The sequence below is a fragment of the Meriones unguiculatus genome, chromosome 17 (assembly GCF_030254825.1).
Source record: "Meriones unguiculatus strain TT.TT164.6M chromosome 17, Bangor_MerUng_6.1, whole genome shotgun sequence".
Taxonomy (NCBI): Eukaryota; Metazoa; Chordata; class Mammalia; order Rodentia; family Muridae; genus Meriones; species Meriones unguiculatus.
The window spans coordinates 47,596,016-47,884,373 of record NC_083364.1 but is presented as its reverse complement, the minus strand read 5'-3'; the positions used below and the strand labels follow the sequence as shown (position 1 = coordinate 47,884,373).

The following is a 288,358-nucleotide window of genomic DNA, read 5'->3' as shown; positions in this document are numbered from 1 at the left end:
GCTGATGAGTACGCTGAAGAAAAGCAAACACAACCCAGGGAAATGGGAAAGCAAATAAAAGAAGAAAAGGTCGGGATGAGATACTATCAAGGGCTATGGCTGTCAACACCATACACCATGTTATGGATCAGGTCTCTAACATTTCCCAAATGTTCCGGTGTTGAATGTTCAATCGGCAGCTGACATTATTATTGGGAAGTGGTAGATTCTTGAGGCCATGGTATCCAGTTAGAGGAGGTAGTAGGTCCATCAAGGCATGGTATATTGAGACCTGCAATCTTTGCTCTGTCTCTTTGCTTGCTGGTCATGATGAGGTGAACAGCTTGGCTCTATCACACACCACAGGCCCAGAGCAATGGGGCCAAAAATCCACGAGTTGAGACATTTAAGACTGTGAACTGACTAAGTCTTGCCTTTTTAAAGGTTGATCAAAGTGAGTAGTTCACGCAGGGATGGGAAGCTGACTGAGATCTACCTTGCAAGGATCTTTGAGATCTTTGGGCACAGCTTCGGTTAGGTCAGTTGTGCAGCCTGTAAAGTTCGAGTCACATTTCAGTCATTGTTTGAAACCTCTGGAAACCAAATCTTATAAATGAGGTAAATGATTGAATTGTTTAGTTCTGGTTGGGGTCAACATAGGATTGTATAATATTAAGTTTCCTGCGTAGTTCATTAACTAGCATAGGAGAAAATGTTTGGAAGGAATTTCAAATATGCTTTGAGATTCTGCCACAGGGCAAGTGTCTCAGTACAGGGTTTACTTTCAACATCGCTATCTTCAGTCTCTTTAGATGGCTGCTTTGAAGTCGGGCTTTGCTATTTTCTTAACGTCACACTAGCTAATAATAACATTTAATAGAATTTTACTGGAAAAACCACATTACATTCTAACTTAAAATGCTTTTAGCAAAGAGTCTATCAGAATAAAAGTCAAGAACGATATAATCACCAGACTATATAAACTATTGGAAAAATTCAGAGTTGGAGACAATAAACATGAGTAACTTTCCGAAACACAAGAGAAGCACATTTTTTTTTAAATACTGAAAAACACAGATCCTAACTAGATCCCCTGACCCCATGTGTGTAGGCCCTTTTTCTCTTTGGAAGAATCTATTTATTTATTGGCTGGGGTTTGTTTTATCTTTGGGAAAGCAGTATTTGGTTTGTCAATGTCCCGATTCAGTCTCAAAAAAAAAAAAAAGTTTTACATAAACAGTGGAGCCATTTTTTTCCACTAAAGGTGTTTTGTTAGAATGATTCATGGCTTAAGTAACAGAAAAACAACAACAACAACAAAACACAAAACATAAAACACATCCAAGGGGAGTAAGCAATTGGGAATTTTTAGGTCACCAGACTCAAATGTTTCACCACTGGGCGAGCTTCTTTGTAAATTTGCCATAGAAATTCTATTATGCTTTTGTTCTTAATACAGCAGGCTATATATGTTGTAAAAGCTACCACTTAATCATTACATGGACAGGTCAGTGTCATGCTGTACACAGTCATTTCTTTCTGTGCAGCTGCCATGGCTGCTCAGCCCCAGAGTTTTTAATTTTTACTTTGTATGCCAGCTGTAGCCCCCTCCCTCGTCCCCTCCCATCCCACCCTCCCTGCTTCTCTTTTCCCCTTAATGTCCGATAAGTCCTATGCTGCCTTCTATATCTTTGAATTTGACCAGGAGTGATTATATTTATTGTATGAAAAATTGGCCCACAATCATGCTAAAAACTTAGGGACTTGGCAAACAGCCATGTTACTCACTAGCAGCCTAAAGCAAAAGACCAATGAGACAACATAGGAAAGAGACAGACAGAGGCTCTAGGTATCAAATACAAAGATAAACAGATAGAAAACAAGAGATTCTCCTACAAAGCACTGCAATGCCTATTTGTCACATAAGTCAAAGGCACAGAAGATCACACAGATTGTGTTAGCTCTCAGCTCCATAACTTTAACTGTCTTGCAGTCGCTCTCTGGATCACTAGACCCAACCTTTCTAATCATTCCTCCAAACGGCCATTACTATACCTTCCTTGAAATGTCAGTGCTGCATTCTTGCCATAAATTCCTTAGCAGTGTCCTCACTGCCCACAAGTTAAATTTCAGTCTGCAAATGAGGCCTTCAATGGTCTGCTTTGCGCACACGGCATTTGCTTTCTCAGCCTTTGCATGCTAACTCTGCTGACTAGTGATCTCAGCATTTGTAGCACATAGCATCATCTGCTGTAATGTCTTGGAATCTAAATTGCTAAGTTCTTTCCTCTGGAAAGGCCCTCTTCCTTCTCCCTGCACCTGCTTGTGTAATTATAACTCACTCTAGACTCTGCTCAAATCTAATATTGTAACATTTGGAAGAACTGTTTGATCCATCTCCAAACAGACTGAAGTTGGAACCTTTCTCTGTACCTGCTTGGAAACTCCCAGGCTCTACTTTTTGGTACATATCCTTTTCAGTCTGTCCCCTCTCCATAAACAGTAAGCAATAACACAAAGCAAAGACTATGTCCTTCGGATCTAGGTCACTATAGTATTAGTTAAAACCTGCTGAATGAATGAATAATACAACAAAAACATAAAAATCCATAAGCTTCTCATTTAAAGCGATATTTCAGAATGAACCAAGATTTGTTTTCTACTTTAATCAGAAAATGAGATTAGCGGTTAAGCAATAGCCACCCAGTATATGCATAAGAATCTCTGATAATATGTAAGGATTTGCAATTGGTAACTACTTCCAAAGTTAGTCTCATTTAAATGTATTTTATGTCTATGCAACTCACATTTGAAATGCACTCTAATATACTTATATGTATGTATACACGTAGGTATTCAAGTGATACTTGAATGGTTTTCTCAAACTTTCAAGAAATAATTTTCCTCCTCAGTGAATACCTACAACAAAAAAAATTTTTTTTCACTCTGTGACCATTTCCCCAGGTCTTTCAAACATCTATCAGATAGGGGACTAGATGCAAAGCTGAGCTGTGTGATTACCTGAGTGAGGAAACAAATGCAAGACATTACGACTTCTGCCTTTCCTTCTCTTGAGTACCTTGCTCCAAAAGAAGCCAGCTGCCTGCCATTCTGGGAAAACAGACAGTGACCAGGTGAGCTCTGTGGGCTAGAGAAGTGAGGCCTCCCTTCCATCTGCAGCTGCGGCCCCTCCTCCATGTAAGCCTAGAGGCAGATGTTATTATGTATGCTTCCCATATTATGAAAAGGGTTTAGAAAACTGATATGGCCAAGATACCTTGTCCAACAAATTGTGCAAGTGAGATTCAAAAGTTGAGGCCAGTTATGTGAGTTTTTTCTTGGTTCTCCATGGTCTCTTCCTGGGCCTTGCCTAAGTTCTTTTTATGGATATGGATGCCATATGTGTGCCTGGTGCCCCCAGAGGAGAATGTGGATCCCTTAGAAGTGTAGTTACAGATGCTGTGATGTAATAGCTACCGAGAGTCAAACTGGAAGGCCAGTCAGTGCTTTTAACCTCCTATCCATCTCTGAATCCCTCTTGCCTATTATCTATAGTGAAAAACTGTATAACAGTTTAAAAATTATCGTATCATTATAAGCTGTGTCAGAACGTAAATGTCTATTGCATGCAAAATTATATATTTTCTGTACAGAATATATAAAATATAGAATAGTGACCATTCCCACGTATGAAGGACATTAGACCACAGAGCTAAAGAGGATGATTTGAAAACTGAGTGGCAGAGATTCTGTGGATAAAGAATTTTTAACGTGATTGTAAAAAAATTCTTTTTTGCCTGAACATAAACTTTCAATGAGGTTGAAAGGATTTGTTATTTCATGTTGGTCCTAAGTTAACCTGCTATACATAAAGCTTGTTTGTTGTTGCTTTGGTTGTTTGGGGGAGGGAGAAGGTTCAAATTTTTATTTTTAAGAATGAATAAGTTTTCTTTTTCAGTCAGGAAGAAGATTGTGGTTTAAATTTCTATTTTTAAAAACAAAATAACTTATTTAGAAGGGCTGTGGCTTCGATTTTATTTTTAATCTGATGGTTTCTCAAAATAGGTCACTGTTCGAGGCATAGTGTATGAGCTTCTATTCATGGTGATCTGATGTAGTCAGATCACTTTTGTGAAAATACTTTTACATTCTAAGAGACTGGAACTTTTCCTGGCCCTCACAGATAAGTTAATAATACTGCTGGATGTCACTTAAAACGATATGATTAACCATATATCCTGCTATATGCTCAGACATTGTTTAACCTTCTTTTAGAATAGTGGTCCTCAACCTTCCTAATGCTGTGCCCCTTTAATACAGTTCCTCATGTTGTGGTGACCCCGAACCATAAAATCATTTCCATTGCTTCTTCAAAACTGTAATTTTGCTGTTGTTTTGAATCATAATGTGAGTGTCTATGTTTTTCAATGGTGTTAAATGGCCCCTGTGAAAGGGTCATGCAACCCACAAAGGGTAGTGAGCCACAAGTTGAGAACCCCTGTTTTAGGAGAACAGTGTAACAACCAACTTTACTGGCCTTGGCTTTCTATGGAATTAGCTTTTACATCATAAATTAATGCACACCTTTAATTTTAAATTACACACTCATCCACGCACTTGACCTAGAGAGCAATGTGTGTGTGTGTGTGTGTGTGTGTGTGTGTGTGTGTGTGTTATGGTCATCATTTCTTAGAAACAGCAAACAAGTCAGAAGTGACCTTATACAAAAGATACTCATCATAAATGTTGAAAGCAAACTACAGATATTGCTTGATAAAGTTATGTTTCCACTACTTAACATGTTGGGGTCCATTTAATCCATTGTAAAACTCTGTTAAAGTTTTCTGTAAAGAATCCCTTACTTCTTCCTCATGTGGTGCATTCTGTTCTGTTCAATAAATATAGAGCAGAACCTTTCGTGAGGGAAAGAAGTCAGTCAGATTCACAGTCAAACATCAGGAAGATACAAATATACCCACAATGGACACACTGTAGTCAAGCTAGAAACCATAAACTTCAGACAGAAGGAAGGCACAGACTGTGGCAATTTGAATAAGAATGCCTCCCCCATAGGCTCATATGTTTGAATATTTGGTCATCAGGGAGTGGCACTACTTGAGAGGGGTTAGGAGGTGTGGCCTATGGACACTGGCCACCAGGTTCTCCCATCATCCCTCAGTCCCTACCTGTTAGACTGGCATACTCTACCCCATTCCTCAAACTTCACCAACCCCGTGTGTTGGGCTGCCTTTCCCCTAGCTGTCATTTTGGTTACCCTTTACCTTCCTGCACTCTCAGTCTGGATCTCCACTCTCCCCTCTCTCTCTCTCTCTGCACGTGGTCCATCTCAGTCTAGCCATGTCCACTCTAGGCTCTCCCAGATGTTCCTGCCTCTGGTTATGCTCTCCCTCATAGCCCTCTCCTCAACCAGACCTAGGAGCCTTCGTGTCCTTTCCTTCTTTTCATTCCTTTCTTGCCATTCAATTATAGCAGAAATTTTTAAAAATTATTTAAATTGTCTATGCGCTCTCACAGCAGAGAAAAAGTCAGTATACACCAGCTGAAGAGAGAAAGGTTATGCTTTTTGTAGCTTAGAAATCTAAGATAAATTGATTGTTAAATTAAACAAGAGAACCTATACATATTTGTAAGCATTCATGGAAAGCTGCTTATTTGTTGTAAATTTTGGGTGAATAAGGGTTAAAGTTTTAGCACATTTGAAGTACCATGACTCCAGTCTTTGTTTCTGAGCTACATCTATTCTGGCCTTGAGTGTGAAGAAGGTTTCCTGAATCCCATCCTGGACCTCATGACCTACCTCCAGAAGTTTTGAGACTAGCACATCTGCCTGAGGGCTTATCAGAGTCCAAGCCCACCATTGAAATCCTCAGAGTTCTCATCTAGGTTTGTCTTAACATAAAGCTCACCCAACCATCTTAACAGTGGGTTATCAAAAAAAGGTGCCCTGGACTCCCTCAGCCCTCATTTACTCTTTCCCTAACCATGAAGTGATAATCCAGGAAATAACCAGGGAGCCAAGAAATCTTGGACTAAATGGGGAAGGGTTATATTCATTCGTAATTGAGTTGAGGATTTTTGGAAGCAGTTCAGGTAAGATAGACACAAGGTATAGCACGGAGCCTAAAGGCAATCCCTAGATGCCACACAGGCTTTCTCCCTACCTACCCTCAGACCTTTCTTGCACCTTCTTTATCTTTTATAGAATTCATGACCTCAGATCTTGACCATGAACAGACCTACCTTTAGTCTGAGGCAGCAGAGGAAAGTTTTGAAGAAAAGACCCTGAGGTGCATTCTCCTTCTTGGGAGCTCCTCACTTGTTCATCATTGGAGAATAACCTCTGGCTGCCTTCACTTTTATATCCAAAGGCTTAACCCCAGGAGCTGGTTGCTTACTTCCGTGAAAACAATTAAAAACCCTGTGCTTGGAATTTTTCTAAACTTTATCTGGTTGGCTTCCTAGTATTTCCATTTATGTTGGAAAAATCTATGCTAGGTGAGTTTTGTTTGTTTATTTGTTGTGATTTTCCTTTTGTTTTTTGATGTGATGACTTTTTTGGAGGTCATAGAGCAAAGTCATTGCTACCCCTCTTACTATTTTCTCTCTCTCTCTCTCTCTCTATATATATATATATATATATATATATACATATATATATATATATATATTTAATTTTTTTTTTTGAGACAGCGTATCTCTGTGAAGCCTTGGCTGTCCTAGACTCACTCTGTAGAGCAGGCTGGCCTGGAACTCACAGAGCTCCACCTGCCTCTGCCTCCCAGAGTACTGGGATTACAGGCGTGTGCCACCACACTTGGCTCACTTGCTCTTACTCTCTCAGTCTTCTTTGCCTTGGGACTAGGTATGCCATCCCTTTGTGTGCTCCTGGCTCTAAACAGACAAAACACGAACACTAAGAGCTGCTCTGTGGGACATACCAAGACAGTGTCTCATTCTCCCTGGAGGACTGCACGGAAGTGTAAGGGAGATGAGAAATATTCACACACACACCTTTTTTTTTTTCTTCTTCTTCTCTATCTTTGTCACCCAGACGTCCTGTGAGGGCTAGCAAAAATCTGTTCTGATTCTGCAAGTACCCTCTGGTATGCATTTGTATAGTCAAGTTATGTTTCACATTTGTGGTTGGTTTTTCATTTTTCTTTTTTTTTTTTTTCTTAATGAACATCTGGTTTTTCTCTCTTAGTTTTGAAGCTCTAGAACAGCTGGGCAGGGCAACTTGGCATTCTACAGCATCTCTGTGAGTCATAAATGGAGCCTGCAGTCCATCAGCTACTTGTCCATTGGCCCACCAGCTGCCACTCATCTCCACACAGCTTTTTCCGTTCTCAGAGCTCCTAGATGGGGAAGGGGTCGGATCAGCTTGTTCTGTCCAGCCCTTGGCAGTTTCAGAAGTGCCAATATTACATGAAGATGCGCTGATCAGCTGTTACCAAATGCTAAAGGCCCCGCCCTGTGTGGGTGAAAAGTAGAGAGTCTGGCTTGCACTTGGGGGGTTGAGTCATAGCAGATTAGTGTTTAGAGAAACTGTTTTTCTCTCTTCCCTATTTCTGTGATCTGAAACTAAAGATAAAGTGAACTAAAGTGAACTTGGAGCTAAGCCTGAGCTGTACGGACAGGCTTATTTTCACCAAGGAAGTGTGTTCTTTGGATCGATCTTAATGTGTTTCATACTATTGGGAAGAGAGAGTGTATTTCCTGCATGTCTCAGTGTTCCTTGAATTCAAAACTTCCTCAAGTTCCCTAGACCACTGTAACGGGGGCAACTTCTCACCCTGGCTTGCAGGAGACCTGAGGTACAAGCACTCCGCGTTCCCTGTCTGAAAACTCTTCACCAGCATTGTAGTGGGAGTATTTACAAGTGAGTGTAGTTGGGAAGGCCAGAAGAGGACCCTGGGGATCTTGCTCCATCGCTCTCTGCCTTATTTTTTTGAGACAGGAACCATCATTGAACCCGGAGCTAGGTTGGTGCCAGCCAGCCTCGCTGCCACCTTGTCTGACATCATGTCTCTGTTCATTCCCACCCCTACCTACATTGTTGAAATTACAAGCACAAGTGCTGTTACAGAGAATTTACAAGGATGCTCAAGTCTTCGTACTTACACAGCAAATGTTCTAACCCCCTGAACTCTCTCTCCCTCCACACAACTTTTAACATCATGCTATTTATATTTATAACTTTGCCTTAATCTACCTTTCGTACCCACCGTCAAGTGGGTGCATGCTTAATAGTCACTGTGGCTGTAGTCTCTGGAGGCTTTCCTCCATGGTTTCTGCTTCAGTTCCTGCTTGGGCTCCTTCCTCAGTTTCCCTCAAGATGGACTGTGACCTAGACCTGCAAACCAAGTTAACCATTTTCTTCCCTAAGTTGATCTTGTCGAGACTGCTTTATCACAGCTATAGAATGAAATTCGGACAGCCCACTGCTTCCTTATTCTCCCACCTTGCAGTATTTCAAGCTTTCTGCCCATTCTATCCACCCCCTCTATCTCCACCTCACCTTACCTTGGTAACCCCCGCCAAGAACACCACCCACACAGGCTATTTTTCCTGCTTCCTGGTCTCTGTAGGCATCCATTCTCATTTAAACTCTGAAATCTAAATGGAGGGAAGATCTACACACGAGAGAGAAAGAACAGTATTTGTCTTCTGGGCCTGGGGTTACTTCAATTACATAGCATTTTCCAGTTCCACCCATTTCCCCACAACTTCCAAACTGCACTGTTTATTAATAAGTGAAGGTTCACTGGGTAATTAAAATACAGTAGATATACACAATTACATAAACATTGCTGTGCAAACATCTCTGCTGTAGGGTACAGAATCCTTTGGCCACATGCCCAGGAATGATAAGGCTAAGTCAATACGGTGGTTCTATCTTTAGCTTTTTGAGAAAGTCCCACACTGAGTTCCATAGTGGCAGTATTAGTTTATAGTCATAAGGACAGAAAATCAGAATTCTTCGTGTATCATGTCTTGCCAGCATTTGTAGTTACTCGTTTTCTTGATGCTTGCCATTCTGACCGAGGTGAGATGGAATCTCAAAGGTTGTTTTAGTTTACCTTTCCCTGATAACTGGAGTTTAAAATGTTTATTAGCCATTTGTATTTCTTGTTTTGAGAACTCTAGGCTTAGATCCCTTGACTGTTGTTAATTGAGTTGTTTATTTTCTTGATGTTTAAGGTTTTGTTTGTTTGATTATATTCCAGATGTAAATCTTCTGTGGGTTGTACAGCTGACAAAGACTATTCCTCCATTTTGTAAGCTACCAAATCTCCCAGTGGATATTTTCCTTTGCTGTAAAAGCTTTTTGATTTCATGGATTCTTATTTCCTAATTGCTGGCATTATTTCCTGAGTGACTGGAGTTCTTTCCTTCTATATCCAGATGTTGTAATATGTATCATGCCTTTACCTACTAGCCTCGTTTTAGGCTGTAGAAGACTCCCATCCATTTTAGTTGAGTTTTGTGCAGAATAAGAAGTAATTATATGATCATTTTTTACATGTAATATCCAGTTTTCCCAGTAACATGTTTAAAAGATGCTGTTGTTGTTGTTTTTTTCCTCTAGTATATTTTCTTGGCATCTTGGTCAATCAACAAACAACAAACAAACAAAACAAAAAAATCAACCTAGGCAGCTCTGGTTATGTGGACTTTTACCTTCTATTCTGCTCCACTGACAGTCTTCACTCTATTCCGTTGATCTATGTCTCTGCTTTTCTGCCTGTATCATCTTGCTTTCATCACTATGTCTCTGTAGCATGACTTGAAATCAGGCATGGTGGTACCCCCAGTATCTACACAATCACATTTCTGTCTTAGCAAACTTAAAGAATGGATAAGAGGATTGGATATGGCTTAGAGCCTTGAGGAGGAAAGCTCTATAACTTAATGACATTTTATTCTACAACTCAGAAGAGGCTCCAGTTGTTTGTTGCATGAGCTACTAGACCAGACACATAGACCAAAAAGGGTTCTTTCATATCTCTCGATATGGGAACCTAGATTCAAACCTGAATCTCTTAAACCTGCACATTCAATCACCCATTCTCTCATTCATGGGCTATTATTTTACCAAGCACGGAGATCAGAGCAACAGCCAGACTTTCTATTCCAGTTGTTCTAGGACAAATCCACATTGTTTAAGCTAAGCCAGACAGAGCAAACTTTTCCCCCTAGTAGAGCAGAGTAGGAGGTGTATTCAGTGGTATGCATCTCTCCGTCTCCTTTCACTCTTGCACTCCCCTCTGTGCATCCATTTCATTACAGAATCCCACCAGAAACACCAGGCATACTGCTCTGTGTGGATTCTCTGTCCTATTAGTAACTGCATGCTTTGATAGCACTGGAAAAAAAAAAAACCCAAAACTTGCCCCAAAGCCCGAAGAAATTTCTGCCACAAGGTAGCACCCTGCCTTAGTTACGGTTCACTGCTGTGAAGAGACACAATAACAAAGGCAATTTATAGAAGAACGCATTGGAGGCTTGCTTACAGCTCCAGAGGTTAGTCCTTGACCATCGTGTCAGGAAGCATGTCCACAAGCAAGAAAGTTGGCATGGCCCTGGAGCAGTAGCTGAAAGCTTATATTTGGTCTGCAAGATGGTAACAGAGAGCCACTGGGCTTATTGTGGGGTTGGTTGTATGTTTGTTTGTTTGTTTTGAAACAGGGACTATCTATGTAGCCTTGGCTATCCTGGAACTGTCTCTGTAAGCCAAACTAGCCTAAAACCCACAAACATCCCCTTGCCTCTGCCTCCTAAGTGCGAATTAAAGGCATGCACCACAACGTCCAGTTTCCAGTGGGCTTTGGAAACCTCTAAGCCCACCCGAAGTGGCGCACTTCCTCCAGGGAGGCCACACCTCCTATTTCTTCCTCAACAGACCATCGCTTGGGAAACAAACGCTCAAATGTATGACCCTAAAAAGGGGCATTCCCATTGAGACGATCTTACACAGCATTGAAAAAAGAACAAAGTGGAGATCAGAGTTCTACTGGCTGAAGGATGTCAATTTCTTTCCTTGTCAGACAATTTAAAGATAAATGAAAATCCCTGTATGATTTATAGTAACATTTCAAATAAAACCTACATAATTCTTATGGTCTCATTAGCTTGGAGAATGAAAATTCTTCCTTCCTGCTTATGTAGATCATTTGTAATGCCGTGTTAGAAAAGAAATGATGGTAACCTAAAAGGCTTTTAAAAAACATTCAATTATTGTGTTCATGTGTGTGTGGGGGAAGGTATGCATGAGCTACTGTGTTTATGTGGAGGTCAACTTGCAGGACTTAGTTTTATCTTTCCTTCTGCTACATGGGTTCTGGGCATTGAACCTAGAACATCAGCTTATTAACAAGGACTTTTACCTGCTAAGCCACCTCTTCTATTCCTAAAGACTTTCCTTATTTTTCCCATGTTCTATTCAAAATTTTTTCTAGGTCTTTATTATTCCAAATTAAAAAATTCTTTATAACGTGTAAAAGAACATACTGCCTTTGACATGCCAGTCTGAGAAAAGCACATAAAAGGCAAGCAAGAAAAAGAAATAATTCAGTAAACTAGAATATACTATATATTACATGCATGCTATAGACAATAGTTTTATAGAAAAAGAGGATAGTTATCTGATATTCAAAGGACAGGGGAGGATTAAATTATCAGAGAAAGAAAGGTTCTGGTTTGTTGAAACTGAATATCTTAAAAAGATAGTAGGTTAGCTTGATTTGAGCAGTCTGGAGGCTCAAGGTCATTGCCTTATCTCAGGAGAATGCCTAGTGGTCGATGGCCCTATGCAGGAACATTCAGGAAGGAAGGAGTTATATACGCAGAGAGGAAGCCAAGACAGAATTCAAAGGTCAGGATCAATCTTCCATACCAAATCTTTTTTAGTGAAAACTAACCATGTTCCCATGAAAGCTGCCTCAATTCCTTTTAAAAGCATAAACCTCAGTGGCCTAAATACATCACACAGATCCCTCCTTGAAAGATGTAACACTCTCTATCAAAACTAACAAACTTTCAAGACACCTTTGAGGAACACAACCAAGTCACATCCAAACCACAACAAGGAACAACCCTGAGGAGGCCCACAGAAGAAAAAATGTAAACCACAGGATCGGAAAATAACAGTACTGAGCTGTGGGCAGCACAGCCAGGCAAGTTGTAAGTCTTAATTTGCTTCATTCCTTGCAATACTTCTTTGAGTATTAATTAATGATCCCTAATGTTAGAGAACAGAAACCTAACCAGAGCCACCACCAAGAAGCACCCATGACAATCTCCAGAAGTTTGCCACCAGTGTGTGGTGTTAAGAACGCATTAATCATAAATATCTCAGAACTTGAGAAGAGCATCCTGGCCTCCCGCAGGGGAAGCAGCAGGCAGCAGAGTAAGACTTGGAGGGGCATGGGCAGGAGGTCATATCTAAAGGGAAGGAGCGTGTGTAGAAATGTCCCCTGCACTGGTATTCTCAGTGCAGGTGTTAACATGAAGGGTGTGCTCCTCTGACTTACAAGGCAATTTTTCATTAAAAAAAATAAAATATTTTTATTAACTCTGAGATTTCATACACACACACAATGTATTTTCATCACATTCATTCCCCATTCTTCCCCTAACTCCTCCCAGATCTCCTCTGTATCCTCCACCCCTCCCAATTTTGTACAAAAGACAAGTTATTTTTCCTTACAGGCATACATATATTTGTAAGCATCAAAATTCACATAATGCAGTCTCACAGCACAGATTGATGCTGTACTGGAGTTCATGGAAAATGAGAAAGTGGGCACAAAGGGGCGACCATCCAATTTAATCATAGTATGATTCTCAGTTGTGAAAATGCACAGATTAGATGTTATTTGGAAGGCATGGCTGTAGCTTTGAAACGTAGATGTGAACATCCACTTTAACCTCACAAATTCATGAATGCTCTATTTGGTCTCTTCTCCCGACGCTGTTTCTTGGTTCTTTCTCCTTCTGCCACAGTCAGAGAGAGGCAGGAGTCGTGGTCATGCTATTCAGGCTGACCTCTGTGCTCGCTGAGGTGCTAGGTCGGTGGAGATGCTGAGCCAGCTCAACTGCTCCACACACTGAGCCACCGAGCGCTGCTTTCAGCCTGAGGAGCAAAGGGAAAGAGGAACGACATAGCACGATGCTGGAGTAGTTTTGCATTTTAGGAAAGGAAAACTTTTGGGAGTGAGAGTGAGCCTTGGTCAAACTGACACTAACTATCCTGGAGCATATTCACAGGACTCTTGCCTGTCCCAACGCATGTTCGGAAAACAGTGATCTCATCTGAAGAGGCCAACTCGACTTGGATGGGGACTCCATCAGACAATCCTCCTGAAAAGAGAGAAGAAGAATCAACATCTGAGTTCCATAAATCCCTTTAAAGAAAGTTTCCAAGAAAAAAAAGCCAACAGCTCTGTCTTCTCTACTGTTCTTCCAGCTCCGGTTCAAACGTCATCAAACAGAATCCATGCATCTATTTAGAGATTTGAGGGTTTTTTTTTCCCCTTGTAGTTTTTGTTCCTTTGCCCACACTGGGCTTATTTTTTTAAAAAAAAACCTTTCAATCATATGACATTCATTTTCACCCCTTTGGAAACATTTATTTCTGATTCTAATTTGGTGAGGTTGGGTCTAGCTTTACCTCTTTAGATTAATATGGGTAAGTAGAATTTTATCAGGAGTGAGATAAGGAACCCCTCACACCATCCCAACACACACACACACACACACACACACTTTCTGTTTGGGTAAGGCCTACCTATACAGCATCAGGAACTCCACGTGACCATGGTTAAGAGTAGAAGGGCTCAAGACTTATAAGTAATTTCCAGGTTACCTAGATATGACTTCTCTTCCTTGGAACAAGAGAAGAATATGTTCCTCATGTATATTCTTCTTGACTCCTAGTGTGTGTCATTTATTTATTCATATTGAAATCTAAACTGATAATTGCTTAGAATACTCTAGAAAATAAGGACAGTTGAAGCTCTTTAGAGTTCAATGGAAAAATAGATACTTAATGGCTTCAAATAATCCTTTACTGGTGGATGAATGGATGGAAATAGTAATTTCTGGCATCTCAAATAGAAATAAGTGCAATGTAACTTTCAGAAGGAGCGGGTCCAGAAGGGCCTAGAGTTGCTCTAAAAAGGATGTAGATGGAGAGGGAGCAGGGTTTTCAGTGAGCAGGTGTATGCCTTGGCTGCCTACTGGAAGGAAAGAGACAGGCACATTTAGAATCAGTGACAGAAGCAGATGGTCCCATGACCAGGTGAGAAGGCCTTGGCAGGTCAAGCAAAGGACACAGAATGCTGCAAACAGCGGGAAGGCTTTCTGATCATCCTGGATGGTGACAAGCTTGTTTGGACTGGCCTCATGGGCTAATTTGTGTCTTGTTTATGTTCTAGGAATGCTCCTGATTTCTTTGGGAAAGAAATCATACATCTTAGTTTTCTTGGGTATTTCCTACGCTTTCCTCCAATATTCTTTATTAACCTTTTCTTTTGCTCTCTTTTCCATAAGCCACCTTTTAACTGAATTTTGAGATATTCTCACATTTTCTACCCATTTCCTTTAGGCATTCAATCAAGAGTGTTCATTTCTCTGGGCCCAGGGGTCTTTTCTGAGACTGACACTCCAACCAAGAATCATTCATGGAGATAACCTAGAATCCCTGCACAGATGTAGCCCATGGAAGTTCAGGGTCCAAGTGGGTTCCATAGTAATAGAGACAGGGACTGTCTCTGACATGAACTGATTGGCCTGTTCTTTGATAACCTCCTGCTGAGGGGAGAGGAGCCTTACCAGGACAGAGAGGAAGACAATGCAGCCAGTCCTGATGAGACCTGATAGAGTAGGATCAGAAGGAAAGAGAGGAAGTGCTCCCCTATCAGTGGACTTGGGGAGGGGCATGGGTGGAGAAGTGGGAGGGAAGGTGGGATTGGAGAGGGAAGAGGGAGGGAGCTACAGGAGCGATACAAAGTGAATAAACTGTAATTAATAAAAATTTTAAAAAAATGTTTATTTCCTTCTGGCTGACTATTTTGTTTGGTTTGGTTTGATTTGGTTGGGTCCGTTTTTAATTTTTTTCCTAAAGTTTTAATTCATCTGGCAATACTGGTAAGCTTAATGAGATGAGAACAGCCTTACAGGCATCTGTCTTAGTCCGGGATAGGCAAAGAGTGAATTTACAAGGACACTGAGGCAAATGCAAGTGTGTCTTGCAAGCCAAAGTGGCTAGGCAAGGGAGAATCAGGATTGCACTTACTTGTATGGACTCTGTCTTAACGTGTTTTAGAATATCAACTCATTATGTTTTCATAATAATACAATGAGTGAACTATGATTGTTAGCCTCATTTTATGAATGACTAACTGAGGCACAGACTAGCCAGGTAATGTACTCAAGTAGATAGGCAGTAGACAATCTTCCTCCAGCTTCTAGAGTGGTAGAAGACAAAAAGGATGTAAAAGAGAAGACAGTTAGGGATGAGAGGAACAGGAATCTTCTAATTTCTTGTTGGGTCCTAACAAAGTAGGAGGGGCAAATAAGCCCCCTCATTTCTTTATTGAAATATTTTATCAGCACATATTAATTATTCATAATGAGTTTTATGATATATTTATACTTGTACATAATGCATTTTGATCATATTCACTCCCTCACTCTCTCTTAAACCCTCTTATTCACAGTGTTATTCTTCCTCTTCTCAGTGAGGCCCCTTTCTCTCTCTCTCTCTCTCTCTCTCTCTCTCTCTCTCTCTCTCTGTGTGTGTGTGTGTGTGTGTGTGTGTGTGTGTGTACAGGAGCATAAATGAGGGGTTTTAAAATTTTTATTTATGTGTATGTAATGTGTGCCTGTGTAAATTTATGAACATCATATATGTGCATTTTTCCACAGAAGCCACAGGGCACCTGATTCCCTGAAACTGGAGTTATAGGCAGTTGTGAGCAGCCTGATATGATTGCTGGTAGCCAAACTTTCTACAAAACCAGTAAGTGCTCTTATTACTGCTGAGCATTTGCTCCAACCCCTGTTTGAGATCTTTTAAAGAAGCATGGGCACTTTATTGGCAACTACACTACTGAAGAAAATGTCCCACCCTCCCCCACTGTATATAAATCTTCAGAGAGGCGAAAGTCCATTAGCCCCTCCCCTTTCCACAATAGGGTATTAATGTTCAATCTCCCCCCCAACCAGTCTTATAAGGACATTAATCCCATGCATAAGGACAGAGCCCTCTTGACCTAACGAATTTCCCATTTTATTCCACTCTAGTAGAGAAAGCATTTCATTTTATTTACAGCATTTGCAGTTTATTGATGTTGACAAACGGAACACACTGGGCCTAAGTGCAGGTTGACTCTGGCTTCTGTCAAGTTTTCATTCAGGTGGCTTGGGAATTCTTTTGAAGCTAAGGTGGCTTGTGTAGCTAGAGAGGGGTGAGCTTCCTGTCCAAGACCGCAAACTGTTTAACTCGGATAACCTGGAGAACTGCCTTCTCTTCTCTGTTGGAGTGAAAAGAACCCCAGTCCCAGGCATATGAACTCTGAAGGTTGACAGGAATGCCATGTCTGTGCTTATCCTCCTTTTTGAAGCTGTTTTGCAAAATTCAAATCAGATAGGAAGAAGTAGCAGCATTTCTAATGGTGGAGGGTTTTTGTTTTGTTTACAATTTTTCTCTTCCTCGATGATATCTAGTCAATACCCATTTCATTAGCTATGTTAGAATTCTAACTATAAAGCAGCTTAAATTTCAACAACACCCCTCTAGCAGGATCACATTTCCCGGCCTCTGAAAACTCCTTAAGGTGTCTTATGGTGGTTTTCTTCTTTACTTTAGATACATGGGTTCTAATTGGGTACACCCAATTATCATCAGGTCATCTGACTCAAAGCATGATCTAGAGCTACCTGAAGAAATGTCTAAGCCAAGCCATTGAAGTTGAAAGCTGGGTTTGGTTTCTGCGGAGGGGAAATAGAATAAGTAAACACAATATGCTGGTACTTAGAAAAATCTGTAAATTGCTCCTTTGGAAAGCTGTGTGTGATCATGGTCAGGCCAAAGAACTTACAGAGATTCTGTTTTCACATCAGGGAAACAAGAAACTTAAGCCAGGCTCTGAGAGCCCTGTGACATTTACCACAAATAAGCAGATCCCATTTTCCTTTCACTGTTCCTTTTCCCCAGAAGCCTGCAGGTGAAGGGCATTGCCAGAGTTGTGACGATTGTGCTTGGCTCATGTTGTATACCTAGCTCAACTCTTCCTTTAAAAATTTTAACTTTATGTTAAAAATCCATTTGAGGGAATTAGCATCTAGTTATAAGATGTATGCAAGAAATATCATATGAACAATCAGGGTTTTTGAAATTGTGTATCTCTAACATCCATCTAGACTACTGGTCATCACTAAATGGAGTGGTCACAGTCACCACTCAATGCTCTCTAATTCTGGCCAAAGTCTGAGGCACCAAAATGAACCCCATCACCTTCTTCCTAGATTCAGAAATTTCTTTTTCTATCTAGGCTAGGAAGAGGAAGCACCTTGATTCCTTCGTGACTGTAATTAGCTTTAGAGAATAGTTTCTGATGGGAGTTTCCAAGGATATGAACATTGATTTGTAAGTTAAAAGTATCCCAATTCTTCACTGAAGACTTCAGGCACGCTTCCCAAGTAGAAGCATCTTTGTTATATCTGGTAAAACAATTGCATCAGGCTTAGTGGGAGTTTCATATAATTTTGAAAAGATATCCACATAATAGTGGAGGGATTCTCGGTAGGAATCCATGGAGAGCAGGCTGGAGAGATGGCTTTGTGGTGAAGAGCACTGATCGCTCTTCCAGAGAACCTAGGTTCAATTACCATCAACCATATGGCTGTTAACAACTGTCAGTAATTTCAGTTCCAATGCCCTCATCTGACTTCATCAGGCACTGCACAATATGTTGCATAGACATGCATGCAAGCAAAACACCAATCTATATAAAATAAATCAATCCCACAGAGGAAGAGGATCCAGGCAGTACTGATGAGCCTTGATAAGCTAGGAGCAGATGGCAGGGGAGGAGAACTGCCCCTTTCAGTGAACTAGGAAAAAGGTATAGGGGGGAAGAGGGAGGGAGGGTCAGACTGGGAAGAGTTGAGGGAGGGGACTACAATTAGGATATACAATGAATAAACTGTAAAAAAAATAAACATAAACAGTAGTTCATGAAGAATGCAGTGGAATAGTGATAGATGTAAGATATTGACTCTCATTTTCCCCAGCCTCTGTATTACTCTTCTAGCATCCTGCCATTTGTCTGGACATGTTAAATGATTAGGAGAGATAGGTGACTTCACTGGGAAGACCACACCCCTACTTGATTTGAGGGGTCATGAAATGTACATTTCATCAGGCTCCGGCGCCCATTGTGAAGTGGGACATGTTTTTTCTTGAGTTCCTGGCTCTCCTGACCCATACTGTAGAGTTCAGTATTGAATACTACTCTAAGTATTGCAGAGTTTCACCAGAGAACCAGTCTTGGTTTCTCTGTGTCTATCTATGTCCATACCCATCTTTCCATATGCCTACATGCTTGTCTGACTCTGTGTATATGAAGAATACTCCAGTATATGGAGTATATGGAGAAACAAACAGAAATTCAATAACACTTACATACACATTGTGCCAGTATCTACATAAAGTAATTTAAGGATATAAGTTATTCCAGGTGCTTCCTGAACTGCTGTAGACTAAGAACAAGTGATTATGAACAAAAATGATCACAGAAAAATAAGAATCTGTTTTGTCTGTTAACAAAGTCTGTAGTCACTATCCATTTTGGCACCAGAACCCTAACTTCTTGAAGGATGATGTATACAGGTATATCAATGTCTCAGTGACCTGCAGGAATCGATAAAGACTCATAGAGGTAGAAATACCCTGGAGGCAGCCCACCATGTCCTAAATATGTGTCTAGAGTCACCAGTATGACACCTGATATTCATAACAAGACAACCAAGTGCAGGGACTGAAAAGGGGGGAAAGCCCCTGTTGAACAGCCCCTGTTTCCCTCAGATTCTGTTCTAGTTTTAACTAGAAGAGGCAAAGAACTAACAACCAAGAAAGGTTTCAGGTACCAGCTTAATCATCTCCATCACACCTTGCCCTTAAGTCAACTCTTAGCATGATTGGATCTCAGCATGCATATATATATATATATATAGTCAGACAATTGACCCAAGTGACCTTGACCTTGCTATTTATTCAAACTCAGAGGGCTTTAGCACAAGAAGCAATTGCCATAAACCTACAATATGAACAACTAAAGAATGGATAACTTTTAAAAACCTGTTAAAGTAAGAGAGATGAAGAACATAAAGTCAAAACTATTTTATGAACATTAAAAATGGGTTTGGGAAGCACAAAATGAAGGAAGATTCACCTTGTGAACCTGGACAGCCTGATCAAGCATCTCTTCCCTCTGCAGCCAAGAATCTCCACCTTGCAACACTCCCATCTGGTTAGATTCATCAGCCAAGTTATTGGGCCCTGAAAGGTAGAAGAGCTTCTTGGGGGATATTCATGTTTTCTTCATAATGATTCATGGTTATTTTAATATTTTGTTCTAGTCAGATACCAAATAAAAATCTGATGTTTTATAAAATGTCACTGTTGAATAGAAATTTGCAGCCATATACTGAGTGAGGGCAAATAACATAGCATCAAACCAGAGTCCCTGTGTGGGTTCCTAGAATAGAGTGATCCCACCCACCCAGAATCACTGACAGATATCCATGCTCTAAAGTGACTGTTCTTATGAGTGAATCCACTTCACAGACCCCAGCACCATTTATCACATTCTCATCCCAGTGTCCTGCTTTCAGAACTACTTGCCAGGTCAGAGAGGAAGTGCTGTGAGCAAAAGAATAGAGAATTGGAGTTCAGAGCCACAGAGTGTGAGTATTGACTGGAATGCTGTGGATTAGTTCTTATCAATCAAACATGGAATGTGACCTACCCTATCAACCTCCCTTTGTACTGGTGAAAGCATTTGGAGTGTCTTTAGACTGGAAAGCTAAATGCCTCAACTTCAACGCCAGACCAAAGGCAGCCAAAGAAGGCCCTGCTTTCAATTAGTGATCCTCCTTGTGCTTCGGTTTCTTCCTTTTCAGTATAGGAACCATAATGATTAAAAGAGTTCATGTATGTTAAAATCAATACAAAAACAACCAAACCTTAGTGTTTGGCCCAGAGTACACACCACATAAACATAAATGACTACACCATCTCATTGATAAGGTTAAAATTCCTTTGATGGATTGAAAGTGTCATGTTTGGGATGTATTTCTTTGTAGAATTCTTGATTCTGCACTTTGATACTTTCTTCCATCTTTTTCTGTGTGGGTGAAAAGAGCAGAGGTGTCACAGCACCAAGAACAATAGTTGCTGTTGCTATGGTATCCCTCCCTTACTACCCTTTGGGTCTGCTCAAGAAAGCAAATTGTGGGTCAAACATATATGTTCCTTCTCCCATGGACCTTAACTGGCTCAAACAATGTTAGAACACTGCAGTGAAGATGAGCATTCTCCTGCAAACCAGAGAACTGTGTTTGCCTAGGGATTGGTTGACAGAAACTACATTACTGTAGAGCCACAAGCCAAAAAAAACTTGTGGGCTTAGGTGTCTAGACAACAGCAGAATTACAAGGGTACTAGCCTAAAGCAACCATGCTTAGTTTTGCAAACATAGATAATAAAATGGCTGGGAAAGAAATTGTCCAGGTCTTTGCTTCACTGATATGTGCCTTTCCTTGACAGTAGAGAATTTCCAACACAGCACAGAAGTGTCTCTTATACCAATGTTCCTAGGGTAATTTGACTGACCAGTTTTCTGTCTTCAAAATCTCCCACATGATCCCTTACAAATGACTTTGCCATGTTTTTTCTCTTTTTCTTTTTTCTGAAAATAAAAATTGGCCCAGGAAGTATGATGTTTTGATTAGCAATTGAACCAAACAAGGGGGTTATTGCAAACTCAGATGGATGGAAACTTTCCCAGAGATGCTGAGTGTTGGCCAGAGAATGTGCTGTAAGCTGAGATAGAGGCCTTGCCAAGTATGATGTCCAAATGCAGTTCGATGGTTTCAAGTAAAACACAAATATAACAGCCTCAGAACCAACCCTGGGCTCTAATTGGCAATAGGAGACAAGTTGTCTCTCAAAGCATTCTAAATACTTTTCAAGGTTCCCCTCCCCAGGTTCATTGCACAATAATCACATCTAAATGTTCTCTGCCTATACTCCTGAGTTATTTACTCTTTCAAAGAGAAAGAAAGAAAGAAAGAAAGAAAGAAAGAAAGAAAGAAAGAAAGAAAGAAAGAAAGAAAGAAAAGCAGCTCCTGAACTAACTCCTAAAGACAGAATCTCTGAATGTGCATAATCCCACAATTCTCCTCACTCACAAAGCTCAGGCTTTCATAAGTCTCATAACAAATTCAGCACACATTCAAGTGTGACAAAGTGCAATGATCTGGAAACCAGAAGAATATAGCCTGGAAGGTCAAGGCCAGGGAACAGGAGTTAGCCTTCGGGAAAGTCCTAGTTTTATACCTTTGGCTCTGTAAACCTGAGAAGTGCTCCGTGTCTTGAAGTTCTAGAGTAACATGGATAATTTTCCTCCTCCTGTGAGGATTAGTAAAATGAAGGTCCTTGTACCATGCCTGACATCCAGTAATAACTATGTAGACAGATCCCAAACACGTAAGAAATTATACATGAAGCTCCTCATAGCTATCTGGAGTCTTAGCTGAAGACATACAGCAAAGACTTAACATGTTGTTATTGAGCAAACACAGTTGTGAGTTTATTTCTGCTTGTCCTGACCCTCCCCCGCCTCATTCCTTCTTCTATCATAAGGGAAATTGTTGCAGTTAGAGGACCACATATAAGGAATAGGTCAAATTGAATATGACAAGACTAGAAATAAGAACAAGATGAGCCAGACATCCAAGGAAGGACTAATGAAGGAGGCAAGTCGGAGATATAGGAACTCTCCATATGTCTCTCTCCCAGGGCTGCCTGGGCTAGGAAGAACAGCAACTTGACCTCAGCAAAGCTGAAACGTGAAAGCTTCTTTCACTTCTTTCCAGTGACACATTCCAGGAAGGATTTGCGAGTTTAAGCTTGATAACCAGATGTCTAAAGGGAGGGCATGCCCAACTGTTCCAAGGCATGGCTAAGGGGAAGGTTTACATTGTAGATATGAGGTAGAACACAGCCAGAGGCATCTGTAAGAATCCAGAGCAGTGAGAGAAAGTAGTACACTGGACAAGACCAGTGAACCGAACTGGGCCACGAGAGGGGAGAGAAAGGAGAGCAAGAGAAGGAGGCAAGGAGGCAAGTGGGGGAGGTTGCGGGGGCAGAGGTTAAAGCCAAATGGCAGGGTTATATAGGAATGAGAGAGAAGCTGAGGGAAGGGAAGCCTGTGAGCTGGAGAGTTTCGGGTTGGGGGTGGGGTGAGAAGAGCTGAGAGGAGCCACAGGTACTGAGTGAGCCAGAAGGCTGATATGTGTTTTGGTTTAGGCACCAGTTAGCCATTTGTCCCAAGTTTCTTTTGGACCTGACACTAGATGCTTCCATATCTGCTGTAGACCCTCATTTGCCCTTCTCTCTACCTCTAGGATTTCTCTGTACTCACAGGCTGTTGAGGAACAGAGAAGGCAGGAAGCTATTTCGTTGCATTTGAAGACTCTTGGCAACAGAACAGTTTATAGCCATCAGTAAAACTGGTGTTGTACTTTCATTAAAAGGTAAGCAAATTAAGCAGGTTAGTTTCGTGTGTCAATTCACTGAAGCAAACAGTCTGTACAATGGTGTGTGGGTGGCGCAGAGCATCCGTTACTAGCTTTTCAGTTACTGGTCCTAATGACCCTTCTTTTTTGTAACTTTTGTGATGTCACATCTTACCAAGTAGGTACCATAATGTCCATCAAAGAAGACATTATGACAGTTTCATTAATAATTTTAAAATTATGTTGTTGGTTAGCATGCAGAGAAATGGGTTTCATAGTGACCTTTTCATACATATGTCCCGTTAGGCTTCCCATCTTCCCTACCCACCTTGATAGTCCGCTTTCTTGCCCCTAGTGGCCCAGGTTCTGCTTTCGTACCCATATTTCATTACCCTCTCTGTTCTTTCTTACTTTTAGCCCCCTTCCTGCCCTCTCTTGATCCCCTTCCACTTTCAATAGATGATATATAGATAACAGATAGGTAGGTAATAGATTGACTCGCCATATGAAAGAAAGCAGTCAATGTTGGATTCTCTGGTTCTCTTGTTCTTTTTCAAAGCCCTCAGGCCACGAGCTCACCACTGAACAAAGGAGAAGATTGGTTTTCCATCCCACAGACAGTAGCAGAAGATTGCAAAGCCACCCTGAAATGGGTGGATTTTTCCCTAAAAGCATTTGCATGTTGTTATTGGCAGGAGAGCCAGCACGGCAAGAGAGGAGAGTTTGTTTCTGCCGCTTTCACACCCATGTGTTGACAGGCAAATACTAAAACACGTCTCTGCAGTGCTACAGGCTCTTGACCACAATGGGTAAACACTTTACTCTGGGGTCACAGCGAGTTACCATGCTTCAAAGGCTTCTTTTTGTGTGGACTCCTTACTTGTTCAAGGTCTCTGACCTGTGGTGGTTTCCCTCCCACACCAGCAGCGAGGACAGACAACTGTGTAGGTGGCAGAGGCTGGAGGGGAAAAGAAGGCTGGCTGATTTTCGCATCTCCTTGTGCAGTCTTTGCTGTTTACTAAACCAGCGGTTTTTCTGCTTCCATTTTTGTGTCTTTTAATTCTGCAATTGTTCACGCTTCAGCTTTTCAAAAATGAGTTTACTTACACCTTCCTCTTCCTACTTCTCAGTGTCCTAAATGTCCAAGCAGCCACATAGCTAGGAACAGGTCCAGTGATTCAGGCACCAAAACTAATGACAGGACCTGGGTCATACGAGACACAGGACCCCCCCCCCCCAGAATTCAAGGACCCCAGATGTGCCTTGAGCAGAGGAGGCAAGTTACTATATTTGGTACACAAAATATAGAACAGATGTTGAGGGCACAAACAAACTTCAAAAAGAAGTTATAGCCAAAGCCATAGTTCAAAGCAAGAGAAGAGAGCACAATTTCTGGGGTGAAAGAGCAAGGAATGGCCTTTAGGCAACTAGCATAGCGACCGTGGCTTGATGTCTACCATAAAGCTGATGCTCTGCTCATGCTATACATACAGCATGCTCTGCTGCGCTTGGTCTCCCTGTTCCCAAAGTAGTAACTGGGCTCAGAACTGGATGTCCCGTTTCACACTTATTCCCTGACTGTCTGATGATAAGCCATCTTTTCTCATGATTCTCGCTAACAATGGATAGATGTTTGTTTGTTTGTTTGTTTGATGCTCTGGTTCCAGTGGACCCTTCTTGTAGGAGAATGATCCAAATGGAATTTGTAGGTTGGTGTGACTCCAGGATTTTCCTATCCCTACCTTCAGGTGTCTTGTCTTCAAAGGTGGGGAAAAGTGTACTGTTGTGGCTGGAGGAGCAGAGGGAACCAACTACATTAGCCTCTGTTCCACTATTGACTTGCAGAGCCAGGCGTTAGAATCAGCTTTTAGGAAAGGAGTTTAGCAAACTACTTGCCATCGCTGGAGACAAACAACCTAGCCTTTCACTGCAGCTTTTAGACTAACTGCCTAACCCTGGACAAATTTCTTACTGGTCCAGTGGCTCAGTTTCCTGGTAGGCAACATACCAAAAATAGTGTTCAGTTGGTCGGTTGGCTACTTCTTGTATCTAGTAGTATTAAGTAAAACTTTTAAAAGATTTAAGTATCTAGTCAAAATATTAGTTCAATTTCTGATGTACTAGGTAACCACCTAGTTTCCTTTCAGTGTTCATTACTGCTGTCACTGTCAGAAAGCATCTTTCCATTGCAGGAACTGTGTAACCTAAGAATATACTGTAGACAGAGGCAGCCTGTTGGAGACTTTGGTAAGCAAAATCACCACGCGTCTTTTCGAGCAGTAAAAAATTTTATTAGATTCTTTTTCTTTCAGAGTCTCTCTTTTAAAATATCCCAGCTCTCCTTGGGGCTGAGCAGTAATTTTTCAACCAGGGAATGTTTGTCCACTTTAAGGTGTATTTGACAATGTTTAGAAGGACTTTTATTTGTCATAACTGGGTAGAATCTGTGGTACTGGCACGCTGCTCAGAATCTCCAGGAATGCTCCTATCATGTTACAATGCACAGAACTGCTGGAGCCCAACATGTGTTAAGGTTGAAAAATACCGAGCAGAGGACATGAAGGTGTTTAGCAACAATGACATCATCAACAACAAACAAAGGTCTCAAAGCTAAAAACAAACGTGTTTTTCCTTCATATGGCATAATTTATTAATTCATAGATATAATGCTATCTCAGAATTCTCAAGTAAATGTAGAAGATAAACAGACACTCAGATAGAATTGTGAACTAACAGCAAGGATCAATTCTCAGAAATTGGTCTTTATGCAATTTGTTTTGTTAAATAAGCATCACAAAGTGAATTTACATAAACTAAGACAGCTGGGACATCACTTCACTTGAAGCCATAATTTTATTATCATGTATGCAGTCTATTGCTGCTGACTACACATATATTTATATATATTTGTATATCTGTATATTCATACATTTTGTATATCTATACATACATATATGTTTTCATGTATGTGCACATGTGTGTGCAAGTGCCCATGTGGGTTTGTACTCATGTATGTGGAGGCCAGAAGTTGTCAGATATCTGCCTTTATTGTTATATACCTTAATTTATTTTATTTTACTTGTCTCATGTATGTTGGTGCTCTGCCTGCACATACGTGTGTTTGCCACATTGTGCAGTGGCTTCGGATACCAGAAGAGGGCATCAGATCCCCTGGAACTGGAGTCACAGATGTTTCTGAGCTACCACGTCAGTATTGGAAATTGAATCTGCATTCTCTTCAAGAGCAGCCAATACTCTTAATGACTGAGCCATCTTTATAGCCCCTTCTCTTTATTTTTTGAGCCCCTTCTTCCAATGGACTATCCTGCAGATAAGTTCTACTACCCTGCTTCTTTCCTCATGTTACCCCAACATCAGTGCCAAAGAGATAATGAAAATATACCCATAATTTCAGATCAACCTGAGCAGCCCCTCTGAAGTTAGCTGGCCTCATCCAACACCAGTAAAAATCCAGACTGTAGTCTATACTTGCCTGTAGCATTAGGGATAAAGCAGAGGGAGGAGCTTTGTAACCTAGAGGAACAATGTAGTCATGCAGAAAGCTCTGAAACTCAGGCTAACGTGTAGAAGTAATGGAGACCCTGGGAAGACCTTGTTACAGACAGTTCAAGCCTAGGCTGCCTACCCAGCTCTTATTGTAGGGCACGTACATTTCCTGTTATTGTCTGTGAGTGCTAGATTTCCAAGTTGCCCTTGAGTGTGCTGGGAAGACAGTGGCTCTGTGCTTCAAGAACGAGATCAGTGCACACACATTCCCCAAATGTAAATGCACATGATCAATTTGTAGCTGTGGCAATGATCCAAAATGTCCATCCAATCAGAGCAAGCCAGAATGAGGGAGAAGAGCTCAGCATCTTGGTCCTATGTAAACAAGTGTAGATAGAAGCAATGATCTTGAGAAGACAGACTAATGACGAAGCTGTCTCTGCTTTGCCCACTTTTTTTTTTTCTCTAGGGTTTCTTTTCCCATTCTGAGACTCAACACCGTTCCATCAGATTATGTGGGTCTTTCTGTCGCATACACCCAGGGCACCAGTAGTTTCTTTCACTCTTAAAGACAAGCTTCTCTGGGGCAGTAGCTTTTACCCAAATCTCATTATTTTCTTTCTCTGAGATTTGCAATGATACTGAAGTCAAAGCCAAACCAAGGGAAACCATGCCAGCTCTGGAACTTAGTTAGAACCTCCCAGGGTCTTCACATATCCTAGAAACTTTATGAAATTAAGATACCCAAGCTCTGTTCCAAAACTTGGGATGCACTGCTTGAGTGTCAAGCTGCTGACTGCTGACAGAGACTCTCTTTTTATAAATACAACCAGATAACCAAGAATCACTTACCATTTGGAAATATCAACAGCAAGGGAGGTATAAAAAGAGATCAAACAAATGCTTAGTAAACAAACCAGTTCTGGAACTGACAGATCTAGGGAGGTGGCTTTATCACTAAAGTGCTCACTGTGGAAGCATCAGAACCTGAGTTCAGATCTCCAGCAGCCACATAAAAGCCAGGCTTGGTGGTACATGTTTCCAGTTCTAAGGAAACAGAGACAGTGGGATTCCTGGGGCTTGCTGGCTAGCCATTTCAGCTGAATTGGTGAGCTCTAAGTTCATTGAGACATAGTAGTAAGTAGAATATATCTCTATTTGGATACAATCATATTAGTTATGATACTCTATGAATCCAAAATAACAATTAAACAACATGTATCTGGCACACTTCCACATGATGAGTAGGAACAACTTACAGTTTAGTACATTACATACACTAACAGTTTTATTGCATTATTTATTTTCTTCCTTTCCCTCTCTCTCGTTCTTTCTTTTTTCTTTCTTTCTTTCTTTCTTTCTTTCTTTCTTTCTTTCTTTCTTTTTCTTTCTTCCTTTTTTTTTTTTTCTGAGACAGGATCTCTTTACATAGCCCTGACTGTCCTGGAGCTTACTATGTAGACCACGCTGGACTTGAACACACAGAGTTCTCTCCTTACCAACTGTAATAGAATGATAGAAAAGATATTTGTTTGGGAGTCAAAATGTACTCCCGTCTTACACTGAACCAACTTAGAAAATTTAGGCAGGAATCAGTAAAGGTAATGATAGTGACAGCGGCTTCACAGGGATCCATTAAGCTGCATTGTAGTTAATTCCACGGCCTGAACACAGAACTCAGTATTCTTCAGGTGCTGGTCAGTGCACTGTAAAACTGTATGGCAGAATGAAGATATTTTTTGTGGCTAAATAGCAAACTGATTAGATCAGTGTTGTTCTAAGTGTTATATAAATGCAAAAATCCACTCAATTCTCCCAGGTCCCTATGAGGTAGGGGATTTTATTATCTTCATTAGTAGATGGGAAAATAAGATAAATTAAGCAATTTACCCAAGAACTGAGTTTCTATTTGTCAATGTTAGTTTCTTAATGGCTTTGTAAATAGCTGTCAAATTTCAATGACTTAACATAGGAAAAAATGGTCTCTTTTTTAAAGACAGAGATCAGCCAATGTTCAGTAAAAACCACTGTGCAAGAGTTAAGGGTTCCAGGAACCGCCCACCTAGTGGCTCAACCAACTTTCAAGTTCTCAGAATTCTCTGGTGGACATTTTGTATCTAGGCAGCAGGCAGAAAAAAAGGGTTTGAAGCAGCATTTCTCAACTTCAGTATTTGTGATGACTAATTTATATGTCAACTTGACTGGGTTAAAGGATTCTCAAATAGCTGGCAAAGCAGGATTTCTGGGTGTGTCTGTGAGGATGTGTCTGGGAAAGAAGCTCCACCCTCATCAATGTGGGTGGTCATCATTCAACCGTCTAGGGCCCAACAAGGACAACCTGGTTGAGACATCGATTCATTCTCTTTTTCCCTCCCCTTCTTCTTCTCTCCCTCCATCCTCTTCCTCTCTGTCTTCTTTTCTTCTTTCTTCCCCCTTCCTTCTTGAGTTGAGTTACCTACCCATCTTCTGCTGCCTGCTCCCCTTCCTCATTCTCAGTGTTTCAGCAGCTCTTCTGATTCTCTGGTCTTCAGCGCTGGGCTGAACCATGCCCAGAATTGCTGAGTTCCCAGAGAACAAATAGCATGTGTGAGACTTCTCAGTCTAGAACTGTGTGAGCCGATCCCCATTAGATCTCCTCTACATGTACCCGTCTACACATATCCTATGGATGCCCTAGTTCTACAAAGAAACTTGGCTGATATTCATATTTTGGGTTGGGCCTTTCTTTATTTGCACTATGGGATATTTGGCAGCAGCCCTGGTCTCCACTCACTAGATGCCCATAGCCATGTGCCAGTTGTGACAATCATAATTTCCTGGGAGTGGGGAGGGAGAAGATATCAAAACTGGCCTGTGTTTAAGAACATCAGTTGAAATGAGGACTCCGTGGTCATAGAGTCTAGAATAAAGAGAGATCAGATGTCTCTAACCCACCTCTATGGGCCAGAACGCAATGAAGTATCACACTTAACTGTAAAGGGCCTGGAAAAGGCAATTCAGTTATGTGTCCAGGAAGAAAATAAGGTCTAAGAGGACTAGATTAGGAATATGGAATCTAAGAGGTATAGACACTCTCATTCACACACACACACACACACACACACACACACACACACACACACACACAAATCACACCAGAAACTTCAGAAAATTTAGTAGAAATATGCAGGGTAATCTACACAGTGTTGGAGACAGAAACACACCACTCTTAACAGTTGTTTTTTTTTTTTCACAGTTAACCGGTACATTCCTACTACTGTAACAAGTTAGTGTGATAAACTGTTGGATACCTTGCTCTAAGGTGGGCAAATTTGCTAGCTAAGAACAAGAAGCTTTCAACATGTTGCAATGGCCTATGGGAATGTTGAACATGTGCAGGGTGGGTATGAAGCTGGGATGATGTGTTTCCTGCTGCTGACAACCCAAACACATTCCAAAAGATGAAGCTTTATAATATGTGTGGTCAGAGTGCAAAGGAGACCAAAATGCTTTTTTTTTTTTAAATATCAAATCTTCATTGAGGGAGAGTCACACCCAGAAAAACTTCAGGAAGGGGAATTGCCATCCATTTATACTTGGTATATTTGCAAAGATGCCTCCCAGCTTAGAACAAAGGCCTTTTCTCTAATAATTGATGCTGTCCCAAATCTTGAATCTCAAAAGCATGAGTACTTTTGTATTTGAAAAATGTGTGAGGTCATACCCATTTCGTACATTTTTTAGAGATCATCTAAGTTTCAGTGGGTTCCCATGAGTGCGTTTAAGCCTTTTAAATATGTGCCCCATTCTCTGGTAAAAAGGAAACTTCTTCTTGAAGTCTTTTAGTCTTGTTTGTTCTATTATATGGTGTGAGAGAAAATATTTCTCAGCTACCTAGTTCAGACATTTTTCTCCTTACTATGCAATCACATAGAACTGTTCAATTTTCCACCAACTGGCATCAAATCAATCTCTGGGAGCCAAGGCTGGCTCCCTCGCCTCTACAATTGGCCCCACCTTATTCAACTCCTACCCCAATTAAAAGAGAAGAACCAAAAAAAAAAGAGAGAGAGAGAGAAAGAGAGAGAAAAGAACAGTTCATTTCAGTGCCAATAGAAAAAATTAAATCTAGCCTAGAGAGTCATTGCTAAAGAAAGAAAAATGGTTAATCCAATAAACATGTAAAGAAGATCTATATTGTATTAAAGTTACTGATAGCCTGGCTATGTCTTACTAAAATTAATTATTACATTTGTTTGAAACACAGATAACTGAAGATTACATGAAATTAAAAAAAAAAAAAAACGGAAGATGGGTGAAAGAATAAAGCCAGGCATAGTGGCACATTTCTACAGCCCCAACATTCCTGAGGCTGAGATAGGGGATGGAGAGTTCAAGGCCAATCTGGGCTACATAGAGAGAACCCATCTCAGGAAGTTATTTTGCTAATGAATTAATTAAAAGACATTCTGATGGATCTCAGCGAGAGAAAGAATTCATTTTCAGCCTTACATAACAAATCTCAGTGACATGTTCCAGAGAATGGAAAAAACAGTCATGAAATAATATAAACCAATGCAATGACTAGAGGCAATGGCCTTTTACAAAAATGTGTTTTTAATTGAACTAGAGTTACATCACTTTCCCCTCTCTTTCCTCTCTCTAGCCAATCCCAGAAACCCTCCCTTGAGCCCTTGTCATGCCCTCCCTCAAGTTACTAGTTTCTTATTATTATTGTTATTACTATTAAATATACATATATCTGTGTATACATACACACAATATATATATGTATATACATATAAAACATATACACATAAATGTTATATAAACATGTATGTATTTATACATATACGTATACAACCTTCTGAGTTCATTGTTGTTGTTTTTGTGTACATGTATCATTTCCAGGATGATGACTGTGTTAGAGAGCCAACAAGGGGTTTTATCTCTGGGCTATTAACTCTTTTTCCCAGGAATCATTAGTTGCTCATGAGTTTTTCTTTTTGACTAGTGGTGGGATCCCTCAATTTTTTTTTTTTTTTTTTACTTTAGACAGTAATATGTCTATTGATATATCAGTTTTCTGGTCTTACTTGAGCTGTGATTTATAAGAAAGAATATTTTATAGCACACTTTCTGGTATTCTGGCTCTTAAAAATCTTTCTGACCTCTCTTCTGAAATGTTCCCTGAGCCATAGCTGCAGGAGCTGTGAGGCAGGTGTAACCACTGGGTTTGGGCTCCCATGATCTCTTGATTTGCTGCACCGTACCCAGTTGTGGTTTTCTGTAATGGTCTCCATTTGCTGTAAAGGAACTCTTCTTGGATGAGGGCTAGTAGCTACACTTACCTGTGGGCATATGGATAAGATTTAGGATGTCATAAGGAACTGGTCTAGCAAAGCTTATTTTCTAAGGTTGTGACCTCACTGGCCCTGGGAAGCTGCTTAGATTTCCAGTACCAGGCATGTTTTCCCTCCTGTCGAGTGGGTATTAAGTCCAAATTGGTAGCCACCAACATGTGAGAGCCATTTGTTGAACCTTCATGTATATCTTGCCTTGCTGGTAATTGTCCTGGTTTGTGGTTATTGCAGCTGGGTAGTGCTGTTTAATTGTTCTCTTCCCTTGGAAGCTGAGGCAATAGCTTTTTCTTAGTGTTTTAGCAAGATTAGTGATCACGGCTGGCTAATAGATGCATCCAGATGTATGTCAACACAGAAATTGATTTATTGAAAAAAGCCACATGCAAACTACTGTGTTAAAAAGACAGATAAAGGATGGGAAAGGAAAGGAATTAAAATATGCTTCCCTAACAAACTTGAAACATGGTAGGCAAGTACACAAAATGGGATGTATGGGAAATTAAGAAGGTGAAGGAGGTAGAGAAGGATGAAGAGGAAGATGAGGATGGGAGGAAATGAAAAGGGAGGTGACGGGAAGAATTGAGAGGGGAGGGGAAGGTGAGAAAGAGACTAAAGGTTTGAACGTTCCTGACAAGTTACCACCAAGAGTGACAACCTGAGTTGGATCCCCAGAACCCAAATGGTGGAAGGAGAAAACACTGACTTCCACAAGTTGTCTTCTGACTTCCACATGTGCCCACATACAAAGACACACACATACAAATGTTAAATAAGTATGCAAATGTAAAAAAACATTAAGTGCAAAATATGGGGTCTGGAGAGATGATTCAACAGTTAAGAGTATTTCTTGCCTAATCACACAATGGTCTGTAACTGCAGCTCCAAGGGATTTAGTACCCTCTTCTGGCCTCAGAGGGCACACATACAACACACACATAGGCGTGTGTATGCATGAACACATGCACGGAGGAGTGCACACAAATAAACACTGGGACAAAAATTCAAGATCTGAAGAGGAAAGTAAGAAGGTTGTCAAAATTAAGTCTACTCTCTCTCTGAATTTAGAACTCTATGTGAGAAAAATATAACATTACATCTTTTATTATCTTTCAAATCAGGTGTCCAGCCGGTCCATAATAAACGCTCTAATATTTGTCTTCCTTCAGCCCAGAGATGAGTTTTCTTCCCCAGAGCCCTCAGCCAAGGTTTGACATTGCTCTCAGGCCTGAGGCTGCCAACAGAGAGAACTCCCTCTGAGGCAAATCACCATCCAGTGACTTAATCACTTTCCCCTGCTGAAGTCGAAGTACTGTAAGGAGGGTTCTTTTACTTGTTTCAGAGACACAGTCAAATAAATACTGAATAAACAAAATGAACTGGAAAAATGGGTTGCTCTAGCCAGTGCCTGCCGTCCAGGGTCCAGATGGTTCTGATTAAAGCTCAGCTTTCCCCTGTGGCTCAGCCCTGCCTGTGGGTACCAGTTAGAGAGAATCATGTACAGAGTTGACTTAGGTCACTAAAAACTATACAACTCCTTATAAATAAAGTGAGCAAGCTGCTCTTGAAGGGAGAAAGAATCCTAGGCTGAGAAATATAGAATCTGACAGATTTCATATTCTGACCTGCCTAGTGAATTTATGTAGTGTGAATAAATGTGCTTTCCCATGGGATCTGATAGCATCCCATGTGGATACGTTTTTAGGATAATACAGTTGATGCTATGCACACTTTCTCCAGCATCTTGCTTCCTTTGTCTGAGTATCATCTGTCTACAGCTCTATCCATGCATGAGGTTACTTCTACCTCCATGTTAGTTCTAACTGTTGTGTTTTGCTCCCACTTCCACAGATACTCAAAAGCCGCGTTACTGGGTGTTGACACATAACTATTAGCAAGAGTTGTCACTTTCCTCTCCAGCGTGGTAGAGCAGGCCAAAGAAGTTATTTTAGCCCTCTATTTCACATCATGAACCTCATTTTTTCCCCTTTGCAGTGGTGTTCACAAAATCCCTGATTAAGAGATGTTCTGCTCATACTTAATCATCCTCTGTGTGAAGGAACACGCAGCAGGAAGGGCCTCAAATGTGTGTGCTAATTCCTTCCTTGATATTTTCTTACTGGAATAAATGCTTCCCTTCTTTGTAACAACTTCTCCAGAAGTTGTAGTGGTTCTTCACAAGACTTACCTTAGAGCATTTATCTTTGTATCCTCCACCCTTGTTTGCTTTCATATTCTAGATTAACACCCCTTCCCCCCACACACACCCCGCCTTTGGACAGGTTAAGAATTCTTCTGTCAAACATAGTTTATTCTACTGGGCTTTGCCTCCTCCCTTGCCATAACTCTCAAGTTCTGGCATAGAAATCGTGGCCTAAACCACTTTAAAACCATTTCTGAAGCCAATGGTTCACATCCCTGTGCCCTTTCCTTTCCAAATGCTTCATCTTGCAGGCTGACTTCAAAGCCGCCAGCAACGCTGTCCAGATTTCTTTGGCTGATGTATTATGAAGTCCCAAAGAGATCAGCAGAACAACCAGTAGTTAGTGGGTTTGAGGGGAGTCAGTTATTGCTACTTTTTCAAAAGCTGCCATCACCCCTTTCTCTGAGTCACTTCCTCTATACATGAATAACTTGACATTGCCTTCTATTCCATTGTATTTCTTAGAGATTTTTTTTTTCTTAACTTCTTTCCTGGGTGTTTTTTGTTTGTTTGTTTGTTTGTTTTTATGTTGTTGAAACTTGCATGAAGTTTCTCCATTACAACTGGCCATCTAACTTAGGAGTATGAAAAAACTTTGTTCTGCCACTTTGCATAAATGTTGTGATTTTGAGCCCCCATTTGTAATAATAGTGACTGAAAATATATTCAGTCACTTTCTGAGTTTAACTCTGGTCAAATCAGTTTCAAGGTAGGTTATCACAGCAAAAAACAAACTAATTCATTAGATACTTCTTTTTTTTTTTCCTCCCCAAACTATTAGGGAGCAATAGTCCTGAAGCATATAGAAGAAAATGTCCATAGCTCCTCCATGTCTGCCTTGTGCTATCTCCATGTACTGTTCAAGGGCTTTCTCTATGGTCCTCAGATATTGAAAGCTGCAGATATTGTCCAAGGCCTAGCCCATCAATAGCCTAGCATGGACTGGGGAGGGGCAATAAGGCCCCTAGCAGAGGAGCTGTTGGTCTTTAATGTTGCTGGGGGAGGGTAAATCATTTTCTTCAGTGAGGTAACCACCCTACTTGTAAGTTGCCTATTATTCAGTAAATTATCTCTCACTCACACATGAATGTGCAAGCAACACTAACAAAACCCAGGGGGTCATTATAAAAGAAAAGACAAAGTTGAATGGTGTGTGTTGGAAAGAAGGGTTCCAGAGGGAGTAGGAGGGAGTAAGAGAAGGGAATCTGAGATAAATTTGATCGAAATGCTTTATATATGCATGTGTGAGATTGTCAGTGTCATGATCTACAGTGATGATATGACAAGGGGGTACCGTGGTGGGACCATGCCTAGGTCCCTGATCTAAGGAAGTTTTTTGTGGGAAGAGAGGAGGAGGGCCTGGAGAAGGGATAGAGACAGTGAGTGAGCCATGAGAGAGGGAATGGAGGGCAGAGAGAGAGAGAGAAAGGTGGCACCTAGGACAGAGAGTGAAACAGCAGGAACAGAGAGAAGCTGGGGGTAGCAGGGGGTGGGGTCCTTATGGCATACCTGGTGGCTACAGGTGATGATGCAAACAATTGCTAGCAACCTGAAGGCAGGCCACTTGACTCACCTGAATGCTAACAGTCAATCCATAAATTAAGAAAATCTTCTTTAAAAATCGCAGGTGAAAATTGACTGGAATATGACAAGTATTTTCTCCCTAAATAAATGGCTTCAGTTGATCCTACCAATATGTAGCCACTTCAGCAGCTTACCCCACATAACAAATGAGCATTCTTCTATGTTTCTCTATCTGCTTGGCCTGGTAGAGGGCCTCTAGGTGTTAGCTAATAAAAGTATACCATCCTCCAATATCAAAAGCACCCCAGAACCATAGGTATTGATACAAAGCTTAAGTTGCCAACCCTTGAGGGAAATTGAATGTGACCAACGGGGAAATCATTGCTCCTGTTCCACAAGCCTAACTGCCATGTTTCCACACAGCCCAGGGTGTGGTTGCCTTCCTAGGGCGAGCTGTGCCCAGGAAAATTCACTAAATCACCCACATAAGGCTATAGCTTTGTCCTCTTCTCTTGGCCTTCCCAAACTTTGCAGAGAGATGCATCAGCCAACGTTTACCCCATGAATCTTCACGCATGGTGAATTCTGCGCTCAGAACAGAGACTACCTGGCTACCTATGACTAAGCGGCAACAGGTTTTACCTCCACTGATACTGCAGAGCTCTCTTTGTTCATCCTTCTCCTGAATGTCTAGTAAATCAGTTCTTAGTTCTATTGCCATGAAGAGACAGCAAGACCAAGACAACTCTAACAAACGAAAGAATTTAATTAGGAGCTGACTCAACAGTTTCGGAGATTTAGTCCATTATCATCATGGGTGGGAGCATAGTGGCATGCAGGCAGACGTCGAAGAAGAAAATGAGAGTTTTATATCCTAATCCATAGGCAGAGAGAGACAGACAGACAGAGAGACAGAGACAGACAGAGATTGAGAGAAAGAGAGAGATAGAGAGTGGGAGAGAGAAGAGACTGGCTTGGCATGGGTTTTGAAATGTCAAAACCCACCCTGAGTGACACACTTCTTCCAGCAAGGCTACACTTCCTAATCCTTCTAATCCTATCCAAAAGTTCATTCAAATATATGAGCCTATGGGGGCCATTATTATTCAAAGCACCGCAGCATGAAAAGAAGTGGAGTCAGAACAGGTGCCTCAAGTGCTAACTTTGAATCTGGAGATTTCTGAGGCGGGTTGTCTCTGCGGCAACCATTTCCAACGAAGTCAGCCAGGAAGGAAGGGCAGTGGAGGCACACGTCTCACAAGTAATTCAGACGCTTTCCCGTGGGAGAGCTTCCTGTTTATTAAACCAGCCAGGGAGCGAAACCTGCCTCAGGCAGTGGGTGGGACACTGCTTGAATTCACATCTAGTTAAATCCCATCTGGTAAAACTGACATGCTTCTGTAGTGTGGTGGGGATTTGTACAACAATAAGAGTCCTACCAAGCTGTAGGCAGAAAATACAGCTTCTGAGTAGAACCTCCTTAGGGACCTGGTCTATGCAATAAACTTAACCTGGGGATCTGGCCCAGGCCTTATACAGTACCATTTAGCAGCCATCTATGGTATGATCACAATGTTTACTGTGAAAGCAATAAAACCTTGCAACTGTTAAAGTCCAAGGAAGTTACCAGATGTTTTTCACAGCCTTACTTGAGTATTTTTAATTATATCTCGTTACTAGGCTTGCCTTTTTTCTAGTTGATTAGCATTGTAAGTCACTTCACGGACATAAACTATTAAACATAAACAATTGTAAACACTGAAAGGAAAACTTAAGGACTTTAAATTTTTACTTTTGTAAAATTTGGTGCTTTCTCAGGCCAGGACAAGGGGTGAGTAAAACACTTGGAAATGGTCAGATGGGTTACTTCATGGCTTTATTCATTGTCTCCTCATCAGGAGCAGCAGGAAACACAACTCAACTTTGCTAGCTCTGCAACCTACAGCATTTCTCCCAGGGCTATCACTCAAGTGTAGCCAGAATCTTGATTCACACCCACCCACATGCACACACACATAGAGAGAGAGAGGGAATTTTCAAGAGAATACTAAAGTAAAGGACAAGAGGTTAAATATACACAGCTTCTGGAAAGACAAAGAGAAAGAGCTATGTCTTAACTATGGTTGGGTGTAGTTCACAATAGGACTTTCTATTTTTGAGTTTCACTGTTAAAAACCATCAAGTCTATAGCTAAACATACAGGTTTAAGTAAAAAACAAAGTTTTGGTATGGTTATCTAAGGAAGGGAGCGGGGTTCTTGTAAATGAGATTATGAAGCAATTTATTGACTACCTTGCTCAAGTTTACAGATAAGAGAGGGGCTGATAAGATAAAAACCTCAGTCTAAAAGGTCAAAAGAGGTCTTACTATATACATATCTCGAAGAGTCAAGACTTACGTTCGGTAACTAACATGGTTGGAACCTTGTTTGTGCAACTTTCTCAGGAAAAAAAAAAAAAGGACAGTATTTTGCAGGACATTTCACCAGCCGTGTTGAAATTCTTGACTCTTAGCCTAGCAATGACTTAAGACCTAGAGGCAGGATGGGTTCATTTCCTTTCTCATGTTGCCTTAATTCTCCCTATCAACTAGCTTGCCTCACAGTGACAAATTATCACTGTACGTCTGCGAGGTACGGTTCTGTTACTCACCCATCATAGGCTTGTGGTCAACATTCCTATAACAAAAGACGGGCTAGCAAGAGAAAAACATCAAAAGGTTTAATCAAAAGGTTAAAAAAAGAGAAAAGTATGTGTGTATGTATGCACCTGCTTGTCTGTCTCTGTACCACTGGAGAGGCCAGAAGAGGGTGTCAAACCTCTTGGAGCTGGAGTTACGGGTGACTGTGAGCCACTGTCTTGGGTATTGAGGACCAAGTCCAGGTCCTCTGCAAGAGCAGTAAGTGCTTTTAACTGCCGAGCCATCATCTCTCTATCCCTCTAAACAAAGTTTTATGGAACACAGAACCTTTCATAAAAGTCTATGCTTAGATTGGTTGAAGAACGGACAATGGTGTGGAAGCGTGATTGGAGGAGAGTATGACAAATGATGACAGGCTGCCACAGGTGACAGCCAGGCTGCCTTGAGTCCTGTCCTATTTATCTGGGGGAGGAGTTCAGAGAATGCCACCCTACACACTGATTACTTTGAGCTGAAGACATATGGGGAACACCAGACACAGAAAGCATTTTCTCCAAACTCTCCTTATCTCCTTAGAGAGAACTGTCCTCTAAATGAACTCAGTTGTCAGAAATTCTCTGTCCCAACCTTAACACTTATCTGGGCAGATGAACTTGGATAGCAGGCAGAAAAGTATAGATTGACATCATGAGAATTACCTATTCTGTTATTACCTGAAATGTGTTTTATCCTACATAATTATTCTACCACCCATTCCCTTCCCTCACTCTCTTATAACTCATGACCACCTTCCTCAGAAGACCTCACACACACACTACACTCTTTCTTTCTATAGTTCAGCTTCCATCATCAGACAAGTCTTCAAGTCCCATAATTTACAGGACGCTTACATGTATGTAGACATCTAAAATGTTCTCTCTGCTGATAGTCTACTCTATGTCAATTTAGCTTATTCCCTGGCCAACAAACCTAGAAAGGTATAACAAAGCCATGTGCCCCACCCCCAAAACCCCCAAAGTATTCTTTTCTCCCAGTGTGTAGGGCAGAACCCTTCTGGAATGAGCTTCATATGACCTTCTTTCCAAAGAATTTCAGAAAACATTCTTATGACCAGACCTGGAGGGTAAACAGGCCAGAGTGACCTGAGGCTCTTCCATTTTCCTTTAGTTCAGAGGACCTCAGTGTTGAATTTTTGAAGCCCTAACATTGCAAACAGAATAGAATAAAACAACACAAATATATTATTTTATAGCTCTGAATGACAGAAGTCTGTAATGGCTATTTTTAGGCTAAAATTGAGTAGGGCCAATCCATTTTCTTGGTTCTAGAAGTCACTTATATTTCTTGGCTTGTGTTCTCGTTCTTTATATCCAGAGCCAGCAGTACAATAAGTTCAACTCTCTCAAATCTATCCATTATCTGTCTCTATCTATGTATCTGCATATTATTTATCTATCTACCTATAATTTTTCATGTGTTTGCCATATATCTATAATCTATCTAATTATCGATCATCTTTCTATCCCTGAGACTGCCTCTGACCTGTTTTCCACATTGAAAGGCTTTTCTAGTTATCATGAAACCCCAAAATAAGTCTCCCAAGATACATTTCTTTGTGTTATATCAAGATAGCTACTCAGAGAAATTTTACACCTGTAAATGGCCAGAAATGTATAGATACTTTATTATTATTATTATTATTATTATTATTATTTATATCTCCTTTCTTCCCAGAGAAGACTAGGGCGCTGACACTTGGTCCTGGGAAACTTCACCTGTAGAAAGAGACCCCTCTGCTTTCCATGCACACCCCATTCCACTCTTGCAGTCTTAGGTCACCTCCATTGCTCTGGAAGCCTAAGTTTCTGCTTCTCTGCATCGATTCAAGCATCGTGCCCTCGTTAGGTCTTGTACTGAATTCATGTGGTTCTCATGTTTAGTGTATAATAACTTTGTGAGTTCTTCTTCCTTAATGCATTAATCACCACACAAGTTCAAATTACCAAAAGCTCGGGGGTGGGGGGGTGGGGAAGAGTGAATATAAAACTTTCCTACTCTACACTGGACCCTTCTGCCCAAGAAATTTTTCTTCTTAAACTCAATGAATTAGTAAACTTAATTCATCTTTAAACTATAAAACCTTATTTTTTTCATCTTATAAATAGTCATGTCCGTTAAAGGTGTGGTCCCTGATGGGTTTTAACCACACTCTAGTAGATGGCCTCACACCCATGCCCATTAGCCCAAATTGAAGGCAATGTGTTATTTTTTTAAAAAAAAGATCTGAAGTTAGGAGGGGGGGGCATTGACCTAGGGGGAGGTGAGGTAGGAAGGAGGGTGCACACAATCAAAATACATTACAGGAATGTGTGAATTCTCGAAGAATTAATAAAAACAACATAGTTAACAACAATAAGTCTTTAAGTCCCACCCTCAGAGAGTTAAAGTTGAGTCGTCCAGAGGTTCAAATTCACTCATGCTTGGCTGCCTATGAATTAATTTTTTTGTTTTGCTGTAGAAAGATGATTCTATTACATTTCATTGTCTGATAGCTATTAAGCAGTTCTACATCAATCTGCACCAGCAATTTCCTAGGCCACTGTTTGTTTTTTACTCTTTAAACTGGCCTTAACATCTTGCTAACTCCTCTCTTAGTTATTATGTAATTTATTATGTGAATCTCTATGTTCCTTTTATATATGTTTTGAGACAATCTCATGGCTTAGCCTAGAACTCACCATGTAGACTAGGTTACCCTCAAACTTGCAGAAATCTTCTTGTGCCTCCCAAGTGTTGGAATCACACAGCGTATTGGTTTTACCCTTTAGAAGTTGATTTTAACATCCTTGAACTCACCCGGCAGCCAAGAGCTACCTGTCAATCACCCGGAGCTGGAATACTTCCTCTGTGGTTTACTCCATCAAGCAATAATTTTGTGGGTGTTAACAGAAATAGTCCCTGAAGGGAATGTCTCATTTTAAAATAAACTTAGGAGATATTCTACTTACCAAACTCCCTGTGGTGTCAGTTTGGAATTTAAAATTCTTTAGAAAGTCTTATTCCACGCTGTAGGATACCCATAAACTATTGACAAATCAACAGCTCAGACCTTCATACATTAGAAATCTCATAGCAGGGAATATATTTATTGTCTTAATTCTTTTGACTTAATTTTACAACTTCAAAATGCCCTTTATTGTTTGTGGTTAAAACCTATGGGTCCAGTTGGGTTTTGGGTAAACATATAGCTTTATTTCAGAAGGTAAGCTGTCCCTGACTTATTTAAACATTGTAGGTACTCAAGAAACTTAGGTAGGATTTAAGATGCCCAAATGTGAGTATAAGATGAACAATCAGTGACCTAAAAGCTGATTTTCAATGTCTACTATCCCAGCTCCCCACTAGCTAAGGGCCCGGAAGCTGGTGGTTAAATGGCTGTTAAGGAGCCATTTGTTGGTGCATTTGCTACTGAGTAAGATAGACACAATTTAATGTGCAATATGACTATCTCACTACAGCACACCCAAACCTCTCAGATAATAGGTCACCTGTTCGATGTTACATGGCACAGGAACAGTGTATGGTCACTGAGGCCTGTCCGGCAGGAAGTATGAAACGCAGGCACCCAGACCCTTATCTGATTGGGGCTGCGCACAAGCCAGAGTTCAGAAGTTTAGTATTTTAGAGAAATGAGCAGGTCATGTACTTTAGGCCACTCCTAAAGATTCACAGAATGTAGGAAGTGAGCGTCATGACACGCCTGCGTTACTATACATTATAATGCTCTTAGATTATTATAATACAGTACAGCCTTGGTGGAAAATTGGTCTATAGCTTGTTATTCTAAAGCATGAGTACACCTGTTATAAAAATAAGGCATGGGGGGGGGGGGTGCTGGAAAGATGGCACATCATTTACAAACGCTTTCTGTCCAGTCATGATGACAGAGTTGGGATCCCAGTACCCACGTAACAAGTTTGGCTTCCTGCAAAGGCCTGTAACTCGATCTCTGAGGGGTCTGACATCCTCTTCTACCTCTGAGCACCAGTGCTTATGCACACATGCACACACACAGACAGGAACACACACACACACACAAATAAATTAAATTACGTTTTGAAATATAGAATACTTGTTGTCATGTCAGTCTTTGGACAGCTTCCCTGGTCAGCCTTTTTTGAGTCCAGGTGCTGGTAAGGCATTCCGGACCTGCATCTCCTTTCAAGCACCGAGCTGTGTCCACTGAATTCAGTGCCTCTCCTTCTTGCTGGGCATTGCTGGCAGAACCCTGAGGATTCTGACTCCTTTAGGCTTTCTAAGGAGCTCAGGTTTGGCGCACTCAGGGCAGAATAGATTTGGCCTCTAGAGGGAGCTCCAGGCCTCTGTTTCCCTCCCATTGCTGCCACGCCCCTCGTCTCAACCCACACGTCAAGACAAGCATACAGACTTGCCAACAAGGGCGTTAGTGAATTACCTCACAAAGACTGTATGCTCTTTCCCAGTGTTTTGATTTTGTTTGACAGTGGTGGTGGTTGTTTTTTGAAAATCTTTCTTCTACACATATAGCATAATAGATTGCCAGGAGCCGCCTGTGACGTTGCCTGTCTCACCCTGGGCATAAACTTTAGACACACAGAACTTAAGATATTTCAGGATGGCTCCGCCCTTTCCATGGCAGGCAGGCTGTTGTGTCTCCCTTCCTTGTCCTCAGCATGGCACAACAGTGAAGTCAGAGGCTCTGACTTTGAACCCAAAGAGGCAAAGGATGCGGGGGCTGTGGGGGATTTGGAAAGCCTTCATGAATGAAGCAGACACTTCTGCATGCTTAGCCTGTCTTAGGAGGACACACTATTGCAATTCAGGGTAAAAATTAACAGAAGCAAACTGGAATTCCTGCTCTTACCCTCCATGTTTTTCCCCCACATGAATTTTATAGAGACATGGCTATAGCAAGATTGTTCCCTAGATCCCCACACACTGTCTTTTAAAACATAGTTGAGGCTGGAGAGATGGCTCAGCAGATGACTCCGAGTCAGCTCCCAGCCCCTTCGTGGGAGTTCACAACCATCTGTAACTCCAGTTCCACAGGATCTAATGGCCTCTTCTGGCCTCTGCACAGGCATGTATGTGACACATATATACATAGGCTGGCAGACAGTTGCACACGTATAACGTTTTAAAATACGTCAGTTTAAATACACACATGTCTAAAGTGTGTATATACTCACTAATCAATTGTTTGAAAATAAAAGCAACCATGTCAAGAAACTGCAGCAAACAGAGAATTACTTATTGGCAAGGGCATTCATTTATTCACTTTCAAGGATATAAATATTCATTATATTTTTCAGACAAGGACATTATTTGTAGCAAAGGCGATCACCAAATTCACACTGCAGTCTTGTTAGTTCTCATATTAATCATCCTGTTGTGATCTTCCGAGTGCCTAGATTAAATGCATGAAACAAGCCCAACCGTTTCATTAATGGGCCCAAATTTTTATAAAAATTCCAACTTGGACGTTTTTATACCTCAGAACACCAGTTTGTGTAAATGAGATGTCAATTTTCTTTTGTTAAAGATTTCTTTCTTATGTTTATGTGTACAAGGGTCCTGTCTATGTTTGTGCACTATATATGTGCCTGGTTCCAATGGAGAAGAGAAACCATCTAATGTCCTGAGGTGAAGTTACAGATGGCTGTGAGCCGCCATGTGGGTGCTAGGAACTGAACCCGAGTCCTCTGATGTTCATTTCTAAACAGAACTACTAAGTATGGCTTGTTAAGCTTGTCCAAGTGTTAAACCATGTGCTAGTAACTAAACAAAATGCCTGACTTAGTTTCTTCTCTGTTGCGGTGCTAAAACACTGACCAAAAGCGGCCTGGGGAAGAAAGGGTTTATTTGGCTTCCAGCTTATAGTATATCATGAAGAGAAATCAGGGCAGGAACTCAAGGCAGGAACCGGAAGGCAGAAACTGAAACAGAGGCCGTGGAGAAATGCTGCTTACTGGCTTGCTCTGTATGGCTTTCTCATTTTGTTCTCTTATACATCCCAGACTCACCTGCGCTAGGGATGGTGCAGGCCACACTGGGCTGGGCCCTCTCACATCAATCATCAAGTAAGAAAATACCCACAGACATGCCCACAGGACAATCTGAGGGAGTCATTTCTCAACTGAGTTTTTTTGGGTTTTGTTTGTTTGTTTGTTTGTTTCTTTTCAGATTACTCTGATTTTTATCAAAATGTACACATTCCTAATCAGAAAAAAATACATATACGCATACACACACATATTTGGCTAGGTATTTGCTTTCTTTGTTTTGATCGCATTTCAGCCTTACCTCCTTCAGTTTACACCTTGAACTTGGTTGGTTATATGCTTTCTTAGGGGTGACATTGACAGAAATCTTTTGGGTTGTTTCTGAGGGCAGCTCATAGTATCCACTTACATCTCACTAACATAGCTTTAGAGCGCAACTTTGTAGCAATATTGAATATACAAAACCCTAAATAACTGCAATGACGCAGGCACCGACCAATCAAAACTGCTGCTGCTTTCAAGAAGAGCACTGTGTCAGGCCACACAGGTGAAGTCCTATCTTGACAGTTCTACATCCTGCAAGGTTTGTTGATTCTATGTCAGTCTCTATTCCTGTTCCATACCTGGGCTGCTTGTGAATGCATCTTCACCTAACTGTGAGGGTGGCCAGTGAGAGGAAACGTCTGTTGCAGTAACGATGATGCAAAAGACATAAGCACAAACCAAACTTGAGCTGCTGATGTCCTGTGCCTCCTGAAGTGCAGGGCAGAAGGAGCCGTTCTCTGTGGAAGCTGGTATCTGTCTCTGAAAGGCAGGATGTGGTCTCTGAGAACCATTTTTACTTCTGAAAGGACCAGCCTCACAAGGTGGCATCAAGCCTCCAGTTCAAAAAGAATTGCTGTCAGCCTCTTTCAAAATTATCATTCTAGAAAGCATTGAAAAGATGTTCCCTAAACCTACTGACTGTAAACCTTATATCTCATGCTATAGCAACACAGGAAGCCAAAAATACACCTTTTATTTAAATATCTCAGAGCTTTTTGAAGTATGGGTAGCAAGGGGGAATGAACTGCTTTTAATACATGGTATGGGTTACCTAAGTCAGAGGTCTATTCTACACATGTGAGTCCACAATACCACCTCTTAACCAAGTAGGAATGTCTGCCTATGGCTCTAACAGAACTCTAAATATCAGGGGAGAGCAAGAGAACTAAAACCAGAGAGTCATTCTATTACAGGAGGTCGTAAACAATAGCAAAGATAAACACAGAATTGGAGAAGAATGGTCTCTGAACAAAATTGGGGCAGCTCAAAGCTCCCACCAGAGGTGTTTTTGCTGGCTTATTAGGATGTCCAGACACTGTCACAGCTTCTATTTCAAAACACATAACATTATTACCAGAAAAATATTAATACAATAGTTCATCTGGACTTTTCTTGACCCATAATAGAAGGGTTTTCTGGTGAATATGAATGTCACCTGTGGACACAAGTTTATGGTCTCCTTGTTTGGGCCATTTCTGCTGCATAAAGCATGGGAAGACTGCTGGATAAAATTTCCTTTCCTAGGTCTCTAGGCAGTGAGCCTGATCTCCATTGTGAAGAACTTCTCCCTTCCAACCCATTCTCTTTCCTTCATCTGCTCATCTTTGTAGGTTCAGAGCCAGCCCTGAATTGAATTTGATAATTTCAATTTCAATCAATTGAAGATCTCCTTACTGAGCCTTACAAAAAGCATTTGTAAGCCACTGACATGGTCACTTATACTTTACTAAAAACCTTACATGGGCTTGAGAACTGTGTTTAGAAATTTTTTCAGCTAGGGGTCACAATAACCCTCTCTGTAATCCTTGCACAGAGAAGGCCGGGGTGTTATTTATCAGTAGTAGATTTGGCAACTTAAAAGTAGCTTCCTGAAAACCATGGCCATATGTCAGCTCATTGTAATCTTTGCTCACTTACAGTAGACACGATAGTGTTTACATTTTATGTATGACTCAGCTGAGCTCAGAAGCTCACCCTTATCTGAAGTCTCACAGAGGAGCTTACAAGCTGAAGAGGAATGACTGTTCAGGAATGAACTGAAGGGCTAGTTACTGGTCAGATGGCTATGAAGAAATTACTTACTGTCTCTGAGCATAACTTTTTTTAACAGAAGCAAACAGATCATAATGTTTATCTTGCAGGTTAAGGAATACTTGGTAAAATGAATGAATGAGAAAAAACATAGTAAGGGCTCAAAAATATTTACTTGTCCTATTTAAATACGTCTTCATTAAAATTACAAGTAAAGGGTGGTGTCACCCAAAAGGAAGGAAGTGTTTCCAGGGAGACACACACACACGCACACACGCACGCACACACATCATCATCATCAGAATGAGTAAGAATAGGTACAGAGATATTTTGAATGCATATAGACCCCGAATAATGCAACCTTGGCGATTCTACCCTTATTACTGTGTTACACAGGATCTCCTGGACTGAATCCAACAGGGCACTATTGTGCTCTTTCATTTTTCTAGTTCATTAGTCAAAACTTTCCCTGAACAGACTTGCACAGGGGTTCCATCGTTCAGAGCAGTGGGTGAACAGTGTGTTCTGGCTCTCCACTCAGCTTCTCTCTTTTCCCACATGGCTCCGGAAGATAACCATGAAACCTGCGGTGTAAACCAGATAAAATTTCTTCTATGTCTTCTAGTCATAGAACCTGACCTAGAGTGAGATGTACCTTTTCTTCTTACCATTCGCTCTTCATGTGCTCACGCATGAGTCATAGTTGCAGGCTCAACGACAACTGTATAGATTTTGGAAACCTCACTTTCAATCACGTATTGATCTCCTTACATAGCCTTATTATAAAGCCTGTATCTTTCTCTGTTAGTAGGCAGCATAAGACTGCTGGCAGCAGAAACACATTGAAGCAAAGTGGTCAGAGCTCTCAGGAATTCAGTAAAACAAACAGAACAAACACATCACCAAAATCATACGGAAAGTACACAAATTTTCAGGAACCGAATTATCTCCCAACAAAATCTCCACAAAATGACGACCATGAATCAACACGAAAGTCAAACCTGCAGTAGGTTTTCCAGAGCCACCGAATTTTGCTGTTTATATGTTTGGAGGAAAATGCAGAATTTCCTGTTAGGTATTGTGGTTTTAGTTGTTCAGTTGATGTGATCATCCAGGGCCGGCCTTCCTCATGTTGTAAGACAGGAAAACACAGGAAACCAATGAAGAATTTTCTAATCTCCTGATTATCTACTGATTCTGAGTTACAAGAATCAGACCTCCAAAAACACTGCAGGGTGCAACCTCTTGAGCAAAAGGCCTTGAAAGAGCATGATCCGGCTTCAAGTCAGGTGTTGGGCAAGACATGCAGGCTCTTAGAGTTTACCTGGACACGATGACTGGTACTGCTTGGAAAGCTCTGGTAAATGAGGACTCTGAAAAGGCAGAGGCTCAACAATCAGCCATAGTACAAAGTGGGTACACATGCCTCTTGGGGGGAATTGTCAACAGAAGAAGCTTGTTGGCCTTGTTGAGATCATGGGGAAAGTAGGACACATAGTTCACTTATGAAAATGTCAAAGCACTGAGTAGTATTGTGTTACCTCTTCTACATCATGGACTCCCCTTGTGCTGATAAACATTGGGGTGGTTTGAATTAGCAAAACTATTGTCATTCTATTTGCTCTTTCTTTAGGCAGTGCTCTCTTTCTTTCTCTTTCTCTCTCTTTCTCTTTCTCATCTTCCTCCTGCCCCTTCCCATCTTCTCTCCCAACCCTTGAATGTTGAACCCAGAACCTTTTACATGTTATTCAAATTTTCTGCCACTGAACTACCTCCCCAGCTTTCCTCCCTCTTTTTACTAAAACATCTCCAAAGTATAATTTGGAGGATCTTTATCTTGCTAAATAAACATTTGTGTGTGTGTGGGGGGGGGGTCCTTAGGAGGAAGTGCAAAGGAAAACAGAAAAACTGGGAGAATTGGAAAGAAATCTCTTTAATCTGATTGGGTAGTTATGGTTGACTTCATTTTTTCCTACCGGTCTCATTGTAGAGTTCCACATTTCAGAGCAGCACAGTACAAGATGACTCATGAGATAGTACCAGATAATAGAAGAATAAAGATTACAAGAACATTTTCATTGTGAAATTGTATCTCAGTATGAATTGCAAGCTCTGTATCGCCTCCTGAAGTCGTGGTTTGCAAATAATTGCTTTTTGTAATAACGCGTTATAGCAGATATTCTTAATGTTTGACACGACAGTTTTGTAACAAGAGATTGGCCCGTTAACTCTGACACCAGTAAAGGAATTTATCAAATCTGCCGTCTTACTTATTTTTCTATTGTTGTAAGAAAACACCGCGATCAAGGCAACTTACAGAAGAGAGAGTGTACTGGGGAACTCACCGTTTTAGAGAGCGATTTCATGAGTGTCATGGTGGCAGGGTTTGGGGGGATGGTATCAGGTAAGCAGGTATGGTTTTGGAGCCATAGCTGAGAGCTCATGTGTTTAGCTAAACACAAGGCAGAGAGAGGGCTAACTGAGAATGGTGCGGTCTTTTAAACCCTCCAAGTCCACCCCAGTTACACATGTCCTTCAACAAGGCTAACATCTCTTAATCCTTCCCAAACAGTTCTACCAACTGAGGACCAAGCATTAGGGTACTGGGACAGAATGGCATTTTCCCCCCAAGCTTACATATAGGCAAAATTTTGGACCATAAATACTATTAAGAGATACTGGAGTGTTTATTGTTTCTTTCATCTTGTCTTGTTGAGACAAGGTCTTTATCTATAGCTCAGGCTGGCCTCAAACTCTCAGCAATTTTCTAGCTTCAGCTTCCTAATTACTGAGAGTACTGGTGTTGACCATTAATCTCAGCTTGGCTACTGTAAATTTTGTAATTACACCCAAATTTTCTAGATTACTCACCCCTGAACTGTCTACTAAGTCAAACCTTCATCCCAATATAATTTTTGTGCAGAGGTAAGTTTTTTTTTGTTTTGTTTTTTTTTACAAAATTTTTCATAACACTAAATTTCCTGTGGCTATACAAAGAAAAACCGGAACAAAACAACTCCCAAGTAAAATTAGGTATATTCCCAGACAAGAAAATTAAATAACCTGTTAACATTTGGGGGGTTTCTCTACCAAGTCTATGCTGTCCTCCAACACCCACAATCCTAGGTTTTAAAGGGATGGAGAATAACATATTAGCTGTTCTTTTGTGTTATTCTTCTTTGAATTTGAAGACCTAAAATTTGAAGACTGTATGGGATTAATTAAAACAAACAAACAAAAAAAAAAACAAAACAAAAAAACCCCAGCAGATGTTGCTAGTGCTGTAGTTGGAAATGTCAGCATCTTAAAACCGTTTGATTTTAATTACTTACGTGGGAGAGGTGACACGGGGTGAGAAGAGGCACACAGGTCCTGGGGTCATAATACAGTGCTCGTTGCCACATGTGTGACTAGTGGGGTGAGAGAGGGAGGAAGTGGTGAGCTGCTTGGTAAGGTAACTTACTCAGAAATGGCATCTGGTGGGTAGTAGCTAACCAAAAAGGAAGCACACTCAGTTATGGCAGAGAAGAAATGGATGAAGATGGTGTGAGATTTATTTTCTGTTTCCTAGGCCAAGGGAAAGAGTCTGGGAAGAAAATAAGAAAGCAGTTTTCTTGAACTAGAGCGAAGTAACTCATGCCACAAATTGTGTGATGAACTCTTGATTAGCATAGTATAAAGGGATTTATGTGCTGTCGGTGAAGGTCTGGAATTTGTTTGGAAACAAAAGGATATGAGCACTGTGGGATTTCAGTCAATCTTGTGTTGCTTCCTCTGATGCTTCAAAGATGCATAACAGTCTCCAAAGCCAAGAAAATGCATTTGGCTCAAAATTAGCTCATCATTAACAATGATAGGTATAAGAGTATAGTCCTATACAGTTCTGTAAAGGTTTTCTGTGTTTATTATTGTAAATATGTAAGTTTTACCAGCTAGGCCAACCTGAGGCCTACTACTCTTTTAGGTTTTAGTAGGTAATACAAACATTGTGGCCAGGAGTCTCTTCATAAGATAATCAATAGTTTTCCTAATGAAGGTTTGTAAAGTGTTCAAAGGTCATAATTATCTATGACTACTTCCATTGGTGGGTCCTGAATTAATTAGGGCCAGGTTGAAAGTTAGATCTGAGACAGGAAATAAGCCTTTCTTGTTTTCTCATCACTGTGTGGTTGAATAACTGCTGCTAGGCCCTAAAAGAGCTAAAGTTTTTTGTCTCTTTCTTAAAGGAAATAACTTCCATGGTCAGCAGCCTTATAATTAATAACTGTAATTTTTGGAAGTTTGCTTATGGATTCATTCAACAAATATTTATTGAGCAATATTCCAGGCCTCATGCCCAGTCCTTGGGATTTGGAGATGAATTTGCGAAAATGGAATAAACACTTACAAGCCTAGTCTGTGCCAGGGATCAAACCAACCGACCTACCACATGCCAATCAATATAAACCGGGCAGCCAGCCACACAGGGTAGACATCATTCTTATCTGGGCTGTCTTTCTTTAAAGATAAAGTTCATCGTTATAAAATATGCCATTGCACTATAAAAATGATATGTGATTACTATAAAAAATACGAAAAAAGCTAATATCCATGGTAGCAACCACTAGAGAAAATTACTGTTGACTTGGGAGTTTCTTCCATAAGAATGCTTCAGAGCTGTTGTGTTTGAAAGATGTGGGTTTTGGCAGAGTTGCTGAGAGAGATTAGAAACTGAAGGTTTGCACTTAAATTTACTGGTTGCTGTGGTTTTGATTAGAAATGCCCTCTAAAGGCCCATTTGCTAAAGGCTTATCTTCAAAATTAGTACCATTGGGGGACAGTGAAAATATTGAGTGTGTAAGGCCCATTGGGAATTTTCCGATTATTAGTGGCGTGCTCTTGAAGGTGATAGTAGCACCCCAGGGCTTTACGATTCCTCTCTTTCAGTCCACAGCCATGTGGTAAATAACTTTACCAAGTTATACCATTCCCACCAAAATGTGTTTGCTGCTGGACAAAAGCAAAGGGGGCAGCTTGAGGCATGAACTAAAATATCAAAAGCATGAGACAAAATAAAGCCTTTTTTCCTTATAAGTTGAATATTCGGGTATATTGTGATAGTAACAGAACACTGAAACATAAGACTTTATCAGAGACTTGGTCAAATTTATTCTCAACTCCACTCATAGTGGCATCTCACTACTTTTAACTGCACAAGACCTCATCTTCCTTCAGTCTAAAAAAAAATTCTCATTTTCTCTGGGATGTCAACATGAGTGTTTCACCAATACATTCACCAGTAAAATTATCCCACCATTTTATGCTTTTGATTTTTCTTAATGTAGCACTATTTTCATTATAATGGAAGAATCAGGTTTTGCTTAATGTCTACTTTCCCTCATTATAAGTAATGTATGGTACTTGAACAGGGCCCTTCTTTAATTTTTTTATTAATTAACTAATATGTTTTATTTAGTCTATGAAAGTTTATATATACACGCAATGTAGTTTGATTATTCACCTCCCACTACCTCTTGGGCCCCTGCCTGGATCTTCTTCCTGACTTCATGTTCTCTCTTTGTTTTAAATTAATAAGACTCTAGCAGGAAATGGTGAAACAAGGTATTTGGGAAGGGGGAAGTGGAGACAAGTCAATCTCTGTGAGCTCAAGTTCAACACTATTAATATAATGAGTTCTAAGCCAGCCAGTGTGATATAGTAAGACCCTGTATCAAAACACACACACACACACACACACACCCTAACACAGAAACCATGAGTTCAATTACTATTGCCCATATGTGCATGGGTGTGAGGCCATTTGGGGTGGTGAGCAGTCAATCTACCAGTGGCAACACTCTCTGAGAGAGGTGACTGTTCTTCCTGAAGCAGCAATCAGCTGCAACAGCCTTTTAGCCAGGACTCAGGCCTTGGGAGCTCTTCTACCATCTGTACTGTAATTTTGACTGGCTTGATTTTGTGCTGGTCTTGTGCACACAACCACAGCTGGTATGAATTCGTGTATACAGCCACCACATCATGTCGAGAGAACAGCATTTCACAGCTCTCCTCCCTTTTCCTCTAGTCTCTACATTTTTGCTAACCAGTCTTCTGCTATGCTCCCTGAGCCTTGGGTGAGAAGAGGTTGATAGAGCAGAGCACTTACAATCACTTATCCTCAGCACTTTGGCCAGTTGTGACTCTATGTATTAACCACTAGCACTGCCAAAAAATAATCATTTATGGCCAAAATATATATCTACTAGTATAAACATAAATATTTAGAAAATAGCTTGACAACATGGCACTATCCCTATCTTTTAAACTATTGTATCTTTACTCCATAGCAAAATGCTCGGCATATAAAATAGTTTTGAGGTAAGCATAATCAGCAGATGAAGGCTTGTAATTCTACCAGGAATGTAGACGGTAAAAACAGCTAGAAGCTGCTGCTCCTAAGCCTGGTGTGTGCCCTGCTGGGGCAGAGGAAAGAGAATAGAGCTTGTCAGAATAGGGAACAACACGGCACAGAAATTAAATGTGAGTCCCAGGGAAGCAAAGAAAGAACATGCCAGTGAATCTAATTTACAGAACATAAAGTTCCCTTTGTAGGAGACTGATCCATTTTGTTCAGTATAAATTCCAAAAATAAATTGTTCATATGACGTCAAATTCATGTTTACATCCTAAAATATCCTAACATGAACACTCATAATCTCATACAACTGGTCAACAGCTTCACAAACATTCAGCAACATGGAGAACATAGAAGCTTCTTGGAATTTCCTGTGGGAGACAAGAAATCTCTGCTTCCTGGGGAAACAAACTTTTGGTTGTTTTGATGTTGGTGTGTGTGTGTGTGTTTTTTAAGAGTTCATTAAAAGGAGCCATTTTGGACAAGCACCTTCTTAAGTTTTCTTTTATTTCCTAGCTTCTTTCCAAAACAAATGGGTAGTTTCATCAGTCGACAGGCTGCTGCGGAGAACTTTCTTCCATTTGCAAGCAGAAGGGGGGTGTTGAGCCTTTATGCATTCCATCTTCCCAATCATTGTTACCTTAGGATTCTCCAGGCTTCCCGGGCTTCATTCATATGGGAGCTTTCATGGTTTCCTACCCTAGCTCCATTGCTTTTCATTAAGGAAGACAGAGATAGAGACTCACCTAGCTGCTCTATGGCACTCTCTCCTCCTCCTGTTTTCTGACCCAGGGTACTGTCCTGTCCCAGGATGAGCTGTGTTTGCATGTATTTTGGGACAGGAGGATGAGGCAATTTCCAAGACTCAACACTAACCAATTGCTATGTAACTATAGCCACCACTAGGCCAAAGGTACCCAGGCATCCACACACACTGAAGAGCCAAAGGACATATGAGGCTCTAACACAGAAATGAGATGCACTGAACCACTGCCAGGTGTCTCCAAAAATGCTTCTTACATCCCTGAAAAACTTAGAACTGGAGCCACCTGAAAGGGAAAATAAAGTGACAGAACAAAATTTGGAACATTCACTTCTTATTTAAATTGAATTTGCAGAACTAGAACTGGATAAAAATCAACATTTGGAGAATCTATTTTTCACCATCCTTAAAGAGTACTTGAGGATATCTGTGATCTGCAATGAGGTCTAAAGTGATGCTGAACGTATAGAAAGGAAGACTTCCTCAGACACTCTCACCTTTACTCCACCCCATGAAATTAAACAAAGAAGGTAATTCTGAGAAGACAAGGTGTAAAACAGCCAGCCAGAGCCATTTCACTTCTCCTGTTACGGGAAGGTGTTCTTATGAAACATGCAAATGAATGCAGAGGCCCAAAGAACACCGATGAGGATGAATACACGTGAAGCCAGGGAAGCGAAGGCAGCATTAGATAGCCCAGCACGAAGTCAGCTTCTTCCATACTGGGAACAGAATTTCTTCCCTCTGTGAGATGAAAACAGTGGAGACTGAGTCATGGGCTGGGCCAGCTCCTAACATCTGGGCTCTGGCTTCAGAAAGAACAACCTAATCTTCACATTCTTTTGGCCCCAAAGACTCTCATCCTCATTTTTGGCTTGACGGGGTGCTTATCTGGTTTGAACATTCAGTCCTCCTTTGCAGAAAGTTTTTCCAAGAGTAGTCCAACCTTTCTTCCAAATTGACAACACAGAGTGTGGCTTCTGTGTCTCCCTGATGGAGATATTCATCTGGCTTTGCTTGCCCATTAACTCAGAAGCCACTTGATATTTTTTTTTAAATCCAACTTTTGCTATGCTTTAATGGTCATGGTCTTTTACAAAAACATTAAAATCATGTAGCCACATGTGTGTATGTATGTATGAGACCTGTGAAGACAGCCCGCTCCTTCAGGACAGAGGGTGGCTTTGTAAACTCAGAACTGAAGCTGTGTCTAGATTTTTGAATCACAAAAGCTTGTGGGAGCAAAGGCTAAAACAGGAGACAATAGTCATTTAAAGGATACTAAAAAAAAAAAAAAAAACTCTCATGTGATTGCAGCCAGTATAAGAAGCAGCCTATCTACTTGCTCTGCAGCCAGGTGCAGTCAAGGGACAATAGTCAAACCATATCACTGTGACTAAGAAAGCTTTCAGGAATTTACTTGATTTTAGTTTCAAAAAAAAAAGGCTAAAAGAAAACCCTCACTATCTATCATTTCTTCTCCCCAGGTTTCATATTGTCAGGACTACACTCCGTCATTAGGTAAAGCCCCCTCGTTAGTTATACACATACATAGTGAAGGACAGACTGAAGCTATAAAGGGAATTCATGCAAATTATTTCACTGACTAGCTCAATGAATGTGCACTGAACAGCAGCTATGAATTTCCCTACACAACCCTACTCTACTCTACTCTGCTAATGGTTTTGTTGCTTTTCTTCTTTTTTTTTTTTTTTTGGTTTTTTTTTTTTAGATTTTTTTATTGTTTATTATTATTAGTTACATTTTATTAACTCTGTATCCCAAATGTATCCCGCTCCCTTATTCCCTCCCAATCCCACCCTCCCTATCCCACCCTCCCTCCCTCATCTCCTCCCTGCCCCTTTCCAAGTCCACTGATAGGGGGGACCTCCTCCCCATTCATTTGATCCTGTTTTATCAGGTATCTTCAGGACTGGCTGCAAAGTCCTCCTCTGTGGCCTAGCAGGACTGCTCCCCCTTTGGGGGTTGGGGAGTCAAAGAGCCTGCCATTGAGTTTCTGTCAGAGACAGTCCCTGTTCCCCTTACTATGGGAAACCAATTGGTTATTGAGCTACCACGAGCTTCATCCGATCAAAGGTTCTAGGTTATATCCATACATCGTCCTTGGTTGGAGAAACAGTTTCAGAAAAAAACCCTGTGCTCAGATATATTTGGTCCTTGTGGGGCTCCTATCCTTAAGGATAGGTTTTGTTGCTTTTCAATGCTGATATTTAAACCTAGAGACTAAGCAAGCACTCTACAACTAAATCACACTGCTAGCTCTTTGAGATAAGAAGATTGTGAGTTCAAGGCCAGCCTGGAATTCCTGGAGAGATCCTGTCCCCTCTATGTCAAAAGAGAAGAAGATACAGGGCAGAACCACTTTCTCTTGATGATGAAGCAGCAAGGCAGTAGTGTAATTGACCCAATTTTGTGAGATAAAAAAATCTATAGGATTATGAGAATTTCTACTACCCCTCAAATGGTGGTGAGTAGAAGTAGAAACTAATTTACATGAACTTTAAAAAAAAATCCCTTGTGATTGTTAACTCAGAAAAAAAAAAGTGTCATCCCTCAAAGTTCTGTGCTTTAAGCTGTGGTCCGGGGTTCACTTTCTTCAGAATGTGGTACTGATAGCCTATGAACTCTACCCGGGGCTATCTGGCATGGAGCATTGCTTCTAAGTGTATGCTGTGCTGCTTTGAATAAGAATGGCTTCCTGGGCTCATATATTTGAATGCCAAGGAAAGGCACTCTCTGAAAAGATAAGGAGATGTGTTGGTGTAGTTGTGGCACTACGGGAAGAAGTGCACCATGGGGGGTGGGCTTTAAAAGCCCTGGCCAGGCTAGCATCTCTTCTCTCTCTCTCTCTCTCTCTCTCTCTCTCTCTCTCTCTCTCTCTCTCTCTCTCTCTCTCACACACACACACACACACACACACACAGGCCAGTTACCAGCTCCTGTTCCAGTGCCGTGTGCACCACCACGCTCCCTGCCGTGCTGATAATGGACTAAGCCTCTGAAACTGCGAGCCAGCCCCCAATAAATGCTTTCTTTTCTAAGAGTTGCTCATGGTGTCTCTTCACAGCAACAGGGCGCTGAGACATGTATCAAGAGGATTGGGGAGGGCGATTGCAGATAGAAACATATAAACTACTTGTAACACAAATAATCTGCAAAATTTTTGGTTTTATTCAAGAACAGTTTTGGAACCGGTATGAAATAATAGTCACAGCCAACAGGAATTTAAAAGTCCCCCTACACGGCACTTTGCTCAGTTAAGCCTCTGTGCCTGTGCCATCCCAGAGAACTTCCTGCAAAGGAGGAAGTTTCTCTGCTGCTCTGTATTGCAGTCGTTAGACACAGGAAAGTACTGAGCCCTCATACGATAGCTATAAATACAGCATATCACAGCACTGCAAGTGTTAAGCTTACTTAAGACATCATGAGAGGATTTTTGTAATGTGTGTGTAGAACTCAATTGTGTAGTTCTTGACTGTGAACTTCGTAGATGACATGCTGCAGTGTCAAAAGGTTGGGCAAGCTGGCTTCAGAATGTTGCTTGTGCAACAGAGGAAGTGAATTGTTTGACTTAAATGAATTTAAATGTCTGTATACAGCTACTGGCTTTGAATGGAACAGTCTGTATGTACTTAGCATAACACAGGAGGTAGCCAGAGACAGCTTCTTCCTGGAGGGGAGTCCTTCTCTTCATAGACAGTAGAGATGTCTGTCAGGTATGTAACCTGTTTCAGTATCTTGTAGGAGTGATGGTAGATACATGTAAGAAACACAGGTGATTCCAGGCAGGTATTTAGAGGATGCAGACTCCACAGAACTGCTCTGGGAGTTCATCTTCAGTGGAGAAAGCAGCTCCATGTGGGACAATGGGGGAAAGTAAGCATGTGCTTCAAGTAGCTTGTTTCTTATGAAGAGAGTGGCTATTTTCATCTGAACAGTCCTAGCCATTTTACTGAACATTAATAAGCCCTGTGGTCTAAGATGAACGGGTTAAGTGTGGGACGAGGGGAAGTATTTGTCTTTCTTCTTTTTCTCCTAATAAGACCCAAGCAAACAAAACCCTAGGCTGCGTACACACACACACACACACACACACACGCATGAAACTGTAATATACAGGCAAAAGGTCAGTGAGACAATAAAATGCACAAACAAAGCAATATAAGACAAAAAGTCTACAAGAACACTGTTGAGCTTGCTTTGTGCTAACCATCCACTGCTGGGCATAGGGCCTGTCCTTAAATGTGATTAGTATGCCCACTCCATTGGACTCCATTGGTGAAAACTAAATTTTTCTTTGTAAGCAAATGTCATTTGGATATAGATTCTTGCTTGGGGATGGAGCCCAAGTTTACTTCCCTGTCTCAGCACTGGGACCCTGACTAGCTTGAACCTATGCCGGCCATGGGCGTGTTGCCACAGTCTCTATGAGTTCGTATGTGTGTCAGTCCTGAAAGACTGGAAGGCACTGTTTCCTTGGAGTCATCCATCCCTACTGGTTCTGCCTCTCATTTGGTACAGTTCCCTGATCCCTGAGGGGAGAAGTCTGATGGAAACAACCCTTTTAGAATGGAATGTTCCATTCAGAGTCCCACATTGTCTGTCTGTGAGACTCTGCTAGTTTTCATCTACTTCAAGAAGCTTCTCTGATAATGGCTGAGTGAGGTGTTGATCTTTGGAAGAGTGGAATGTCATTAGAAGTCCTTTTATTGCTATGCTCCTTTATCAGAAAAATAGTCTTTGATCTTCCCATGGGGCCATGGTGTAACGTCCTGTGAAAGTAATGGGTTATACCTAGTTGAGTTGTTGGCCAAAGGAGCCCCATGGAAACTGTCAAACATCTTAGGGCATTACCAAAGTTATTGGTTGCTCTCTACAAATTGATGGTAAGGCTCTATTGCTGAAGACAACATTTATATATCTCACTGGACACAGAGAAGTCAAGCTAGTACTAATTAGAGCCTTTGCCCCTCCTCCCCCCCAGTGACTAGCGGTCATGGTTCTGGAAAGTACTCTGCTCACTACTAGAGGACACTTGTAAACACCAACACAGCCACCAACCCTGTGATCTACAATGATGACTTGCCTGCATAATATATGTGTGCAATGGTTTGGGGAGCAAATAAACACTCTTGATTGGATGTAAGGCTCACTCCAGGAGAGGGAACTAATGCTGGACATTGCTCAGTGACCAAGAACTTGTAAAATGCTTTATAAAGATATCAGTTCTGCTATTTTAGCTTTTCCTGCTATTTCTAGCTTTTTATTGTGAAATAGTGTTGAAGTGTTCACATAGTTTTACTTGTACGCATTGAAAGAATCTTCTTCTTCTTCTTCTTCTTCTTCTTCTTCTTCTTCTTCTTCTTCTTCTTCTTCTTCTTCTTCTTCTTCTTCTTCTTCTTGGAGAAGGATACCATTTTCTATTTTTTAATACCAAATCAGAGTTGCATTCCCAAAACTCCTTAGCGATGCACTGGTTGTCTTTTTCTATGTTCTTGGAGTCTATTTGCTAATATTTTATATTTCATTGAGCTTTATTCTCAACATTATTGTATTTTCTTCTCCTTCAGTTTCCTTTGTGTTTGCTTTGCTCTTGTTTTCTGAGATCCCTCAGCCGGAAAAGTGTGCTAATGTCTTTAGAAGTTACATATTTTGTAATGTTAAGCATTTGATAGTGTAATTTTCTTACTTTTGTTTCTATTCAGGGCCACATATTTTCTGATTTTCCTTGTGCTTTCATCTTTGACTGTAACTGAACATCTTACTGTCAAACAATAGATTGTAGCACATACACTTAATGTAGGTATTCTAGTTGTACATAGTGCTTTTTATATGTCACTTAGGTTGTTCAGAGTGTTACTCTGATCTATGATTTTTATTGATTTTCTTTTGTCTAGAGCTGAGCAATTGAGAGTTGCAATTTTGACTGTGGGATGATTTATGCATTTATTCTTTATATTTGTTAAATATTTTAAATCTCTTATAATTGTTAAATTTACAATGCTGCCTAGTTACCTGATTGTCGTTTAACAAGTGAAAAATTTATTTTAGATTTTTTTAAGTCTGAGACTTAAAGAAACAAGTTCCACACCAAGAAAGAATAGATCTCATATTCCAACCAGACAAGTAGATACTAGAGCCTGTTCCGGAGAAGGGCTCTATGAGATGAGCCCCATCTGTTTCTTGAGTTTCTGACAAGAGCTTTTATAATAAGGCAAAGGAAAGATCTGCACCATTTCAGTCACAGCTTAAGGCTGCTGCTTGGGCCCCAACTAGCTGTGGACCACCAAGGAGGACCCAATTCTTGCAGCTGATGGCAAAGGCCCACCTTCCATATGAGGACAAAACTTAGGAATGATGTCTTCTCAGCACAGACCATTTTTATAGCTTGCAATGCTCTTGGTCCCATTTTATATTGATTTATCTACAGCCACACAGCAGACACAGCTATGTTGTCCTCTGAACATTGTTAAGTCCCCGTAAACATGTAATGACATGTAAGCTTTGGCCTGGGTCTATCTCAAACATGAGTGTCCTGACTCTAAAAGGACATAAGGACTGCAGACTCACTGGTAGGAGGCTACTAAGCAATCTAAACATTCTGTGCCATCACATGTTCTACTAGTCAGACTTTAAAATATGCCACTCCTGTAATTCTCACTCACATTCACCGCTTCTACAAGCTCACTGCCCTCCACCTTGTCTGGGGGATGTTGGGCATCTTCCTTCTGTAGTGGAAAAACAGAAGTCTAGGAAGAAAGAGGGACTCACACATACTGACATTGGACTGGAACTTGAAGCAGGAATTCCTGGTTCAGTGAACTTTCAGGATAGTGCAATGCTCTGCACTAGACATGGTCCATGTTCCGCTTACCTGCCCACACACAAAATGAACTGAGAACTGCTTTGGCTGATACACACACACACACACACACGGACAGAAAGAGAAAGACAGAGAAACAGAGAGAGAGAGAGAGAGAGAGAGAGAGAGATATCTTATATCTGATTCTGGCGAACCATAATTTATTACTACAAATTCAGTGGTGAGAAGTAACAAAAACCCATTATTTCACTATTCTGAAAGGTATAATTTGAAACTAAAACACGAGTAATGTTGGTTCCTTCTAGAGATCCTGGGATCAGTGCCAGGCAACTATTCTGGTGTGGGGGGAACAGTAATTTGTGCATCATTTGAAACCCAGCTTCTGTGTCCCTCTTTGTGTTATTGAATTTGGGAACCCAGGGATAACATAGGATAACTTCATAATCTTAACCTAATCATATCTAAGACTCTCTTCCAAACAAAGACACGTCTGTAAGTTCAGACCTTGAGTCTTAGACAAATCTTTGGGGGAGGGGAGAGCACTGCACATCACACCATGGACCTCCTTTGGATTCATTCGGTTTGGTTTAGACTTGATACACACTAGAATTAAGTAAAATGATAGTTAATCACAAATCTAATAAAAAATTAATTTCTGTCATAAAACAGGAATCCAGCTAGGAGCCAGTGATATAAAAACAGATGAGCTGTAACAGTCTTCCCAACTGTAATCTAATAATTGGCTCATAAGCAAGTGATCAAAGACATCAAGGCAGCAGCAGACTTCATGCTGTCATACTGTTGGACACTCGAATATTTAGTATATCTGAGTAATTGTAACAGCAACAAGAAGTCTCTCCTCAAATCTCACAGTTAAAGGAAATGCCATCATTTCCTTTGCCTTTGGTGTGAATCCAGAGTATGAAAGATGACAGTACAGGAAGCTGACAAGAGTTAAGGCATGCCAGCCCTGACTCTTTGAAATGATTCCATGAGGTGTATTAGCAGAACTTTGGCTGGTTAGGTCTCCCTTTGATTCCTGTGGCCAGAACTGGAAAGTGAACGCGGAACTCAAAACAAGCCTTTCACTGTAGCAAGCAATCAGCGTCTAAGGCGTCCCAAAAGGCAGCAGAGGAGATCAAAGAAGGAAAAAGTGTTGGCTTCAGCAAACACACACTGTTCCCACCCTAGAAATACTGGCAAATTCCCTGAGAGCACCACCTTCTAACCTGAAGAGGTCATTGCATTTTGCCTACTTTTTCTGCTGCCAGTGTGGATTTTACTGATAATTTACTAAGACAAGACTTCTACATCACCCAGACCCACAAACATCAAAGTCACCAAATGAACTGTGCCAAAAAGGATAGATTTTTTTTAAAGCCTCAAATCCCCTCCCTCAAACCAGGCTCCATTCTTTTTCTGCAGCTGTTGCACATGTGCATTTTTCTTCCTATTTTTCTGACTCCTCGGCTGCCATTTTATGAATAGATGCTATCAAATGCAAGCTCAGTGCTGGGGCCCCTGAAGACCAGTGGATGGACAGAAAGGAGAAGAATATGCTTCATAAGAAAAGTTCCTGGATTCAGTGACAGGCTCTCTGATCACCTCCCCCTAGGGGGTGCAGCCTTGCCAGGCCACAGAGGAAGACAATGCAACCAGTACTGATGAGACCTGATAGGCTAGGGTCAGAGGGAAGGGGAGAAGGACCTCACCCATCAGTGGACTAAGGGAGTGGCATAGGGGAGAAGAGGGAAGGAGGGTGGGATGGGAGGGGACCACAGCCTGGGTACAAGTTGAATAAATTGTAATAAATGGTAATAATAAAAAAGTTAAAAAAAAGAAAGTTCCTGGTTTCATGATCCTCAATTTTGCAAGAAACACAAGAAAAGACCTAACTACTGCTTTTGTAGAAGAGTAAAGCTTGAAGCAAGGTTTAAGAGAAACAGACAAAAAAATAAGGCTAAGACCACGAGCTTGTTGTTTGAGGATTTTCAGCAGGAAAAGGAAGAGAAGAGAAAGGAAAGGGAAATAAAGCTAGAAAGTGAGAGCCCCATTGTGTGGGGTCTGGCCTGATTCAAGGCCCAACTTGCAACTGAAGCCAAGGCCACATGTTTCAGAGAGCAGAATAAGGGTAAGCCAGGTCACAGACTTGCTTTGAATTCTGACTTAAACCTGCACACCAGGCTGATTGCTTCTCCTACTGCTGTCAAGGGCACAGTTCTTCAGGTTCTTCCCCATTTAATTTGTTGGCTGCATTTGATCTTTAGGTCACAGGTCCTGCCAGCTAAGGGATACCCTTACATCTGAATCTCCCATTCTGTGGGAATTCCATTCTGGTACTACACCAGATGGGAAGCAACCATTGTGGTAATTACTTCTAAAGAGATGTTTTCTCTCTCTCTCTCTCTCTCTCTCTCTCTCTCTCTCTCTCTCTCTCTCTCTCTCTCCTCTTTCTCTCTTGTAAGCTTCTTACATCTTTCTTAGTCTCATTAATTCTTCTTGGCCTTCTTTCATATCTCAGAAGGCTTCCAAGGTACCACCTGGAGATTTCATTACTGAGGATTGTTTTTCTCTGAGGTCATGAAAATAAGAGCCACTTATCCAGATCAGAATCACGTTCTCCCTCTAAAGTACATGCCAGACATCCTCATTACTCCTAAACCTATAACAGTAGTCCCTGTGTGTATGACATGTAGCTTTGACGTTTACTTAATGAAATTTGGCAACACATTTTCAAAAGTGAATATTCTCAAGATATTCTGTGTGTTTTCCTTGGATTTAGTAATTCCGCCATCAATAGATCTTACACAAGTAGGGTCTTTACACTCAATCTCTTTAGTTTCAGAGAAAACAGTGAGCTACAGGGCAAAAAGGGTCACCTCCACTGCCATTCTTCATACTAATAGTCATCCAACAGAATAGTAGAATAAGGTTGTCACAACTTCCCTACCAATTGCACATTGGAGGCAGAATACAATTATTTGAGGGTAGCCTATAAAATATAACATTAGTGAAACAGTGAAGAGTGGGAGAAGTTAGCAGAGTGAAAATCAGGAATAGAACTGGACCTTTAGAACTTAGCATGCTCACGTAGGCCAGCCGGATGTCATTTGCTTCACATCCCCCTCGCCCCCCGTACAAGCATTTTTTTCACATCACTACGTCTGACTCAAGCCATAAGTTTTACAGCATCCAGAGACGTGCACTTTTTGATAACCTTTAGATGCAACCACCACGAAGTCACCTTTGCTAAAAAATCTCCCAGAAATGTTGGGATAAGAGGCCTGTGATTCCAGTTTATATGTGTAGAGGGAAAGGATGAGGAAAACAGCTCAGATCTCTTTCCGCTGAGTCCAGTTGAAAATAAGACTGAGATTGTGAGCTCTCACCTTAAGCCCGATTTCCCTGTTTTTGCAGTTCCCCCTCCCCCCTATTGAACTCTCTCAGATCTTACTGGTAGAGTACTCTCAGCGTACAGCTCTTCAGTTGCTGTTTACTGACCATTGTTTAACCTGCATCATTAAGAACCCTTCATTCCAGTCATTTCCTTCCTCTGGGGAAGTTAGAGCAATGCCCCTAAATAAGCTATAACATCCAATTGTTCTCACAGTTACTTTTAAGCCATAAATTCAGGTGGATTAAGGAACACCTATAGAATTGGCAAGTGTTTCAAGGGAGAAGGCATCTATGAGCGTGATTCCAAAAGATGTTGGTGTATGGGTCATTAGCCAGAGTGGGAAAATCTTTCCATGTGGGTAGAGAGAACAAAATGCTCTTTCTCTCTCTCTCTCCTCTCTCCCTGAAAGAGCTGTCAAACTCTTCTACTGCCCTTTGTCATCAGACTATAAGAGCTGACAATCAGGCAAGTGGTCTCTAGCTAAAATCATGGCTGCTTTAACCCCTCATGGCTACCCAAGGAGCCTACCATTTAATAATCAGAAGTTCTCAAGAAACTTTATGACAGCCATAGGAACCACCATTAATGTCACAGCCCTTGTTCCAAGCTCGGGGTTTGCTTTTGGGTGACTTTGTTTCTGTCGTGGGTGCTAGATACCTTGTGACAGCCCTGGATAATTCAGTTTCACACATTTTATAGCTTCAGGAAGATCCCATATCACCATAGCTGTAACTACTTCAGATGGCCCTACCCACTGCTTCTTTAGTATGCCTACAGGTGTTGTCAATACGGTGAGAAAGGAATTCCTCTTCTGCCCATGACACTGGGGCAGTGAGCCTAGCGTGCCTGCATCCAGCATGACTACGTTGAGAGTAGATGGCCAGCAATAGAGAGACTTTGTGTATGTGTGACTGTCTATAACCAGCCCTCCACCATCTTCCCTCAAGTCACTCCTGTAGTCGTCCGTCCTGTACACTACCCTCCAGTGCTGCAGTATTATGTCTCAGTCACGTCACATATGAATGACTCTCTTGCCTACTGTGTTCTTTGTTGTTCCTAGAGCAGACTGAGCTGGTAGCATGAAAAGCAAACAGTCCTGGACTAAAAGTCATCCAAGCACAACCAACAATAGCTAGAAGTCGGCTGAAGAGCAGAGACTGTGCAAACCTGAAATTAAAGCTGAGAAGAAAGTGAAAAGCTACTAAGAGCCAAGATGGCAGAAATCCTGCAAGCCCTAAGAGAATAACACAAAACCACCAAAATTACTAGCTCTGGCATCCAAGGAACTATAATCCTAAGAGCTGAGGGTCATGACACTCTAAACCCAGTACTGTAACACAAACTGACTAATTCTAGGAGACAGGCACTTAAAGCCCAAGATGGAATGCTAGGGACAGAGGGCACCAACATCTGAAGTTCTCAGTTTTGCAGGAAAAGAGTTACATCTTGCCTATTCATGGTTGACATCCCAATAGAGCTACAGATCACACATCTCATTGGCAACATACTTATCTAGCATCCCGATGGTTTGGGAACGATTTTAGGAGTTAGTAGAATTTTGTGACAAGAACATGACTGGTTGAGTTGAAGCGATCTGGGTTTAAGTACAATTCTGAGTGTGTGACCATGTACAAAGTCCTCACATTTTATAATATGCTTAACAAATGAAATTGAAGGATAAATCTAGTCATTCTTAGGATCATTGGAAGCGTACTTACTGCTGCTTTTTCATATAGCTCCCAGGGCTGGGGAGTCAATGTTTATCTTTGATGATATTTTGAGGCTTGCTTAGTTTTCATTGTTATGGGTTGAGTGAACTTTATACTCCTGGATCTCTCATTTTGTACTCCCACTCAGATATCTAACTCTCCTTGTTGCAGTTTTAGCCTTTCTTTCACAGACCTTTACAAGTGTCTACTGTTCCTGTGGTGCCTCATTCTCTATGTTGAAAGGGGGCAATTCATACCAATGTCTACAAACCCTACCTCTTAGCTCATGAAGTCAGCAAAAACTTAACATTAAAAGATACCAGACAAACTGCCCAAAAAGCATTATTCAAAAGGCAGCCAACTGTGAGGAAGAGGGAGAGCCAAGCTAGAGGACATGGCTTGAGAGTGTTAATGGAAATAAAGCCTGATGAATTCCAGCAATTTTTATATGGATCTTTATATGACACCTCAAAGTACCGTTACTGTGCTCTGGGGATACAGTCTGGTCCCTCAGATATCAAAATGGTCACTCACTGGACTTTTAAAGAACTCAGAAGAAGGGTGAGTGGTTTCAACTGGTTTTAAATCTGAAGAAGTTCTTTAAAAACTTACAGCTTGGCAGTGGCAGCATACACCTTTAATCCCAGCACTTGGAAGGCCAGGGCAAGGGGATTTCGGAGGTGGAGACCAGCCTGATTTACAAAGGGAATTCCAAGACAACCAGAGCTCCACAAAGAAACCCTGTCTCAAAAACAAGCAGGAAGGAAGGAAGGAAGGAAGGAAGGAAGGAAGGAAGGAAGGAAGGAAGGAAGAAAGAAAGAAAGAAAGAAAGAAAGAAAAACATAGACAACTTCAATATCTACAACAAAAACAAACAATTGAAAACATATTTCTTTGCAGGGGACTTAGCAAGCTGGTGAGCAAGCCAAGTAAGTAAAAGCAACTTAGGGTTATTTGGGCTTTCCATTGGTTTCAGTACAGGTGGATATTGTTACACAAACTTTAAAATTTTGCAAGGCAATTTTTTTTATAATTAGTCAGAAGTGTTTTAAAATTGCACTATGTGGTTATGAGCACTGGCTGCTCTTCTGGGGAACCTGAGAATGGTTCCCAATACCCACTTGGTATCTCACGACTGTCTGTGACTCTAGTTCCAGGGGATCTGATGCCATCTTCTGACCTTCCCTGCCACCAGGCATGCACATGTAGTTCACATGTGTGCATACAAGTAGGTAAACATTCATATACATAAAAACAAACAAATAAATTCTTTCTTTTTTTTTTTTTTTTTTTTTTTTTAGTAGAAAGAGGAAAGAAGAAAACTGTGATATGGCATGAATTGTCTGTGATCCATAACCAACTCATTTGTCTGTCTCTTAGCCTGAATGTGGTGGTTTAAGAGTTTGGAATCTTTAGAAGATGATTAGATAGTGAGGGGAGGTTGTTAGTTCTAGAAGCCTGTTCTTTTCTAGTGAGAGACAATAAGGAAGTGAATCCTGAGGGGAGGGTACATGGGGAGGAACTGGGAGGCAGAGAGGGAGGGGAAGCTGTAATCCTGATTATATTGTATGAGAAAAGAATCCATTTTCAATAAAAGGGAAAAGATGAACAATTTAAAAGAGAAAGCTCTATTTCAACCACATCCAGTTCTCAGTTCTCTTGAAATTGAGCAACTAATGAGTGTGCGGTTCCTCCGCCTGTCTTGCCCTCAGCCATGTGGGAGTTGGACAGCTAAGCTTTTTAAAGATGCAAGAGCCTCTTGTAAGTCTCTTCCTCTGGCTCGCTTGCTATCTCAACACCATTGGAACCTCACAGATTGTAGGAGACAGAGCCCGATACTGTATGTGGAGGTAGCTTGGGGGTTCTCACCATGAGCTTGCACTGCCAGCTTAGAAGCAGATATGTTAAGAAGCAGCAACAGTCTTAGGGAGCTATTCTGATGACGAGTCTTCCCATCTCCTTTTCTTGTTCCCCATGTTCCCCCCTATGGAACTAACAGCAAACCCTACCCTGTTTGAACCACCATCTGTTCTCTGGACCTCCTTCCCCTGCCACAGTACTGTCCTACATATTTCTGTGCATCACCTCACCAAAGAGCCACCCTCAAAGAGCCTTCTTCTCTTACCCTGAAAACTTTATTTCAGCTATTAATTGCAACATTGGTCTGCCCTGTAGCAAACACAGTTGCTGGCATTAAAGAGGCTGCTAGGATGCAAATAATCTATTTCTTGATCTAAAAGATGATTCATAGATGATTTTCTCTTTGTGAAAGTTTGTTTTGCTGAATATTTAGGACTTCTGTTGCATCACATTTCAATAAGAAGACTTTAAATACTCACATCCCTTGCACTCATCTATTCCTTAAAGACTATCTCTTTTTCATCCCCAAAAAAACAGGAGCAAAAAATCTGGGTTATAGCTAAAGAATTATCATAGGGCATTGATTTCAATATTAATGAGTCTTTCTGTAGAAATGAAAAAGTTCAATAAATAAGGTAATGAAGTACTAATTTTCAGGCTCAAACTCTAGTCATAGGTCTGCTGTCCTAAATGGCGGATGAAATGTTGCCATATCTTTGGCTCCTTTGACTCAGTTCATGTGACTACAAAATAGACTGTCTTGCACTTGCCTTCTTGATATCACAATTCTTCCGGAGAAAGTGTAATGTACAAGGCAACTATGAAGTAGATTTTGCAAGAATCTTCCTTTCTCCATCCACATGGTTTGGTGTGAGTCGGACTGCAGGAAGCAAGGGGTCAGACTTGTGTGTCTCTCTTTGTGCAGGAATAGAAACACTTTTTATATTATCACAAGACATTTTTAAAAATTTTTTCCTCTTCTTTCTCAGCGTGGATTGCTACTCAGCTTCAGAGACCCCCTCCACATGTTTTCCCCAAGTCCATCAGGTACCAGGTTTGATTTACAAGATCGCTTCTTGATCCTGCTCATGGCCACACACTGGGGCCAGTTACTCACTGCAGCACACCCTGCTGTGTATGGAGTCATAGCCAGCAGGAAGCAGCAACAGTGGTCCTGTGGGAAGGTCCTGAGTAAAGAAAAACAGGAATTGGTCTTCTTGAGGTGGCAAAGATCTCGCAAAGGAAAATCCCAATCAGAGCCCATTATGGCACAAGCTACAAGACAGGCACTCCCTTTGAATGCAAGCTTTTAAACTTCTTGTTCAGAAGTTGACCCGCCAACCAAGAAACAATGCTAAATAGCCTTCATGCCCTAGGTAGGTGTGGAGATTCCCCAGTGGCCCAAAAGCTATGGTAAAGGCTTGAAATTTCTCTATGTCATGAATGTTCAGGGAACCAAGTTTGGCAGAAGTCAAAATTCTAATTTGAAGCTTTGTTGTGAAGCTTTTTGGCTGCCTGATGTTGGTCTCTTTGAATGTCACCTGTTTATCTAAAAATGTGCTAGCAGATTTTTGATGAGATTTTCATGAGATTACTGAGAGAAGACACGGGAAGCATTTATTACTGTGTTTGGAACATGGTAAACACACACATGGTGAATAATACTCCTTACCACTACTGTTAAATTCACAGGAGACCACTATGGTTTGAATGTCCTACCCAAAGCTCATGCAGAAATCTCATCTGCTTTACAAGGAATTAAAAGATAGGGCACATGGAATCCTTAAGACATCATTGGGCTGTGAAGGCTCTCCTCTCACCAGTGGTTGAGTCTATTCATGAATTCACAACTTACCTTGAGACTGACTGAGCTCATTGGTTCATATGATGTCCCATGAGACCTCAGTACTCTGCAGTCTCCAATGGCAAGAAAAGACTGTAACAAATATTGTCTCACAACACTGAATGATTCAACTTCCCAGCTCACAAGCAGGCAAAACTTTTTATTCTTTTATGGAGTATTTAGGTACAGTAACAGAAAACTAAGGCAGATATTGTTGATCTGGACTAATCTCCTTAACTAAGCCCCAATGGATCAACTCAAAATGGAGCACCTAAGATGCTGATAGCACATTGAAACCTGTTGGTTTATAAGCTCTGTGAGCAGTTAGAAGAGAGACCATTGCCACATCCCTAAGCAAGGCAGCATGGGGAAGTTCCCTTTGCTTTAATTCTTACAAGGGAAGTTTGCTGAAGCAAATTGATGTTCTCCAAACCACTGTTGTTTAATGTCCCTGTTCAAGCTCCCCTACAAAACTTACTGTCCTGCCATATCATCAGCATTTGCATATCATTTGCATTTTATGGATATGAGGCTGTTCAGTTAAGGAGTGTATGAAAGAATGTTATCCTGTTATACAGAATTATTAAGTTTAAACAAAAACTGGTTCTTTTTAAACTTCTGGTGTGTACTCTTTGGCTCTATTAGTTACGTAGATGATCAGTTCCTGGTCTAAGGTCTGGGCTGCCCACGACTAAGAAGTCAATAGTCTGGAGTTGAGACCTGGTAGGAAAGACTAGGTTTACAAGTAGGTAAACATTGGAAGATGTGGGCATTGGGGAACTCCTGCCTTACTAGCTATATCTCTGGGTGGGTCATGGGCCCAAAGTGACTTAGAAAGAAAGAATGGGAGTGTGAAGGGCAGGAGAGAGAAAGAGAGAGAAGGGAAGGGGGAGAGGAAGGAGAGATAACTTTGTGAAGACATTGGGCATTTGCCATGAAAAAGAAATGTCTTATTAAATTATTCCTTGAAACCCATCTATCCACAGCATTAGCTATGGAGGAAGTGTACTCCTACGTGAGGAACAACCATATGCAGGTATCTAAACAATGTCTATATTTGATCACCTTTAACCACTTTTTTAGATGTACAGGCAAGAACAGATCAAGAGGTGTTCATCTATGCCTCAGCACATTGTGCAAAAGTGTAAACAATGCTCAGCGCTCTCCAATGTTTGCCACGATACCCTATTCCCAAACAATTCTAGATGTTGTTACCATCCTTGCTTTGATGTCTCAGGCTACACTGTTAGAAGAGGGCCTCTACCTCTGAAAAACTGGTGGCTATTTCTTTTTTTTTTTCAAGGCAGTTTATTCAGGAACATTGAACAATCCTCGGACCCCGGGGAAAGCCAGCCCACAGCTTAAATAGCCTCTGGGTAGCCAACCCAGGCGTGCCACGGGGGCAATGCAGATAGGTCCACATACATGGAAGCAAGCCAGATCCTCGGCCTTAGCCAAATGTGGAGTTGTTCGTGACAGAGAGCACTCACCATCGGGAAGGTGGAAGGCGGAAACCAGCTCCATCTTTAAGGCATAGCATTCCGAAGCTCTCTACAGTTCCCCCTTTTTGTTTTAGACGCATCAGGCAAGAGTAGAGGTCTGATCTCTGATATTAGAAATAAATTGGGACTTTGTACAGATGTTCATTTAGGTGTCATCCACCCAAAGAGCATCAGACCCGTCCGATACCTTTTTCTCAGAGGCGGGACCTGGGGCATCAACCCGCATGCAATCAGACATGCTCTTCTCTGGGTCCAAAGCGGCTGACCCTGAGTGCAGTGCTTAGCCTCGCATCCTGAGCGTATCATTTTAACTTTTTATGGTATCCAACCATGCTTGGGGAGAATGTCCTGCTTCAATGGTTGTAAAGGCCTGAATGATCATGGCTGCATCACACTGTTGTGAGACTCTAATCTTGCATATATACCACAGGCAAACCAAGGAGACCAACACCAGAAGGCCTGCTAACACTCCCATGCCCGTCCATTCCTTCAGATGATTCATGGCTGCAGCAATCCATGTTGATAATCCTGTGGCTAGTCCTGCGTCCACTCCGGTAGAATTTACTGTGACAATGGCCACTCTCAGCTGCTCCATCGTAGTATCGAATTCTCCAGTCCAATTACCTAAAATATAGCTCGACAATTGTTTAGACAGATTTGCAGCACAGGAAAAATTCTCATGTTGTATGCTAGTGACACAAAGGGAAAAAAATAATTTAAGAACCTTAAATGACTTTCAAAATTGGAGGAAAACATGGAGTTAGTCAATTGGCATGGAGCACGTCTCGCCCCTGGGGGCAATGGTCTCCTGAACCTACTCAGACCTCGGACACCACCACTGCTAGTTCTAGAACTGACGCAGGATGTTCCAACGAGGGGTTAAGGCTTCTCATAATATTTCCTATAAGCCCACACCTGTTTGTCTATATCCCCCATTTTTATTCATTATTAGCCAGATAGAGCCAAGTAATTGTGGTAATGATACTTGCTTTTTTGCCCAATGCTGGAATGCTAGTAAATTTAGGTATGCCCTGGTTACTCGCATGCCTCACTGGGTGCCTGTGCCCATTGATGCCCCTCACGCTATGACTCTCTTCAGACAGAAAAGGGATCTTGGAACTACAGCCACCATTGTTACTACCATCTCATTGACGGCTGTTGGAGCTACCACCAGGGCATTAGCCATGAGTCATACTGGGCAGACTGCTCAGACCCTGAATAATCATTTAGCCAATGTAGCTCATGCCTTAGTTGTACATAAAGGAATTAATGCTCAACTAAAAGGAAGCTTGATGGTGTTCAATCAGAGGATTGCCCTCTTGCAGGAGCAAATTGATACCCTATGGCAAATCGCTCAACCTGGCTGTCAATGAAAGTATGCTGGACTTTGTGTCACTAGCATACAACATGAGAATTTTTCCTGTGCTGGTGGCTATTTCTATAGACCAAACCAGTGGCTGCCTGGACCATTGTTGTGCTATTCTGTAAAGCCCATGGCTGACCCTCTGATCTCCTAGTAATAAGAAGATTGTTTATACTATATTGCTTATACTATAAAGGAAAAGAAAACGCCAGGAAGAATGTGCAAGATAAAAGACTGCTCGCCAGACAGAGCCCCAAGGAAACGAATGAGAGTGAATGTGTCTCCCCCAATCCTCTCTAAAGTCTAGATGAAGCTTTGGTTCTAATTTTATGAAGAGGAGTATGTAGGGAGGGGGACATAAACGTCAGAAAATGTGAGCGGAGTGAAGCACAGACTTATTTCAAGTCACTCAATTATCTCCCTTTTGAGCTAGATACCCTCTTGCTTTATTTCTTTGTGTATGTCTTTGTCATGCCTGGCTCTCACCTGTGACAGCGTATGAGCACTTGTAAACATGTTGTGTGTCTTTGTATAGTAATGCATTTAAAATGTTATGGAGCTCTGTTTCCTCTGTATATGTTCTCTGGGTGTGTGTGCGCGCACTTGTGTGTGCTAGATGGCAGATTAGTTTCTTGACTCCTTTTCACTCTGCAATGTGCTTTCGATGCTTGCACATGTGCTGAAGCATACTATCCCAGGGATAGTTACAGAGGTAGGTATAAAGTGTGATGACTGAGAGCACAGCCTCAGAGCCAGACTGTCTGTCATCATAACCGGCTTTCCAGCTGTGTGAACTCAGACGGTTCACTCAGCATTATGAGTCTTCAGTTCTCTCATTTCTAAAACAGTGTTCACAAGGATATCTACTTCAGGGATTACTGAGTTTGTGTAAAACACTTAAAACCTAAATATCTAGTACGTATTAGCAAGCCTTAGTACCATCATCGTGACTACTATTTCCCTGTCTGGGCTACAGTGGTCAGCCTTGTAAATGTCCCTTTGTGGATCATGCCTGAGCTTCTCTGAAGTGTAGACTATAGAGAGGACTAGCTAGGTCACAGGGTGTAGGCTCTCATGATTTCACCATGTACTGCCAATTTTCTCTGCAGAATGGCTACATAGTCAAAGTTCATATCATCAGTTCCCGAGGGTTCAGTGAAATGTTTTTGTTAGCCACCGAGAGCATAGATTTTAATGAGTCTTGCCTCAAGTTTCAGTGACATCATCTGTCTGGGGGATGTTTGTCCAAGTTGGGTGGAGAAATGACTCTCTGAAACACTGCCATCAGACAGTGCATTCTGTACCTTAGATCCCTGAGTCCTGCAAGGTTCACCCAAAGGGAGTCAGAATCACTCTGAGATGGGGCACATGGCACAGAGTGCTTTCAGGTGTTGCGACTCACTCTGTAGAAGGCCATAGACCTTCATCTCCCCATCCTGGGTAAGAATCCCTGCTTCTGTGAGCCACTGTTGCTGCTGGATCTAGTCAGCTCAATACCAGACAGATACTGTAAGAAAAAATTGTAGAGGGTCAAGGATCTGAAGGACCTAAAAGCTGTTGATATTTTAAAAAATGGATTAGGAGATATGGGGCATCCTCTTTCCAATATCTTCTTGTTTTCAAGAATCTTACCATGGTTTAAAGAATAATGCAAATGCAAGGGTTTGTGTTAGTCTTTGAACTTAGTCTTTGAACATTTTCCCTGGAAGATGGTACACCATCATTCCCTGATAGGGCTCTAGGCTCAGTGCCTACTAGCATTAGAGGAGATAAGTATCTAAGCAACAGAACAAAAAGGACTTGGGCATATGATAAATGTTTGGTATTCAAAGCAAGGTGAATGTTTGAGGAGGTTGGAAGGTGTGTCTTTGGCTTCCGGGGACAGTACATATGGATGCAGAGGGCCCTCTAATGTGCAGTTTATATCCATCCTGGCACTCATATCATCATAAAAATGCTAAAAGAGTCAGGCTTGGGAAGTAGGCCTATAATCCTTGCTCCTTGGAAAACTGAGGCAGGAGGGTTGCGAATTCAAAGTCTGCCAGAGCTGCAGTGAGATCGAGACCCTAGTTATACAACTTAATGAGACTGTGTCTTAAATTTTACTGAAGAAGGTAAAAACAAATTTGATTATATATAATCTATTGATGATATACCAGACTGGCATGTGCAAGGCCTTAACTAACATTCCGTCTCTGTATCACAAATAATAACAACAATCTTTGAAACCCTAAGTGTAAGGGCTGTTAAGAATCTAAGATCTCGGTCTAAAAGTAATAGCTTCAAGAACTCTCTGTTTATTAAGAAATAACTCATTAAAATTATGTAGGCTGTATGTCTTCCTCAGAAATTTTCATTAAATCTTAAAAGTAAATAAACCATCTGTTCTTTACCCACCACCCACACAAAGTGAGCATCTACTTCTTAAAAGAAGCTACGGTTGTGCTAAAGCTGTTAGAAATGGAATCGATTGAGATCCAAGAAGGTGTAGAGATCTCAGGGGTGACAGAAACGGAGAAATAAGGCCCAAGTCGGATAATGGACAGCTGCTGTGAGTAGCACCATGCGATGCATCTTGGTTTGTGCATGCTTTTGTGCTGTGATCTGATGACTAACTGCCGCATACTCAAAGTGTGCAATGTGACAGAACACGTGGGGAAATTCTTAAATCGCCGTAAGATATAGATGACTTTCCTCATGGCTGTGATCAGATGCCTGACAAGAAGCAACTTAACGGATGGGAAGTTCATTTTGGTTTACAGTTTGGGGTGATTCAGTCCATCTCAGCTGAAAAGGAGCGGTGGAAGGCCTCTCTGTGATGACGGGTGTTATGTGGCTGCTTTCCCACACCTTAGGGGTCTAAGAGGAAGGGGAATCATATGTTCTGCGGCAGTGGTTCTCAACCATCCTAGCGCTGCAAGCCTTTAATACAGTTCCTTATGTTGTGGTGACCTCCAACCATAAAATTATTTTCATTGCTACTTTATAACTGTAATTTCGTTACTGTCATGAATTGTAAACATCTGATATGCAGGATATCTGACATGTGACCACTGTGAAAGGGTTGTGCATCTTGAGAACCGCTGCTCTGATGGCTTTCTCTTTTTACCTTGTATATTCTCGTTCCAAGACTCAAACTTGTGAAATGATGCCATCCATATTGACGATAGTCAAGGATATTCTCTTCTTACTTAAGATATTGAGAAACCTTCACACATATATCCAGAGATGTATCTCTTAGGTGAATCTAAATCCAACCAAGTTGACGATGAAGATCAACCATCTGACTTTCTAACAGATGGCTCAGTTTTAAGATCTGCCAATCTTTCTTATTACTCTTTTTTTTTTCTTTTTTTGAGATAAGGTCTGTATTAGTTACTCAGGCTGACCATAAACTTAAATCCTCCTTCCTCAGACTCTTCAGCAGGTGGAGTTATAGAAGTGTACCATCACAGGTGGCTTCTAGTTACCTTTTCTTTTTGGTAATTTTTATATGGACCAACCTAGTTGTACCCAGCAGGTTCTCAGGGCACATCTGTTGGTGAAAGTTTTTCCTACAGCATCTCCCTTTTTATCCAGTTCTATCTCATGGTATCCAAGGGAGGCAGTTCTGAAATTTTGCCCTCCTACTTAGGCACCAAGTTTATTACAGTGGGTGTATCTCTCTGGATCTTCTGGAGCACAGCCTTGATGGACACAAGCCTCCACAGCCCTCCAAATGTATGTCCTCAATCCCCGTCCAAAGTTCTTTCTTCCTTCAGAAGAGGCAGGAATTAGGGGACAATTTTAAGCCAGTTATTGCCAGCCATATGAAAGCTAGCTGCAATAACTATAACTTATAATCCTAAAGTTCTAAACACTGGGTCTCAATCAACTCAAAACCTTTTATGGAATTCTGCTATGAACCAGAAAGTGGTTCATATACTTACTTAAAGTGTGGTTAAAAATAAGGCATTGGCTCTGGACTGAGAAGCGATTATAGCCAATGGAGAGCAGCTAGTACATAGACAGTTTCAGTAAGATAGCAGATGCTGGGATGGGGAAATGGAAGCATGAAAGAAGGCAGCTAACTGAAACTGGGGGTGGTAAAGCGGGTGGGACAGGAAGGACTTTGTGGGGAAGTGAGAGTAAGCCCTGATGCAAAGGACAAGTAGGAGTAAACTGAGTAGAAGCCTGTGGTATACGTGGAATGATGATGCTGTTGGGAAGGAACAGAAGTTCAAGCCACAGAGATTAAAGACGACAGGACATGTTCAAGGGTCTAGCACAGTATAACTGGAGCCACAGAGAATATGTCATTTAATTTTCTGTGAATTTGAACAATTGACTTGTTCAACACATATATCAGTTGCCAAAGAAGAAGGGGTGTTAATTACAGAGTTTTAATGGGTAGATGAGGTGAAAGCAGTGATAACCCTTAAGTCAGTACCTGTCTCGTGGTAGATGTTCAATAAGGCTGTGCATTCATTTGCCTTGTTCATAATCAATCATGCTTGCTCTAACTGTTTCTCATGTTTTCAGGTAGGGATCTCACTTTAGATTACTTTGCAGGGTCCAGCTGTTAACTGTTTCCATTAAATGGGGTGGTGGTAGACCCATAGCTCATCTATTCTACTCAGTTAGGCTCAGAGGATTCAGGCCCAAAGTCCATTAGCTAAGGATGTTAGAACTCTGGCTTCCCATAGAGAGAAGGGACATGGAAGTGAATCACACACTGAGAGAAGTCCTTCCCTGGCCCCATGCCAGGCTTCCATGAGCCTGCTGGACCCTGTGTGCTGCCTTAGCAAATCCAGCCCTGGGGTGTAGAGTCCAGCATTTTCGCCTGGACCTCCTTTCACGACCTCCTTTCACGTGGGATCATCTTTGATATAGCATTGCAAGTTGGTAGGTGGCTTTATTACTAATTTGGAAATGGTATGTCTGTCAAAGAGGATTCCTATTTCTGTAGCATCTTAGCCATTCTAATGTCCCTCACAGTAGAAACCAATTCATGTTACAATGCCCTTACTTCAAGGACACTGATAATCTATAAATATGTGTCTACCAGGCACTGTTCCTCGGTTTGGGACTAACTTGTGACAGCAGGAGAGTGGTGATAAGAGAGACGTGTGGCTTGTAAGAAAACCTCCCTAATCTTCTCTACATTTCTGATGATTCTATTTTTACCCCAGGGGTTCCTAGGAGTAGGAATAGTGTTGAAAGAGACATAATAAACAAAAGTCAGACTGGTAAATGGGCAAATCATGTACCCATCCAAGGCTCCTTTATCCTCCAAGGTTCCCTTGTTTGCTTGTACACGCCAAGGGACAGGTTCATCACATCAAATTAAAAGAAGAAGAGATCGAGCTAGACATCTTCCTTGCTGGGAGCCTGCCCAGGCCTTCCTATTACTGCCTTGTCTCTGTCTTTACAGAGCATCAGCAGGCTTTTCCCCTACAGACCTCCGAGCTGGTGCTAATCTTATCTCAGAACCAGAAATGTGCCATGTTTATTTTGTTTTCATTCACCCTCATTGACAGGAAACTGGCAAGTCCCTCTCAGGAGAAGCTGTTTTCTCTGTCTCAAATCTTCTTGGCTCTTTCCATCATCTCAAAGGTGTCTGATATGTATCTGTGCATTCATTGTATACAATGCTTTTGATTTATCTTTACAATTCCCCTGTTCCAAGAAACCAGAACCATAAAAATTAACTGGACTTTTACCTTGTTCTTGAAGAAATATAATGTATTGTTACTTCTTCTGGAGCCCTTTGCTGCTTACTTAAGAATTCCCACATAGCTAAAGTCATTGTAAACAGTGCCCTATTCCCTGTTTGCTCTGATGTCTCTGTTGTGTTAGGTTTACCCTGACTATGAAGCCAAGAATCAGTTAGGATTGAAGAAGAGAGCTTGCACCAGTTCTCCTACCACAGACTGTGGAACCAGCAGGCAAACCATCTAAGGAGCCTGTCTTACATTTCCAACGTCTAACCTTTGCCCTATCTTGAACAGCTTGCTTTATCCTTCCTGGATTTCATCAGCCTAAAGCCCGTCATAATAACTGAGTTTCTCCTTTATGTCATACACCCAGGCATGTGATATGGCAGTAATGGGCCCACTAGTATGAGTCACAGAGAATGGTGTTCCCTATTCCAGGCCTTCATTTAGAAATCCAGTCTCTGGTGCAGAGGCTACAATAATGATTCAGAAAGGGCATTGATTTAGATGGGCTTAGGGAGCCAAGTCCACAAGATGGAAACTTGTCTTGTTTATTGCTGTTTCCCAATATCTACTGCAGGACTCAGAACTTAGTGTTATTTGGTAATACTAGATACAAGAACAATAAGACAATCCAGGAGAATTACAAATCTGAAAAAAAATGGAAGCTAAGGTAAATGCAATAAAGTGATCTGGATTCCTCTATTAAAAAAAAAAGAAAAGAATTAAATTTAACAAACTTTGAATTTAAAATATTGCAAAGACGTATTTAAAGATAGAAGATAGAATGTGTCTTGTTTACCTTTCTGTGATAAGACACTATGGCCAAGGCAGCTTAATGAAGAAAAGACTTATTAGGCTTACAGTCTAAAAGTGTGAGTCCATGATCTTCATGGTAGAGAATGTGGTAGCAGGCAGGCAGGTATGGTTCTGCAGTGGTAGCTGAGAACTTGTGTCTTAAGACACAATCACCAGGCAGGGGCAGGGGTCACCTGGGAACGCGTCAGACTTTTGAAACCTTGAAGGCCACACCTTCTCCAACACTACCTATTCCTTCCCCAACAGTTCGACCAACTGACAACTAAGCATGCAAATATATGAGACTACGGGGGCCGTTCTCAGTCCGACAACCACAGAACGGCCATTAATTCTGTCACATTCTGTGGTTGTTTGACATTGACACCAACCCCTTCTGCAGCTTAGCCGTAGACTCAGGCATGAGCCTCAGCAGCAGCTCAGGCCAGGACCTCACCATGGCCCCAGGTGGCAAGGCTCACCATCCGCATCAGGCTACAACTCTCCATCCTCAACTCTCCAGTTCCATCTCTCTCCATAATGCTCAAGTTGTTTCACTTCTCTTTCTCTCCCATCTGTCACCACATACTCTCACATTGTGGTGGCCACATGGTTGTTGGGTCTCTGGGTAACATTATCCATCAATGCTTAGTGGTAGGGCAGCAAGTGGGTTTCTATGGCCCGCCTGTGCCATGGTGGACCACAAGTCTCTGTCTGTCTTCCTCAACCCATGCTGTGCTGCCTGGATTTGATTGGATTGGATTGGATTGGATTTTTATGAATCCTAGGCATAAGATGGCTTTGGCCACCAACCAGGCATCAAGTTGGATGAACAAAGGGCTGCTATCTTCTCTGCCCCTGACAGATATAAGGACAACACCACCAACCAACAATCTTATAAAGCATTTGACATGTATTCTGCTCAGAATCTTCTGTTCCAGAGTTCAGTCTTTGCATTGACTGATAGATTCATTCTGCCTATAATTCCACAGGATGGATCATCACAATAATGGTTTTATGTCTTTTGGTAAACCCTGGAGTGAACTGCTCTGAATCAGGTAGTAATGAACTCCAGCAAAAACATTCTTCATTTCATTAAGTTCCACAAATTCCATGGAATAAAATGCTGCAGAACCATGCCACACAATACCACACATGGGCGCTTTGCTCTCCCTGTCTCTCCCACCTCCTTTTTTTTCCCCCAGAAGTCTTTTATTTTCTCTAGGCTTTTGATTCCTATGAAAATTCTTGCCATCCTGAAAAAAATACTCTGGCAATGGCTTATCTAGATTTCGAGAGGGACATGGGAAGAAATGAGAGAGGAACAGAGGGATTGGGAGGGAATGAAGGAGAGGGCTACAGCTGGGGGAAAAATGAATAAACTGTAATTAAAAAAAAAACTGCCTGAACTATGACCTGTAAGCAATTCTAATAAATCTCCTTTTAATATATATTAAAAACAAACAAACAAAAAAAAAAAGAAGCGATTCTTACAGGTTCACCAATGAATTCTTCAGGTGTCTTTTCTATGACCAGTGGAAACAACCATGTCTTTTCTATCGTCAGCATACAACTGATGGAAGGCTTGACCTGCAGACAGATTTCTGTGCTACCTTGATTTTTATCTCCACATTACTTCAAATCCACAAGGTCTTTTGTCAATATGAAACATCCTCCGCGGCCTCATGTCTTTGGACACTTGGTCTCCCCATCATAGTGCTGCTATGAGTAACTGTGGATCCTATGGGAGGCTCTGCCTAACTGGAGAAAGAGGCTTATAACCTGGTTCTGCTTCTGCAATTCTGTCTCAAGATGTCTACTTCCTGTCTTCTGAGGTGTATAGACTCCCACCGCATGGAGCTATACTACTGTACCTCCTCCATCATGATAAACATATACCCCCTGAAACCAGGAACCAAAGTATGTCTTTCCTTCTTTAAGTTGCTTCTTTCAGGCATTCTGTCACAGTGATGTGAATGATAACTAATACAATTATTGTTTCATGTGGATAAGTGTTTGCTTGAACGTAGGTACGTGTATCAAATGCCTGCCTGGGTGCCAGTGGAGACCAGAAGAGGGCTTTTGGATCTCCTGGAAATGGAATTACCAGAAATGGCTCACAGACTTTTGCAATTCAAGTTTTTGGGGAGCTAATGCTCTCTTCTAGCCTCCATGGATACAAAGTGTGTCTGCGGCAAAGCACAAGTAAGCAAAGCACCTGTACACTTGAAGTAAACAAATCTTAATTTAAAAAAAAAAAGAGGGAGACATTAGATATTCTCTAAGCAGCCACCCGAGGGAAATAACTGGAGGAGTATTTTGGTTTAGGGTTAAGTAAGGATCACTGTGCATCTCCAGCCAAAAGAACAACTGCCTTAAACACAGGATAGCCTTCTAAACATTCGTGGGGTTTACCTGTGGGGCAGCTCTGCTGGCCTAGCCCAGGACCTGTTGTGAGTAGTGGGACTAATCAGAACAGTATAGAAAATGTAGTGTGACAGAGTCAACTGGAAAGCAATGGACCAAGGTGAGAGAAAGATATCCAGGCACAAAGTTGGCAGGGTGGTCTTTACAATAAATATTGTCCTCCTATAGAACAACCTTTCTAAAAAAAGGGAAAACTATACAGTATTCAGAAGAACAGATTTTAAGTAGAACTGTGTGCGTAAGTGTAAAATTGGTATGAAGCCAGTGGATGGGAAGTCTTCACTTAGATGTCTCCATTGCATAGCATATCTATCTTTGGAATTTTTAATTATTTTCTTAAAGTTTAATGACAGTAAACATGCAGTGAAATTAATCAAACTGTAAATAATGATATAAGCAATTTTTTTTTCTGAATGATTCAGCGCGCATTGACAGTCTAGAACAAAGTCACTATACAGTTTCGGTCTTTAAAGACAGAGAATCATAGTCCTTCAAAGATAGGGAAGCTTTAAATTTAATAAACTGTTATGGATTTGACACAATCAGTGGGGAAGTGGAATGGCTCCTTGGTCTGAGGAAGTCTAGCCTGACTTTTTATAGAAAGAATCAAATAAAGTCTGTGTACTGATCTGTATACTGATCATTCTGCATAAAATCACGCACGTCTCTACCCCGTTGGAGGAGCTTATTTCTGTCCATTTCATTCTGCTTGTTTTGCCCATAGCACTCACATTCTCCAAACAGACTAATTATTTTCTATTGTCTGTCTTAACCAGAACAGCAGCACCGTAAGGGGCTTAACACTTCTGGCAATTTTTGTTTACTCACTTATCTCAACTTTCTACAGCTATGCCTGGTAGGTTAAATTTCAAGCATATGTAGTCCCAGACCCTTAAATATACAAACACACAAAAATTAGTGAATAGACACAGTTTTCTCCTGCATAGTGCTGGGCCAGAGCAGACACCATAGGTAATGGCCAGGATCTTATGCCTGTGTTTCAAGGACATTACTCTAGTTTAGGTTTTAATGTCTCTCAAAGGATCATATGTCAAAAGCCATGTCCCTGGCTCATGTCATCATTTGAACGTATTAGAAACTTTGAGACAAAACAATCTAGCAAAAGAAGTCATGCCTGAAAGGAGATGGTGAGACGTGAGTGTCTTCCTCTTTTGACTTTCCAGGTAGCACAGTATGACACACAGAAAGCTGGACTGGGTGGGCCATGCGCTGATAGAGATGCACCAGCCCCAGTGGGAAACCTTGAAGCATTTATAGACTTGAATTGAGACAGGTTTATTGTACACAGCCGAACAAGGAAGCAGGCTGAGCTAATCTCAGCACAAGGATTTTATAGGGAACCTGGGTAGCTGTAAATATCCAGGAAGAGGAAGTTGTGGATGATTCTCTCTGCACACAGTGTCAACATACACACAGTGAGCAGAAGGAAGCCTTTGTAGTCTTGCTTGTGTCAATAATACACACCCACTCAAGACTTAACGTGCTCACAACTGGTCCACAAACAACCAAGCAACCACGGACCAAAAACTCAAACACTATGATTTTCTCAGGTATTTTGCTACAGTAGCTGAGAGCTTACTTATTGCAGACATAAAACAGCAATAAATGTCTACCATATTAAGTAGAAACAATACACTTTTTATATAATCTAAGGGTCTGGTCATTTATCTGTTCATTCCCCCATTTTATGTTCCACCCTTGCCTGTAAATACTGTTTCCAAATTCTGTGGGCAAATGGCTTGAGCTTGATGTAATAATCAGAGAAAGTAAGGAAAGGAGAATGTTGTTTTATAAACATGAAAATCTCATTCGTTCAATAAAGATTCAAAAAACAGATGCTGAGGTGAAAACCTGCTAGCTCAGAGAGGCAGACAAAGCACCCAGCTGACCTTCCTTCTCAGCTCAAGTCTTGGTGGAAAAAATCCAAATCGCTCATAGCCCAGGAGGAATGGGCCAAGAAAATCCAAGGCCAGAAGCTTGCTAGCTCAAAGCCTAAAAATCCCAGGTGCTGAGGAGCTGAAGCCCTAGCTAAAGCCAGAGCTTGAGCTAAAAGCTCTCTCTTCTTTTCCACACTGTCTTAAATACCTCTCAACTCAAAGTTCTTCCCACTCTTTAATCCCTGTCAACTGGTTTCTTGCTCTGCCTCTTGACCCAGGATTAACTTTATTAAATCCTGTGTATAGAAAGTTCTTGGAATAAAGGTCTGTGCTAGGGCTGGGTAAACCACATTGTAATCACCTGTTTCCAATAAAAAGTTCTTGGATCAAAGGTGTGTGATAGGACTCAACCACAACAAACAAGAAACAGGGTTGTATAGTTCACAATTTTAGGGTTCACAATGGGATCAAATATCCTGCAACAGGAGAAGTCAGAGGATTCCCACCTACTTCCTTTTCTTTTCCTTCAGGTTGTAACTCAGCATTGACATTGTCTTCTTTGTGATACCAGATAAGTGCCCACAGGCCATCTTCCATGCTCTCCACTTCCATCCAACCTTGACCTTCTTAAAATCTGTCCATCCTTCTACAATACGTAGGCAGAGTGAGGTGAGAACTACTCCCTCCTGAACTGTTACTTGCTTCTTGGCATGATGTTATGACAGGCTGAACCCAAACCTATAACCAAACCATGAAAGTCACATGTTCTGTCTCTTCATCCAAGATAACATGGAAAATAGATTACCTCCTTCCTGACTGATAGGCTATCTACAAATAACCGATGCTCAGAGATGTAGGAATGGAACATTTTTTTTTTCAGTTATTTCAAAATTAGTGAATTTAGCAAAGAGATCAACGTATCTCCCCCTGGTTCCCTTGTCAACCAGGGGGAGATATGTCTATGCTACATGAAAATACTTTGCAGACATTTTCAGAGTCTTATATCTAATTGTGGTTAAATCAACAAAGGAATTGCTGCTTGACCAGAAGTTTATTTTTTAAGGCTGACACATAGCTCTTCTAAATACAGTATCTATCCCTCCACGGTATGTTGAAGGCAAAGGCCCCATTAAACAAAGTTCAAGTCTTCATTTATGCAGACATATAAGCAGCCTGCTCAGTGTCACTTGGAATTATATTATCTTTAGGAAGAAAGTAACATTCTAATATTAAGCAGTGCTGACCTCTGTATGCAGAAATTTGAACATGAGAGAAGAGGAAATTCTACACTTTCTTCATTAGAAGATAAAACACCATATTTTCACACAACACACATCCACACATATTTTACCATTAAATGTGTCTTCTCTGTGGAGTCTACTTATAATTAAATAATACACAAAGGGTGCTTTCGTAGGTACCTAATGGACTACCCTTTGTAGCAGGAAGCAGAATAAGCAAGCAGAAAAAATAACCAAGTTTATACAGTTCTCCTGGTGCAGTTAGTTCATTCTTGACTGTGGACATAGTATTTGTGATGTTCTCAGATGGTTTGAGAAAGACAATGAATGATAAGGGAGCATATCTAATGTAAATTTCCACAGATTAAAGATCTAATATTGTCTTTGTTCCTGAGAGGCAGAACTAGTAGAATAGATGATCCATGCCCACGTAATTATCCTAAGCCAAAACAAAATTATTTCTATTTCTGTATAAAAATTATGGTCTTAAAGAAAAATCTACTATAAGTGATCAGATCTTTCTACATTTTCTTTCCACTGGCACTCTTAGAAATCCAAGTCAAATCTCCCCAGTGCAGTTCCTAGAGTGCAATGGTGAATAATTTTGAAGGAGATGCCACCGAGAGAAGAGACTGTAGAATAAACTCTTCTGAAAGAATATTAAAACGTCTTTCCATGAAGAATTTTTAATTACTCACCGCAGAATGGTCTGCCGTCTCTATAATTGCTTTGTGCTTCTCACTCACCAGATGTGGCCTCATTGTGTGTTAAGTTATTGTGACTCAGACTGTCCCAGAATATAAGAAAATCAGAAGCTCTGTTCTCTCTCATAGAAAGAGAGACCACCTTCTCTGAAGCATTTGACCTCTGAAATGATCAACACCCTGGTATTTACACTCAGCAAGTGACACTGATATTTAGCTGAATTTGTATGCTATCGGCCAGGAAAAACAAACAAGCAAACTGTATTGGTTGGCCCACATTCTTCTAATATATTGCCCATATATATGGGAAAATGCATTTTAATTAACCACATAGTGAAGACAAAGGAAAAAGTGAGGAAAAGGCTAGAGCAAGATATTTAAGCCATTTACAAATAGTAATTATTTACTAGACATACCTCTAAGGCAGCGGTTCTCAACCTTCCTAATGCTGCAACTCTTCAGTACAGTTCTTAGTGTAGTGGTGACCCCAACCATAAAATTATTTTACTGTTACTTCATTAGCGAAATTTTCTACTGTTATGAATCATAATATAAATATCTCATATGCAGGATATTTGTTATCTATCTATTTAGATAGATAGATAGATAGATAGATAGATAGATAGATAGATAGATAGATCCCTAAAGGGGTCACGATTCACAAGCTGAGAACCACCATTAAAAGGAAGAGAGTCCCAGACACTGTAGCCTTTGGCCTTGTAGACGATTTAGGCCTTGCATGTTTAGAAGAAACACCAAGTTGCTCAGCAAAAGAGAGGAAATCAAACCACGAGGATCTGGCTTGCTTCCATGTATGTGGACCTATCTGCATTGCCCACGTGGCACGCCTGGGTTGGCTACCCAGAGGCTATTTAAGCAGTGGGCTGGCTTTCCCCAGGATCAGATGATTGTTCAAGGTTCCTGAATAAACTGCATTGAAAAAAAAAAAGAAAAGAAAAATAAAGGTGAAAAGTGACGGAGGAAAGAAAAAAAAAAAAAAAGAAAGAAAACACCCTTCTGCTGAATAGCTAAAATGAAACTTTAAGGAAAAGGGATAAAGAGACGTTGTGAGAAGTGCTATACCTTGTTACCCTTCCAGAGTTTTGGTAAACAAAGCATGACTTAGTAATTATCTTGTCACTAGCAGTTTAGGGAAAAGCAGAGGATAAAGATCAGCAGAAAGAAGAAACGGGCTGCATTTAGAGACTGCCAGAAATCTAGAATGCCCACAAGGTGGTACCGATGTCTACATGGTCACCAGCTGCCATGGTTTGACAGCAGATCCTCATTACTTTTCATGGGAAAAATGAAGCATCAAAGAAATCAGAATTTGCCTTAAGGGGTCACCCAATGCCTTTTAGGACGGAATATTCACTCCAAAGTTCAACCATCTCCTTGAGCCACATTTTTCTGTGAATTTCCTCATACATACACAGATAAAAAATCTATTGTGCCTCTTGAAATTGTTTTTGCTAGTTTACTTTGCAGACTCCAAAATACTAAAAATCCATGGCTAGAGGGTTAGTTTTCTTTTTGGACAAGCCTCTGCTAAGGTGAGAAATTCAGCCTTGGTCGTTACTGGTGTTGACACTCAAACATAGCTCTCACTCAAAATGAATAAGACATCATTTAGTATGAGCCAATTATGAATGCCCAACGATCTGGAACACAGATTCAGGTTTCCCTTAATAAAATGCTCCACTGTGGAAGGGGGTACATGAACTTTTACTCTCAAATACTTTGGTGGGACACTAGGTAAGTGGGCTACAGGACATTGGGTGAATCTCTTCTATAGGTTCCAGATGTTTGTGTTTGTGTTTGTGTTTGTGGAGACGAGAGGTCTGCTGAGCTTAGCAATACATTCCAGGAGCTTTGCCTAATTGTCATAGGAATGTGAGGTCAAACGCAGAGGTTGGAAGTAAATGGCTAGTGTGGATACCCTTCAACATGTTGGCTTCATTCTGCATTCCATCTCTCTACAGTCATGACATTGTGCTCAATGAGGGTCAGTCTTCAGGACCTCCAATGTAGATGTGGCTTCTTCAAAGTTTTTGGATTCAGCCTGGATTGGAAGGGAAGCAGCTGCCCCTCAGTTTCCAGCTATGATCCTGCAGTTATTTCTGAAAGTATGGGAAAGTCAAGCTTTGGTTCTGAGACACTCTGTCCGGTTTACATTGCTCAGGTGCCCTGGAGTGTGTGTAGTCAGAGAAGTCCTAGCTGAGGTGTAGGCCTCTGTAAGTGCTTAGACTCTTTAATGCAGCTTCCTGCAAGGCTCCTGGTGTCTCTTCATGGTGCAGGGAATCATAGCATCTGCCTGCTGTCTCAGAAGTTGCCCTTCTTGAAGGATATTCGCTTCTCTCATCTCCCTAATACACAGCCCTCCATAAGGACCTCAGTCTTCCCAGACATAAAAGCCAGAAGGAACCATGGCTGGAGGTAATATTTGCTTTCTGTATCTATAGCACACTCTTCTACCCAAGCAATTCCTTCCTGTTGGAGAGAAGACATCCTGTATAAAGAAAATATCAAATTGTCTCAGCAAGACACTCAGATGTTCTGGGCGTGGTGGTATACACCTTTAAGCATTCAGGAGGCAGAGGCAGGTGGATCTCTGTGAGTTCAAGGCCAGCCTGGCCAGCTCCAGGACAACCAGGGCTCTGTTACACAAAGAAACCCTGTCTAGAAAAACAGCAAACAAAAACCCCAAACAAACAACAAAAGCAAAACTACAGAGATACATATTTTACAGGATCCTTCAAGTGAAAGGGTTAGACTAACTTTGTAACCTGTATGTCTTCTAAAGCCTATAGTTTTGAGTTTTAGGTCCAGGTTAAGCTAAACCCTTTTAGTACCTTTCCAGAGAATGGAGGAATGTGACCCTATCTGTGAGGACAGATATAAAAAGCAAGCAAGCAATAACCTTCACTCAGCAAAAAGAAAGACCAGACCCTTGTCTCTGAGATAGTGTTTCTTAGCAACAAACCCAGACTTCTTCTGAGTAGCTTTTGACCTCCAGCCAAAAGTCCGCAGCCCCTAATCTTCAAGGATGAGCTAACCATCCCCACCTCAAATTGCAGTTACATCCACACTTGGCAGGACTGGCCAAGCTTGAGCACCTAAGTCTAACCAATTATCTTACTTTATAGCTTCCTCATCCAATCCTAAGTTGCCAAAACTGAAACTTCAAATTTCCTGAAATTTTTCTTTTAAAAACCTAAAGGCCTTTGTCTCCCGGTGCCACTCTTTGCTGACCAGCAAGGGTGACCCCATTGCACAATGGTTAATAAACCTCTTGCTTTTGCAACGAGTCATGGTCTGGGGGAGTTTCTGGGAAGGGCTCCATCTTGAACTCCTGAGCTGTGAGACCCCAGGTCTTACACAAGTATGGCAGTGATTTAGCAAAGAGCCGATATTTCAAGTCTGAGCAATGGGATGTTTAAAAAAATTGGGCCCCCTGGCCTTCTTGGGTCTCACAATGACATCTCTGTGTCTATTCTATGAAGAGTAGAGTTTGAATCAGTGAGCCTGAGAAAACGTGTTTGTGCCTGTTGTCAGAGACACGATTTTCTTCCTTTCCCAACGCTTTCCATTCGTGTCAGTAGAACACTCAAAGCTGACTTTAAAATGTCATGTTGTCTCCTAAAGCTGGATACACCCACCTCCCCTTGGATATGCCCTTCTCCCCTGTTGAGTTGCTCTGTGTCCCCACTCACCCCTGCCCACTGGTGGGAGATGGGACCAGCCTGCCAGGACTCTCACCTCAAAGCTTTTTTGAGAAGTAAACACCTGAGAAAACTTTTCCTGCCCCACCCCTCATCTTCCAGAAGAATGTCAACAATAATTCTGGGTTAGCAAACCAAAGGCAGCCCTGGTCTACCTGGCTCCTGCCAGAAGCAGCAGTGGTCTTTGCAAAAATAGCAGCAAGGGGAGGGAGTGATGGGAGCGCTGGCTCTGGGTGGACCTCACACTTGCCTCCTGCTGCTTGTTTGTAGGCAGCCCAGAGAAGGGAAAATGAGGTCACCAAGTACTGCCTCTCCCTGCCCATCCCCCACTCCCACCCCAATTCAGGCCACCAGCACAGGTTACCAGTGATATGACTTCCTCAACTGGACACAGTCAGCTGCTGTGTTGATCCCTCTGAAATCTAAACTCTGGTGTGTGGTGGGAATATGGAATTATATATATACCACCACGCTCCATGTATGCAATTTCCTGCATGATAGGAAATCACTCTACCACCTGAGCTACATCCTGGGTTCAAGTCTATTTTTTTAATAGAGCATTGATGCTATTTAACTTCACTTTGGTCCGGGCAGCAGCAACCCCTACTCTCTACTTCTGTTCCCAGATTATTGTTGTATATAAACTGGGGATCAGAGGGATGACGTGACTGTGCCAGGTTCCACAAATGCTGACTTGTGTATTTCATCATTCCCGAGCTCAGGTTTCTGGTTTATTATTTATTTACATGGGTCTGCCTCACCAAGACTGCTTTATATTTACCTGTCAGTGCTTAGTATGAAGAGGGTCTTAGTATGAAGAGGGTCTGAGTTTTCATCAGAAAAGCTTGGTACTTGGGGAATTCTAGATGCTGGCCTCTCCAGGAGACCCAAGTAGTTCGTAGCTGAAAGTAAAATCTAAACTCATCTTTATTATTTTACAAAAAGTTGCTTTCTGATAACAGACTAGCTTAATTTAGTGTGTGTGTGTGTGTGTGTGTGTTAGAGGTATGTATGCGGTAGGCATGCTCTAATAGAGAGCAGGGAAAAGCAAGAAAAAGTAATTGTGTAAACAGACTAACTAGAGTGTTCTGTAGCTTTGAAAAATATTGTGGCCAAACAAAATGTTCTGCCAGGGCCAACCTGGGTTAGCTTTCTATGTTCTCAGTAGTGACAGTTGTATTTTCCAGTTCTACTGGTCTTCCCAGCCCAGCCTAAGGCACCATATTCTTACGTAGCTCAGTAGCCTGGTCAGGCCAACAGTTTGGTTTGGGAGCTGAGTAAGGAAGACAAGATTGCAGCTCTTTACAGACCTTTCCAGAGAAATCTTTAGTTCTCCACGAAGAGCCTCTATCAACAGAGGAGGGGGTCATATTTTCTTTGAAAATTAAATTGTAACATGTTGGAGCATTCTTCAGTGGCGTGAGGATTTCACTAGACCACATTATTCATAACAAACCACTATTTGTGTGAAGGCGCTGTTCACACACCATCTCTCCTCACCTCCAGTGAAGGTCATGACAAAGTTAGCAAACATCAACATTTCTGATGAAGAAACCAGAGACCAGAAACCAAACTAATGTTTTCAAAAAGGTCTTCTGGAAAGTGCTGGCACTTCCCCGGCCCCGTGGTCTCCACCACTCTTTTTGAAGCAGCACCAGTCGCGCAATGTTATCCAGATGCAGTCAGTGTTCGTTGGCTGTAGATGACCAAGAAATAAACTGTGAGCAGCTGACTTAGACAACAGCTGTAGTCTTGAGTCCAGAAACCCAGACTAGGCTGTGCTTCCTCAGCATTAGGAAGCCTACCAACTGGCCACTGCCTTTTCCAGAAGGGGGAGGAGCGCTATCCCTTAAAAACAGAATGAGATTTGGGCCTGAATTCTATTTTAACTGTGCATTATTTGTTTAGACAACAAAACTAACAAGACAGTCCTGGGGGGAGGGTTATTCAGTTTACATCCCAATTGCAGTCCCCTCCCTCCTCTCCTCCTGGCCCCACCCTCACTCCCTCTTTGCCCTCCCCCACTCCTCAGATAAAGGGAGTCCATTGGCCAGGCACCCTCATCAAAGGAAAGTGATCAAAAGCAGTCCATGTCAGACAGCCAGGGGGGATTTTTTTAATTAGGATGGAATTGGTTATTTCATGTGAGGCACCTGACATGCAGTAAGCTCTTTTGTAAATCACTAGCCTAAAAAACAACAACAACAAAAAAGTCTGTTTTGTATCTCCCAGAATCTGTCACTCTTACATTTGCCCTGTTATTAAGTATTTTCATTCAATTTGTTTTCCTGCAACTTATGGCAACACACATCTTTACGCAATGCCTAGTCAATTCTGGTTCTTTCTGAACTTAAAAATCAAAAGAAAAGAGTGTGCTCTATTTTTCCTTTCTTAAAAGCATGAGTTGAAGTGGGAAACCCATTACCTCAGCATGCTCAGACATTATTAAAAACAAATTATTCAGGTCAGTAAAAGGGGAGCAGAGAAGGCTAGGGGGTGGTGAGAAAGAGTTAAAGAATGGACCTCTTGTTGGCTCACACATGACATTATTTAGAAACAGTTTATTTTGTTAATATGTCCAGATGGCTCCCAGTCATATATAAAAATACCTGAAACCATACTGATTTGCTTGACAAATGTCCTAAGACCAGTTAACCCAGACTGAACAGCATGTGTCTATTTGAAGGGGAAATTTGTTCAAGGGTTTCATTGTCTGCTAAAGGAAAGCAGCCCTTGGTGTTGGTAAAATCCCAGTGTTAGATAGGCAGTTGGTTGAGCTGAAAGTTATAGGTTTGAATTTTCACTCCACCACTTCCTGGAGAGGTGACATGGGCAAACTACTTTGTTCTTTCATTTGAGAAACAGAGGTCATAACTCAAGAGTTCCGATAGGATTTAAGAAAATGTTATGAAACAATGTGAGATAGATCCAGATCCTTGGTGAAGTCAGTATTAGGCAGCATATTAGCTGACTCAGTAGACGAACTGGGAAGTGTCTTGAAACTGAAGATATTAGTTTCAAGAGGACATAGATCAGAGTAGACTAAAAGAGAATGTTAGACTTAAAGTCCAGGGGAAACTAAGTTGAGAGATGTCTTCAGACAAATTTCACAGCTCTTCTGTTTCTTTTTAAAATTTTATGTATTTACTTATTTCCTGTGTCTGTTTATTTATTCAGAGAGTGAGTGAGAGAGTGAGTGAGAAAGAGAGACAGAGAGAGAGAAAACACATCTTCTTCTCCCCTTCCACCAGTCAGTCCAAAGGCTAGAACTCAGGTTCTCAGACTTGGCAGCAATCTCCTTTACCCACTGAGCCATCTTCCTGCCTGTGATTCTTATTTTCTTAATGTATAAAGTATCTTCTCCCTTCTGTTTTTAGGTGACACTGTGTGTCATCAACATTCATATTCTACTTTTTTTTTTCTGTTGCTAAAAGTAGCAAGCATTGTTAAGCCCGTGTTTGTGCTTTCCTAAATTGTTAACTTCTGATGGAAAGGATAAACTTTTTATCCCATTTCAGGGGAAGAATTATACCCAGCCTCTGGAATTTTAATCTGCTCTGTGCAGAGACAAACAGCCACTCTGCAGCCGGATGGCAGCCATGGTTAAGGCAATTATCTGTCTCTGGAAAGGTGGTATCTCCCCCTCTGACCTCCTACTTTTAGTTTAATGAGAAGAATTCTGCCACTGTTTAAATCCTAGAACTACCTTCACCGAAGCATAGTCAGAGTTCCTGAACACTTGAGACATCGAAGAATTTCACAGCCAAGTGGTCTGTCTTACTGTTGAGTAAATTACACAATCAGGCTCAGAAAAGCCCAAGTTCTTCTGGGGTTCAGGTCAATCATCTGGCTTGTGTTCTAGCACATGGGGTATAGATAGAGCTTAAATAATACAGATTGTAAAAAAAATAACTCAGATTCTAGCTTCTTTTAAGAGTAAATGTTTGAGGTGATTTACTTTATGATCTTCAATTTCTAAAAACAAAAACAAAACCTAAAACACTAAAACAACTCTCAAGTTTAAGTAAAATATCATACATACTTTGAAAATTTTTACTATTTATGTATGTATGTATGTATGTGTGAGAGAGAGACAGGCAGACAAACACACACACATACACACAGAGAGAGAGAAACAGAGAGATAAAAAATTGTTAATAAGGGTCAGTAGCTTTCTGTTTGATGAAACAAAAAATAAATTTTCTTTCAAGATGTTCTCCATCGCTTTCAATAAATATTTGTTATATTTGGGGGCAGTTTTTTTATTTTAATAATGCATTTTATTAAATCTAAAATATTATTTTATTTCAGCAATCTATAAGATTTATGAATCAAACATTTTATTAGTTTTTATATCAAAATGTGATACGCTTTCTATATTTGTGACATAACTCAATTTTGATTTATTTATTTTGTTTTTTAACATTTTTTATTACATTTATTTTTTATTAGTTACAGTTTATTCACTTTGTATCCCAGCTGTATCTCCCTCCCTCATTCCCTTCCAACTCCACCCTCCCTCCCTCTTCTCCTCCCATGCCCCTCCCCCAGTCCACTGACAAAGGAGGTCCTCTTCCCCTTCCATCTGACCCTAACCTATCAGGTCTCATCAGGACTGTCTGCATTGTCTTCCTCTGCAGCCTGCCAAGGCTGCTCTCCTCTCAAAGGGTGGTGATCAAAGAGCCAGCCACTGAGCATTTGGGGGGTAATTTAAGACCTTCACCAGAAGGGCTTCCCTACTGACCAAAAGTGATGCATTTAAAGTATTGTGCTCTTATGTGTGCGAATACAATTTACATATTTCCCATCATTCTGTATGTATAGGTATTTAAGCTTAATTACAGGTCATAGGATATACATACTAAAATCTATCACACCATCAGATGCCTTTCATGATGTCTGTGCCAGCTTGTCCTTTCCACACTACCATAATACTCATTTACCTAATCCTTCACAAACAGTTGATAGCAAATATTTCAGGTTTTGCAATGGGCAGAATTTCCACACTGCTTTTACTTATACTTCTTTGCATGATGGCGATGCTGAGCACCTTTTACTGACAACATTGCTTGTATGTATTGTCTCTTTCATAAGATCCCATTAAAATGTAGTAAGTTCCTTCTCAACTTTATTGCTGAATTTATTTGCATATTCCCATATAGAAGCTACGATTTATTTAGTTAAACCTTTCCAATATATTGAAATCTTGGGAAAGGGAACTTTTTGCCCACTTTCATTTTTTATTAATGAACAAATAATAATGCCAGTATTTTACAGCAACTTATAGTAGCACAAAAGATTGCCAGGAAATATTCTCATATCACTGTTGTAATTAAATGACAGATACTGTTTTCCACTAATTAGAGCTGAAGAAATGGATCTCCACAATGATGAAATCAGGTTTTTTGTTTTGTTTTGTTTTTGTGATAGGGTCTCACTGTGTGTGTAGTCTATGCTCAAATTCACTATCCTGCTCCCCTAGACAGAGATTTTTAGGAGTGTAGCACCATCCCTAACTATGAAAATCATATCTAAAACCCATTATCTTTGGGTTCAGAGTTTCTCCCAGGCGAATATTTGTGATTTTATTCAGGTTGCACAGAAGCCTAGAGTCTCGGAGAAGTGATGTAGGTAAAAATTGTTTAGTCTAAACTGTGTCGCTTATGGCCCAGCAGACCAAGCTGTGTGCCTGGGGCATGGTGCTAGAGAAGACTTGGGGTTTCCATTGAAGCTCCTTGCATTAAGCTAGGTGGGTTTCCATGACAGCAGTGCTTTCTAAACAAATTCTAGCATTTTTTCCCCTGATAAGAGGAAAATAATGCAGGATTACCGTGAAATCATTGTCAAAAAAGTCAGTTTTTTTAAGAACAATACATGGCAGCTCAATCTCCAAGTGGGTTCCCTAGTAAGGGGAACAGGGGCTGTCTCTGACATGAACTCAGTGGCTGACTCTTCAATCACCTCCCCCTGAGGGGGCAGGGCAGCCTTACCAGGCCACAGAGGAAGACAATGCAGACAGTCCTAATGAGACCTGATAAGCTAGGGTTAGATGGAAGGGAAGGAGGACCTCCTCAATCAGTGGACTGGGGAAGGGGTATGGGAGGAGAAGAGGGAGAAAGGGCGAGATTGGGAGGGAATGAGAGAGGGGGCTACAGCTGGGATATAAAGTAAATAAATTATAATTTTAAAAAAATTTTTTAAAGAAAAAGAAGAAAAATAATAAAAGAAATTAAAACACCCAGAGGTAAATAATATATTCAGAATACTTACTGCCCACCTTCTAGGTTTGCAAGTATTTTATGTATGGTCATATATGGTTTGGATCTAAATATACCTTTAACAGCCCATACCCCAAATGCTTAATTCCCAGCCTGTGGTGCTATTATGAGGTGATGTGACCTTTAAAAGGAACATAGTCAAGTCAGGATGCATACTTGAAGAGGAGTTGGGGACTCCTGCGTTCATTCATACCGGCCTCTTTCTAGCTGACATAAGCTCACAGTCTTCCTTTAGTGGTCCTACTGTTGTTGCATATGATACCGTCATATGCCTAGATCAACAGGGCCAGGGATTACGGAACCCTCTGATACGGGAAGCTTAAAACCATTGCTGCATTAAGTTGATTTTCGTAGGGCTTTTATCACTGCTACAGAAAGTTAAGTAACACCGATGGCATTTCATTGCTAAGTACAGGTAAGTAAGCAAACTTGCACTGAGTAGCTGTGACTATCCAAAGCCCTTCTTAGGAACAGAAGGGCTTCAAGCTTTCCTTTGATTTGCGCTTTTTACAACCTGGTTTTCTGCACTCAGAACATTGGATTTCAACAGTTGTCTTGTCTTGTCCACTAGTACCTTCTTAGCTAGCACAAAAAACTAAATGGTTTACCTTTATCCTAAGTTTCAACACACAATTGTAGCTACTGCTGGGAAGACAGGGATGGTAGTCAGCCTTGGCTTTAATATAGTCAGAATTTTGAGCCAAAAACAAGGGCGGAGGTGTGGCGGCGGGGGAAGAAGCTGAATGTTCTAAGAAGACTTGGCAACATAGTTTTGATTTCTCTGTGTATAAGTTACACAGCAAGAAGAGTCCACACAGAGTCAGGAGCAACACCCCCTCATTGAATAAATCATAGTTATTCTTGGGTCTGTGATTTAGTCACCTCACAGCCTATGTGTGTTCAATTGCAGTTCTTAGACAAATTCTTTAAGGTATTTGGTTGTGGGTTTTTTTTTTCCCCATTTAAGTTTGTTAGAAATATTAAGCCAGATCACATGTCTCGAATAGTCCAAGATGTGAAACATATGCTCACAATGAGACCACAGAGGTAGACCCACAAAGCCAATGCCAATTTCTATTTTTAGCAGAGACTTTACATGCCTGCTCAACACGTTTATTTAAAAAGTAGTTAATTGTTCATCCTGTATGTCAGGGTGTCACACAACACAGTAAAGAAGGGGGCCAAGGCTTTTCCTTCTAGAGCATGTGATGCTATCTCTCAGTGCACTTCATCCCAGGACAGTGCAATGTTGAAGAATTAGAGGTTTGAAAGACATAATAGGAATAAAGCAGAGTTAGAAAAGAAACACTTTCTCCCTTCAGTAAGTCTCATACTAAGGAGGAATCATCATCAGCTTCCTTTAGGACCCTCTATAGTACTGTAAGGTGGCTATATAACCTGTCAAATATAGACGGTGGGTCATAAAAATGCTCCTTTGTTTTCTACGAAATTGCAGTTCTCACCTATTAATTCTCACCTCTCAGACCTTCTGGGACTATGAAAACTAACCCGTTAAGGATGAAGATTCTAGCTTAGTCCCAGCTAGCTTTCTCTGTATCGTGCATGCATCCAGAGTGTGTTGTGTCTTCAGAAATAGAGTCTCACAGTTTATGAACTTTATTTCTTTCCTTAATAACTATGAGGTCACTTTCCTGATTCGTCTAAAGATTTCTGATTCCTAAACAATTCTACTTCCTCCTTCTTATCTCCTTCTCAGTCCTCTTGAAGAAGAAAATCTAATAGAAACAGAATTGTGGAGGAACAAAATATGTGCTGTGGCCCATATTTTGTCACTTCTGTTAGAACTTCAGTCTTTCTGATTGTAGAAACATATGAAAATATTAATGTAACATCTGGCCTCATCAGATTAATGAGATGATTAAAGAAAATGAAATGGGTGTCTCCATGAGCACGGACTTATTTTTCTAATTAATCTTTGAGGTTGTAAATAATCTAATTCTGGTCTATGATCACATTTCATATTTTGGAAGAATTTCCCTGGCTCTAATGTCGAACTGGAACAGCTCTTTCTGTTCTGAGAACATTGCCTTCAAAGTTGGGCTAACCAGCTCTGTCTCTTGATGAAGCTCAGATTTCCCCATCATTACCATTACCATGTGGTTACTGTGAGCTCTATACCAGAGTAGAATATTTCCAGGAGTACCCATCACGAGAGGCCCGGGTCTCACATGATGTGTTGATTATCTGCCTCTTTTATTGACATAGGTGCATAGAGAACTCTGATATCAATATGATGTCATTATTGCCACCATGCCCTACTTCCAGCTACCAATGACTTAATAATAAATCCAAGATTTACCTAAATACTTAATAATAAACTCCACAGGCTAGCAAGAGTGCCTTATAGCACGTGGCTAATTAAGTTCCAGCTAAGCATCCTTTTGGCTCAAAAAGTTCTCCTTGTACTCTATAACCAACAAGAAATTTCACAGGACACTCTAGTGCACCCTGTTTTCAGCATTAGGAACACCCCTAGTTTATAACTGATTTGAAGTGCTGAAATGTTTGGCATACCCTTGATCTCAGCAAATTCCCCTTCCCTGGCTGAGCTAGAGATTCAGTCTGTCTGCCATTTCAACTGGTATCCATTATCTACGCCCATGAAAAGCTGAGCATTGTGAAGCATTTTCCTTTTCCTTTTTCTTCTTTCGTTCTTCCAATATTAGATGCAACCTTACTTATTTAAACAAAACAGATGTGTACTGTTGACTGTGTTGAAATCTTAACCCCAAAAGGTGATAGTATTAGGAAGAAGGTATTAAGAAATTCATTAAGTCATAAAGGTAGAGCCTCTTGGGGAGAGAGAAAGAGACAGAGACAGATGGTCACACAGAGAGACAGACAGACAGACAGATAGATATATGTCTGTCTAGACATATTCCTGGGGCCTCCTTGGTCACTTTAACTGTAATAAATAAACTTTTTAAATTTGTAATAACAATTCTGTGATAGAAGTCCACATGGACTAAGTAGAGAAAATTTATCTAATTTATCTTTAGTCTTCATTAATTTTATGACAGCAATAGAATTAATAGTGACTCAGTCAAATTCAATGGAGTTACATAAGAAAAAGGTAAAGGTGCATCTGAAAGCATGAAAAACAATACTCTTTGTCTTTTATGGCCTGTGCCTCAAACTGCATGACTCCCTGTAATTCTAGGTTTTTAAAGACTTTCTGATCTGCCAAACAATGCTGCACATCTCCTTAATTTCTTAATTTTTCATTTCATTCTGACAACTCTGGAGGAGTCATAAAAAGCATCTTTCAATGAAAAGATTCCAAATTGGCTTCAATTGAAAAAGATTCCTCAATCTACTTGATATACTTTGAATTTATGGGCTTTGTTTAATCATTCAAACTTAACATCTCCAACAAGCCTTTTTGGCCTCAAATGATTGCCTCATGGCAAGTGAGTCCATATATCTCAGCGACATATGGCTGGAGGATCTATTTGAGTTCCCACTATGATTATGAAATCAAACCAAAGTTTCTGTGCAGATTAAATCCCAATGTTGACGTCCCAGGACAGTCCTGTCCAGTACTGACCAGTGCCAAACTGTATCTTTGCTTCCCACTACATCACTAAATGCCCCCTACCCAAAAGCACGCAGGCCTATGAGAAGGACATGTGGGAGGGAGGACAGCTTACTGCTTCTCAGCTGGTGAGCAGCCATCTTCAGAGCTGGTCCTGAAGTCCACTTGCTGCCTTCATGTGATTGCAGCTGATAGCTCAGGGAACTCAGAACCGTCAGCTAAGCAGATCCTGAATTCCTAAGCCTGTGTGAAGCAATAAATCTATTTTTGTCTTGAATTACTAAAATTATTGCTACTTTGTTATTCAACAATTGAAAACTAATATGCTCACATAAGAAAGTTAAAATCAATAGAGAGCTGATGTTTACAAGTCCCTCAGAATCATGGATTCAAAATTGCTGTGCTTTAATTCCTGTGAGAGACATAACTGCGATTTAAAGAATTCCTGGCTTTTGAATGCTCCTTCCCTGTTTATGAGGAGGGGGAGTTACTTGGTTCTGGCAAGAGGTTTGTCCAAGACAGGCAAGACGACTACTTATTTTGCACTTCTCTCTGACATCTGGGGGTTGAACAAGTGCTCCGGGCACTCACAGATAATGAGATGAGGAAAGGTGTCCAATACAGAATGGCACCATGGCAACACTGTGATCTACAGCATTCCCCGTGGTGCAGGAGTTATGGTGTTAGTACCTTTCCTCATGAGATTACATTTTTCTCCTCATTTCCTGAGACTGAGTTTTCAGCCACAGGGATCTGAGCTATCCCATATTCTGCAACAAACACGTTAGTTGTTGAAACAAACTATTGCTGTATGCGTACAGCATCATGGCAGGTCCAACAAAAGTCACATGGGAAGAATCAGAGACGTACAAATATCTGATGTCAACAGGAAGTGACTCATTATGGCCGACTGGATCTGTTTTCTTAACTACAGCTTAATGGGCAAGGAAAAGCCAAGTTGTGATGTGGAAAGATTAAGATTAAAGGGCACAGACTCTAATAGGAAGATCATCAATGGGTGCCAGCAGCTTGGGGGTTTCAAATGTTAGTGATTTACAAATTAAATGCCCTCAGTCTACGTGCTTCCCTTTCAGTAGCTTTATACCTAAATATGTATTTTCATACTAGAAATAATTTTAAAATCTTTTCTGAACTTCATGAAACAGAAGTATCCAGAAAAGAAAAGAAACGTTAACTTTAAAGCCTTCCCAGTTAAAGAAGGAGAACAAAGAACATAGAATTAACTCTGCACCCACTATAGTGTGCTTGGAATCAAAACTAGGTATAAAAGTTTACGAGCTACTCATAAATATCAGATTTTATATTGTTTTCCAAAATAAGTAAGGAGACATAGTCAATGCAGATGTTGGATGTAATGTTTCATTCTTCTCCTTATATGCCTTTAATTCATTCTTAAGTTAGAAACTTTCCTAAGTTCTGGTATTGTTAGGCTGCTAAATAGGTCTGTAGGAAGGCCAGAAAATGAGAAGAAAAATGAAGTAAGATCATGGCTTCTTGCAGGTCATATTGGTTGGCAACATCAGTTACATTTCAGTTTTCCTTTGGTAGCCTCTAGCCCAGGGGCTCTCAGCTTGAGGGCTGAATGACCTACCAGTTCGCAGCTGTTACCCAAGTCCCTCAGAAATCACATTACAGTTTGTAAAAGTAGCAAAATTACAGTTATAAAATATCCAAGAAAATAATTTTATGGTTACTTCATAACATTGTATTCTTCTATAAAATGGTGCTGATGATACTGACATCAATCCCCTGCTGCTCCCTCTTTTGCTGTTGTAAATAACACTGTAGCATTTCCCTGTAGTGCATGTGAATGACTGTATACAGTTTTTATGGAAGGTGGGACTGATGGCCCATGCTTGCAAACTTCTCTCCCCTGTCTTGGCCTGTATTTTCATCAGACAAGGCTTGTCCCCTTCCTTCTCTCAACCGTGAATTCCATCAAAATATTAATAGTATAATCTGATTAATGAAAATGATGTCTTTAAATTTGCCACTGCCGTGATTATTAATGTGCAGGCTGAATATCGTTTCAGATATGCTGGGCATTTATAGCTCTTATCTTGTAAAATTGTACCTTGATAGCTTTTGTCTATTTTTTTTTTTTTTTTAATGGAAAGGGATAGGCCACTTTGGCATGAGCCAGTTCCATCCCTGACAGGCAACTAAACAGTAATGGGATTTGAGGTCTTAGCTGTAAGAGAACAGTGGAAAATGTTACCAACAACTGACCTCCCTCACCCCTGCTAGCATGTCTGCCTTCTGCTGCACATTTTATGTTGTATGGAGAAAATGACAAAAGACAGATGCTTCTTGCGGGGCTGGGAACTGTTCAAATCATTCCTGCTAGTCCAGAGACATTTACTGTAGCTTGTTGGAGCTGATATCACAGGCTGCTGCTTGCTTTTTCACTATCTTGTAAATTATGTTGCAATTTTCCTTTCCATGGAACCTGCAGGTCAGCAGGAATGTTTCTTTAAAGATGTTATACTGCAAATGGTATCCTCAGGCTAAAAGCTGTAAAGCCGGCAATGAAAGAATTTGAGGTTTGTAAATAAACCATGAGGAAAAACAGAATACATATCTAGCCTGGCTGCTAGGTCCCTTACAACCTTACTGAGGTCTATAGACATGTTCACGTCCCTTGAAAGGCTTGACAACCACATCATATTCGTCTTCCTAACAGGTTCTCTGGCTGCCCCAGAGCCTCAAGATACTGCATGATAGACAAGGTGCTGTTCAGAATGGTGGTAAATCTCATCTTAACCACAGACCACTCTCCTCAGGAGCCCTCTGGCACTCTGTTCTCTTCTGAAGAGAAACTGGAAAGTGTGATGTACTCAAGCATTTTCATCATATTAATAGGCAACAGAATATGAGCAGTCTCTCATATACAATTCTGTCTCCCAGTCAGGATCTTGTTTTTACTGGCAGGCAAATCACTCCAGCGAGCTGGAATGTATTTTTTTTCTTTCTCTAACAGCCCTAATATTTAGTTGAACTTCACAATTTGTCCTGTTTTGATGTATTGTGTTCTGTTTGTGAATATGAGCCTGTGAATGCTTTCTCTCTTCATCTGGTAAGAGTTGTAGATACCCTCGATTCCCACCAGAGCTTCCCTCTGCAATTCTGAATGCTTGCCTCTCCTCTCTTTCACAATGACTAAATCTCTGGAGCTTCAGAGTGGAAGGATATACTGGGAATGGGATCCTGCCCGTGTTTATTTATGTGTGACCTCTATGAGTCTTACATAGGAGGAGGAGGAATCATGAGAAAGAAAGCACTGAAATGTTTTCCTGTGAGCTTATGCAGACATGAGGACTCGTTGGAAGCTGATAAACTGGGCTGAAAGACAAGCATCCTTTGTAGGGACATTAATAACCAGATAAAGATTACCTTCAAAACACTCTCTTGAGCTGGTCGAATACTAAGAATTGTATTACTATTTCATGGTGGGAAACCAGAACAGGGAGAGGTACTTGATCAACACTGGCATCATCAGCTCAGAGAGAAAGTCCCACCCCTCTCTATCAGCCTCATCCATTAGACCCACTCCCTGTTGCAAACCAGTTTTGGTTCTCCAGTACATATGAGCCAGTGTTCTTGGCTCTCGTTTGATCTGCAAATCAACCTTGGATGAACCAGTCGGAAGGTCTGGACGTTCTGTTCAGAGAACTTCATAGATTCTTCAAGATTAGCTGGCTCTGAAGAACCTTCCCTGCATTCTCAATTACTGTCTTCCATTCCCAAATGAATTCATGAAATGCAAGATGTGGGAAAGGCAGTAACACAGCTTCTGTCACCCGAATGGAGACCCACCCTGACCCACGCAGCTCATCCTTTCTTCCTGCTATGCCTTTCTTCCCTGAGCTCGCCCACTGTCAGATTCTTATGCAGCTTTTAACTCAGTTTCACTGCCACCATCATCATTAGCAAGGCATTCACACACATTCTGTCTTTTTCACAGTGCACCAGATCTCCACAGGCTCCTCTCTTGTAAAGACCTGTGCCCAGCTCTGCCCGGCTCTGCCCAGCTCTGCCCAGCAAGGTCTAATCAGTATAAATATCTTCTCCTCTTCTTTTCTAAGGGTTAGATCTATCCCAAGAACTATCAGATGAGCTTGCTCAATCAGACAAGAGAGATGAAGTGGGGGTGGGCAGCTTTGGGGTCTCATGAGTAAGATATGGTCCAAAGGACGGATGACCAAACCTCGTCCCCTGAGAACGCCGTTGGTCTGGATTGGCCTTAGAAAGCAGCTGCCTTCTCTTGGTGAGTAAAGCAGGGCATCTGATTTCTTGGTGACACCCCATGACCACTGAATCTGAGAGTCTCGGTTTCCTCTTTTAGAAAATGGAGAAGTTGGCCTAATTTATCTGTAGCTTCCTTCCAGCATTAGAATACCATGTGTGCCTCTAGATATGATGAGGGAGGGCCTAAGAAGTGGAAAAAGAAAGCTAATTTTATATGGAGCCATTGGCACTAACAAGCAATTTTCTCCACCTGAAGAAACGAGTACTAATCTTGACTTCACCATGACAATAATTTTTTTATTCTTTCTCTGAAGTGTGAATATCCCCTCCCAACTCATTTGGTAAGCAAAATGTTTCTACCTAAATTAAGTGAAAATATCAGTACCTGTTTAGGAACTAAAAAGGTGTTTTCCTCCTTGAGTAGAAGTTTGGTCCCACCGCTTTTTGTAGCCATCCCAGATAATACCCAAGAAAAGCTAACAAGTTCATGAGATACAGGCTTCTCAGAAAAAAAGTACAGAAAGAAAAGCAGGATTACTTTTCCCGAGGCTAAGTCAATTTTAGTTTGCCTCAATATGTTCAAAAGGATTAAGTCAAAGCACCATCTAGTGGTCCTCAACTGTGTTGTGCTCTCATGTTCCCTCAACTTGAGACCATATTGATTTTTGTGTGTCATTATCATGTTGTGATCAGACTACCCTCCTTATTCACAAAAATAGGAACAGCATCAACCTACATATTTTTCAAGGCCAATTAGGACTGTACGAGTATGTGAAAGTCAGTCAGGAAAACCAGGCCCAAGGATTTGTTGAATGTACTAGATGAGAGGAGGTTAAAACATCCTCCCCTAGACCACATAAGGAGGGGGACACCTGACTCTGTGATAGCAGCAGCCTCACCATCCTGTCATCCAACCACCCCGTGTATAAGTCAAGGAACCAACAAGAAGAGAATTCCTGACCATGCTAGGGCTTCAGTCTTGGCTTGGTCCTCACTGCTGGTGTAGTTTATTCTACTGGCCATCAGTCCATCTACCATTTCATCTGTCTGGACCATTAGTTGGTCAACTGTGAAGTTTACTTCATCAAAGTTGGTTTTGTTTTATTTATGTGCACGTGATAGATTATTTTTGTTCTTCCCTTCAAGGTAAACAGTTTCAGGTGGTAGTAGTAATGGATTAGAGAGTCATCTCCAGACAACTTTAGAACTGTTGCTTATATAGGGTTAAGGAAGGTTTGTGGTGGGAAAGCACTTGAAATCTGAGGATGTGAAAAGATAATCCAGGAGTTAAATGATCCCTAGACATTTGAGGACTTGTCTGTGCTGGGATTGGGGAGAATAATCACTGCTATGGGCTCCTAGGAAGTATGTGAGTAGTCTACCGCCTCCCTGCTCTGCACCTTACTTACACAGCTTGACTCAGGCAGCTGAACTCTTTCCCTACAACTTAGTTATTGGACCCTTCCTCTCTCTTAAGGCGCTTCTAACATCCCTGATAGCTTCTGTCTGTGCCTCTCAGCTAGACTGCTCTCAAACTTCTTACAGACTGCCGCAGATATTTTTATTCCTTTTATGCACTTCTGTAACCTACATATGGAGATGATAGGTAGATAGATGATAGATGGATGGATACCTAGAAAGATGACAGATAAATGATAGATGCATACATACATACACATACATAAATATATAAATACATATATTTTTCTGTATGATATATGGAAAGTATGATCTGAGAGTGAATGTTAGGGTTAAGATTAGAACAAAAGAAACTGGGTTTCTTCAGCCATCTGTCAAGGGAATTGGTACTACCTGGCGAAGAGAAGAGCATGCTTTGTGAATTTATTGTTATTTAGTAAAATCTAGTAGTGTGGAAAGACATACTCACGTTCATCAAGTTTCAGGCATGAGTGTGTGCATATACATGCATATATTTGTGCATATGTATGTGTGTGTGTGTTCAACAAAAGGAAACATTTTTCACATCTGGTCTAAAGCCACATCAAAAATGGTGGCAGTGGGAGGGGAGTAGAGAAGTCACATCTGTCATTCTGATGAATGATGAGTCTGGTTGGTTTTAATTCCTTTGTCTCCACTACTCACATACTTCCTAGGAGCCCATAGCAGTGATTATTCTCCCCAATCCCAGCACAGACAAGTCTTCAAATGGCTAGGGATCATTTAATTACCGGATTATCTTTTCACATCCTCAGATTTCAAGTGCTTTCCCACCACAAGCCTTCCTTAACCCTACACAAGCAACAGTTCTAAAGTTGTCTGGAGATGACTCTCTGATCCATTACTACTATCTCCTGAAGCTGTTTACCTTGGAGGGAAGAACAAAAATAATCTATCACGTGCACATAAATAGAAAAAAACCAACTTTGATGAAGTAAACTTCCCAGGTGACCAACTAAGCATTTCTTTTAATTAGAATTAAACTCAACTATGTGCAAAATAAAATCCAAAATAGCCGTGGTGTGAGAACTATAGTTTGTTCTCTCACACAGTATGGCAACAAATAGATGGTATAGAGCTGATGGGGCAAGTCTATGGCCATCAGGTCCAACTCTTTACATTGTTTTGAGTTTTTCCACTTCAGTTACTAGCTTCCATCCTCAGTTTTACCCATGGCTCAGCTTAGCTCTGGGGCCTCCAGGAATCACACCAGTACTGCAGTTCCACAGATTAGTTAGCAAGAAAAAAATATATGTCCTTTCCTTTAAAGGGCTGTCCTAAAAAGATCACACATCTCATTTGCCAGAGCTAATGATCAGAGTTAGATGCAAGGGAAATTGAAATATTAGCTATGTCTGTACTTACAAAATTCGAGTAATGTTATTGAGCAATGTATGAGTTACTTGCAAAATTGGAGTAATGTTGTTGAAGAATATATGAGTTACTTAATTCCACAAAGATGCTATATGACAAGCAACCACAGGAACTGTATGGCAGTGACTGCTCATTTGTCAAAGATAAGCACAGGCTCATGTCTGATGATATTGATTGATATCTGATGAGCTTGCTGGAGTGTACAAGGAGAAGCTGACTCCTGGATCCTTCAGCTGGCCTCAACAAAGACACAAAAGTCTGAAATTACATAGATAGCTATGCTCTATTGTCATCTGCTAGCAGGCTCAGCCTTTGATATTACCATAGGATAGAAAGTAGAAACACTCAGAACCTCTTAAGACCCAAACTCAATATTGGTACACTGTCATTTATGTATGTCTTTATTGTCCAAATAACACCATGTGGAATGGATAAATAGGGTCTATAAACTCTTTATGAAAATAATTTTGAGGTGTTCTAAAATAAAACAGAGAAACAACAAAAAAGCCAATGACTACAGAGGTGGGAAGGTGTGATGAACTTTAACCTTCTACAAAAGTGAAGGGACTTTGCTTTAAAAAGAAGAAGCTTAATCATGTATTCAATGATTAATACAAAAGGCAACTGTCATGCTACCTAGTAGCAAGCAAGCAAGCAAAGAAAAAAGTCAGCTAGTGGCCCACTTGAAGATGTTGCTTGGCACGCCACCTGACGGTGTAACATTTATGATCACATAAAATGAATCTAGGAAGAAGAAGTTGATGGAAGCCATTCCAGACGGACTTGGGTGAAGAAGTCACCCATCACTGTTGTTCAACTTTGGTAAGACATGTTCTTCTCTGGACTGAGAAGTGGGGAAGGGAGAGAGTAGATGAGTCACTCACAGCATATATGATGGTAAACACCAAGCTTTTACCTATATATTCATACAAACACGAAGACAAACAAGCATGAAAACAGCAGGAACAGGTAAGCTGGATGTCAATGAGAAACTTGATTACAAATGGTTGTTTTCTTATATTGTGTCATCAGACTAATGGACTCCCAGAAACCTGGATTTTCATTTTCTAGAAATAAACAAAAACAAGCAACATAAAGTACAATTAATCGGGAATGAACAGAAGAACCCAGAAATATAGAACTTGTAAACAAACTCTAATAATGTTCCAGCATCTTCATTTCTGCCTCTGAATCCTAAAAGAGGAGTCTGGATAGGTTCCTCCTTAGTTATAACTGCAGCAAGATAGAAGCTCTTACCAGAGCTGTGGGCACCTGTGCTTGGGCTCCACTGTTCAAAAAAGCCTGATGCTGAAGAAGCAACCATGACAGGGCTACAGAATATCACAATTCACTGGGAACTCCAAATTTGACAATGTTTTCATTTTTTTATTATTAATTACATTTTATTAACTTTATCCCAGCTGTATCCCACTCCCTCATTCCCACCCAATCCCTCTCTCCCTCCCTCATCTCCTCCCTCCTCCTTTCCAAGTCCACTGATAGGGGAGGACCTCCTCCCCTTTCATCTGACCCTGTTTTATCAGGTGTCTTCAGGACTGGCTGCAAAGTTCTCCTCTGTGGCCTAGCAGAACTGCTTCTCCCTTGGGGGGTGGGGAGGTCAAAGAGCCTGCCATTGAGTTCATGTCAGAAATAGTTCCTGTTCCCCTTACTAGGGTAGCCACTCAGATACTGAGCTACCATGGTCTATATCCAAGCAGGGGTTCTAGGTTATATCCATACATGGTCCTTGGTCGGAGAATCAATCTCATTTAAGACCCCTGTGCCCAGATATATTTGGTCCTTGTGGCGCTCCTATCCTCTCCAGGTCCTATTAACTCCCCCTTCTTTCATATGATTCCCTGCACTCTGCCGAAGTTTTGGATATGAGTCTCAGCATCTGCTTTGATACACTGCTAGGTAGAGTCTTTCAGAGGCCCTCTGTGGTAGGCTTCTGTCCTGTTATTTGTTTGCTCCTACATCCAATGCCCATCCCATTTGTCTTTCTAACTGAGGATTGATCATCTTACCCGGTCCTCTTTCTTGTTTATCATCTTTAGATGTATAGATTTCATTATGTTTATCATATCTTATAGGTCTAAATAAGTGAGTATATACCATGTGTGACTTTCTCCTTCTGGGATACCTCACTCAGAATGATCTTTTCTAGACCCCACTATTTGCCTGAAATTTTCATGATTTCCTCATTTTTAATTGCTGAGTAGTATTCCATTGTGTGAAAATACTGCAATTTCTGTATCCATTCCACCATTGATGAACATCTGGGTTGTTTCCAGGTTCTGGCTATTACAAATAAAGCTGCTACAAACATGGTTGAGCAAATATCCTTGTTGTGTACCTGAGCAAATTTGGATATATGCCTAGGAGTGGTATGGCTGGATCTTGAGGTAGCACTATTCCTAATTATCTGAGAAAGCGCCAAATTGATTTCCAAAGTGGTTGTGCCAGTTTACATTCCCACAATGGAGAAAGGTTCTCCTTTCTCCACAACCTCTCCAGCATGTGTTGTCATCTGAGTTTTTGATATTAGTCATTTTGATGGGTGTAAGGTGAAATCTCAGGGTTGTTTTGATTTGCATCTTAACATTTCAGCTTTCAGTTCTTACCTGAAATAATTTCTCTTCTGGAAGAAAGCAAATGCTGTGTTGAGCAGAACAATCCCCAAGAGGCCACATTTCACATAAAGAATGGTCAGCAAGGAATGCAGGGTACCAGCGGTACCTTTAAATAGAGGAAAGGGTAGAAAGTCAGGTCAGTTTGATAATAGTTCTAAACAATAAATTAGAGGCAAACAGCTTTAAAATCATTAAAAATAGTCATAAAGTTTTCGAGAATGTAAAAATGTATAATTCAAATACAACTCATGTCACCATTTCAGGGTCAAGTTCAGGAATCATGTCCTGCTTTTAAGCTTGATAGGCAACAACAAATATTTTTAAATGACCAAATGCACACTGAGTAATGGTAATACTTCCCAGTTTTATAAGGGAAAAATTCCCATGAACATTTTATTTTCATGAAAATATAATTGCATTGCTTCTGTCCATTTCTCTTTCTTCTTCTTACCTCCTCCAGGTGTGCCCATCTCCCAATACCCTCAAATTCTAGCCTCTTCCTTTTCAATTGTTATCGTTACATATTTATACATAATATATAAATACAATCTGCTGAGTTCATTCCGTTTCTCTCCATGCCCATGATTTCAGGCCCACTCCTTGATATTGGATAACCAGTTAGGGCTCTCCCTGAGGACAGACTATTGGCCCACTCTCAGCACTCCTTAACTGTTTGTTAACTGTCGTTTGTTGTCTAGGAGTGAGGTCCCGTGAGATTTCCATTCCATATTTGCTTATCAACTGTTAAGGTCTTATTTAGGAAGCCATATTATTGAGGTTTCATGAGCAGAGCTTCTCTGTCATTTCTAGGAGACACAATCTTACAACAGATGTCCTGGTTCTCGGTTCTTAGAATGTTTCTGTCCCCTCTTCTACAATGTTTCCTGAATATTAGATGTAGGAATTGTGTTCTTGCTGTATTCACGGGGCAAACCATCCATGATCAGGGTTCTCTGCATTTTATGATTTGTACCTTTTCATGACAGTTTCTATTGCAAAGAGACGCTTCTTTGGTAAGAGTCACACTTATTGGTAGGCATAAGGGTATTCAGAATTTATATCAGCATTGTGCTTTTTTAGTGAAGGGCTGTGGTAGGTTCCTCTCTAACATCAATGACCTCAATAACTTTGATTAGTTAGCTAGCTTTCCAGTACCAGCCATGATTTTTCTCCTCTTGAGTGGGCTTTACATATCACTGGACAGCTAATGGTTACTTCTAAGATATGATTGCCACTCAAGGACAAGCCTCAGACCTAGGTTCACAAGCTTCAGACCTAGGTGGCACTAACAGTTGCCTCCCTTTGGGGCAGCCTGTACAGTACCTTTGGCTACTATGAAAGTTAGTGCTTTGAGAGGAGCGTTTTGGGTCAAATCCAGCTTAACTCCTCGGAGTTCTCTGTTTGAAGTGCATCCCGTGCAAATTTTAGTCTTTTGAAAGGCATTACTCTTTTTCATTTAAAACACATGAGACTTTTATATAATGTATTTTGATTGTGTTCTCTTCAAACTCTTCCTTATAACTTCTACCTGATCCATATCCCCACTTTATCACCTCACCAACTTTGTGGCTTTTTTGTTCATTTGTTTTAAAACCCCAATGGCTTCAGCTTATGTAGCCCATAAACTCCTGGGTTGGGGACTACAAGGAGCAATGCCCTTAAAGATTACTGACTCTCTCTCCTCAAGAAACCATTAACTATCCCTAACTCCTTCATTGGAAGGGCATTGGATTGATCTTGTGCAGGTATGTGTTACCTCCTGTGGCCTTAAATCCAATCAGAAGCAATTGGCAGCCTCTACAATGTTCATGCCATTATTGTAACCATGGACATTATTCATTCTTCAGTTGATTGATGTCTAACCTGTGTTCATGTTCTAGCTTTGAGGACTAGAGTGTCCACGAATATGGATGGGCATATTTTCTCTGTAATTAGAGTACTTCAGTATATTCCCAAGAGTGGAAGAATTTGGTCATATAGTACATCTGTTTCTAGTTTTCTAAAGGATCAGCCACATTGACCCCTACAGTGGCTACATAAATTGTACGCTCAACAAAAATGCATGAAGGTTCCCCACTCCCCACATCCATTGACTTTTATTTTCTTAATATTAGCCATTTATTTCTTGATATTAACCATTCTGATTCGATTACAATACAAATCTCACAAAGTATGAATTTGCATTACTCTAATGGTTAAGGATGGTAAACAGTTTTTAACATGTTTCTTACACATTTTTATTTCTCCTTCTGAGAACTCTATATTCCATTCCCTTACTTGCTTTTCAATTTGGTTGTTTTTCCTAGTGCTTAGGATTTTGAATGCCTTGCATATTTTAGATATTAATCCTCTCTCAAGTCTGTAGATTGCAAAGATTTGTTCCACCCTGTAGACTGTATCTTCAGTCAGTTAAGAGAAACATTTTAATCTCATAAAGTCTCATGCAGCTTCTTTTTTTCTTTGTGCTACTTTTTTAATTCTTTGTGGTTTCTTATCCCAACTGTCTCCTAACCCTACACTCTGACTCTAGTTTTCTGTCACCTGGATCACCTCTTTCAGCCTCTGCTGGCTTTTTATATTCTCTCCTGTTCCCACAAGTCCAAGAGATTAGTGACACTGATGGTCATAGGGTCAAGCAGTTCTAAGCATTCCCAAAGGGCCAGTTCACCAGCAAGTGGGATCCTTTAAAGGGCCAGGCTCAGAACATAAATCACTCTACAGTTCCTCATGCTGAGTTTTTATCTTATTTCCTGAGCAACCAGAGTCCTATTCAGAAAGTCCTTATCTGAGCCTATATGCTGAGTGTGCTCAGTGTACTTGCTGCTCTTTTTATGGAAGTTTTAGAGTTACAGATCTAACATAGAGATATTTGGTCTTTCTGGAATGTATTTGTGTACAAAGAGATGAAATCAAGCTTCATTCTTTTATATTTAGATATCCAGTTTCCCAATACCATCTACTAGATATGCTATCTTTCCTCAGTGAATATTTTTAGAATATTTGTAAAATATTGGGGCTTCAATTCTGTTCCATTGATCAATATGTCTGTTATTTTGCTGATGCCACTCTGGTTTTACTACTTTACCTGCACAGCACAAATCCTAATTGAGTCTCTTGATACTTCCAGTGGTGTTTTCCTTCTCAACATTGTTGTACATGCCTTAAACAACATCAAACAGTGCTAACTGAGGAAGCCATTCTCTAAAACATCTGAAGAATGAGAACATTTACTCAGCACTTGCTGAGTGTCAGGAGGAAGTGGGATGAGGGTAGCACCTTGCTGGCCTACTAGCTGTAAGAGGTTAGGGGAAGAGGACTTTTCAGGGGAGGGGGAAAGGGGCAATTGAAAAACCATCTGAGAATGGATTAACCTGAATTCTGTTTGGAACACAGAAACTGAAATACAGAATTCAGGTCTATGATGATCACAACCTATTCACAGGTTCTAGGAGAGCTAGAACTATGTAGAAAGACCCTATCTCAAAATAATTTTTAAATTAAAAGTAAAAAAAAGACATACATGGTACTTGTGTTCCATCTCGTGAAACACAGCACCTAAAAATTGCCACCATATCAAAAATATCTTCAGTATGCCAGTAAAATGGTGGGTGCCAGCACCAGAACGATGAAATTGTGACCTGATCCTGATACTAGTACCATCACCACCACCAAACCTCTTGTGAAGGAAAAATGGCTGAAGATTGAGTTAATCACCAATGATCAGTGATTAACCCTCATGACTATGTGACAAAATCTTAATAGAAATCCTAACTAACACATTTTGAAAAGTCTCTGTATAAGGAAAACATCAAAGAAGTCAGAGAATAGCAATTCTTGTGATGGCATGAAGCTCAATGCTCCTTCCTCCAAAAAGGGCCCCATGAATCTCTTTGATTTGTCTATGTCTTGCAATCTTTATAATAAAGAAGTATAGTAAGGAAGGTGCCTTTCTCAGTTCTGTGAACACTCTAGCAAATCACTGAAATTTATACATGGATTATGAAAACTTCTCAAATTTATATTTAATTGTTTAGAAGTTCAGGTGAGAACTAAAAATTTGTTATTAGTGTTTGAAGTGGGTCTGTTGTCCTAGCTAACTTTAACTGTCAATTTGACACAGCGTGGAGCCACCTGAGAGGTTATAGGCTGAACTATGGGTGAACTATGAATGGCACCAATCCCTGCACAGGTAAGATAGTTTAGCATGGGTCTGAGGAGCTAGCAAGCAGCTTCATGGTTTCTGATTGAGTTATTGATTGACTTTCTTCTTTAAAACCCTAAGTAGATTTTGGCCACAATATTTGTCACAAACAGAATAAATTTAGAAATTTGTCTTTCATGGAAGAATGAGTTAAATATTAATTATTTGCCATTCTGAATGAGATTTAAGCATGCTCCCTAGGGTCCTCCTTAGTGTTTAGCTTCTTTAGGTCTGTAGATGGCTATCCTATATTATACAGCTAATATCCACTTACAAGTGAGTATATGCCATGCCTGTCTTTCTGATTCAGGGTTCTCTCACTCAGGATGATCTCTTCTAGTTCTATCCATTTGCCTGCAAATTTCATGATTTCCTTGTTTTCAATTGCTGTGTAGTATTCCATTGCGTAGATGTACCACAATTTCTGTATCCATTTCTCCATTGAAGGGCATCTCGGTTGTTTCCAGCTTCTGGCTATTACAAATAAGGCTGCTATGAACATAGTTGAGCAAATGTCCTTATTGAATGTTGGGGCATCTTTTGGGTATATGCCTGGGAGTGGTTTAGCTGGATCTTGAGGTAGTGCAATTCCCAATTTTCTGATTTCCAAAGTGATTGTACAAGATTGCACTCCCACCAGCAATGGAGAAGAGTTCCTCTTTCTCCACCTCCTCTCCAGCATGTGTTGTCACTTGAGTTTTTGATCTTAGCCAACCTGATTGGTGTAAGATGGTGTCTCAGAGTTGTTTTGATTTACATTTACGAGATGACTAAGGATACTGAGCACTTCTTTAAGTGTTTCTCTGCCATTTAATATTCCTCTGTTGAGAATTCTCTGCTTAGCTCTGTACCCCATTTTGTAATTTGATTATTTGGTTTGTTGGTGCCAAATTTCTTGAGTTCTTTATGTATTCTGGATATTAGCCCTCTATCAGATGTAAAGTTGGTAAATATCTTTTCCCACTCTGTAGGCTGTCGTTTTTGTTCTGTTGACAGAGACACCAAAAGCAGCAGAAGAGAGGAAACAGGATGGGAGCCTACTATACAGGGTTCTCTGAAAGTATCCAACCAATAGGGGATTGAAGCCAAACTTTGGCCAGAACACAGGGAATCTTAAGGAAGAGGAGAGGGGTAGGGACAGAGGAACATGGAGGAGAGAATAACCCAACAAGAAGCCCAAAAAACTAAAGGATCTGAGGCCAGGAGGTCCTGCAGAGACTGATGCACCAAAAGAGGACCCATGCATGGAGAGGACCTAGATCCACTATTTAGATGTGGCCTATTGGCATCTCAGTCTCCATGTGGATCTCTAGTGAGAGGAGCAGGGGCTACCTCCATCATGACATCAATTGACTGTTCATTGATCACTCGGCCCTGGTGATGCAGGTTTGCCAGGCCATGGAGGAAGAGGATCCATGCAGTCCTGATGTGACTTAGCAAGCTATGGGCAGACAGTAATGGTGGAGAACTCCCCGTTTTAGTGGAGTAGGAGAAGGGGATGGAGGGGAATAGGGATGGAGGGTAGGAATAGGAGGAGGCAAGGGAGAACCTTCAATCAGGATATATAATAAATAAATTGTGAAGAAAACATTAAAGTTAAAAAACAAATATAAATGTTAATTATTTCTTTAAAAATAAGAATAAAAATAAGAATAAATAAAAAAAACAATATTCACCAACTCTATGCAGTTCTATGGACACTTTCCAGTTGCCAGTCGAATGGGAGACAAAGCAGACCACAGCAGACACGTTGTTCTGCTCCCAGCGGCATGTGCTCCTGACAGTCACAGTGCCATTGCTGTGTGGTTCACTCTTAGCGGCACAATCCCCATCTGAACCAAAAGATCTGCGCAGCCGGCTTGCCTGCACTTGCCTCGCACACTGCAGTTCTATTTTTGCCTAGAAATAGGGTTACTTCAGGGGGGACTGTAGAGATAGAAGGGGAAATAAAGATTAAGTCATGTCACAAATTACAAAGACATTTGTTTCTATCTAAAATCTGGTGACCTGAAATACCACAAAATGTGACAGTGTCACTTACCTAGCACTTGGAGGTCATGTCCTTTATGGAAATGCCCATCAGCGACTGCTATCTGACATAAGTAATATCCACCATGCTCAAGGGCCACTGCGGTGATCTGCAGGTCAGGACTCAGGTCAGGTGTGGAGGCCCAGGTGATTCTCCTGTCGGTACAGTTGTGTTCCCTGGTCTCCTTTGTGTCTGCTTTGTAGGCTATTATGCAGACAGGTCCGCCTCTGGAGGTTATCACCCATGTGATTACTATTGCCTTTGTCAGTGTAACAGGAGGGCAGCTCAGCAGAACCTTCTTACCCATCTGTACAGTCACTGTAGTATTAACTGGACACACACAAAAAGAATGAGAAAAGGAAACCTTGTGTGTTAAGTCTATAAACAGCAGCTTATGTTGAATTACACTAGAACATTGCTTGGCTGATGAATATATTCCAGAAATATTAGATTTTTCTCACATTTCTTTGTTTCTGTATGTTCAATCTATCATAATGAAGTACTTTATTCATCTCCTAATGTAAAAATTCAAGGTCTTTGGGTTACAGATCTTGTACCATAAAACTTCACGTCACCTGTACACTGACAGATACAAATTTGCTGAGTGGTGATTATGCCAAAAAAAATTATCTGTTATAATTACCTATGATAAAGGTCAGGAATTCCATCATTTTAACAGGAGCAGAAATCGCTGTGAACAAGCCTTGCTTACGATAAACATTGCATCAACTATCTCAACTCTCCTACTTCATTGTCACTTGCCTCTTTGGGGTACTCAAGTCCTCACAAGTCACATCCAAATGAAAGTTATCTAACTAGATGAAGAAAGAAATGCTTCAGCACAGACCCGGGAGGGTGCTAACCCCACAGTCTTTCCATCACTGTAAAATGGCAAACGTTTAGAGGCAAGTGTTCATAGGCCCACATACCATAACACTCACATCACCAGATTCTCCTCCTCATCCTAAATCTGTCCAGCAGCTGAGGAATTAATTTCTGTATGTAAACAAGGTCAACTCCCCATTCCCACAGTGCTGGCCACAAGATAAGGAAGAATATTACCTTCTGCAGGTAATGAACTGTCCTGTGTTGTTTGATTCATATCTGCACAATGTGACTCTAGAAAATATTTAAATACATGTGTTTAAATATTTAAATGATTGTAAGACTGTAATTTAAAATTGTACTATCACTGATATAGCAATATTTTGAAAATTACAGTTATAAGATATTAATCAATTATTTCCCATTTATAAGTGACTTTATTTTGACAAATAGTTTGTAGAACAACTCTGCCTTCTTTCTTCCAGCCCCTTGCCATGCTCAGTGTAAGCCCAAGGATTTGAAGTTTACAAAATTAGTAGCCAATGTCCAAGAGCTTATAAAAAGAATTCTACAACGTGAGCAGTGGTATTAATCTCAGGCTTGCAAGGCCGGTTCAATGTGCCAGTACCTACCTGTCACACCAACAAGCTATGGAGAAAAGTCATATGATTATTATCAGTAAAAACCAAAGAAACATTTGACGCAACCAACACTCACCCATGAAAACCTCTCAATAAATTATTCAATTACATTAAAAACCAGTTTGAAAAACTACAAAGATTATTTGAATAAACACTGCACAAGAATAATGACAGTCGAGTGGCCAGTAGACACATGGAGAGGATTAGCAACTATAAAGGAATGCCAACCAAGAACTCAGTAGAATCATCACTACCTACCTAGAAGCCTAAACAAAATGAAAAGGACTGGTGGCATGTGCATGAGTGTGGAGTGGTGGTACTGTCGACTTTCTCCAACCTGTGCAGATCTGTGTCTGTGAGACCTGGGATGTGAGGGCCTAAAAAACTGGGGCTGATTGCAGTTTAGTGCCTTAGACGACATGACTTCTGTTTCAGTGTAGTTTTATACATGAATGTAACAAACAATGATCCAAGGAAGGCTGAGTTCAGAAAACAAACAAACAAACAAATGAACATGTAAACAAACAGAAGCAAGCACATAGTAAATATCGAAAGATCAGCTTTCCCAGAATTTTTTCTCAGGACAGACCAATTTAAAAACCATTGCCTGGCACATACCATAAAATATATCTGGAAAGCACAAAGGCAAGGCAGAAGGCCATATCCAGATTCGGGGTGCACTTGGCACAGTGCCCAGCATATCCTTTCACCAGACTGTTTTGACACCCAACAAGAATAAGCATGTCTTATAAAGTCAACGTAAATGTTCCACACAGGAGGCACAAATCACATTCATGATCAACCCAGGAAACAAAACACATCTGAGGGAAAAGGCCCTCTGCCTTTTTTTTTTTTCATGGAATCTCTCACAGTTCACCACCTGTCATTCTTTTGACAATATACTCACATGTAGCATCACTAGTAATAATGTAAAATACCATATATAATTACACCAAAGACTCCTGGAGGCAAAATATTATCTGCACACAACAGGGGAAGGAGAAGGAAGGAGAAGGGAGGTACTAGATTTTATATTAATAACAGAAAAATTCTTAAAACAAAACAATATTACTAGTGATTTTAAAAACTGTAAAATGTTAATTGTCATAATTAAAGTATATACCTAGTAATGGAGGTTCAAAGCATATGAAACAAAATTTAACTGAATTAAAGAGACGTATTGAATGTATCACAATCATAGATGTTTTGACACATCTTCCTTAGAAATGAACAGAGCATTAAGAACTTTAGAATGTAGTATACACATAGAATACAGTAATAACAATATTAATTATAGTGACAAAAGACATTCATAAGACAGTTCCAATGTAAGTAACATGTATTTTTGTCAAGTGTCCTAGGTACATTTATCAAAGTTCATTATGTGCTGGATCACAGAACAAATCTCTACATTAAGAATGTTGAGGGGCCAGCAAGATGTCTCAACAGGTAATGTGCCCAAGAATGAGGACCTGAGTTTGAACCCTGTGACAGACATTAAAAATTTTAATAACCTACAGTTGTCCTCTGACCACCACATGAATCAGTGCCATAGGTGCATTCACACACACACACACACACACACACACACACACACACACACACACACTAAATGCATACGTATATAGTTTTTCTAAAGAGAGGGGAGCATATTAAATTAATAACACGTAAAGGTCACTCATGCTTTCTTAATTAGATGAAAATGGTTTGCTAATGGTGTACTTGATCTCAGGCTTAGATTTTATACAATTTGAAGTAGAAAGGAATAAACAGGTTTTTCTGTATTAAAAGATAAGTCAATTTGTTGTTGCACTGATCAGTGTGTTTGGGAACCAGTGTTCTTGGGAACATTAGATCTGGTGAAACAGATCTAAGGTGAGCGAGAGGTTCACCTGCCCCTCTTTATTATTTCACTGACTCTGCCCCTTTTCTTGCCTCTCACCTTCCACTAATAACTCCCGACAACTTTTCTCCAAATGCTTTAAGAAAGACTGCATCAATGGCACCAATCCACAAACTGACCTGCATCCAGTCCACGGAATTCCTCTTCCCCTTCTAGTGGAGGACTGTTCCCTCCTAGCCGAGTTCAGTGCCTCCACTTGGCTCTGCATCCCACTAATTCCTTTCTCAGATCTCCCTTTCTCTTTTCCCTCTTTCTCTCTTTCTTAAAAATAAAATAAAATAAAATAAAATAAAATAAAATAAAATAAAAAAATAAAGACTAGGTAAGCAAAAATCTACTAAAACATTTCCTTTCAGGTAGTCACTAATCTTCAAATACTTGATAATGACTAATAAAATCATCTCCTCGGTATAATATTGGTAGAAAATCTGCTTGTGAACAATAATCAGCTTAAAAGTGCATTGCAGAGTGTTAAAGGGTCCAAAAGCTGGAAACAAAAGTGAATGCTTGGAATTCCAGGAGTCACAGGGATGAAGCAGGAGGATATCATAGTCCAAAGTGAGCCTGAAAGAAAGTTTCATCTCCTAAAAAACTCAGAATGTCAGACTTACCAGGCACCAAAATAGTGATGAAGATCAGTAACCTGAAAGCCAGAGTCCTCCTCAAAGCACACATCTGGAGGGCAATCTAGGTAAACAGAAATCATCAAAAAGCCCTGTGTGGACTCAGTGATTCTACCTGTCTAGGTCAACTTTGCTTATGCTCAAACACCAGATTTAAGAGGGATTCTTCTTCCTCATTTTGCCTGTCTTTATCTTCATCTCCATTCTACCTGCTGTTGAATGATTAAATGACACAGGAAAAGAAAACAGCAGGGATGTTTGCTGAGGGATAAAGAAAGAGCCAAAGGGTAACTCATTCATTCCCTGTCAGTATTAAAACAGTAGGATAGAGTTCATGGCAATCCCCTTTTAACACAGTAGTTTCAAAAAGATACAATCATATACTGCATCATATATTGGAAAATGAGCAAGAATTATGTGTACAGCTCATAAGTCTATATGCTACATGAAATTGGACAAGCATTTCCAAAATTTTCAATCCAAGGTGCTGACATTTTGTTACTCAAAATTCCCAGTATGTTCTTCCTTGTTATTCCTTCTCAAGAAGTAAACACCATTTATCACCATTTCCTCATTTTGTAGGTTAATGAGCTCCACATAAATTAAATGCTCTACTGAGTTCATCCCTGTATGCTGGTTTGGACCAAAGAATATATGGCATTCAGTCATCAGTTTCTCTGTGTATTTCAATTGCTCTCTTTGGTGACTAACACATACAAAGCTTCAATGAGAATTCTTCATTTGCACATTTTTTAGTCTCTATGTACACCCATTTTCTAGGATATATACCTACAAATAAAAGTGATGGATCATAGGATAGTATGTGACTTTAAATAAATACTTCCTGTCATGGGTAAACTTGCCTGCCTGGCTAAACCGTTTAATCTTAAAACTTTGTCCCCAAACCCGAGAATTTAGGCTTAAAAAAAATGGGAAGCCATTTCATCTGTAGCTAGTTAAAATAAAACTATTTAGGGTTGGCTAGATGGAGCCCTAGTCCAGTGTAACTGGCATCCACAGGAAAGAATGATCACAACCATGCCTCTAAGGAAATGTTCATGTGACGACAAAAGCTAAGACAGAGGTATGATTCTTCTACAAGTTAAGAAACACAAAGCTGGGGGATCCCAGATGGCGGCAATCAGCATGCACCATTTCTGAAAGGCAGAGGATTTGAAACTCAGAAATTGGTGAGTGGAGGGGCAACTGTAATCAGAAAATTGACATTGTGGCTCCCTGAAGTAGGGGGGACACCACAAGAGCAGAGAACGTTTGATTCAGGTCACACAGGGACTTCACTGGGAATGGAGAGGGGCACTTTCCTTCTTCTGGCCTCCCTCCCCCTCGGAGGAGCCGAACCACAGTGCCAGTGGCACAGATCTTGCTTCCTGAGAACCGAGACAGCAGAGATGCTACCTTAGCACCAGTATCACCAGTATCATCTGCGACCCGAGCTGGTGATCCGCCTCGGTGTAATCCTGCCTAAGTCCCATGCCTGCGAGTGGCTGGCCTTACCAACTCCACAGAGCCTGACTGTATGAGTCCCTCAATGGCTGTGTAGCCACCAAAGTTCAGGCGGACCTGCAAAACTGCCCAGTTGCACCAAGAGCCGAGCCATGGTAGTAGCTACAGAAGACTTCCTGGAAAACACCTAGACACCCCAGTTCTGCAGCCACAACTTGATTCCCGGGTACAGGGGCTGCAACACCACTGAGCTGTCTGAGCATTCATTTGGCTCAGTAGACCGAAACCTGCCAGTAGAGAACAGGAGAAAACCCTGTGCATTATGATTTGACCTGTTAGAGAGTGAGTACGCCCCCAAGTGCCTGCAGAGCCCCAGATCCAGGGTGCTTCTAATCTAGCAGCCAAACATCAGAAATCTCCCACCCACACATCCACAGTGGGAAACAGAGAGTTTCTTGGGACATGGAAGCCCTGGCTCTGTGGAGCTACCAGTGGAGTTTAGGCAAATAACTCCTGGAGCTCAGTTAGAGATGATTACCAGTAGCCTGTAGGCCAGTGATGTACAGAGAATTTGCACACACAATCACCAGCACTTGCGATAACTTCAGCACCCGCAACACCTTCGGTGACATCAAGGTGCCCCTCCCTCACACTGAAGGCCTCTACATTCTCTAGCACCTCAAGACAAACTTCCACCAAACAAGCATTTGTCCTTCTGCACCAGTGGACTTTCCTCCCCCAGGTACAGCTGAAGCACCAATACACATGCTGAACCCATTGGACCTCTCTCATCTCCCTGAAGAATTCCCCAGATGCCAGAGAAAAACCGTACCAATCTGAACTGCAGAACCCAAGAACAAATAGTGCAGGTTACAGTTAAGCAAATGGCAAGAGGTAGGTGAAAGAACACACCCAACAAATAGTAAGTCCTGAATAGGACAGGAGCTCCACAAGGACAGCAACAAAACCAAAAATTCTGAGCACAGGGTTCTTTTCTGAGACTGATACTCCATCCAAGGACCATTGATGGAGATAACTTAGAAACCCTGCACAGATGTAGCCCATGACAGTTCAGTATCTAAGTGGGTTCCATAGTAATGGGAACAGGGACTGTCCCAGACATGAACTGATTGGCCTGCTCTTTGATCACCTCCCCCTGAGGGGGGAGCAGTCTTACCAGGCCACAGAGAAAGACAATGCAGCCACTCCTGATGAGACCTGATAGACAAGGATCAGAGGAAGGAGAGGAAGACCTCCCCTGTTAGTGGACTTGGGGAGGAGCATGCGTGGAGAAAGTGGAAGAAGGATGGGACTGGGGAGGAGGAGGGAGGGGCTTATGGGGGGATACAAAGTGAATAAAGTGTAATTAATAAAATTAAAACTAAAAAAAAATCAAAAAAGAACATACCCAACAAAAATCAGGAAATCATGGCTTCACCAGCAACTCCCAAAATCAATGGATGCTCCAGTTCATCAGAAACACAGGAAAATTATCTGAAAGATATGCTTATCCAGTTATTAGAGTCACATAAAGAGGAAACAAACACATCTCTCAAAGAATTAAACCCTCAGGTGGAAGCTAAGAAAGTTCTCAAAGAAACACAGGCAAATATAGCCAAACAAATAGAGGGACAAGTAGAGGCAAAATTAGTGGCATATACAGAAGAAACAAATAAAAAAATAGAGGCCATCATACAGAGACAGGAAGCCACATTCAAGCAGATGAAGGAAACGGTGCAAGACATAAAAATAGAATTAGAATCAATAAAGAAAACACAAACAGAAAAAAACCTGGAGCTGGAGAACTTAGAGAAAAGATCAGGAACCACAAAAGTAAGCATCACCAACAGAACACAAGAGATGGAAGAGAGAATCTCTGGTGCTGAAGATACGCTTGCAGAAATTGATACATCTCTCAAAGAAAAAGTAAAATCAGAACAGTCCCAAACACAAAACATCCCAAGAAATCAAAGATGCCATGAAAAGGTGAAATCTAAGAATAATAGGAATTGATGAAAAAGAAGATTCCAGTCTCCAAGGTCCAGAAAATATCTTCAAGAAAATCATAGAAGAAAATTTCTCCAACTTTAAGAAAGAGATGTCCATAAACATACAAGAGGCCTACAGAACACCAAACAGACTAGACCAAAAAAGAAAATCCTCACATCACATCATTGTCAAAACACTGAATATACAGAACAACAACAACAACAACAACAACAACAACAACAAAGATATTAAAAGCAGCAAGGGAAAAAAGCCAAGCAACATATAAAGGTAGACCTATCAGAATCACACCAGATTTCTCATCAGAAACTATGAAAGCCAGAAGGACCTGGACAGAAGTCATGCAGACTTTAAGGATGCCAACCCAAACTACAATACCCAGCAAAGCTTTCAATCAACATAGATGGAGAAAACAAAATATTCCATGATAAAACTAAATTTAAGCAATTTCTACACAGCAAACCAGCCTTACAGAAGATACTAGAAGGAAAACCCCAATCCAATGAAAACAACTATACCAAATAAAACATAGGATACGATAATGTCCCTACAAAAAGAAAAAGAAAACAAGCAATGAATCGCAGTAAGACCACCAACTCCACAATAAAAGGAACTAACGTTCATTGGTCACTATTATCTATCAACATCAACTCTCCAATAAAAACACACAGACTAACAGAATGGTTGCAGAAACAGGATTCAACAATCTGCTGCATCCAAGAAATGCACCTTTGCAACAATAATAAACACTACTTAAGAGTAAAGGGCTGGAAAAATGTTTTTCGAGCGAATGGACCCAGAAAACAAGCAAGGGTAGTGATCCTAATATCTAATAAAATAGACTTTCAACCAAAATTAATCAAAAAAGATGAGGAGGGGCACTACATTCTCATCGAAGGAAAAATACACCGAGAAGACATCACAATTCTGAACATCTATGCCCCAAGTACAGGAGCACCTACATTTGTAAAGGAAACATTATTAAAACTTAAATCATACATCATTCCCAACACCTTAATAGTGGGAGACTTTAACACTACACTCTCACCAAAAAACAGATCATCTAGACAGAAGCCAAATAGAGAAATAAAGGCACTTTCAGAGGTCCTAATTCAAATGAACCTAATAGATGTCTACAGAACTTTTCACCCAAACTCAAAAGAGTATACCTTCTTTTCAGTACTTCATGGAACTTTGTCCAAAATAGACCATGTAGTTGGTCACAAAGCAAGCCTTAACAGATACAAGAAAATTTAAATAATCCCCTGCATTCTATCTGACCACCGTGGACTAAAGCTGGACCTCAACAATAATAGAAATAACATAAAGCCTACACGCACATGGAAACTGAACAATTTGTTACTCAATGACAGCTGGGTTAAGGAAGAAACAAAGAAAGAAATTAAAGGCTTCCTAGAATTCAATGAAAATGAAGGAACAGCATACCTCAGTTTATGGGACACAATGAAAGTGGTGCTCAGAGGAAAATTCATAGCACTAACAACCTTCAAGAAGAAATTTGTAACATCTCATACAAGCAACTTAATGGCCCAACCAAAAGTCCTAGAAAAAAAAGCAGATACATCCAAGAGGAACAGATGGCTGGAAATAATCAAAATTAGGGCTGAAATCAATCAATTAGAAACAAATAAAACTATTCAAAGAATCAATGAAACCAAGAGCTGGTTCTTTGAGAAAATCAACAAGATAGACAAACCCTTAGCCAAACTAACTAAAAGGGAGAGAGACACCATCGAAATCAGCAAAATCAGAAATGAAAAGGGGGACATAACTACAGACACCGAGGAAATCCAAACAAATCATTAGATCGTACTACAAAAGCCTATATGCCACAAAATTCAAAAATCTAAAAGAAATGGACAATTTTCTTGATAGATTCCATCTATCAAAATTAAATCAAGATCAGGTAGAACGACTGAATAGCCCTATATTCCCCAAAGAAATTGAAACAATCATCAACATTCTTCTTCCAAAAAAAGCCATGGACCTGATGGTTTCAGCACCAAATTCTACCAGACCTTCAAAGAAGTGCTAATTCCAATTCTCTTGAAACTATTCCACAAAATAGAAACAGAAGGAACTTTACCAAACTCATTCTATAAAGCCATAGTCACCCTGATACCTAAACCACATAAAGACCAAGCAAAAAAGAGAATTTCAAATCTGTCTCTTTTATGAACATTGATGCAAAACTACTCAATAAAATACTTGCAAACCGAATCCCAGAACACATAAAAGATATCATTCACCATGACCAAGTAGGCTTCATCCCAGGCATGCAAGGATGATTCAATATATGAAAATCCATCAATGTAATCCACCACATAAACAAACTGAAGGAGAAAAACCACATGATCATCTCCTTAGATGCCAAAAAAGCATTTGACAAAGTCCAAAATCCATTCGTGTTTAAAGTATTGGAGAGATCAGGGATTCAAGGAACGTACATAAACATAGTAAAGGCAATATACAGCAAGCCTACAGCCAACATCAAACTCAATGGAGAGAAACTTCAATCAATACCACTGAAATCAGGGACAAGGCAAGGCTGCCCACTCTCTCCATATCTATTCAACATAGTTCTTGAGTCCTTGCTAGAGCAATAAGACAAGTAAAGGAGATCAAGGGGATGCAAATCGGAAAGGAGGTCAAAGTTTCACTATTCTCAGATGACATGATAGTATAGATGAGTGACCCCAAAAATTCAACCAGAGAACTCCTTCAGCTGATAAACACCTTCAGTAAAGTGGCTGGATACAAAATTAACTCAAAGAAATCAGAAGCCCTCCTGTATACCCAAGACAAAAGGGCTGAGAAAGAAATCAGGGAAACAACACCCTTCACAACAGCCACTAATAACATGAAGTACCAAACAAGTGAAAGACCTGTTTGAGAAAAAAATTCAAGTCTCTGAAGAAAGAAATTGAAGAAGATATCAGAAGATGGAAATATCTCCCATGCTCATGTCTCGGTAGGAATAAGGTAGTTAAAATGGCCATCTTGCCAAAAGCAATCTTCAGATTCAATGCAATTCTCATCAAAATACCAGTACAATTCTTTACAGACCTTGAAAGAAAAAATTTCAGCTTCATATGGAGAAACAAAAAACCCAGAATCTCCAAAACAATCCTGTACAACAACAGATCATCTGGAGGTATCTCCATCCCTGATCTCAAGCTGTATTACAGAGCAATAGTAAAAAAAACGGCATGGTATTGGCATAAAAGCAAAAAAGGTGAATCAATGGAACTGAATAGAAGATCCAGAAATAAACCCAAACACCTATGAATACTTGATTTTCAATAAAGAAGCCAAAATCATTCAATGGAAAAAAGACAGCATCTTCCATCTTCAACAAATGGTGCTGGTCCAACTGGATGTCTAAATGCAGAAAAATGAAAATAGATCCATATTTATCACCCTGCACAAAACTAAAGTCCAAGTGTATCAAAGACCTCAACATAAAAGCAGATACACTGAATCAGTTAAAAGAAAAAGTGGAAAACATCCTGGAACTCATTGGCACAGGAGACAACTTCCTGAACAGAACACCAAGAGCACAGGCTCTAAGAGCAACAATCGATAAATGGGACCTCGTGAAACTGAAAAGCTTCTGTAAAGCAAAAGATATACTCATCAGAACAAAACGACAACCTACAGACTAGAAAAGGATCTTCACCAACACTATATCTGACAGAGGGCTGATATCCAGAATATATAAAGAACTAAAGAAATTAAAAAGCAATAAATCAAGTAATCCAATTAAAGAATGGGGTATGGAGATAAAGAGAGAATTCTCTGTAGAGGAATAGAGAATGGCAGAGAAAAACCTAAAGAGATGCTCAACATCCTTACCTTCAGAGAGATGCAAATAAAAATGACCCTGATATTTCACCTTACACCCATCAAAATGCCAAAGGTTAAAAACTAAAATGATAACACATGCTGGAGAGGTTGTGGAGAATTGGGAACCCTCCTCCATTGATGGTGGGAATGTAAACTTGTACAACCACTTTGGAAACCAATCTGGCATTTTCTCAGACAATTAGGAACAGTGCTTCCCCAAGATCCAACTATACCACTCCTAGGCATATATCCAAAATATGCTCAAGTACACAACAAGGAAATTTGTTCAACCATGTTTGTAGCAGCTTTATTCGTAATAGCCATAACCTGGAAACAACCCATATGTCCCTCAACTGAGGAATGGATACTGAAATTGTGGTACATTTACACAATGGAATACTACTCAGCAATTAAACACAAGGAAATGATGAAATTTGCAGGCAAATGGTGGGACCTAGAAAAGATCATCCTGAGTGAGGTATCCCAAGAGCAGAAAGATACACACTTGTATAGACCTATAAGATAGGATAAACATACTAAAATATGTGCACCTAAAGAAGATAAACAAGAAAGAGGACCCGGGTAAAATGATCAATCCTCACTTAGAAAGACAAATGGGATGGACAGGGAAAGTAGGAGTAAACAAGTAACAGGACAAAAGCCTACCGCATAGGGCCTCTGAAAGACTCTACCTAGCAGTGTATCAAAGCAGATGGAGAGACTCATAACCAAACCTTGGGCAGAGTGCAGAGAATCAAATGAAAGAAAGGGGAGTTTATATGACCAAGAGAGGACAGGAGCTCCACAAGGACAAAATATGTCAGGGCATGGGGGCCCTCTATGAAACTGTTTCTCCAACCAAGAACTATGTATGGATATAACGTAGAACCCCTGCTCATATGTAGCCCATGGTAGCTCAATAACCAAGAGGGTTTCCCTAGTAAGGGGAACAGGAACTATTTCTGACATAAACTCAAGGACTGGCTCCTTTACCTCCTATACCCCCTGATGGAGGAGCAGCCTTGCTAGGCTACAGAGGAGGACATGGCAGCCAGTCCTGAAGATACCTGATAAGGTAGGGTCAGATGGAAGGGGATGAAGACGTCCCCTGGCAATAGTAGACTTGAAAGGGGGCAGGGAGAACATGAGGGAAGGAGGGTGAGACTGGGAGAGAATGAGAGAGGGTGCTATGGCTTGGATACAAAGTAAACAACATGTGATTAATATAAAAATAAAATGAAAAGTAAAAAAAAAAAAAGAAAGAAAAAGAAACACAAAGCTTTCCAGAGGCTAGATAATAAGCAAGGACAAGCTTCTTCCTTCCTGTCTTAAAAAATGTAGAGACCCTTGTAATGACAAACCATAGCAGAAAGACACTTGGAGAGATGACAGGCAGAACTTACAGCTCACAGAAAAAGCTGCTATGTAGGGTCACACAACCTAACAGCCAACAACAGGGAAAAGCAAGCTGGAGACGTAGGGGACAGCTGATGTGTGCAAAGCAAGGTGGGACAAGCAGTTCTGCAGGGTTGTCTCCTTAAAATAGCCACACAAGATCCTGGACATGGTTATCTGAGGGATATTATTTCCTCCTCTCATTAAAAATACACTGTCAAGTGGCTTAATTCCAGCACTCAGGAGAAAGGAGCAGGTGAATCTGAGGCCAGCCTTGTCTACAGAGTGAGTTTTATGACAGGTAGGGCAACACAGAGAAACCATGTTATGGAAAAAAACAAAATAAACTCATAGAAATATATATCTATAGATAGATAGATAGATAGATAGATAGATAGATTCTTTTTCCATATAATTCATAATGATTACAGTTTCCCTTCCATCTACTTTTCCCAGTTCCTCTCACCTCCTCTTCCTGCCAGATCCACTCACTTTCTGTCTCTTATTAGAAAAGAGGAAGCTTCCAAGACATGACAAGAAGACATAACAAAAAAATATAGTAAGCTAAAACAAAAACCATTGTATTGAGGCTGGAAAAAGTGAATCAACCAAAGGTAAAGAGTCCCAACAGAAGGCACAAGTGTCAGAGACCCGACCTGTTCACACACTCAGAAAGCCATAAAAATAATAGAGACACAAACTACCTGGTGCAGATCCCTGCAGCCCTTGGGCTTGCTACTTCAGTCTCTGAGAGATCATAGGAGCTTTGCTTTAATTGGTTTAGAGGGCTTTGTGTCCTCCATTCTCTCTGGCTCTGACACTCTTTCAATCTTCTCTTTCCTGGGATTCCCTGATCTCTGGGAGTGGGATTTGATGGAGACATTCCATTTAGAGCTGTGTGTGTGTCAAGATTTTTTTCTTTCCTCTTTCTCTCTCTCTCTCTCTCTCTCTCTCTCTCTCCTCTTCTCTGTCTTTCTATCTCAACTCTATCTTTCTCTGACTGTATCTTTTTCTCTGTGTGTGGGTGTGGGTGTATGTATGTGCATGCAGCATGACAGAGAGAGAGAGATGTCTGGCTGTGGGTTTTCTATTTTTCCCCTTCTGCTACAGGAGGAAGCTTCTCTTCTGATGGTGAATAAGGCCCTGGGGAAGGGTTGCCTTCCTCATTTTTTCAATGGTTAAAAATAAACATTTGCCTATTATATTATATATAGCTGCTTGGAATTCTGATTCCTCCATCTATCTCTTTCTCTGAGGATGCTTGTTATTAGTGTTCAGGTTTTTGCTTGGTAAATTTTCTAAATTAACTTTTAAGTTCATATTTCTTATTACAGGTACCTGTTGACATCTCTCTTAGCTTGCTTATCTCCTACTGATTTAACAATGATTTCCATTGTCAACTATATCTCAAAGAAAGCATGTTCCAGCCTTTGCTATTGGGCAGTATGTGTCTCTTAGGGGGTTTACACAGCTCCCTGATACATCACTTCCTGCTTATCTGAATGTAACCCAAAGGGCAGAACCAAAAGCCTTCTCAGCTTTTTTCTGAGCATGTGTCCAGGCTTGGGTAAGTGGGTAGACTTGCAAATCCCCACCATATTGGGGGTGGGGAGCAGAGTCCACAGCCACCACTCAAACACTTTGCATCTTAGTTCCCAGCCTCTTCCTTGCCTTAGATTTGGTCTCTCTACTGCTCATCTTAGATTTTTAATCCCTCACCTTGCCTGTTAGTGGCTTTTTACAAACACCACTCAAGAGGCTGCTTCAGCCCTGGGATAGTTCTAAAGTAGAAGAAATAAAGGCAAGACCCTGAACCTAAAGCCTTAGAAAGATACCAGTCAAGTCAAATACACAAATACAATTATTGACATTTTGTGAGCATACAAAGAATTTTGTTTCATTCTGTCTCTTTTCCACAGAACGCATTATTTCCCTTCCCACATCCCTCTTGCTCATCCTCCCTTTAGCAATCCCATCCCCAGTAAGTATCTCCTCACATACTCTCAGTATTTCCTGTTCCCTCTCATGATCTTCTGTCTCTGCTTATTCAGTCTCACACCCCCTTTTGACATGCACATAAAGTTTAAAAGTTAGGTATAGCTGGGTGATACTTTGCTCTACTTCCCTATTGATTTCCATAGAAGCCACACCAGTTTACACCCTCAGCAGCAGGAAATAGAGGTTCCTCTCTCTGACATCCATGTCAGCATTGGTAATTTGTTTCCTGATCACAGCCATTCCAGCTGAGATGAGATGGAGCCTCAAAGTGGTATGCATTTGTGTTTCTATGATCAATAGAACCAAAAGACAGTTCTTCAGGAAAGGACTTTTGAGTTTGCTTCCACTTCAGTTGTTACTAGTCAGTTAGGAAGGGGGCAGTAGGCAAGTGAGTTAAGACGCCAACCCCCCAAAAAAATATTTAAATAATAAATGAATAAAATAAAAATTAAATAAAAAATATGCCAACCCCACTTTTCCTGAAGTTGTCCAGGTCTTATTTCATTGTTTATACCAAGTCTTGGAATTTGAAATTGTGCACTGAGGACAGCTTAGTTGTTGCCTGGATGGAGGGGTAGAGCTCTCTGGACCTTCTAACTGTTGGAATCAGCAAGCAGGCATTTCTACAGGCAGCCCCTGGGGCCTGGCAACTGGGCGGGTATCAGGCATTTGGAAAGACACCCAGACCACCTGCTGACCACCTGGAACCACCTGCGCATGCTCTGGATCATGCTATAAGAACTGGGGCCCCTCCCCTTGGCTCTCTCTTTCCTTCTCGCTCCTTCTTCTCTCTCTGTCTGTCTGTCTCTCTCTTTCTCTCTCTATCTCTATCTCTATCTACCTCCCTCTCTGTAACCCCCCTCTACCTAATAAACCTCCCGCGTGGAACCAATCGCGTGGTGTGATCTGTGTGGACCCGCGTGTAACCTCTGAAACCTCTACATCTCTTTTTATAATTCCTAACATTGGTGCATTGGCCGGGAACTGAACCTGGGTCACCCGCATGGGAGGCGAGAATTCTACCATTGAACCACCAATGCATTTTAACATGTGTAAGCTTATTGTGACAGAAAGTCCCAAAGTCCTGGCAGTAGCTCCCCCAAGGTATCCGAGAAGATTTGGGCACAACGACAGATGACTGCAACTCTGGATTGTGGTATGCTAACCACTGGGCAATACTGCCTCAACTGGCCCACTGCTAGGGCCCAGCCTAAACTGGACAAAACTGTGGACACCTGGAGTCAATGTTTCACATTGCTAAGGGCAAGGTAAGGCCATTCTCTTGTTTCTTTCTCCACAGAAACAGTCTCTCATCTTATGTGCCTAGCAGAACTGCCTCTGTTCAGGATGCTGTGAGACCACAGGAGCAAGGGACACTGCCTAGGTGATGGACTAAGTAGTCATCCCTGTCATTTTGATTGGCACATGGATTGGTATTTATTTAGCTTATAATTTATCCTTCTCAGGTCTCTGAACACCTTGACGGCTATGCTAAGCTTACAGTAGCTTTGCAGCTACAGAGAAGACGATTAGATCGACTGTTAGCTCATTAATCAGTTCATTAGCTAAAACCACAGGGTACTAGATCTCTTATTTAAAAGGAAAAGAAAGGTTTGCCTTGCTCACAGGACACATGTTAGTTGTCTGTGTCTTAAGATAAATAAATGGAGCTTATATAGGGTCTGAGGATACAGGAGTTTAGGTGGTAAAAATCTAGAGTGTTGTTATTTGGTCTGAGAAAATGTTTCAGGGTTGATAAATGCAAAAGATTAAAGAGTCTAAATAGGTGTTTTAAGGTATATGAGTTATATTATAAGATTTTAAAAGTTCAGAGTTTTGACATTGATCAATAGAGTTCTGATAAGTTGATGGAGCAATAACTGCTTATTATTCAGTCACCAGGTTGAGATTTTAATTTCCTTTGTTGGCTTCTAGAGATAGACTTAAAGGTGCTTCTCATTATGTTAAAAACATCTGTTTAATGTGTATATCTGACCCAAAAGTCATAGCTTTTAGTATGGTATTCTTAATATCTGCCATTTCTGGGGTAGATTTTAACACAGGAATATCTTAACCCTATTCCTTCTAGTTGCTTTCAGTAAGTTTCCCTTTTATTTCATAAAAGGCTTTTGCCTTTTCAGAGTTCACCTTAAAAAGTACTTATGCTGTTAACACATACGTATGTCTACTGCCTTTTTCTCAATACACAGTACAATTATGATACTAACATGTTTAAGGTTTTATCTCTCTCTTAAAACTTAAAAGTAATTCCTGGTTTGGAATTTCCTTCCCTGGCTACCAGACTGCCATTTACTACATACAACCACTGGCTGGATTGGTGAGTTCACTCCATTTTCTCAGCATGCATGCCTCTCTTGGTAGGGGAAGCTTGACCATAGAGCTCTGGCAGCTTCCTACTATCTTTTGAGATGGGGAACCCCCCCTCAGCTGTAGCCTTAATTGTCTAGGTTTGACCCTCTATGCTGACTTTCACTTTAGGGCCACACTCTCCCTTGGGCAGTACACCCCCTTTACGGGTTTCTTCCCCCCCCCCCCCGCTCATGCACGCACTGGCTCGCTTGCTCATGGAAAGGTCCCCTCTCTCTCATACGGCTCTTCTCATTCTTCCTTGGGAGCCTTCTACACGCGCTTCTCTCTACGTGCTCCTGCACTCCGTCCTAGCTAGGCAAGAAGCGTGTTCTCTCGGCCATGCCATGGGGCAACTGGCCCTCGATTGCTGGCCAATATCTGACGAGATATGGACCAGATCGGATCGTCCTCTACAGAGACTCGCCTTCTCCTGGGACACCATTAGAAGGCCTCCGTCTCTCTCGGCTCCCAATGGATAACACCCATCACCACATCCCTACATAGAGACTTCTCTGCCCCCAATGGGAGATGCCCAGATGCCCGTCCCTCCAGACAAGCTGGAGAATTTCAGGTTTCTATCCCTAGTGCCAGCTGGCACCAGCACCTCTTAAGTTTACACGCTCCTGTAACTAAACCTCACCTCAATGACAGATCAAAAACAAAACCTTCTTTAATATTGCCAGTGATTGGGTAAATAAAGTCCGTCCAGGTAGACAGAGGTTCTCATGTACAAACCTCATCGATCCAAACCTTTCAATGCCTACCTACAGGATTTTCTCTGTTTCAGTGTCCTGCCAGACACAGGTGTCTCCTACAGCCACAACAGCGCCAAAGCAGCTACAGGTGTTCAGCTCTGACCTCACGGACTTCCAACAAGATACAGGTGTTCGGCTCTGACCTTACCAACAAGCTGGACCTGTACCTTCCCTCCCAGCCATGGGTGTTCTCACAGACCTGGAAAAGCATCAAAGCAGCCTATTCTTCCTGGACTTGGTCGACACTTCAGCCTTTTGACCTCCCTACATCGCCCCCAGTGTCAGCAGGAAGTAGCCAGAAGAGAATCTACGCCTTGTTATCCATCTGTTGTTAACAAAAGGCTAAAGTGGTGTGCTTCAGGACCAGGACAAGCAGCTCCAGGTTCTCCCAGTGTTCCCCAGTCCTTCCCCGCTGCCTTGCATGGCTGGCAACTCTCTCTGTTAAAAACCCTTTACCCTAAACCCTCTGCCCTAAATTTTCTAGGGCAGAGACTTCTCTTATTCTTAACCTTACAACCTGACCATTTGTTGCTATAATTCCCCTCTCTCTCAACCTCTTACATGACAACCAAGAGCTGCTTCCAATGAGCCTAAATTTATATACTTTAACTTACCTTATAAAAGGCAGCCCAAGCTCCCTATTTTTAGTTATAGAAAAAGGGGGGAATGTTGGAATCAGCAAGCAGGCATTTCTACAGGCAGCCCCTGGGGCCTGGCAACTGGGCGGGTATCAGGCATTTGGAAAGACACCCAGACCACCTGCTGACCACCTGGAACCACCTGCGCATGCTCTGGATCATTCTATAAGAACTGGAGCCCCTCCCCTTGGCTCTCTCTCTCCTTGTCACTCCTTCTTCTCTCTCTCTCTCTCTCTCTCTCTCTATCTATCTCTATCTACCTCCCTCTCTGTAACCTCCCTCTACCTAATAAACCTCCCACGTGGAAACAATCTTGTGGTGTGATCTGTGGACCCACGGGTAACCTTTGAAACCTCTACATCTCTTTTTATAATTCCTAACACTAACTCTACCATTTTTCCTGATATGATCCAATAGTTTAGTCTGAAAAGAGCTGGAGCCATTTCTATACCACAGTTCCTGACAACTATTTGCATTTTTCCAGACCCCTGCAGCCCTGATGACCTCAGAGACTAAACTCTGCTTCTTTATACTGAAGACAGATGAACTGTCTCCTACACAGAAAACGTGTTGACTTCCAAAGTGACAACCTTTTACCTCATGTGCCTTTGCCATCTTCTTCTTCTTGAACATGTCAGGTCCTCTGGTCTCTGTCCTTCTTCACAGCCAACCTGTATCACCATCCCCCACCCTCTGGGCAGCCCTTTGACCTCCCCTCACCTGCTTCTTTACATGGGCCATTCAACCCTTAAATTATTACCCACATGGATTTCCTGTTGGGCTGATGTTATCACAGGTATTTTCACCACAAAATAAAGCATTTCATGTAATAGCATTAACTGCAGGAGCAAAACTACCACACATATGTGTAAAGCAGGTAATTGGTTAGCACTTTGGGATCTCTTGGCCCTTTGTTCATTTTTCATCTAACCCACATGCAAATATGCTCCAGTGGTCACAGGTTCTATGTCTTCATAACCTTTGACAAAAATAATGTTTAACGTATTAACTTCTCCAAATGGTTTTGATTGTGAGTTAGAATTTGGATTGTTCCTAAAGATTGGGCCTATTTTGTTTCTCTCACTCAGAATGAGCACCAGCCCAGGAGACTCTCCATTGCTGAGCTCAGCACACTTCAATAAATACGATCACAAAGAAAGACAGACACTGTGAAACAAACAAGCAGTGATGGGATTTGCTTTGTCTTACCTGAAGATGTAACAAAGAGTACAGAACTAAAAACTAACAAACAAATAAGATGACAAAAATTGCAGGCTCAATATTTAAGGGCATGCACTGCTTTCAAAGGGGACCTAAGTTTGATTGTCAGCAGAAACATCAGTTGTCTTTCAACCATCTGCAACTCCAGTACCAAAGGATCTGACAGCCAATTCTGGCTTTTGCAAGTACCTGCACTTTCATGGTTACATGCAGGCGAAATAAATACACATGCATATAAAGCAAAAAATAAAATAAAATAAAATAGCTTCTTGTCTTTAATGATAGGAGGTCCACAGACACAGTGTAAAGGTGAAAACATAGTATTACAAATGTACATTGACTTAATTTTTAATATGGTTCACACTTTTATTTTTGTGTTTTAGAGAGTTCCCTTAACATTATCCAATATAGCACAGTCTGATGACTCATTTTCACGGAAATAAAATGTCACTTAAATCAAGAGATGAAAGCGTAAGTTTTTAAATTGTTTTTTCTTTTTTTAATTTTTTATTAATTACACTTTATTCCTTTTGTATCCCCCCATAAGCCCCTCCCTCCTCCCCCCTCCCTATCCCACCCTCCCTCCTCCCTCTGCATGCAGGCCACTCCCCAAGTCCACTGATAGGGGAGGTCCTCCTCTCCTTTCTGATCTTAGTCTATCAGTTCTCATCAAAAGTGGCTGCATTCGCTTTATTTGTAATAGCCAGAAGCTGGAAACAACCCAGATGCCCCTCAACTGAAGAATGGATGCAGAAATTGTGGTACATCTACACAATGGAATATTACTCAGCAATGAAAAATAAGGAAATCATGAAATTTGCAGGTAAATGGTGGGATCTGGAAAGGATCATCCTGAGTGAGTTGTCCCAGAAGCAAAAAGACACACATGGTATATACTTACTCATATAGACATACAACATAGGACAAACCCACTAAAACCTGTGCATCTAAAGAAACTAAGCAAGAGAGAGGACCCTAACTAAAATGTCCAATCCCCATCCTGAAAGGCAAAGAGGATGGACATCAGAAGAAGAAGAAAACAGGAAACAACCTAGGAACCTACCACAGAGGGCCTCTGAAAGCCTCTGCCCTACAGACTATCAATGCAGATGCTGAGCCTGATGGGCAACTGTTGGGCAGAGTGAAGGGAATTTTATGTAAGAACTGGGAAATAGTAAGAGCTGGAGAGGACAGGGTCTCCACAAGGAGAGCAACAGAATGAGAAAATTGAATACAGGGAACTACCCAGAGACTCATACTCCAACCAAGGACTATTCATAGAGATAACCCAGAACCCCTGCACAGATGTAGCCCAGGGCAGTTCAGAGTCCAATTGGGTTACATAGTAATGTGAAGAGGGACTGACTCTGACATAATCTGATTGGCCTGCTCTTTGATCACCTCCCTTTGGGGGGGAGCAGCCTTACCAGGCCATAGTAGAGGACAATGCAGCCACTTTTGACGTTAACTGATAGACTAAGATCAGAAAGGAGAGAAGAACCTCCCCTATCAGTGGACTTGGGGAGTGGCATGCATGCAGAAGGAGGAGAGAGGGTGGGATTGGGATGGGAGGAGGAAGGGTCTTATGGGGGGGATGCAGAATGAATAAAGTGTAATTGATGAAAAATAAAATAAAATAAAAGATTTAAAAAAAAGTGGCTGAAGAATGGATGCAGAAATTGTGGTACATCTATACAATAGAATATTACTCAGTAATGAAAAATAAGGAAATCATGAAATTTGCAGGTAAATGGTGGGACCTGGAAAGGATCATCCTGAGTGAGTTGTCCCAGAAGCAAAAAGACACACAGTATATACTCACTCATATAGACATACAACATAGGACAAACCCACTAAAATCCGTGCATCTAAAGAAACTAAGCAAGAGAGAAGACCCTAACTAAAATGCTCAATCCCCATCCTGAAAGGCAAAGAGGATGGACATCAGAAGAAGAAGAAAACAGGAAACAACACAACCTAGGAACCTTCTACAGAGGGCCTCTGAAAGCCAGAAGAAGAAAACAGGAAACAAACTAGGAACCTACCACAGAGGGCCTCTGAAAGCTGCTCTGCAGACTATCAAAGCAGATGCTGAGCCTGATGGCCAACTGTCGGGCAGAGTGAATGGAATTTTATGTAAGAAGTTTTTAAATTTTTATTGGTCATGTGTGCACAGTTAGTATTCGCTGAATGCTTTTCCATGAATATACAGTAGTAAAAAGATCGCATTTTATTTCTGTGGAAATTAAAAGTGTTAAATGCCTAATGGATACTGGTAAACATTTCAAAAGTAAGTGGTAACTGCCATTTTAACTATCTACCTGAGTCCTGTATTTGCTACTACAAAGTAGTACATGACCATTTAAGGGAGTGCTGAGGCTCAGATCTAAAATATCCTCAACAAGCTCATGTTTTGGATGTTTTCTTCCCCAGCTGGTGGATCAGAAGACGGACAAAGGGAAAATGTCAGCACTACTTGCTCTTTCCTGTCCCTTTCATTCAGCCAGTGCTTCCTGTAATCAGTCAGTATGAGTCTTTCTTGTCAATTAATGTCCTGGGAAAGACCTCACACACACTTCAGTAACAAGATCATATTAAGTCCAGCCAAGATGAAAATGAAAGTATCTTATAAATCAATAAGCAAAAAGAAAGAGAATGAATGAGAAACTTGAAACTCCCAGAGAAGAACTTAGAAAACGTTTCACTTTTGTAAGCTAAATAATAAATAGAATAGGTAGAAAAATCCAAATGCTCAATGAAGGCTAAAAGCAGCAATGTCTTCATATCAAAACCAATGGCTTCATGAGGTCATCTGTGGGAGCACTTGGAAGCACTCTCTCCTAAAGCTCCTCAGTCCTCTGCTCTACACACATGGACACCCACTGTACTTCTGCTGCTGCTCACAAGCAACTTTGTGGTTTTTATATGTAGGCACCTTCATCTACAATGTCCTCTTCTTATTATATCAAAATCAAATCTTTAAGTTTAGAACCGACTTCCATAAGAACTCTCTAGATACACACACTCACAACACTCCCATTCATCACTGGATCTATTAGTGTATAATTCCACTATATCAGTCCAGAAGAGATGTGTCAAAACAATGGCTAAAAGGAACAGAAGAGGGGAAAGCCACTCTAAAATGCCACCTGATTATAATATTTTAAAGGAAAAGGAGAAACAAAGAAACTACATGTTTTTTAGAAATATAGTCACCAGAATTAATTCTCAATGATAAATTAACAGGCTGGAGACAATTGAAAATAAATCCATGAGCTTAGCATTAAATGAGAAAAATTGAGAGAAGAATGAAAAAATCCAGTCTAAGTCACTTTGGATTTTGGAAGAGATAATCCTGTGCGTGAAGAAGTTGTGATGACTGGATCTAAGTGCGAGCCTGCTTACCTGTCATCAGACTCTTGCCCCAAACAGTGACCAGCAGAGCAGTCTGCTCTTTGCAGTCACATCCTGTGACTTTGCTCAGAGTTGTGATTTCCTCCTGTGGTCTAGAGCTACACAGCTGGCTTATATGACTGTTCACATCTACTGTACTGCTGTCCACCCCTGAGAAAGATGTGACCATGAGGGACGTCGTGACCAAGAACAGAAACTTTCTTCCAGCGTAAGGATTATAGAAGCAGGGGGCAATTAGTGAGCCCGAGTTAAGGAGCTTGGACTCTGGAGCAAGACATCTGGCTTCAACTTCTTCCACAGCTGTTTCCTGTGACTTGAGTGACATTGTTAATTTTTAACATATTAACTATAAGAGGAGGAATTGAAAAAGCCTTGCCAGTTAGTTATTCAATATGATATTTCTGAGAAGGTTTGATGTGTGCTGGAATAACTCCTTTGTCTGTCTATATCCACTTCCCAGGCTTTTCCATCCTTCTCAGTGACACTGAAGGGGATCCATGAGCAGCACTGACAGAAAATTAACAGTAAATGTAGGTCATCAGATATGAAGAAATGTACATTGACTTAATTTTTGAGTATGATTCACAATCTAATTTTTTTGTTTTGGAGAAGTCATTTAGCATTACCTAATCAAACAGTTATCTTTTTCTTTTTTAAAAAATTATAGCAGTCTGGAGAAATGGTTTAGCTGTTAATAGCATCCACTTCTCTTGCAGAAGACTTGAGTTCAGTTCCCAGCACCCATGCCAGACAGTTCACATCTTAAAACTCCAGGTCCAAAAGATCTAAAGTCCTCTTGTAGCCTCCATGAGCAACTGCACTCATGTGCATACCCACACAGATAAACATAAATACATATAATTAATTTTTTTAGTAAATCTTTTTATTTGTTTTTATTTTTATTTTTATTGGTTGTTTGATTTTTTCATTTTTTTTATAATTTTTACTTTTTTATTAATTACAGGTTATTTGCTTTGTATCCCAGCTGTAGCCCTCTCCCTATTCTCTCCTAATCACAACCTCCTTCCCCCTCTCTAAGTCCACTGATAGGGGAGGTCCTCCTCCCCTTCCATCTGACCCCAGTTTATAAGGTCTCATCAGGACTGGCTGCAATGTCCTCTTCTATGGCCTAGCAAGAATGCTCCTCCCTAGGGGAGGAGGGGAAGTCAAAGAACCCACCACTGAATTCATGTCAGAGACAGTCCCAGTTCCCCTTACTAGTGAAACTCACTTGGATGCTGAACTGCCTAGGGCTATGTCTGAGCAGGGGTTATAGTTTATATCCATGCATGGTCCTAGGTTGGAGATTCAGTCTCACAAAAGATCCCTGTGCCCAGATATATTTGGTCCTTGTGGAGCTCCTGTCCTCTCCAGGTCATATTAACTCATATTAAGTTGAAGAAGGAGCTTCACTGAATAAATTGTGAAGAAAAAAAATAAAAATTAAAAAAAATAAATGTTGTTTATTAAAAACAAACAAACAAAACCCGATGCTCACCACCTCTCTTCAGTTCTATGGACGAGTCCGGTTGCCAGTCGAATGGGAGACAAAGCAGACCACAGCAGACACACTGTTCTGTTCCCAGTGGCATGCGCTCCTGACAGTCACCGTGCCATTGCTGTGTGGGTCACTCTTAGTGGCACAGTCCCCATCTGGAGTCCAAAAGATCTGCGCAGCCGGCTTGCCTGCACTTGCCTCGCACACTGCAGTTCTATTTTTGCCGAGAAATAGGGTTACTTCAGGGTGAACTGTGAAGATAGAAGGGGAAATAAAGGACTGCCTCTGACATAATCTGATTGGCCTGCTCTTTGATCACCTCCCCCTGAGGGGGAAGTAGCCTTACCAGGCAACAGAAGATGACAATGCAGCCACTCCTGATGAATCTGATAGACCAAGATCAGAAGGAAGGAGAGGAGGACCTCCCCTATCTGTGGACTTGGGGAGGGGCATGCATGAAGAAGGGGGAGGAAGGATGGGACCTGGAGGGGAGGAGGGAGGAGCTTATGGGGGGATACAAAGTGAATAAAAGTGTAATTAATAAAATAAAACAAAATTTAAAAAAATTAAAATAACCCCCCCCCAAAAAAAGTTTAAGTCATGTCACAAATTACAAAGGCATTTGTTTCTAGTTAAAATCTGGTGACCTGTAATACCACACTTGGAGGTCATGTCCTTGTTGGAAATGCCCATCACATGCTGCTATCTCACATGAGTAATACCAGCATGCTCGAGGGCCATTGCAGTCATCTGCAGGTCAGGACTCAGGTCAGGTGTGGAGGCCCAGGTGATTCTCCTTTCGGTACAGTTGTGTTCCCTGGTCTCCTTTGTGTCTGCTTTGTAGGCTATTATGCAGACAGGTCCACCTCTGGGGGTTATCACCCAGGTTATTACTACTGCCTTTGGCAGTGTAACAGGAGAGCATCTCAGCAGAACCTTTGTACCCATCTGTACAGACACTGTTGTATTAAGTGGACACACACAAAGAGAATGAGAAAAGGAAACCTTGTGTGTTAAGTCTATAACAGCAGCTTATGTTGAATTACACTAGAACATTGCTTGGCTGATGAAAATATTCCAGAAATATTAGATTTTTCTCACTTTTTTGTTTCTGTATGTTCAATCTATCATAATGAAGTACATTATTCATCTCCTAATGTACAAATTCAAGGCCTGTGGGTTACACACAACTTGCACCGTGAAACTGCACATTGCCTATACACTGACAGATACAAGTTTGCTCAGTGGTGATTATGCAACAAAATTATCTCTTACAATCAGCTGTGGCAAAAGTCAGGAATTCCATCATTTTAACAGCAGCAGAAATCGCTGTGAACAAGCCTTGCCTACGATAAACATTGCATCAACTATCTCAACTCTCCTACTTCATTGTCACTTGCCTCTTGGAAAGTCCTCACAAGTCACATCCAAATGATGCTTATCTAACCAGAAGAAGAAAGAAATGCCTCAGCACAGACCTGGGAGGGTGCTAACCCCACAGTCTTCCCATCATTCTAAGATGGCAAAGGTTTAGAGGCAAGTATTCACAGGCCCTCACACCATAACACTCACATCACCAGATTCTCCTCCTCATCCTAAATCTGTCCAACAGACAAGGAATTAATTTCTATATGTAAACAAGGTCAACTCTCCATTCCCACAGTGCTGGCCACAAGGTAAGGAAGAATATTACCTTCTGTGATAGAGAATGAACTATTCTGTGTTGTTTGAATCATATCCATACAATGTGACTCTAGAAAATATTGAAATACATGTGTTTAAACACTTAAATGATTGTAAGACTGTAATTTGAAGTTGTATTACCACTGATATAACAACATCTTGAAAATTACAGTTATAAGATATTAATCAATTATTTCCCACTTATGAGTGACTTTATTTTGACAAATAGTTTGTAGAGCAACTCTGCCTTCCTTCATCCAGCCCCTTGCCATGTTCAGTGTAAGCCCAAGGATTTGAAGTTTGCAAAATTAGTAGCCAATGTCCAAGAGCTTATAAAAAGAATTCTACAACGTGACCAGTGGGATTTATGTGACCTGGGATGTGAGGCCCTAAAAAACTGGGGCTGATTACAGTTTAGTGCTTTAGACAACATGACCTCAGTTTCAGTGTAGTTTTATACACAAATGTAACAAAGTAAGCAATGATCCAACAAAGGTTGAGTTCAGAAAAAAAAAAGTAAAATGTAAAAAACACCAGTAAATACATAGTAAATATTGAAAGATCAGCTTTCCCATAATTTTTTCTCAGGACAGACCAATTTAAACACAATTGCCTGGCACATACTGTAAAATATGTCTGGAAAGCACAAAAGCAAGGCAGAAGGCCATATCCAGATTCAGGGTGTAATTGGGACAGCACCCAGCATGCCCTTTAACCAGACTGTTCTTACACCCAACAAGAATAAGCATGTCTTATAAAGTCAACATAAATGTTCAACACAGGAGGCACAAATCACATCCAAGATCAACCCAGGGAACAAAACACATCTGAGGGAAAAGGCCCTCTGCCTTTTTTTTTTTTTTCATGGAACCTCTCACAGTTCACCACCTGTCATTCTTTTGACAATATACTCAGATGTAGCATCACTAGTAATAATGTAAAATACCATATATAATTACACCAAAGACTCCTGGAGGCAAAATATTATCTGCACACAACAGGGAAGGAGAAGGAAGGAGAAGGGAGGTACTAGACTCTATATTAATAACAGAAAAATTCTTAAAACAAAACAATATTACTAGTGATTTTGAAAACTGCAAAATGTTAATTGTCAAAATTAAGTATATACCTAGTAATGGAGGTTCAAACCATACGAAACAAAATTTAACTAAATTAAAGAGACATATAGACTGTATCACAATCATAGATGTTTTGAAACATCTTCCTTAGAAATGAACAGAGCATTAAAAACTTCAAAATGTAGTATACACATAGAATATACTAATAACAATATTAGTTATAATGAATAACAATATTAATTATAGTGACAAAAGATGTTCATAAGACAGTTCCAATGTAAGTAATATGTATTTTTTTTCAAGTGTCCTAAGTACATTTATCAAAGTTCATTATGTCCTGGAGCACAGAACGACTCTCTACATTAACAATGTTAGGGGGCCAGCAAGATGTCTCAGCAGGTAAAGCGGCCAAGACATGTGGCTAAGCCTGAGGACATGAGTTTGAACCCTGCGACCCACATTGAAAAATATAAGAACTCCTACAGTTGTCCTCTGACCCCCACACAATGCAGTGTCATGAGTGCATTCACACACACACACACACACACACACACACACATACTAAATGCATACGTATATAGTTTTTCTAAAAAGAGATGGGAGCCTATTAAATTAATATCATGTAGAGGCCGCTCATGCTTTCTTAATTGATGAAAATGCTTTGTTAATGCTGTACTTGATCTCAGACTTACATTTTATACAATTTGAAGTGGAAAGGAATATACAGAAATACAAAGGTATTTCTGTATTAAAATATAAGTCAATTTGTTGTCACATTGATCAGTGTGCTTGGGGACCATGGTTCTGGTGAAACAGATCTAAGGACAAGAGGTCTGTCACTTTAGCGAGAGGCTCACCTGTCCCCTCTTAGTTATTTCACTGATTCTGACCCTTGTCTTGACTCTCTTCTTCCATTAGTAACTTCTGACACCTTTGCTTCAAATGCTTTAAAAAAGACTCTGCAATCTATGGCACCAATCCACAAACTGACCTGCATCCAGACCACGGAATCCCTCTTCCCTTATAGTGGAGGACTAGCTGATCAATGGGCCTCCAGTTGGCAATGCCCACTGCTTCCCTTCCCAGATCACTCTTTCTCTGCCTCTCTCTCTCTCTCTCTCTCTCTCTCTCTCTCTCTCTCTCTCTCCTTCCCTCTCCCTCTCCCTCCTCCTCTTTTTCTTTCTCAATCTTAAAGATGGTGTAAGCAAAAAAATCTACTAAAACATTTCTGTCAGGCAGTCACTAAACATCAAATTCTTGATAATGACAAATAAAATCATCTCCTTGGTGTAATATTGGTAGAAAATCTGCTTTATGAAGAATAATCAGCTTAAAAGTACTTTGCAGAGTGTTACAGGGTCCTATAAGCTGGCAGGAAACGTGTATGATTGTAATTACAGGAGTCACAGGGATGAAGCAGGAGGATATCATAGTTCAAAGTGAGCCTGAAAGAAAGTTTCATCTCCTAAAAAACTCAGAATGTCAGACGTACCAGGTACCAAAATAGTGATGAAGATCAGTAACCTCAAAGCCAGAGTCCTCCTCAAAGCACACATCTGGAGTGGAATCTAGGTAAACAGAAATCATCATAAACCCCTGGGTGTACTCAATGATTCTACCTCTCTATATCAACTTTGCTTATGCTCAAACACCAGATTTAAGAGGGACTCTTCTTCCTCATTTTGCCTGTCTTTATCTTCATCTCCATTCTATCTGCTGTTGAATAACTAAATGACACAGGAAAAGAAAACAGCAGGAATGTTTGCTGAGGGATAAAGAAAGAGCCAAAGGTTAACTCATTCATTCCCTGTCAGTATTAAAACAGTAGGATAGAGTTCATGGCAATCCCCTTTTAACACAGTAGTTTCTAAAAGATACAATCATATACTGCATCATATATTGGAAAATGAGCAAGAATTATGTGTATAGCCGATAAGTCTATACACTACATGAAATTGGACAAGCATTTCCAAAATTTTCAATCCAACATGCTGACATTTTGTTACTCAAAGTTCCTTGTATGTTCTTCCTTGGTATTCCTCTCAAGAAGTAAACACCATTTACTCATTTTGTAGGTTGATGAGCTCCACATAAATTAAATGCACTACTGAGTTCATCCCTGTATGCTGGTTTGGACAAAGAATGTATGGTAATTCAGTCATCAGTTTCTCAGTGAATTGGAATTACTCTGTTTGGTGACTAACACATACAAAGCTTTGATGAGAATTCTTGATTTGCACTGTTCTTAGTCTCTATATACACCCATTTTCTAGGACATATACGTACAAATAAAAGTGATGGATCATAAGCTAGAATGTGACTTTATATAAATACTTCCTGTCATGGGTTAACTTGCCTGGCTAAACCGTTTAATCTTAAAACTTTGTCCCCATACCTGAGAATGTAGGCTTAAAAAAAAAGTGAAGCAATTCCATCTGCAGCTAGTTAAAATAAAACTATTTAGGGTTGGCTAGATGAGGACCTAGTCCAGCATAACTGACATCCACAGGAAAGAAGAATGATTGTAACCATGCCTACAGGGAAATGTTCATTGTCGACAAAAGCTAAGACAGAGGTATGATTCTTCTACAAGTTAAGAAACACAAAGCTTTCCAGAAGCTAGATAATAAGCAAGGACCAGCTTCTTCCTCTTCTTCCTTACTGTCTTGAAAAATGTAGAGACCCTTGTAATGACAAACCATAGCAGAAAGACACTTGGAGAGATGACAGGCAGAACTTACAGCTCACAGAAAAAGCTACTATGTAGTGTCACACAAGCTAACAGCCAGCAACAGGGAAAAGCAAGCTGGAGACGTAGGGGACAGCTGATGTGTGCAAAGCAAGGTGGGACAAGCAGCTCTGCAGGGTTGTCTCCTTAAAATAGCCACACAAGATCCTGGACATGGTTATCTGAGGGATATTATTTCCTCCTCTCATTAAAAATACACTGTCAAGTGGCTTAATTCCAGCACTCAGGACAAAGGAGCAGGTGAGTCTGAGTTTGAGGCCAGCCTTGTCTACAGAGTGAGTTTTATGACAGGTAGTGAAACACAGAGAAACCATGTTATGGAAAAAACAAAATAAATTAATAGAAATAGAGAGAGAGAGAAGAGAGAGAGAGAGAGAGAGAGAGAGAGAGAGAGAGAGAGATGGTAAGATTGCTTTTTCCCATATGATATATCCTGATTAAAGATTCCCTTCCATCTACTCTTCCCAGTTCCTCTTACCTCCTCTTCCATCCAGGTCCACTCACTTTGTCTCTTATTAGAAAGGAGGAGGCTTCAAAAACATGACAAGAAGACATAACAAAAAATATAATAAACTAAAACAAAAACCATTGCAATGAGGCTGGACAAGCAAATCAACCAAAGGAAAAGTGTCCCAAGTAGGCACAGAAGGCACAAGTATCAGAGACCTGCCCTGTTCACATACTCAGAAAGCCATAAAGATAATAGAGACACAAACTACCTGGTGCTGATCCCTGCAGCCCTTGTGCTTCCTGCTTCAGTCTCTGTGAGATCATAGGAGCTTTGCTTTAATTGGTTTAGAGGTCTTTGTGTCCTCCATTCCCTCTGGCTCTGACACTCTTTCAATGTCCTCTTCCCTGGGATTCATTGAGCTCTGGAAGTGGGATTTGATGGAGACATTCCATTTAGAGCTGTGTGTGTGTCCAAGATTTTTCTCTCTTCTCTCTCTCTTCTCACTCTGTCTTTCTCTCTTCTCTGTCTTTCTATCTCTCCTCTATCCCTCTTGACTCTGTCTCTCTCTGTCTTTCTGTCTGTCTCTCTCTCTCTCTCTGTGGGGGGGGTTGTGTGTACGTTTGTGTGTGTGTGCATGACAGAGAGAGATGTCTGGCTGTGGGTTTTCTATTTTTCTCCATCTGCTACAGGAGGGAGCTTCTCTTCTGATAGCTGAATAAGGCACTGACCTATGACCATAGCAGAATATCATTAGGAATCATTTTGTTTTGCTTTGTTTTTCTTCACATTTTTTATTTTCATTTTTATTAATTATACTTTATTCACTTTGTATCCCCCCGTGGCCCCCTCCCTCCTCCCCTTCCAATCTCACCTTCCCTCCCCCTTCTCAACACTTGCCCCTCCCCAAGTCCACTGATAGGGGAAGTCTTCCTCTCCTTCCTTCTGATCCTAGTCTATCAGGAATCATCAGGAGTGGCTGTACTGTCTTCTTCTGTAGCCTGGTAAGGTTGCTCCCCCTCAGGGGGAGGTGATAAAAGAGCAGGCCAAAAATTCATGTCAGAGACAGTCCCTGTTCCTGTTACTATGGAACCCACGTGGAGACTGAACTGCCATGGGCAACATCTGTGCAAGGGTTCTAGTTTATCTTCATCAATGATCCTTGGTTTGAGTATCAGTCTCAGAAAAGACACCTGTGCCCCGATTTTTTGGTCCTGTTGCTCTCCTTGTGGAGCTCCTGTCCTCTCTAGGTCTTATTATTTCCTACTTCTTTCATGAAATTCCCTGCACTCTGCCCAAAGGTTGGCCATAAGTCTCAGCATATGCTTTGATACACTGCAGGGTAGAGCCTTTCAGAGGCCCTCTGTAGCAGGGTCCTGTACTGTTCCGTTTTCTCCTTCTTCTGATGTCCATCTCCTTTTTTATTATTTTTTAAATTCTTTATTAATTACACATTATTCCCTTTGTATCCCCCCTGTGGTTTCCCCCCTCCTCCCATCCCAATCCTTCCCTTTCTCCACCCTCTTCATGCATGCCCCTCCCCAAGTCCACTGATAGGGAAGGTCTTCTTTTCCTTCCTCCTGATCCTAGTCAATTAAGTTTCATCAGGAGTGGCTGCATTGTCTTCTTCTGTAGCCTGGTAATGCTGCTTCCCCCTCAGGGGGAGGTAATTAAAGAGCAGGCCAATCAGATCATGTCAAAGACAGTCCCTGTTCCTATTACAATGAAACCCATTTGGATACTGAACTTCCATGGGCTACATCTGTGCAGGGGTCTTAGGTTATCTCCATGCATGGTCCTTGGTTGGAATATCAGTCTCAGGAAAGACTCTTGTGCTCAGATTTTTTGGTTCTGATGCTCTCCTTGTGGAGTTCCTGTCCTCTCCAGATCTTACTGTTTCCCACTTTTTTCATAAGATTCCATGCACTCTGCCCAAAGGTTGCCCATAAGTCTCAGCATCTGCTTTGATAATATGCAGGGCAGAGCCTTTCAGAGGTCCTCTGTGTCAGGCTCCTGACTTGTTCCCTCTTTTCTCCTTTCTCTGATGTACAGCCTCTTTGCCTTTCTGGATAGGGATTGAGCAAGAGTCCTCCCTCCTGATTAGTTTCTTTAGGTGTACAGATTTTAGTAGGTTTATCCTATATTGTATGTCTATATGAGTGAGTATATGTCGTGTGCATCTTTCTGCTTCTGGGATAGCTAACTCAGGATGATCTTTTCCAGATCCCACCATTTGTCTGCTAATATCACGATTCCCTTGTTTTTTATTGCTGAGTAATATTCTATTGTGTAGATGTACCACAATTTCTGTATCCATTTCTCCACTGAGGGGCATCTGGGCTGTTTCCAGCTTCTGGCTATACAAATAAGGCTGCTACAAACATGGTTGAGCAAATGTCCTTATTGTGTATTTGAGCCTCTTTTCGGTATATGCCTAGAAGTGGTATAGCTGGATCTTGAGGAAATGCTATTCCTAGTTGTCTGAGGAAGCGCCAGACTGCTTTCCAGAGTGGTTGTACAAGTTTACATTCCCACCAGCAGTGGAGGAGAGTTCGCCTTTCTCCACAACCTCTGAAGCATGTGTTGTCACTTGAGTTTTTAATCTTAGCCATTCTAATGGGTGTAAGGTGAAATCTTAGTAGAGGAATATCTATTGGCAGAGAAACACTTAAAGAAATGTTCAATGTCCTTAGTCATAAGGGAAATGCAAAACATAAAGTCCCTAAGATGTCTATCTTCTTTGCCTTTCTGTATGGGGTTTGAGCATTTAGCCAGAGTCCTCCTTCTTGATTAGTTTCTTTAGGTGTACAGATTTTAATAGGTGTATCCTATATTATATGTCTAACATCCACTTATGAGTGAGTATATACTATGTGTGTCTTTTTGCTTCTGGGTTACCTCACTCAGGATGATCTTTTCTAGATCCCACCATTTGTCTGCAAATTTCATGATTTCCTTGTTTTTAATCGCTAGATAGTATTCCATTGTGTAAATGTAATACAATTTCATTTTATTTTCACTTCTTTTAGACCAATAGTATTCTGTTTTACTCTAGGTTTCTGGTTCTTTGTTCCCCAAGCTCTGTCGGATGTGTAACATCTTGGAGAGTGGAACTTAACTCAATCAGACACTGGTTGGTTACTCCCACATGCTTTGTGCCACCATTGCCCTAGCACATTTTACAGACAAGACAGATTGTAGGTCAAAGGGTTTGTGGCTGGATTCATGCTTACATTTTTTTCTTTTGGTACCTGCAGAGTACCTGCCCACACCAAAAACACTAGAATGTAGAGATGATGTTCAATGAGTTGTATGGATGTTGTCTTCAGCAAAGGGGCTTTGCTCTTAGTTTTTGGAGAACCACCTATTGCCTTAGCAACAGCCTAGGATGTTCGGGGATTTTCATGGGACCCCTTTGGCCAACAATTCAATTGGATGTAACCCAGTCCCAGTATTGGACAAGAAGTAACCATTTGGGACTCAGTTTTTCTCATTATTTGGAGACTTCATGAGATTCTCCTTCATATATTTTAGGAAGATTCTACTGTACTAGGTTCCATACTGGCCCACAGTGCTCCTCTAGCTGTCTTTTTGCACATTCCCTCCTTTAATTTCATTTCTATCCCCTCCTCTTCCCCATATTTACCTGAGCCTGCCATTTCCATTTCCCCTTATTCCCAGTACTCCCATTAAAATTTACTCTATTTTCCCCACCTAAGAAGATCCGTGTTTCCCCCTAGTTCCTTCCTCTATACATAAACTCTCTATGTTTACAGATTGTAGCTTGTTTGTCATTTATTCAACAGCTAATATCCACATATAAGGGAATAAGTACATATTAATCTTTCTTGGTTTCCTCACTGAGAAGGATTTTTTTCTAGTTCCATGCTTTTGCCTGTAAACTACACAATGTCATTTTTTTTAACAGTTGAGTAATACTCCATTATGTAAAATATATACATATATATATATATAATACATATATAACCTCCCTCCTTCCTCATCTCCTCCTCCCATTCCTTCTCTCCCTTCCCCTTCTCCCATTCCCCTCTCCTAGTCCTCAGAAAAAGGAAGTCCTCCTATTTTACCAACTTATCCCAGGCTATCAATTTTCTTCAGAACTGCCAACATCCTCTTCCTCTGTGGCCTGGCAAGGCTGCCCTGACAAGGAGAAGTGATCAAAGAGCACACAACAGAGTCCATGTCAGAGACAGCCCCTGCTCCCCTGTTTATAACCACCTAGTTAGAATTAATATCAATTTGGACTCAATAATAACAGAAACCTCAGCTCCTCATAAGTTTATCTTTTCCTTTCATGTTATTGTCACTAGTAACTTTTATACATGTGACCTGATTACTGCTGTTTCTTTGCATATTTACATTCTAAATTGGTACATTTTATATGCTGTCTACACTAGTATTCCTATCTCTTCATTCATGTCTGAATTCTTTCTGTGGAGAATGTTTCTCTGGAAAGTTTTGGATTTCTTCTTTATTTGGAAGAGTACATTTTCAGGTGTGGAATTATTGGTTTATGTGTTCTTCCTTACATTTCTCTACATTCATCAGCCCACTGCATCTTTGGCTTCATGGTTCATGTTTATTATATGAAAAAACCTTGTATGTGATGAGCTCTCCTTTTTAGCAGTTTTCAAGAGTCTCTCTGTCTTTGACAGTTTGGTTATAATGTTCAAAATGTGGATTCATTTGTGCTAATTATATTTGCAACTGACTGAATGTTTAAATTCATGTCATTCTCATTGGAATGTCATTGGAAATGACATGTCATGTGATTGGAAATTTTGTCATTTGTCTTTTCGTCAAATCTTTCTGCCACTTTCTCTCTGTCTTTTTTATTGTTTGTTTGTTTGTTTTTGACAGTTCATTGCACGTCACCATTTCTCAGATGCTATTCCACAGCATCAGGGTTCTTACACTTTTCTTCATCTCAGTCCAATCCCACATCATGCTCTCTGCTTCGTTGGCATGTTCAGATCAACTACGGAGATTCCCTAGAGAATATTTTAACTTAGTTCCTATTCTTTGTAACTCCAGAATTTCTATTTGGTTCTCCTGTCACATTTAACTTTTATCTGTTGAATATTGAACGCTTCTAGTTTTATTTCTGTCTGTGGCTTTTTTTTTCTGTTGTATGAACATATTCAAAATGCTTCAATCAATCACCGGACCTTAAGCAGTCTCCAGAAGTTAGATATGAGGTAATAAAAATAATTATACCTGTATTTTGATGCTTCTGTCTCTTGACAGCCAGAATAAATCTCCCTAAGGCTACAAATAGGTTGTTTCCATTGATTCATAAACTAAGTCTAGGGCATTTTCCTACACATGTGTACTAACAAAGTATATGAATATTCAACAGATTGTGTTTCATTATTATTTCTTGTATGTTGTGGTTTTAACACTCCCCCTCCTCCCTATAACCCCCTCTTTGTGTGTTTTTCTAGAGGATCAAAGTAAGAAACTTCTGAAAAGTACCATCCATCTGGTAAATCATGATTCAAGAGAGAAGACTGTCACCTTACCCAATGAATATGTCACCCACCTCAGAAATACGTTGCAGAATATTTTATCCCATTGTGAACCCCAAAATTTGCATGCCTGTGTTTTGACTGTGTGTTTATTTTTGCCTATAGAGGCCAGAAAAGGGTTTGGGATCACCTGGAACTGGAGTTACCAACAGTTGTAAGCCGTCATGTCGATGCTAGAAACAGAACTCAGGTCCTTTGAAAAAGCAGCCAGTGCTCTTAAACTCTAAGCTGTCTTTCCATGTCCAGCTAAAAATTTTTTAAATTCATTTTTCTTCCATGTAAGATACATACTTGCGTGTATATTCATGGAAAAGCATTCAGCTAAAACTAACAGTATATGTGACCAATAAAAATTAAGGCACTTATGTTTTTATGTATTCTTTGAAGTTCATATAAAATCATGTCTCATTTTCTCAAAAATAAAATGGCATTTAAAAATTAAGGACATTAAATGCCTGAAGACCACTTTTACGACATTTCTGCAGTAAATGGTATTGATCATTGTAGCTGTCTCCCAGAGCCTTCTATTTGCTATATCAAAGTAGTACATGACATTTCAAGGGAATGGTGTGGCTCAAATGTAAAACATCCTCAACAAGCTCATGTTTTTGGTGTTCCCTATTCCCCATCTGCTGCTAATATTTGGGAGAAAAAGCTACTTGAGGCAGGACTGCTTTGAAGAGTGTAACAGGATCCATGCTCTAGTTCCTCTCTCTTTCTTACTCTGCCATGATGTGAAGATTCTCCACAACACAATCCTACTACCATAACAGCATGCCTTCCCTCCCAAGATGGACTGAACTTTTTTGGAACAGTGAGGCCAAACAGACCTTGACTCTCTCAAATTGTTCTGTCAGATACTATGACACAGTGACACAAGAAGCAACTATTATGGGCAGGATTTATTTTTGCTTCATTGTTTCAGAGGATTAAGCACATCAGGGCAAGAAGGGTGTCACCCAGTGGAGCCATTCAGGCCAACATGGGTCAGAAGATGGAGAAAGGGAAAATGCCAGCATGCTATTTGTTCTTTCCTGTCTCTTTCATTCAGCCAGTGCTGTGGTTGCCTGCAATCAGTCAGTATGACTCTTTCTTGTCAATTAATCTTCTGGGAAAGACCTCACACATACTTCAGTCTCCAGAGGACACTCAATCCAGCCAAGATGAAAATGAAAGTATCTTACGAATCAATGAGTAAAAAGAAAGGAAATCAATGAGAAACTTGAAACCCCCAGAGAAGAACCCAGAAATCATTACAGTTCTGTAAGCTAAACTAATATTTAGTGTAGGTAGAACAATCCAAATGCTCAGTGAAGGTTAAAGCAGCAATGTCTTTATATGAAAACCAATGGCTCCATGATGTCATATGTGGGAGCACTTGAGATCACTCACTCCTAAGGGAACTCAGTCCTTCTGCTCTACACACATTGATGCCCACTGTACCTCTGCTAGTGCTCACAAGCAACTATGTGATTCTGTCTTTTTACACGTAGGCGCCTTCATTTATAGTGTCCTCTCATTATTATATCAGAATTAAATCTTTAAGTTTGTAACAGAGTTCTCAGTGCACTCTCTAGATCACCCCACACACAACATTCCTTTTCACAATTTATGAGCCATTGCGTCTATAAGTCTACAGTTCTACTGTATCAGTCCACAAGAGATACATCAAAACAATAGTTAAAGGGAACAGAAGAGGGAAAGGCCACCCTAAAAAAGCACATGATTATGATATTTTAAAGGAAGAGAAGAGACAAAGGAACTATTTTTTTTTTAGAAATATAGTCATCAAAGTTAATTCTCAATGAGAAATAAAAACAGACTGGACATAGTTGCAAAGAAATCCATGACCTTAGCATTAAGTAGAAATAAATGTATGTGCCTGTGGAAATTTTGAAATAAATGGAAGGTAAGAAGAGGATGGGATTGCCATCTTTTAAAGGAATAAATTTTCCATTCAAAAGGCATAGTCAGCTGATGGCATTCATGGCATTAGACATTGCATTCCAATTCTTTGGTGAGTCTATTTAAATTATACGAAAAAAAACCAAGAGGAAGATTAATCTGAAACCATTCTCAGTACAACATCTGGAGAAGAGAAACATGAAAAAAAGGAACTGCAATAAATGGAAATAAGGATGAAAAAACCCAGTCTAAGTCAATTTGGATTTTGGAATAGATAATTCAGTGAGTGAAGACGTTTTGATAACTGAGTAGTATTCCATTGTGTAAATGTACCACATTTTCATCATCCATTCTTTCACTGAAGGACATCCTGGCTGTTTCTAGTTTCCGGCTATTACAAAATGGACAGGCCACTTTGGTCTGCATCAGACAGTAGCCTGAGAGGACTGTACTAGGATTTGAAGTCTTCATGGTAACAGATCACTGGAAAATATTAACAACAACTGAGCTCCTGCACCCCTGATGACATGGTTGCCTTCCCCTCATGCAATTTTAGATTGCATGAGCAAACTGACAAAAGGTAGATGCTTCTTGCTGGACTGGGAATTGTTTAATCCTTCTTTCTAGTTCCAAGACATTTTCTGTATCCTTTTGGAGCTGACATTGTAGGAGGCTGCTTGGTGTTAACTTTCTTATACATACTTTTGCAATCAATATAGGTAGATAGATGATAGATAGATAGATAGATAGATAGATAGATAGATAGATGCAGACATATGTAGACACATATACATAAATATATAGATATATTTTCTGTGTGGTATGAAAAATATGATCTGAGAGTGAATTTTAGTAGTGATCACTGGAATAAAAGAAATTGGATTTCTCCAGCCAGCTGTCAAGGGAATTGGTACTACCTGGCAAATGACTGCCAATAAAACAGCATATTTTATGAAATTATTCTTTTTTAGCAAAATCAAGTACATGGAAAGACATAAGTGTGCTCATCAAGTTTCTGGCATGGGCGCATCATGATATATAAACATGCATCAGTGTGTGCACACATGTACAAATATGTATGTATGTATGTACATGTGTAGTCAAAAAAAAGGAAACTGTTTTTCACATATATAAAGAGACAAGAGGATGGGGGTGGACAAGGCAGCTGTGTAGCCTTTTACTATTTCAGCCTAACACACATCAAAAACTGGCAGTGGGAGGTGAGTAGACAAGTCACATTTGTCATTCTGATGAGTGATGGTTTCAATTCCTTTGCCCCACCATCCCCAATCACATCTTTCATGCAAGCTCATAGCAGTGATTATTCTCCCCAATTCTGCAAAACAGACAAGTCCTCAAATGTCTAGGGATCATTTAACTCCTGGATCATCTATTCACATCAGATTGCAAGCGTTTTCCCACCACAAGCCTTCCTTAACCCTACACAAGCAACAGTTCTAAAGTTGTCTGGAGATGACTCTCTATTCCATTACTACTGTCAGCTGAAGCTGTTTACCTTGAAGGGAGGAACAAAAGTAATCTATCACATGCACATAAATAGGACAAAACCAACTTTGATGAAGTAAACGTCCCAGGTTACCTTTAAGTATTTGTTTCAATTAGAATTAAACTCAACTATGTGCAAAGTAAAAGCTAAAATAGCAGTGCTGTGAGAACTGTAGTTTAGCCTCTCTCACACTAAGACAACAAATAGAGTATCTAAGGCTGGTGGGGCAACTCTGTGGTCAGCAGCCACAGTCCCTTTCTTGCTCTGTTTTTTCTACTTCAACTAGTAGCTTCCACCCTCAGTGTTCTCCATTGCTCAAATTCGGTCTGGAACCTCCAGGCACCACACCAGGAATGCAGCTCCACAGATAAGTTAGAAAACAAAAGAAAAATCTTCCCTTATCTTTAAAGGGCTGTCTTAAAAAGATCATGCATCTCATTTTCCAGACCTAATGATCAGGTTAGATGAAAGAAAACTGAAATAGACTAGTAGCTATGTCTGTCCTCACAGTATTGGAGTTATGTTATTGAGCAATGTATGAGTAACTTGCAAAACTGGAGTTAAGTTGTTGGTCAATGTAGGAGTTACTTAATTCCACAAATGTGCTACATGATAAGCAACCACAGGAACTGTGTGGTAGAGACGGATCATTTGTCTGGGATCAGCACAGGCTCATGTCTGACGATCCTGACTGACTGAGCTTCCCCAAGTGTCTAAAGGAAAACTGACTCCTGGATCCTTCAGCTAGTTCATCAGAGTCAGAATGTCTGGACTGACATGGATCATCTATGTTCTCTTCTCATCCTCTGGCAAGCTCAGCACTCCATTGTCCCATAGAATGGAAAGTAGAAACACTCAGAACATCTTGAAGATCAAACTCAAAAGTGGTGCACCGCCATTTATGTATTCTTTTTTGGTGAAAAAAAAAAGTATTTGGAGTAGATAAAATGAGTCCATAAGCCCTGGATGGAAAGAACTTTGAGGTGTACTGAAAAGAAAATGACTGGAGAAGTGGGTTGAAGATTCAGTCATGAAGAGAATTGTCTCCCACAAGTAGAATAGGAAAGACTGACAATGAACCAAACAACTTGAAAACTCTGCCCCAGTTTTTTCTAGTCTGCTACAGAAGTATATTACTAGATCTCTTCCCTTTCTACTTCCTGCCTTAAGCATGACATGTTGCAATAAAATAAGTAAAAGAAGCTTAGACTTTAGATGAATTTGAGCAACAATTACTAATTACTTACTGCTTGACACTTAGTGAGTTTCTACTGTTAAAGAAAGCCATTAACCATGGTATTAGCATTGTTCCTGCTCTTTATTATGTATAGATATTTGCTAAGTGTGCACCAAGCCTCATTCTTTCTCTTCAAGTCAAGTAGACTGCAATGTCTACACTTCCTACCAGTTAGTGTGGTCATATAACAAAGTACTTGACAGTTGAATCTGAGCAGATGGGTTTACTACTCCAGGCCTGGTCCATAAATTATCCCACAGTCCTCTCCTCTCCCTAGTCATCTGCTGAATAGAAACTACTCTGAGAGGGACAGGGAGGAGGACCTCCCCTATCAGTGGACTGGGTGAGGGGAATGGGTGGGAAAGAGGGAGGGATATTAGGATTGAGAGGGTAGGTTGGAGGGAGCTACGGGTGGGGGGGGAAGTGAATAAACTGTAATTAATAAAAATGAATTTTTAAAAAATGTGCAAAAAAAAAAAAAGAAAGAAACTACTCTGAGAACAGAGCCATAAACTAAAACAGTAGCTTAGAGCAACACCCCACTACCCTCTGCCCTGGCCTCATCAATGACATTAAACTGTGGCATGGCTGAATTAAACTTTTAAAGCACCATCTGAGGCTACCATGGTATTCATTTTCTCCTTAGAATTTTACTAAAAATGAATTAGCCGAAGTCATGGGTCACTTTGCCTAAAATATAATTCTTTAAACTAATAACATTTTTAAAAAGGGATTACTATCTATATCAATTGAAGACAATGTCTTGGATTATTGGTTTGGAGATTAGCCAGTATCTTACCCTTACCCACAGTGATCCATCCCCACCCCAGAAAGTCAGAATGCAGACAGCAAAGGGACCTGAGACACTATCACTCTACACAAGAAGGGGATTTCCAATGTTATCTAAATGATACAGGCACTGCACTTTTTAACTTCTACTAACAAGAGGTAATGAAAAAATAACACATAGATGCTGGTCATGCATTCAATGATTAATACAAAAGGCAACTGTCATGCTACTTGGTCATAAGCAATCAAAGAAAGGAAGAAGGACAGATAATGGCTGAGCACCACTGTTCAAAAAAGTCAGATGCTGAAGAGGATGGTTGTCAGGGCACCTGACAGTGCAGCATTTATGATTATATACAATGAATCTAGGAACAAGGAGTTGATGGACAGCATTCCAGGAGGACTTGGGTGAAGGAAAATCACCCAGCACTGTTGTTCAACTTTTGCTAAGCCATCTTCTTCTCTGGCCTGAGAAGTGGGGAAGTGAAAGAGTAGATGGATCATTCAGAGCATATGTGATGGTAAGCACCAAGCTTTGCATAGATTTTCATACTGCATGGCTTCCACCTATTCCGTGATTTCTAACAAACATGAAGACATCAGGAACAGCTAAGCTGGATTTCAACCAGATACTTTATTGCAAATGGCTGTTTTCATGCATTGTATCAACAAGATAGGCCTCCAGAAATCTGGATTTTCATGTTCTAGAAATGCATAAAAAAACAACATAAGTACAATTGATTGGGAATGAACAGAAGAACACAGAAATCTAGAACTTCTAAACAAACTCTTATAATGTTCCAGCAACTTTATTTCTAACTTGAAATCCTGAAAGAGGGGGCCAGGATAGGTGCCTCCTTGGTCATAACTGCAGCAAGGCAGACACTCTTTCCATACCTGTGGGCACCTGTGCTTGGGCTCCACTGTTCAAAAAAGCCTGATGCTGAAAAGGGGCTGGCAGAACACCCGTGTGAGGCCACATAACATACTTTCCCATTCCACTGTGAACGCCAACTTAGGACCATGTGTTGGTGGTTTTTTTTTTTTTTTTTTTCTACTGAAACTTAACATTTCAGGTTTAGATTCCTACCTGAGATTAATTCTCTTCTTGAAAAATCCAAATCCTATGATGAGCAGAACAATCCCCAACAGGCTACATTTCACATAAAGAATGGTCAGCAGGGAATGCAGGGAGAAGAGAGTAACTGTAAATACAGGCAAGGGTAGAAAGTCAAGTCAGTTTGATAATAGTTGTAAGGAGAAATTAGAGGCGAACAGTTTTAAAATCATTATAAATACTCCTAAAGTTTTAGGTAATTTTAAAAATCAGAAAATCTTATCAACTATAGTTCAAATAAAACTCATCCTCTTATTTTAAGATCAAGTCTAGTTTTTGTGCTTGATAGACATCAGCAAACATTTTGAAATAAATAAATGCACATTAAGTATTATTAATACTTCCCAGTTATATAAGGGGAAAAGTTCCCATGCTAATAGACAGATAAGCAAATAATACATGCGTATGTATGTACTTACATACATATACAGACAAACAAACAAACAAACAAACAAATAAATAAATAAAGGCAAAAAAATTTAAAGCTGTGCTCTTCACCTCTACTCAGTTCTATGAACAGATTCTGGTTGCCAGTCGAATGGGAGACAAAGCAGAACACAGCAGACACGTTGTTCTGCTCCCAGTGGCATGTGCTCCTGACAGTCACGGTGCCATTGCTGTGTGGGTCACTCTTAGTGGCACAGCCCCCATCTGGAGTCCAAAAGATCTGCGCAGCCGGCTTGCCTGCACTTGCCTCGCACACTGCAGTTCTATTTTCACCCAGAAATAGGGTTACTTCAGGGGGCACTGTAGAGATAGAAGGGGAAAAATATTAAGTCATGTCACAAATTACAAAGACATTTGTTTCTATCTAAAATCTGGTGACCTGAAATACGACACTATGTAATAGTGTCACTTACCTAGCACTTGGAGGTCATGTCCTTTTTGGAAAAACCCATCAGCTACTGCTATCTGACATGAGTAATATCCAGCATGCTCGAGGGCCACTGCAGTGATCTGCAGGTCAGAACTCAGGTCAGGTGTGGAGGCCCAGGTGATTCTCCTGTCGGTACAGTTGTGTTCCCTGGTCTCATTTGTGTCTGCTTTGTAGGCTATTATGCAGACAGGTCTGCCTCTGGGGGTTATCACCCATGTGATTGCTACTGCCTTTGTCAGTGGAACAGGAGGGCAGTGCAGCAGAACCTTTGTACCCATCTGTACAGACACTGTAGTGTTAGCTGGACACACACAGAATGAGAAAAGGAAACCTTGAGTGTTAAGTCTATAAACAGCAGCTTATGTTGAATTACACTAGAGCATTGCTTAGCTGATGAAAATATTCCAGAAATATTAGATTTTTCTCACATTTCTTTGTTTATGTTCCATTTCTCAGAAATAAATACATTATTCATCGCCTAATGTAAATATTCAAGGCCTGTAGATTACACAGCGATCTTGTACCATAAAACCTCACATTGCCTGTACACTGACTGAAAGAGTCCATGATGGATACAAGTTTGCTGAGTGGTGATTACTCAACAACATCATCTGTTACAATCACCTGTGACCAAAGTCAATGACATCATCACCTTAACAGGAGCAGAAATAGCTGTGAATAAGCGTTGCTTACAATAAACATTGCATCAACTATCTCAACTCTCTTCCTTCAATGTCATTTGCCTCTTGGAGTACTCAAGTCCTCACAGGTCACATCCAACTGACGCTTATCTGACCAGATAAAGAAAGAAATGCCTCAGCACAGACCTGGGAGGGCGCTAACCCCACAGTCTTCCCATCACTCTAAGATGGCAAACGTTTAGAGGCAAGTGTTCATAGGCCCACATACCATAACACTCACATCACCAGATTCTCCTACTCATCCTAAATCTGTCCAGCAGCTGAGGAATTAATTTCTGTATGTAAACAAGGTCAACTCCCCATTCCCACAGTGCTGGCCACAAGATAAGGAAGAATATTACCTTCTCCAGGTAATGAACTGTTCTGTTCTGTTGTTTGATTCATATCTGCACAATGTGATTCTAGAAAATATTTAAATACGTGTGTTTAAATATTTAAATGATTGTAAGACTGTAATTTGAAATTGTATCATCACTGATATATCAACATCCTGAAAATTACAGTTATAAGATATCAATCAATTATTTCCCACTTATGAATGACTTTATTTTGACAAATAGTTTGGAAGCAACTCTGCCTTCCTTCATCCAGCCCCTTGCCATGTTCAATGTAAGCCCAAGGATTTGAAGTTTACAAAATTAGTAGCCAATCAAGTTCAAGAGCTTATAAAAAGAATTGCACAACATGACCAGTGGGATTTATCTCAGGCTTGCAAGGCTGGTTCAACATACAGGGACCCATCACACCAACAGGCTAAGGAGAAAAGTCATATGATTATTATCAGTAAAAACCAAAGAAACATTTGACCCAACCAACACTCACCCATGAAAAACTCTCAATAAATTATTCAATTACATTAAAAACCAGTTTGAAAAACTACAAAGATTATTTGAATAAACACTGCACAAGAATAATGACAGTCGAGTGGCCAGTAGACACATGGAGAGGATTAGTAACTATAAAGGAATGCCACCCAAGAACTCAGTAGAATCATCACTACCTACCTACAAGCCTAAACAAAATGAAAAGGACTGGTGGCATGTGCATGAGTGTGGAGTGGTGGTACTGTCGACTTTCACCAACCTGTGCAGATCTGTGTCTGTGAGACCTGGGATGTGAGGGCCCTAAAAAACTGGGGAGGACTATAGTTTAGTGCCTTAGACGACATGACTTCAGTTTCAGTGTAGTTTTATACATGAATGTAACAAACTAAGCAATGATCCAAGGAAGGCCGAGTTCAGAAAAAAAAAAAATGAAGATGTAAACAAACACCAGCAAACACATAGTAAATATCGACAGAGCAGCTATCCCAGAATTTTTTCTCAGGACAGACCAATTTAAAAACCATTGCCTGGCACATACATAAAATATATCTGGAAAGCACAAAGGCAAGGCAGAAGGCCATATCCAGATTCAGTGTGCACTTGGCACAGCACCCAGAATGCCCTTTCACCAGACTGTTCTGACACCCAACAAGAATAAGCATGTCTTATAAAGTCAACGTAAATGTTCCACACAGGAGGCACAAAGCACATCCAAGCTCAATCCAGAGAACAAAACTCTTCTGAGGTAAAAGGCCCTCTGCCTTTCTTTCTTTCTTTCTTTCTTTCTTTCTTTCTTTCTTTCTTTCTTTCTTTCTCTTTTTTTTCTCTCTTTCTTTATCTTTCTTTCTTTTTTTTTTTTTGGTGGAGTGTCTCACAGTTCTCCAAGTCATTGCTCACCATCTGTCATTCTTTTGACAGTGTTCTCACTAGTAATAAGATAAAATACCATATAATTACAACAAAGACTTCTGGACACAAAATATTATCTGCACACAACAGAAGAAGGAAAAAGAAGGGAGGTGCTAGAGTCTATATAAATGACAGAAAAATTCTTAAAACAAAACAATGTTACTAGTGATTTTAAAATCTGTACGATGTTAATTGTCATAATTAAGTATATACCTAGTAAAGGAGATTCAAACCATATAAAACAAAATTTAAATAAAGTAAAGAGACATAAAGCAGTTTCACAATCAGAGATGTTTTGACACATCTTCCTTAGAAATGAACAGAGCATTAAGGACTTTAAAATGTAGTATACACATAGAATATATTAATAAAAATATTAATTACAGTGAAAAAAGTCAATCATAACATAGTTCTAATGTAAGTAATATGTATTTTTTTCAAGTGTCCTAGGTACATTTATCAAAGTTCATTATGTGTTGGATCACAGAACAACTCTCTACATTAACAATGTTAGGGGGCCAGCAAGATGTCTCAGCAGGTAACACAGCCAAGACATGTGGCCAAGCCTGAGGATGTGAGTTTGAACCCTGTGACCCACATTGAAAACTATAACAACTCCTACAGTTGTCCTCTGACCCCACACAATGCAGTGTCATGGGTGCATGGGTGCAATCACTCTCTCTCTCTCTCTCTCTCTCTCTCTCTAACATACACACTAAATGAGTTTGTATATAGTTTTTTTAAATAAGAGAGGTGAGCAAGTTAAATTAATAACACGTAAAGGCTGCTCATGCTTTTTTAATTGATGAAAATGTGTTGTTAATGCTGTACTTGATCTCAGACTTACATTTTAAACATTTTGAAGTAGAAAGGAATAAACAGATATTTCTGTATTTAAAAATAAGTCAATTTGTTGTTACATTGATCAGTGTGCTTGGGGACCATGGTTCTGGTGAAACAGATCTAAGAACAAGAGGTCTGTTACTTTAGCAAGTTTGCTCACGTATACCCTCTTAGTTATTTCACTGACTCTGCCCCTTATCTTGCCTCTTTCCTTCCACTAGTAACTTCCGACACCTTTGTTTCAAATGCTTTAAGAAAGACTCTGCCTGCATCTATGGCACCAATCCACAAACTGACCTGCATCCAGACCACAGAATCCCTCTTTCCCTTCTAGTGGAAGACTGTCCCCTCCTTGCCAATCAATGTGCCTCCACTTGGCTCTGCATCCCACTGATTCCCATCTCAGATCTCTCTTTCTCTTTCTCACTCTTTCTCTCTGCCTTATACATTTCAATCTTAATGATGGGGTAAGCAAGAAATCTACTAAAACCTTTCCTTTCACACAGTCACTAATCTTCAAAGTCTTGATAATGACTAATGAAATCATCTCCTTGGTATATAATATTGGTAGAAAATCAGCTTATGAAGACTAATCAGTGTAATAGTACATTGCAGAGTGTTACAGGGTCCTATAAGCTGGTAGCAAAGATGTATGCTTGGAATTCCAGGAGTCACAGGGATGAAGCAGGATGATATCATAGTCCAAAGTGAGCCTGAAAGAACATTTCATCTCTTAAAAAGCTCAGAATGTCAGACTTACCAGACAACAAAATAGTGATGAAGATCAGTAACCTCAAAGCCAGAGTCCTCCTCAAAGCACACATCTGGAGTGGAATCTAGGTAAACAGAAATCATCACAAAGCCCTGGATGGACTCAGTGATTCTACCTCTCTAGGTCAATTTTGTTTATGCTCAAACACCAGATTTAAGAAGGACTCTTCCTCATTTTGCCTGACTTTTGTCTTCATCTCCATTCTATCTGCTGTTAAATAACTAAATGACACAGGAAAAGAAAACAGCAGGGATGTTTGCTGAGGGATAAAGCAAGAGCCAAAGGGTAACTCATTCATTCCCTGTCAGTATTAAAACAGTAGGATAGAGTTCATGGCAATCCCCTTTTAACACAGTAGTTTCAAAAAGATACAATCATATCTTGCATCATATATTGGAAAATGAGCAAGAATTATATGTATAGCCGATAAGTCTATACACTACATGAAATTGGACAAGCATTTCTAAAAGTTTCAATCCAACATGCTGACATTTTGTTACTCAAAGTTCCCTGTATGTTCTTCCTTGGTATTCCTCTCAAGAAGTAAACACCACTTATCACCATTTACTCATTTTGTAGGTTAATGAGCTCCACATAAATTAAATGCTCTACTGAGTTCATCCCTGTATGCTGGTTTGGACCAAAGAATATATGGTAATTTAGTCATCAGTTTCTCTGTGAATTTGAATTGCTCTATTCAGTGACTAACACAGATAAAGCTTCAATGAGAATTCTTGATTTGCACATTTTTTTGGACTCTATGTGCACCCATTTTCTAGGATATAAACCTACAAATAGAAGTGATGGATTATAGGCTAGAATGTGACTTTAAATTAATACTTCCTGTCATGGATTAACTTGCCCACCTAGCTGATCTGTTTTATCTTAACACTTGTCCCAATACCTGAGAATGTAAGCTTAAAAAAAAAAAAGGGAAGCCATTTTATCTGTAGCTAGTTAAAGTAAAACTATTTGGGGTTGGCTAGATGAGGCCCTAGCTCAGTGTAACTGACATCCATAGGAAAGAAAAATGGTCATAACTGTGCCTATTGGGAAATGTTCATGTGATCATAAAAGCTAAGACAGAAGTATGAATCTTCTGCAAGTTAAGAAACACAACGATTTCCAGAAGCTAGATAATTCTCAAAGACCAGCTTCTTCTTTCCTGTCTTAAAAAATGTAGAGACACTTGTAATGACGAGCCATAGCAGAAAGACACTTGGAGAGCTGAAAGGCAGAACTTACAGCTCACAGAAAAAGCTGCTATGTAGTGTCACACAACCTAACAGCCAACAACAGGGAAAAGCAAGCTGGAGACTTAGGGGACAGCTGATGTGTGCAAAGCAAGGTGGGACAAGCAGCTCTGCAGGGTTGTCTCCTTAAAATAACCACACAAGATCCTGGACATGGTTATCTGAGGGATATTATTTCCTCCTCTCATTAAAAATACACTGTCAAGTGGCTTAATTCCAGCACTCAGGACAAAGGAGCAGGTGAGTCTGAGTTTGAGGCCAGCCTTGTCTACAGAGTGAGTTTTATGACAGGTAGTGCAACACAGAGAAACCATGTTATGGAAAAAAATAAATAAATAAACTCATAGAAATATATATCTATATTTCTATACAGATATAGATAGATAGATGATAATAATATCCTTTTTTCCATATAATATATCCTAGTTAAAGATTCCCTTCCATCTACTCTTCCCAGTTCCTCCCACCTCCTCTTCCATCAAGATCCATTCACTTTCTGTCTCTTATTAGAAAAGAGGAGGCTTCCAAGACATGACAAGAAGACATAACAAAAAATATAATAAGCTAAAACAAAAACCATTGTATTGAGGCTGGAAAAAGTGAATCAACCAAAGGTAAAGAGTCCCAACAGAAGGCACAAGTGTCAGAGACCAAACCTGTTCACATACTCAGAAAGCCATAAAGATAACAGAGACACAAACTACCTGGTGCAGATCCCTGCAGCCTTTGGGCTTGCTGCTTCAGTCTCTGTGAGATCATAGGAGCTTTGCTTTAACTGGTTTAGAGGGCTTTGTGTCCTCCATTCCCTCTGGCTCTGACACTCTTTCAATCTTCTCTTTCCTGGGGTTCCCTGAGCTCTGGGAGTGGGATTTGATGGAGACATTCCATTTAGAGCTGTGTGTTTGTCAAGATTTTTCTCTCTTCTCTTCTCCTCTCTCTCTCTCTTCTCTGTCTTTCTATCTCTCCTCTATCTTTCTCTGACTCTGTCTCTCTCTTTTTCTCTGTGTGTGTGTGTGGGTGTATGTATGTACATGCATGCATGACAGAGAGAGATGTCTGGCTGTGGGTTTTATATTTTTCCCCTTCTGCTACAAAAGGAAGCTTCTCTTCTGGTGGAGAATAAGGCCCTGGGGGAGGGTTGCCTTCCTCATTTTTTCAATGGTTAAAAATAAACATTTGCCTATTATATTATATACAGCTGCTTGGAATTCAGATTCCTCCCTCCCTCTCTTTCTCCGAGGATGCTTGTTCTTAGTGGTCAGGTTTTTGCTTGGTAAATTTTCTAAATTAACTTTTAAGTTCATATTTCTCATTTATTTATTTATTTTTACATTTTTTTCTTTATTAATTACACATTATTCCCTTTGTATCCCCCCTGTGGTTCCCTCCCTCCTCCCGTCCCAATCCTTCCCTTCCTCCACCCTCTGCATGCATGCCCCTCCCCAAGTCCACTGATACGGGAGGACTTCTTTTCCTTCCTTCTGATCCTAGTCAATTAGGTCTCATCAGGAGTGGCTGCATTGTCTTCTTCTGGGGCCTGGTAATGCTGCTTCCCCCTCGGGAGGGGGGTAATTAAAGAGCAGGCCAATCAGTTCATATCAGAGACAGTCCTTGTTCCTATTACAATGGAACCCACTTGGATACTGAACTGCCATGGGCTACATCTGTGCAGGGATCTTAGGTTATCTCCATGCATGGTCCTTGGTTGGAGTATCAATCTCAGGAAAGACCGCTGTGCTCAGATTTTTTGGTTCTGTTGCTCTCCTTGTGGAGTTCCTGTCCTCTCCAGATCTTACTGTTTCCCACTTCGTTCATAAGATTCCCTGCACTCTGGCCAAAGGTTGCCCATAAGTCTCAGCATCTGCATTGATAGTCTGCAGGGCAGAGCCTTTCAGAGGTCCTCTGTGTCAGGCTCCTGACTTGTTCCCTCTTTTCTCCTTCAAGTTCATATTTCTTATTACTTGTACCTGTTGACATCTCTCTTAGCTTGCTTATCTCCTACTGATTTAGCAATGATTTCCATAGTCAACTATATCTCAAAGAAAGCATGGTCCAGCCTTTGCTACTGTGAAGTGTGCATTTCTTAGGCAGTTTACACAGCTGCCTGATACATCACTTCCTGCTTATCTGAATGTAACCCAAAGGGGAGAGCCAAAACCTTCTCAGCTTTTTTTCTGAGCATGTGTCCAGGCCTGGGTAAGTGGATAGACTTGAAAATCACCACCCTATTGGGGGTGGGGAGCAGAGTCCACAGCCACCACTCAACCACTTTGGATCTCAGTTCCCAGCCTCTTCTTTCCCTTAGATTTGATCTCTCTACTACTCATCCTAAATTTCTAATCCCTCACCAAGACAGCTGCCTCTTAGTGGCTTTTTACAAACACCACTCAAGAGGCTGCTTCAGCCCTGGGATAGTTCTAAAGTAGAAGAAATAAAGGCAAGACCCTGAACCCAAAGCCTTAAAAAGACACCAGTCAAGTCAAATATACAAATACAATTATTCACATTTTGTGAGCATACAAAGAATTATGTTTCATTCTGTCTCTTTTCCACAAAATGTATTATTTCCCTTCCCATACCCCTCTTGCTCATCCTCCCTTTAGCAATCCCATCCCCAGTAAGTATCTCCTCACATACTCTCAGTATTTCCTGTTCCCTCTCATGGTCTTCTGTCTCTGCTTATTCAGTCTCACACCCCCTTTTGACATGCACATAAAGTTTAAAAGTTAGGTATATCTGGGTGATACTTTGCTCTACTTCCCTATTGATTTCCATAGAAGCCACACCAGTTTACACCCTCAGCAGCAGGAAATAGAGGTTCCTCTCTCTGACATCCATGTCAGCATTGGTAATTTGTTTCATGATCACAGCCATTCCAGATGAGATGAGATGGAGCCTCAAAGTGGTATGCATTTGTATTTCTATGATCAATAGAACCAAAAGACAGTTCTTCAGGAAAGGACTTTTGTGTTTGCTTCCACTTCGATGAATACTAGTCAGTTAGGAAGGGGGCAGTAAGCAAGTGAGTTAAGACGCCAACCCCTCTTTTCCTGAAGTTTACCAGGTCTCATTTCATTGTTTATATTGGAATTTGAAATTGTGCACTGAGGACGGCTTAGTTGTTGCCTGGATGGAGGGGTAGAACTCCCTGGACCTTCTAACTCTATCATTTTTCCTGATATAACCCAGGAGTTCAGTATAAAATTAGTTGGAGCCATTTCTATACCACAGTTCCTGACAACTATTTGCATTTTTCCAGACCCCTGCAGCCCTGATGACCTCAGAGACTAAACTCTGCTTCTTTATACTGAAGACAGATGAACTATCTCCTACACAGAAAACGTGTTGACTTTAAAAGTGACAACCTTTTACCGCATGTGCCTTTGCCATCTTCTTCTTCTTGAACATGTCAGGTCCTCTGGTCTCTGTCCTTCTTCACAGCCAACCTGTATCACCATCCCCCACCCTCTGGACAGCCCTTTGACCTTCCCTCACCGGCTTCTGTACAGGGGACATTCAACACTTGAATTGTTACCCACATGGATTTCCTGTTGGGCTGATGTTATCACAGGTATTTTCACCACAAAATAAAGCATTTTGTGTAACAGCATTTACTGCAGGAGCAAAACTACCACACATATGTGTAAAGCAGGTAAGCGGTTAGCACTTTGGGATCTCTTGGCCCTTTGTTCATTTTTCATCTGACCCACATGCAAATATGCTCCAGTGGTCACAGGTTCTATGTCTTCATAACCTTTGACAAAAATAATGTTTAACGTATTAACGTCTCCAAATGGTTTTGATTATGAGTTAGAATTTGGATTGTTCCTAAGGATTGGGCCTATTTTGTTTCTCTCACTCAGAATGAGCACCAGCCCAGGAGACTCTCCATTGCTGAGCTCAGCACACTTCACAAAGAAAGACAGACACTGTGAAACAAACAAGCAGTGATGGGATTTGCTTTGTCTTACCTGAAGATGTAACAAAGAGTACAGAACTAAAACAAACAAACAAATAAGATGATAAAAATTGGAGGCTCAACATTTAAGAGCATGCACTGCTTTCAAAGGGGGCTAAGGTTTTTGGTTTCCAGCAGAAACATCAGTTGTCTTTCAACCATCTGCAACTCCAGTACCAAAGGATCTGACAGCCTATTCTGGCTTTTACAAGTACCTGCACTTGCATGCTTACACGCAGGCAAAATACACATGCACATAAAGCAAAAATAAAATAAAATAAAATAGCTTCTTGTCTTTAAAGATGAGAGGTCCACAGACACAGTGTAAAGGTGAAAACCTAGTCTTGCAAAAGTACATTGACTTAATTTTTAATATAGTTCACACTCTTCTTTCTGTGTTTTAGAGAGCTCCTTTAGCATTATCCAATATAACAAAGTTATCTTTTTTTTCTATTGTATATTCATGGAAGAGCATTCAGCTAATTACAACACTGTACGTGACTAATCAAAATTTTTAAACTTATTGCTTAAAGTTCATATAAAAAGCATGTCTCATTTTCACAAAAATAGAATGTCATTTAAAAATTAAGAGCATTAAATGCCTAAAGGATACTGGTAAACATTTTGAAAGTAAATGGTAACTGTCATTTTAACTACCTACCAGAGTCCTGTATATAACAAAGTAGTACATGACCGTTTAAGGGAGTGCCGTGGCTCAAATATAAATGTCCTCAACAAGTTCGGGTTTTGGATGCTTTCTTTCCCAGCTGGTGGTACTATCTGGGAGTCTAAGAAATTTTATGAGAAAAAGCCTACTTAGCAGAATCAGCTCAGATGAGGCAGGCCGGCGTCAAGGGAGTAACAGGATCCACGCTCTGGTTCCCTGTCTCTGGTTCTCTGCCATGATGTGAAGATTCTCCACAACACAACCCCGCTACCATAACAGCATGCCTTCCCTCCCAAGATGGACTGAACTTTTCTGGAACAGTGAGGCCAAATAGACCTTGACTCTCAAATTGTTCTGTCAGATACTATGTCACAGGGACACAAGAAGCAACTATCATGGGTAAGGTTTATTTTTGTTTCATTGTTCAGAGGATTAAGCACATCAGGGACTAAAGGGCTTTTCCCTGTGGACCCATTCAGGCCACAATAGGTCAGAAGATGGAGAAAGGGAAATGCCAGCATGCTACTTGCTCTTTCCTGTCTCTTTCATTCAGCCAGTGCTTCCTGTAATCAGTCAGTATGAATCTTTCTTGTCAATTAATCTCCTGGGAAAGATCTCACACATACTTCAGTATCAAGAGGATATTAAGTCCAGCCAAGATGAAAATGAAAGTATCTTATAAATCAATAAGCAAAAATAAAAGAAGAAAGAAAACCAATGAGAAACTTGAAACCCCCAGAGAAGAAAACAGAACACATTCCAGTTTTGTAAGCTAAATAATAAATAGAATAGGTAGAAAAATCCAAATGCTCAATGAAGGCTAAAAGCAGCAATGTCTTCATATCAAAACCAATGGCTCCATGAGGTCATCTGTGGGAGAGCACTTGGGAACACTCTCTCCTAAAGCTCCTCAGTCCTCTGCTCTCCACACATGGACACCCACTGTACTTCTGCTGCTGCTCACAAGCAACTTTGTGGTTTTTATATGTAGGCACCTTCATTTACAATGTCCTCTTCTTATTATATCAAAATCAAATCTTTAAGTTTAGAACCGACTTCCATAAGAACTCTCTAGATACACACACTCACAACACTCCCATTCATCATTGGATCTATTAGTGTATAATTCCACTATATCAGTCCAGAAGAGATGTGTCAAAACAATGGTTAAAAGGAACAGAAGAGGGGAAAACCACTCTAAAACACCACCTGATTATAACATTTTAAAGGAAAAAAGAAACTACATTTTTAGAAATATAGTCAACGAAGTTAATTCTCAATGATAAATTAACAACAGGCTGGAAACAATTGAAAATAAATCCATGAGCTTAGCATTAAATGAGAAGAATAAAAAAAATCCAGTCTAAGTCACTTTGGATTTTGGAAGAGATAATCCTGTGCGTGAAGAAGTTGTGATGACTGGATCTAAGTGCGAGCCTGCTTACCTGTCATCAGACTCTTGCTCCAAACAGTGACCAGCAGAGCAGTCTGCTCTTTGCAGTCACATCCTGTGACTTTGCTCAGAGTTGTGATTTCCTCCTGTGGTCTAGAGCTACACAGTTGGCTTATATGACTGTTCACATCTACTGTACTGCTGTCCACCCCTGAGAAAGGTGTGACCATGAGGGACGTCGTGACCAAGAACAGAAAATTTCTTCCAGTTGAAGTTTTTAAAAACCAGGTGGCAATTAGTGAGCCCAAGTTAAGGAGCTTGGACTCTGGAGCAAGACATCTGGCTTCAACTTCTTCCACAGCTGTTTCCTAACTGTGACTTGAGTGACATTGTCAATTTTTAACATATTAACTATAAGAGGAGGAATCGAAAAAGCCTTGCCAGCTTTTCATGACATGGTATTTCTGAGAAGGTATGATGTGTGCTGGAATAACTCCTTTGTCTGTCTATATCCACTTCCCAGGCTTTTCCATCCTTCTCAGTGACACTGAAGGGGATCCATGAGCAGCACTGACAGAAAACTAACAGTAAATGTAGGTCATCAGATATGAAGAAATGTGCATTGACTTAATTTTTAAATATGATTCACAATCTTATTTTTGTGTTTTGGAGAATCCTTCTAGCATTACTCAATCAAACAAAGTTATCTTTTTCTTTTTCAAAAAAGTATAGCAGCTGGAGAAATGATTTACCAGTTAATAGCATCCACTGCTCTTGCAGAAGACCTGAGTTCAGTTCCCAGGGTATATACTCACCCATAAGTGGATATGCTACATATAATAGAGGATAAACATACTGAAATATATACACCTAAAGAAGCTAATCAAGAAGGACCCTGGGAAATATGCTCAACCTTCATTCAAAAGGCAAAAGGGATGGACATCAGAAGAGGCAGAAAACATGGAACAGGAAAGGAGCCTGCCACAGAGGGCCTCTGGAAGACTACTCTGCAGGGTATCAAGGCAGATGTTGAGACTCATAGCCAAACATTAGACAGAGCACAGGGAATCTTATGAAAGAAGCAGGAGATAGAAAGACCTGGAAGGGACAAGAGCTCTACAAAGAAAGCAACAGAACCAAAAAATCTGGAGACAGGGGTGGTTTCTGAGGCTGATACTCCAACCAAGGACCATGCATGGAGATAAACTAGAACCCCTGCACAGATGTAGCCCATGGCAGTTCAGTCTCCAAGTGGGCCTAGTAATGGGAACAAGGACATGAACTCAGTGGCCTGCTCTTTGATCACCTTCCCCTCAGCAGTGTGCAGACTTACCAGGCCACAGAGGAAGACAATGCAGCCACTCCTGATGAGACCTGATACACTAGGATCAGATGGAAGGGGAGAAGGACCTCCCCAATCAGTGGGCATGGGTGGGAGAGGGGCATGAGTGGAGAATAAGGAGAGAGGTTGGGATCAGGAGGGGATAAGGGAGGAGGCTAAAGATGGGATACAAAGTGAATAAACTGTAACTACTAAAAATAGGATATATTTGAAGAAAAAGACAACTTGGAAAAGTAGAAAAAGAGCTTTTAGCTTAAGCTCCGGGTTTAGCTTGGGCTTCAGCTGCTCAGTTCCCTGGCTTTTGGGGCTTTGAGCTAGAAAGCCTTCAGCCTTGGTTTTTGTGTGTGTTTTGTTGTGGTGGTGGTGGTGGGATTTTTGTTTGTTTGTTTGTTTGTTTGGCCCTTTCCTCCTGGGCTGACTGTTGAGCTAGTAGTGAGCCTCTTGAGTTTTTTTCCATCCAGACATGAACTGCAAAGGAAGTTAGCCGGGGGCTTTCTCTGCCTCTCTGAGCCAGCAGGTTTTCACACCAGCCACTGGCTACCGAGTCTTTACTGGTAAAATGTGAGAATTGGGATTGTCGTTTTTGTAAAACAGCATAAATATTTTGTAAAACTTCATTAAAATTCAAAGCATGGAACTCAGGACACTCTACACACACGTTTTGTGGGACAACCCATGCTAACCTCTCTTTAGAGTGCCTGTTATGCTTTGCTAAACAAATTTCCCCATAGCTGTTGTGTTTCTTCATTGAATTTTGCTTTCACTGAGATAATAACGAGGAGACCCCATAGCACCACTAATGTGGTACATTTGTTATAGCAGATAAACCTTGATTCTTCTAAGTCTTTATTCATACTGGTGTTCACTCAGGGCTGTGTGTGGTCCAGACAGCTTTAATCTCTTATTTATAAATGTTTCAGTTTCTTGCTCTAGTTTAAAACATAGAAATAATGAATGTAATCTTTTTATTTAAAATCAATGTAATCTGTGTTACCTCACTCAGGATGATGTTTTCTAGTTCCATCCATTTGCCTGCAAATTTCATGATTTCCTTGTTTTTAAAAGCTGAGTAGTATTACATTGTGTAAGTGTACCACATTTTCAATATCCATTCTTTCACTGAGGGACATCCCAGCTGTTTCTAGTTTCTGGCTATTACAAACTAGATAGGCCGCTTTGGTCTGCATCAGTCAGCAGCCTGAGAGGATTGTAGTAGGATTTGAAGTCTCCATTGTAAGAGATCACTGGAAAATACTAACAACTGAGCTCCTGTACCTCTGCTGGCATGGTTGCCTTCCCCTCATGCAATTTTAGATTGCATGAGGAAACTAACAAAAGGCAGATGCTGCTTGCTGGACTGGGAATTGTTTAGTCATTCTTTCTAGTCCCAAGGCATTTACTGTATCATTTTGGAGCTGACATTGTAGGCTGCTGATTGGTGTTAACTTTCTTACACATGCTTTTGCAATCATGATAGGTAGGTAGGTGATAGATAGATAGATAGATAGATAGATAGATAGATAGATAGATGGATGCAGACATATGTAGACACATATACATAAACATATAGGTATATTTTCTGTGTGATATGAAAAGTATGATCTGAGAGTGAATTTTAGTAGTTAGGACTGGAACAAAAAAAATATTGGATTTCTCAAGCCAGCTGTCAAGGGAATTGGTACTACCTGGTAAATGACTGCCAATAGAACAGCATACTTTATGAATTTATTGCTACTTAGTAAAAGCAAGTATATGGGAAGGAATAAGCATGCTCATCAAGTTTCTGGAATGAGGGTATAGGATATACAAACATACATAAGTGTATGCACATATGTATATGTATATGCACATATATATGTCATGTATGTATATATGTGCATATTGATTCAAAAAGGGAAGTATTTTTCACATATGTGTAGAGCTAGGAAAATGGGGGGTTGGGCAAGGCAGCTGTGTAGCCTTTTACTATTTCAACCTAACACACATCAAAAACTGGCAGTGAGAGGTGACTAGACAAGTCACATTTGTCGTTCTGATAAGTGATGGTTTCAATTCCTTTGCCCAGCCACCCCCAATCACATCTTTCCTGCAAGCCCATAGCAGTGATTATTCTCCCCAATTCTGCATCACAGACAAGTCCTCAAATGTCTAGGGATCATTTAACTCCTGGATCATCTTTTCACATCCTCAGATTTCAAGTGTTTTCCCACCACTAGGAAGTATAAGCCTTCCTAAACCCTATATAAGCAACAATTCTAAATTTGTCTGAGATGACTCTCTATTCCATTACTACTATCTCCTGAAGCTGTTTACCTTAAAGGGAAGAACAAAAGTAATTTATCACATGCACATAAATAGAACAAAACCAACTTTGATGAAGTAAACTTCCCAGGTGACCAACTAAGCATTTGTTTCAATTGGAATTAAACTCAGCTATGTGCAAAGTAAATCTAAAATAGCAGAGCTGTGAGAACCATAGTTTAGTCTCTCTCACACTAAGGCAACAAGGAGACCATCTGGTGGAGCAACTCTGTGGGGTGGAGCAACTCTGTGGTGAGCAGCCACAGTCCCTTTGTTGCTCTGGGTTTTTTGTTGTTGTTGTTGTTGTTGGGTTTTTTTGTTTTGTTTTTTTTCTTCAATAGTAGCTTCTACCCTCAGTGTTATCCATGGCTCAAATTCAGTCTGGGACCTCCAGGCATCACACCAGGACTGCAGCTCCACAGATGAGTTAGGAAACAAAAGAAAATCTTCCCTTGTCTTTAAAGGGCTGTCCTAAAAAGATCATGCATCTCATTTTCCAGACCTACTGATCAGGTTAGATGAAAGAAAACTGAAATAGACTAGTAGCTATGTCTGTTCTCACAGTATTGGAGTTATGTTATTGAGCAATGTGTGAGTAACTTGCAAAATTGGAGTTAAGTTGTTGGCTAATGTATGAGTTACTTAATTCCACAAATGTGCTACATGATAAGCAACCACAGAAACTATGTGGTAGAGACAGATCATTTGTCTGGGATCAGTTCAGGCTCATGTCTGATGATCCTGACTGACTGAGCTTCCCCAAGTGTCTAAGGGAAAACTGTCTCCTGGATCCATCAGCCAGTTCAACAGAGAGTCAGGAAGTATGGACTGACATGGATCATCTATGTTCTCTTCTCATCCTCTGGCAAGCTCAGCACTCCATTGTCCCATAGAATGGAAAGTAGGAACACTCAGAACCTCCTGAAACACAAACTCCAAATTGGTACACTGCCATTTATTTATCATTTTATTGGTGAAAAAAAAAGTACTTTGAGTGGATAAAAAGGGTCCATAAGCTCTGGATGAAAAGAACTTTGAGGATTACAGAAAAGAAAATGACGGGAGAAGTGGGTTGAAGATTTAGTCATGAAGAGAATTGTCTCCCACAGTTAGAAAAGGGAAGACTGACAATGAACCAAAAAACTTGCAAACTCTGCCCCAGTTTTTTCTAGTCTGCTACAGAAGTATGTTACTAGATCTCTTCCCTTTCTACTTCCTGCCTTAAGCATGACATGTTGCAATGAAACATGTAAAAGGAGCTTAGCCTTTAGATGAATTTGAGCAACAATTACTAATTACTTACTGCTTGACACTTAGTGAGTTTCTACTGTTAATGTACGCATTAGCCATGGTATTAGCATTGTTCCTGCTCTTTATTATGTGTAGATATTTGCTAAGTGTGCACCAAGCCTCATTCTTTTTCTTCAAGTCAAGTAGCCTGCAATGTCTATACTTCCTACCAATTAGTGTGGTATTAATATAACAAAATACTTGACAGTTGAATCTGAGCAGATGGGTTTACTACTCCAGGCCTGGTCTGTAAATTATCCCACAGTCCTCTCCTCTCCCTAGTCATCTGCTGAATAGAAACTACTCTAAGAGCAGAGCCATAAAATAAAACAGTAGCTTGGAGCAACATTCCTTTACCCTCTGCCCTGGCCTCATCAAGGACATTAAAGTGTGGCATGGGCCAAATTAAACTTTTTTTTAATGTATACATTTTGTATTAGAAGACTTCTGCTGCCATTTTTAAGGATTTTTTTATTTTTTATTTTAATCACAGGTTATTTACTTTGTATCCCAGCCATAGCCCCCTCCCTCCTGCCCTCCCAATTCCACCCTCCCTCCCTCATCTTCTCCCTGCCCCTTTCCAAGTCCACTAATAGGGGAGGACCTCCTCCCCTTCCATCTGACCCTAGCTTATCAAGTCTCTTCAGGCCTGGCTGCAATGCCTTCTTCTGTGCCTAGAAAGGCTGCTCCACCTTTGGGGCGGAAGGGGGTCGAAGAGCTCATTGTTGAGTTCATATCAGGAATAGTTCCTGTTCCCCTTATTAGAGAACACATTTGGACACTGAGCTAGCATGAGCTATATCTGAGCAGGGGTTCTAGGTTATATCCGTACATGGTCCTTGGTTGGAGAAACAGTCTCATGAAAGACCCCTGTGCCCTGATATGTTTGGTCCTTGTTGCACTCCTGTGCTCTCCAGGTCTTACTAACGCCCCCTTCTTTCATATGATTCCCTGTACTCTGTCGAAGGTTTGGTTATGAGTCTTAATATCTGCTTTGATACACTGCTAGGTAGAGTCTTTCAGAGGCCCTGTGCTGTAGGCTCCTGTCCTGTTACTTGTTTTCTCCTACATCCAATGTCCATCCCATTTGTCTTAATAAGTGAGGATTGGTCATCTTACCCCAAGTCCTCTTTCTTGTTTATTTTCTTTAGGTATATAGATTTCAGTATATTTATTCTATCTTATAGGTCTATATAAGTGAGTATATATCATGTGTGTCTTTCTGCTTTTGGGATACCTCACTCAGGATGATCGATTCTAGATCCCACCATTTGCCTGCAAATTTCATGATTTCCTTGTTTTTAATTGCTGAGTAGTATTCCATTGTGTAAAAGTACCACAATTTCTGTATCCATTCCTCAACTGAGGGGCATCTGGGTAGTTTCCAGGTTCTGGCTATTACAAATAAAGCTGCTACAAACATGGTTGAACAAATGTCCTTATTGTGTATTTGAGCATATTTTGGATATATGCCTAGCCTAAGAGTGGTATAGGTGTATCTTGAGGAATCACTATTCCTATTTGTCTGAGAAAGGTCCATATTGATTTCCAAAGTGGTTGTACAAGTTTACATTCCCACCAGCAATGGAGGAGGGTTCCCCTTTCTCCACAGCCTCTCCAGCATTTGTTGTCACTTGAGTTTTGTATCTTAGCCATTCTGATGAGTGTCAGATGAAATCTCAGGATTGTTTTGATTTGCATCTCCCTGATGGCTAAGGATGTTCAGCATTTCTTTAAGTGTTTCTCTGCCATTCTACAATCCTCTACAGAGAGTTCTCTGTTTAACTCTGTGCCCCATTTTTTAATTGGATTACTTGATATGTTGCATTTTAACTTCTTGAGTTCTTTGCATATACTGGATATTAGCCTTCTGTCAGATATAGGGTTGGTGAAGATCCTTTCCCAGTCTGTAGGCTGTCGCTTTGTTCTGACAACAGTGTCTTTTGCTTTACAGAAGCTTTTCAGTTCCATGAGGTCCCACTTATTGATTGTTGCTCTTAGAACCTGTGCTGTTGGTGTTCTGTTCAGGAAGTTGTCTCCTGTGCCAATGAGTTCTAGGCTGTTCCCCACTTTTTCTTCTAACTGATTTAGAGTATCTGGTTTTATGTTGAGGTCTTTGATCCACTTGGACTTTAGTTTTGTGCAGGGTGATGAATATGGATCTATTTTCGTTTTTCTGCATGTAGACATCCAGTTGGACCAGCACCATTTTTCAAGATGCTGTCTTTTTTTCCATTGAATGGTTTTGACTTCTTTATAAAAAAATCAAGCGTTCAAAGGTGTGTGGGTTTATTTCTGGATCTTCTATTCAGTTCCATTATTCCCCCTTTCTGTTTCTACTCCAATACCACGCAGTTTTTATTACTATTGCTCTGTAATACAGCTTGAGATCGAGAATGGAGATACCTCCAGATAATCTGTTGTTGTACAGGATCATTTTGGGGATTCTGGGTTTTTTGTTACTCCATATGAAGCTGAGAATCTTTCTTTCAAGGTCTGTAAAGAACTGAGTTGGCATTTTGATGGGAATTTCATTGAATATCTAGATTGCTTTTGGCAGGATGGCCATTTTCACAATGTTAATCCTACCAATCCATGAACATAGGAGATCTTTCCAACTTCTTCAATTTCTTTCTTCAGAGACTTACAGTTTTTCTCAAACAGGTCTTTCACTTGCTTGGTTAGAGTCACCCCAAAATATTTTATGTTATTAGTGGCTATTGTGAAGGGTGTTGTTTCCCTGATTTCTTTCTCGGCCCTTTTGTCTTTGGTATACAGGAGGGCTTCTGATTTTTTTGAGTTGATTTTGTATCCTGCCACTTTGCTGAGGGTGTTTATCAGCTGAAGGAATTCTCTGCTTGAATTTTTTAGGATCGCTTATGTAGACTATCATGTCATCTGCGAATAGTGACACTTTGACCTCTTCCTTTCCAATTTGTATCCCCTTCATCTCCTTTAGTTGTCTTATTGTTTTAGCTAGGACTTCAAGTACTATGTTGAATAGATATGGAGAGAGTGGGCAGCCTTGTCTTGTCCCTGATTTCAGTGGGATTGATTTAAGTTTCTCTCCATTGAGTTTGATGTTGGCTATCGGCTTCCTGTATATTGCCTTTACTATATTTAGGTATATGCCTTGTATCCCTGATCTCTCCAAGACTTTAAACATGAATGGGTGTTGGACTTTGTCAAATGCTTTTTCGGCCTCTAAGGAGATGATCATGTGGTTTTTCTCCTTCAGTTTGTTTATGTGGTGGATTACATTGATGGATTTCCATATGTTGAACCACCCTTGCATGCCTGGAATGAAGCTACTTGGTCATGGTGGATGATATCTTTGATGTGTTCTTGGATTAGGTTTGCAAGGATTTTATTAAATATTTTTGCATCAATGCTAATAAGAGAGATAGGTCTGAAGTTCTCTTTTTTTGTTGGGTCTTTATGTGGTTTAGGAATCAAGGTGACTGTGGCTTCATAGAATGAGTTTGGTATTGTTCCTTCTGTTTCTATTTTGTGGAATAGTTTGGAGAGAATTGGAGTTAGCACTTCTTTGAAGGTCTGGTAGAATTCTGCACTGAATCCATCTGGCCCAGGGCTTTTTTTGGAAGGGAGACTGTTGATGACTGCTTCTATTTCCTTGGGGGTTATAGGACTATTCAGTCTTTCTACCTGATCTTGATTTGATTTTCTTTAGAGGATTCTGTCTAGAAAATTGTCCATTTCTTTTAGATTTTTGAATTTTGTGGCATATAGGCTTTTGTAGTAAGACCTAATGATAGTTTGGATTTCCTCACTGTCTGTAGTTATGTCCCCCCTTTCATTTCTGATTTTACTGATTTGGATAGTCTCTCTGCCTTTTAATTAGTTTGTCTATCTTGTTGATTTTCTCAAAGAACCAGCTCTTGGTTTCATTGATTCTTTGAATAGTTTTATTTGTTTCTAATTGATTGATTAAAAAAGGTATTGATTAAAAGAAGGTATACTCTTTTGATTTAGGGTGGAAAGTTCTGTAGGCATCTATCAGGTCAATTTGATTTAGGGCCTCTATAAGTGCCCTTGTTTCCCTGTTTTGCTTCTGACTAGATATGGCCTGTCCCTTCGTGAGAGTGGAGTGTTGAAGTCTCCCACTATTAAGGGGTTGGGATCAATGTGTGATTTCAGCTTTAATAATGTTTCATTTACAAATGTGGGTGGTCTTGTATTTGGAGCATAGATGTTCAAAATTGTGATATCCTCCTGTTGGAATTTTCCTTTGATGAGAAGGAAGTGTCCATCTTCATCTTTTTTGATTAATTTTGGTTGAAAGTCTATTTTATTAGATATTAGGATTGCTACCCCCGCTGGTTTTCTGGGTCCATTTGCTTGAAAAACATGTTTCCAGCCCTTTACTCTAAGGTAGTGTTTATCTTTTTTGCATAGGTGTGTTTCTTGGATGCAGCAAAATGTTGGATCCTGTTTCTGCAACCATTCTGTTAGTCTGTGTCTTTTTATTGGAGAGTTGAGACAATTTGTGTTGATAGATAATTGTGACCAATGACTCTTAGTTCCTTTTATTGTGGAGTTGGTGGTCTTACTATGATTCATTGTTTTTTTCTTTTAATTTTTGTTTTAATAACTGTATCCTATATTTTCTTTGGTGTAATTGTTTCCATTGGATTGGAGTTTTCCTTCTAGTATCTTCTGTAAGGCTGGTTTGCTGTGTAGAAATTGCTTAAATTTAGTTTTATCATGGAATATTTTGGTTTCTCCATCTATGTTAATTGAAAGCTTTGCTGGGTATAGTAGTTTGGGTTGGCATCCTTAAAATCTGCATGACCTCTGCCCAGGCCCTTCATAGTTTCTGATGAGAAGTCCGGTGTGATTCTGATAGGTCTACCTTTATATGTTGCTTGGCCTTTTACCCTTGTTGCTTTTAATATTTTTTCTTTGTTTTGTAGGTTTAGTGTTTTGACTATGATGTGACGTGAAGTATTTCTTTTCTGGTCTAGTCTATTTGGTGTTCTGTCGGCTTTCTTTAAGTTGGGAAAATTTTCTTCTATGATTTTCTTTAAAATGTTGTCTGGTCCTTGGAGCCTGGAGTCTTCTCTTTCATCTATCCCTATTATTCTTAGTTTAGTCTTTACATTGTGTCCTTGATTTCTTTTATGTTTTGTATTTGGAACTTTTCTGATTTTACCTTTTCTTTGAGGGAGGAATCAATTTCAGCCAGTGAATCTTCAGCACCTGAGATTCTCTCTTCCATCTCTTGTATTCTATTCGTGATGCTTACCTTTGTGGTTCCTGATCTTTTCTCTAAGTTCTCCAGTTCCGGGGTTTTCTCTGTTTGTGTTTTCTTTATAGATTCTAATTCTGTTTTCATGCTTTGCACCATTTCCTTCATCTGAGTGAATGTGGCTCCTATTTTTTTTTGTTTGTTTTTTTCTTCTCTATATGTCTCTAATTGTTTCTGTACGTGGGCAGTTATAGTCTTCTGTATTTCTTTGAGAACTCTGTTCATTTCCTCTTTTTGTTCCTCTAATAACTGCATAAGCATGGCTTGAAAGTCGTTTTCCTATGTTTCGGCTGAATTAAAATACCCATTGAATTTGGGGGTTGCTGGTGGGTTCATGGTGTCCTGATTTTTGTTGGGTGAGTTCTTATGCCTACCTTTGGCCATTTGCTTATATGAGATCTTCACTGTTTTTTCCTTGAGTCTTAACTTCAGACTGGAACTGACTTTCTCTGGTCTCTGAAGTATTCTTCAGGACGATCAGGTCCAGTGGTTTAAGGGAGGAAAACCGCTGGCGCAGATTCGTTATTGACAGGGGAGGGATACGAGAGAGAGAGAGAGAGAGAGAGAGAGAGAGAGAGAGAGAGAGAGAGAGAGAGAGAGAGAGAGAGAGAGAGAGAGAGTCTTTGCAGCGCGTGCTTGCATCTTCAAGGTGGGTGCTAGAGAGTGTAGGTGGTTGGGATATATGGAGGTTGGGAGCAAGCACAAGAGGGGATGTGGATGCTGGAGCGGTTAGCAAGCAAGTGCAGATTGCGGGCACAAAGCGCCTGCACAGGTTTCCTAAATACCCAGTGGTCTACAATCTGTGGCAGGCTCTGCAGGCTGGACTCTGATGTCTGTGACTGATGCTGCGGGCAGGACAAGTACTCTGTTGTGGGCGCTGTGTACCCAGGCCTGTGCTCTGTGCTAGAAGCTGTGAGCACAGCAGGCTGGGCTCTGCTCTCTGAGTTGGGAAGGGCTATATGCTTCCTCTGCTGCTTTCCCCTCAGGCAAAGCTGGCGATCGGAGATCGTGGGGGAAATATCGGGGGGGGGGGGGTTTGAGTGTTCTCAGACTCAAATATCAAGGAGAGAGATCTGTGCTCGGAGCAGGCAGCACTGTGTGCAGGCAAGCTGTGTGTGCACAGCGGGATGCCTCCTCTGCTTCAGCTGCTAGTTGCCTTACACTCCTCTGCTGCTTCCCTGTTGGCTGCTGTACCTCCACCTGCCCTCTACTGCCATCGCCGGCTTGGCCGCCTCCACCGCTGCTTCCGCCTGCCTGTTAGGAGGAAGTGCCCAGGAATCGATTCCCCAGAAGTCCACGCAGATGTCTGCGGTTGGCCTGTGTCCTATTGGACTCAGATCAGGGTTTGTCCCCCTCTCCCCGGACTCCTCTTACAGTTGTTTTGGATTCCACAGCCCCTCAACTCACCAATTCGGAGTTTCAGTTCTTCTGAATACAGCGCGTGCTGGTCGCCGCCATCTTGGATCCCCCCAAATTAAACTTTTAAAGTATGCTCAAGTATCATGTATTCATTTTCTCCTTAGAATTTTTTTATTTTTTTAATATTAGTTACAGTTTATTAACTTTGTATCCCATCTGTATCCTGCTCCCTCATTCCCTCCCAATCCCACCCTCCCTCCGTCATCTCCTCCCTGCCCCTTCCCAAGTCCACCGATAGGGGAGGACCTCCTCCCCTTTCATCTGACCCTGGTTTATCAGGTCTCTTCAGGACTGGCTGAATTATCCTCCTCTGTGGCCTAGCAGGTCTGCTCCTCCCTCAGGGGATGGGGGAGGTAAAAAATAGCCCAAGTCATGGGCCACTTTGCCTAAAATATAATTCTTTAAATTAATAACATTTTTATTATAGGATTACTATCTGTATCAAGCGAAGACAATGTCTTGGATTATTGTTTTGGGGATTAGCCAGTAACTTACCCTTACCCACACTGATCCATCCCAACCCCTGTATTCAGAGTTCAGACAGCAAAGGGAACTGAGACAGTAGCGCTCTGCACAATGAGGTGATTTTCAGTGTTACCTAAGCGATTCAAGCCGTGCCTTCCCTGAGATCACTTTTTAACTCCTACTAACAAGAGATTAAAAAAAAAATAGACGTGGACACTGGTCATGTAATCAGTGATTAATACAAAAGGCAACTGTCATGCTACTTGGTCTCAAGCAGGCAAAGAAAGGAAGAAGGACAGATAATGGCTGAGCACCACTGTTCAAAAAAGCCAGATGCTGAAGAAGATGGTTGTCAGGGCACCTGACAGTGCAACATTTATGATCATATACAATGAATCTAGGAACAAGAAGTTGATGGACAGCATTCCAGGAGGACTTGGGTGAAGGAAAATCACCCAGCACTGTTGTTCAACTTTTGCTAAGCCATCTTCTTCTCTGGCCTGAGAAGTGGGAAAGAGAAAGAGTAGATGGATCATTCAGAGCATATGTGATGGAAAGCACCAAGCTTTGCATAGATTTTCATACTGCATGGCTTCCACCTGTTGCATGAATTCTAACAAACATGAAGACATCAGGAACAGGTAAGCTGGATTTCAACCAGAAACTTGATTGCGAATGGTTGTTTTCATGCATTGTGTCAACAAAATAGGTCTCCAGAAATCTGGATTTTCATGTTCTAGAAATGCATAAAACAAAAATAAACAACGTAAGAACAACTGATCGGGAATGAACAGAAGAAAACAGAAATCTAGAACTTGTAAGCAAACTCTTATAATGTTCCAGCAACTTTATTTCTAACTTGAAATCTTGAAAGAGGGGGCCAGGATAGGTGCCTCCTTGGTCATAACTGCAGCAAGGCAGACACTCTTTCCAGAGCTGTGGGCACCTGTGCTTGGGCTCCACTATTCCAAAAAGCCTGATGCTGATGTAGTCCATGGCAGCTCAGTCATTCTGTAGTAAGGGAAACAGGGATTGTCTCGGGCATGAACTCATAGTCTGGCTCTTTGATCACCTCCCCCTGAGGGGGGAGCAGCCTTACCAGGCCACAGAGGAAGACAATGCAGCCAGTCCTGATGAGACCTGATAGGCTAGGAGTCAGAGGGAAGGGGAAGAGGACCTCCCCTATCAGTGGACTAGGGGAGGAGCAAGGGAGGAGAAGAGGGAGGGCGGGTAGGATTGGGATACAAAGTGAATAAATTGTAATAAATAAAAAAATAAAAAGCCTGATGCTGAAGAAGGGCTGAGGGAACAGCCATGGTGGGGCCACATAGCATACTTTCTCAATCTACTGTGAATTCTAACTTAGGACAATGTTTGTTTGTTTGTTTTTCTACTGAGTCTTAACATATCAGTTTTTTACTCCTACCTGAGATAATTTCTCCTCTGGAAAAATCCAAATTCTATGATGAGCAGTACAATCCCCAAAGGCCACATTTTACATAAGGAATGGTCAACAAAGAATGCAGGGAGATGGGAGTACCTTTAAATACAGGCAAGGGTAGAAAGTCAAGTCAGTTTGACAACAGTTCTAAGGAAGAAATTAGAGGCAAACAGTTTTAAAATCATTAAAAATAGTCCTACAGTTTTAGGTAATTTTTAAAAAATCAGAAAATCTTATCAATTATAATTCAAATACAACTCATTATTATTTCAAGATCAAGTCTAGCTTCTGTGCTTGGTAGGCATCAGCAAATATTTTAAAATAAACAAATGCACATTAAGTATTATTAATACTTCCCAGTTATGTAAGGGGTAAATTCCCATGCAAATTTTATTTTTATGAAGATACAATTGCATCACTTCCATCCATTTCCCCTTCTTTTCTCTCGACTCCCCCGGGTGCCTCCACCTCCCAATGCTGCCTCTCAAATTTCTATCCTCTTCTTTTTAAATTTTTAAATTGTTACTGTTACAGAATTACACAGAATATGTAAATACTCTTTATTGTTGCTGTGGCTCATAAGCTTCAGAGCTTGGTGGTAGTACCGGTTGCCTTTTGGGCAACTTACACAGCACCTTTGATTCCCATGAAAGTTAGTCCTCGGAGAGGATGTTTTTGGGTAAAATCTAGGTCTGCTGAATCCATTCAGTTCCTCTGCATGTCCGTGATTCCAGGATGGTACTCTGATGCTGGATAACCAACTAGGGGTCCGTTCCTGAAGGATAACTACTTACCCAATCTCGAGCCCCTTAGTTAATTGTATTTCTTTGTCTAGGGCCTGAGGCCACATGAGATTTCCCCCTTCTGTGTTTTTTATTCCGGTCTTGGTTACAAAGCCATATTATTGAGGTTTCGTGGGTGAAGCACCCCTGTCGTTTCTTGGGGACACAATCTTACAGCAGATGTCCTGGTTCTCTGGCTCTTGTAATGTTTCTGCCTCCTCTTCTACAAAGCTCCCTGAGCATTACTTGTAGGAATTGTGTTCTGGATGTATTCATGTGTGCTAAACATCTCATGATCAGCATTCTGTTCATTTTGATCATTTGTGCCTTTTTGTGTTGGTTTCTATTGCAAAGAGAAGCTTCTTTGGTAAGGGTTAAGAGCCATACTTACTGGTGGCATGAGTGTTTAGAATTTAGATAGGCATCATACTTGTTTAGTGGAGGGCTGTGGTAGGTTCCCCTTTAGTATCAATGACCTCACTCCTATTGAGTTGTTAGCTCAGTTTTCAGTACCAGCCATGAATTTTCTCTTCTTGAGGGGGCATTAAATATAGCTGGACAGCTATTGGTTGCTGCCAAGATAGTTCACTAATACACCTTAGGTACCAGCCTTGCTGGTTGTTGCTGTGGTTCATACACTTCACAGCTAAGTGGTACTAACAGTTTCCTCCCCTTTGGAGCACCTTGCACAGCACCTTTGGTTGCTATGGAAATGTGGTTACTCTGAGAGGAGGTTTTTGGGTAAAATCCAGCTTAGATCATCCTGAGTGAGGTAACTGAGAAACAGAAAGCCAGGCATGGTATACACTAATAATCAGATATTAGCCATATACTATAGATAGCCATCTACAGCTCTAAAGAAGCTAAACTCCAAAGAGGACCCTAGAGAGGATGCTTAAATCTCATTCAAAATGGCAAACAGGATAGACACCAGAAGCAGTGACCTGATAGACCCTAGCCTATCACGTTCTCATTAGGACTGGATGCATTATCTTCCTCTTTGGCCTGGTAAGGTTGCTTCCACCTCAGGGAAAGGTGATCAAAGAGCCAGCCACTGAGTTCATGACAGAGACAGACCCTGTTCCCATTACTAGGGAACCCATTTGGACACTCAGCTGTCATGGGCTGCATCTGAGCAGGGGTTCTAGGTTATCACCATACATGGTCCTTGGTTGAAGTATCAGTCTCACAAAAGATCCCTTGGCCCAGATTTCTTGATCTGTTGCTCTCCTTGTGGAGCTCCTGTTCCTTCCAGGTCTTTCTATCTCCCTCTTCTTTCATAAGATTCCCTGAATTCTGCCCAAAATTTGGCTATGAGCCTTAGCATCTGCTTTGATACCCTGCTGAGTACAGTCTTTCAGAGGCCCTCTGTGGTAGGTTCCTGCCTTGTTCCCTGTTATCTCCCTCTTCCAATGTCCCTCCTGTTTGCCTTTCTGAATGAAGATTGAGCATCTTACCCAGGGTCCTCCTTTTTGTTTAGCTTCTTTAGGTGTACAGATTTTAGTATGTTTATCCCATATTATATGTCTAGTATCCACTTATAAGTGAATATATACCATGTGTGTCTTTCTGCTTCTGGGATACCTCACTCAGGATGATCTTTTCTAGTTCCCACCATTTGCCTGCAGATTTCAAGATTTCCTTGTTTTTAATTGCTGAGTAGTATTCCAGTGTGTAAATATACCACAATTTCTGTATCCATTCCTCAGTTGAGGAGCATATGGGTTGTTTCCAGCTTCTGGCTACTACAAATAAAGCTGCTACAAACATGGTTGAACAAATGTCCTTGTTGTATATTTGAGAACATTTTGGATATATGCCTAGGAGTGATATAGCTAGATCTTGAGGAAGCACTATTCCTAATTGTCTGAGAAAGAGCCAGATTGATTTCCAGAGTGGTTGTGCAAGTTTACATTCCTACCAGCAGTGGAGGAGAGTTCCCCTTTCTCCACATCCTCTCCAGCATGTGTTGTCACTTGAGTTTTTTATCTTGGCCATTCTGACTGGTGTAAGGTGGAATCTCAGAGTTGTTTTGATTTACATTTCCCTAATGACTAAGGATGTTGACCATTTCTTTAAGTGTTTCTCTGCCATTTGATATTCCTCTATTGAGAAATCTCTGTTTAGCTCTGTACCCCATTTTTTAATTGGATTACTTGGTTTGTTGGTGTTTAACTTCTTAAGTTCTTTATATATTCTGGATATTAGCCCTCTATCAGATATAGGGTTGGTAGAGATCCTTTCCCAGTCTGTAGGCTATCATTTTGTCTTGATGACTGTGTCTTTTGCTTTACAGAAGCTGTTCAGTTTCATGACGACCCATTTATTGATTGTTGATCCTAGAGCCAGTGCTGTTGGTATTGTGTTCAGGAAGTTGTCTCCTGTGCCAATGAGTTCCAGGCTCTAGGGTCAGGTAGAAGGAGAGGAGGTCCTCCCCTATCAGTGGACTAGGAGAGGGTCATAGGAGAAGAAGAGGAAGGGAGGGAGGATTGAGAGGAGATGAGGGAGGGGGCCACAGATGGGATACAAAGTGAATAGATTGTAATAAATAATTAATAAAATAAAAATTTTGTTAAAATAAATAAATAATAAAGTAAGATGTTGTTAAAATTAAATAAATTTAAAAAAATAAATAAAATAAAAGATTGTTTTCCTAGAAAAAAGTAACTTATGGCATTCACATTAAATTAGTTAGAAAATTGTATGTTTATTTTTTATTTACAGATTACTGAGTAAAATGAATCAAATTTAAAACATATAATTTCTCTGGCTTGACCATCTCATGAAAAAATAAAAATAATAGTCAGCAAAAATAGACAATGCTTAGAAATATTTACTTTCAGTGAAATAATATGATGTTTTAAAAACATGAAAGCTTTATAACTTTACTGAAAATATATAAAAAAAATTACCAAACCTAATACTTAGATATATTTTCCTTCCTTCCTATTAGATAAGTGTAAACTCACAGACAGCTCAGCTATAGGTTTTGCACAAGGAATTTATTTCTCTATTCTATCAGAATTAAATACATACATTGGCCATTATGCTCATGTGTAGAAAGTTTAAATTAAATTCCAGAATCTACAAGATTTTCGACTCAGATCTCATGCCTCCTGTACATTGGCAAAAGGCCCTGACTGATAAGAATTTGCTAAAGGGTGTTTATTCAATCAAAGCATCTGTTCCTACTCCCCTGTGACAAATATGGGTTCCTGGATGACTTCACTTTAACATAATCAGAAACAGTTAGATTATGAAGAAATGTTTTGTGTGAATAAGCATTGGCTTTCCTATAATCTCTCTTTGTTGTAGTATCACTTGCCTCCTCTGGTCACACAAGCAAGCCACACGTTTCACGGCCAGATAAAGATTATATAACCAGATAGAGGAAAAGCTGTAACTTTAGCACAGACCCAAGAGGAAATTAAACACATTGTGGTGATTTTAATGGGAATAGTTCTAGAGGTTCATATATTTAAATGCTTAATCACAAGGGAGTGGAACTGTGTGAAAAGATTAGAAGGATTAGGAGGTGTGGCCTTGTTAGAGTGAGTTGTGCAAGTTTACACAAGTTGTGCAAGTCAGAGGAAGTGTGTCATCATCACTGAGCTTTGAGGTTTCAAAGGCCAGTGTGAGGACCACCATGCCCACACTCCCTGATGATATTGAACTAAACTTCTGAAACTGTAATCAAGTGCCCAAATAATGCTTTCTTTTATAAGAGTTTCCTTGGTCACAGTGTCTCTTCACAGCAACAGAACAATGGCTAAGATACCCATGATCTTTCCATCACTTCAAGTTGACAAAATCTTACAGGCAAACAGGGATGTGCCTTGTTTGGAAAATAACTAGCAATCCAATTACTCAGGACCTGTCACAGCAAAGCACTTGCACAACTAGATGCTTCTACTAAGCATAAGACTACTTTTTAAACTAAGACTCACTCTCCATCTCCTCAGTGATGTCCATTATGTGAGGAAAAATGTTATCATCTGCAAAATAAAATGGGTCATCCTGTGTCTTCTACTCTTCTCCTTTAATTGAACAACTTGAATCTGGAAAATATTTAAAGAAAAGAAAATCTTTTTTACATTTTCATACAGAGTAAAAGCCTTCTTTCTCAACAAAGTCTTATTCAACACAACAGATAATCAGTTAACCATGACTAAAATTACCAAATATTATTGTATGAGATAATTAGATGTTATAAAATCCTGGGATTAAAGTATATTAATATTTTGAATTCACATTTACAAGGTTTTAATTAATGGTCTCCAATGTATAAGACAACTCATTTAACCAACAGTATTTTACAAGGGAACTCTTCCCCTTTTCCAAGTCCTTACCATTTCCCCAGGCATGGCCTTAATCATGCAAGGATTCTCACATGAGTTTATCTTACAAACTTCCTACCTATACCACACACTAATTAATTTTCTTTGATCATATAATTGGCATCTTACCTAGTTAATGTAAAATATTTTTTAATAAATTTAGCATCACAATTAAATATGATTCAAACATCACCTGCCCTCCTCCTTTATTTTTCCTACTTTGCATTGGAAACAAAAAGAAAAAAAAATAAAGCAAAAATCACAGGACTAATTGAAATGAGAACCATATATACTTGAATTTCTAGTTCCATGGCTCCAGGTTCCCACTGGCAATGACTTCTCTTGGATTCTGTAGACTACTTAAGAATCAAAATTGTCCTAGTCTATGCATTGTAGCATTATCTTAATTTTTATTGATCTTTGCAATGACAACCTACTTATTCTCTATTCTAGGACAACAAAGAAGTCATGGCCTCTGCTGCTTTAGTGGATATACTTCTACCACAGAACTCCACAACCCTTCCACTCTTGTTGAAAATTCTATATTTTGAAAAAAAAAAAAAACAAAAAACACTTCTCTTCCATTCTCAGATGTTTGAGTGCAAAGGAAGATGAATTTCAAAGCCTATGTTAACAGTAAACAAATGGTGAATAATTCAATTAAATTTAGATAGAGAAAAATTTGAGATCAAGAAAAGGTATTAAAGTTAAAGATGGACATTGTGTAAAGACGCACCATCAATTCTCCTCCAAGAATAAATCTCAGTCCTTAGCTTGTATGTACAACAGAGAGTCTAGACCTGTTACCAACTGCTGAAAAAAATACATAAATGCACTTCTGTAGTTTAGAGATTTCAACATCCCTCTATCAGAAAGGGAGAAAACAGCAGGTACAAAATCGGGCAAAGCATAACTGAACACAGTGACTGTCACCAGCTCAGTATAATTTCTGTCTCAACAAACTGACTTTCTTTAGTAGAAGACATTTTTCCAAGCTGATATAGAGTTTTCCTGAAGATAAGTTATGTCCTGAACAATAAAACATATTACAATCCTTTAAATTTTATATCATGTGTGTATGTATATCACCTGTATGTATCTATGTGGACCATTTACATGTCTGGTGCCCTCAGAAGTCAGAGAGGACATTAGATCTCCTGGAACTGGAGTTACAAATAGTTGTGAGCCTCCACGTGACTACTGGAAATCAAACCCAAGTCCTCTGAAAGAACAGCCAGTACTGTAAACCACGGATCCATCTCTCTGGCCCAACATATTAACAAAGTTTAGAGAATGGAACTATACCGTGCCTGCTCCTTGATTAAACTGGAATTAGACTAGAAATCAATAATAGTACATTGACCCCCACAAGTATTTGGAGATGATGTCATATTTTTTAAATAACAATTTAGTGAAAATGAAATCTCAAGGAATTTTTTTAAGTATTTTGAACTAAGTAAAAATAAAAATTATCAAAGCTTGTAGAATGCAAAAAAGCAGTGCTTAGAGAGAAAGTTTTAGACATTACTCTTTGTATTAGAGAAGAAAATTTATCTAAAATCAATCAATTAAACTCCAACTTCAAAAAAAAGAACAAATTATACCCAAAAGTAAGCAGAAGAGAAATTAGAGCCAAAATCAGTGAACACAAAAAAATAGAGAAAATCAACAAAACTAAAACTGATTCCTTAAAAGGATCAATAAATTTACATATATACTTTTAAAATTTTCTAAAGAAGGTTAAATTAATTTTGTGTAAAGGTCTCTCATGCTTTTTTCATTGATGAAAATAGAATACTACTTTTGATCTCAGACTTTTAAACATTAAGCATTTTGAAGTAGAAGGGAATAAACTGGCGTTTTTGTATTTAGAGAAAGGTCAGTTGGCTTTCCCATTGATCAGTGTGCTTGGGAACCATGGTTCTGGTGAAACAGAACTAAGGACAGAGGTCTACCACTATAGCTATCAGCCTTGCCTGTCCTGTCTTTGTAATGGTTATTTTCCTGACTCTGCTCTTTATCTGGCCCACTTCCTTCCACTAATAACTTCTAACAGCTTTTCTTCAAATGCTTTAAGAAATACTCCACAATCTATGGCATCAATCCACAAACTGACCTGCATCCAGACCCTCTTCCCCTTATAGTGGAGGACTGTCCTCTCTTAGTTGAGTTCAGTGCCTCCGCTTGGCTCTGGATCCCACTGCTTCCCTTCTCAGATCTGTCTCTGTCTCTCTGTCTCTCTGTCTCTCTGTCTCTCTCTCTGTGTGTGTCTCTCTCTCTCTGTCTCTGTCTCTGTCTCTGTCTCTCTCTCTCTCTCTCTTTCTCTCTCTCTCTCTCTCATACATCTCAACCTTAAAGATGGGGCAAACAAGAAATCTAGTAAAAGATTTCTTTTCAGGCAGTCATCCATCTTCAAATTCATGATGACTAATAGAATAATCTTTTTGTAAAAATACCTGCTTATCAAGAATATTCAGCTTAAATTAAAGTATAGACTGTTAAAGTGTCCTAATAGCCTGCAACAACGGTGTGTTGGGCCTGTAATTTCAGGAGTCGGGAGGCTGAGGCAGGAGAATTATCATAGTCCAGAATTAGCCTGAAAGAAAGTTTTATTTCCTAAAAAATCTCAGAATGTCAGACTTACCAGGCACCAAAATAGTGATGGAGATCAGTAACCTCAAAGCCAGAGTCCTCTACAAAGCACACATCTGGAGTAGTTTCTAGTTAAAGAGAAATCATAAAACACCCGGTTGTGATTTGATCTGGCACAGTCAACTTTGGTTAAGCTTGGTTCACCAGATTTAAGTGAAACTTTTCTTTCTCGTTTTGCCTACCTTTATCTTCATCTTCATTCTATGTGCTATTGGGTAACTAAGATTGCTCAAAAGAAAACAGCAGTGATATTTTCTGCGTGATAAAGAGAAGCCAAAGCATAATGTGTTTGCTCTCTCACGGTATTAAAACATTAAAATACAGTTCATGGCAATTCCCTTTCTAAAGCAGTAGTATTAAAAGGATAAAATCATATGCTGGAAGATGAGCAAATCTTGTGTACAGATGATAAATTTGTATATCCACATGAACTTGGACAAGCATTTCCAAATTTTTCAATCCAAGATGCTGACATTTTGTTACTCGAAGTTCGTAGCATATCCTTCTTTGGTAGTCTTTCTCAAAAAGCAAACACAGTTCTAACATCTATTCCCATTTGTCCATTTTGTTGGGTAGTGGCTTCACATACATAAAATGCTTTCCTGAGTTCATTCCTGTATGCTGCTTTGGATATACCAAAGAATATTTGGTAATTTATTCATCAGTGTCTGTGAATTTGAATTGCTTTTTTTTGGTGACCAACATATACAAAGCTTCAATGAATATTTTTTATTTGAACATATATTTTGGTCTCTATGTGCACCCATTTTCTTGGATATATACCTACAAATAAAGGTGATGGATCATAGAATAGTGTGACTTTAAATAAATACTTCCTGTCATGAGTTAACTTGCCTGCCCCCTCCTTTGTATCTTAAAACTCTGTCCCAATACCCGAGAATGTGGCTTTAAAAAAAAAAACGTAAAGTCATTTCATCTGTAGTTAGTTAAAATGAAACTATATAGGGTTGGAATAGGTTAGACCCTAGTCCAGTGTAACTGACATCCATATGAAAAGGAGAATGGGCATAACCATGCCAATAGAGAAATGTTCATGTGACAATAAAAGCTAAGACAGAGGGGTTCTTCTTCTACAAGTTAAGAAACAAAAAAATATTTCCAGAAGCTAGAAAATAAGCAAGGACCAACTTCTTTCTTCCTGTATTAAAAAAAAATTTAGAGACCTTTGCAATGAAAAACCACAGCAAAAAGAGACTCAGAGCTAAAAGGCAAAACTTTACTTACACCTCAGAGAAAGAGAAAGCTGCTATGCATAGTCACACATACAGCAACAGAGCAGCAGCAAGCTGCAGCTATAGGGGATCTGTGCAAAACAAGGGGGGTAGTAGGCCTCTGGGGTTTTAAATAATCTCACATGTTATGTGAGACATTGCTCACAAAGCATGGTTACCTGTAGATATTATTTTTCCTCTTTTTTATTAAAAATAGATCCTTGCCAGGCAGTAGTAGCACAAGCCTTTCACTCAAGCACTTAGGAGAAAGAAGTAGGTGGGTCTCTAAGTTTGAGGTCAACCGGGTCTACATAGTGAGTTCCATGATGGTTAGGGCTACACTAAGGACCCTCTTTCGAAAAAAAAAAATAGATAATAAATAAATAGGTTATAAATGATGATGATGATGAAGAAGATAGATAGATAGATAGATAGATAGATAGATAGATAGATAGATAGATAGATATAGATGGAAAGGAAGGAAAGAAAGAGAAAGGAAGAAAAAAGAAAGAAAGAAAGAAAGAAAGAAAGAAAGAAAGAAAGAAACAAAGAAAGAAACAAAGAAAGAAACAAAGAAAGAAACAAAGAAACAAAGAAAGATATGTATATTCTGATTACAGTTCCTCTTCCTTCCCAGCTTCTCCCCACTTTCTCTCTCATCCAGAACCACTTCCTTTCTATTTCTCATTGGAAAAGAACAGGCTTCTAAAAGATAACAACAAAACATAACAAAATAAAATATAACAAGATAAACAAAAACCCTCACATTGATGCTAGACAATCAACAGAATGAAAAGAACCCAAGAGAAGACACAAGAGTCAGCCAGCGAACCTCCTCATTCTCATACTAAGGAATCCCATAAAAATACTAAACTGGAAGCTATAATGTATATATATTATATATATATATATAGAGAGAGAGAGAGAGAGAGTGTGTGTGTGTGTGTGTGTATGTGTGTGTGTGTGTGTGTGTGTGTGTGTGTGTATGACCTGGTGCAAGTGCCTTTAGGCCTTGTGCTTGCTACTTCAGTCTCTGGGAGATGATAATGAGCTTTGCTTGGTTCATTTAGAGGACCTTGTTCTCCTTGTGTCCTCAACTCCCTTTGGTTCTTACATTCTTTCCACCCTTTCTTCTCCCCACCCCCACCCCCATTGAAAGGGGTTTTCTATAACCCGTGTTTTTCACCCACTCCCTTGTTCTCAATAATAATGACTCTGAGGCATAAGTATATTTACAAAAGCCTAGGCCAATATAGCTAGGCATGTTCCCTGACTTGCTCATATTAATATCACACTTACCTCTGCTCAGGTTTCCTCCTCCGTGTCCCGGAGTAAAAGCCTGCCCACTGCACTCTATTCCAGCATTCATTTTCTGCATTCATTCTCTCTACTGGAACTTCTCCCTTCTATTTCCTACCTCAGCTATAGGCTGATCAGCTGTTTCCTGACAGGTAAAGAATCCATACAGTATGCAAGAGATTATACCTTCATCTCCCCATTTTAGTCCAATAATAGGCTCTTTCACGTACAATACTAAACTATATACAATAATAACAATATGAAACAATCAGATAAGATTTACATTCACAATGTCAAGTCTGTATTATTTTAGAACTTTGGAGAAAGTACTCTACTATCTATCCTATCATGGTGAATTTAGATTTCTGTCTTTAAATCATTTTCTATCATAACTTCCATTACCAACATAAAAGAAAATTTCTTAAACCTAAAAAACATTTTCTGAAATCCTAAACAACTTAAGCTTACATGTGAGATTATAACTATCTAGTCTTCAAACCCATCAGAGACTTGAGAAAAAAACAAATACTGCCTGAGTTTTGTAGGAAGTGCAGAGCAATCAGCTTCCAAAGTTTTAAAAATAACAGAGGCAGCTGGCTACTTGGACAGTCACCCAAGTTTCTCTGTAACACTGAAACATCAATCTTCAGCTCTCTGGCCCAGTATATCTGACAAAATTTTTTGTGAGACCAGGCCTCCTGTCCCACTAGTAAAGCAAGTCTGTGGTCCTTTGTCACCCAAGCAATGTTGGGTGTGTGTGCCATCTTATACAGTATGGCTTAACTCAAATTAAACATTGTTTACTCCCACATATTTTGTAAGGAGGACAGATTGTAGATCAAAGAGTTTGTGGCTGGGTTTGTGCTTACATTTCTCTTTTTGGTAGTTTGCAGAGCACCTTCCCATAACAAAGACGCTAGAATGTAGGGGTGGAGGTTCTATGCAGGCACCAGCTCAACCCTTCCATGTTCAATGAGTTGTGTGAGTGTTGTCTTCAGCAGTTGGGCCTTGCAGTCGGTTTGTGGAGAGCAATATATTATTGTAGCAACAGCCTGGGTTGTTTGCGGATTTCATGAGACCCCTTTGGTGAACAACTCAATTGGAAATAACCCGGTCCCAGTATTGGAAGCTGTGTTTGGTGAAGAGAGATGGCCAGTTGGGACTCCATCACCCTCATTGTTTGGAGACTTTATTAGGAACTCCTTCACCTATTTTAGGAATTTTCTACTGTACTAGGTTTCCATACCACTCCTCAGATGCCCTTCAGTTCTAGCTGTCTTTCTCCAAACTCACTCCCTCGACTGCCCCCACTCCCCCTCTCCACCTGATACTGACATTCCCATGGCCCTCTATTCGCAGTATACCCATAAAAATATATTCTATTTTCCACTCCCAGGGAGATCTATGCTCCCCTCTAGTCCCTTCCTCTATACCTAACCTCCCAAGGTCTACAAATTGTAGCTTTGTTACCATTTATTTAGTGGCTAATATCACATATAAGTGAATAGAAGACATAGCATATGTATCTTTCTGGGTTTCCTCACTCAGAATGATTTTTTCTAGTTCCATCCATTTGCTTGCAAATTTCATGATGACATTTTTTTTAACAGCTGAGTGATACTCCATTGTGCGCAAATGATCACGTTTCTCTTTATCTATCCTTAGGTTAAGAAACCACCAAGGTTGTTTTCAATTTCTGGCTATTATGTAAACAACAGCAATAAACATGGTTGAGTGAGTGTCCTTGTGGTAGGATGAAGTGCCCTTTGGATATGTACCCAAGAATGAATGGCATATCTGGATCTTGCTGTAGAGTTATTCCCATCTTTCTAAGGAGCTGGCACACTGATTTCCATAGTGGCTGTACAAGTTTGCACTCCCGCCAGCACAGGATGAGTGTTTACCTTATTCCACATCCTCACCAGCATGTGCTGCCACTTGTATTATTGATCTTAGCCATTCTGTCAGGTGTAAGATGGAAACCCAAAGTAGTTTTTATTTGCATTATCCTGATGACTAAGATGCTGAACAGTTTTTTAGTGTTTGTCAGCCATTTTGAGTTTCCTCTATTAAGATTCTGTTTAGATCTGTACTCCATTAGTCCTGTATTAGATATGGGGTTGGAAAAATATTTTCCCATTCTGTGGGCAACTGGTTTTTCTAAATGTCAGTATCCTTTGCCTTACAGAAGCTTTTTAGTTTCTTGAGGTTCCATTTTTTAATTATTGGTCTTAGTGCCTGTGCTATTGTTGTTCTGTTCAGAATGTCTTCTTCTGAGCCAGTAACTTCAGAGCTATTCTGCCATTATTTTTGTTGGTTTGTTTGTTTTGTTTTGTTTTTCTATTGGGTTCAGTGAATTTGGTTTTATATTAAGGTCTTTGATCCATTTGGAATTGAATTTTGTGCAGGATAATAAGTACAGATTTATTTACATTTGCAGACATCTAATTTGACCAGGACCAGCTATTAAAGATACTGTTTTCCAGTGTGAACCTCTGGCTTCTTTTTCAAAAATCAGGTGTCCATAGATATATGAATTTATGTCTGGGTTTTGAATTCAATTCCATGATCAACATGTCTGTTTTTTTTTTTTTATGCCAACCATGCCATGCTATTTTTATTGCTTTAGTTTTGTAGTACAACTTGAAATCAGGAATGGTGATACCTCCAAATTCTTTTATTGTTCAGGATAGTTTTAGCCACTCTGAGTTTTCTACTTTTCTATATGAAACTGAGAATTGACCTTTCAAGATCTGTAAAGAATTGTATTGAAATTTTGATAGGATTGTATTGAATCTGTAGATCACTTTTAATAGAGTGGCCATTGTCTTGTCCCTGATTTTAGTGGAATTGCTTTAAGATTCCCTCCATTTAATTTGCTGTTGGCTAGTGGCTTGCTGTATATTGTCTTTATTGGTTTATGTATGTGCCTTGTATTCCTGATCTCTCCAAGATTTTTAATATCAAGGATTGTTGGGTTTTGTGAAAAGCTTTTTCAGCAGCTAATGAAATGATCATGTAGGGTTTTTTTTTTTTCTTTCAGTTTGTTTGTATGGAGGATCATATTGATGAATGTTCATATATTGAAACACCTCTGAATCCCTAAGATGAAGCCTACTTGATCATAGTGGATGATGGTTTGGATGTAATCTTAGATTTGGTTTGCAATTGTTTTATTGTGTATTATTGGATCAATGTTCATAACGGAAACTGATCTGAAATTCTCTTTCTTTGTTGAATGTTTGTGTGGTTTAGGTATCAGGATGACTGTGGCCTCAGAATTAGGCAATGTTCCCTATCTTTCTATTTTGTGGAATACTTTGAGGAGTATTGTTATTAGCTCTTTTTTAAAAGTCTGGTAGACAGCCCACAGAGGAAGACAAGCCCATTAACAACTTGTTTTTACCAGAAACACTTTAAAAGCATGAAAATGGGACTGAGGAGATGGCTTCATTGCTAAAATGTTTACCACATAAGCATAAGACCTGAGTTAAGATTCCCAACAACCATGTTTAAAAAGAAAACAAAACAAATGCAGCTTTATGTACTTACAATTTCAATGCACGAGTAATAGAGACAAAAGGTCCCTGGGGCTTGGTGGCCAGCCCATCTAGCCTAAAAGTAAGCTCCAGGTTTTGTGAGGGACATTATCTCAAAAACACAGTGGAGAAGCAATTGAAGAAGAAAACTGATGTTAGCTCCTACATTCATGCGTATACATGTGTATGTGAACGCACACATAAAAGCTTATGCACACATATGTATACAAACACATGGATATACATATACACATAAAAATAAAGATTTTCATAAAAAGAACTATCCAGTAATGTTCTTCATTGGTCTACCTGAAGCAAGTATTTAAGACTCTCATTGTAAACATCCATATCAGTAAAGCATTCAACTAAGTCATAGATCTCTGCTCTTCTTGCTAATAATTTAATATCATTAACTAATAAAACATATTTTTTACTTCAGATGTTATTCTGTATAAAGAAGCAGCAGTACCATCTCCATAGGTAGAATGTAAATGACATTGGGTTATCTGAGGAAAACATGACTTTGGAGTAGAATCTTTGAGGTGGCAGTGTTTTGAGATGGCTGAAGAGTTGTTTGGTACAAGCTTACCCAGAAATCAAGGTTGAGCTGAGACAAGGAGAGCAATCCCATGGGGCCAGATGAGAAAAGCACTTGCAGTAACAGGAGAGTGGGGAAAGCTAAGAAACTCCACCCAATACACAGAACAAGTGGGGAGCTGGCTGCTGTTGGGGAGTCTGGGAAACAAGGGTGTTGGTGGGATAATTTACAAGAACATGTGGTTCCAATCTGAAAGATGACTCTTAAAAAGAGACTCGATGTAGGGATAGGGGTTGGAAGGGTAATGAGTTAGGACAAGACCTGTTAGGAGAGCGAGATATGCAGACATCTCCAGATACAACAACTGACAGCAGACATTGCAGTTCTGTGCTGACATGGGGCCAGTGCCATTACACAGCTTCATCTGAAGGAAGGAGGACTACCGGGAACAAGAGGGTGCAGCAGGGAAAGGGGATGGGGGACAACCAAACAAAGCGAAATAGCCATGAAAATCCTACATGGATATACGGAAGCCCGTTGTTTTGTAAAGAAATAAAAAATTAATTTTTGAGAATTTTATATATGAATAATGAATTTGCATCATTCCCACTACTCCCTTGATCCCAGTCAGCTCCTCCCATGTCTTCCCACTCCCTCTTAATTTCCTGACCCCTTCCTTAATTATTATTGTTACACACTCATACGCACCCTACTGAGTCCATTTAGTGCTGATTGTGTGTACATGTGTTTAGGATTGACAAGTTGGGATCGGGTAACCTACAGGAGACTGCAATAAAAATAATTCTCCACTCAAATGTCAGTATTAGCTTCTTCATTCTTGCTCTTTCACCCTTTCCCTCTATATAATGCGTTTTGGGCTACAGAAATTTAGGATGTATTATTTCCTGCAACAAATAGGCTTTGTTTGTGCAGTGTGAAGATGAAGAGTGGAGACATTTACCCATGAGCTGATGTTTCTGCTCACACATTCTTTTTGCAGCTTCCTAAATAGCTTTTAAAACCATCCTTTGGGTTTGTCCATTGGTGCCCTCTGAACCCCCATGGTTAGCACTGGTTCCAATTTGGTTAGCCAAAAATTGATGATACCTTGTTATGAAAAAAAAAGTCAATATGGTATATACATTTAATTCTCCAGACTTTTATCACCACGTCTGATCCCTGCCACGAGACAGACACTTCTTCAGTACTTCGGTGGTCAAAGTGGCAGTGTTTGGTGAAAAGACAATATGTATGTGCCTTATTTTTCTCATCTACTCTCAGTTTTGAATTGACTTTTTCATAAAAGATAACACAGAGGTCAAACGTGACTTCTGGTGTAGGGACGTACAGTTTCTCCAACATTGTTTGTTACAGAAACTGCCTTTCTCCATTGTGTCTTCTTGAGACCCTTATTGGAGGTCAGTTAACATAAGTATGAATGGGTTGGGGCTGGAAACTTGCTGCTCTTACCGAGATTACAAAATGCAGCTATTTAAAGAAAACGTTCTCTATAAACCACATTTTAATGCAGAAGACCCAGGTCATTTCCCAGCACCCACGTCAGGCCACTCACGTCAGGCCTTCTGTCACTCCACCTCTGGCCTCCAAGGGCCCTGAGAGGTGTGTGTACATATCCACATGTGGCCACACACATCTACACATAAGTAAAAATAAATCTTTAAAATACGCCTGGATTTAGTTCTCCTGTATTTGTTACATTGTACTGGCTTATACATGTCTGTTTTTACACCACTAGCATACGGTTTTAGTTACTGTGACTTTGTAACATATTTTGAAATGAGAACGTGTGATGCCTCCAGGTTTGCCTTTTTATTTAAAATTGTTTCGGCTATCCAGAATTTTTCATAGGTCCATATGGATTTCTGAAAATCTTTTTTTTAATTTTTATATTAATTTTTATTTTTTATATTAATTACAGTTTACTTACTTTGTATCCCAGCTGTAGCCCACTCCCTCATTCCCTCACCCTCCCTCCCTCATCTCCTCCCTGCCCCTCTCTAACTCCACTGACAGGGGAGGTCCTCCTCCCCTTCCATCTGACCCTATCTTATCAGGTCTCACCAGGACTGGCTGCAATGTCCTCCTCTGTGGCCTAGCTAGGCTGCTCCTCCCATGGTGGGTGGGGAGGTCAAAGAGCTAGCCACAGAGTTCATGCCAGAGATAGTCCCTGTTCCCCTTACTAGTATACCCACTTGGGTACTGAGCTGTCATGGGCTACATCTGAGCAGGGGTTCTAGGTTATATCCGTGCTTGGTACCTGATTGGAGAATCAGTCTCAGACAAGCCCCTGTGCCCACATATATTTGGTCCTTGTGGAGCTTCTGTCCTCTCCAGGTCTTACTAACTCTCTCTTCTTTCATAAGATTCCCTGCACTCTGCCCAAAGTTTGGCCATGAGTCTCGGCATCTACTTTGATACACTGATAGGTAGAGTCTTTCAGAGGCTCTCTGTGGTAGGCTCCTTTCCTGTTTCTCATTTTCTCCTACTTCCAATGTACATCCCATTTGTCTTTCTAAGTAAGGATTGATCTTCTTACCCTGGGTCCTCCTTCTTGTTTAGCTTCTTTAGGTATACAGATCTTAGTATGTTTATCGTATCTTATATGTCTATATAAGTGAGTATATACCATGTGTGTCTTTCTGTTTCTGGGATACCTCACTCAGGATGATCTTTTCTAGATCCCACCATTTACCTGAAAATTTCATTTCCTTGTTTTTAATTGCGAGTAGTATTCCATTTTGTAAATGTACCACAATTTCAGTATCCATTCCTCAGTTGAGGGACATATGGGTTGTTTCCAGGTTCTGGCTACTACGACTAAAGCTGCTATAAACATGGTTGTGTACTTGAGCATATTTTGGATATATGCCTAGGAGTGGTATAGCTGGATCCTGAGGAAGCACTATTCCTAATTGTCTGAATAAGCACCACATTGATTTCCAAAGTGGTTGTACAAGTTTGCATTTCCACCAGCAATGGAGGAGGGTTCCTCTTTCTCCACAACCTCTCCAGCATGTGTTGTCACTTGAGTTTTTGATCTTAGCCATTCTGACGGGTGTAAGGTGAAATCTCAGGGTCGTTTTGATTTGCATTTCCCTAATGACTAAGGATGTTGAGCATTTCTTTAAGTGTATCTCTGCCATTCTACATTTCTCTACAGAGAGTTCTCTCTTTAGCTCGGCACCCCATTTTTTAATTGGATTACTTGAATTGTTGCTTTTTAACTTCTTGAGTTCTTTATATATACTAGATATTAGCCCTCTGTCAGATATAGGGTTGGTGAAGATCCTTTCCCAGTCTGTAGGCTGTTGTTTTGTTTTGACAACAGTGTCTTTTGCTTTACAGAAGCTTTTCTGAAAATCTTTTATTTTTTATAAAAATTATGTCACTGTGATTTTAATAGGAGTTATATTGAACATGTAGATCTTTTGGTCTATGATTGTAACTTTTCCAATCTATGAATAACAAATTGTCTTTTAATTTGTTAATATTTTTAATCAGTGTTTTATAGTTTTTAGTATGTTTTTACTTCCTTAATTAAAATTACTTCTAAAGACTTTATCCTTTTTTATATTACTGCACAAAACATATATTTTTTAATTTTCTTTTTAGATGGATTGTTATCAGGTTATACAGACACAAGTAGTTTTTCTCTGTTGAAAAGGAATTTTCACAAATACATTGAAATTTACATATCTTTTAGCAATCATCAGATAAAAGAATAAATTTAAAAGAAAACTTTAAAAACAACATTAAGAAAATGAAAATATCGTGCACCAAAGTGTACGGAATGTACAAGAAACAGTACTTAAACTTTTAAGTTTATAATGATAAATACCTACATTTTAAATTTTTTCAAATGAAAACTATGACTATAATTCAAAGAGCTGGAACAAAAACACTAAGCCCAAATTAGCATAAGGAATACAATAATAATAAAGTTTAGATGAAAAGGTCAGGGTGCAGCTTCAACGCACAGTACTTGCTTATCATGTGAAAGGCCCTGGCTAAATTCATAGGGGAGAGAGAGGGAGAGAGAGAATGAAAGAGCTAGAAAGAAGAGGGAGAAGACAAGAAGAAAGAAAGGAAGGCATGGAGGGAGGGAGGGTGGGAGGAAGCAAGAAAGGAAGGAAGGGAAAAAAGGAAAGAAAGAAAAAAAGGAAGGAAGGAAAGAGGGAAGGAAATAAAGTACAGAATAGAAAAAAAATGAACTAAAATTTAGATATTTAAAATATATATATAAACAAAAATTTTACCTGTATATTTATCAAGAAAAATGAGGGAGAAGAAACAGATATATAATGTCAAAATGAAAGGGGAATCATTACAACTGCTATCATAGAAACAACAATATCATAAGAGAGCCAAGAGAGCTACCACCGGGGCATTAGCCATGAGTCATACTGGGCAGACTGCTCAGACCCTAAATAATCATTTAGCCAATGTAGCTCATGCCTTAGTTGTATAAAAAGGAATTAATGCTCAACTAAAAGGAAGCTTGATGGTGTTCAATCAGAGGATTGACCTCGTGCAGGAGCAAATTGATACCCTATGGCAAATCGCTCAACTTGGCTGTCAATGAAAATATGCTGGACTTTGAGTCACTAGCATATAACATGAGAATTTTTCCTGTGCTGCAAATCTGTCTAAACAATTGTCTAGCTATATTTTAGGTAATTGGACTGGAGAATTCGATACTATGATGGAGCAGCTGAGAGTGGCCATTGTCACAGTAAATTCTACCAGAGTGGACGCAGGACTAGCCACAGGATTATCATCATGGATTGCTGCAGCCATGAATCATCTGAAGGAATGGGCGGGCATGGGAGCGTTAGCAGGCCTTCTGGTGTTGGTCTCCTTGGTTTGCCTGTGGTATATATGCAAGATTAGAGTCTCACAACAGCGTAACGCAGCCATGATCATTCAGGCCTTTACAGCCATTGAAGCAGGACAGTCTCCCCAAGCATGGTTGGCTACCATAAAAAGCTAAAAGGTTACGCTCAGGATGCGAGGCTAAGCACTGCACTCAGGGTCAGCCGCTTTGGACCCAGAGAAGAGCATGTCTGATTGCAGGCGGGTTGATGCCCCAGGTCCCGCCTCTGAGAAAAAGGTATCGGACGGGTCTGATTCTCTTTGGGTGGATGACACCTAAATGAACATCGGTACAAAGTCCCAATTTATTTCTAATATCAGAGATCAGACCTCTACTCTTGCCTGATGCGTCTAAAACAAAAAGGGGGAACTGTAGAGAGCTGCGGAATGCTATGCCTTAAAGATGGAGCTGGTTTCCGCCTTCCACCTTCCCGATGGTGAGTGCTCTCTGTCACAAACAATTCCATATTTGGCTAAGGCTGAGGATCTGGCTTGCTTCCATGTATGTGGACCTATCTGCATTGCCCACGTGGCACGCTGGGGTTGGCTACCCAGAGGCTATTTAAGCTGTGGGCTGGCTTTCCCCAGGGTCAGATGATTGTTCAAGGTTCCTGAATAAACTGCATTGAAAAAAAAAAAAAAGAGAGAGCCAAGAGCCCTGGTTCACGTCTGTGATCCCAGTGCTTGGGAGGTAGAGGCAAGGGGATTGCGAGGGTCGCATAGTGATACCAATGTCTCCATAGTTACAGCTATTGATGATAATGATGATGAAATTGAAAATTAAATATTAGGGACCACCATGAGTAATTACCAACCAACAAACCAGATAACTGAAAAGAAGCAGAGAATCTTAATAACATACTGCCCACAAGGAAGCATTATGAGTAAATAAAGAGTCTGAACAAACACAAGTAGTGTTAAGACGAAATCGGTAATAATGTAACTCCCAATTGATAAAAATAATAAGAGTTCAGGCCATGATCCCATCACTGAAATTTTTTAATGCTTAAATAATTACAAGTACCAAGCCTTCCCCAAATCCATAGAGTTCTTCAAGTTCCATTTCACACTGATAGGAAAACTAAAGATATCAAAAGGAAAAAAAAAGCTATAAACCAATATTCTTGATGAAAATAGATGCCTCCCAAGCATTTCTTTAAATACGAGTGGCAGCATCCACAACATTTGAATTCTGTATGTCTGCATAACCAGCATCAGATGGAAAACACCTAGATCTGTTGCCAGATCACGCAGCAATGGGACACACTTGGTCCATGGCCAAAATGGTCTAGGAGCGTCTAGATGACAGAATATAAGGAAATCCTTCCGCCGCTGACGCTCTACAATGGCTGCCTCCGCTGTTTTCATTTTCACTGACATCAGAACTCAGCTTCCTTGGCTCTCCAAAGCAGACTGAACACTGGTGGCTGTCCTGGAATGTTCCAGGCCTTCAGCAACAGCTTGGACTGCTGAGACAGTCGCCCTCATGGACCGAGCAGCTATTAGAGCCCTTCTTCTCCTGTGTGAGAATAACCATGTAATCGCTTTGTCCTTCCATTGGTTCTGCTCCACCAGGAAAGCCTGACTAATACAAAGATGCAGCCTAATTGTAAAGACTAAACTTTAGGGATTTCAATTAGACCTCAATGCCACTATTCTTAGGTTTTCATAAATAAAACCTAGCCACTAATACACATATGTAATAATACATAACTTTCATAAGTAGTGGGGTGGCATTGGAGGAATAGGAAGAAGAAAGAATAAGAGATAATTTTCTAAAAAGAAAAGGAAAATATTTTAATAGACAAAAATAATTACCTTAAATGTCCTAGTTGGGACATGCAAAGAGTGAATGTATCTTGTTTTAATTTCTGTCATTACACCATAATGAAAAATTAAAAATTAAAACAAAACTTTTGCATTATTGTTGTCACATAGTTGTAACCACAGCCATTGGGAAGCCAGCCCGGGCTCTTTGAGTTGAGAAACTGCTGTAGAAATCATCAAGACCTTGTTTCAAAAAACTGAAGCAAATAAAATAAGATAAAAAAAAATCCAGTTTTAATATCTTCCTGATATTAGGGAAGAGGATTATTTTTAACAATTACAAATATACAGCAAAAGTTATCAATATGTGTATTCCTAAAATATCCCTCCAAAGAAAAATGGAGGGAAAGTCATATCATATCATTGCCATCGCTTTAGGGTGTAAATAACCCAATATGTATGAATTTGGAATATACTGTTTTTTGATAAATATATCAGAATACAGCGTTAAAAATACAAAATTCATAGTATCTGTAAAACTGTTAAGCATGAGCTATGAGCACTTCCGTAGTGACACAGTTCAGTTGAGAGTAGTTATTAGAAATACAGACATGATAAAGACATAAATTCATTCCATTAAATAATAGAGTAAATGTCATAACCTTAAGACATATCACCCAACTGGTTCATTAAAAATGGAAAGTAGAAACTGTGGACTTGAGAATATTAAAGATATATTAAAAAAAAAATCTAAACACAATTGAAGGGAATGTAAATTGACACCGTTTGCCTGATCTATTGCTCTATTGCATTCCAGCTGACAGGAATTGCAGAATTCATTGCACTCAAAGAAATTATCTCACAAGTACACTCAAATAATGCAGAGATTAACCACAAGAAACATTCTACATGGTATTGTTTAATACCACAAAACAAAATCTAAATGCCCATCCAAGGGCTGTGACAAGGTGATTATACAGTGGAACTTTATGTAGCCATTAAAAAGAATGAGGTAGTTTTGCTTCTGCTGATATAAAATATATCTCAAATACTCACGTTAGTAGCTTTTTATAAGTCCAGCATTCCAATGTTTTTGACAAGATGTCTTGACAAACATAAGTGTGCATATATATGCATATGTAAATAAGCACATAAATGCACACATATACCTTAGGCATATCACAATCAGAGAAAAAAATTAGAAAAACTCACAAGAAACTCTTTAGTAATGATTGTTCCTTCTGCAGTTATTTCTTCAGGAAAATCATTTTCACCATACTGTATTGCACAGTTTGACATTTTACCATAGCATGTCCTTTCTTTGTAATAATTACAGCAGTATTTCAAAGAATTAAAAGATTAGCAGCAAAGATTCCAAATTTCCAATCATGGAAGTATATAAACGCAAATCCATTAGAATGTTTGTGCTTTTTCCTAAGAACTTTAGAAGAACTCATTTCCAAGTAATCCTTCCATTGTAGAACTTTAAGAAGAGCAAAGCAGTAATTATGATGTCTCTTGATTCATTTTTGTTGCTGTTGTTCTAAATTCCAGTGGCTGAGAAGGTAAGCCAGTCTGTGCCATTGGCTTCATCTTGTGACACCGGAAGTGCCTCCACCTTGGTCACCGTATCATAGAGTGGATTGCTCTTCTCTGTGTAGCTAGCATAAGGCTCCATATCATCCTTAGAAAAAGTTCAAAGTCAAAACACATTCCAGAGAGCAAGAAATCACTACCAAAGTATCCCAGGTTTCTTCCATATTAGCACCTACTAATAATGCTTATGTGTGTCTCTCACTTACACGAACAGAAAAACAAGGCTTTGTTTTAATAGTCTATCAAAAACATTTGGTGATTATTTATATTTTGGGTGAAATGGTTGTTGGGTGAAAGTCAACATGTAGAGGAATGAAGTGACCTAAGAAGCATTTCAGAAGAATGAGTCAAAGAAAATATCTGTCCAGTCTAGGTGAGTCTGAAGTTTTATACTGAAATCATTGTCTATCAGATCTTGAATTTATTTATTTAAAAATCATCTTTCAAGACCCTAAAACATTTTCTTAAATCCTAAACAACTTAAGCCTAACTGAGGAACTGTAACTATCTAGTCTTCAAGCCCATCAGAGACTTGAGAAGAAATAAAATTATTACTTAAGTAGGAAGTAAAGGCAAGCAGCTTCCAAAACTAACAGATGACAGAGACAGTTTATTGTCAACTTTTACATATGGTTTTTCTGATTGTTCTTACTGTATGTGGTTTATTATAAATAAACACAGTCCATATTTAAAAAAAAATGGGGGAGAGAATGATTCCAAGATAATGAGAAGCTGGTTGTAGAAGAGTAAAGAGCAGGCTTCTTTAAGTTTAGATAAGAGAAGGAAGGGGAAGTCAGGAATTAGACACAGTTTCATAGAGAAGGAAACACCTTTTTAATTTCTCCAGAGACTACAGTCCAAATAGGGCAAAATGATTAAGATATATATATATAATCTTATGTACATTAATTATACATGCATATGTTTATGTATTACATATATATAATTTGATAGGTAATTAGCAAAATATGTCTGACTACTCACAGTGTAAAATCAGAATTGTTTTGTTCAGCTAAAACATGAATATTGATGCAAATTACAGATAATGCAGCTAGATTGAAGACCATGTGGCTTTAAATTTTGCAAATATTCTTTAATTTGTCTTACCTCCACAGCAGCTGGAGGAGCTTCCGATTTGGGCGATTTACATTTTCTAAAAAATAAATAAAATGAAACAATCTGCTGTGTTTGCCGACAACATCGTTTAGAATAAACATTTATGATATCAAAATGCTCTGATAATTAATATGTAAGGCACAGCAAATCAGAAATGAACGGAATACACTGAATTGCAACTTCCATAACAAAGAAGAAAATTCTGGATCTTAAGGAAAAACAATCACTTTTTTTTTTTTTTTTGGATTTTAAGACAGGATTTCTCTGTGTAATAGCCCTGCCTATCCTGGAATTGCTTCATAGACCAGGCTGGCCTGGAACTCACAAAGATCCACCTGCTTCTGCCTCCCGAGTGCTGGCATTTAAAGGCATGTGTTGCCACACCCAGCTGGAAAAGCAAAACTTTGAGATAGGAGCTTGAGGCAATAAAATGTATGGGACACCATCTCTTTGTTACACAAAAAGAATTATTGTAGCTGTTTTTTCAAATTAAAGCTATAGCATGCCCTGCTTCTCAGTCCTTACTGGCTTAATTCAAGTGCTTGCCCTCCTGAGCAAGTCACTAAACACTGTCACCGTGCAAAGTAAGCCATGCTAACTCCTCATGTGTCCCCTTTGCTTATGAGAACATTGTTGTTACTCCCTAATGTACCACTGAGTCAATCCCATATTCCTCACACTTAGTACCTGAAGCCTCTGATTTTCAAAAGCCAAATGGATCCTATGATGCTCAAAATAATAATAGCTGGGATGATGTACAGAATGGATGATAACGCTTGGCCACCTGTAATGATAAACAGAAAACTTTTATGGTTCAAAGGTGATAAAATCACATAGTAGCTTTTATTATAACATAATTACATATATATATATATATACATATATATCCCTGTACTATATTTATTAATAAAATGAAGAAGAAATTCATGTCTGGTACTGAAACATGCTTAAAAGTGGTGGCCAGAATGATCATGAGCCCTGGGGAGTGAGGAGGCCTACTACTGTGGCTTTGCTAAATGAACATGGTGTCACGCTGTCTTCTAAGTATTTATTTTATAGTCATTGATTAATGCTACTGTCAATCCTCATTGGAGAAACTTCTATTTGCAGTAGGTAATAGATAATGCAGGGATGCAAAACTGACCAAGGTGCTGAGAATAAGCAATTGCTGAATGGGATGATCAGCCCTAAACATTGTATCTCTACCACCGCATGCTAATTTTGGGGAACATGGAGGAAGAGGGAAGAATGTAAGAGCCAAAGGATAAGAAGGAGTGTTACAAAACCCTAACATCCTGGCATAAAATGGGTGTTGAACTCACAACAGCAGGAACTTTATGTACAAGACCTGTACAAGACTGAGCCTGGCAACATTCCACAATTGATGGGGGGGGAGGAGGAATTGAAAGTTATCCTTTTCAACTGAGTAATTCCCCATCCATGCTCATGAAAGCAACCTGATTAAATAGTCTCTCTCTCTCTCTCTCTCTCTCTCTCTCTCTCTCTCTCTCTGTCTGTCTCTTACACACACACACACACACACACACAGTAGAAGAGACATGTTGGGAAGAAGAGGTTCAACAGAAGGAGATAACAGAGCATAATGGGAGAAATATGATCAGAGTAATATACATATATCTATTGCAACATAAGAATATTTAAAAAGTAAAACTTCAAAAATATGTTTCAGAACTTTCAGACTGAATAAAAGTCAATCTCTTTATTCAAAAGTAAAAGGACTTGCCAGTTTTATGTTGCTGTCTTCTCCTTTCAGCTTATAAGCCAAGCTGTTAAAGAGGCTAAAGTAATTTATCCAGAGTCACATGGCTGGTTTATGAAGCCAGATGCAAACTCAGATACGGCTGACTCAGAAATTTTTTTTTTTAATTATACTTTATTTACTTTGTATCCCCCCTCTAGTTCCCTCCCTCCTCCTCTCCCTATCCCTCTCTTCTTCCCCCAAAACTGGCAAGTCTTTTGGACAAATGTTAAAATATAATGGTCGACCAAGGACCATGTATGGATATAACCTAGAACCTCTGCTCAGATGTAGCCCATGGTAGCTCGGTAACCAATTGGTTTCCCATAGTAAGGGGAACAAGGACTATTTCTAACAGGAACTCAATGGCTGGCTCCTTGACCTCCCCACCCCCCAAAGGAGGAGCAGTCCTATTAGGCCACAGAGGAGGACTTTGCAGCCAGTCCTGAAGATACCTGATAAAACAAGATCAGATGAATGGGGAGGAGGTCCCCCCCTATCAGTGGACTTGGAAAGGGGCAGGGTGGAGATGAGGGAGGGAGGGTGGGATTGGGAGAGAATGAGGGAGTGGGATACAGCTGGGATACAGAGTTAATAAAATGTAACTGATAAGAAAAAATAAAATTAAAAAAAATGATTTGGAAGTGTGAAGGAGATTTATGTAAAGGAGAAATAAAAGTTAAAATAGGTAAATATATATATAGATAGATAGATATAATGGTCAACATAAAGTACTAGATGTTAAGATATTGGACAAATATTAAAATAAATGGTCTACATCAAGTAAAAAGTAAAAGGAAAGAAAATAAGAGATGTCTTCAAGAAAAGAAATTATGATGGAGGAAGTTCTTCTGTTAATTGATGTCTTTTCAATATACTAAGAATCCTCTTTCCTCAGAATGAAAATAAAAGAGACTGACAGAGTACCCAGTAAATCAGAACATTTTGAATAATATTCAAATTAATACAGCTGTGAAAGAAAAGCCATGTTATACAAAGACTTTGCTCCTAACTGCTATATAGTATTCTGAAACCCAATACAAAGCAAGGATGTTCTCATTTCTATCACTGTACCATGAGCTTCAAATATATAATCATTTCTGATAAATATTGGCTTCAGAAGACAAGCTAGAACGAGGAGAACCTGGTTCTCACTTTGAACGACCATAAGAAACAGGAAAATGAGGAAAAGAAGAAACACCATTCTTAGTTGTCTTCTCAATAAACATGAAATATTATACAAGTGATGATGTATTATATCAATAATCTGATCATTTAAAGTCTACAGGTCACTGAAGTATGAAAATATATTATGGTGGTCCTTAAGCAATTAGAGGAGTAGAGACAAGAATTATTTACTACTGACAATTCTTTCCACTTGATACAGAGTTACAAAATATTTTCCAGCACAGCAGTGTTTGTCCTAGCTTCAGAGAAGTGTCCAAATAAGTGGCTCAAATTTTCTTCACTGTGTGAGGTAATTCTGCAGAAGAAGAAGTTCAATAACAGTTCCCTCCGGAGGAAGGAACAGCTCGTCTGTAATCCCAGCACTCAGGCAACAGACTAAGGCCAGTCTTGGCTACAAAGAAATATCTTATCTCAAAAAAAGATAAAGAGTAAGACCCAAAAAAAAAGAAAAAGAAAAAAAGAAAGAAAGGAAGGAAGGAACGAATGAAGGAAGGAAGAATGAGAAAGAAAAACACGTAGGTGGGCCTGTGGATAGCTCACTAGGTAAAAGCATGTGCTGTCAAGCCTGAAGACCAGAGTTTTAGCCCCTACAGTAGGATACATTGTCTTCTGGCCTCTACATAACACATAAATAAATATAGATAGATGATAGATAGATAGATAGATAGATAGATAGATAGATAGATAGATAGATAGATAGATAGACCAGCAAATAATTCTACATACATACATACATACATACACACACACAGACAGACAAACAAATAAATAAATACAGGCAAAAATTTAAAGATGTGCTTACCACCTCTACTCAGTTCTATGGACACTTTCCAGTTGCCAGTCGAATGGGAGACAAAGCAGAACACAGTAGACACATTGTTCTGCTCCCAGCGGCATGTGCTCCTGACAGTCACGGTGCCATTGCTGTGTGACTCATTCTTAGTGGCACAATCCCCATCTGGATTCCAAAAGATCTGCGCAGCCGGCTTGCCTGCACTTGCCTTGCACACTGCAGTTCTATTTTCACCTAGAAATAGGGTAACTTCAGGGGGGACTGTAGAGATAGAAGGGGAAAAAGTATTAAGTTGTATCACAAATTACAAAAGCATTTGTTTCTATCTAAAATCTGGTGACCTGAAATACCACGCTATGTGACAGTGTGACTTACCTAGCACTTGGAGGTCATGTCCTTGTTGGAAATGCCCATCAGCTACTGCTATCTGACATAAGTAATATCCAGCATGCTCGAGGGCCACTGCGGTGATCTGCAGGTCAGGACTCATGTCAGGTGTGGAGGCCCAGGTGATTCTCCTGTCCGTACAGTTGTTTTCCCTGGTCTCCTTTGTGTCTGCTTTGTAGGCTATTATGCAGATAGGTCCGCCTCTGGGAGTTATCACCCATGTGATTACTACTACCTTTGTCAGTGGAATAGGAGGGCAGCGCAGCAGAACTTTTGTACCCATCTGTACAGACCCTGTAGTGTTAGCTGGACACACACAAAGAGAATGAGAAAAGGAAACCTTGAGTGTTAAGTCTATAAACAGCAGTTTATGTTGAATTACACTCGAACATTGCTTGGCTGATGAATGTATTCCAGAAATACTATATTTTTATCACATTTCTTTGCTTCTGTATGTTTAATCTATCATAATTAAGTACAGTATTCATCTCCTAATGTACAAATTCAAAGCCTGTGGGTTACACACATCTTGCACCATAAAACCTCACATTGCCAGTATACTAACTTAAAGAGTCCATGGTGGATACAAGTTTGCTCAGTGGTGATTATGCAACAAAATTATCTGTTACAATCACCTGTGACAAAAGTCAGTAATTCCATCATTTTAACAGGAGCAAAAATCACCTTGAATAAGCCTTGCTTACGATAAACATTGCATCAACTATCTCAAATCTCCTATTTCAATGTCACTTGCCTCTTGGAAAGTCCCCACAAGTCACATCCAAATGAAGATTATCTAACCAGATGAAGAAAGAAATGTTTCAACACAGGCCTGGGAGGATGCTAACCCCACAGTCTTCCCATCACTCTAAGATGGCAAAGGTTTAGAGGCAAGTGTTCATAGGCCCTCACCACATAACACTCACATCACCAGATTTTCCTCCTCATCCTAAATCTGTCCAGCAGACAAGGAATTAATTTCTGTATGTAAGCAAGGTCAATGCTCCATTCTCACAGTGCTGGCCACAAGATAAGGAAGAATATTACCTTCTGCAGGTAATGAACTGTTCTGTGTTGTTTGATTCAGATCCACACAATGTGACTCTAGAAAAACATTTAAATAAGAGTGTTTAAATACTTAAATGATTGTAAGACAGTAATTTGAAGTTTCATCATTGCTGATATGTCGACATCTTGAAAATTACACTTGTAAGATATTAATCAATTATTTCCCATTTTTGAGTGACCTTATTTTGCCAAATAGTTATTAGAGTACCCCTGCCTTCTTCTAGCCCCTTGCCAGGTCCACTGTAGGCATACCACATGAGCTAACTTGATTAAACTCCTTTCTCCAGATGTCTTCTCCTAAAGGCATTTGGTCCAGTAATGAACACTTGCCACAGATGAAGAAACAGTGCAGAAGCAAAATCACAAAGAGTTCATCTTCTCTCTTCCCTCCTGCTTTTCTACCTTGTGAGTGAACAACAAAAATGAAGTAGAACAGGGTATGTGTGCTTTTCTCTTTCCACTTTCCTGTTATATAGTTCCTGGAACCTATTTGTATTCCTGCCTTGAGTTCTGTAGAATTGTTCACAATTATAATAGTCCCAAGTCAGGAATGGTTGCAAAGACAGGGAGGCTCTTCCAGAACTCTTGAGTACAATTCCCAGCAACCACATCTATACTGGAATTTGACGCCCTCTTCTGCCATGCAGGCATACATGCAACTACAGCCCTCACACATAAAATAAATAAAATATTTTAAAAAGAATTTTAAAAACATAAAAGGATACAACAACAACAACAACAACAAAACTGTCATTAGCTGGAAATGGGTGGGGCTAGAACACGTGCTGTTAAGCAAAATAAGCAGGTACAGCAAGATAAGTAACACGTGTTATTGCATGTGAAAGCAAAATAAACCCTAAACACTTGAAAGTAGAAGTCGGATTACAGTGTCCTGGAAAGGGTTTGGAAAGGGAAGGAACTGAAGAAAAAAAGAAGGAAGAGGAGGAGGGGAAGGAAGAGAATAAGGAGGAGAAATTTTTTATTTTTTCTTTACTTTCTTTAGAATAGAGGATGTATTATAAAACACAATGCTACAGCCACCTGATTTTAATTGAAAATGGATTCTCTAATAAAATAGATTCTAATTATGGTTTCCCTTCCCCAACTCCTCCTTGATTCTCCCCACCTACCCAAATCCACACCCTTTTTTGCTCTCTCTCATTAGAAAACAAACAGCAGTCATCTAAAAAAATAGTAATAGTAATAAAATAAAACAAATAATAGGACAAAATAAACAGAAAAAATGAGCCAAAGAAAAAACAGAAGGAACACATATAGACACAGAGACACACACAGTCTCACATACAGAAATCCCATGAAAGCACAAAACCCAGAAACTGTAATGTATAGCCAAAAGACCTGTAAGAGAAAAAAATAGCCAGACAAAACATTAAAACACACACACACACACACACACAGAGAGAGAGAGAGAGAGAGAGAGAGAGAGAGAGAGAGAGAGAGAGAACCATGCAAAAAATATCATTGAATCCATTTTGTGTTGGTCATCTACTGCAAGGCAGGGTGCTTGCCCTAAATTATAGTTTATATACTCAGTAAGACTCTGTTAAAGAAAGATAATTTTCCACTTTGTGAGCAGTTTTGAATTGGAGATAGCTTCTGAGTTAGGGTTAGGGCTCTGTCCACTTCTTGGGACCCCATCTGGCTTAGACCTATGCAGGCCCTGTGAGTTCATGTGTGTCAGACATTTTGTGTACAGAAGGCCTGTTTCCTTGGATCTCTTCCATCTCAACTCACTCTTGGGATTTTTCTGCCTCCTCTTCCGCAGAGTTCCCTGAGCTTTGAGAGGAGGAATTTGATGAACACATCCCACTTAGGAGTGTTACCTTTTTCCTGTGGTAGCATGGGAAGTACCTTCCAGTACCATGGACAATAGTCAGTGTGGGGCGAAGGTTCTAGGTAGGCACCAACTCAACTTCTCCATGTTTCATGAGTTACCTGGGTGTTGCCTTTAGCTATAGAACCTGAACATCATTCTGTGGAGATGAACCAACAGTTGCCAAAATAGCCATGTGTGACTTTTAACAAAGATGCTAAAAATATGCATGGGAGGAAGACAGCCTTGTCAACAAATAGTGCTGTGAAAATTGGATGTCCACATGTAGCTGAATGAAAATAGGTTCGTATTTTTCACCTCATACAGGAATCAATTCCAAAGAGATCAAAGACATTAATATGAGACCTGAAACTCTGACACTATTAGAGGAAAGAGTAGAAGAAACATCAAGATACAACAATAAACAAAACTTTAGTCATTCAGGAAATAGAGCCAACAACTGACAAAAATATTTCATTAAATTAAGAAGCTTACTTAGAGGTTTTTTGAAGATGGCGGTGGCTAGTGTGCAGCTTAGCTGAAGGGGAGAGGACCCGCAACATGGAAATTGGTGACTGAAGGGGCTGATCAACCCAGAACAGAGTTATCTAGACTTCCAAGAAGAAAGAGACTAACCATGATCTGAGTCCATCTAGAATCAGGCCACAGCAGACTCCTCCGGGAGGAGACACCTGGAGAGGCAATCCCCAGGTACTTCCCCGCACCCAACACCCTACTCCCTCTTCGGAGGAGGCAGGAGGCATCCAGCAGGAACTGCCACAGACCACACTGTCTGTACCCCAGCCCCAGTGAGAGCTGCAGCTCCCACAAAAAAAAAAAAAAAAAAAAAAAAAACGAGATTGGGGCTGAGAAAACCCAATCCTTTCGGGCACTCCCTGAGAACCAGAATGACGCCATAACCCTGCCACGGCGGAGCGGAGGGATAGAGAGGCGCAGAGCGGCTTCACAGCGCCCGGACCCCAGTGCTAGGCTGCTCCTAGCAAACAAACTTCAGCTTGGGATCTGGGACTGTGGTCACTCAACACGTCCTGAGACTCTCCCGGGTCCAGCGCAATAAGGTCTAGCATCAAGTCCTAACACCGGCGGCCCCCCGACCCCTGGCAGAGAAACCCCGGCTCATGATCAGGACTGAGAAGTCCCAACCCCTTCTGGCACTCCCCTGAGAGCTCCACCATAAAGACTTGGTGCTAGACAGACCTGCATAATAGTGGCCTGTAGGCCAGTGCAATAGTCAGAGAATCCACGCATGCACACTGCGCCCGCTAAAAGCGCATGCGAATAGCACCAGCGTCACATTCCTTGCTTAGGCAAAACTAAAACCACAACGCACACTCCCAAACCAGTGAACCTCTCTCATCTTCCTGAAAAAACAGTCCAGAAAACAGAAAGAGACGATCATAGCCCGAACTACAAACTCGAGGAACAAACAGTGAGGGTTATAAATAGCCAGATGGCTAGAGGCAGACATAAGAACACAGCCAACAAAAATCAGGACATAATGACCTCACCAGCAACCCCACAAAACAATGGACACTTCAATTCACTAGATATACAAGAAAACAACCTCAAAACTATGTTTTTCCACCTATTGGAGGCCCATAAAGATGAAATGAACAAGGCCCTCAGAGAAATAGCCAAAGAAATCGAGACAAACAAAGAGGAAACAAATAGAGCTCTCAGAGATATGACCACGAAAATTGAGGCAAACAAAGAGGAAATGAACAAAGCTCTCAAAGAAATGACCACACAAATGAAGGCAAATAAAGAAGAAATAAACAAAGCTCTCATAGAAATACAGGCAAATATAGACAAAGAAGTAGAGGCACAATTAGTGATATATAGAGAGGAAACAGACAAAAAAATAGAAGCCATCATTGAAAAGCAGGACTCCACACTCAAACAAATGAAGGAAATGGTGCAGGACATAAAAACAGAATTAGAATCAATAAAGAAAACACAAATAGAGAAAAACCAGGAGCTGGAGAACATAGAGAAAAGATCAGGAACTACAAAGGTAAGCATCACCAACAAGAGATGGAAGAAAGAATCTCAGGAGCCGAAGATATACTTGCAGAAATTGACACATCTCTCAAAGAAAAAATAAAATCAGAAAAGTTCCAAACACAAAACTTTGATTTCATGTCCAAGAAATCAAGGACATGAAAAGACAAAATCTAAGAATAATAGGAGTAGAACAAAAAGAAGACATCGGGCTCAAAGGTCTGGAAAATATTTTCAAGAAAATTATAGAAGAAAATTTTCCCAACTTAAAGAAAGAGATGTCCATAAACATACAAGAGGCCTACAGAACTCCAAGTAGACTAGACCAGAAAAGAATTTTTTCACGTCACATGGTCAAAACACTGAACCTACAGGACAAAGAAAAAATTCTAAAAGCAGCAAGGGAAAAAGGTCAAGTAACATATGAAGGTAGACCTATCAGAATCACACCAGATTTCTCAACAGAAACTATGAAAGCCAGAAGAGCCTGGACAAAAATCATGCAGTCCTTAAGGGACCACAGATTCCAACCCAGACTGCAAAACTTTCAATCAACATAGACGGAGAATTCAAAATATTATATGACAAAACCAAATTTAAACAATATCTACATCGTAAACCAGCTCTACAGAAGTTACTAGAAGGGAAACTCCAAACCAAAGAAAACAACTACATCTAAGGAAACAGAGAAAATAGATGACTACACAACAAAAAAACCAAAAGAATACAAGCAATGAAACTCAGTGACACCACCAACCCCACATCTAAAGTAAGTAACAATTGTTGGTCACTAGTATCTATCAACATCAATGGACTCAACTCCCCAATAAAAAGACACAGACTAACAGAATGGTTGCTGAAACAGGATCCAACATTCTGTTGCATCCAAGAAACACACCTATGCAACAAAGATAAACACCACGTCAGAGTAAAGGGCTGGAAAAATATTTTTCAAGCAAATAGTTCCAGAAAACAAGCTGGAGTAGCCATCCTAATATCTAATAAAATAGACTTTCAACCCAAGTTAATAAAAAAAAGATAAGGAGGGCCACTATATCCTCATCAAAGGAAAAATCCACCAAGAGGACATCACAATTTTGAATATCTATGCCCCAAATATAAGAGCACCTACATTCGTAAATGAAACAATATTAAAGCTTAAATCACACATTGATCCTAATACCTTAATAGTGGGAGACTTCAACACTCCACTCTCACCAAGGGACGGATCAACTAGACAGAAAACAAATAGAGAAATAAAAACACTTACAGAGTCCCTAAATCAAATGGACCTAATAGACGTCTACAGATCTTTTCATCCAAACTCAAAAGAGTATACCTTCTTTTCAGCACCGCATGGAACCTTCTCCAAAATAGACCATATAGTTGGTCATAAAGCAAGCCTCAACAGATACAAAAAGATTGAAATAATCCCTTGTATTCTATCTGACCACCATGGACTAAAGCTGGACCTCAACAGCAACAGAAAAAACAAAAAGCCGACACGCACATGGAAACTGAACAACTTGCTACTCAATGACAGCTGGGTTAAGGAAGAAATAAAGAAAGAAATTAAAGACTTCCTAGAATTCAATGAAAATGAAGGCACAACATACCCAAATTTATGGGACACATTAAAAGCAGTGCTCAGAGGAAAACTTATAGCACTAAGTGCCTTCAAGAAGAAATTTGTAACATCACATAAAAGCACCTTAATGGCCCAACTGAAAACCCTAGAAAAAAAAAAAAAAAGCAGATACACCCAAGAGGAGCAGACGGTTGGAAATAATCAAACTCAGGGCTGAAATCAATCAATTAGAAACAAATAAAACTATTCAAAGAACCAATGAAACAAAAAGCTGGTTCTTTGAGAAAATCAACAAGATAGACAAACCCTTAGCCAAACTAACTAAAAAGCAGAGAGAATCTATCCAAATGAGCAAAATCAGAAATGAAAAGGGTGACATAAGTGCAGACACCGAGAAAATTCAAACAATCATTAGGTCATACTACAAAAGCCTATATGCCACAAAATTTGAAAACCTAAATGAAATGGACAATTTTCTTGATAGATTCCATCTTCCAATATTAAGTCAAGATCAGGTAGAAAGACTGAATAGCCCTATATCCCCCAAGGAAATTGAAGCAGTCATTAACAGTCTCCCCTCCAAAAAAAGCCCTGGGCCAGATGGTTTCAGTGCAGAATTCTACCAGACCTTCAAAGAAAAGCTAACACCAATTCTCCTCAAACTATTCCACAAAATAGAAACAAAAGGAACATTACCAAACTCATTCTATGAAGCCACAGTCACCTTGATACCTAAACCACACAAAGACCCAACGAAAAAAGAGAACTTCAGACCTATCTCTCTTATGAACATTGATGCAAAAATGCTCAATAAAATCCTTGCAAACCAAATCCAAGAACACATCAAAGATATCATCCACCAGAGAATTCTCGACAGAGAAATATCGAATGGCAGAAAAACACTTAAAGAAATGCTCAACCTCATTAGCCATTAGGGAAATGCAAATCAAAACGACCCTGAGATTTCACCTTATACCCATCAGAATGGCCAAGATGAAAAACTCAAGTGACAACACATGCTGGACAGGTTGTGGAGAAAGGGGAACCCTCCTCCACTGCTGGTGGGAATGCAAACTGGTACAACCACTTTGGAAATCTATCTGGCACTTTCTCAGACAATTAGGAATAGTGCTTCCTTAAGACCCAGCTATACCACTGCTAGGTATATACCCAAAATTTGCTCAAGTACACAAAAGGGATACTTGCTCAACCATGTTTATAGAAGCTTTATTTGTAATAGCCAGAACCTGGAAACAACCCAGATGTCCATCAATGGAGGAATGGATACAGAAATTGTGGTATTTTTACACAATGGAATACTACTCAGCAATCAAAAAGGAGGAAATCATGAAATTTGCAGGCAAATGGTGGGATCTAGAAAAGATCATTCTGAGTGAAATATCCCAGAAGGAGAAAGACAAACACAGTATATACTCGCTTATATAGACCTATAAGATATGATAAACATAATGAAATCTATACACCTAAAAAAGATAATCAAGAGAGCAGACATGGGGTAAGATGATCAATCCTCATTTAGAAAGACAGATGGGATGTGCATTGAACGTATGACAGGAGTCTACCATAGAAGGCATCTGAAAGACTCTACCTAGCAGTGTTTTCAAAGCAGATACTAAGACTCATAACCAAACCTTTGTCAGAGTACAGGGAATCATATGAAAGAAGGGGAGTTAGTATGATGGGGAAAGGACAGGAGCTCTACAAGGACTAAATATATCTGGGTACGGGGACTTTTCTGAGACTGACATTCAACCAAGGACCATGTATGGATATAACCTAGAACCTCTGCTCACATGTAGCCCATGGTAGCTCGGTAACCAATTGGTTTCCCATAGTAAGGGGAACAAGGACTATTTCTAACAGGAACTCAATGGCTGGCTCTTTGACCTCCCCACCCCCCAAGGGAGGAGCAGTCCTATTAGGCCACAGAGGAGGACTTTGCAGCCAGTCCTGAAGATACCTGATAAAACAGGATCAGATGAATGGGGAGAAGCCCCCCCCCCATCAGTGGACTTGGAAAGGGGCAGGGTGGAAATGAGGGAGGGAGTGTGGGATTGGGAGCAAATGAGGGAATGGGATACAGCTGGGAAACAGAGTTAATAAAATGTAACTGATAAGAAAAAAAAAATATCACAGCATTGTTTAAGTGTTTTAAAGTCAGAAATTTGTAAGGGTATGAAATACTTTACTGGCTGGGCTTATGTCAATGTGACACACAAAACTAGAGTTATTTAAAAGGAGGACATTTTAATTGATAAAATGTGTCCACAAGATCCAACTGTAAGGTATTTTCTTAATTAGTTATCAGCGGGTGAGGACCTAGACCACTGTGGCTGATGCCATGCTTGGACTTGGTGGTCCTGAGTTCTATAATAAAGCAGTCTGAGCAAAGCATGAGGAGCAAGGCAGTAAGCAGCACCGCTCCATAGCTTCTGCATCAGCTCCTGCCTCCAGGTTCCTGCCCTGCTTGAATTCCTCTCCTGACATCCTTAGATGATGAACAGCAATGTGAAGTGTAAACTGAATAAACCCTTTCCTCTCAAAAAAAAAAAAAAAGAAGAAGAAGAAGTTTATTTAAAGCAAATGAAACAACTGAGTAAAAGGATAACCTACAAAAATGGGAGAAACCTCTTGCTAACTATATATCTAATAGAGGACTAAAACACAGAATATTTAAAAAATATATCAAATGACCCAATTAACAAATGAGTTGCAATGAACTGACAACTCTCAAAAAAAAAGTGCAAATGAACATAAACATGAAAAATGTCCCATCTAAGTCTTAACCAGGATGGGCCTGCTAACCTTCCAAGACCAGACAACATCAGGCATGTGCAGGCTGGTACGGCCATGCAAAATACTCTATAAGCATTAACTGCACATAAAGCAATTTGAGAGCCCAAACACTCTCTGAGCATCAAGCACTGTCTTGTTATGATTATTGATAAAGAATGCATATCAGGCAGTGGTGGCACACACCTTTAATCCCAGGAGGCAGAGACAGGTGGATCTCTGAGTTTAAGGCTAGCCTGGTCTACAGAGCAAGTTTCAGGAGTCTTATGGAAGAAGGGGAATATAAAAGGACCTACAGGGGACAGGAGCTCCACAAGGAGAACAAAGCCAAAAAAAGCGGGGCCCAGGGGGAACTGTAGAGACTGATGCATCAACCAAAGGCCATGCATAGAGAGGACCTAGACCCCCTGCTCAAATGTAGCGCACAAATATCTCACTCTCCATGTGGGTTCCCTAGTAAGGGGAGAAGAGACAGTCTCTGACATGAACTGGATTGCCTGATCCTTGATCACTTCTCCCTGGTAGGCTGACAGTCCAGTCCACAGAGGAAGAGGATCCAGGCAGTCCTGAAGGGAGCTGATAGCTAGGGTCAGACAATAGGGAAGGAGGACTTCCAGTATCAGTGGACTAGGGAAGAGAGATAAGGGAGAGATAAGACAGATAAGGGAGGAAGAGGGAAGGAGGATGGGACCAGGAGGAGATGAGGGAGGGGGATACAACTGAGATACAAAATCAATAAGTTATAAGTAATAATTGTAATACAAGAAAAGCAAAAAAAAAAAAAAATGGGGGTAAAAAACTAGGGTAGCCACTATGGAAATCAACATGGAAGCTTCTTTCTTAAAGTTTCTGTTTTTATTAATTACAATTTATTCACTTTGTATCCTATCTGTAGCCCTCTCCTTCATCCTCCCCCAATCCCACCCTCCCTCCCTCATCTCCTCCCCAAATCCACTGATAGGGAAGGTCTTCCTCCCCTTCTCTCTGACCCTAGCCTATCAGATCTCATCAGGACTGGCTGCATTATCTTCCTCTGTGGCCTGGTAAGGCTGCTCCTCATCAGGAGGAGGTGATCAAAGAGCCAGCCACTCAGTTCATGTCAGAGACAGTCCCTGTTCTCCTTATTAGGGAACACACTTGGAGACTGAGCAGCTGCCATGAGCTACATCTGAGCAGGGGTTCTAGGTTATCTTCATGAATACTCCTTGATTGGAGTATCAGTCTCAGAAAAGACCCCTGGGCCCAGATATCTTGGTTCTGTTGCTCTCTTTGTGGAGCTCCTGTCCCCTCCAGGTCTTACTATCTCCCCCTTCTTTCATAATATTCCCTGCACTCTGCCCAAAGTTTGGTTATGAGCATCAGTATCTGCTTTGATACCCTGCTGGGTCTAGTAGAGTCTTTCAGAAGCCCACTGTGGTAGGCCCCTGTCCTGTTCCCTGTTTTCTCCCTCTTCTGATGCCCATCCAGCCTTTTTGAGTGAGGATTGATCATTTGACCCAGGGTCCTCCTTCTTGCTTAGCTTCTTTAGGTCAAATGGCAGAGAAATGCTTCAAGAAATGTTCAACCTCCTTAGTCATCATGGAGATGCAAATCAAAACAATCCTGAGATTTCACCTTACACCCATCAGAATGGCTAAGATCAAAAACTCAAGTGACAATACATGCTGGAGAGGATGTGGAGAAAGGAGAACCCTCCTCCGTTGCTGGTGGGAATGTAAACTTCTACAACCACTTTGAAAATCAATCTGGCACTTTCTCAGACAATTAGGAATAGTGTTTCCTCAAGATCCAACTATAACACTCCTAGGCATAAATCCAAAAGATGCTCAAGTATACAACAAGGACATTTGCTCAACCATGTTCATAGCAGCTTTATTCGTATTAACCAGAACCTGGAAACAACCTAGATGTCCCTCAACTGAGGAATGGATACAGAAATTGTGGTACATTTACACAAGGAAATCATGAAATTTGCAATGAAATGGTGGGACCTAGAAAAGATGATCCTAAGTGAGAAAGCAGAAGCAGAAAGACACACATGGGATATACTGCCTTATAAGTGGATATTTTACCTATACTATCGGATAAACATACTAAAATCTGTACACCTAAGGAAGCTAAACAAGATGGAAGAATGGATCTACCATATGAGCCAGCTACATTATTCCTGAATATTTACCAAAAGGACCCTAACCATTGTGGTTTTGCTACTCGCTTTACCATAACAAGGAAACGGAATCTGCCTGGATGAATGGATATCTGAAATGTAGCATACATACACATGAAACTTTGTTGAGCTGTATGGAAAAATGGAATTGACAGGAAAAATGGATGGAACTAGAAACTAAATTCAGGGAGGTAACCCAGGAAAATAAATGCCGCCTGACCTCTTTCATACATGGTTCCTAGCCTCTAGCTGTGAAATGTAAAAACCAGGGAAATAGAAAGGAGCCAATCAGACTGGGGGTGGGGTCAGGGCAAGGCTTTAAGAAAGGGAGTAGGAAAGACAATAGAATAAAGTAGAAGAGGAAATACTGGTGAAGGCAAGTAAGTGGGGAGCAAGGGGTTACTAAACCAAAACGGAATCTGTTTTTAAAAAAAGCCCATCTGGAAACTTGATGTTCTGTATGCTAATTTAAATATAAAACATTGTTCTTCAAAAAAGAAACACCAAATTTTAGCGCATATACCATTCCCACATTTGCTATAAATACCCACAAAACAAAGACCTAGGTGCTGAATGAAAGTAGTGCTTAAATACAGAGGGGGAAAAGAAAAAGAAAAAAAAATACAGAGGGAAGAGAAGTTTTCCACCTAAGTCAAAATCGTCATAGGAGGATGCTTTCTGATCTTACTGTTAGCGAAACCTCTTAGTAACTCTGAGCAGCAGCAGAAGTTTCCTTCCCCAAATCGTCTTTGTCATTCCTTCCCCAAATCGTCTTTGTCATATGCCTGAGCAAGCAAATACCACCCACACAGGACACACTGCCAAGGCATGACTGTGCAAACCCTCTCAAGAGAGGCTTCCTCAGAAACAGAAAAAGGCCCTCAGAACAGCACATGACTTCCCTGTGAGACTAAACAAATTTCATCTGTTGCAAAATGCTGCATTTCTGAGTGCACACTCCAAAGGAAGGGGAAAAAAACAAAAGGGAGGCGTTCCTGAAATACCGACATTAACAGCCCCTGGTTTGGGAGCCATTATTAGCTCAAGTCAAGCATAAAGTCTGCCGTGGTTAAACGGCTAGTGCAGCTGTTAATAGTCACCTAACATTCCTAATGCATAAAAATGCACATTCCTAATGCACAAAAGGCTAGGATTTTCTTCCTTTTTGCTCATTAGCAGGTCTTTTGGGGGAATGCAAACGTGTCATTAAAGATCTAATAAACAAAATTCATATTAAAAACTTTTAAATTGGCCCCAAACTGTAGGTTTTTTTTAAAAACTGAAGCTGTGAATACATAACTATCACTGTGAGAAAAAATAAGCTTATCGTAAACTTCAGAACCTGTCATCTTCATCTGTTGTTGAACATACACACACACACACACACACACACACACAAATACGCATTGGAATTGGTGGAAATATCTAAGAAAAACTAAGTAACAGTACTTCTGTGTTTGTCAGTCTTGAATTTCAAACTTCCTAATTGTTTTCTTTTGACCCTTAGCAACTCTTCAAAGCTATTCTAATACACTCAGATCTAACCACTCGGAGCGTGCAGCAGGAAGCCGTGTCTAATGTCTAGAGAATGCAAGAGATGGGAGTTTTGTTTCTTTCTTTTTCCTTGAATGTTTTATATAATTAGATGAATTATGATGTATTGTTTTCCCCACTGGAAAATGGAGTGTTGTTTATTTCTTTTACAAAAGAGAAATAGGTAGAACATAAAACTACATTACAACCTGAGGTAGTAAATTTATTATAATCGTGGATACATTTCTCCTGAAGATTCAAGGTTTAATTTTATTTTATTTATTCATTTATTTTGAGACACAGCCTATCTGTCTCATCCTGGCTGGCCTGTAGTTTGCTACATAGACCAGGCTAGCCTCAAACTCACAGAGATCCACTTGCCTCTGCCTCCCGAGTACCTCCTGAGATGTTTGCCAGTACACCGAGCTCAAGGTTTTACTTTAAATGAATACAACTTTATAATTCACATCTTCATCATAAAACATCCAGAAATACTAAGACCTTTATTAAGCTCTGCTTCAGGGTGACTTGTGCTACCCACAAGAATAATAAGGTCACTGTGGTGAGGGGACTCCTGGCTCAAATCACGGTTTATGTGGCAACGTTAACTGTGACTTAGGGAAAGTTTTTCTACATTTTAAAAGCTACATGCTGTAGCTGTAGGTTAGAAAAGTATCCTTCTTCCAAGATATCTTTGAGTAATAAATGGAGAGAGATGAAAGCTCGTGGACTGTGGTATTAAATTATCAGCTTTTCAAAGGCTCTCGGGCTAAGAGTACCATCATCTGAATGGTCTCACTGTACTCTATGCTGATGTGCAGAGTGGTGGGAGTATGTGATAGGCAGCCTGAAGATCCAACACACACACATACACACATGTATCCATGCATATACACATGCACATAAACTACATACATACAAACAAACATGAATTACTCTCACCCCTCACATGAATGAAATAAATCAGAGGTTTAAACATGAAGAACAAAAATAGGAAAAAAAAAAAAAAGAGGGGATATAAAGTTGTTTTTCAAGTCTCTAACAGCATACATGATGAGTAGGATTTTACTTTGCTAGGCCTAAGGGGTTTCCTGGGATGCAGAAATTTCAGTTCTAAATCCAGAAGGAAAAAAAAAGAAGAGTTTCATGTAAACTGAGATGGTTCATTGGCACTGAGCAATTGAAAGCAATCATAAAACAGAATACAGAATCTTCAATATTCCTGTTAGGGAACAACACAAAAAAGCAAACTATATTATTATTATTATTATTATTATTCAGAGTAGTACATATATGTGATGATGAATAAACAATTAGGGAAACAATTGTTCTGCAAAGGGAATGACTACCTCAGAAGAGAATGGCTGCTGTTAGAGCAGAAGTTGGGGAGTGGGGGAGATACACTTCGGGAGAGACTCACACTAGTATAACTATCCCTTCATGTTTATGCACGTCATACATTATACAGCATAGCGTATGTTAACGTGGAGGAAGATTAAAATAACTGCAAGTAAATTAAAGAGTACAAATTAGTCTGTTTTATTTCTAATATTTTTAGCCCAATCGGCACAATTGTTCTGGCAATTTGTCTCCTATTCTTGGACTTTATAAACCTTTTCTTATTAAAGACTTATTTAAAAAGTCTTATTAAAGATACTAACTTAGTAGCAGACAACACTTAGTTAGGTGCTATGTAACAAAATTTTGGATAGAAGCCCAAAGTTACAGTGAAGACAGAGGAGAAAGAACATCAAACTCCGAGTCAGACAATCAATGAACGTAATCACTTTTCAGTGGTTGCCCCTGCGATCTTACACGGGCTTCTCAGAACATCGGTTGCTTAACTGCACGTGTGAGAACTGGGTATCTGGCATTATTAGTGGCACTTCCGTTCCTACAGGTCGGTTAGTCACACTCTTAGTGACTGTATTTAAGAGGAATAGCTAGCCATGTGAGAAAAGTAAAACCAGGGTCCTATCTCACTCCTCACACAAAAGAAGTATTTTAATATAATTTTTTTAAGCCCTGAAAGAAAAAAGTGGGTTATTTGGGGTTTTTGTTTGTTTGTTTGTTTGTTTGTTTGTTTCTCAAACAGAGCTGACAATGGATAAGACACTATGTTGGTAGAGCTGCAAGGCTTCCTGGGATTTGGGAGTTTAGGTACTGAAGCCAGGAAGAAAGTTCCAGATAAAATGGGATAGTTGACTTTAGGCAGAAATGTTATTAACCCCCATAGAAAGCTGAAACTATAAATAAAAATACTGAAATATTTGACTCTAAAACTTAAATCCTTTCTATGGCAAAAAAAAAAAAGCATTAAAAGATTGCCAAGCACAATTGTAGAAACTATTCACAATGTTAATAATGAACAAATGCAAAGTTTCCTCATACTTCCTCATACAGAAATCATACAAGCAATTTGGAAAAAAAAATTGGAAAAGCTGGATGAAAGGAAATTGGATAAAAGACATGAATATCTTGACAAAAGATTTAACAACATGTTGGAACAATTCTACTGATCAGATAGAACACAGAGATCAAATAAAACACCCAGATGGCTGACAAAATCAAGACACAAAAAAAAATGATTACAAAAACAAATCTTAAGACACAGGAATTCAAACAAACAAGTTCAATGGAAAGATAAAATTTAGAAGGCAAACAATAATTGTGGTGAATAATAAATCTTATTCCAGTTTCTACAGCAAAGTAGTCATTTGTGTCAGCTACTTGTGCCAACTGCTAATAAAAGCCATCTTACTGTGGCAAAAATAAAAATTTAAAATTAAAAAAAAAAAAAAAACTCTTACTGTCAAATAATGAAAGCTAGTTAGTGGAGAGAAACTTGTTCCCTGACGTAAGACTCATTCTATATAGATGTGTGCAGCCGTGACCTTAAGGGATAATGGTCAGTGGATATACATAATATACTGAGTAGGTAAACAGATCCACATATGCAAAGACGTGTAATAAAAATGATGAATCCAGTATTGTTCTTATTTCTCGAGAAACTTAAAATGGCCAAAAACAAAATTTGTATTTGAAAATTCTTTGAAAACCATAAAATAATCATTTTTAAATGTTTACGAATACAGGCTGTGCTAAAAACTTCAGTTATGTTTTTGGACCTAATCCTCATAGCAACTCTAGACACTAGATTAAGGCATTGCAGCAAAATGTCTTGGATTAACTATTAACTGGCAGCTAATTTAAAGTTTTGAAAACATGATACGAATTGGCAAGAGCGACTGCAAGCTAGCTCAAGCCTACAAACTGTCAAGCGGCTGTCTGTGGTACGGAAATTAGAGAAAAGGTCAAACCCAGACCTTTAAAATGTGTGTGTACCTAGGGCTCTGTTCGGGGCTATAAACTTGACAGAAGCAGTGCAGCAAAGCAAAAATCAAGCATGATGTGATGGAGTCCAGAAGAAATACGATTTCCTGGTATGAAGGATCTAGAGCAAGTTAAATGGGGGAAATATTTAAAGTAAGAACGTTATGATTTGACAACAAAAACTTCAGAGATGGCTCTTAAGATCTGTACCGAAGCCATCTTAGTAGAGATGCAGGAGCAGAAACTAGCCTGAGACGGACCTAGAGAGCAGAGACGATTGAGTCAACAAAATGGAGACTTAGATAAGGATTCTGCCCTAGATAAGGTGAAAGCCGTGAGACCTTGGCTTTGTTTCCTGTTCATGTGAAACTTGGGGAAAAAGACAGAGCAATACCTGGCTGGTGCTTGAGGATTGTGAACGTGTCTAAGAACGGGGAAGACAAAGTGTGCTTGTAGGTGGAAAGAGCTAGAAGTTAAACGATGAAGAAAGCTAACTGCGAGAGCAGGACTCTAGATGTCCTGAGGCCGTAGGAGGCAAAAAGTAAAGTGGTTTCCTTTTGAAAAGAGCTAAGAGGGCATGATGACAGATGCATGAGGTATAAGGCAGTCAAGGCAAGTGACAGTTAAGTAGCTTGGTGTCTGGTAGCTGGCAGGGCTCTAGGCATTCTAGGACGAATGAAGCAAGGTCTCAGATGCTCTACCACTGAGAGGTTGAAGTCCACACTGCAAGATGAGTCCAGCAGAAATGAGCTACTGTCCTCTGACTGTGGAACCACAGGTACAACCCAGGGAGCAAAGAAACTAAGAAAGACCTAGGGCAGTTCGCTCAACCCCGGCTTTATCCATAATCAACTACAAAGGTTCATGGAAACCCAGATGCCTGGACCTTTGAAAGCCTGAGGCTCCCTAGCAGTTAGGCTCCATAGGTGTCTCCACGTGGCACAACTTGTTGTCGTTGTTGTTGTTGTTGTTTTGGTGTTTTGTTTTTGTTTTTTGTTTTTGTTTGAGACGGGATTTACCTGTGTAGCCCTGGCTGTTCTGGAACTCTCTCCGTAGAGCAGGGTGGCCCTGAACTCAGAGGTCCGCCTGTCTCTGCATCCCGAGTGCTGGGATTAAAGTCGTGAGCTGCTGCCACTCATTTCAGTGTGACACATTTAAAAGTACTGCATTACAATAGCCCCTGGGCAACAGCTAAGACGGAATCAATGAAGGTTTACTTTGGGAATAAAGATAGCTGGACTTAATCATTTGGAATCTACCAGTATTTACTGCTTCAACCTTTTTGTTGACACCTTAGAAAGGATCATAGAAGTAAATGTCCCTATAATGTGCAATAAATAAGTTGGAAAGACAGATGCATTTCATGGTAAAGTTTAAAAATATATATCAAAAGGAAAGTAAGATACTGAATACTTTAAAACTGCATGGCCTCACACACTGATCAGAAAGATATTTTTCCTGGGTCACCACATTGTCTCAGATAGTGTTCTCAATGGACTCCCAGGTTTACCGCTGTTGACAGGGTGGTGGGGAGGGAGATTCTGCTTTTCCCTTTTTGCCACAGTCCTTTCCCCTTTCTTTGCTGCCTAACTTCTAGAATGAGTGGCCACAGCTCTCAGCATCACTTTTCCTCCCACTCACTTCCTCAGCAGTTTCAGCAATCTGACTGTTCCCCCACCTTCTACTCAAACTGCAATCTTGAAGGTCGCCAGCATCTGTACAGCCAAATTATGTTTTCTTGGCAGGATCTGTGCACCTGTGTTGTTTGACTGGGTTTTTATTATTTTTATTGTACACTTGGGTTGATTGGCTGGGTTAGAATTAAAATGGGATTATTTTTATTAAGGCTTATTTTTTAATCTAATAAAATAAATAAAATCAGAAGGTTATGATGGGCAAGAATGCCGTGCTGTCATGGCTCTGTGAAACCTTGCATAAAGGCCATTGCTGCATCACACAGAAAACAAAAGACAATTACCCAACAACTACAGGCAGATATGGACAGACCCGACTCATGCCATGAATCCTTGTAGCCAGTGATGATAGTTTGAAGACATCCTGTGTAATCCTTCTCTTTCCACCTTTAAAAACTTCTCTTTGAATACACACAGAGCTGACTATGACATGGACTGCCAGTATGGTGCAACTCCTAAACATATTTACTAAGCTTTGGAGCATCTCTCTTTGCTCTCTAAGTTAACAATAAACATGGTCACTTTCTCCTTCTGAAGCCCCTAGCACACACCTACACATTTCCTCTGTCTCCTTTCCTGCCTATTTCTCCTTGAGCAGCTTGGTCTAGGTGTCCTCCCAAGCGTCAGCTGCTCCGGCATGTTAGTTTTTAGTTAGTTAGTTAGTTAGTTAGTTAGTTAGTTAGTTAGGTTGGTTGGTTTTTGTTTTGTTTTGTTTTGTTTTGTTTTGTTTTGTTTTGTTTTGTGACAGGTTTCTCTGTGTAGCCCTGGCTTTCCTGGAACTAACTCTGTAGACCTGGCTGGCCTTGAACTCAAAGATCCGATTGCCTCTGCCTCTGCTGGGATTAGAGGCATGTGCCACCACCACCCAGCCACCGTTATTTAAAAAGAAAAAAACAACAACAACAAAATTTTGTTTGCTTGCTCTTTTGAGACAGGATCTGACTATTTAGCCTCGGCGGACCGTACCATCTGCTTCACCTACCTAAATGCAGAGATTGCAGGCTTGCACCATCTATAGGTCTTTTGTTGCTCTTCTTTCTCCGTATCTTCTCCCGTTATTCATCTTCCCGTCTTCCACACTGTTGATTCCCTCACTCCAGGCCTACCTCTCTGCGTATCACACAGACTGTTCCACCAGCCTGGAGAGCTCATCTCACAGTGCTTCCAGTAGGGCTCTGCCATCTCCACCGCATCTGTCCCTTCCTTGGGGAAGCCTTCCTGACCCTCAGATAAGAGCGTTTGTAATCAGACTCACCGACTACATTTTAAGCCATCATGTATTTTCCCTACATGTTTTATGTTACTTATTTTCAAGAATTTGTAGAATATCTAGCTTCCTACCAGATTCTAAGCTCTAAGAGAGTAGGATAGATAGATAGCTGTCTTGTTGAAGTGCTGGAGCTTAGTTTAAAGGCTGCACATGGCAAACCAATGTTCTGCCGCTGAGCTGCATCTCCAGCCCCTCCACATCTTTCATCAAGTACAGTATAAAGCACAGTCACTGACACATAGCAGAACACTCCCTTACTTGCTAGCCGATCAAATGATCGAGCCTCATTTTAGCTGTGACTTATTTTTCCTAAACAAGAATCTCAATAGCTGCCCTTGAATGTCACTGTCATTTTCAGTGCATCACATATAAAACCTGGGGGTCTCTCTTTCTCTCCCTACAGCTCTTGACCTTCTAGAGAGCTGTTCCAAGCCAACTCAACTACTGAAAGGTGAGGTGACACTGTCAGTAGTTCCTTGAACATGGCTAGTCTTCATTGGTCCACACACAAAAATGGTAAATTTAACATGGAAGTGTCTTAAGTCCTTCCTGTCTGAAAAGTATGTATCTCTTAGTACTGTCATACCTATTTGTTTCACAAATGAGGAAATAGTATCCAAAGAGGTTAAGCAATCCCTTATAGATGAAAATACCACAGACAGATTAAATGTGGCAAAAAACCAGCAATAAGGACAAAATGTTGAAATCAGCCTTCAAAGATAGGAGATTAAATTCGGAGAATCAATATGACTGGCAGGCTGACTTTCATTAGAGTTCTCTAAGTGCTAAAGAGGGGAGAATCAATCTCAACCTGTAATTCTACACATCTCCAGCAAAAATATGCTTGGATAATGAAATTAAAGGTGTCAGACACAAAATGGTTATTTCATTATTTTCATATAAAAGAAAAGTGAACTTCTTAACAGCAAAAAGTAAAATAAAAATTAAAGATATAAAATTGATTTGGGGAATACGAGCAGACAGATTTTCAGGAAAGAGTGAAGAATATAAGAGGCGGCAACTATGGTATGTTCCACCCAGAACCCCGTTAGGGACAGCCCTCGCTCCTATGACTGAGAGCATTGCTAGTAAACAGTCTTCAGTTTTCAGGAACTTCAAAAGACTGTTTGCTTTCTATGCTCAAAGTCAAGCCCTTCTCAGGGTAGCACACCAAATATCTGAATAAGGACCAGCATTCTGATCAATGCAGTCTCTAAACAACCCACCTAGCTCAGCTCCTTGCTGTACCCAAAGAGAGTGATGACTGAGATGCAGGGACATCTGTACACTAAACTCCAGGAAACCCTGACACAGCATCGGCAGTTCAAAGCAGCAGAGATGCTTAAAGAGAATTACTTGTTTCTAAATAGAAGAACTGCCAGTTGAACTCAGAGCTGGAACTTCTCTGTGGCACTTTCCTTAAACACAAATGAGATTGTATTCTCGGAACGGAGCATAGGTTTTCAGACATGCAAGGCATCTAAATTCTACGTATGAAAACCTCGAAATTATTTGCTTAGTGTTGATGCATGAATGGAATGATGTCGGTTCTTGGCAGAGACTGAAATGAGTAGATTATAACTCTCACAAAAATTACATGTATTTGTGACATTTATTATTTCTTAAAGTGACAGATGGTGATTACTTCTTATGGAAGGGTTGTCATCACTCAATCCAAAGCTATGTGACACCCACTGTCTGGCTCCCTAGACCCAGTCAGAAGCTAGGACATGGGAGTCAGCGACATCAAGGGAGAAGACGAAAAAGCTCATTGTCACTGATAACATCTTAATGACTGCATAGATTAATTCTTCAGAAACAGTATAAAACCAAATGACCACTGGATGGTTTTTTTAGGTAGCATCATCAGCTGAAATTTCTCTGGTCCTACTGAGAAGTTTACCTACAGTGAGTACGTTCATTCATGCCCATCTTACTCTTCCCATTCTGAGCTGGCCAACCACCTTCTGTCTAACGTCTGCCTCAACTCATTTCTCAATCTCAGAGCATTTCTTCCCTCCTAGTTAAGGCTAAGCACATAGTCTGTAGGCAAAACTGTCTCCTTTCTCATTTCTTATTAGATACTCTCTCTGTGACAGAGGAGATAGTTATGGCTCCTCAGACCTGAATGCAAGCACTTCTGGTGCTGCCTCTCTCCTTTACACCTCTGCATTGGCTTTGAGGGGATATCCACTCCACACGTGGTTCACAAACGCTGGATTTTTTTACTCTCCCCAGTCTGGATAGGATTATACATCCACCACCTACTCTCAGCCTCCAATGTGATAGCACGGAACTTTCTCTTGTAGGAACCCCTGTGAAGAAGCTCCTGATTCCTGCTTCAGGGGGAACCCTTTACTAAGTGCCAGCACCAGTCAACAGGATGCCGCTGGCACATTACCGAAACTACTGCCTTCGATTACTGTTTCTCTTCACTGGCTAACAGATGACCTCACTCACCATCGACAATATTCAGATTCTCTGTCTCTTAAAGTCCCTAGGAGTGCAGCCTTGTTTTTTAGTATATGATACACTGTTCCTGCACACTAAATCCCATTGTCTCATAGAACTCCTCCACTTTCCTTCTCTGCCTTTCTCTCCCTACCAATCCTGACAGTGAAGGCCCACTCTTCTGTAACACTATCAACACCCTATGGTTTTACAATTCTTCGAATTTTCTTGCCTCAGCATTTTGTGATTTTTGAATGTTCCTTAAGGATTTCATTTTATTTTCATCTCCCTCATTTAGATTGCTTGAAACTTTTAGTTGGTGTTCTTCCCCGCCAGACACACACACACACACACACACCTCTTAGCATTTTTATTTACTGGAATCTTGAGCGTTAATGTCCAGGGAAAAACACACCTATGGGCTAGGCTAATAGGCAAATTTACAGTTACCACAAACTTAAAAAAGGAAGATAGGGCTGAAGTTAATGAGGACCATTCCTTGCTTTTCTGGTATTGCTTTTAATCTCTAGTAAGTCTCACTGTGTCTCCTCTTGTTAGTACCTGCCCCCTAGTGGAAGTTAAGGAAAATGAGTAAAAATTATAAAAAAAGGAAAAAAACAGTAGAGGGTTGGCAACTTTTTCTTTTTTCTTTTCTTTTCCTTTTTTTTTTTAACTTTTATTGGCAAAACCAGTAACTTCAATAAAATATGGAATGATTTGAGTCAGGGCATGAACCTATAATTTGAACACAAGAAAAACTCCAAAGACAATGGGACAAAATAGGTAGAAAGAAATGCCACAGGGTGTGGAAGTGAAGGACAGGCTGCCATGCAAGAGATGGACAGCTTAGATTCCTTTTACATTCCCCCTGAGTGTTTTAATAGATAAATAGCATATGGTTTGAGGTTAAAAGCAAATAGGCAAAGCAAAAGCATCCTATCATTTGCCCTGATAGCCTAGCTTTCTCTCCTGTGACTGGATCTCCACAGAGTGAGCTGCTCCTGTCGGCAGCGCCGGTAACAAGGCCATAATCTCAGCCCTGCTGGTTTTCAGCTATTCTAAATCATTCCTTGGTGAACCTGTCACGCCAAATCATGTGTACGGAGTAATTTACTTACTGGCACTCTAAACCCTTGATTTTATGCTGCGAGCACGGGTCTCAGAGATTTGATGAACGTAGTCTCTCCAACCTGTGTTCAGATGCAGTTTTAAAAATTAACCCTTCAGCCTTTAAAATTCAGCTTTCTCTGTTCCGTGTTGTGGCTTTTCTTTCTGCTCCATTAAGTTAATGCTCAACCTGACACAAACAGTCCTTGCCTGCCCAGCTCTCCCTGTCACACTGGTCATGCACGGACTTCATGAGCTTTCTAGAGAAGCCCAGCTACTGAAAGATGTAGATCGCAGTTCCTCCCCACCCCCCATACGAATTATAACCAAATATTCGCTTAGCATTTTCAGCAGTGCTAAAATGGGTGGTTCTCTCTGGTGAAAAGCAATACGGGTAAACTACCCACTCAAATATTTTATGACACTTATGGAAATAAATAAGTGTGCCCCTAATCCTTTATAATGGTGGACAAACCATCCCCCCACCAGGCATCGGGTTCTGTCTGTAAAATGGAGCTGTCTTCCATGCCTACCTTCATGCTGTACTATGTACATCAAAGAGAAAAGAGATGTGAAAATTCTCAGCAGAAAGGTGCAACAGGAGACCGTAGTTGTTTTATGGGGGCTTACCAGTAGGTTTATGATGAGATAGTCTTTTTCTCAACGACAGCAAAGAGGATTTCAAAGGAATTCAGATGAAAGGGGAAAACACCATTTCTCCTTTGAATCGTCAAACTATAAAATTTAGAACTAAGTACGTTGTTCCTTTGCAGCTGCTCCATCAACTAAAAGCGAAACATGAGAAGTCCCTCCCAGATCAACTCCCACCTACATTCTAGAGTGAAACCAGGACACCCCCACAGTAGCCCCAAATTCTATCAACTCCTACAAAACTGCAGACACTGAGGAGTGCACGTTCTGATTCAGAAAGTGTCTCCTGTAGCCCACACATCTTTAAGATAAATACAGACTTACATCACAGATATGCCAGTGTAATTGTGCAGTCACAGAGTGATCCAAAAAAAAAAAAAAAAAAAAGAATTCCAACTTACACTTTTGGCAAAGGCATAGGAAGCCTAGATGGGATACCAGAGATGATAGTTATTTAAAAAAAAATAATGTAAAAAGGAGAAAATACAGATAATCTGTGAGAATCCATGTCACTTTGGTTGCTATGAATTTCTGCTTAATTTATTCTACCTTGTCCTAAATGGGGAGGGGAGGGGAGGAAGTGGCAGCAGGGGACATCATAGAATCGTGTGTACTGCAGGACACAAAGCAACATACACAAGACAAAGAAGGGAAGGTGAGCTAACTCACATCTGCAAGAACCCCCCTCTCTACAGCAGCAACCGGCTTGCATTGACCGGGGAAAAGGGCAAGGCTCAAAAAGCTTCGCAAACAGGACTCTCCTCCAAGCCATTCTCCCAAAGAAAATTCAGACTCACCAGCCACAAAGATTCCCCATATCAAGAGCACCACTAGGTCAGAAGTTCTCCGAAAGTTGAACATTGCTGTTTTCGGGTTTTCTGCCGTTCACTCGGTACTTTTTCTCCTCACAGGTAGGGGAGCAGCACTGATCATGACCAGGTTTCCTCCGCCCTTCGTGACTTCTGAGTGGTAGCCTGTCCCTTAGCCCATCAGCGGAGAGCACTCCTCTCCTTCCCGTCCCCTCCTTCGACACGAGGTGGTTTAGTCCCGCTAGCAACTTGGAAGAGAAGAAACTTCTGTGGGACTTGACACAGCAATAGATTTCCTGTGCAAAGCCCTGAAGCAAAGACAGAGGAAGCAGACTGAGGGAGTTATCTTTCACCTCATTGGTTCTCCTCTCCTGCTGCCCGCAGATAAACTGTACACTAAGGCTCTGAATGTGCCCAAGACAGATATCCATCTTGAATGGATGTGTCTTAGACTTCCATTCAAAATTGAGGTGGGATATTGATATCATGCCTGTAAATTTCCTAACCGTAAGTGACTTCTGGAAAGTTCCCCAATTTGAAAAAAATTAAAATTAAAATTAAAAATGTGTACAGTCTTCCTCTGGCTTTAGAGAGAGAATAAATGTGTCTATTTGAAAATAACCTTGGTAAAATCACTATCTAGTCTGGAAGTCCATACCTGGTGCTGGAAGCATCATACGTGTACCACTCTTCTGTTGTTACTCTAACAATCTGGAAATTGGTGGCTTAACACAAAAGCCTGAATGGTGTTGCAATGGGTTAAAAGCAAGGCCAGGCCAGGGCTTTTACGTCTTCTGGAGACGCAACCTTTTCCAGCAACCAGAAGATGTTTCTGCTGTCTGGCCTGTGTTCAACGTTCTAACCTCTGCTCCACTGTCATACTCGACTGCCTGATAGTGACCCTTTGCCTCCCTCTTATAAAGTCCTTTGTGATTAATTTGCCCCACTTGACTGTCCATCTGAAAATCCCTAATTTAATTACATTCACAGAGTGCATTTTTGGCAGGTCAGTGAACTTTCAGTCACGGACCTGTGGAGGTTCAGTACTGAATTTCCGTCCTCTCTGACTTTCGAAGGGTTAGGTTAGTGTAAGCCCAGATAATCACTATTTAGTTGTCACACATCTGAGAGTCTGACTTTCCAGAAAAGTTCTCTGCAATGTAACTAGTTAAATATGCACTTAGATTACATTTGAGAAGAAGAAAGAAAAAAAAAAAAACTCTGCGGTAAGAATTTCCTACCCCAGGGCAAAATGCTCCAGGAAGGGGAAGAAAACATTGCAAACAGGAAAAAAGATAAAACAGCATGCATTTTTTTTTTCAAAGTTAGCAGTTCCATCTTCCCTCTTGCCAAACATTGAACTAGATATACTATCCCCTTCCCCCAATCAAGCTTTCCTAGTGAATCAATCTGATTCAGGCAATGAGATAAGATCCTTGAGAGCAGGAACGGCTTGAAGATGTGGGTAGTGAGTGAGCAGCAGCAACCCTCTCTTCTATCTCAAGATTTACCAGATACCTGAAAAAAAAATCTAAGAAATGTCATGTAAATTATAATACTGTTTTTCCATCACAGGAAGCTGTTACCACCATAGGTTCTGATGACAAACAGGACTAGGCTTAAGTCTCTGCCATGCAATGTCAGTGACACTGGCTAATTTTCTTAGCCATATCTCTATTCTTTTTTCCATTTGATATTGTAATGGCATGAGCTTTTTTTCATGTCATCAAAAATTCCTGATGATCAGGGGAGCAAAATGGCTTACTTAGAAGGTAAAGGTGTTTGCCACACAAGCCTAAGGACCTGATTACAATCCCTGGAAGCTACAGAAAGGCAAAGGGAGATAACAAAACCAGCCTTCACTTATGCACCATGGCATGTACATGTGCACACGTGCATGTGCGAGCACACACATACACACAGAGTGAGAGAGAGAGAGAGAGAGAGAGGACAGAACAAGTTGTTTAAGTTTGTTTTTCTTTATTTTTTTATTCTCTTTATCGTTTATTTTTGAGATGAGATGGACTCAAACTTTCTGTGTCCAAGAATAATCTGGAACTCCTGATCCTCCTGTCTTCACCTCCCCAACACCAAGATTCTGCTGTGACATGTTGCTACACCTAGTTTATGTGGTACTGAGGATTGAACCCATAGTTTCCTGCATTCTAGGCAAGCACACTAAAGACTGAGCCACATCCAGAGCCTCAAAAAATTTTGAGTTACTTGTCATTTGTTTTAATGCTTGCTTGATGATAAAATCAAAACTAAGCTCAAGAGACCTGCAGAAGTCTCATGGGGACATGGCTGAGCAGATCACTTCATGCTTGCTGGATGAGTTCTTCGGGCTCAGTACTCCCTCCCCTCTTTTTAAATTTCAGGCAGTGACTTTCAGAGACACGCTCCTTGTATGCTCATCTGAGAACAAACCCCAACTTTTAACCAGCTGTGTAAGAGTTGATTTGGTAATTTCCACACCATAGAATTCACAAAATAGGTTTGGAAGGAGTCTACTGTTTTCTCTCTACTTCTTTGACTCATCCTTCTACCCTCAAGTCCTACACCCCAACTTTCGCAGCTCCCACCTTCCCTTCTTCAGAAGAGCAAGCTTGTGAATAAGGCACCAAGAGTTTCTCATCACCCACTGAAGACCTACAGTGAGAACTATCATTGTAAGAGAAGGATGTGAGCATCTTATAAACTCTTCTCTCTGAAAAATCTCAGGACACCAGTTCCTTCCTGCATGTACTGTTTGGGACCTGATCCCAGAAAACAGAGCAGAAGAATGTTAAAGGCTCAAAATGAAGAAATTGCTCAAGCAGAAACACAAACCCTCCAACTCTCTTTCACTATTATCTATATTAAAACTCGGGGAATTTGAGGAGGAAAGAAAACAAAAGCCAGAGTGGTGTGATGCAGATTTACAGACACAAAACAGAATAGGACAGCATAGATAAATACCAAAGCTGTGTAGCCGAAAGCCAAAGGCTTAGCAAGTAACTTAGAGCCCCTTTAAGCTGTGACACTCGCAAGCTTGTATCTTTAGTTTACTCAGAAATTACCTATCTGTCTTCAAATGCTATTCTCTTCTGCAAGTCTCTTCTGCTCAGGAGTATTTCTCAGTCTCAAAGGGCTCAGGGTGTCGTTCAGTGGTGGAGTGTTTGCACAGCATGCTCTGTCCCTGGAAAAGAAGGGTGCAGCCCACCAATTACATGTTTCTATTTTTACATTCTAGCATTATGCTGCTATATATCTTGAACTCTTTCACCTCTTCTTACACCATGTCACGAACATAAAAACTACCTTCATAAAATTAGATATTATATATATCACATAAGAGCTAATATTTTGATATAATTTTACAAGTTGTACAAAAATATTAGACATAAATATTTGAAAACAAAGTATGCATAATAATATCAAACAAGAAACCTGTGCAGTGGTTCGTATGGTAGCACACTTTGTATATATAAACAAACTTTAGTGAGGCTCTATTTGTTGCCAAGAATCAATAGATCTCACTGGTCACATTCATTAAGGTCTACACTCCTAAACACTTCACAAAGATGACCTTATCAAATTCCCTCCACAGCCTTATTCAGAATAATACCTTTATTATTTATATTTTACATTTTTCCTTTCTTAGCCAAAAAAATTAAAAATAGGTAAAGTTTCCAAAGACACACATGTGACACATGATGGAGTAAGATCCGAGAAACTTTATTTCGTAACTAGCTACCTGGTAAGTTAGACTTTCATTTTCCTTCCCCTTTCTAACGCTCTCTTATTCTCAATACATCTTCCATTGAGTATTCATCTGTCATTTGTTTTTCTCTTTTAATTCCACACACTTATTATTTCATTGAGTTTTGTTGTTGTCTTTGTTGTTTTGTGTGTGGTTATTTAATAAATGAACCATGTGCCTAGCTTACATTCATGTTGCTCTCTGCTGCCCATTGCAGACAATTTTGAGATAACAATACAAATGCTTTCAAAATTGTATCTGATAAATTCAATTAACAGCTTCAGTTTGAATTTTTTAATGCAATGTATGCTAATATACTAAGCACTTAATTAATATTGTCTACATTTATTTTAAATTACATAGTGTGGTGGTGCATGCCTTTAGTCCCAGAATTTGGGAGGCAGAATTTGTCTGTGCATTTGAGGCCAGCCTGATCTACATGGCAAGCTCCAGGACAGCCAGGACTATAGAGAGAGAACTTGTCACTTTTCTTATAAAACAACAACAACAAACATCACAAATGATTACCTAATGGATAGTGTGATTGTCATGGCCAGAAGACGGGTCATTTAAAAGGACAATAATAAATCTTCTGAATGGCTATTGAAATTTAATACAAACAGCATTAATAAACTGATGCATAAGAGACTACATGCCTCCTTTCAGGAAAAGTCGAAGATTGCTGTTGGGTACCATGCAAAAGAAACTCAGAAATGGAATTCAGTGCGAGGAGAAACCTCGGGCATTCATTTGTAGAAATGAAGGGATAGAGAGAGACAGTGGAACAGGGGAAGAAACACTGCACAGGAATCAGGTGACCCCATACAGAGCTCCAGAGCGTAACCCATCCTTTGACACTGTCCTCTATCAGCCCCACATGACCACACATAAAGCTGCACACCCATCAGTCACGAGGCCTGGCTGAGACAGTCTGCAAAAGGCCCGAACTGTGGACAATGTCATCAAACCTGGAAGAACAAAGTCCTTTACTGAAAGGGATAACATGGTACCTTGCGGGGTTGACCATGAGGCTAAATACCAGAAAATAATTAAATCCAATTCTGGACTCAGGCACAGGGCTTTCAGGGTTACCAACTGTATGTTTGCCCCTAGAAGCAGAATAAATGGGAAATCTTTTTGAAAATGCAATTCTGAAGTATTTTCTACATGAAGATATTTGCCATATAAAGTAGTTTTTATTTATGAGTGTCAATTGGGAAGTCCAGAAAAATGCAGAAGTCAAACGAAAAGAAAAAAAAAAATGAAAATTGCTGTCACATATCTTGGCTAAAAACCAACAACGTAGCAAAACATTCTAAAAACAGACAGACAGTGATCATCTGACCTCCAAGAATTACTAAGGCAGAAATGTTGAAAGAGAATATTCCAAGGCAGATTGTTTTAAATGTCTCAGACAGTGTTCAATTAATAAATAAATGAATTCTGTGTGCCCTTCTAGTAAAATAATATAAAACATGAAATTCATGGCAGTCACAAAAGCTGGTATTTTCCTGCAATTCATTTGAATTTCATTGGCTCAAGATTTCCCAAAGTAATGATAAATGTTCTGGTGTGGTAGAATGCTGTCTTCAAACTATACACATACAAACTATACATGCTGTGTTTTATAATCATAAAATGTTTTCCGTGAATGACTGTCGGTCTTAAATGGTTGGACTCCAATAGCTTAAATGAAATATTTAAGGAAAGCACGGTCCTCCCTGTCTTAGTAGGGTTTCTATTGTTGTGATGAAACACCATGACCAAAAAGCAAGTCGGGGAGGAAAGGGTTTATTCAGCTCACACTTCCACATTGCTGCTCACCAAAGGAAGTCAGGACAGGAGCTCAAACAGGGCAGCACCTGGAGGCAGGAGCTGATGCAGAGACTCTGAAGGGGCTTACTGGGTTGCTTCCCTTAACTTTCTCAGCCTGCCTTCTTATAGAACCCAGGACTATCAGCCCGGTGATGGCACCACCCACAGTAGTCTGGGCCCTCCCACACTGATCACTAATTGAGAAAGTGCCCTACAGCTGGGTCTCATGGAAGCGTTTTCTCAACTGAGGCATTTTTTCTCTGTGATGACTCTAGCTTGTGTCAAGTTGATACTAAAAACCAACCAGTACATTGCCCCTCTTTTGAAATAGCTGTGAAAACTGTACTGCTAACATTGCTAATGTCAAAATTCCTTGGTTCAAACTTCACTCCTGTCACCTTTTTTTTCTGCTCTAGAATGTCTATTTGATTCCTTTTATTTTATTTTTTATCGTGTAATGCTGGATGGTGATGGTGCTCACCTTTAATCTTAGCACTCAGGAGGTAGAGGCAGGCAGGATCTCCAAGTTCAAGGCCAGCTTGGTCTGCAGAGCAAGTTCCAGGACAACCAGGGCTACACAAAGAAACATTGTCAAAGAAAGAAAGAAAGAAAGAAAGAAAGAAAGAAAGAAAGAAAGAAAGAAAGAAAGAAAGAAAGAAAGAAAGAAAGAAAGAAGAAATTTTGTTTCTCTGATTCTCCCAGTGAAGTCCCATCTCAAGTGTTCTGGTTTTTAAATTGTAGAAAATTTAGAGGTAATTTGAGCCCCTGTGAGATTTTTATCTTCGTCTAGGAATTATTTCTATTTTCCTCTTCTAGGAATCTCTGAACATTAGCATCTTCATCTTACGATACGGCTGGGAGTAGGGGATGAGATCCTGTGACTCAAAGCAAGATCAAGTCTAGGTGAGGAGTGCTTTTGTTGTCCAGTCAGCCCTACCTCACCATACTCTCCTCCATTCAAGGTCTGATGAAGATATAGTTAATTTTTCAATGAGCAATCATCACGAGGGTAAAAAGTTGCCATGTCAAGCCTTGTCCTTCTTTCTTTCTTTCTTTATTTATTTATTTATTTATTTATTTATTTTCCTTCTTTTCTTCTTATGGACCTTAACTAGGTAATTCACAATTACCTGGCTAGCTGTCTTACCTGCCAGCAGATTTTACTACTACTCTTATGTCCAAAGATTTTACTTGTCTTCAGTGGAAGAGCTGACATAAAGGTCGTCATCTGCCATTGCACAGAAGTCCCTTTCCTTGATTCCGTACTTTCCCTCCTCACACCGGACATCAGCAAGTCACCTTTCCTTCTTCTTTAGCGTGTTCCCTGAACCTGACCATATCATCCAAACTCCCTTATGCTACATTAGAAGAATGGAGACAAAATTATACATTCAAAAGCATGCTTTTTGAAAACAAAATCTGTCTCATTTAACTTGGAGAACACAGCTAAACAAAACAAGCAGAACGGATAGACAGCAGATCCTCAAGAATCCTTGCATTTGACAGCTGCACTATTTCATCACAACCGTCTCAGTGTGGTCTATTACAATGCTGGTTTGGTCATTTGTATCAGTTGTTAATATTAATGAACCACAAAGACATCCCATACATGAAATAAGTTACATTTCTCTTACTTTTCTACTAATGATCTTCATTGTATGCTTCAATTAACTTTTAATTTAATAGAAAGTATTGATGATAATGGTGGGCTGATTTAATATGATTTGAAAGTACATCTAGAGGAATTTTATTTTAAAGTACTGTTCTGATTATCTCCGCTTGGAAAAAGAAGAAGTAAGGGTTATGGGACTGTTGAAAATGTTTAGATTTTTTGAATGTTCCCTATCAAGAAAAGGAAGTAGATAAGATCTTTTTTAAACTCAGTGTTTCTAATTTTACTTGGCTGAACGTAATACAGTAACCAAACCTATGAGAAATAATGCCCTGCTTCTAACAATTTTGCCCAGAAAGTAAACAAAACAATTCTAACCGAGCTCCTGATAGTGATGTAGCGACTTGAGCGAAAATGAACCTGGGATGAGATAGAACCATGGTTGACCTATAAGCCTTGATCTCAAGAATGCCAGAAGCAATGGCAGAGGGACCACAAGCAGCTGTGCCCCCATCTTCAAATGGAAGTCACATTTTATTATATATTGGCTTTATTATTTGCGAGTATAATATAATTACATCATTTCCCCCTTCTTTTCTTTCCTCTAACCCAGAGATTCTTAACCTTCCTGGTACTGTAACCTTTTAATATAGTTCCTCATGTTGGGGTGACCCCAATTATAAAATAATTTTCATTATTACTTCATAATTGTAATTTTGCTACTGCTATGAATTGTAATGCAAATATCTGTGGGTTGGTTTTTTTTTTTTTTTTTTTTTTTTTGGATGGCCTTAGGTGACTTTTGTGAAAGCGTCATTTACCCCTTAAAGGGGTCACAACCCACAAGTTGAGAAGCCCTGCTACTCCCTTATTCTTTTTCAAATTCTTAGCCTGTTTTTCTTTGTTGTTACATATATGTGTATATACATAACAAATATATCTTTACATTATGTATATTTAGATAATTAGATATGTGACTATATTAAAAACTATATATATAATACACATTCCTAAATAGATAAGAACAACCTGCTCAGTCTGTATAATGTTACCTGTATACCTGTATGTATGTTTTCAGGGCTCAGTCTGTATAATGTTACCTGTATGTATGTTTTCAGGGTTGACCATTTGATATTGGATAACCAATTAGCGTCCTTTTTTTCTAGGGAAGACTATTTCTTCAGCTCTCAGCATTCCTTAGTGGCCTGTAGCTCTTTTCCTATGGTTGATGCCTCCTGGGCTCTCTCCCTTTCTTGTTCAGGCAGTGCTTATGAAGGGAAGTCACTTTCATTTTTGCTTTTTCTTTCTTTTACTGAAATATAGATTTCTTTCTCACATGCTATATCCTGATTACAGTTTTCCTTCTCTCCACTCCTCTCAGTTTCTCCCCACCTCCTCTCCCACCCAGATCCATCCCTTTTCTATCTCTCAGTAGAAAACAAACAGCCTTCTAAAGGATAATAATAAATATAATATAATAAGACAAAATAAAAAATAACATATTGGAATAGAACAAAGTAATCAAACAGAAGGAAAAGAGGCAAAAAAAAAAAAAAGCACAAGAAACAGATATAGCAAACAGAGACCCACTCATCCATACACTCGGAAATCCCCTAAAAACACTAAACTGGAAATCATAATATATACCTGCAGGGTAAAAACAGAAAAAAAATAATATATTAAATATATAATAAAAATAAATAACAAGATAATTTTTCGAAAGAAAGAAAGAAAAGACTTGACGTGACTTTATGAGACAAAGAACCTCCAAAAATGTCATTGAGTTCATTTTTCATTACCCATCTACTGCTGCCCTTAAGGGCAGTTTGTTTCCCTAGTGTGACTTCCTTGAAGAAAACTAAATTTTCATTTTCAAGGGGTTATCATTTGAAGAAAGCGTCTGAATTAGAAATGGGGGCTTGTGTTCATTTTCAGCCCTAGGGCCGCGGACAGGCCCTGCACATGCTTCCTAAGTCTTTTTTAATTCATATGTGCAGCGATCGTGTTGATTTAGATTTAGAGAGCCTTGTTTTCTTGGTGCCCTCCATCATGTCTGGCTCTTACACTCTTTCCACCACCCCCTTTGCAGGGTTCCCTGAGCTATGAAGGGAAGGGATTTGATGGAGACGTCCCATTTACAACGGAGTGTTCCAAGGTCTCTCACTGTCTTGCATATGGTCCAGCTGTGGGTCTTTGAATTTGTTTCCATCTGCTACAGGAAGAAGTTGAGCAAGGTATTGATCTATGAGTACGTCAAAATTTATAGGTATCATTTTATTGAGACATTGGGGGGGTTGTTTTGTTTTGTTTTGTTTTGTTTTGTTTTATAAAAGTAGTATGTGGTTTTACCCTAGGCCCCTGGGCTGTCTCGGCTTCTTGGTCACTCAAGCAGTGTCAGATAGAGGTTCCTCTCACAGAGTGGGCCTTAAGTCAACTCTGATATTGGCTGGTTACTCCCACAGCTTTGTGCCACGGTTGCACCAGACTACCTTGCAAGCAGTACAGATTGTACATCAAAGACTCTGTGTCTGGATTGGTGTTTGTGTTTCTCTTTTGGGTAGAATGCAGAGTGCTTTGCTGTAGCAAAGATGCTAGCGTGCAGTAGTGAAGGCTCCGGGTAGACACTAGCTCAAATCCTCCATGTTCAGTAAGTTGTGTGGGTTCTGTCTTCAGCAACTGGGCCTTGCCATCAGTTTGTGGAGAGAAACCTATAGGCTTGGCAGCAGCTTGGTTTGTTGGGGTTCCCGTGGGGCCCCCAATCCATGGCACGGGGACTCGTTTGTGTGGAGAGCCTCAGAGCCAGAGGGGTGGGGGTGGGGAGTTCTGTGGACAGAAAGCAGGAAAGAAAGAGAAGAGTTTTTAAAGCTGGAACTTATAACAGCCCACTCTGCGGAAACCAGCTTAGTACCACAGGACCTAACTCACTTCTGTGACCTGTTAACTTTTGCCAAGAGCCATTCTAGTTACCTCTCTCTAAACCCCAACCCTTAAAGGTCCCACCACTTCTCAAGAAAGCCACACTGGGGCCAACCCATGCAGCCCATGATTTTAGTGGAACAAACCATGAGCAGATCACAGCAATGTATATTAAATAAGCATATTTTAATAGTGTTTTATGATGGCTAGAATTTCTGTTTTCCACATGGCAGAGAGAAAAGAGAGAAATAAAAGTGTCTCTGCAAAAAGAGAGACACTTCTCGGAATATACCAGGTGGTCTTTGGTCTAATGTTTGCCTTGGGTCCATTTGGAAGCAAGTAGTAACTCACTCCTTGGCACTGGGATACGAGTATTAGTAAAATGTAGACACTGAGTCGGGCACGGTGGTACACACCTCTGATCCCAGCACTCAGGGAGGCAGAGGCAGGTGGATCTCTGTGAGTTCAAGGCCAGCCTGGTCTACAAAACGAGTCCAGGACTGGAGAGCCAAGGCTACACAGAGAAAACCTGTCTCAAAAAATTAAAAAAAAAAAAAAAAGACACAAACACTGGAACTGGTTGTGAGAAAACGATATGCTGAGATACTCAGTTTGGGCTTTTGTTTTATTTGCAGTATTTAGCATTTTTTCTTCTTACAACCATTATTTTCCTATTTAAAAAAAAACTATTATACAATTTAACTATGTTCTATTTATTCTTTTTTCTCTACTAAATAAGCTTATTTAAACATAATGAATCCAAGGAGACATTTTTTAAAAAACTGTTTCTAGAAGTCAAAGAGATGTATAATTTAAATTTTATGTTTTACAAATAGAAGCAAATAATGGCTGAGGAATCAAACTGGCTTGTGTTGTTAAAAGCTACTAAGTCTGTGGTCTTTTGCTAAAGCAACAATGAGAGCTTAATGCTTTCCTGGGTCACTCCTGCATTTACATACTAACGTGTATATGCTTGTATGGTCTTCTTTTCATTATCATTCTGTCCTTACCAGGCCGGGCTTTATATTCCAGAGACTCTCGAGACTGTAGATGGAAGCCCACAAGTAGCATGTCTGGGTGTTTAAAAGTTATAAATAAGAGTAATAATTTTTTAAATAAACTTTTGGAGGGGATGCAAGATGTGTCAGAGGTCGAAGGTGCTTGCTGCTAATGCTTACAACCTAAGTTCGAGTCTCCAACTTTCGTAATAGAAGCAGAGAAGTGACCCATGAGAGTTGTCTCCGAAGCTCTGCCTGTGGGCCAAGGTGCATGCATACATGCACAGGCGCACACCATAAACAAATACAGTAATTTAAAATTTTTGAATGAGTCCTACTCTCTTTATCATGTGCAACTTTCACATCATGTGTAAACAAATCCGTGATGAGGCTAAAGGGTAGGAAAAATATCAAAGGCGTTGCTATTAGATGTTGGGGTGTTGGCTTGAAGAGTCCTAAAGCATGTAACTCAAGAGCCTTCTACCTAACTGTGCTATGAAGCTAGGGTTCTTTATACCACAGTTATCTTAATTACTTGTTTTGCCCAAGCTTGTCCCTGATTGCTGTGAATGTGTTGGCTGATTTTATGTGTCCCTTTGAATGGGTGGAGGATACCCAGGTGATGGTAAAAGTACCAGTTATGGGTGCACATGCGAGAGTGTTTCTGGACGTGGTTAGTATAAGAGTTAGTAGACTGGATGAAGAAAACCACACTGTTGTGGTTGGGTATGCCGCCCAACCACCGAGGTTTATCAGGAAATCACCTAGGATTTCTGCCATAAGCATTATGCCCTCTAGAGAGTAAGCATTCTCTCTCTCTCTTTCTCTCTCTCTCTCTCTCTCTCTCTTTCTCTCTCCCCTGTGGAACAGGAGCTCTTTTGAGGGAAGTGGGGGTGGGCACAGAACCTGGGGCCTCCTGAGTGGTTTGGCATGCACTCCGACACTCTACCACTCCCTAAGCCTGAGATGGTGACTTCAATTAGAATTTCCTAGACATGTAGTATTCTGGATTTTCCATGTTTTATTAAAATGACAGGGCAAGTCTGTCCCATTTTTCTCAAACATATCCAGAGAAATTGCTTGTATTTAGAGCAGAACCTAAAATATATGCATATAATATGTAACTATTGTACACATACATTATATATATATATATATATATATCTTGTGATAATAAAAACCAGAGACTTTTCAGGGTTTTCCTTTTAAGTTTGTGTGCAAATAGAAGTGAAACTAATAGGCCAGTGGCCAGAGCCTAATTTACTGTAAGACTGGCCTTGAACTGCTTTTAAGTGCTAGACTAGCAAATACTTCCCTCATTTATAAATGGCTGCCCATACTTACTCTGTCAGTACAAAGTCGCTTATAGTTGTATTGAAAGGTTTTTTTTTAACCATGGCAAATACTAGGAATGACCAACTTATACCAAGAAAAGGTCTGTATTGACTGGTAGTATTGGAGCCTTCAGTTAGTCCTGTTGTGTTTGGGCCTGTGGTGAGGCTGCGTATCTCTGGCAGGAGGGGTTGGTGGAGGAAAAACTGCTCACCTCATGGGAAACTAAAGAGAGAGAGGATGAGATCAGTTTCAACATCCCTTCTAAGAGTATATATACACCCAATGATCTAGAGCAGTGGTCCTCAACAGTCCTAATGCTGTGACCCTTTCATACAGTTCCTCATGCTGAGGTGACCTCCCCAACCATAAAACTGTTTTTGTTGCTACCTCATAGCTGTAACTATGGTACTATTATGAATGATAATGTAAATATCTGTGTTTTTCCAATGGTTTTAGGTGACCCCCATAGGGGTCTAGACCCACAGGTTGAGAACTGGTGATCTAGAGCATTCCCGCTAGGCCCTGCCTATTAAAGTTTTCACAGCCTCCTGAGAATGCCTCTTTAGAAACTGGCCAAGCCTTTAACACCTGGCCCTTTGGGGCCCATTAAGATAAAAAACTATAGCAACACTAAGGCAGCCATGGTGGTGCATGCCTTAAATCCTAGCATTTGGGCAGCAGAGACATGCAGATCTCTGTGAGTCTGAGGCTAGCATAGTCTACATGGTGAGCTCCAGGACAGCAGGACTACATCGTGATGCCCTGTCTCAAAAACAAAACAGAAGCTATAACAATACTGAATGCCTGATTACCTTCCGAGGATCTTCAGTTTCAGGCAGTATAGTCAGTCACACAACGACAAGGTAGTCACATGGCCAGCCCTGGAGATAACCCCGAGACTCCTGCGCCCCAGCCAACTCTCTGTGGGAGCAGCATTCACACAGTACCACCTCTTTGCTGGCAGTTGTGGTTGCAGCCTGGGCTGTGGGAGAGAATGTCGAGATGCTTGGGCCTATTTTCTCAAGGCTTCACCTTGAATCTTTCCTTCCGTTTGTATCCTTTCATGGTGACAAATCCTAGCCACAGAGGTTAACTATATACTGAGTTTTGTGAATCTCCCAAGCATATCAGCAAATTTGGAAGCTAGACTTGGAGATACCTGATGAAATAAAATTACCTGGAAATGAGTTTAAAACTATAACATGTATGAATACAGCTGCCTGTGGGACATTAGTACATCTCTTCACGGTGTCAAAGAGTATGCTGCTCATAACAGTAAAGCAATGAGATATAGTTTAGAGATGGTCTTAGTTACTTTTCTGCTACTGAGCTAAGAGACCATAGCCAAAGCAACTTATAGAAGAAAGAAATTATTGAGGACTTACACTTTCAGAGGTTGGAGTCTGTAACCATCACGGCAGAGAGCACGGCAGCCAGCAGACAGATAAGAGACTGTAGTAATAGCCAAGAGCTTACATCTTGCCCCACAAGAATGAGGCAGAGAGAACTAACTGAAAACGGCATGGGCTTTTGAAACCTTAAACACCAATGGCACACCTCTTCCAGCAATGCCATACCTCCCAATCTTTCCCAAACAGTTCCACCTACTGGAGACCAAATATTCAAACATCTGAGCCTGTTGGGGCCTTTCTCATTCAAGCCTCTAAGAGGTCTACTACTAAGCATTGCCCACAAAAAAGTTGGCAAATAGGTAATAAAAGTTAAAATGTTACTAAATTCATCACTTGAAACAAAAAAAAAAAAACCTCATGCTTTTTTTTTTCAATCTCTACAGCACAAACATGAGGATACAAAAGCACAAACTACATGTTGCAAAGAGTTACAAAATAGTAACATCAGTATGATTAGAATGAAACACACAATTTACAATGGAAAAATATTATTTAAAGCAACTTGTTTTCTATTGATTGAAAAAAATCTTGATGGAAACAAATTTTTAGTTTTCTTCCAGAACCCAAATCATTCTAAGAACCCACCTCCTACACACATAGTATTTGATATTTTATCTCCAGATCGCTTTAGAGAAATTTGTCAGCGTAGCCAGATACAACCTTAAAGAAAGCTCAGAAAGACTTCACAGAGAGAAAAAGAAAAACAACAACACAATTATTTGAAGTTGTTGGAGATATTCTCTAAAGGAACATTAATAAAATGTAAATGGAATTCAATGATCTGATAAACTACCCAAGCTGGTCATTTGAAGTACGTCTGTTATTTCTTCAAGAGGGTAATACAGTGATTCTCACATGTAGTGACTGTACCCAAAGAATAAGTTAGGTAGAAGAGTCAAGATCATGTTTTATATGTGTGAGAGTAGCAAACGTGTGTTCCTGTGCTGAGTTATAGCTTATATAACTGTTTTTTTAAGTTGCACAGAAAAGTTAAAATATAATTAAAGAAACCAACTTAAAGGTTCCCTGGAGAGATCACCAAGGGGTTAAAAGTACTTGCTACTTGTTCAAAGGACCTGGATTTGGCTTCCAGCACCCAGATTGAGACATTCACAACTTCTTATAACTCCTGCTCCAGGGGACCCCACACTCTTTTCTGGCCTCTGCTGATATCCACATACATATGGCACAGACACACAAATAAAAATAAATATTTAAAAAATAAAATTTAAATAGTTCATTCCAACAGATGTTATTACAATTCAGGTAATTTATGTATGGAAATTTCCTTATGTCATTTCTTACATAAATCCCCTTCTTTCTCCTAATATTTCCTTCCCAATGCAAACCACCTCAGTTTTAATATGACTAGGCCTTTCCCATAGTTAATCCCTCGTACTCAATCAACTACTTTTTTGGAAAGTGTTCAATAACATTTTTGAGACAGGCTGTACATAATCCAGGCTGGCCTCAAATTTGGTATGTAGCTGAAAATGGCCTTTAACTTCTGGTCTTCCTCCCTCTACCTCCTAAATGCTTCTATTGCAGACACCACCGCCACACATGGTATTTTAACAAGTAAATTGTAATTACTGTTGTTAAGAAGGGAAATTAAAGGTAACAAAGACTCTTTGGTAAAACAAACATTGAGTACTAATCCATCACCTCCCCCTATATCCAAAAGCAAGTTTTCCCAGTGTCTCTACTCCTTTCCATTCTGGCATTTAAAGTGTGGTGTGTCTAAACTAGGATAAGAGTTGATCTGTGTGAGTTCTGTACTTGCTGACTCTCTGACATTCATGATTCTTTCTACCTGCGTAAACCTACAATGCTTACCTTTTCCTTGGATTAGATGAAATCCCTAAACTTAATACCTACTAGATTTACATAGCTCAGGATCATTCAGAACTGAACAGCCATTTCAAAGAAAGACAACAAGGGAAAAACAACTAAGATAATCTGTAAGAATGGCAAAAAATCTCTTCACTGATCTACCAACCTTCTTCCTGTCCTTAGCAGCTAAACCTGGCAGAGTACAGCTACAGCATTTCACTCACACGAATCTCAGTGAAAAATCTTAGCTCTAAATCTGGGTGTGGTGGTACATCACTTAGAAGGCTGAGACAGAATGATCATAAATTCCAGGCCGGTCCGACCTATGTAACAGACTGTCTCAAAAGCAAAGCAAACCAAACAACGGACTCTAAGGGCTATGTGTCCAGTATGTAATACCTATCTCTATCATATTAACAGTTTTTCAGAGTGCTAACTCTGTGATGAACAACCTCTCCAGATCTCAAAATCAAAGCCACTTTTTTTCTGAACGATGACCACAAACACTCCAAATAGTAAAGAAATGGACCAGGTAATAACATCTGGGAGAAAGCATTCCAGGTGGGCCTATGCAGAGAGGCAGGGGTACACCCGTTTTGGTTTTTTTTTTTTTTTTTTTTTTTTTTTTTTTTTAATTAGTGGAAGAACTTTGACTTTTCTTTGAGACTCAAAGATGCTGGAGATTCCCACTTACATTTTAACAGGTTCATATTTGCTATTGCGTTGGGAATATTCCTAAAGGTGTAACAAGCAATGACACAACCAGCTTTTGGAAGCCATAGAAGTCGTCTAGGTGAGAGGCAATGGGGACTGGGAACACGATGATATCACTAGATATGCTAACGTCTCAAATTCCAGATGTGTTAAAGATTTAAATCAGTGACATTGCTAATAGATTAAGTGTGATATATAAGCAAAGAAATCAAGACTTTCCCTCAAAAAAGTCAGAAAAGGTTTGGCTGGATCAATTGAAGAAATACAGCTGTCACTTACTGAGAAAGGAATGAATGCAAAACGAGAAGAACAAAGGAAAAGGAGAAAATATTAGGAATTCCATTTTGAACAGTTATGTTGTACACACACCATATGTTTTTCTAAACTACATTACATTTCTTCACTAGGGCTAAATTTTCTTCTCAATCTTAGCCCAGAAAAAACCCTGATGTAGGAAGGTAGATGAGGACTCCAAATATCTCCAGGAACCAAGATGATGCCAACAGCCACGTTCAGAGTACTTACAGAACCCTATTGCAAGAACCATTTGCCAGATGTGATCTTCTCCAATACTGATTTTGGCTTGATTTTCCTGAACTTTTACAATTTTCAGTAGTCTTTGAGTCCCAGGGCAACTCTAATGGGACTCTTAAATTCCCTTCCCCATTCTGGTTTTCTACTCTCTCACTGGCAGTAAGTCTAACTGCTATGCATGTCTCCTCTTTGAACTTTGGCCTATACTGGAAATTAGGAAAGCGTTTCATGTGTCCATGGAAAACATAGCATATGTTGGCTCTAAGTCATCGCTCTAAAGTTTTGTGTGAAATAATGTAGTGGCCGAGTGGGGAATAACGATTAAATGCTTGTGATGAACTGAATGAGAATGGCCTCCACCAGCTCATGTGTTTGAATACTAGGTCCCCGGTTTGTGAATGGTTTGGAATGGAATGGAAGGTGTGGCCTTGTTGGAGGAGGTGGGTTCATTTTGAGGCTTCAAATGCCACCTGTCCTTCCCAGTTATAGTTCTGGTTTATGGATCTTATTTTGAGTTCTCAACTGCAGCTCAAATGCCATGGCTGCCAGAGAGATACCGTCTTCTCGGAAAATGAGTTGACATTACAACCACATTTTTCACCAGCTCACTTAATTTTGCAAACGTGTTTTTTCTCAGTGATGTGAACTTATGATAAACGTCAACCATCGTTAAGACGTCCGGAAACAGAAGAGAAAACGGACTTGGTATCCACTAGAGCTACTCATGATGGCTCCTTCCCTTGAGAATCAAATACCACAGAACGAGGTAGTTTTTGGCCTCTGGAAACCGCTGAAAGCTTTCTCACAAAACACACCAATCTGAGGCATAGTTGGTAAAGCTAAGGTGTTAAAGAAAGTCAGCGGGCTTTTCACCCTCTGGTTCCCGACATCCTCGCAGTCTTTGGCGGCGAAAAGTTTGAGCAGGCGAGGTCCTAGAAAACTACAATTCCCAGCAGGCGTCGCGGCAGTGAGACTCACTTGCGCTGTCCAAATCCAATGACTAAAAATCCAATCCAGAGGCTTCTGGGAAAGAAACATGGCGGCCGCCGGGCTGTGGCACAGAGTGGGAAGGCTCCCTGAGATGGCGCCAGCGCTGGGGCGTTGGCCCCGGGCTTACAGCACGCCCCCTGCCTTCGCTGAAGTGCTGAGGCTGCCACCGAAACAGCTAACGAAGGTAGTGTACCCGCTGCGGGAGCTGGAGCGGCACCTCGTCGCGGACGCCGATCCAGGCCTTATCGAACGGAGACTCTTCGACCCGAGCCTGGAGGACCTCGCGAGGGCCGAGAGCGTGTTCGCGGCCACGGCTCGGAACCGCATCGAGTACCTCAGCTCCGCGGTCCGCCTAGACCACGCCCCGAGCCTGCAGCAGCCGGAGGTGAGAGCCGCCTGTCTCCTGTGGGTGCCAGAGCTCGGTTTCGCCGGGGCGCGTTCCCTATCGCCCAACGACAGAGCTTTTTAAGACCAAACACCCGGTGTGGATGCGCCACTTGCGAGCAGTGCCCACGGTGGGTGCTGGGAATCGAACCCTGATCCTCCGGAAGAGCAGACAGTGGTGGTTTTTTCGTTTTTTGTTTCTTTTTAATTTTTATTTTAGTTTCCGTGTGTTTTGCCTGCATGTATGCCTGTGCACCACAATCTTGCTCGTTGCGTTCAGAGACCAGAAGAGGGCATCAGATCCCCCTGGAACTGGAAGTTTCAGGCCGCTGCGAGCAGCCGTGGGGCCTGGGACTTGAACTAGAGTCCTCTGGCACCAAGTGCACTGAACGACTGAGCCATCTCTCCAACTCCGAAAATACAGCATATAATAAATAAACCTCTATTCAGTTCTCTAAGTACTCCATTCTCCTTTCCCCCCCCCCCTCATACCAGGTGTGTTTCATTGGCCGAAGCAATGTTGGAAAATCCTCCTTGATAAAGGCCTTATTTTCCCAGGCCCCTGATGTAGAAGTCAGGATCTCAAAGAAACCGGTATGCTGGGCATCTCTTAAATTTACTTAATTTGAAAAATGCAAGAGATCAGGATTTCTAAGTTCCTAGACAAGAGATTTCTTTTAAACATGTAATAAGGTAAGACATATCATTAGTGTCTGTGTTTTCCCTGAAAAAAAAGGAAGTATAGTTGAATTAATTTCAGGAGTATTGCCAATATCTTGAGGGAAGCATCCTTCTAAATCTTCCTAGTTGCCAAATTAAATATCTTATTGCTGTTTTCTGTTTCTTTCTATAATAGTGAACGACAAGTTCTACACTAGTTATAGGGGGGAAAATGGGCTTACGTTGCTTTGTCTTGTGTAATCTTTTATACCTTCTCACACTCCCATATGTTCTTGCATTTGTTCCAGACATGTATAGTCTTTTACCCAAGGACACGCTTTGCTTTTCTTCAGAGATGCTCTCCTGCACTAACATTCTGTTATTTTCTCCTTCCTTCTACATCCTTTTCAATGATGCAAATTCAGTTGATGCCTAAAATAACCTTTGCTCAAAACTCACCCCTAGTTCCCCTTACCTTAGTTAGTCTGGATGACAGAACACTTCCGCCAGCTGTAATGCTCACTGTCCCACCCCATTCCTTAAGTTTAAGCATTCATGAAACCACTGACTTTTTGCTCCCCACTTCGTCTTCACTGCTCTTTTTCCTCACCACATTAGCCCGCTAAAAGATGACTTCTAGACAGGATGAATTCCATTCTCTTGTATAAGAGGACAGTAGTTAAGGTTTATTCTTTTCATTCTCAAATATGCAATTCTAACAACACTTTCTAACAAATGGACAAATAAGCTAATCAAGAATTTCATCATCATGTATAAAAAGTCCTTTCCTTTGATAGTATCTTGGATCAAACAATTGACTTTAATAACTGTCCTTCTTTACTGAGTCCTAAGAGATTCATGAACACAAAAGCACAAGCAGCCATATTTTATCTTTGCTGAACACTTTTTTAGAAATTTTAGTTTTATTGTTACTTAGTAACTGTGGTGTTGTGCATTCTTTAAAAAAATTATCCATGAGGATACTAAAAGCCACATGCAAACATTTTGGTTTATGGGAACACTAGTCTGCAGAAAAGAAATGTCAAACTTTGGATAAACATTTGAACAGCACTGTAATTCATTCCTCCATATCAGACAATTAGCTAATGGCAAATATACAGCCCAAATCTGGGTGATTTTCATAGACAGCAAAATAGGAAAGATCCTAAAATATTTTGTCTATGTATTTTCAAAATGAAATGTAATGTTTTTAAGCTAAATATACTTTATTTAAAAAAAAAAACAAATTGAAACAATTTAATTATTGGTGGCCACTTCTCTCCACTTTTTTTCCTTTGTTTTCATGGTAGCTCAGAATATATACTTTTAATAAGTATTTGTTGATTGAATAGAAAGCATTTCTAGTCATGAAATAAAGGACATATTTTAAGCCACACACACCCTTATTTTTTTCATTTACTTTATCAGGGACACACAAAGAAAATGAATTTTTTCAAAGTTGGAAAATATTTTACGTTGGTGGACATGCCAGGGTATGGCTATAGAGCACCCGAAGACTTTGTTGACATGGTAGAGGCCTATCTAAAGGAACGAAAGAAGTAAGGATTTTTTTTCTTACAATAGTTATACATTTAGCCCCATTATACATTTAAATCAGGGTGCTCTACACATGACAGGTGCTTCAGATGATCAGACAAGTGACTTTTGATACATTTTATCCTCATAGAACTCTACAATATTGAGGACCAGGCTATTCGCTGCCTGTCTAGCTTCTTCCTAGCCTAGGAAAATCTTCATTTATTTTATCAAGTTGAAACTATAGAGTATTCGACTGTTAGTTCATTCATTTTTTTAAAATGAATGGCTAATTTTGAAAATGAAAATTATTAGCTAATTGATTTAAATAAAATTCAGTAAACTGTCCACTCAGTCGTCACAGACTCTGAAAATGTTATCTTTCTTCTTTGGTCTCCAAAAGAAATCAAGGAATAATATGTTTCAAGAATCACAATCTTGAGGATAATAATGTTAGGCTTCTGAAGCAAAAAGGTATTCATAAAAAAAAACTAGGGATGTAGTTCAGTAATAGAGTACTTGCCTGACTTGCTAAAAGGCTCTGGATTTAATGTTAGCATCACAAATTTAAAATATATATATGGATATATGTGGATATGTATAGAGAGAGACATTTTGGTATAGCTTTACATATAAATGATGCAAAATTAAATTAATATTAAAAATTATAATTTTATTTTTATCTCCTTTTTCCACTAGACTTTAAGGTCTTGCAGGAGGGTCTCATTTATCTTTGTGTCAAACTTTGATCAGCTTAATATGTTCTTATTGAAACAAATTGGAATTTGGCAAATTTGGTTATTGGAAGTACTATAAACTACATTGAGTTCTATTGGACTACAGGATGAAGTTCCTAGGATGAGAGAGACAGGTAACTGAGTATATTTTATATTGCTATTAATTTTCTTTGTTTTTACAGTTTGAAGAGAACATTTTTACTAGTGGATAGTGTTGTTGGAATTACAGAGGTAGACAATATTGCCATAGAAATGTGTGAAGAATTTGCATTGCCTTATGTGGTAAGTCTTCTTTAGACTCATGGTGGCAGTTAGAAATCACAGTTTAGGATTCCTATGAATATGCAAATATAAGTTATGAGCAGTGGCTGGGAGATGGCCCATGGTTAAGAATGCTTGCTACAAAAGCATGAGGACCTAAGTTCTAGTCCTCTCTAGTCCTCCACACCCACATAAAAAGCTGTGTGGCCACTGCGTGCTCATAACCCCGGTGCTCTAGAGGGAGAGAGCAGAGGACACACAGCTGGCTAGCTGCCAACCTAGCGCCCAGTTCAGTGAGAGGCCCTGGCTCAAAAGAAAAAGACGAGCATGATAGACATGTCCTCCTCCGGCCTCCACAGGCAGATATGTGCGAACATACACACATACATGCACACACTTATACACACAAGTATACATTACATATACACACAGAAAAAAAATCGAAGAAAGTGCCTTTAAGTTCTATGACACTTTCATACTTTTTTCTCATCTTTTAGTTTTGAGCTTAAATTTATGCAGTGTGCATGTATACACATGTACATAAGAGTGTGCCACATGTCTGGGGATACCTGTGAAGGCCAGAGGAGGGTAAAAGATTTTTCTGAAGCTGGAGTTACAGCAGGTTGTGAGCCACTCACTAGGGGTGCTGGAAACTGAACTCAGGTCCTCGAAAGAGCAGCATGTGCTCTTGACATGCTGCAGGCATCCTCCAACCCAAGCTCTTAAACATACAGTCAGTTTTTTAAGCTGCTCATTTAGTGTTCTTAAATGCTTTTACTTCCATGATGTTTTCTTATGACAATACAAAAACTTGTTGAAAATATGTTCCCAGCTCTTGAACACCAGCTCCTGGCATAGTACTTAATGAAGATTTGAATACAGCAACATAAATTTAGCAAACCAAAGTCTTCAAAGAACATAGATGATTCCAGTACAGCACACACAAGTAGAATTTTTATATTCTTAAAAATACATTCTTTTCTGGGCTGGAGAAATGTGGTGGCTCAGCAGTCAGGAGCACTCCCAGCAAACCCAGGTTCAATTTCCAGCAACTACAAAGTAGCTTATAACTGTCCGTCACCCCAGTTCCAGGGGTTTTGACACCCTCACACAGAATTACATGAAGGCAAAATACCAGTGCATATGAAATAAAAAGTATCTTTAAAATTTTATTTTAGGAATATCTCACTAGGGTTTTTCCTAATGGCATAAAATTGACCTTCACTAAAATGCAGATCACATTAATTTTGCTTTGTAATACTTCCAGATAAACTGACTTTTTAAGAAAAGTGAGGAACTCAATTATTTTTACTTTTCAAAAACCTGTCAGAAACCACTACACTAAAGCAGTGAAGTTTCATATGAACAAAGCCATGTGACTTGTCAGCCAGTTTTGTTGATTTTTTGAAGTCATGAAATTCTTAGGATTGGCCAAAGTCCTATGAAGTGTTAGGCACACTGTTATAATGCATCAAGGAATTGGGGTAAAAATGACTGAATATTATCAAACATGGATTTCCTTCATTTGAACTGAAGGAAATACTATTTTCGTCTTTGGAAAAGGAAATGAGATATCAGCCATAACCCAAGTACCCAAGGAGGGAGAAACAACAGTCAAAAAGTTGACTTTAAATTTTATCCTAGTGGAGTTCTGGTTGAATGACAGAATATTTGCTGGGGCACATGCACACGTTTGATATTCCCCAGGAAAATCTGAGAGATTGAAATTTCACTTTTCCTTGATTTGTAATTACACATGCTTTGAACTTCCTCTACTATTTTGTAGTTGGTAAGTAACATTGTACATTTACCAAGATTACAACTATAGTAGTTATATCCAACAAATAAACCCAACTTCTAATTTTTCCTTTAGAGCATTATATGAAAAATGAACTTTTGATTAGAAACTGTTACATTATTGGCAGTGTTATGTGGCTCAGCTAGGTTATATTCGTTTAAATATTGTAGATACGTTGTAATCACCTGGAATAGCTGATGTCTATTATAAATGTGGCTCAGTGATTCTCACTGATCTTTTAAAAAAAGTTCAAGACCTGTTTGTGTGTAGCAAAAGATTGTTAAGTAGCAGACACACAGTATACACTTTATACGGGATATATATTAGCACATGTCATCATCACAGCAAATTATTTATGGCTTGTTTTTATTTTATAGTTGTGAAAGTAGTAGAGATTAAGAAATTTACCCAACTTAGCTTAACTGAAAGATTGTAGTTAAAATGTGTAAAACTATATTGCTTTTATTTCTAATACTTAAATTATTTTTCTGTAGATGATATTAACAAAAATTGACAAATCTTCCAAGGGCTATCTTTTCAAACAAGTGCTTCAGATCCAGAAATTTGTTAACACGCAAACACAAGGCTGCTTTCCTCAGTTGTTTCCTGTAAGGTAAGAGTCAGATTGTTCTCATGACATTTCGGACTAAAAGCCTTTGCTGTGAAATCAGTGTTCCTTGATTAGGTTCCACTTGGAAAACTGATCAGCTGTGAGTGTCAGTACAGTCTGCTACTTCTTTGTTCTGTCACCTGCCTCTTCCTTATAGGTACTTCATTCTCTTTCTGCTTCAGCCTAGCTCAACCCTAGACCATGGCAGAAATGAAAACTTTACTTTTCAAACCAACTTTTACCTTTATCTATCATTGTTTCTGCAGGCACATGCATGAGGTGGTGTGCCTGTGGAGGTCAGAGGGTACCCTTTTAGAGTCTTTCCTGCCACTTTGTGGGATCTGAGACTCAAGGCATCAGGCTTTCGAACAAGCACTTCCACCTGATGAGCTTTTTAATTTCAAACTACTTATCTAAATGATATAAAAAGCTCATTCACACCATAAATTTGTTTGATCTGCAAAGTTTGCCTGAAAATTTACAGGAAAAATTTTCCTTCAAGATGACTATAGTTCAAGACCAGCCTGGGCTACATAGTAAGCCCCTCTTGCCTTAAAAAAAAAAAAAAAAAAAAAAAAAAAAAAAAGTATTAAAAATTTTAATATACAATAGGCCTATATAAAGAAGAAAAAATGTTTAAAGTTTGAATTAACCTGGACAGACAGGTATTTTCTGAGCTGGTAAATTTGAGGACACTGTGGTTTCATGAAAAACTTGGGTTTTTACTTCTGTTGTGCATCTTGGGTACAGTGAGTAATGTATGCTGAGGCAGCTGAACCATCAGTCTCTAGTTTCCTTGCTCTGACTTGTTTATGGTGATAATCTGTGAGAAAATAAGAAGCCAAGTAACAAGTTTTGTGTAGGTGGAACTGTCCCCTTCGCAGCCATTTTAGTCATCAGTCTAAATCAGACTGGAATTGAGGTTATGATGTGCCCTTCAGGATCCCCATTCTTATTCCTACAAAATGCTCTTCTCCATTCACCTACATTCATGTCTGTCCTGTTTCTTTACTTTTACCCTTCAAGTTCAGTGGAAATCCTAGAGGCAGAAGTAACATCCTAATTCCTCCCAGAATGCTCAGCATTGTCATATAAAACAGCCATTTATTTTAACTGTTTAGTATGAAATAAAATACACTTAAAAAGCACACAAAGTTAAACTAGCAAATCATGGTTAATATATAGCTATGTTGAAAAAATATGTAAATTTTGCTTCTCTAAACTTTGTTTGAATTAACAACATACTGTGACTAGGAAAGTTAAAATTTTTGGGAAGCTACAACAGTGGAATTATGGAGTTCCAAAAATGGGGCTGATGAGGCAGAATCCCCACACTGCTGTATTTGTAAACTGTATGCCAAAGAGCAGTCCTGTCAAAATGTAGCTTGACATTAACTAGAGCTCTGTGAAAACTGATAGTGGGGGAGGGGTTGCTGCACATACAATCATTGATCTTCACAGTAAACATGCCTGTTTCTCATAGACGGTTATAAGCGAAAAACCATCACTCAGAGAGGTTAGTTACAGAGAGGTATCTGTTGAAGTGGGAAGAGCTTGGGCCTTAGGATCAGGCAGCCATGGTTTTGTATGACATCTATAGGTTTCTGCTAGAGGCTACCAATTTTAAAGCAATTTGTTTCATTTTCTCACTGGTCAATGTCACTAGACGGGTCATGTATTGTGACTGATATATACACTTTAAATACATAATTTCTTTTCTTGCCAGTTGTAAGTGGCAGGATTAAACTTAAGATCCACATTATTGGATTCCTGGTGTTTTTTAAGGGCATTTGCTTTTTTAGATGTGACCCTGGAATTACTGCTGCCAAACATATTTACCACATGTGACCAAGGCCCTGCAGGTCACCAAACATTCAGAATCTATGAACTGATACATGGAGGCCTGCTACCCTGAAATAATTTTAACATTCACTTTAACACACCAATCATTTATAGAAATGTGCTCATAGAGACATTTAATCTGGAAAGGTTTGGCTTTGAACCTAAAAACAAAAACTAAGTGATAATTTTCATGCGTGAACTCTGACCCAACACAACAGAGAAGTGTAACTGTGAAGTCCCCATACAGATTAATATTTATGATTCCTATACCTTATAAATGACATGGAGAAAAGATCTAAGTAGGCATAGTAGTTGCTTCTGAATTTTTTGTGTAGTAAATTGCCAAACGGATTAGAACTGACTCTGAGGCAGCACTGAGTTAACAGAAACACTTACAGAAACACTGCATATGCGTGCAGAGTGCCAGTTAGTATCTGACATCTGGCCTGTAGCTCTCCTTTAAGTTAGATCCGCTTACTTCAGTTGTAGAAGTTGTAAACAAGCCTGTTTTCAGCAGGGTAGATTTGGCCAGAAAATTTAAAATGCTATACTCGATAACACAACTAGCAGCACTACACGAAGACTTCGGCCTAATAAACCAGGGTTTTCTTGCCTGAGTGAAGTGGCACACATAAGTCTCAGTATGTGACATTTCCTAACCTAAAAATATTTCAAAGTCGTTGAATTTTTATCACGAAAAGATCAAACTAATATCAACACCTACTCTGGAGAACAAAGTGAAATGGAAGATGTGGTAAAACATTTAGAATCCTGAAATTGATTGGATGTTGTAGATCATCAGATTTAGAATATTGCATGAAACTGACAAAGGAGAAGGAAGATAGCACAGACTAAAAGGCACTGCCCTCCCCATCATGAGACTATTTAAAGAAAAAAAAAAGTAAGAGTTTATTTAAAGAAAAAAAAAATGGGTTGCACGAATTGAGATTGTGTTGCAACTTCTGAGGTAAGGGAGAAAATTAAGTTTTTTGTCTTTTTTTTTTCTTTTCACAGTGCAGTGACCTACTTTGGAATACATCTGTTGAAATGCTTTATAGCAGATATAACAGGAAGTCTTAAGTAAATGCTCCCAGAAAAGATAAAGTTTTGAAGTTCTTCATGTCAATTGGAGTTAAACACCTAGAAGAATTCCAATATTGTTTTAAATATTGTGAATTTCAATGAAGGAAGTTCAGCTTTAAAACCTGGATTATCATGAAGAATGAATTTGTTGGGTGTGAGGGTTATAAATAATTAAATTATATTGGTCATTAGAACATGCTAACTGGCTTTCCTCTTTTAACAAACTGACAAGTCCAACAACAGAAATCTGTCAAGTAAGACCCTCCTACCATGTAGACAGGTTTGATAAATTGGGTTTTTCTCTTAGAAATGTCTATTGTCTTTAATGTTGTAAATGTAAAAGTGAACTAGGTAAAGGGGGGGAGTGCATTTCTGTAAAGCATGCATAAGTAGAAAAGTAAATGACTATATGTATGCCCATAACTCTTCTAGTCTTTATTCAAATACGAAAAAAAAATGTTAATTTGCCAGGCCATGGAAACGGCAGTCATGTGAGAACAGAACCGCTGCCCTTTGGGTGAATACAGAATGATAATAATCAAAACCCAGGATTCAGGTTCCACTTCTAGCGTCTGTTGTCACTTGGTCCTTGGGAAAAATCACTTGATTTTTTTTTCTCACCTCTATGGTGGCTATCGGCACCTTGTCTATAAAGACTAACAAGTTATACTGACGACAGCTGCGTGTTTACAAATCCAAACCAACACAGTAAAACTCATAGGCTTTTATCCCACCTTAAAAGAAGTAGCAAAAATAAACAGGAACTAGAGATAAGTGAGGAAACTAATTCACAAGTCACAACAGTTTAGAATCATTGTGGTAGATTCAGAACGGAAAGACTAGCTTTGACCTGCTGCTCACAGGAGCACATTTTATAAAGGTATCAACCCTTCATCAAGTATCTTAGCATTTCAAAATGAGACTGCTATTAGAGGTTGTAACTGTGGTAAGGCCACACAACTTTGTGGCTTTTACACTGTAAAAAAATTTTTCACAAAGCAAAGCATAGGTGCCAAATGAATTATACTGGAAGGCATCCTTCTGCCAAAAGTAGAGCTGTCTGTCAAAGCTTCCCATGGCAGTACACTTGTGAGGTGGCCAAGAAATAGGAGTGTTGAAATGGAAGGAAAGCTTGCCCAGCATGCTTTCATACACTGGAGCTTGGTCCTGAGGGACTTTCTGAGCAGCCTCAAGACATGGACCTCTAATGCAAGGGAATGGAGTTCAACAGTAAAATGATGGCCTAGCATATATGAGGCACTAGATTCCATTTCCAGTTGTACATGCCCAAGTGCCCAGGGGTTCATACGCTGATACACACACATACACTACACACACAGATCACACACTCAAAAAAGCCTAGAAGCTGGGACAGGTCCCCATAGCAGAAGGTGAGATCCAGCCCTACTCAACAGGGTTTGATACAGCAGTGTCAAGAGGATCTGAAAGTACACAAATTCTTTCAGAGGGCACTTAAAACAACTGAATTTTAATACCTGATGTTCCTTTCAGCTCTTACTGAGATGCTAGGAGCTGGAAGTGTTTCAGATTACAGATTTTGTAGCAAGTTGTGGCTGTTTGCAGACTTCAATAGTAGAATGTCTCAAGTCCAAGACTCCCAAGTAAGACATGTTCAAACTTGTAACTTTTTTGAGACTCATACTTCTGGTCAGAAAGTTTCAGAACATTAAGTAGCTGTGTTCTCATTGAAGTGAGTGTGCAAAGTCCAGATTCACACCCCACCACTCCCACCCTCAGATGTTGGAGACAGTCTTGTCCAGCTGTGCCTAGGCTTGCAGGCTTTAGGATGTGTGCTGTCACTAGACAGCTGGTCACTACAGAGGGCAAGGGGCAGGCTCCCTGTATTTTCTCCTCAGTTCACCCCTCCTGCCTCTTGCTGGCCTGGAGAAATTGAGTGTTGAGCAGATTTTCCCTGACTACATTTTCTCATGGGCAGGACAGCTCATTTTGTAATTCATGACTTTTCATTTCCAGGGGCAACTGTACAGATATGTACACATAGTCAGGTGAAGGCCTTGATACCAGGTTATAAATATATGACTGCCCTTATTCCTGTCATACACTTACCTATTTCTTTGCTGCATTTCATAGGAACAAGAAAAAGGAAAACACCAAAGCCTTTTCATATACCCCTTAGGAGGTACAGTGACAAAATGAAGACTAAATAATAGTTTTAACCATTTGAGTAATGGCAGATCTCTTGGTAATTCATTTTAATAACATAGCATCCACTCACACTGTCACCCCATTACCCCAAAGGAGGACCTGGGCAGGTTGGATGGCTCAGTGAGTTAACACACATGCTGCTAAGGAATTCCATCCCTGTGACCCACGGGTAAGGAGAGAACCAATTCTCACAAGTTACCCTGACGTCCACACACACACACACAAAATGTAAAAACTTTAGAAAGGGAATGGGGCCAGTGAGACCAAGTGACCCTTTATGGTACGTCTTTGCTTCTCTCCAATCTTGCTGTTTAACTTCAGATATATAAGATTTTGCTAACTTACTCAGATTTTAACTCCCTAGAGAGAATAAAATCATCTCATTTTCAAAAACCTGCTTGTTTCGGTCGAGAAGGATGTGTTCCTCAGGGTAGACTCTGATAGGCTGTTCATATTTGAATACGCCACACAGTCAAAGCCAAATACACACTATCTGATTAACTTACACAAAGGTGCTGTGAATGTTTACTGAGCTGGTGTGCACTCCTGCAGACTCCTGCACAGAAGCAGCCCCCAGCCCAAGCAGTGTTTCCAGCTCTTAGCAGTCCCGCCTGAACAGAACACTGAGCCAGCTTTTGTTAACTGCTCAGAACTTTCACATAGGTACATCTACACTCCCATCAAAGCGAAAATATCATCAATGTCATCTGCCTCCTTAGCACTTGCTGGTGCATTGTCTATCTGTCTCTTCATCCACAAACCAGTTTCATTTCCACTGCCCCCTGTAGGATTCCTATGGATCCCCAGCTCCTTTGTTTTTAGGCCAGGCTTTGAAAGTCTTCTCAAGACCTGCTTTCGGTTAGGACTGATATCCGACCTCTGAACTGTCCCACCTGAGCGTCTGCACTTAGCACTGGTGCCCCCAGTGCTCTTCAGGGTCCCTTCAGGGACCTGCTGGGCTTCCTTTAAAAAAGTTGACTGCAACTTTCTCTGCGGTTTTCTTTGTCTCGATAAAACTTTATGCTTTGATCTTCTTTGTCTGGGAGGATGCTTTGAAGTGCCTCGAAGAAGGCAGTTGCAAAGAGATGTTTTCATGCACTGTAACTTCTTTGGCAAACTAAAGGACAAAAGAAAAAAAAATCTCAGTTATGATGCTAAAAAGTTCTCAAGCACTGTCTCCACCAATTTCCAATGGAAAAGTACACAATTTATTACAAGTCCTAGCCTTGTATATATGTATAACCTCAAACACAAAATAAGGAAATGGGAGTTTCAACCCAAGAGCCTAATTCCCTCTCTGATTCAGGATGCAGGCAGATTTGCCTCCATTTTGCCCTCAACTCTCAAAAGTGCCTAGTGAGGTCACAAATGGTGTGAGCTTGCTCACAATGGGGAGCCGTGGCCTTTCCCTCATCCTGATAATCTGTTCCTGGGGTAAACAAGAATGGAAATGGCAAAATATCACAAATGAAAAGCTCTGCATGTGTCATAATCTGCTGGCTACATTCATGTTGTAGCAGGAAGTGAACAGAAGAAAGGAATAAAGTACAGAGGGGCCTTCTGGCGAAGACAAACTGACAGCTGTGAGCTGACCTGAGTGCATACCCTTCAAGCCTACAGTCAGGACTCGGCTGATAAGACTAGGCATTTGCCTCGCTACCTCACAGTTTATCACTGTTGGTAAAGATTAACAAAGGTCTATGTGCCTTACCCAAATCCCTTTGTTCTTACTTTAAAAAAATATAGTCATTTTAGGATACCCTACATAATAAGCAATTCATTATCCCTGTTTCCGAGCCATGACCAGAAGCAGTGACTTTTCATTGAGTAAAAGTGGGTGCATCTCAGTAGAAACAAAATCAAGAATCAGACGGTCTAAATTGAGTTCTAGATCTCCAGTTCCAATATCTTGAGCAAAACTATCTCTCCATGTATAAAACAGGAATAACATTGTCTACCTTCCAGATTACTATGGATATTAAATGTTTTACAAAATGTACTACAGAAAAAATGTATTAATGAAACAGCAATAGGACATTATGGTCACTATAATTCTGGGAAGTAGAGACCATCATTTTAACCAATAAACCTGTTTGTCACCCCTCTTGCTAACCATCATTATAATCTGTTCCCTCACTATTCTGAACTGTTGCATCTGAGTGTAAAAACCACAATAACTTGAATACATCAATGTGACAATCTGGCTGCTATAAGCATCTACAGAAAGACCAACCCATTGCTGTTGGCCCGGGCTTTGAATACAACAGGCACTCTCTTAATGCTTTCTGAAATGAGCCGGTGAGAATAATGCAGCATAAATTAGTAAATCCAGATAACTGTTAGTTCACGTTCTTCCTCCTGACACAACTGCCCAGACTTAACATTAGCAACACATGAAACTGTAGAGTAGGTCTTATTTTAGCACCCCAAGGGCTGCTAGATATCCCATTTTAAACTAGGGAGATAATGTGCACGTGTACACTTTAATGAAAAGGGGAAGGAGTTTTTAATATAATTACCTGTGCCCTTGAGCTTCCACATGTCTAAGCCTGTTACTCTTAAGAAGTTTGTTGCCCAGATAGGTGGCCTGAGCCTTGAGCTTTTTTTTCCGTGACCACACAATTGCCATTTGGATTTCTTCAGAAAGTTGGGTGAAAGTCTTGGTCACTTGGATTCTTTGCACAATACTGTTAGCCCAGTGAGTTCTTCTCAGTTTCTGAGAGGGATGTTTGGTTGTCTTTGTTTTGGACTGAGAATATTTAAACTCACAGTTGGTCTCCTGAAATGTAAAAAGGTGAGGAAAAATAAACTGAAAACAGTAGTGACTTGTAAATAAAGGACAAGAGTTTTGAAAGCTGATTCATTTAAAAAAACTTTTTAAATAAGTTCATTTGAAAGGAAACTTAATCTTTTTCATCCATTCTCCTAACACTACTTTTTACCCCTCTAAGAAGTTAAATACTTCACATATCCCCCTTTTAATTACATGTGCACAGGAATCCCGAGATAAATACTCTGACATATATGTAACATGTACAATAAAACATTAAATAGTAGTCAAGTCTAATGATGAGGGGAAAAAATCACAAGTCTTTTATAATGACATCACTGAGCTACCTTGTTTTCTTGTTTATTAGGGAGGTTATTTTTATTTATTTTCTTTACTGTAGACTGAACTTAGGACCCTTGTACATACTTTGCAAGTGGCCTATATCCCCAGCCCTTTGGTTTTTGTTTTGTTTTGTTTTAATTCTGGGACAAGGCTTCAACAACTTACCCAGGCTGATTTAAACTCACTCTAGTTCAGAGAGGATTTGAATTTGCCATTTAAGGCTCCTGCCTCAGCCTCCTGAGTAGTAGTGATAACAGGCCTGTACCAACCAGGCCTGACTTGACTACATTTATTTTTCACTTATTTCAATCCCACCAGGAACAATCCTCAAGATAGGTCATAAATGCTACTGAAAACATGAAGTCAGGCAACCCTGGAAAGCACCCAGCATGTTAGTCAGTCAGTGACTAGGATAAAGTGACTAAGTGTGCACACTCTGACCTTGCACCACTTTCAAGAAAGCATCTTTGCTTCAGTCCTTTGTACAATAAATTAAGTTTGGATTTTACTAGCTTTTTCTATATTATGAAAATTACACCACCTGCCAAGTCTACCTATCCCCCATCAAAAGCCTACTTTATTTCCAAATTTGTGGTGGTGCACACCTTTAATCCCAGCGCTCAGAAAACAGAGGCAGATGGGTCTCTATGAGGTCAGCCTGTTGGTGTACATGATGAGTTCCAGGCCAGCCAGGGCTGCATAGTGAGACCCTGTCAAATAAATAAGTAAATAAATATTCTTACACTCAACAGGAACCTAAAGAAGTTATTATGAACTTGAAGACTAGTATTTTTTTATGATCAATAATTTGCTCTAAAAACAAGCTGAGCATTTGAATGCCAATTACTAACAATATGAGAGCAATTACTCTTGATTAAGGAGGATGCTAACCAACCAGAACCAGCTCAGCCTCCTACAAACTGGCTCTGCAGAGGTGGTAAGGCCCATACACACCACAGTTCTTGACACCAGAACCGAAAGATTTTCTCTGGGACTGCTGTAACAAGCAGTCATGTAGCCTGCACTCAAATCTGACACCTATCAATTCACTATGTGTCTTGGATAACTTTTGAGACTTTCTATGCCTCAGTTTACACCTTTGAACTTTGAAAGCAGTAACACAAGCATCTCTCTCATAGGCCTTTTTTGAGGATTATGGAAGTTAATACACAAAGCATTAAGATAGTACAAGTGCTTAAAGGATCTGCTATTATTCTTCCTCCTTCTGAACTCATGAAATAGGCAAGATAAAAATGCAAGAGGCCATCTGCATTAAAAAGTTCAATAAAGAACTATGGGTTCTTTCTTAGAAAATGACTAAGAGCCCTGAAATAAAATAAAATAACCCATAAAGGAAACCAGACAAAGGGTAAGAAAAGTCAAGCAGTTACAGGGTGGCGGGAGACACTAACATACTTATCAGTCATCAAGTCCAGAACATTTTCGGACACTAATAAAAGGTATCATGTTAAAGCGTGAACCCCCAAAAGAATGACTGGCCACTCATGACAAATGAGGAGGAAGAGAAAAATAGTGACTATTACTAACAAAATCTGCCATTAATTAAATGCTCACCATACTCCAGATTCTACCTAACACCTTACGTATACTGAAACTAGCCCACACTTAGGAGGTGCATGGAGTGAAGAAGGGAGGTATAATGAGGTCAGGGAACACACAGCTAGTACGAAGTGGGACCACTGTAAGTCCGTGCTCTTCACTGCTCATCATCCATACTTAAGACAGAACATGTAGTTACTTAAAAAAATCCCACAGAAATGCCTAACAAGCTTCTGAACACCTTCCATTAAGTGGAGTAACTCGGGCCATTAAAAAACCCTGCCTCAAAAAAAAAAAAAAAAAACAAAACAAAACAAAACAAAACAAAAAAACCCTGCGTCATTCATTTAACAGCACACACTGAGAACTAGGAGTGCAACCAAGCTTATCGGAGCAAAGTCCACCTCCCTCCTTACTGAGGAGCTTCCTCTAAACTTGGCAGAAGTGAAAAGCTATGAGGTTAAACCAGACAGACCTGAGCAGCTTTGTTTCGCAGCCTCATGCAGAGAGCCCGCACGTCAAATCCCGAAGGCTGTTCTGTGGAATTAAAAGAAAAGAAAAACTCAGCCACATTACTTTCAGACCTCCAGCAAATACTAACTAGATGACATTTCCTGCCAAGTCACTACAAAAGAGAATCAAGCAAAGGACAAGAAAGGAACTAGAAGGAAGGCTTTGAAAATGGGTAATAATCCCTAAATATAATCAGTGTGGCTTAAGAAGTGAGATTCTAAATTTCTTTCTACACAATGCATGACTGTATCATGCTTTCAAAGGCTTATAAGAAAGTATTAAAGAAAGAAAAAATAATAAATTTAAAAGAAAGGAGGAAATGATGTGCTTATCAAAGCAACTCACCTTTTTTGGTCTTTTTACTCATTTTCACTGGCTGTCCCAGGTCCACACTACTCTGTAGATTGCTTTTCATTTGTTGAGATGTTTTGGAAATTCTATCTACAGTGTCTTCATTGATCTTTGGTAGTTGTTCTTTCATTAAAAATAGTTTGTTTAGCAACTTAGTTACTCCTTTAGTGGCAAAAGCTGCAGGCGTTTTTTTATTAAAGACTTCAAGGTAAGGGGGACCTAGAAAGTCAGTGATGTCTGAGGGAAAGGCAAAATCTTTGAAGTAAGGCATGGGCTGAATCCTGGAGACCTCCTGAAACAATCCAAACAATGGTTCATATAAGGAAATCAGCCTCCTTAAAAGTCCTTTATGAAGAACCCTAGAAAGAAACAGAAGCTCATGAATTAGCTAGTAATACAGTCTGCAGATTTATGTAATAAACATATTCAAAACTGAAAATAAACAGCTATCAGGCTCTGCCATTTAAGTTAAACAAAACAGAACAAATGCCTAGGGTATGTATTTGCAAGATGTCAGATTAATCCACCCAAAACACAAAAACCCAAGCATGAAACGCTACTCAGAACCAAAACTTCCTGAAGAGATGTGTACATAAAAAGCCAATGGGTATTTTATCTAGATGAGATTTTAGGTACATTGCAAGTTCTTCGCATTTTTATATTTTTTGGATTCTAAGCATAAACCATTATTTTAATCCATAAAATATAAAGCCCTTTTCATTTTAGAAACTAGCAAAAGTTTAAAAACATTTTCAAATAATATTATTACCAAGCCGAGCTTGGTAATATACACCTACAATTCTAGCACTTGGGAGGCTAAGGTAAGAGAATCATCAATTCAGAGCTAACCTGGGCTACAGTGAAATCCTGTCTTAAATTTTCTTTCAATAAAGTAATACTAATAATTCAAATGCTACTACTTCTGATTAAAAATAAGTAGAATAAACTGCTGGAAACAGATGCGAAGACCCACATCCAAGCATTAGGCAGAGCTTGGGGGAATCCTTAAGAGGGAGAAAAAGGACTGTAGGAGCCAGAGGGTTCAAGGACACCATAAGAATATTTACAGAATCAACTAACCGAGGCTCGTAGGAGCTCAAGCGACTGAACCGCCAACCAAAGAGCATGCATAGGGTTGACCTAGGCCCTCTGCATATATATTATAGTTGTGTAGATTGGTTTTCTCGTGGGACTCCTAACAGTGGGAGCAGGGGCTGTCTCTGACTCTCGTGCCTGTTTCTGGGTTGCCTCCTCCAGCCTTGACAGAAGAGGTGCCTAGTCTTACTGCAACTTGATATGCTGTGGCTGGCTGACATACTTAGAAGGCCTGCCCTTTCCTGAAGAGGGAGTGGTTGGGGGGAGAGGAGAGGAAAGGAAAAGGGGAAACTGCAGTTGGGATGTAAAAAAAATAATAATTAAAAAAAAAGAAAAAAAATGATGATTGAAAATACAAATGACACAGATGTAGTCCATGGCAGTGTAGTGTCCAAGTGGGTTACATAGTAATGGGAAGAGGGACTGCCTCTGACATAATCTGATAGGCCTGCTCTTTGATCACCTCCCCCTGAAAGGGGAGCAGCCTTACCAGGCCACAGAAGATGACAATGCAGCCATTCCTGATGAGATCTGATAGACTAAGATCAGAAGGAAGGAGAGGAGGACCTCCCCTATCAGTGGACTGGGGGAAGGGCATGCGCGAAGAAGGGGGAGGGAGGGTAGGACTGGGAGGGGAGGAGGGAAGGGCTTATGGGGGGATACAAAGTGAATAAACTGTAATTAATAAAAACAAAAGTTAAAAAAAAATACAAATGAGATATCTGGGTGAGGACATCAAAGCAAGGTTTATATTTGAAGGTACAATCTTCTGGGTTTGTTTTTGTTGTTTTGATAGTTTTGCTACATTCAAATCAGAGCTAATGATATAATTCTGTTTCTAGATATCCATCAAACCATTTTATGTACACACACAAGAAAATGCCTTTCTTTACTTTGAGGGTATTACTAGTGTTATTTATATCAACCAAATACGCCTCAAAAGGAACAGCAAGTCGAGCAGAAAAATCTAGAGCACACGAGGAAAGCCAACTTGTATTTCTAATTATTATTAAAATTAGAAACCAAAAAAATAAAAAAATAAATTAGAAACCAGTTGTCACAAAAAAACAAAACAAAACATGGACAGCCCTGAAACAGCAGCTTTTTCAAAAGCCTACTACAATACTACAATATTACTACTGCAGTATTACTAATAATAACAATAATCATTATTATTATTACTATTATTATTATTATTATTATTACTATTACTATAGTTCATAGGTCCTAGGAATTCACACTCTGAGCTCCTCAGTGTCAATCTGATTGTGTGGTTTCAGAGGCAAAGCCCACACCACTGACATAACCACCAGCACTCAGTTTACAGTCTGCAAATTCACTGTCTGGGAGGAAAGGGAAGCCCAGTCTTCAGATCCCAGGGCCAACAGTGGGAAACGAAACTGTGTGAATACTAATAACAAACCTGGGTCCTGTAGAAAGGAAACACAAATACAGAAATGTGAACATACCATAACCTGCTTACCAGCCCAACAATCACTAGGTTCAAAATAATGAATTCCTGCAACCCCAAGTGCTTCACAGTCAATCTGAACAATCAGCTTAAGGTGAAAATTCAAAACCAAAGGAATTTAGGATTTGTAACTTACAATTATGGAAGAAATAAACTGGAAGTAAAAACCTTGAAAGTATTAAAGCCCTAACATGGCAATAAAGTCACATTACACTAAAAGCAGAAATACCCATTCTACTGGAGCTCCTATCATTACAGTCAGTGTCTGAAAGGAAGAAATGGTAATGGTCAAGCTCTTAGAATACATGCTAGATAGAGACATAGAGTCTCTGGCACCGGCCACAACAGCCATTGCTGGAAGAGGAGCCAAAAGGCAAAGCATTAAGAATTCTCACAGGGGCTAGAGAGATGGCTCAGCAGGTAAGAGCAATGGCTGCTTTTCCAGATGTCCTAAGTTCAGTTCCCAGCAACCACATGGTGGCTAACAACCATCTGTGATACAATCAGATGTCCTCTTCTGGTGTACATGAAGATAACATACTCATGCACATAAAAACATACAAATAAACCTTTGGGCTTGAGAGATGGCTCAGTGGTTAAGGAGCCTGACTGGTCTTCCCAAGGACCCAGGTTCAATTTCCAGCACCCACATGGCAGCTTACAATTGTCTATAACTCCAGTTTTAGGGGATCTGACACCCTCATACAGATACACATATAAGCAAAACACCGAGGCACAATAAAAATAAATAAACCTTTAAAATAAAAAAAGAATTCCCACAGGTTACACTGCCTTAGAACACAGCTCTCCAGCAGAAGCTCCAGGTACCCACAGCCCCCATTCAAAAGAAAGCGTTCCCACAGTCAAGGATACAGGAATGCCTTGCAGCAGCAGTCCAGCAAGCGCAGCAACAACTTGCAGCCCCCCAAAACCTTCATCAGCGCTACCTCCACCACCGGCTGGCTGGGGACGACACGGGTTTTGGTAGCTCCAGGCTGAGTTTCACTTGACAAAAACAGAAAAGGACATACTTTCATTTTTAAACACAGCATTTCTACAGCGGTACTCAAGAGAAGACTCAGCCTGACATGGTTACGCCCGATAGCACCCCACCGTTCTTTCACTGTCACCTGCTGTGAGCCTGTTTCAGTGCCCCACCAGCCCCTCTCTCTCCGCAGTCAACAGGCTTCCCTCATTAAAACAATGTGCACATCTTGGCATAGTTGATTATACCTCAGCACCAAACAGAGAATACAAAGGGTGCTCCTGACCAAGAGATGGGCCACCTACCTGGCAGACAACAACTCTGACAGGTCTTCAACTGAGTCCTCCAAATGCATGTTTTTCAAACGCTTTAAGCACTGTTCTACCTGGAGGAGAAGCAGCTTAAATTAGGATGTGAATAATACAACACCAAGATACGACCAAGAATGCAAAGAAAGCAAACTTTCACTGTATGGAAATAGGCCAAGACCTTCTCATTTAAGGGCAAGGAAACCTAAATCCCAGAACAACTGCTTCTGCTATGACGATGGAATTTAACCAACCCAATAAACTTCTCAATTCAAGAAAATTACCAGTTGCCAAGTGTACTCAATGCTATAAAGTGACCAAAATAAACATTAAGTCTCAATATTATAATTCGTTGAAGGAACATATCTATAGCTGTGAGCCTAGTAAAACAGAAAAGCAAATTCCTAACTGTTTCAGCAGTCTGTAAGCAGAAATGGAGAAAGTGACTTAGTCACAGAACTATACTGAACACCTACTATGGAAAAGGTATGCTAGCAGATAACATGGTATATGATACATCCCAATTTCTAATAATATAGAAGTTGGGGGTTGGTCTGGTGCTATATATATTCAAATGCTAAATTCTGAGCCTCATATCTAGTTGCAGTCTTGACAAGTGCATTCTCACATACACTGAACAGTGTTGTGTAAACTTTGCTCCCCAATTATCCTGGATTGGTTAATTAAAAAAAAAAAAAAAAAAAAAAAAAAAGGCTGGGCAGAAGAGAGGTTGGCAGGGCATCAGTTCCTGGGCATGGGGTCTCAGACAGGGACTATGAAGGCCAAAGAGGAGAAGAAAGAAGATGGAAAGAGAGGAGGTGGTCTGACGGATCTGCTGATCCAGCCCAGACAAAACAAATATTGGCAAGTAACTTGGGGCATGTGGCTGGGGAGTAACAGAGTAGTTTAGAACATTAGTATGAATCGTTCCTGCTCAGTTACAGTGCTTAAGCTTGGTAAGTAAATCAACAGGTCTCTGTCTCAATCGTTTGGGAGCTAGCTGGGTTAGGAAAGCACTCGAGATTTAATAAATTTTCTACAATAAATAACATATAAAGTACTTAACTAAATACTAAAATAGGTATGTTTCGTTTAAAACTGCAATCCCAGCCAGGTGTGAGCCTTTAATCTCAGCAATCGGGAGGCTGAGGCAGGCAGATCTCTGAGGTCCAGCGTGATCTACAGCGCAAGTTTCAGGACAGCCAGGGCTACACCGAAAAATTCTGTCTCAAAAAAACAAAACAGAAAATAACTGTAGTCTCCCCTTCTCTGTTTTTCCTGATAGCACCTCTTAGCAGCTGGCATACCAATTATTGACTGACTGGCTGGCTGACTACCCTTTTCTCTAAACTATACTATAAATTTTCCATGGACAAAATAACTTGTCCATTTTGTTCACCTGTTTAATCCAGTTCGTACAACATAAGTTAGTAGTTTCTCATTGTGGGGGAGGGGAAGGCCATGTTATCTTTTTTTTTAATTTCTAAGTTCTGACACCATCTTTTAAGATTTGACAGTTCAAGACAGTTATATACTTGGAAAATAGTGAGTAAACTATGGTTTAGGGGAGGGGAAGAGAGAAAGGGAAAGAAAACAGTTAAGAACATTAGCAAGGAAGTCAGTAAACAAGCTTGTTCTTGGATTAGAAGACCTCAGTAAAAAGTGCCCTAGAGAAGAAAACTTAGGGAAAGACCATGATCCTCTTTGATGAGGGGATATTCATCCCTTGGGCCTTAAGCAATGGAGTATAGCTAAACAGAAAGCATGATTCTGAAGTGAGAACAACAGTCCCTTTCACTGTTGTATATCCAACACAGTGTCAACAGAGAACTTTATGAAAAATAAATACGGGAAAGATGGCTCTGTCACAATGTGAGTAGAACACTGAGCTTTGAAAGGGTACTTGCAGAATTAGCAAAGTGAATACATGAATGGTACATACAGAACACAGCTGCAGCAGCTCTCTGCCATGCTGCAGTCTTAGTACTGGAGCTGAAGATCACAAGATTTCCTTAATCTCTAAAAATTACATGAAATCACTCTATACCACAACTTACTGTAAGCCCACTCACACCAACACACTGCTGATTAGATTATGACTCCAAAGAAGTAAACCATGATACCAAACCACAACTGCTTTCTTTTTTAAGACTTTAGGGATTAAATTAGTTTACTCTTGAACTAGACAAAGGCATTGTTAAAAGAGCCAAAACATGGTGAAAATTAAACAGGAAAGAATCAAAATACACTTTTTTGTTTGTTCATCTGTCTTATTTCTTGAGACAGGGTCTCTCTACATACCCCTGGTTGTGCTGGAACTCACTACCTAGACCAGGCTGGCCTTAGACTCACAGAGATCCCCTGCCTCTGTCTCTAAGTGCTGGGATTAAAGGCGTGCACCACCACACCGAGCTTTGAAATATACTTCTTGATTATAAATTATGTTTTGAAATGATTTTGGAAAAATAAAAGACTGAAAAAGCTAAGATGTAACTGTATCTTCTAGAGTTAAGAATAAAAATAATGTATGAATTTTCCATACATAACAAAATAGTTAAGTGGTAGTGTGGTTCTCGTGTTCATTAGTCCCGGGCTCCGTGTAGAGCAAAGGGTTTCCCCTCACCTGTCTGAGGGCCAAATGCGGCTTGTGGCGGCCCAGTCTGTTGTGATTGCTGTAGAGAACTGAGCATAACACATCGACTTCCACATCTAAGGCCGGGCTCTTGAGTGACTGTGTGACGAGATGGCATCCTTTAATGGCAGCTGCAGCGCAGACATCTAAAGCAGGGACAGTTGAAATGAGACTCGGCATCTCTACATTTACTGCATCATTTGCTGAACGAAATGGTCTGCCTTATTTATTTAAAAAAACAAAAACACAAATCAGCCTCAACTATAATAATATAATGAAAGATTTTAAGAAAGAAATCGGGAAATGGCGGCACATGATCAATCAGAGAACATGTTAAATGGGAAAGTCTTTACATCATTTTTTTCCCATGAGTGTCATAGGAGAACGGTCATCACTTGGTGTATACCTGCACCCCAAATATATAAAAGCTGGGCACAGGTTGACTCTGTCTTTAAAACCCTCACTTTGCTCTGAAGGTAAGCAACACAGAATGCATGAAGTTACAGCCTTCAAAGGCAAAGGAACTGTATTTGGATACCACTTTTTGATAAGAATATATAATACACTCAGCCCTCTACCTGAGGGCCATCTGTGCATTCAACCAACCTCACACTGAATATTGTCCCCTAAAATTCCATCTGTAGTGTGTTTCGATAGCAGTCACACTGTATAGGATACTATGTATAATAAAGATGTGTATAGGTCATACTGCAAATACTATCAACCATGTACCATGTTATAGATACTTGAGCACGTGCACATTTTTTATACGGAAGGATTCCTGGAACCAATTCCTCATGGATATCAATGGGAAACTACATTTAGAATAGAGACACCACCAGGGCCACCGGAAGTTGTATTATGCAACTAAAAGGCGGTAACAATGTTGCCTAATCTGAATACCAGTAGCTGGGAGAGAGGTGTGGTGTGCCACCTTGTGGTTCAAAAAGGAAACACAAGCACTCGAGGTGAAAATGTTCTCCATCCCTACCCACTATCTGGAGAATTTGTATCAGCTACCTGGGTGATGAAGAGTTGGTGGATTTCCCATATTATTCTGTTTTTAAAATTGTGACTAAAAAGGAATCATAAGGACCTTTAAACTGCATAGGAAAAATAAATGGAAAGATGACTTAAGGGGTTATATTTAACATTAACAAATGTGTCTATTTAATATAACAACTACTATCAGTTGACAGTTTTACCAGGCAGTTACAAATGCCTCGTTGAATCACCTCTTCTTTTCCCCCAATACAGCCAAGAAGTTTTTATTCCATTTTTGAGTGGGCTAATACCTCAGTTTTAGAAATAAAATTTCTTAGCTGACAGTCAGCCTCAAAAGACAAAACAGAAACAACCAAAAAAGTTAAAAGAACCAAAAGTACAGCATATTCTGGTAGCTGTGTCTCCTGATCTGAACGATTCTTTGTAGTTAACCATCCTTCAGGCTGCAGGTAGGCTGTTCTCACTACATTAAAAAATAAAGCACCCAGGTAATACCTCACACTTCACCTCCACCTTAATATTTGCATTTAATATTTTATTACATTTCTTTACTGGTTGAAGGGACATGACACAGCACTAAGTCCAGTGGAGTCCAGAGAACACATTGCTGGGGGGGGGGGGGAGGGAGTAGGTTCCCGACTTCTACCCGGTGAATCCCGGGAATCAACCCCTAATCTCGCCCGTAAGCATGAGACCATCTTTTCTTCCCACCCACCCAATAGGCTTTTCTAAAGGATCATGGGAAGAAAGTCCTAAAAGAGATCCTGCCCATGATTTGGGAGCGGGTAAATCAAATCACACAATCCGGTGGTTATGCATGCGCCCCTCCACATCATATAAATATAAATCAAAACTCAAAACACAGACCCCACTGAGCTGCCACCTCCACGACTCTTTGGGAGTCCTTGTTTTCTAATGAAACTGTCTGAGGACTGAATTTTTTTCTTTTTCTTTTTCCTCCTTGAGAACTCAGAGACCCGAGGAACTCCTCTGCCCGGCAAGGGAAAAACGAGCTCCACTTTAAAGACAAGCCCGAGGTCCTAGGCCGTGATGCTGGGCACTGGGGTGACAGCCCCGGTCCCGGGGGACAGCACAGGGTCCCAGGCAGCGTGTGGGAGTTACACGCTGCACACGTCAAGCCCGGGCTACCCTGCTGCGACGTTCCGGTTAAGGCAACTCAGGGGCACACCAGCCTCCCAGTCCCGGGTAACCCCACGCCGCGCTGCCCAGGCCGGACCTTCCGGCCGGTGCGCCCCTTCCCGGCGTCCCCCGCGCTCAGGAAGTCCCTCCCCTTCGCACGTGCGCCGGCCCGCCCGCCCCGGGGCAGACGCCGAGCCTCCTCGCCCGCCTCACTCACCCAGGGTGGCGCTGGGCTCCTCCACCGTGAGTGTGCGGCGGCTGCCCGCCTGGGGGATCCTCACGCGGTTCCACGGCTCCGCTCCGGGCCGCGCCGCGGCGGCCATCTTCAGCGGCGCTGGAGGGCCTGGGAGGGCCGAGCCCGGCGAGACCAGCGTGAGCGGCTCAGCCGCGAGAGGGACGGGAGGAAGTGGGGGGCGGGCCCGAGGTGTGCCGCCCGGGCCTGGGGCGGGGTCACGGCCCGTTCGAACCTGTGGGAAAGGAGAAATCGGTATTCGTAAATTCCTTGGATCATATCAGATGTGGGATCCGTCTCATACTAGCGATTTATACTGAGTAGTTAAGACTACATACCTTGCCTTACAGCCCAACTTGGATAATAACAAATCCAGAGGTTTTCTTGACAACCCATTACCACTGTCATTGTCTCAGACAAAATATTCAAGCTCTGCTGGTCCTTATCACGTCGATACCTGATGGTTTTTTATTCTCAGCCGTACTACCTTTCACAATGTGGAGAGAAGCAGTTGGTGGGCGTTAGAGAGGGCTAGGCTGCTTCAGTCTGTCTGCAGATTACTATATACCAGCTATGTGATCTCAGAAAGTTAATGTAGAGGAATTTTAAGTCAGAACATGACTATTGCGGCAAGAGATCACATGAAAAGACCTTCTAGGTCTGTGTGAGCCAGCTGAACTACTAACACGCCCATAATCTAGGACACAGGCAAATAGATCTGCGTACAAGTCCAGCCTGGTATAGAGCAAGTTTTGGGTAAAGAAAAACTTAGGTGTAGTGGTACAGGCCTTTAATCCCAAACAATGAAGATAAAGACATTTTGTAGGAGGAAGCACCCTTGTTTAAAAGTGATGTCTAAATTAGAATTAGTGCTACTCAAGCTCCAGCTATACCACTCCTAGGCATATGTTCAAAATATGCTCAAGTATACAAGGACATTTGCTCAACCATGTTCCTAGCAGCTTTATTCATAATAGCCAGAAGCTGGAAACAATCCAGGTGCCCCTCAGTTGAGGAATAGATACAGAAATTGTGATACATTTACACAATGGAGCACTACTCAGTAATTAAAACCAAGGAAATCATGAAATTTGCAGGCAAATGGTGGGAACTAGAAAAGATCATCCTGAGTGAGGTATCCCAGAAGCAGAAAGACTCACATGGTATATGCTCACTTATAAGTGGACATTAGACTACACCTAAAGAAACTAAGCAAGAAGGAAGACCCTGGCTAAGATGCTCAATCCTCATTCAGAAGGGCAAACAGGATAGACATCGGAAGAAGGTGAAAACAAGGAACAAGACAGGAGCCTACCACAGAATACCTCTGAAAGACTCTACCCAGCAGGGTATTAAAGCAGATCCTGAGACTCATAGCCAAACTTTAGGCAGAATGCAAAACAGATATTGGCATTATAATTCATAGCAGTACCAAAATAACAATCTTGTGAAAGAAGGGGAAGATAGAAAGACCTGGAGGGGACAGGATCTCTACAAGGAGAAAAACAGAACCAAAAGGGCTCAGGGGTCTTTTCTGAGACTGATACTCCAACCAAGGACAATTCATGGAGATAACCTAGAACCCCTGCACAAATGTAGCCCATGGCAGCTCAGTCTCCAAGTGAGTACCCTAGTAAGGGGAATAGGGGCTGTCTCTGACAGTAACTCAGTGGCTGGCTCTTTGATCACCTCTTTGATTGGGGGTGCATCCTTACCAGGCCACAGAGGAAGACATTGTAGCTAGTCCTGATTAGACCTGATAGGCTAGGGTCAGATGCAAGGGGAGGAAGACCTCCCCTATCAGTGGACTGGGGAAGAGGCATGGAAGGAGATGTGGGAGGAGACAAGGGTGGGATTACAGCTGGGATACAAAATTAATACATTGTAATAAAGTAAAACTATATATTTTTTTTAAAAAAAGTGAGTGGCAGAAAAGGTGAAGAATCAGAGAAAAGTTTGACAAAATAGGATATACCCAACTCTCACTAGGAGAAAAAAGAAAGTGAAGCTACTTAAGGGGCAATACAGAAAGGGGCCAGTTTTACTAGGACAGTAAAGACAGAACTCAGGTGAATACCAAATGAGCCAGAGAATGAGGAGCCACAAGATTAGAGCAGATTGCTTGGATTAGTTTGAGGCCAAGCAGAGCAATTCAGAGGCAGAAAACCGAGATTGAATAAGTTAGTTGGGAGAGGAGTTTGAACCAACAGTTTGAGTTGAAACAGCCCTAGCCCAAAGCTCAGAAAGAAAAAGAAATGGTGAGCTTATTATGCAGTAAGTTTCAGAGGCTGAAAACATTCTAGACCTAGGTTAAATTGCAAGGAGGCTAGAAAGTTCTAGGGCTAGGCGTGGGTTAGCAGGAGGCAGTAAGCCTCCCATGTAACAATTGAACTGGGAGAATAAAAGTTTCTTTTACAAGTTAATTTCTCTGGACCTCAGTATGCTTGTGAGTAAAGACCTTCATAGGTTATGAAGTATATTAGAATTGTACCTACAAAAAATTTTTTACTCTTACTAGATTCATACATAATGCAGTAATCTTGTCCTACTGAAACCTTTCTGTCCTCTGTGTGTTTCTTGCAGATAACTGAGCTTCCATCTGGACCATCTCCCGAACAACCTCACTTCTTCAGTCAGCTCTGGATCTATTAGCTTTGATAATTCTTCCTAAACACCTGTCCTCACTATTTCCATTCCCCTTTAATGCACTACCATTGTGCCCCCATTCTTAAATGTATATTTGTGTTTTGACTGTATGTATGTCTGTGTGAGGGTGTCAGATCTCCTAGAAAGGGAGTTACAGACAGTTCTGAGCTGCCATGTGGGTGCTGGGGATTGAACTTGCATCCTCTGGAAGAGCAGTCAGTGCTCTTAACTTTAAGCCATCTATCTCTCCAGCCCTACATTGTGCCCTTTTGATGGCCTGTACACTAGTCTCCGATTTTAGCTGTGACAAATTACCAAGAACTTAACAGATTGAACCAACACAAAGTTACTGGATTTGTGGAAAACAGAAAATCATTTTTTTGTGTGTGGGGGTGGGGGGGACAGCTAATGCATGTGTGTCCATGGCTGTGTGGAGGCTAAGGGTAACGGTTAGACTTAGGTTGAGACCCCTTTGGGGATCAAACGAACCTTTCACACAGGGTCACCTAAGACCATCAGAAAACAGATATTTGCATTATAATTCATAACAGTAGCAAAATAACAATTACGAAGTAGCAACAAAAAATAATTTTATGTTGTGGATCACCACAGCCATATTATCTGAGACAGATAATAGAAAGAAAAGATAGATACAGATAAGGATATGTCTGTGGTACAACGATAGAAAGGGAGTGTAAGAATATGAGGTCTGTGTTCCCATGAAGAAGGTCTGAGGTCCTAAAGAAGAGTGAAGACAAGAAGGTGGTGTTGTGTGAGCGTGCATATTGAAGTCGAAGCTTCCGGAAGTGGGCATAAGGAAAGAGCGCTAGGCAGCTTTTCAAGTCAGGCTTAAAGAATTTTAGATTCCAGAGAAAGACTGTCCCAGACATAGAAGACCACAAATATGTAACCCTTACATACCTCAGTAATCCAAGACATGCATATTAAAATAATTTTGAGATACTATTAAATAGAATAAATGGCTGGTGTGTTACTGGAGCTTTGTGCATGTGTGTGCACACAAAATACAAAGATCTTTTCTAGTCCTGAAAATAGAAAATAAGATGAGCTTGTTGCACATATGTAATATTAGCCCTCAAGAGACTAAGGCCAGGAGGGGGCTACAGCTGGGATACAAAGTGAATAAAGTATAATTAATAAAAATTAAAAAAGATTAGCCATCATAGCATGAATGCATTGAAGCAACACATAGTATAAATATATATATGTAATTTGATGTAGCTTAAATAAAAACTTCAAACACCATGTTTCAAAATAATATTTCAAAGTATTGTGCAGATCCCAAATTCACTGTACTGTTTTTTGAGCAAATTCTAATATAAAACACCGCATGTTAGACAGATGGCTCACTGGTTAAGAGTCAGTACTGTTCTCCCAGAGGATATGAGCTTGGTTCAAAGCACCATTTCCAGAGGGAGGCTCACAGCTGGCTGTAACTGCAGCTCTAGGGTCTCCAGTGCCTCTGGCGCTGTGGACACCAGTACTCACGTACAGCTACTCACACCCGTCCATACGTATAATACAATTAAAAATAAAATCTTCGGAAAAAAGAGACTAAGGCAAGTGGATCTCCTTGAGTTTGAGTTACAAACTGAGTTACTGCAATACCCTGTCCCAAATTGAAAACAGAAAACAGGAAATTACAGTGATTACACTATATCCTCACAAGAAATCTGTTGTTTTCTAATGGTTTGGCAGTAAAGTTCTCCCCCTCCCCCCCAAAAAAATCTCAAAATGTGTAAAACAAATAGTTAAAAGAATTGTAGTAGCTGAGGGTGATGATGGGCCCTCCTGTTAAGACCTCCTGTCTTAGTTCCCATAAGTGATTCACAAGCCCATGCTTGGGGATGGTTTGCTATCCTCTGGTATAAATAAGTATGTACTGATAAGAGCAATTTTTGAAGCTACATTAAGGTGTTTTTTTTTTTTAATTATTCTATCCAATATCTGAGTTTTGCCAGATTGTGTGTGTGTATGTATGTATGTATGTATATTCTGCTGCCTGGTGCTGATGGCAGTCAGAAGAGAGTATTAGGTCCTCTGGAACCACCCAAGACTGTGTGTATGGGGGGGGGATGGAGAGGAACAGAGGGAGGTGTTCTCAGGAGCCTGTACACTCAGAGGCACATACCTTATTAAGGCTCTAATCCCATGCTTCTAACTTAGTGATTTGCAAGCGCTGCCAGGTGCTTGTTATACCACTGTGGGCCACTAGAGGGAGAATAACTTATTTTTAATTTACAATGTTGACCTTCTTTGTAGTGGCAGTTGGTCCCTGACCCTTTTTAACAGCTCCCAGAAGTACCCCCAATAATACCAGCAGTGACTCCTCAGTGACCTGTGTCCCAATTCTGCAAGTGTCTCCTAAGTCTGCCTTCTGATAGCCTGAATTCCTGATCTTGTCTCCCCAGCTCTAAGAAGGTAATTGAAAGTTACTTGTACTAGTATACTATTGTAGTTTTGCATTTCAGCTCTGAAATGTCCATTTAACCTACAATCTTTTAAATTCTCTCCAAGGTAAAATGTGTGACATTTATTCCTTTTTACTAAGGGGCTCTAACTGGTACTTGGGGCCAGAGGTGGTTCCAGGAAACAGTCCCTCAGTGTGGGATTCAGTGGTTGATATGATCCTATCATTAGTTTTGAACACAATAGCGATATTTTTCATTGAGGCAATGGAATATGGTAAGTCTGTGATATGCTGTGTCATCATTCTTAAATACAGGAGGTTGACTGGGATGAAGAACTTTCTGAAATCCACCAGGGAACCAGAAGCAAGTAACAGTGGTGCTTCGGAATGAACTAGAGAGCCTAAGAAAATGGCAAGACTGGTTTTCTTACTCTGCTCAAGTCAAAACCAGAGTTTCTGTGGTAACTGCAAATGCTTCACTAGTTTGTTAGAATTTCTAGCAGACTTGGACTCAAAACACAGTTTTGTGGGTTGCAGAATTACAACTCAGCATTTGTGTGCTCATAAGCCTCATATGTAGATATGATCAGTTGGTTAAAAGAAAGACTTTGAGCCTTGATATGATAACCATCTATTTGGACTCAGGAAAAGCTGAGATCTTGGGACTTCCTATCTGCCTATGTCTCAAAGGACTGACATGAAGATCTTACAGTAATCTCAAGACACATTCCAGCCACATCTCATTACCTCTAGGACTATATCTAGATGCAGGTTTGGGTTTGTTCTGGGGGACCAAATACAAAGTCTGGCACAAAAGCAAATAGTTTATACTCCAAAGTATAAACAAAATATTGTTCATTTTAGTGACAGAAACTCAAGTAACACAGATCTAAGGTTATTAGACCAGAGATGATAGGTATAAAACAGTGAACCAGACAAACTGTACTGATTTGGGAGGATCTTGAAGCTATAAGTTGTCTATAACTATATCCTCTGATGATTGTGGTGAACCTGCTGGAACCTATATGCAGTGAGGCTAACTGCCAGAATTGTCTTGGGATAATGTAGAGGGTAAGAGGCAAAGGCTTGGGGGAATTGGAATGTTGGAGTGGGTGTGTAATCTGTGGTCTGTGCACCCACTTCAACCCCAGTGGTGTTGCCTCCAAGGAATTTCAGGCACAACTCCCCACGCTGAGGCACTGAGAAATGTGTTAATGAGAGGGTGACAGTGCCTTCTGTGATGAGTGCCTTCAGTAGATGAACTGGTAGTAAGCCACTGAACTGACCTCCCAGGTTTCAGTGAGAATTGTAGGATCCCATAGAGACAAAGATCAATTGGCAATGATCTATAAGAGACCAAGTTGCTGCATTGTTTTGACCACTGGTAGCTGATTGATCAAAGAGTCTGGAGCAACTGAATAGATCTCAGCCTATTAAGGCATTGTTTTGTCTATGTTATAGGGTCCAAGAAACTGGTTTTAGCACCAAGGTGGAAAGATAGTATATCTTACTTAACTTCCAGACAAGTTGAACAAGATAAGAGTCTTTGGTGTATAGTGAGCCAGGACAGTGCTGTTCACTGTCATGTACAGTAACAAGAAACTGAAGATGTATAAACTTTGTTGGTGTCTAATACTTGATACCCAAAATATGGCACCATGGTAGTTGAGAAAACAATTGGAAGCAAGAATTTCAGTCTCTTTCAGACCCATTTTCTCCATATAATTTCTCCAGAAGGATTACCCAGACCATTTACCATGGAAGCTGGAATTCATTCTCAGCAAAAGCTTATGCTGCAAGTTTGCTTGGGGCTCAGAGATAGATGTAACTTTCATCTCACTCTACTGGACTAAATAGTCATATGAGCAATTTCCAGGAAAGAGGAAATAGATTCCATCTCTTATGGGAGAAAGAAGCAAAGACACTTTGCTAAGCAGCATGTGCATAGGGTGATGTGATCCATTCACTGAAGACCATTTTAACAAGTTCCTATAGCCTGATAGGAAATGTTTCATCTTAGACATAAACCTGGGGCCCATGTGCACTTCAGGATAACTATGAATGTGGCAGAACACAAAACTTAAAACACTGTGAGATATTTTAGTGAGTTTTATTTTTATTGTATTTATGTTTAACTTGATTGTGTGGTTTTCAACCATGAACTTTGTAGGTAACAACTTTGTCTCAGAGGAAGAGGATGGAAAGAAGTCTGGGGTCTAGGCAGGAGTTCCTACAGACCCTGATCACATGATTTTCCCAGGATCCAAAGGAAGATAGCAATGAGATGTTATGGTGATAAAGAAGATTATATGGAAGAAGTGATTTCATTTACTTTATTATAGAAGCCCCTCTCCAGTTCAAGTCGTCTGTCAGTCCACTTCAGTCTCAAACACTGACAGGTCATAGCACAAATGACTCTAAAGTCATTAATTCAGTCACTTCCCTTTCTGACAATACCTTTCTACTTTTCAATCTTTCTTCTCAAGGTATCCCTTATAAACTGACCCATGTTCTCTCACTCCAGGATACAAAGCTGTGCTGCCTTCTCTGGCCTGTCTTGGATTAAATGTGGCCAAAACACAAAGATGTCATTTTAAGACAAGAATTTTTAACAAGCACCTATAAAGAACTATAGAGATGGCTCTAAAAGTGTGACTGTGCTTGCAGACGACCTAAGTTCAAGTCTGTGCACTCATGTCAGGGTCACAACTCCCTATAACTCCAGCTTCAGAACTGCACTCCCAGGCACTCACCCACAAGCAGATACATGCATATAATTTATTTTTTTAAAACTTGGAGGAGGGGGAGAATGAAACAAGGTTTCTTTATGTAGCCCTGTTGTCCTGGAATTCACTTTATAGACCAGGCCAACCTTGAACTTGGAGATCCACCTGCCTCTGCTTTTTTAATGTTAAGAATAATGGTGTAGACACTGGGTTTAAAAAAAAAAAAATCTTAAATCTTTATCGAGACCGAATCACTATTCCTAGATCTTCTTTTGTCTATATCTTCTTAGTGCTATAGTTTCAAATGTCTTTCTTGGTGGGATGGTGAGAGCATTGTATTTGGAAAAGGCTAATAAATATATGAAGAACGAATAAAGAAGCTAAACATTGCACTTTGGGGGGCTGCAGAGATGGCTCAGTGGCTAAGCGTGTGGTGATCTTGCAAAGAACCCATGTTCAGTTCCCAACACCATATCAGGTGGCTTACAACTTCCTGTAACTCCAGTTTCAGGACCTCTGGATGCTGAACAGACCTGCATGCTCACACACAAACAATTAAAAATAAAATACCTTTTGTTTTTTGTTTGTTTGTTTTTCTACACTAGGTCTCACTATGTCTGTCCTGGAACTCACTATGTAGATCAGGCTGACCTTGAACTCACTGAAATTCGGTTGCCTCTGCCTCCCAAGTACTGGTTTAAAGGCATATGCCACTATGCTGAGCTATTAAAAAATATTTTTAAGTTTCGCTTTTGGACACATTGTAAGTGCCAATACTGGATTTAATTTTTCAGAGTTAATTTCTAAATCTGATATTCATTAAATTGACTCTATAGGTCTATGTAATATTTTAATTATATAAAATTATTTAGCCTTCACTTAATAGCCTGTTAGTAATGTATCTATGTGTATTGCTGAATATCAGCAAATTACTAAAACTTTTTTAAATTTTATTTATTATGTATACAATGTTCTGTCTGCATGTATGCCTGCATGCCAGAAGAAGACACCAGATCTTATTGTAGATGGTTGTGAGCCACCATGTGATTGCTGGGAACTGAACTCAGGACCTCTGGAAGAACAGCCAGTGCTCTTAATCTCTGAGCCATCTCTCCAGCCCCTACTAAAACTTTTTATCAAGATTTATTTTATGTATAATGAATGTTTTGCCTATATGTATGTATATGCACTACAAACATGCCTACTGCCCACAGAGGTCAGAAGAGAGCCCACCTGATGGTTAAGGATGGTTGTGAGCTACCATGTGGGTGCTGGGTGCTGGGAACCAAACCCATGACCTCTGCAAGAGCAGTTAAGTGTTCTTAACTGCTGAACCATCATTCCTGCCCCTGTGAAACTAATTTTAATTTAGAAAAAAAAAAAGCTGATGTTATATGAACTTTCCTTAATTCTCACATTTCAAAGATAACTCAGCAGGAGAGGATTATTCATATGGTATGAGGGCTGACTATAATTTATTTTCCTGAGAAAGCTTTCTCCCCCAAATGAAGTTTTCAAATTGCTGCCGTGCACAATGACTTTCAGTCTTGAGCCTGTCTGTTTTCTTGCTCTAGTTCAGATGCTCCTTGTTCTGCCCCAAAGTGAAAACTGTCCCTGAACTTCCGCATTCCTCTGCCTCCACCTCACGTTATCCCGCCTTGTCTGTCTCCTTCCCAAGACTCCTCTGTCCAACTCCTCAAGTACATGCATGCAAGTGAGGATATGTCCTACCTTGCTGTTGTATGGCTGCTTGGCAAATAATTGTTGAATCCATACTGTATTAACTCATAGTCAAAAGCCTTCCAACAGCTAGTATGAAATTAAAATTTTCATAGTGAAAAAGCTAGTTCTACAAGTGATTGGGAAAACATTTGAAGGGAACTGATCCAGTTTGTCAATGTCTTATAACATGGCCTCCAAAAATTTCTTCATCATAAGAAGTATTGTTCCTGAAGTAGATGTTGATTGAAAATGCTAGCTTCTCTCTTGATGTACTTTTTGAGAATTTTGTCATTTTCAGACCTCAAAAAAAAAAAAAAGGTTTCTTTTAAAATGTAATTTACATTCAGAAATGCTAAGGAGACAGCTTCTTGCTTGAATGGAGGTGTTAGGTCCAAGAATCACTGAAGGAAGACCCCAGACTCAAGTAGCATGTAAAAGCAAAGAGTGTTTATATTGCAGAGAAAACCACCATGCTGGGGTCACCACTTTCACAGAATGTAGGCAACCCCAGGGAGCTCACAGGCTCGTTTTAAAGCCAGAAAAGGTAATTTCTACTGTGGTTATGTGACCTCGATGGGGAGTGGCTAATGTACGTGGAGGCTACTTGACTCCCATTGGGACTGGCGGGCTCCTTGGAATTAACCCCTCTCAGAGGGACTCGTAGATGTAGGATAGTAACATGTTTCATTGAATTCCTGAAGTGAGTTTCG

At 40.3% G+C, this 288,358-nt stretch overlaps 4 protein-coding genes, 2 long non-coding RNA genes, 1 other non-coding gene and 1 pseudogene across 11 annotated transcripts; 2 read left to right on the top strand and 6 right to left on the bottom strand.

Moving 5' to 3' along the window:
* Positions 1-11,658: 11,658 nt before the first annotated feature.
* Positions 11,659-47,472, bottom strand: LOC132648729 (uncharacterized). The gene is made up of 3 exons (XR_009587110.1): positions 47,141-47,472; positions 19,461-19,567; positions 11,659-13,362 (listed from the first exon to the last, which is right to left on the bottom strand). It is a non-coding gene; the product is annotated as an uncharacterized LOC132648729 (long non-coding RNA).
* Positions 47,473-106,124: 58,652 nt separating this feature from the next.
* Positions 106,125-235,038, bottom strand: LOC110565183 (cell surface glycoprotein CD200 receptor 2-like; annotated as a pseudogene).
* Positions 115,163-140,450, bottom strand: LOC110543532 (cell surface glycoprotein CD200 receptor 1-like). Its single transcript, XM_060370883.1, is given in 7 exon segments — positions 115,163-115,214; positions 118,076-118,151; positions 138,715-138,965; positions 139,005-139,009; positions 139,374-139,434; positions 139,437-139,685; positions 140,408-140,450. Coding segments are annotated over 5 exon segments (594 nt in total). The 3' UTR covers positions 115,163-115,214; positions 118,076-118,151; positions 138,715-138,729.
* On the bottom strand, positions 129,788-129,858 carry Trnag-ccc (transfer RNA glycine (anticodon CCC)). The gene has a single exon. It is a non-coding gene; the product is annotated as a tRNA-Gly (tRNA).
* Cd200r1 (CD200 receptor 1) lies at positions 155,849-163,735 on the bottom strand. The gene is made up of 7 exons (XM_060370473.1): positions 163,661-163,735; positions 161,692-161,767; positions 158,697-158,756; positions 157,638-157,955; positions 157,276-157,524; positions 156,751-156,865; positions 155,849-156,364 (listed from the first exon to the last, which is right to left on the bottom strand). The coding sequence occupies exons 2-7, from the start codon at positions 161,753-161,755 to the stop codon at positions 156,358-156,360; spliced, it is 813 nt and encodes a 270-aa protein (XP_060226456.1). The 5' UTR covers positions 161,756-161,767; positions 163,661-163,735; the 3' UTR covers positions 155,849-156,357.
* Positions 235,039-252,639: 17,601 nt separating the features above from the next.
* Positions 252,640-261,955, top strand: Gtpbp8 (GTP binding protein 8 (putative)). Of its 2 annotated transcripts, none has more exons than XM_021661842.2 (6): positions 252,640-253,006; positions 253,501-253,599; positions 255,094-255,224; positions 256,121-256,220; positions 258,492-258,610; positions 261,464-261,955. In XM_021661842.2, the coding sequence occupies exons 1-6, from the start codon at positions 252,668-252,670 to the stop codon at positions 261,531-261,533; spliced, it is 858 nt and encodes a 285-aa protein (XP_021517517.1). In that variant the 5' UTR covers positions 252,640-252,667; the 3' UTR covers positions 261,534-261,955. The 2 variants fall into 2 exon arrangements, with proteins under 2 accessions (XP_021517517.1, XP_021517518.1); XM_021661843.2 differs by having other exon boundaries at positions 252,642-252,805.
* A 1,050-nt stretch (positions 261,956-263,005) lies between these two features.
* On the bottom strand, positions 263,006-278,242 carry Nepro (nucleolus and neural progenitor protein). 3 transcript variants are annotated; one of them, XM_021661840.2, is made up of 9 exons: positions 278,109-278,242; positions 275,738-275,892; positions 273,112-273,191; positions 272,695-272,826; positions 271,820-271,897; positions 269,250-269,614; positions 268,867-268,928; positions 266,239-266,498; positions 263,006-264,836 (listed from the first exon to the last, which is right to left on the bottom strand). In XM_021661840.2, exons 1-9 carry the CDS (start codon positions 278,212-278,214, stop codon positions 264,389-264,391), a joined length of 1,686 nt encoding a protein of 561 aa, XP_021517515.1. In that variant the 5' UTR covers positions 278,215-278,242; the 3' UTR covers positions 263,006-264,388. The 3 variants fall into 3 exon arrangements, with proteins under 3 accessions (XP_021517515.1, XP_060226455.1, XP_021517516.1); XM_060370472.1 differs by having other exon boundaries at positions 275,738-275,967; positions 278,109-278,240; XM_021661841.2 differs by lacking the exon at positions 278,109-278,242 and adding an exon at positions 277,619-277,921.
* On the top strand, positions 278,030-286,318 carry LOC132648567 (uncharacterized). 2 transcript variants are annotated; one of them, XR_009586983.1, is made up of 4 exons: positions 278,030-278,134; positions 280,707-283,211; positions 283,516-283,661; positions 285,371-286,318. It is a non-coding gene; the product is annotated as an uncharacterized LOC132648567 (long non-coding RNA). The 2 variants fall into 2 exon arrangements; XR_009586984.1 differs by having other exon boundaries at positions 278,124-278,263.
* Positions 286,319-288,358: the final 2,040 nt, after the last annotated feature.

Excerpts from the sequence above, each read along its gene's own strand:
- Cd200r1 (XM_060370473.1), bottom strand. The coding sequence starts at position 161,755 with ATGTGTGCTTTGAGGAGGACTCTGGCTTTGAGGTTACTGATCTTCATC. Across the intron at positions 158,757-161,691 it reads CATCACTATTTTGTTGTCTG|AATCACATTGTGCAGATATG; the intron begins GTAAGTCTGACA and ends AATATTTTCTAG. Across the intron at positions 157,956-158,696 it reads CAGTTCATTACCTGGAGAAG|CTAACACTACAGTGTCTGTA; the intron begins GTAATATTCTTC and ends GTGTGTGTCCAG.
- Gtpbp8 (XM_021661842.2), top strand. The coding sequence starts at position 252,668 with ATGGCGGCCGCCGGGCTGTGGCACAGAGTGGGAAGGCTCCCTGAGATG. Across the intron at positions 253,600-255,093 it reads TCAGGATCTCAAAGAAACCG|GGACACACAAAGAAAATGAA; the intron begins GTATGCTGGGCA and ends TTACTTTATCAG. Across the intron at positions 258,611-261,463 it reads CCTCAGTTGTTTCCTGTAAG|TGCAGTGACCTACTTTGGAA; the intron begins GTAAGAGTCAGA and ends TTCTTTTCACAG.
- Nepro (XM_060370472.1), bottom strand. The coding sequence starts at position 278,214 with ATGGCCGCCGCGGCGCGGCCCGGAGCGGAGCCGTGGAACCGCGTGAGG. Across the intron at positions 273,192-275,737 it reads CGCATTTGGCCCTCAGACAG|GTAGAACAGTGCTTAAAGCG; the intron begins GTGAGGGGAAAC and ends CTTCTCCTCCAG. Across the intron at positions 268,929-269,249 it reads GAGTAAAAAGACCAAAAAAG|AACAGCCTTCGGGATTTGAC; the intron begins GTGAGTTGCTTT and ends TTAATTCCACAG.